This window comes from Salmo salar, chromosome 01 (assembly GCF_965601325.2).
Source record: "Salmo salar chromosome 01, fSalSal1, whole genome shotgun sequence".
NCBI classification, from domain to species: domain Eukaryota; kingdom Metazoa; phylum Chordata; class Actinopteri; order Salmoniformes; family Salmonidae; genus Salmo; species Salmo salar.
In genome coordinates this window covers 48,502,868-48,791,225 of record NC_138291.1, presented here as the reverse complement: position 1 = coordinate 48,791,225, position 288,358 = coordinate 48,502,868, and the positions used below count along the sequence as shown (strand labels likewise).

Here is a 288,358-nt window from a genome sequence, read left to right as displayed (position 1 = left end):
AGGGCACATTACTCTACCAATCCTTTGTGACAATAATTACTGTTTGTATGTTTTCTATTAATTACTTAGTGTAGTAAATAAATGATTTTAAGACAATTGATGTATGGATGATTTTAGTAAAGACTGGGTTCGTGCAGATACAACAATTTACGACGTTTGGAATGAGACTGGACGCGAGGTAAAATACACCATTTAAACCAGAAGATAATCGGCCTATATTATAATATAGGAAAGTTATATTAGGAAAATGATAACTTTGTAATCAGAATATTTTCCTTGGTGCCCCAATCTCCTAGTTAATTACAATTAAACGATTAACCTGTTAGGGCTAGGGGGCAGTATTGACACGGCTGGATAAAAAACGTACCCGATTTAATCTGGTTACTACTCCTGCCCAGTAACTAGAATATGCATATAATTATTGGCTTTGGATAGAAAACACTCCAAAGTTTCTAAAACTGTTTGAATGTTGTCTGTGAGTATAACAGAACTCAAATGGCAGGTCAAAACCTGAGAAGATTCTGTACAGGAAGTACCCTGTCTGACCATTTCTTCGCCTTCTTTGCCATCTCTATCCATTACAAAGGATCTCTGCTGTTACGTGACACTTCCTACGGCTGCCATAGGCTCTCAGAAGGCGGCAAAAAGCTGAATCGTGGCTTTGCAGGCTCTGGCTAAAACAAAGTAGCGCGTTTGGGTAGTGGCTGGTTACAGTACTGTGAGACTCAGGCTCGTGCCCGCGTCGACCGAAAGCTTTGTTTTCTTTCCTCTGTTTACCTAAAAGGAGATTCCCGGTCGGAATATTATCGCTTTTTTACGAGAAAAATGGCATAAAAATGGATTTTAAACAGCGGTTGACATGCTTCGAAGTACGGTAATGGAATATTTAGATTTTTTTTGTCACGAATTGCGCCATGCTCGCGACCCTGATTTACCATTTCGGATAGTGTCTGGAATGCACGAACAAAACGCCACTATTTGGATATAACGATGGATTATTTTGGACCAAACCAACATTTGTTATTGAAGTAGCAGTCCTGGGAGTGCATTCTGACGAAGACAACAAAGGTAATCAAACTTTTGTAATAGTAAATCTGATTTTGGTGAAGGCTAAACTTGCTGGGTGTCTAAATAGCTAGCCCGTGATGGCTGGGCTATGTACTTAGAATATTGCAAAATGTGCTTTCACCAAAAAGCTATTTGAAAATCGGACATATCGAGTGCATAGAGGAGTTCTTTATCTATAATTCTTAAAATAATTGTTATGCTTTTTGTGAACGTTTATCGTGAGTAATTTAGTAAATTGTTAGTAAATTCCCTGGAAGTTTGCGGGGGGTATGCTAGTTCTGAACGTCACATGCTAATGTAAAAAGCTGGTTTTTGATATAAATATGAACTTGATTGAACAAAACATGCATGTATTGTATAACATAATGTCCTAGGGTTGTCATCTGATGAAGATAATCAAAGGTTAGTGCTGCATTTAGCTGTGGTTTGGGTTTATGTGACATTATATGCTAGCTTGAAAAATGGGTGTCTGATTATTTCTGGCTGGGTACTCTGCTGACATAATCTAATGTTTTGCTTTCGTTGTAAAACCTTTTTGAAATCGGACAGTGTGGTTAGATTAACGAGAGTCTTGTCTTTAAAATGGTGTAAAATAGTCATATGTTTGAAAAATTGAAGTTTTTGCATTTTTGAGGTATTTGAATATCGCGCCACGGGATTACACTGGCTGTTGAGTAGGTGGGACGCAAGCGTCCCACCTAGCCCATAGAGGTTAAGAATTATAGATACAGAACTCCTCTATGCACTCGCAATGTCCGATTTTAAAATAGCTTTTCGGTGAAAGCACATTTTGCAATATTCTCAGTAGATATCCCGGCATCACAGGGCTAGCTATTTAGACACCCACCAAGTTTAGCACTCACCAAAATCAGATTTACTATAAGAAAAATGTTATTACCTTTGCTGTCTTCGTCAGAATGCACTCCCAAGACTTCTACCTCAATAACAAATGTTGGTTTGGTTCAAAATAATCCATAGTTATATCCAAATATCCTCTGTTTTGTTCGTGCGTTCAAGACACTATCCGAATGGTAAAGAAGGGTGACGCGCACGACGCATTTCGTGACAAAAAAATTCTAAATATTCCATTACCGTACTTCGAAGCATGTCATCCACTGTTTAAAATCAATTTTTATGCCATTTTTCTCGTAAAAAGCGATAATATTCCGACCGGGAAAGCGTGTTTAGGTTCAAAGACGAAAGAAAATAAAACATGGGGTCGACTCGTGCACGCGCCTCAGCCCATTGTCCTCTGATAGAGCACTTGCCAAAAGCGCTAATGTTTTTCAGCCAGTGGCTGGAATTACATCATTCAGCTTTTTCCCGCCTTCTGAGAGCCTATGGGAGCCGTAGGAAGTGTCACGTTACTGCAAAGATCCTCAGTCTTCAATAAACAGAGTCAAGAAGCTCAAGGAATGGTCAGAGAGGGCACCTCCTGTACAGAATCTTCTCAGGTTTTTGCCTGCCATATGAGTTCTGTTATACTCACAGACACCATTCAAACAGTTTTAGAAACTTTAGGGTGTTTTCTATCCAAAGCCAATAATTATATGCATATTCTAGTTTCTGGGCAGTAGTAATAACCAGATTAAATCGGGTACGTTTTTTATCCGGCCGTGTAAATACTGCCCCCTACCCCCAACAGGTTAATGTGACTATTCATAAATGATAACAACAGAGAGTAGCAGCTGTGTAAAAGAGGGGGGGAAGGCAATGCAAATAGTCTCGGTGGCCATTTGATTAGATGTTTAGGAGTCTTATGGCTTGGGGGTAGAAGCTCTTTTTAGAAACCTCATGGACCTAGACTTGGCACTCCGGTACCGCTTGCCGTGCGGTAGCAGAGAGAACACTCTATGACTAAGGTGGCTGGAGTCTTTGACAATTTTTAGGGCCTTCCTCTGACACCGCCTGGTATAGAGGTCCTGGATGGCAGGGAGCTTGGCCCCAGTGATGTACTGGGCCATACGCACTACCCTCTGTAGTGCCTTGCGGTCAGAGGACAAGCAGTTGCCATACCAGGAAATGATGCAAACAGTCAGGATGCTCTCGATGGTGCAGCTGTAGAACCTTTTGAGGATCTGAGGACCTATGCCAAATCTTTTCAGTCTCCTGAGGGGAATAGGTTTTGTCGTGCCCTCTTCATGACTGTCTTGGTGTGCTTGGACCATGTTAGTTTGGGGATGTGGACACCAAGGAACTTGAAGCTCTCAACCTGCTCCACTACATCCCCGTCGATGAGAATGGGGGCGTGCTTGGGCTTCTTTTTCCTGTTGTCCACAAGCATCTCCTTTGTCTTGATCACGTGGAGGGAGGAGAGGTTGTTGTCCTGGCACTACACGGCCAGGTCTCTTACCACCTCGCTATAGGCTGTCTCGTCGTTGTCGGTGATCAGGCCTTCCACTGTTGTGCCATCGGCAAACTTAATGATGGTGTTGGAGTCGTGCCTGGCCGTGCAGTCATGAGTGAACAGAGAGTACAGGAGGGGATTGAGCAAGCACCCCTGAGGGGCCCTGTCTTGAGTATCAGCGTGGCGGCTGTGTTGTTACCTACTCTTACCACCTGGGGGAGGCCCGTCAGGGAGTCCAGGATCGAGGTTGCAGAGGGAGGTGTTTAGTCCCAGGGTCCTTAGCTTACTGATGAGCTTTGAAGGCACTATGGTGTTGAACGCTGAGCTGTAGTCAATGAATAGCATTCTCACATTAGTGTTCATTTTGTCCAGGTGGAAAATGGCTGTGTGGAGTACAATAGAGATTGCATCATCTGTGGATCTGTTAGGGCGGTATGCAAATTGGAGTGGGTCTAGGGTTTTTGGGATAATGGTGTTGATGTGAGCCATGACCAGCCTTTCTAAGCACTTCATGGCTTCAGACGTGAATGCTACGGTTCAGTAGTCATTTAGGCAGGTTACCTTGGTGTTCTTGGGCACAGGGACTATGGTGGTCTGCTTAAAACATGGTCCACACTGTTGCTCTCAGCAGCCTCTTCAGAGTCTTCCAGAATGCTTGCTACTCTTCTCCAGGAAATTCAAAATGGTAACAAAGGTCTTTCACTGAAAACTTACACTAAATTGGCTGGACTCCATTCTTCCATTGACGACCTGAAATCCTCCCTGAATTATCTCCTTTTGAGAACGACTGAGGCTGAGTTACACATTAGCACAGTTGAAGATACCGTCACTCGACATGACCAGGTTATGAAACAGGTGCAGAAGGACAATGTCGATCTCAAAAACAATGTGGACCAGATGGAGAACTAGAGCAGACGCAGCAATATTGAAGGAGGACAGCGATGGCCGTGACCCCGTCCGTTTCTTCACTCATTGGATCCCTGATGTCCTAGGCATAACCAACTTCACCAAGCCGCTGTAAATCGAACAGGCCCACAGAACCTTAACAACAAAACCCCCACGAGCCGCCCTGATCAGGTTCCTTCATTTCCAGGACAGGGAGAAGATACTGCAACTTGCAAGAGCCAAAGGGGACATCACCATCGATGGCAAGAGGGTCAGCCCTTTCCCGGATATGAGCGCGGATCTCGCCAGACGTTGCAAACGGTTCAAACCAGTCGCCAAAGCCCTGAAGGAGAAGAACATCACCGGCTACCTCATTCACCCTGCGCGGATGAAAGTTTAGCACAATGACCGAAGCCATCTCTTCGACACACCGGGAGAAGGGTTTACTTTTCTCAAAGACCTGAACCGCATTTGATTCACAAAGGTCTATCCTTGGAATTTGATGCAGTTTATTGTTTTTTTTCTTGTTTGTGCTGTCCTGGGACTGAATGTCTATTTGGAATTTGGATCTGTTTACCCTGCGATTCGGTCGCTACAGTTGATTTGGACATTTTCAACTAACAGTTATTTTTCCTGTGGTGAGTTGTATTACATTTACAGGAGAGTATATTTTATTTTGACAATATCCACTGGACGAAGCAAATTAGTAGCCTTTGGCCCATTGCTTTTCCCTCCATTTATGTTTCTCCTCTTCTCCTGAAAAGAGACTCAAGCAGCTCTTATTGTTGACAGTAAAATATTCAGCCATAAATGTCTATTCACAACATTTGTTTTCAACATAGAGAGCTCGTAGGTTTTAGTTTATGCCAAAGTTTAGCTAGTAAAAGCAAGATGGAAAGTGAGCAATAATGTATCTCTACAAGTGTTTTCCTGTTTGATGGTTGGGATTGTGGTTTTAGTCCAACAATCAGAGTGGATGGGGTTTATGTATTTATTTTTCTAAGTTTAACATTGATTCCTTCCTAAATTGACACACAGGTCACTGAAACATTACCTGACTATTTACATATGAGTGATTACCGATCACTGCACCTGCACATAGCCCATCTGTTACTAGCCCATCCAACTACCTCATCCCCATACTGTATTTATTTATTTATCTTGCTCCTTTGCACCCCAGTATCTCTACTTGCACATTCATCTTCTGCACATCTACCATTCCAGTGTTTAATTGCTATATTGTAATTACTTTCCCACCATGGCCTATTTATTGCCTTACCTCCCTTATCCTACCTCATTTGCACATACTGTATATAGACTTTTTCTACTGTATTATTGACTGTATGTTTGTTTATTCCATGTGTAACTCTGTGTTGTTGTATGTGTCGAACTGCTTTGCTTTATCTTGGCCAGGTCACAGTTGCAAATGAGAACTTGTTCTCAACTAGCCAACCTGGTTAAATAAAGGTGAAATAAAAAATTACCATTTGGTTATATATTTGAAACTCAACCCATGCTTAATCCACAAAAATATGTCACATTCAACGTAAAAGGTCCTAACAGCCCGGTTAAGAGGAAAATATTCTATACATACCTTAAGAAATGAAAGACTGACATTGTGTTCTTACAAGAAACATATCTTACAGAAGAACAGAACAGAATAAATTAAAAAGGGAATGGGTAGGACAAGTTTTTGCATCCTTAACTCTAGACACATCCCCTTCTGTGTGAGCAACATGTCTGATCCCTCAGGCAGGTTTGTTTTGGTGCAGGGGCAAATATATTCGGGGTCTTGGACCTATTGAATATTTATGCTCCTAACTTCGATGACCATATGTTTATTCAGAATGTCTTCCTTCAGGTTGCTTAAGCACCACCAGGATGGCTACTGGCTAGAGGAGATTTCTGTTAAGATACAGTTTTTGATAGGTTCTCTGATAAACCCTCCCCTCTTACCAAGGCCACCAATCTCACCATGTCATTTATGAAGGATCTCAATTTACTAGACATCTGGAGACCGATGCACCCACAGGATAGGGCCTACTCTTTTTATTCACACCCACACACATAGATAACTTTTTGCTATCAACCCAACTGTTTCATTGAGTGTTAGATACCGATTATCTCCCCAGATTGCTCCTCTGGTATTATCAATCTCCATTCCTACTAAGGAAAATGTAGCATATAGATGTAGACTACATTCTACACTCCTGAAGCAACCTGAAATTTGTGCATTCATCAAAGATTAGATCAATATTTTTACTTTGACAAACAAAACCCTCCGCTCCTGACAGTTTCCTTCTTTGGGATGCATTGAAAGCCCATCTGAGGGTTGAAGAGAACATGGTGCTGAACTGAATGTACTTGACTCTGAAATCTCTGAGCTAGAGAAAACCTACCAAAGAGGCCTGACTAAAGACCTATACAGGCTAATGGTAAATAGAAAAAAAAGAAATATAATACTCTGAACACATATCAAGCTGAGAGGGCATCACAATCAAAACAGCGTTATTACGAGCTTGGAGAGAAAGCACACAAAGTACTGGCATGGCAACTGAAAGCAGAGGAAAGTAAGAGGACAATTAATGCTATAGAAACTCTTACTAATGAGATATCTTTCGACCCTACTAAAATGAATGATACTTTTAAGAAATATTACAAGGACTATACTTCCCAATCAAGTGATGATCTATCAGAGATCAACTCTTTTCTCTCCTCTCTCAACCTCCCATGCCTGTCAGAGGAAGACAGAGAGCGCCTGAGTGAACAGTTCTCAATCCCTGAATTGTTGGAGGCAATTAAATCTTTACTTTCTAATAAATCTCCTGGGGAGGATGGCTTCCCTCCAGGAGTTCTGTAAAGAATTTAAGGAGCTGTTGGTACCCTACCTTATGGAGGTACTTAAAACTGCTTTCCAGGGACTTTCTTTCAAACTGTGATTACAGTAATTCACAAGAAAGGGAAAAACCTGCTAAAGTGAGCCTTATATAGATCGATCTCTCTCCTTAATACATATTGTAAACTGGTCACCGCAATGCTATCTAAGAGACTGGAGTCATGCCTCCCCCTGTTGGTCAACCCAGATCAGACTAGCTTCATAATTAACAGATTGTCCTCCAATAATCTCAGAAGGTTCTTTGATATAATTCACCTTGCTAACAAAAACAAAATACCTAATGTCACAGCCAAAAAGGCCTTTGATAGGGTGGAATGGTGATATCTCTTTCGCGTTTTGGAAAAGTTTGGTTTAGGCATGGTGTTTGTAAACTTGATAAAATCCCTCTACAAATCTCCTACAGCTAGGATTAGCTAGGATTACTTCTTCCTCTTTCCCTCTCTATAGGGGAACAGACAGGGTTGCCCTGTTAGCCCTCACCTCTTCGCCCTCACCATCGAACCGTTGGCTGAGGCCATTAGAACGTGCCCTGACATACATGGCTTTGAGCTGGGCCCCCAGACCCATAAATTATCACTTTTTGCGGACGACCTTATCTTATTTCTAATGAATCCAGAACATTCCCTCTCGAACTTAGAGAACCTATTACAGTATTATATTTCTTTCTCTGGATATAAGGTCAATTTTGATAAAAGCACAATCTTACCGTTGTCTGTCTTTGACTATCATACCATCCAGGATAAGTTTCCTTTTAGATGGTTGCTTATGGGCTTCACATATTTGGGCATAATGATGGATGGTCACCTGAACAACCTCTATAAACTCAATCTGGCCTGCTTGTTGCAAAAGGTGGAGGGGTGACCTGTGTAAATGGATGGAATGGACTTGTCTCTCACTCTACTGGGTAGAATTGAATGTCCTGCCCAGATTTCTATATTTGTTTCAATCTCTCCACATCCCTGTACCCGCAGCATTCTTTTCCTCTCTCGACAAGCTGACCAGATGGTTTATCTGGCACAGTAAAACCCCTAGGGTTAGCCTGGACAAACTGACCCTTGATTACGGTCAAGGTGGCTTAATACTCCCCAATTTCAGAATGTATTACTGGGCTGCGCAGTCTAGATTTCGGGCAGAATTGTTTTACAAATGGGACATGAAATCTATAAAAACTATCACAGACAACACTTTTTTATGCATTCTGTCCTGGCATGGTGCAAACTGCATGAGCTGTTCAGACGAGAGGGATTTATTTCCCCCAAAACCCCTCTATGGAACAATAGATTGATTCCTATGTTTTTCCAGAATAGTAACTTTAGACCATGGTCTGACAAGGGTATCACTCTTCTGGAACATTGTTATGAGGAGGGAATTCTTATGTCCTTTGAACAGCTGAAACCGAAATACCACTTGTCTAACAACTTACCTACAACTACAACATTTTATTAGGGTGAATCTCAAGGGCCAATGGAACCTACCTAAGATGTCCCCTATTGAACAACTCTGACATGCAGACCAACCACTGTTCAAGACCATTTCCCATGTTTATGATGCTCTTATGTCAGGACTACCACTGCCTGAGCTACATAAACCCCGACTTAGATGGGAAAAAGATCTGGGTATTAATCTTGATGAGGGACTATGAAGTGACCTATGCAGGGATGGTGTTACATCCACATTGAACTCCAGATACAGACTGATCCAGTTTAATTTCCTCCATCAGCTCTATATCACCCCGTCTAGATTGCACAAGTTCAACCCTGATATCTCCTCTGTATGTTTTAGATGTGGCTCAGATGAAGGAACATTCCTCGATTCCACTTGGCAGTATTCAAAACTACACCGTTTCTGGCAAGGGGTATGAAATACCATATCCTCAATTCATGGGGTTGCATTCCCTTTATACCCAGAGGTCTGTCTACTGGGTAACTTTACTAATTCCAATCTTAGGCAAAGCCATACAATAAATCTAACAGAAATATTGGTAGCGATTGCCAAGAAATGTATTGCCTTGAAATGGAAATCAGATTGCAACTGGCAGGGGGGTATCGGAAGTTAATAGTTGTATCCCACTGGAGAAAATGACTTACTGCTTTGGTCACAAACACAAATTGCACTCACCTGAGACTAATGCAGATCCACTAAAGTTAACATTAGCTCTCTAACGGCACTTGATGTAAACAAAATCAAACACACCCAGTTTGGCAGTGCTCCTTGACTGTGCTTGTTTTCCGATATCCAAGGTGAAAATGGAGAACGAAGTTCTCCGAACTCGAATAAACAGAAAACGGATAAACGAGCAGTGGTATAGTTATCCATCTTCTTGTTTCATGTAGGATATCGGATGGCCACGATATACACAGAACTCAAAGGCAGGTTGCTTATCTTTTCTTTTATGGCTATCTTGAGGATTCAGTTCTTAAACATGGAAAATAACATGCATGTAAATGGTTGATATTATTTTTACATTTAAAGAATGCACAAATAAATAATTTATTGTTTCTACCATGCCCTAAGGCACATGCCAAATATGTTAAAAATAAACAACAACAAAAACATGATATACAGGGTTTCAAACACAGGCTTCAAGAAGATTTTATCTGATGTGTTTTTAAATGGATCTTATTACATATCTAATTTTCCATTACATATTTGCCATATCCACTGAGTATTAGGAACACCTGCCTAACATTTTACCCTCAGAACAGCCTCAATTCATCAAGATATGGACTCTACAAGTTGTCTAAAGTTCTCAAATCATGGAAATCATTCTATATTTCTATATTTCCAGTGAAGCTGGGCTGTCTATAATATATCTGAAGGCGCACAGGATGTTTTCCATGTCGACTGCACAGGTGAATACATGATAACAGCCATCCGTCTTCTATGGCTGTGTTTAACTTTAGAAACTCATCACTTATGAAGTACCTTGCCCTGCTGACACGTGGATCCTCCCCTGGTTGTGGTGTCGTCTCGTCAGGCGTAGGTAGTGTACATAAAAAAAACTGCACCACATTTCGGAGTTCCATGTTCAACTGACCTCTGACATTACACAAGCGAATAAATAAATCAATTGTTGTGTCGAAAATGTGCCTCAGGCACCCCTGAAGCTTTTTTCATGTTTTTCACATAATGCATTTTCTCCTCTGCAGTGAGTTCCTCATGCATCTGATTGACTATGTAGGCCGTTGTCGTCTGTACATATTTTAAATGAGTCAGGTTTCAGCAGGCGGTTTCCCTCCTTCCCACTTCGGCTAAAATGAAGTTGAATGTCATACCACACTTTATTCACCAAACCCTCAGTTGTTTCGGTGTCCAGAGCCTTGGATTGCTTGATGAGCGGCATGCTGTTTTCAGTTATGGCTGCGTGATGGGCAGCTTTGTCGCATCCTTCTTTCCTGAACTTTTTAATTGCGGCGACAAACACATTGTTGCTCATTGTGAGTTCTATGTTCTTCTATATATTTCATGCTAAACTGAGAGGGAGGTTGTTGATATGTTGGTTCAAACCAGCTCTGAATTCAGTGTAGCTGCAAATCCCATATTATTGGTTGCAATTCATGTTTCTCATTGTACCATAAAAATCCCGTAGGATGTTTTTCAGCTCCGTTTTTGTTGTATTTTCAAACTCACAATGTATCCCTTTTTCTACACACCAGTCAGTGAAGCAGGTTTGTTTGTCAGTGAAGCCCACTTTGTTTCACTGTGTTCTTTTAGTTTTGGTTTCTCTCAAGTTCATCTACACACTTATTTTCTACATGGGCATGTTGAACTGTTGTTGACATAGCCATTTTAGCATGGTGAAAAGCCTAAACTTCATAGTCATGGTGTTACATCTGCTCCTGCCACGCCCTCTACTGCTCATCCTGTGTCTCCTTGACCTGCCACCACTCCCTCTCCCACTCCCCCTCTCTCTGTGTGTGTGATTGTGTGGGCGAAGACAGGTGTGCTGAAGTCAGAACAGATCCCCACCAGCTGCAACCTGTTCCATAATCAAGACCTCTACAATACTCAGTCATGCCACTTCCACACTGCCAGATCGTAATCTCTGCTCAGTCAGTTTACGTTTCTAGCCGTTTGTTACTATTTAGATCCTGTTATCCTGTTGTGCCTGTTTTCCTTGCCTGACACGTTTTTTTTCTCTGCTACAGTTCTGACTGGTCCCTGTCTCCAGTCCCACGTCTCCTCATCCTGCTACTCTGCCCTGGTTTCCCCACTCTACTGCTCCCATGGATTCCCCTCCAGACCTGCTACCCTGTCCCAACCCCTCTCGCTACAGTCTCAGCTTCTGCACCTGGTTTCCTGCAACCCGCCCAAGCTTCCCCTGGCCTGCACTCCATCTCTCCCCTGTGTTTCAATAAATACCTTGGTTACTTCATCCCAGTCTCCTCGTCTGAGTCTGCTCTTGGGTTTCCCTGTTCCACTCCACGTAACACATGCTATACGGTCTCACATACACACGGCTGAATGCTGTTTTAGCCAATCACCATCCAATATTCAAACGACCCGGTTTATAATATGGTATGAATACTGTAGTATTCTCTGCAATAGTTTTGCGGACTAAAGTAAAAAAAATATGTAAATACTGTAATATTTACTGTAGTGTTTACAGTTAACTATAGTATAAATACTGTAGTAAAAGAACTGTAGTATATACTGTAGCGTTTTTGCGGATTGTACATTTTATTCGATTTGTTTTCAGACTTTGCTGTAGTATTTACTATAGTGTTTTTGATTTATTATCTTTGACATAGAACTGGATGTTTTCTCCTTGAGGAAACCTACTGGAGAAACACTAAAAGAGCACATTTTCCATAACCGGTGTCACGTTTCCTTAAGGGAAGGGAAAAGGGGGCAGAGTCAAAAGCAGGAGACTGAGGTCCAGTAGTGCCGAAGTTTTATTGTCACCGTAACAAAGGTGGTCAAAAAGGCACAACACCCAAAAAGAGAGAATACGTTTCCACAAACGATAACGCACGGGGCGCAGCCCGGCAATACAATATAAATAGTACCAAGCTGAAAATCAGAAGCAGCGTAAACTCCTAACTGCCCCATGACATACAAACAATCTCGTACGAACAAAGAACACAAAGGAACAAACTAAATACCCCCCCACTAATGACAGACAAGGAACAGGTGCAGAACTAGACAGACAAAAACCAAAGAACACAGAAACATAGATCGGTGGCAGCTAGTAGATCGGTGGCAGCTAGTAGACCGGCGACGACGACCGCCGAGCGCCGCCCGACCGAGGAGGGGCGCCTCCTTCTGTGGATACTGTGACAACCGGTAGGTAGTAGGACTGGGGGCCTGAATGGATAGTTCAGAGCCTCTGCTAATTTCTATAACCTGTATGAAACACAATATGGTCTGTACTTGGCATGTAGGTTTCTCACTAATGGGTGGCATAAATTGGGATATGTGGGAGGGGAATAGTCAGGCTATATGCAAATGAAATACTGTAGTATTTACTATAGTTGAAAAAGTGTAGTGTTTTTGCAGACATTACTGTGGTATTTACTATAGTATTCTACAGTATACTACAACATTCTATAGTAAGTATAACACATGATCAAGGGGTACTACAGTGTGTAGTATAGTATTCTACTGTTTACAACAGAATTCTATAGTAAGAACTGTAGTATTTTTTTCATGCTTGTGGTAAATGGTTGACATTTGACAGTATGCCAATGTTTATTGCTGGGGCGAACATATCCACAGCCAGCTCTGTACCCTTTGTGTCAGCCACACAGTTAGTGCTGTGCAAGAGCAAAAATCTGCACCCCCGTGGTTACCTAGGAACAGGAAACTGTGATATTAAGACCTTAAGGATATTTTTACCATGGTATCCACAGTTGTCACTGGCTTAGTGGGGACTCGGATCGACAGAGACGAGGGCTCTTGTGCCGACAGCACCACGCAGTCCCGGGAGCCCAGGCTCCTGTCCAGCCCAACCGACATCCACTATACTCGCCACATCCGCCCCAGTCAGCAGCTCTGCCTGTGGAGACCACCATGGAAATTATGTGTGGCCTAGGATTTGAAGCAGCAACCTTCTGGCTTCTGACCCACCTCTAAGTGATAATCGATGTATGGTGAGTATTTGGGTGTGCTTCGCCCAGGTGGGTGCAACACAATGGTGATGGATGAGATTAGTTATCCCTACAATGTAAGCCTAAAGCACTTCGATCACTTGCAAAAACACTTTATATATCCGTATTAGTTCAGTTTTATATTGTTCTCACTGATCTGTGACTGAGGGCAACTTCTACCAGGAGCTGACAGACACTAGATAGAGCAGAAAGAGATACGGATATTTACTGGACATACGGCCCTTTATTTCTCAATCATTCTTTGGGATGTATAACAATCCAGCTACCCCGGTTCCATTCTGTTATACGGCAGCTAGTCAGTGTGAGGTCCTTAATGGACAGTGGTGCTAATTCCCATCACTATAAACAGGGCAACATACTATGTGGGCTGTGGATCAAAGAATGTTTGCACTTTGTCATCCTTCAACCCTCTTCCAGATTCAGCATGGCACTGGGAGACCACACACACAAGCAAGATAGGGATTTAAGAAAAGGAGTGGACGTCCATCTTATCTGTCAACCATCCACACCTGCCCAGACAGTGAGCTCAGCTAGCTCACCTCTCTGTGGGGGTCAGGGCACCACTACCACAAACACTAAGCACAAATGGAGGCTTTCACTTCATCTAGGAGGCTTCAAAGCCCACAATTGATAGTTGAAAAATAAACTACACACAGTATATTATCAGTGCTCATAGTCTCTGGTGCCACCCAGTTCTGGTCGGCTGCCAAATAAGAAAAAGAGCTATCTGTCTTCTCCGTATTCATCGGAGGAGCCCAGAGGATCAGGGTGTTTGTGTGTGTGTGTGTGTGCTCTGGGCGGGTGAATCATTTCACTGCCTTGACTGAAAGATGAGTAGCGGTGAGAGGATGAAAGCAAGAAGTGTGTGTGTGTCTTACACTCAAACTTACAAGAGAAAAAGACTGACAGTCGACTCCATCTTCAACTCACTCTTTAAAGACCCCACCTGCAAAGCCACCCCCTCCCCAACCGACCACATCAAAGTCCCTCTAAGAGACGTTTCTGGGCAAACTCATCTGTGTTACCCGACGGGTGAATCTGACTCACTCTCAACACATCTGCCCTGTTTCCCATCATTCCCAACCCCTATCTGTCATCTCTGACAGTGGAGGTGTGAGGCTAAGGTGGCTCCATAACACCCTTTACTGTAAAGGAGGGAGGGGAGAAATGGAGGCAGGTAGGGAATCATCTTTTCCATTCAAGCCAAAAGGGGTTACTTACTTGTGAGGCAGCTGCTATGCTATTGATGTGCGGGGCCGTGACCCTGAAGATACAATAGAATGGTTGTGAAGGAGGTGAGGAAGGGGGGCTGGGTTTGTTTTTTAACTGCAGGCTTCAGCGCTCGCCACAGCGCCTCAGGCACATAGGTGCTGAAATGTATTTATTGTGTTAATATTTTTTATATTATTATTCTATTTATTTTTTGAGGGGTGGGGGGTATTCTGCATTGTTGGTAAGGGCCCATAAGTAATCATTTCACTGTTAGTCTACACCTGTTGTTTACGAAGCATGTAAGAATTATAATTTGATTTGAATTGACATTGTATGGAAGGAAGTGAGTTATTTTACATATTAGGTGTGTGTGTGTGTGTGTGTGTGTGTGTGTGTGTGTGTGTGTGTGTGTGTGTGTGTGTGTGTGTGTGTGTGTGTGTTGCTTCACATTGTCTATTTCACCTCTGATTCGTTACAGCAGAACACATCAGAGGCTCTGTAGAAATCGGAATGCAAGTCTGGAATGGCCGGCGCTGGGTTGAAATTGGTCTTCACTGTAAGATATAGGAAACAGTATCTATATATACAGTGCCTTTGGAAAGTATTCAGACCCCTTTTTCCACAGTTTGTTAGGTTAAAACCTTATTTTAAAATTGATTAAATTGTTTCCCTCATCAATCTACCCATAATGACAAAGCAAAAACTGGTTTTTTGAAAGTTTTGCAAATTTATATAAAAAAAAGAAACTGAAATATCACATTTACATAAGTATTCAGACCCTTTACTCACTCTTCTTGGATATGACGCTACAAGCTTGGCACACCTGTATTTGGGGAGTTTCTCCATTCTTCTCTGCAGATCCTCTCAAGCTTTGTCAGGTTAGATGGAGAGCGTTGCTGCACAGCTATTTTCAGGTCTCTCCAGAGATGTTCGATCGGGTTCAAGTCTGGGCACTGGCAGGGCCACTCAAGGACATTCAGAGACTTGTCCCGAAGCCACTCCTTGGCTGTGTGCTTAGGGTTGTTGTCCTGTTGGAAGGTGAACCATCGCCCCAGTCTGAGATCCTGAGTGCTCTTGAGCAGGTTTTCCTCAAGGATCTCTCTGTACTTTGCTCCGTTCATCTTTGCCTCGACCTGACTAGTCTCCCAGTCCCTGCCGCTGAAAAACATCCCCACGTCATGATGCTGCCACCACCTTGCTTCACCGTAGAGATGGTAACAGGTTTCCTCTCTAGACCTGATGCTTGGCATTCAGGCCAAAGAGTTCAATCTTGGTTTCATTAGACCAGAGAATATTTTCTTTCATGGTCTGAGAGTCTTTAGGTGCCTTTTGGCAAACTCCAAGTGGGCTGTCATGTCTCTTTTACTGAGGAGTGGCTTCCGTCTGGCGCTTCTACCGTAAAGGCCTGATTGGTGGAGTGCTACAGAGATGGTTGTCCTTCTGGAAGGTTCTCCCATCTCCACAGAGGAACTTTAGAGCTCTGTCAGACTGACCACTGGGTTTTTGGTCACCTCCCTAACCAAGGCCATTCTCCCCCGATTGCCTAGTTTGGCCGGGCAGGCAACTCTAGGAAGAGTCTTGGTGGTTCCAAACTTCTTCCATTTAAGAATGATGGAGGCCACTGTGTTCTTGGGGACCTTCAATGCTGCAGAAATGTTTTGGTACCCTTCCCCATATCTGTGCCTCAACACAATCCTGTCTCATAGCTTTACGGACAATTCCTTCGACCTCATTACTTGGTTTTTGCTCTGACATGCACTGTCAACTGAGACCTTATATAGACAGGTGTGTGCCTTTCCAAATCATGTCCAATCAATTGAATTTACATCAGGTGGACTCCAATCAAGTTGTAGAAACATCTCAAGGATGATCAATGGAAACAGGATGCACCTGAGCTCAATTTCGAGTCTCATAGCAAAGGATCTGAATACTTATGTAAATAAGGTATTTGTTTTTTATATTTAATGCGTTTGCTAAAATAAAATAAACTGTCTTTGCTTTTTCATTATGGGGTATTGTTTTTAAAATCCATTTTAGAATAAGGCTATAATGTAACAAAATGTGAATATTTTCCAAAGGCACTGTATCCTACTCAAACGGTACAGTACATATCAGGTAAATGCTACCAGAGAACAATCCATTCCACTGCAGAATGCTGAAACAATGGAACAACTGAACAACTCCATTCACTGAGTTTGATAAAGGGCATAAGAGAAAGCTAGTGTTTACGGAAATATGTTGGTATAAAAAAAAGCTTACAGCACACACCAATGTTGATCCAACCAAGTGGACAAAATCCGAATTACGTAATTTATATGTTGTAAACTGGTTTCCTGGTTGTACAAGATTACAACCCGGTCTTTTATTATGATGACATCAAGACATTTGGGAAATACATATTTTGACTCTTATCCAGTCAGAGAACCAGTTAGTATTTTTTCTGGTTGCTAAAAAGACATCTAGAAAACTCCTTTTTACAATCAGTATACAAGCTAAGCATTTCCTGCTGGGAAAATCCCTCCCTATTGGACAATCAGCAACAATTCGAGTTAAACATAGTAAATAGTCCCTTTTAAACCTATATTGTATATTCAGATATATATCAAAACTAATATCTCGATTCATAAACAAAAATCACATACTTATCAGCTATAAATGGCAAAAATTACATTATTACTAATTTCCACAATTTCTGACGACACAGACTTTCCCTTTACAACTATATGCCAATCAGAAACTCGTTGATTTCTCTTTCAGTGGGTACAATGGCTTCCATGGGGTTCACTCTGCAGGCAAAGCTTAAGTGGATGAATGCTATAAAAAGCAGCCCTTTTAAATATCAAATTAGAATTTCCTGGACAAGAAAAAACAGCAGTGCCCAGAGAGGTGGCCTTACACATGCTCTGTTCTTGCGTGTGTGCGTATATTCCTCTATGTACAAGGTGTAAACCTATGCGTGCATGTGTGTTTGGGAAAGCATCAGTGGAAGGGTGAGCTGTATGTAGTCATGTTATTTTTACTCGTTATTGTTATTAACTGTGTATTTATGCCTCGTGTCACTATTTCTATTTTTATTTTATATCTTTATCTTTAAATCTGCATTGTTGGAAAACTAGGATCCGTAAGAAAGAATTTCACTGTTGTTTATGAAGCATGTGACAAATACAATTTAATTTGTAACCCTGTGCGTGTTTTTGAGGTGGTTATTCTCAGTGTATGTGTTGTATCCCAGTCTACACAGTGCATATTCATGACACTTAAACCTACATATTTTTTATCCAACATCATGTTATTCTGTGTATGTGTGTGTGTGGATGTACATGCAGTGAACTCCAAAAGTATTGGGACTGTGACCTTTTTTGAGAGAGAGGGGGGGGGGGGGGGGATCTACCCCAGCACATTGGATTTGAACGATAATTAATTAGCTTTAATTTGAGGGTATTTTCATCCAAATCGGGTGAACCGTTTAGAAATTACAGCACTTTTACTACATCATCCCCCCATTTTAGGGGACCAAAAGAATTGGGACAAATGCACTTATACAGTGCCTTCAGATAGTATTGATATAGCCTTGATTTATTCCAGATTTTTTAGATACTTCTGTATTTCATTTTCAATACATTTGCAAATATTTCAAAAAACATGGTTTCACTTTGTCCTTATGGGGTATTGTGTGTAGATGGGTGAGGAACAATATAAATGTAATCCATTTTGAATTCAGGCTGTAACGCAACCAAAAATGTGGAATACATCAAGAGGTATAAATACTTTCTGAAGGCACTGTGTGTGTATTAAAGTAGTCAAAAGTTTAGTATTTGGTCTCAAAACTTGTGTTTCAGAAAATGTTGTTCCAAATAGAAATTAATGGTAAATAATGTATTGTGTCATTTTAGAGGGACTTTTATTGTAAATAAGAATAGAATGAAACGGTATCAACCATATCCACAACCATATCAACACCCCATTTGAATCCGTTCCAAAAATTCCATTCCAGTCATTACAATGAGCCCATCCTCCTATAGCTCCACCCACCAGCCTCCACTGGTTTCTAAACACTTCTACGTTAATGTGGTTGCTACCATGATTACGGATAGTCCTGAATGAATCGGGAATAATGATAAATGAGAAAGTTACAGACGCACAAATATCATTCCTCCAAGACCTCTCACCATTACAATAACAGGGGAGGTTAGCATTTTTGGGGGGAGTATGATATTTATGCCTCTAACTTTCTCACTCATCATTACTCAGGATTTATTAAGGATTACCAGTAATCATTATAGCATTCAGATTAATGTAGAAGGGTTTAGAAACATATTCTCTTCTTATTTACAATTAAAGTAACTCTAAAATGACACAATACATTATTTACCATTCATTTCTATTTGGCACAAAATAACTGTGTATGTGACTAATCTAAATATCTCCCTGCATATTTACTCTAAAGGCCTTTTGTATTCTTGCATGTCTGTGAAATAAAACCCTATTTTGTATCTGTGTGTGAGTATGTGATTGTGTATGTGTGTGGGTGTGCGTAAGTGAGCAGCTGCGTGGGTTTGCTCAGGGCTTTGGCCACCTCGCACTCTGAGGTGGATGCTGGGGCCTCTTTCAAGTAAAATAGGAAACAGCGTGTCACACACACAGACACAAACACATGATACAGATCATACCTTCCTTCCACTTTCCAAGGAGTTTCTGGATCAAAGAAACAACTCTCTTTCCTCTCTCTCCCCTCTCTCAATATCTGCCCCCTCTTCTCTTTCACAGCGGGTCTCAACTTAACTTCCATCTCTCAGCTCATTCTTTCTTTCTATCTCCCCCTCTCTGTCTTTTGTCTATCTCCTCTTTCTAGACTTTGCCCTTCCTTTCTCTCTGAATCTCTATCTCAAATACTGTACTCTGGTCCCTCTTTCTCTAATTCCTCCCACTCTCATCCTTCTCTCACTCTTTGTCTCTCTCATCTATGCTTGTGTATCGAAAAACAGTGTAAACTAAAGAGGCACCGCCAGTTCAGCTGTACGGCCAGCGCTATCACCCTCTTCCTCACCCCTATCTTGAGAACCATCTGCCATCTGTTCACATCGACCACATCACCAGAGGAGGATGTTCAACCACAGTCCAGAGCAATGCTTGTGAATTAGCTACAGTGCACAAAATTGCACAAACAATAACGTGTGCCCAATACACTTGACATTACAGCAGGGTTGGGGTCAACTCTATTCTAATTCAGTCAAATCAAGGTCACGACAGTAACAAATAATGGTAATACTGGACCTAGGCAAATCAAATCAGGAAGTAAAGGAAAATTTGCGTTGTAATTTCACTATAATTCCTGAGAATTGACTAAATGGTAATGGAGGACCCCAACCCTGCAGGGCAGACCCATAATAATCAACAAGTTCCTAATGTCTCAGTCAGTCATAACCATAAAGAGACAATGACTCGGCCCAAAGCCGGAAGTTTACATTCACTTAGGTTGGAGTCATTAAAACTCGTTTTTCAACCACTCCAAAAAAAAATATTGTTAACAAACTATAGTTTTGGCAAGTCAGTTAGGACATCTACTTTGTGCATGACACAAGTAATTTTTCCAACAATTGTAAACAGACAGATTATTTCACTTATAATTCACTGCATCACATTTCCAGTGGGTCAGAAGTTTACATAAACTAAGTTCACTCTGCCTTTAAACAGCTTGGAAAATTCCAGAAAATGATGTCATGGCTTTAGAATCTTCTGATAGGCTAATTTACATAATTTGAGTTAATTGGAGGTGTACCTGTGGATGTATTTCAAGGCCTACCTTCAAACTCAGTGCCTCTTTGCTTGACATTATGGGAAAATCAAAAGAAATCAGCCAAGACCTCAGAAAAGAAATTGTAGACCTCCACAAGTCTGGTTCATCCTTGGGAGCAATTTCCAAATGCCTGAAGGTACCACGTTCATCTGTACAAACAATAGTACGCAAGTATGAACACCATGGGACCACGTAGCCGTCATACCGCTCAGGAAGGAGACGTGTTCTGTCTCCTAGAGATGAATGTACTTTGGTGCGAAAGTGCAAATCAATCCCAGAACAACAGCAAAGTACCTGGTGAAGATGCTGGAGGAAACAGGTATCTATATCCACAGTAAAACGAGTCCTATATCGACATAACCTGAAGGGCCGCTCAGCAAGGAAGAAGCCACTGCTCCAAAACTGCCATAAAAAAGCCAGACTACGGTTTGCAACTGCACATGGGGACAAAGATCGTACTTTTTGGAGAAATGTCCCCTGGTCTGATGAAACAAAAATAGAACTGTTTGGCCATAATGATCATCGTTATGTTTGGAGGTAAAAGGGGGAAGCCGAAGAACAACATCCCAACCGTGAAGCACGGGGGTGGCAGCATCATGTTGTAGGGGTGCTTTGATTGCAGGAGGGAGTGGTGCACTTCACAAAATAGATGGCATCATGAGGAAGTAAAATGATGTGAATATATTGAAGCAACATCTCAAGACATCAATCAGGAAGTTAAAGCTTGGTCACAAATGGGTCTTCCAAATGGACAATGACCCCAAGCATACTTCCAAAGTTGTGGCAAAATGGCTTAAAGACAACAAAGTCAAGGTATTGGAGTGGCCATCACAAATCCCTGACCGCAATCCCATCAAAAATTTGTGGGCAGAACTGAAAAAGCATGTGCGAGCAAGGAGGCCTTTCAAACCTGACTCAGTTACACCAGCTCTGTCAGGAGGATTGGGCCAAAATTCACCCAACTTATTGTGGGAAGCCTGTGGAAGGCTATCCGAAGCATTTGACCCAAGTTAAACAATTTAAAGGCAATGCTACTAAATACTAATTGAGTGTATGTAAACTTCTGACCCACTGGGAATGCAATGAAATAAATAAAAGCTGAAATAAATCATTCTCTCTACTATTATTCTGACATTTCACATTCTTAAAATAAAGTGGTGATCCGAACTGACCTAAAACAGGGAATTTTTACTAGGATTAAATGTCAGGAATTGTGAAAAACTGAGTTTAAATGTATCTGGCTAAGGTGTAAGTAAACTTCCTACTTCAACTGTAAGCGCCAGACACAGTGCTAAATACTTAGCTGTTAGCTAATAGTCATCAGTCAGCCATTTTTCACTCCCGGTGTTGTGGAGAACAGCTGTAGTAGATGTGAAGAGAGAGGGTGGGTTAGAGGCACATCTGTTGTGGCAGATGTTTTGGTAACATCTATAAGAGATGTACATGTTCTGAGTCATGTCTGGAGGTGTTGTGAGTCTGGATGTGCATTCTAAATGGCACCCTATTCCCTATGCACTGTAAAAAGTGGGATGGCGCAGTTGTTCATGTGATGTGTTTTTACTGATTAGAATGATAGAAAATTCCGCTTTGGTTCATTCAACCTATTCTATTCTATTTGTCAGATTTTTTTATATTGAATGAAAGCTTCTGAATTGCTTTCAACACCTCATGCTCATGAGCATTGAATAGCAGTGGAGGCAGTGTAGTAGGCGTCAGCCTATCTGAAGAGTGGCTTATTGGGGGCGTGGATTTCAGTTAGTGCTTTTTGCCCACTTGTAAGAGTGACATTCCAGTTAATGTGGCCTATTGTATTTGTTTTTCAAGCTGGAACTTGTACACTGTCAGTATCTGTAATGATACAGTACTTGCATAATTGCATGTGATACTAAAGAGCCTGATAAGGTTTCTAAGTTAAGTTATCCATAGCTTGGTTATGATATTGCAGTTACTAAATGTGAAGGTCTTCTGTAAAAAGTAAGTTGAAGTATTTCTTTGGGGTTGATCCAAAAAGTAATTTTTAACAGTGTGAGCCGTGGTCAAAAGTAGTGCACTATATTGGGAATAGGATCCCATTTGCAACACAACCTGGGTCTTTTGGTCTGTCGGGTTGGCTGAGCTGCGTGTATTTGTAATTGCCATCCTCCAATGTATTTGCATGCACACACACACACACCACACACACACAGAGCAGAGTTTTTGAAAACTGTAATGATGAGAGACAGAAATGTAGGGATGGAGAAAGTGATAGAGAAAGAAAGAGAAGGCAGGTGTTTCAAAGAGGCAGAAGAGGAGAATGAGAGAAGTAGAGAAAAAGGAGGGATCGGGGCTGAAAGAGAGAAATACTGTAAGCACAGTCTGTATGTGTACACAATGGGAGACAGAAGAGCTGGTTTCAAGTGCAGTGCGCAGTAGGTGTTTATTGGTAAAGGACCACAGGAGGAGACAGGTAGCTGGGTCCAGGGACAGGCAGAAGGTCATACACAGGGTGTCCAAAAAGGCAACAGTACAGGCAGGGAAAAGGCTAGTAACGTTGTCTGGTAGATCAGGCAGTAAATTGATAACAGGAAATCCAATAGGCTAAAGTACAGGCAGGGAATAGGCAAAAGGCATCGTTTGTGAGGCAGGCCAAAACTATCATACACAGGAGGATTAAATTACGGGGGAAAAAAACAGCGCTCCGGATAGAAGTGTCACAAAACAAACAACACCTCTCAATGATGGGGTGCAAATAACTGAACTAAATATTGTGTGATAATGACATACAGGTGTGTGAACAAGTGATCAGAATTCAGGTGATTGGGATCTGGAGAGTGAGCTGCGTTCAGGGATCTATGTGTTTGAGAGTGTGAGTTGGAAGCAGACGTTACACAGTCTCTAACACACACACACACACACACACACACACACACACACACACACACACACACACACACACACACACACACACACACACACACACACACAGGTCACTGGGGGTGTTTGGAGAGGGTTTAATAATAGGCTCTAATTGTGTCTGGTAAGAAAATAGCAAAGTTGCTTCTTGAACAGATAGCAGAAAAGAAAGAGAGATGGAGAGAGATAGAAGCAGAGGGAAAGAGAGAGTGAAATAGGGAGAGAGAGAGAGAGAAGGTAAGAGTTAGAAAAAAAGAAAAAAAAAGGGAGAGAGATAGTAAGAGAAAGCGCTTTGGATGGATGCATTACCCCTTACAGGTTCATCTAATTGCCCCCATCTTTCTAATGAGGTAGAGTGAAAGGATATAGAGACAGAGATGGAGAGATGGAGAATAAACAACATATTAATTTGTTGGTGGAAAAGGACACACAGGCAAAAAAAGAAATACATATTCAGCGTATGATTTTTTTATCAAAACAGTGCGTCACAATGAAAGCAATCCCATTGGGCTGTATAGTACATACTGTACACAGTAAATCCATACATAAATATCTTACAAAATTATTCAATCTTTGAAGAATTATTTCAGTGATTATATTTGAAGCTACACCAAGTTTAGATAATGAAAAAGCAAGAAGCAGGACCGCAACCATGGAGAGTTATTTCTACATATCTGTTTAACTTTTCATCCTTGAGGAAATTTCCCGAGGTGTCATATGCGTAAGCCCGGCAGCAGCGAGCCCACCGGGTGGGAGGGGGGACATTCACGTAATCCACTAGCACTGCAATCATCACTATCACTTCACAGTGGCTCCTTTCGCTCCATGCAGTGATGCCAATTAGCGCCTTGGTAGAGGGAGTTTATTGGCTGATTGGCATAATCCATGCAGAGGTGTATGATATCAGGGGTGGCATGTCTGAGATGGCGTGCGGTGCCATATGGGTTGCCCAGATTGCCCATCTGTGGTTGAGTGCCTGTTACGGCATGCTGGTGATGGTTACTAATAACGGGCCTCTGACACCAGGGCCAGATGTTCCTGGATGTCCCAACTCCCCAGATGTCTGTGTGACCCCGACACAGTCCAAGAATAGATCGGGGTGCTAATGATGATAGAGCGTCGTGGCCTACATCCAGATGTACCGTTGTTTTCCAAGACAGACAGACAGACAAACAGACTTAGATAGTACGAAGACAGACGTCCAGACTGACCTGGGCCAGGAGCTGGGCCTGCCGGGAGGTGTTCGGGCTGACTTCCAGCTGGCACACCAGCACCTTGGCATGGATCAGGGCTGACAGGGCCCGCCACAGATCCTTGCCAACCACCAGCAGGTTGGCGCCGGCCACAATCACAATGGCGATCTCCCCTGCGGACGTGACACAACTGGAAGTGGCCCAATGGAAAGATGATGACGGGGCAGAAAGCTCACTCGCCCTTGCATACGACAACATATGTATGTGTGTTTCTGTTTGTGTCTTCTCTGCGTATATTGTAAAATTAGCCAGGACTCCCTTTATATCTGCATCTGTATCCACAAAATAAATACATTTCCTGGATTCAGTTCGAACGGAAATGACCATAGACCATTGTTTTCAACGAGAATCTTTATCTATTCAACCTCGTTCAAATCTGTTGGTGCCCACATGCATTGGTTAGTGTACTTTCTTCCATGCCAACTGATTCCATTTGTTAGCCTATTTTCTGCCATACTGACTGATTCTGGATCATCCCCAGTTCTAGACATAACTATTTCTATTTAAACGTCTTAGCAGGCCTGGAAGCAGTTGCTAAAAGATCATAGTCAAACATCTTCCTACACACAATTACTCCATGTGCTACCTGTTTACTGCTTTTTTGTCTTTGTATGGAGACCTAATTAGGACATGAGGATCAATACATTGTCTTCTAGCTAGCTTAATAGGCTATATCACACTTGGTAGCATTATAAAAATCAAATCAAACGTTATTTGTCACATGCGCCGAATAAAAAAAGTGTAGACTTTACCGTGAAATGTTTACTTACAAGCCCTTAACCAACAGTGCAGTTCAAGAAGTGTTAAGAAAATATTTACCAAGTAGACTAAAATAAAAAAGTAACACAATAACAATAACAATAAGGAGGTTTTCTACAGGGGGCATCGGTACCGAGTTAGTGTGCGGGGGTACAGATTAGTTGAGGTTATTTGTACATGTAGGTGGGGATGAAGTGACTATGCATAGATAATAACAACGAGTAGCAGCAGTGTACAAAAGGGAGGGGGGTCAATGTAAATTGTCCGGTGGCGATTTTATTAGTTGTTCAGCAGTCTTATGGCTTGGGGGTAGAAGCAGTTGAGGATCCTCTTGGTCCTAGACTTGGCGCTCCGGTACTGCTTGCCTTGCAGTAGCAGAGAAAACAGTCTATAACTTGGGTGACTGGAGTCTCTGACAATTTTATGGGCTTTCCTCTGACATGCCTATTCTATAGGTCCTGGATGGCAGCTACAGAGGACTGTTCGCACTACCCTCTGTAGCGCCTTACGGTCGGATGCCGAGCAGTTGCCATACCAGGCGGTGATGCAACCGGTCAGGATGCTCTCGGTGGTGCAGCTGTAGAACCTTTTGAGGATCTGGGGACCCATGCCAAATCTTTTCAGTCTCCTGGGGGGGAAAAGGTTTTGTCGTACCCTCTTCACGACTGTCTTGGTATGTTTGGACCATGATAGTTCGTTGGTGATGTGGACACCAAGAAACTTGAAACTCTCGACCCGCTCCACTACAGCCCCATCGATGTTAATGGGGGCCTGTTCGGCCCGCCTTTTCCTATAGTCCACAATCAGCTCCTTAGTCTTGCACACATTGCACAGAGTGCTCTGTAGTTTGCAGAGTTTTATTTTTGCTAAGCATATCTTTTGACCACCAGAACTTGGTCCAGAACAATCGGATGTGTGTCTGTTTCTATCTGTGTACCTCAGCAGGATTCTCCAGATTTACGCCTATTCACACACACACACTCAAGCAGTGCACTCACCCACATATCAGCACCTGGTTCTATTTGCAGACATAGACGCAGATATAGAGAGAGCCCAAGCTAATTTTACACTCTGTGGTGAGTAGGGTTTATATGGAAGTAGTAGAGTGGTGCTTGCTAATCCTTTCCCCATTCAGATGCACCTAGTGTGTTTATGTGTGTCTGTTTGTATGTTAGTACACATCCAACGAATCATGCTCCTAAGTAAAGCATATGTACAGTATGTGTGTGTCTGAGTGTGTAACCAAGTACGTGCACATTCGATGAGTGAGTGATTGTGTGTATGTTATTTGTTGGGGGGGGGTGGATAACATTCCAACAGGGCCTACTGCCCTTGTTTACCTGCATCGTTGACAATGACAGAGGCAGAACCAGTGGCAGCGTCAGCCATCTGCCCCACAAAGTCTAGAGAGGGAGAAAAAAATTAGAAACATTAAGCATTTCAATACATATAATGTAACCATTCATTTCTAATCGTTTGACACTTTTGGGACTATTCCATTGGTTCAGTTATGCTGCGCAACCTCAATTTTAAACCAAGCATAAGAAAACGTACTATTTCGATCAAGGTCTGGGATGATGCATGCCATGAAATCACGTCTATCTGTTCAGTTTTAAGCTAGTTTTGAAATAAGTTTTGGTGTTCCAACCTGTGGATACACCATTGTCCTTGAAATTCAGAATTTAGTTTTCTCCAAAGTCTTTGCCAACCTGAAAGAAAAATGTCATGATGAAACTTTGAAAACACTGATCTAAGCCATACATGAGAAATCAACAGAATTGGTTGTATTTTCTTGTACCCCGCTGGCATACTGGCAAAGTGCCGTCACTCAACACAAACACATGCACACACACACATACACACACACACACACACACATATCGACACACACAAACACACACACACACATGGCCATTGCGCCAAGCCTTCAAGATATGACGATCCCACCCGTCCGACGCCTCCTCATGTCCACCTCTCCTCCCTCATCCTCCCCACTTCCCTCCATCCGCTCTGGGATGTCCACATCATAAACTCACTCGGGGGGCATCAACGGGGTCCCCACCTCGCCCTCAGGCTCCCCACTTTTATCCTACGCTTTCAAACAAGAAGCCAAAGAGGCATCTGTGCCCTAACTGCCTATGATGTGTAGTATGCAGCGGTAGTAGCACTACAGTGGCAGCCTTGGCCCCCTTTTTGTTTGAAGTGCGGCCTTCCTCCTTCGATGTTTCTTAAAAGCCTAGGCATCTAGTTTTGGGCTGTGCCCATGCCTGGAGAGCCGCTCTTGCGTTGTACTTGCATATCGATCTGGCCCTTTGTTCTTTACAGAGGTGGGGCTTCAGCTACTTTGGTGAAAGTTTTTCATGCTGTGCTGTGCCTAGCTGATTAGAAACCTTGGGTTGGATGTATGGGAATAATGGGTGTTTGAAGGAGAGTGGTGTTTGGGTGTGTGTTATCTGTGTGTAATGGTAAAGATCAAGAGAGAATGAGGGCCAGGGCGTTGACAGGTGGGGTGAGAGGAGGTCGGCATGACTAAGGTAAAATAGTAATCGACTGGTTGGTAGGTAAGTAGATACATTTCAAATTGTATTTGTCACATGCGCCGAATACAACAGGTGTAGACCTTACTGCGGAATGCTTATATATATATATATATATATATATATATTTTTTTTTTTAAGTATTTGATCCCCTGCTGATTTTGTACGTTTGCCCACTTACAAAGAAATGATCAGTCTATACGGATCCTTTCTTTGTCAGTGGGCAAACGTACAAAATCAGCAGGGGATCAAATACTTTTTTCCCCCACTCTCTCTCTATATATATATATATATATATATATATATATATATATAGAGAGAGAGAGAGAGAGAGAGAGAGAGAGAGAGAGAGAGAGAGAGAGAGAGAGAGAGAGAGAGAGAGAGAGAGAGAGAGAGAGAGAGAGAGAGAGAGAGAGAGAGGAGAGAGAGAGAGAGAGAGAGAGAGAGAGAGAGAGAGACTATCACAGTGTCATACCTTGCATACCATGGCAGTTTCGGCTTCTATTCTAGCTGCCAGAATACACTGGTTTGACCCTATGCCTCTGAAACCGATGAAGAACTTGTCAGAAACCCAGCCAAAAACCCCAAACAGCAAGCAATGCAGGTGTAGAAGCACGGTGGCTAGGAACAACTCCCTAGAAAGGCCGAAACCTAGAGAGGAACCAGGCTGTGAGGGGTGGCCAGTCCTCTTCTGGCTGTGCCGGGTGGAGATTATAACAGAACATGGCCAAGATGTTCAAATGTTCATAAATGGCCGGCATGCTCAAATAATAATAATTACAGTAGTTGTCGAGGGTGCAACAGGTCAGCACCTCAGGAGTAAATGTCAGTTGGCTTTTCATAGCGGATCAATGAGAGTATCTCTACCGCTCCTGCTGTCTTTAGAGACTTGAAAACAGCAGGTCTAGGACAGGTAGCACGTCCGGTGAACAGGTCAGGGTTCCATAGCCGCAGGCAGAACAGTTGAAACTGGAGCAGCAGCACGGCCAGGTGGACTGGGGACAGCAAGGAGTCATCATGCCAGGTAGTCCTGAGGCATGGTCCTAGTGCCCAGGTCCCCCGAGAGAGAGAAAGAAAGAAAGAATTAGAGAGAGCATACTGGAGAAATACTCCAGATATAACAGACTGACCCTGGCCCCCCGACACATAAACTACTGCAGCATAAATACTGGAGGCTGAGACAGGAGGGGTCAGGAGACACTGTGGCCCCATCCGATGATACCCCCGGACAGGGCCAAACAGGCAGTATATAACCCCACCCACTTTGCCAAAGCACAGCCTCCACACCACTAGAGTGATATCTTTAACCACCAACTTACCATCCTGAGACAAGGCTGAGTATAGCCTACAAAGATCTCCGCTACGGCACAACCCATGGGGGGGCGACAACCCAGACAGGAAGACCACGTCAGTGACTCAACCCACTCAAGTGACTCACCCCTCCTAGGGACGGCATGGAAGAGCACCAGTAAGCCAGTGACTTGGCCCCTGTAATAGGGTTAGAGGCAGAGAATCCCAGTGGAGAGAGGGGAACCGGCTAGGCAGAGACAGCAAGGGCAGTTCGTTGCTCCAGTGCCTTTCCGTTCACCTTCACACTCCTGGGCCAGACTACACTCAATCATAGGACCTACTGAAGAGATGACTCTTGTGACCACGGATGGTCTCTCCCGCCTTGGGTAGCCTTGGTGCCTGGCAGAGGGAGAAATAGCACAGGTCAAAATATCCCTCACAGACTTATAATACAACACTTTATTAAAAAGTTTAAAAGTAACTTACAAAAGCTATGACACGGGTTCAATGATATGTCCATTATTGAGACAGAAATAATTGTTCTCTGGTGATATGATCTCTGCCAAGACCCAAACCACAACTGCTTTGATTTAACTATGTCAGTGCCAATGCCAGTAATGCCTGACTCACTACAGGGTTGGGCCATGCTTTCCACCGCCCTCTCTCCACCAGGCTACCACCCTACGGGCTGGTGATGTCAGAGAGAGTTGTCTGTCTGCTTTCTCCTCTGTCTGCTTTCTCCTCTAACAGAGACTCACCAGGCGACTTCAGGGTCACAGCAGGTTGGCAAGAACAGGGTAAATAACTTGTTTTTCACCATGACCCTTAGCTATTATCGACATTTGGTTATTGATAAAGTGTGTGTGTGTACTTACTATAGTAAACTGTAGTATACTGTAGAATGCTATACTACACACTGTAGTATACCTCAATCATGTGTAGTACTTACTATAGAATTCTGTAGTATACTGTAGAACACTATTGTAAATGCTAGGGTATACTACAGACTGCCAAAACTCTACAGTAAATACGACAGAAATGTCTATATAAGGTCCCACAGTTGACAGTGGATGTCAGAGCAAAAACCAAGCCATGAGGTCAAAGGAATTGTCCGTAGAGCTCCAAGACAGGATTGTGTCGAGGCACAGATCTGGGAAAGGGTACCAAATCATTTCTGCGGCATTGAAGGTCCCCAAGAACACAGTGGCCTCCATCATTGGAAGAAGTTTGGAACCACCAAGACTCTTCCTAGAGCTGGTTACCCGGCCAAACTGAGCAATCGGGGGAGAAGGGCCTTGGTCAGGGAGGTGACCAAGAACCCAATGGTCACGCTGACAGAGCTCCAGAAGAGATATGGTACATTATAAACAAGTCTAGCTGTTTGGTCGTTAAAACCTCTTACATCTAGACGTTCCGCTAGCGGAACACCTGCTCCAATATCCAATGATAGGCGTGGCGCGAATTACAAATTCCTCAAAAATACAAAAACTTCAATTTTTCAAACATATGACTATTTCACAGCATTTTAAAGATAAGACTCTCCTTTATCTAACCACACTGTCCGATTTCAAAAAGGCTTTACAGCGAAAGCAAAACATTAGATTATGTCAGCAGAGTACCAAGCCAGAAATAATCAGACACCCATTTTTCAAGCTAGCATATAATGTCACAAAAACCCAGAAGACAGCTAAATGCAGCACTAACCTTTGATGATCTTCATCAGATGACACACCTAGGACATTATGTTATACAATACATGCATGTTTTGTTCAATCAAGTTCATATTTATATCAAAAAACAGCTTTTTACATTAGCATGTGACGTTCAGAACTAGCATACCCCCCGCAAACTTCCGGGGAATTTGCTAACAATTTACTAAATTACTCATGATAAACGTTCACAAAAAGCATAACAATCATTTTAAGAATTATAGATACAGAACTCCTCTATGCACTCGATATGTCCGATTTTAAAATAGCTTTTTGGTGAAAGCACATTTTGCAATATTCTAAGTACATAGCCCAGGCATCATGGGCTAGCTATTTAGACACCCGGCAAGTTTAGCACTCACCAATATCAGATTTACTATTATAAAAGTTTGATTACCTTTTGTTGTCTTCGTCAGAATGCACTCCCAGGACTGCTACTTCAATAACAAATGTTGGTTTGGTCCAAAATAATCCATCGTTATATCCGAATAGCGGTGTTTTGTTCGTGCGTCCTAGACACTATCCGAATGGTAAAGAAGGGTCGTGCGCATGGCGCAATTCGTGACAAAAAAAATCTAAATATTCCATTACCGTACTTCGAAGCATGTCAACCGCTGTTTAAAATCCATTTTTATGCCATTTTTCTCGTAAAAAAGCGATAATATTCCGACCGGGAATGTCCATTTAGCTAAACAGAGGAAAGAAAACAAAGCTTTCGGTCGATGCGGGCACGAGCCTGAGTCTCACAGTACTGTAACCAGCCACTACCCAAACGCGCTACTTTGTTTCAGCCAGAGCCTGCAAAGCCACGATCCAGCATTTTGCCGCCTTCTGAGAACCTATGGCAGCCATAGGAAGTGTCACGGGACAGCTAAGATCCTCACTCTTCAATAAACAGAGACAAGAAGAACGACACCTTGTCAGACAGGCCACTTCCTGCATGAAATCTTCTCAGGTTTTTGCCTGCCATATGAGTTCTGTTATACTCACAGACACCATTCAAACAGTTTTAGAAACTTTAGGGTGTTTTCTATCCAAAGCCAATAATTATATGCATATTCTAGTTACTGGGCAGGAGTAGTAACCAGATTAAATCGAGTACGTTTTTTATCCAGCCGTGAAAATACTGCCCCCTAGCCATAACAGGTTAACCTATGTTTTGTTTTTTGTCAGCACAACCTGTTATTTGACTGGTTCATGGAATGAGTTTGGCTGTGGATGTGTTCCGTGTGATGCATTGATGATGAAGTTTGCATTTATCTTTTACAATAAAAGGTCAAATTGAGGAATAAAGTTTAAGACCTTTATTTTCCATCAGTACAAAAAAAATATTTAGATGCTGTTCAGACAACAATGCTGTTTAGACGCGTTTGTTGCGTCATATGTTCTGTGGCTACTGTTCCAATCACATATTTGAGATCGTACGCTGCAGGGACCACTCAACAATGATCACAAATATACGTGATTGTACGCATCAAAGGGTTAAGGTGCTCCAAAGCTTTTTACTATCATTCTTTATGTCATTTATCTTCTTCTTTTTATTCAATTTAGTCACATGATGTCTCAATTTGCAATACGTTTGCCAATCGGTTGTGCAGTCAGACTTATTTGCCGTTCCTTTTACCTCATCCCTCTCAACCAACAAGTATTCTTTACATCAACAATATAGGAATTAACCATAGTATTTAACCATAATATACCATAGTATTTTTTCATGTGGGTGTGTGTGCATGTATACAGTATGTGTGTGGGTGTGGGTGTGTGTATTACAGTAAGTTTACATAAAAAAAATAGGTATTTGTTGTTTTTCCCATCCTCAGAATTTCCAGTAACCTGGGTGTGTCCTCCTCCATTGTGTCCTCCTCCCAGAGTGCTAAGAACCTTGGCGTGACCCTGGACAACACCCTGTCGTTCTCCACTAGCATCAAGGCGGTGACCCGATCCTGTAGGTTCATGCTCTACAACATTCATAGAGTACGACCCTGCCTTACACAGGCAGGTCCTAATCCAGGCACTTGTCATCTCCCGTCTGGATTACTGCAACTCGCTGTTGGCTGGGCTCACTGCCTGTGCCATTAAACCCCTACAACTCATCCAGAACGCCACAGCCCGTCTGGTGTTCAACCTTCCCAAGTTCTCTCACGTCACCCTGCTCCTCCGCACACTCCACTGGCTTCCAGTTGAAGCTCGCATCTGCTACAAGACCATGGTGCTTGCCTACGGAACTGTGAGGGGAACGGCACCTCCGTACCTTCATGCTCTGATCAGTCCCTACACCCAAACAAGGGCACTGCGTTCATCCACCTCTGGTCTGCTGGCCCCCCTACCTCTGCGGAAGCACAGTTCCCGCTCAGCCCAGTCAAAACTGTTCGCTGCTCTGGCACCCCAATGGTGGAACAAGCTCCCTCACGACGCCAGGACAGCGGAGTCAATCACCACCTTCCGGAGACACCTGAAACCCCACCTCTTTAAGGAATATCTGGGATAGGATAAAGTAATCCTTCTAAGCCCCCCCTCCCCCGCCCCCCCCCCCCCCCAAAAAAAAATATATAGATGTACTATTGTAAAGTGGTTGTTCCACTGGATATCATAAGGTGAATGCACCAATTTCTAAGTCGCTCTGGATAAAAGTGTCTGCTAAATGACGTAAATGTAAATGTGTTGATGCAGGAGATTTGAGGTTATTTGATCAAAACCAAAATAGCGGGGAACATATGGGTGTCCATATGTTCACTGGTTTTGATTAATCATGTTCTATGTCTTATGTCCTCTTTTTTCAAGTACTGTGATATATCAATCATTTGTTGAAACATTCTTGCAGAGGTGGGACCAAGTCACTATTATTCGAAGCACAAGCAAGTCTCAAGGTCCAAGTCTAAAGTCGAGTAACAAGAAGAACGGGTTGAGACTCGAATCAAGTCTAAGTCCTGCATACCATACACGGAACAATAATTGTATCTTCTGTTCTGACTCCAAAGCGTGTGGAGCGCCGGCCAGGTAGCATATTTCTATGCACACTGAGGTGCCCGTGCTCCTATTACGCACAACAAAAATGACAAAGACATAGGAACCGGACACACCGAACTGAAACGTAACTCGGGAAATATGAACAAAGGAAACCATACATTGAATAAACAGAACTTCTACCTCATTAGACTTCATGTGCACAATAAACATTGCGCTCACACAGATCAGAGTAAGAAATGGTTGGCTAAATGAAAATGTGTCATAGGTCTATTAAACATGAAACAGATAAAATAAATGTCTATGTGTAGCATTAAACGGTACGGGGATGGAATGATGAAACGCTAGCAATTATTGTAGTATTACATGGAATATAGATTTACCACATATGCATTAAACGTGTGAAAGCAACAGCAAACATTTCAACAAGAGAAAAAAGCACTCTCCACTGGAGGGAGTTTGGAGAGCCGTGCCTCTTCGCCACAGTAGCCTAAAAATGTATTTTAACAACAAATTCCAAATGCAAGCTTCATAAGTAAATTATACATTTCAAGCTATTTTTACATACCAAAAGACCAGTAGGCCTATGCTAGTAATTGTTGCCCCATTGCTGGTGAGCTTGCAAAGTAAACAGTTAATATTCTTGATCACCAAATATTTTTTGGAGCTGCATATTTATTTACTATGGCAATCCTCTCTCCCTACACTGCACCCAATCCTATAGCTGTACTGCAAATCAGAAATCTGTTTGGTAGCTCACCCGACCAGTGTTGATTGACAGTTTGCTGGTCCAATCAGAGGGCCGGGTGTGTGTTTCACTAGCCAATCTGTTTCAGTTTTTTTGCAAGGGCCATGCTGCAGCTACTGTCTCTGGCTGCGTGTAGAGTAATCCACATAGACTGTGCCACAAAATGAGTGACAAATGATTACAAAACCTGACCAGATAATTTCAAGTCATCTCTCTCAAGTCAAAGTTGAGTCCCGAGTCTTGAGGCTCCAAGTCTCCCAAGTGGACTCCCGAGTGGCGCAGCAGTCTAAGGCACTGCATCTGTGCTAGAGGCATCACTACAGACCCTGGTTTAATTCCTGGCTGTATCACAACCGGCCGTGATTGGGAGTCCCAAAGGGCGGTGCATTATTGGACCAGTGTCGTCCGGGGTAGGCCGTCATTGTAAATAAGAATTTGTTCTTAACTGACTTGCCTAGTTAAATAAATAAAAGTCCAAGTCATTTTATTTTCTATCAAATCGAGTCTCAAGTCATCACATTTGTGACTCGAGTCAGACTCGAATCCAAGTCATTTGACTCGAGTCCACAACTCTGCATTTGTGTACTAATCTATTTTAGCCTATATAATGTAGCATTGTGTACTATGCTTCTTATTGCTCTCCTATATGTCATCAGCCACACATTAAAGTAAACTATGTAGAAGAAATCACTCTATGTAGTCTCACTTTTTTTATTACACTAAGTTTAATTAGCTTATATAATGTATCTACAGTTGATCCCATAGGTTGTTTGTTTTGTTGGAATAGGAAGGAAGCATTTATTGTTAAACTCAGAAAATGTTCTTCTGTGTGTTGGGTGACTAGAAAAGTAGCCTTTTGTCAAAGGATTTCACTTTCTATTCAAGAGCTCGCTCTTGCTCTCTCGCTCTCTGTCTCTCTCTCTCTTTCTCTCCTAACGCACGCATGTGCACACACACACACGAACCAGGGTGGCGATAGTGTTTGTTACTATGCAAACTTGAGAGGAAGTAGGGGAGGGTGTGAGTGTGTGGGCCAAGCATAGTAATTGCACTCTACACACACACACACACACACACACACACACACACACACACACACACACACACACACACACACACACACACACACACACACACACACACACACACACACACACACACACACACACACACACACACACACACACATATAGATACAAGCACACGCACGTACACACGTAACAACATATACACACACACACACACACACATTCACACACACAGCTTCCAGTCCCACCTTTATTGGCAACTTACTACAGCTATTGGCTTGCTTGGCTGCCTAGCATCTCAACACCTATGATTTACATTTACATTTAAGTCATTTAGCAGACGCTCTTATCCAGAGCGACTTACAAATTGGTGCATTCACCTTATGATATCCAGTGGAACAACCACTTTACAATAGTGCATCTAAATCTTTTAAGGGGGGGGGGGGGTTAGAAGGATTACTTTATCCTATCCTAGGTATTCCTTAAAGAGGTGGGGTTTCAGGTGTCTCCGGAAGGTGGTGATTGACTCCGCTGTCCTGGCGTCGTGAGGGAGCTTGTTCCACCATTGGGGTGCCAGAGCAGCGAACAGTTTTGACTGGGCTGAGCGGGAACTGTGCTTCCTCAGAGGTAGGGGGGCCAGCAGGCCAGAGGTGGATGAACGCAGTGCCCTTGTTTGGGTGTAGGGCCTGATCAGAGCCTGAAGGTATGGAGGTGCCGTTCCCTTCACAGCTCCGTAGGCAATCACCATGGTCTTGTAGCGGATGCGAGCATCAACTGGAAGCCAGTGGAGAGAGCGGAGGAGCGGGGTGACGTGAGAGAACTTGGGAAGGTTGAACACCAGACGGGCTGCGGCGTTCTGGATGAGTTGTAGGGGTTTAATGGCACAGGCAGGGAGCCCAGCCAACAGCGAGTTGCAGTAATCCAGACGGGAGATGACAAGTGCCTGGATTAGGACCTGCGCCGCTTCCTGTGTGAGGCAGGGTCGTACTCTGCGAATGTTGTAGAGCATGAACCTACAGGATCGGGTCACCGCCTTGATGTTAGTGGAGAACGACAGGGTGTTGTCCAGGATCACGCCAAGGTTCTTAGCACTCTGGGAGGAGGACACAAGGGAGTTGTCAACCATGATGGCGAGATCATGGAACGGGCAGTCCTTCCCCGGGAGGAAGAGCAGCTCCGTCTTGCCGAGGTTCAGCTTGAGGTGGTGATCCGTCATCCACACTGATATGTCTGACAGACATGCAGAGATGCGATTCGCTGCCTGGTTATCAGAAGGGGGAAAGGAGAAGATTAATTGTGTGTCGTCTGCATAGCAATGATAGGAGAGACCATGTGAGGATATGACAGAGCCAAGTGACTTGGTGTATAGCGAGAATAGGAGAGGGCCTAGAACAGAGCCCTGGGGGACACCAGTGGTGAGAGCGCATGGTGCGGAGACAGATTCTCGCCACGCCACCTGGTAGGAGAGACCTGTCAGGTAGGACGCAATCCAAGCGTGGGCCGCGCCGGAGATGCCCAACTCGGAGAGGGTGGAGAGGAGGATCTGATGGTTCACAGTATCAAAGGCAGCAGATAGGTCTAGAAGGATGAGAGCAGAGGAGAGAGAGTTAGCTTTAGCAGTGCGTAGAGCCTCCGTGACACAGAGAAGAGCAGTCTCAGTTGAATGCCCAGTCTTGAAACCTGACTGATTAGGATCAAGAAGGTCATTCTGAGAGAGATAGCAGGAGAGCTGGCCAAGGACGGCACGTTCAAGAGTTTTGGAGAGAAAAGAAAGAAGGGATACTGGTCTGTAGTTGTTGACATCGGAGGGATCGAGTGTAGGTTTTTTCAGAAGGGGTGCAACTCTCGCTCTCTTGAAGACGGAAGGGACGTAGCCAGCGGTCAAGGATGAGTTGATGAGTTGATGAGGTAGGGGAGAAGGTCTCCGGAAATGGTCTGGAGAAGAGAGGAGGGGATAGGGTCAAGTGGGCAGGTTGTTGGGCGGCCGGCCGTCACAAGACGCGAGATTTCATCTGGAGAGAGAGGGGAGAAAGAGGTCAAAGCACAGGGTAGGGCAGTGTGAGCAGGACCAGCAGTGTCGTTTGACTTAGCAAACGAGGATCGGATATCGTCAACCTTCTTTTCAAAATGGTTGACGAAGTCATCCGCAGAGAGGGAGGAGGGGGGGAGGGGGAGGAGGATTCAGGAGGGAGGAGAAGGTAGCAAAGAGCTTCCTAGGGTTAGAGGCAGATGCTTGGAATTTAGAGTGGTAGAAAGTGGCTTTAGCAGCAGAGACAGAAGAGGAGAATGTAGAGAGGAGGGAGTGAAAGGATGCCAGGTCCGCAGGGAGGCGAGTTTTCCTCCATTTCCGCTCGGCTGCCCGGAGCCCTGTTCTGTGAGCTCGTAGTGAGTCGTCGAGCCACGGAGCAGGAGGGGAGGACCGAGCCGGCCTGGAGGATAGGGGACAGAGAAACTCAAAGGATGCAGAAAGGGAGGAGAGGAGGGTTGAGGAGGCAGAATCAGGGGATAGGTTGGAGAAGGTTTGAGCAGAGGGAAGAGATGATAGGATGGAAGAGGAGAGAGTAGCGGGAGAGAGAGAGCGAAGGTTGGGACGGCGCAATACCATCCGAGTAGGGGCAGAGTGAGAAGTGTTGGATGAGAGCAAGAGGGAAAAGGATACAAGGTAGTGGTCGGAGATTTGGAGGGGAGTCGCAATGAGATTAGTGGAAGAACAGCATCTAGTAAAGATGAGGTCAAGCGTATTGCCTGCCTTGTGAGTAGGGGGGGAAGGTGAGAGGGTGAGGTCAAAAGAGGAGAGGAGTGGAAAGAAGGAGGCAGAGAGGAATGAGTCAAAGGTAGACGTGGGGAGGTTAAAGTCACCCAGAACTGTGAGAGGTGAGCCATCTTCAGGAAAGGAACTTATCAAGGCGTCAAGCTCATTGATGAACTCTCCAAGGGAACCTGGAGGGCGATAAATGATAAGGATGTTAAGCTTGAAAGGGCTGGTAACTGTGACAGCATGGAATTCAAATGAGGAGATAGACAGATGGGTCAGGGGAGAAAGAGAGAATGTCCACTTGGGAGAGATGAGGATTCCAGTGCCACCACCCCGCTGGCTCGATGCTCTAGGGGTATGCGAGAACACGTGGGCAGACGAAGAGAGAGCAGTAGGAGTAGCAGTGTTATCTGTGGTAATCCATGTTTCCGTCAGCGCCAGGAAGTCTAGGGACTGGAGGGTAGCATAGGCTGAGATGAACTCAGCCTTGTTGGCTGCAGACCGGCAGTTCCAGAGGCTGCCGGAGACCTGGAACTCCACGTGGGTCGTGCGCGCTGGGACCACCAGGTTAGAGTGGCAGCGGCCACGCGGTGTGAAGCGTTTGTATGGCCTGTGCAGAGGGGAGAGAACAGGGATAGACAGACACATAGTTGACAAGCTACATAAGTGTTGTTTCTTGTATTATTGTCTCTTGTGTCTTTAGAGAACTGTTTCACTTTGATATCCTTTTTCTTCTGTCCTGATTTTCTCTTTCTTTTCTTCTGTTAAAAAGATATTCTTTGTTGTTCTTCGTTAGCTAGCTAGCTTCTTCCAAAAGAGTCCCTAGCAACTGCTTAGCAACTGGTAAACAATTCAGCTAGCTAAGATAACTACAATTTTATGAAAAATAGTTATTTTTCAAAAGCCTATCTTCTTTGTTTGTTGCTTGTTTTTTCTCCTCTTCAGTCTTGCAGTTTTCTTTTGCTTTTTTCCGATGTACTTCACTCTAAAAACCATGTAAATTTCAATATTTGTAGGAGCTCATTTTTCAGCTGCTGCTGCTCAAATTGGAGTTCCGGAACATATGATTGACAGGTATGGTAAACCTCTGCCCCTCCCTCACCAGACACTTGCCCATTGTCTGTGTGTTTGAGTGTTTGAGAGCACTCCAACCAAATGGCTGGTTATGTGCTTAAGCTCAACTCCAACCTCAGTCTGTTTTCTCCCACGCCACCAAAAGGCCACCACAGGTATTCGATGATGTCAGCTTGTTATGTCTCTTGTTTTTCTAGGAAAATAACTTGGTCTATTCTGTCATTATGAGCAATAGCTAGAAAGGCTAATATGGCTAAGGAGGCCAGTGGGTGCAGCACAGACAAAAACATTTGCTTTCCATTTAAGTTAACCTTCAGAAAGCATGGATGACTCAGACACAAAAGTAGCCTGACAGCTATTAAGTAGGCAAGTCAGTTAAGAACAAATTCTTATTTACAATGACAGCCTACCGGGGAACAGTGGGTTAACTGCCTTGTTCACGGGCAGAACAACAGATTTTCACCTTGTCAGCTCAGGGATTCAATCCAGCAACCTTTCGGTTACTGGCCCAACGCTCTAACCACTAACCACCTGCCGCCCCACTATTACCACATCGGTATCACTATCAGAAGTAGGTCTAAGAGGGACTGAGGATTGTGCAAACATTGTAACTTTGGACCATTTCCTTATTTCCTTATGCAGCAGTCACGTAGGCTGACATAACCTAGTAGTGCTTTGAGATAGAATAGATTATCAGAAAGGTAATGGCTTTACAAAAGAGTTTCTTCAAAGACAGGAAGGCCTTATACGGTCATGCTGTGTTGACTCATCAGCTAGCTGTGTAAGTTAAGAGACCTTTTCACTTCTAGTCAGAGAGCGGTCACGTGAGAGAGGAAAAAGGAAAGACTGAAAAATACTTTCCTTATTAACCACTTAGGTCAGGGACGGGCAACTTTGATGGGGGTGAAGGCCACAAAAAATCGGAACTCATCATGAGGGGCCGCAGTGGCTCGTGGGTCTGCTAACCCACATCCATACCCACACATGCAATCAGAGCCGGCCCTATCCTTTAGGGGGCCCAAAGTGATATTTTGTTGGGGGGCCCACCTTGCAAGCAAAACATTTTAGCTGCCCCCCTCTTGACAGCGAAGACAAAAAAAAGTTTTGGAGTTAATTTCCTACCATTCTACACATTTTGCCATGGGGCATAGAGAAAATGTTGACGTTTTAAAGCAAGAGAAGACTTTGCAATTTTATAACTAATCTGATGCAATTCTACTCTGGGACAAAAAATGCAATATTTTACAGCTAATTTCCTGCAATTGTAGAAATCTTGCCATATGGTGGAGACAAATGTTAGCAGTTTTTAATATGATATCTGATGATATCGCGGCAGGTAGCCTAGTGGTTAGAGTGTTGGGCCAGTAACTGAAAGGTTGCTGGATTGAATCCCTGAGCTGACAAGGTAAAAATGTGTCATTCTGCCCCTGAACAAGGCAGTTAACCCACTGTTCCTCGGTAGGCCATCATTGTAAATAAGAATATGTTCTTAGTTGACTTGCTAGTTAAATAAAGGTTCAAATTAAAAAAAATATCATGACATAACAACAGAAAAACTGCTGATGCACAACCAAATTTCAAAATTGCACCTTGTTTATTCTATAATTCTAACTCTCAACAGTAAGTTCAGACCCTGACTGAGTTCCAAAAAACTAAAATAATAATAACATTAAATAAAAATACCAGAGGGGTATCGAATCCCCGAGCTGACAAGGTACAAATCTGTCGTTCTGCCCCTGAACAAGGCATTTAACCCACTGTTCCTAGGCCGTCATTGAAAATAAGAATTTGTTCTTAACTGATTTGCCTAGTTAAATAAAGGTCAAATAAAATAAATGAAAATACCCGCCTGTTCCCGATCCCTGACTCAGGTCATTTCCCTCACTGACAGAAATGGCTTAAATTAGCCTATGTCAACAGCCCTCACAGGTTGCATCTGGTAGCAGGTGTAAAAATGTCTACACTCTAAAGGGAAAACACTATGAGGTTAGTTAGGAGGGTTCGTTTGATATGGACAGATAATGGATAATATCACAGCCTCTTCCAGTCAGTGGTACAGTAGGGCCTAATTGATGCAGCTCCTCCTTCCCTTCAAAGCGCAAAGTTGATGACTGAATTTTTAACTAGCAAAGGAAAGATGTTGCCTAAATTGATCCAAACCGTCAGCGAGCGTGTCCATGTGTTTTTGTTTTCGCCACATTAACAGATAAAGGTTGGGATGGAAATTGTAAAATGGGATACTTAGTAAAACGAAACAGGGAAAGGGCATATGACTTGAAGGGTGACCTATGACAGAACAGTACATTTGCACAGACATTTACATGGGAAGTTTTTAGCAAGTGGAAGATCATTCTGTCAAATTAAAGTTCAGATTTACAGATGTTATCGCAGGTACCGCAAAATGCTTATGTTTCTAGCTCCAACCGTGCAGTGATATCTAGTAATACAATAACAATACACACATACATGCAAATAATAAGAAAACAATAAATAAAGAAAACATGAAATTGTTTTTAGAAGTGAAAAAACAAGAAATTGTTTTTAGAAGTGAAAAAACAAGAAATTGTTTAAGGGTCTTGAACAGTCATTCAGGAAAGATGGATGCAGTGAGCAGTGTTGCAGTAAAATCATCTCAAGCAAATTTGGTGATACACAAAGCAACTCAAAAAACATTAACTGTGTCAATGATATATTTTTACTATAAATCTCCCATTTGGCATGTCTCTTGTGATTCACAGCAGCACTGACAGATGTGTGGACTTGACAACTGAGTCTTAGTTTCGAACAACCCTTCCCCCTCTTTAGTTCCATGCTGTCTGAAGACCTAGCTAGCCAGTAACACCAGACACAGATGAAAGGGGAAACATATAAGTAGCTTTGCCATAGGGTAAACTTTTAATTATATTTGCTGGCACCCAACGGTCCAATTTTGGCACCAGTAGAGTAGCTATCTAGCTATATAAACCACGCCCCTATGCAAACATGCCTTCTCCGATGTTGGTTACAAGGCGAGACTTATTTAAATTGGGTAAGAGAATATCATGTTACCATTGGTGATGGCACGTTGTCCCCTTAATAATGAATCCAAGTGTTTGACATGGGGGAGGGGACCAATAACTTTATGATCAAACTTTATCAATGTAGAACCAACAGTCATTTTTCATACTTTGGTCATCATACTTTGATCTGGTTTCCTTCAAATATCATCCAATTTCATGAAAAACATGATTTTGACTGTTCATGACCTATTGTGTTGCACAACACCTTACAAAAGGTAGCCTAAGCCTACATCAGGGGAGACAAATGTTGTCTCGCTTAAGTCTGTCCAAACACTCTTCAATTGTACTTGAGATGATGAGTAATGATGCAATATGTGTGGGAAGGACATTTTCGCTGCACAATTCACACCCTTTACTGAGTTGATGAAACAGCAACAGTTGGGTAAATATTAATTACACGGGATCATGGCGTCATGGTGTCTAAGTTGAATATTTTCTGTCTCAATGTTCATATCCACATCATCAGTCAATGTGCAGATCAATGGATCAGTGTCTGGTTTTCATAGGCAAGATTAGAAGTTAAACGGAATTTGTGGTGCGGGTGATATTGGAAGCCAAGTATTTGTGGTATGAGTGATATGGTGATGCCAACTGTGGAAAAAGCCAATGAACAAAAATATAAATGCAACATGCAACAATTTCAAAGATTTGACTGAGTTACAGTTCATACTGTGTAAGGAAATCAGTCAATTGAAATAAATTCATTTGGCCCTAATCTATGGATATCACGACTGGCAATACACATATGCAGTCGTTGGTCACAGCTACCTTTAAAAAAGGTAGGGGTGTGGATCAGAAAACCAGTCTGTATCTGGTGTGACCACCATTCGCCTCACGCAGCGTAACACATCTCCTTCACATAGAGTTGATCAGGCTGTTGATTGTGGCCTGTGGAATGTTGTCCCACTCCTCAATGGCTGTGCAAAGCTTCTCGACATTGGGGGGAACTGGAACACGCTGGTGTACACGTCGATCCAGAGCATCCCAAAGATGCTCAATGGGTGACATGTCTGATGAGTATGCTGGCCATGGAAGACCTGGGACATTTTCAGCTTCCAGGAATTGTGTAGAGATCCTTGGGACATCGTGCCGTGCATTATCATGCTGAAACATGAGGTGAAGGCGGCGGATGAATGGCACAACAATATTCCACCTAAGGACCTCGTCACGGTATCTCTGTGCATTCAAACTACTATCAATAAAAGGCAGTTGTGTTTGTCGTCCTTAGCTTATACCTGCCCATACCATAACCCCACTGCCACCATGGGGCTCTCTATTCACAACGCTGACGTCAGCAAACCGCTCGCCCATACGATGTCATACATGCCGTCTGCCATTTGCCTGGTACAGTTGAAATTGGGATTCATCCGTGAAGAGCACACTTCTCCAGTGTGCCAGTGGCCATCATAGGTAAGCATTTTCCCACCAAAGTTGGTTACAACACCGAACTGTAGTCAGGTCCAGACCCTGGTGAGGACGACGAGCATGCAGATTCTTCAGTTGTGGAAACCCACAGTATCATCAACTGTCCGAGTGGCTGGTCTCAGATGATCCCGCAGGGGAAGAAGCCGGATGTGGAGGTCCTGGTGAGGCCGGTTTGACGTACTGCCAAATTTTCTATAACGATGTTGACGGTAGAGAAATGCACATTCAATTCTCCGGCAACAGCTCTGGTGGACATTCCTGCAGTCAGCCTGCAAATTGCACACCCTCAAAACTTCAGACATCTGTGGCGTTGTGTTGTGTGTCACAACTGCACATTTTACAGTGGCCTTTTACTGTCCCCAGCACAAGCGGCACCTGTGCAATGAACATGCTGTTTAATCAGCTTATTGTAATGCGACACCTGTCAAGTGGATGGATTATCTTGGCAAAGGAGAAACGCTCACTAACAGGGATCACATTTATGCGTATGGAACATTTCGAAAATCTTTTATTTCAGCTTTGAAACATGGGACCAACACTTTATATGTTGCGTTTGATATATTATTATTGTTCTCAAAGTAGTGATGCTAAGACAGTTACATTTACAATTTCAACAATATTTGGTCGGTTGAAATTTTCAAGACGTGAGACAATATTTGAAGGCACAAAACCAATTCAAAAACACTTTTTCTATTAATTTTAACCTATCAAAATAATGTATTCTATAACAATACCTTGTCATCCTTGCATTTCTGATGTGGCCCTTGGGGGTCTTTACCCCTCTGGCTGAAGTTACGCCTCCATCCCCCTCATGTCCATATCACGTGACATATAGCATAAGGTGGTGACTGGGTCTGGGGGCAGCGGACAGTATTTATCATAGAAATACTATTACTAGAATGACTAGATACTATGGTAGGCTATTAATAATCCAGGCAGGGGTGGAGGAACAGAGCAGTTCCCTTATCTGTGTCTGTATATAGGTCACTTAAGGCTGCTACACACTTTAACTAAAAATGCAGCAACCGAGCATCGTTTTCTGCTTTGTTCGGCACAAATGTATATAAGATGCTCCGTCGTTCTGTTTGAGTAAAGTGTGTAGAGCACTTTAGAGCAACAGTCTCATCCATTTCGAGCCATGAACCCTGAAACACACTTCAGCCCAAATTCCAGTATTTCCCCTTGGCTTTTGTGTAAAAACTGTCATGACAACTGATGTTAAATATAGGCTAACGTGATGCACAGAGCATGTTCGACCATACCTAAATAGGTTTGGAGTCACATGATTTCCATCGGCTCTGAAAATAGGCCTTTCCATGTCATTACATCACAATGTGATGTGTATAAACCAGAACGACCAATAAAGCTTTTTCTAGTGCAAAAAAGATGTGTGGCTGTCAGCTGCAGAAGACAATACAGTGCCTTCAGAAAGTATTCAGACCTCTTGACTGTTTGCACATTTTGTTACGTTACAGCCTTATTCTAAAATAGATGAAGAAAAAAAAAATCCTAGTGAATCTCCACAAAATACCCCATAATGAAAAAGCAAAGATATATATATATTTTTTTTTTTACAGAAATATCACATTTACATAAGTATTCAGACCCTTTACTCAGTACTTTGTTGAAGCACCTTAGATAGCGATTACAGCATCGAGTCTTCTTGGCTATGACGCTACAAGCTTGGCACAACTGTATTTCGGGAGTTTCTTTCATTCTTCTCTGCAGATCCTCTGTCAGGTTGGATGGGGAGCGTTGCTGCACAGCTTTTTCAGGTCTCTCCAGAGATGTTCGATCGGATTCTGGGCTCTGGCTGGGCCACTCAAGGTCATTCAGAGACTTGTCCCAAAGCCACTCCTATGTTGTCGTTGTCCTGTTGGAAGGTGAACCTTTGCCCCAGTGTGAGATCATGAGCGCTCTGGAGCAGGTTTTCATCAAGGATATCTCTGTACTTTGCTCTGTTCATGTTTCCCTCAATACTGACTAGTCTCCCAGTCCCTGCCTCTGAAAAACATGCCCACAGCATAATGCTGCCACCACCATGCTTCACCATAGGGATGGTGCCAGGTTTCCTCCAGACGTGATGCTTGGCATTCAGTCCAAAGAGTTCAATCTTGGTGCTTCAATGCTGCAGAAAGGTTTTGGTCCCCTTCTCCAGATCTGTGCCTCGACACAATCCTGTCTCATAGCTTTACGGACAATTCCTTCGACCTCATGGCTTGGTTTTTGCTCTGACCTTATATAGACACATGTGGGACCTTATATAGACAGATGTGTCTTTACAAATCATGTCCAATCAATATAATTTACCACAGGTGGAATCTAATCAAGTTGTAGAAACATCTCAAGAATGATCAATGGGAACAGGATGCACCTGAGCTCAATTTCGAGTCTCATAGCAAAGGGGCTGAATACTTATGTAAATAAGGTGTTTCTGTTTTTTTTGGCAAAAAATGATAATAACCTGTTTTCACTTTGTGATTATGGGGTATTGTGTGTAGATTGCAGAGATTTTTTTTAAAATGTGGAAAAAGTCAAGGGGTCTGAAAACTTTCCGAAGGCACTCTATATAAAGCGATCTGTGCATTTGAGCAACAGCATAAATACACATATTTCACTTTTGCCTGTCAAAAACTGAATGACCACTGCTGCACATTCTGCCACTGTCTTGAACAGATTTGATTATACTATTTAGAACGAGCAGCCAGCTGACGAAAATATGAGTGCACCAGGATAGCTAGCTAACATAATGTCACAAAGCATGATGCTCTAGTTAACTTTCATTCTGAAATTACCTCATATTTCCGAGTTAGTCAGATATTACTTTAAGACTTGAAATTGGCATGGGAGATAGATCAGCAGATAGCTATCTACCTAAGGTAGATAGCTAACTGGTTAATTTGACAAAAAAATCTAAAAAAATATTTATCAATGTTTCTGTAGCTGGCTAATTCATTTGATCGTGCTATAGGATACACCAGGTTTTATGCTGTTTTAGTCCACACAACATGTCGCTCTGTCACCTACAGTAGAACTTTATAAACAGTGGTGTAAAGTACTTAAGTAAAAATACTTTCAAGTACTACTTAAGTTGTTTTTTGGGGTATCTGTACTTTACTCTACTATTTATATTTTTGAAAATGTGTACTTTTACTCCACTACATTCCTAAAGAAAATAATGTACTTTTTACTCCATAGATTTTCCCTGGCACCCAAAGTACTCGTTACATTTTGAATGCTTAGCAGGACAGGAAAATTGTCAAAATCACACACTTATCAAGAAAACATCCCTGGTCATCCCTAATGCCTCTGATCTGGCAGACTCACCAATGTGTTCCTTCTGGTTTGCTTAATTATTTATACTTTTACTTTTGATACTTAAGTATATTTGATCAATTACATTTACTTTTGATACTTAAGTATATTTAAAACCAAGTAGTATTTTACTGGGTGACTCACTTTTACTTCTATCAAGGTATCTTTACTTTTACTCAAGTATGACAATTGTGTACTTTTTCCACCACTGCTTATACATCAGGGGGAAACAATAAAATTGGCCATTTGTACCTGATAGAGCAGATCTAGTCTCATGTGCGGAAGTAAGCCATCTGGCACAAGAGGATATATTGGAAGGTGACTATAGCAGACTCAGAAGTTCTGACTGAACGGATGCACATTTGTGCGCCCCAGGACGGTCCATTTACTTTGTGCTGATATAATTTATTCTATGAAATCCTGAGATTTATTTAAGAAGTCCTGAGGTTTCATTGGGACAGTTCCCCCTCATAGCAAATAACTGGAAAAAGAATCAAAGCAGGGGGACGTGGGATTAATTTAAGATACTCTTTAAAGAGGTAGGGTTTCAGACATTTTCAGAAGATGGGCAGGGACTCCACTGTCCTGATGTTAGGGAGAAGATTGTTCCACTATTGAGGTACCAGGACAGAGAAGAGCTTTGACTGGGCTGAGCGGAAGCTGCCCACCCATAGGGGTTGGAGGGCCAAGAGAACAGAGGTGGCAGAACAGAGTGCCTGTGTTGGGTTGTGGGGTTTGAGCATAGCCTGAAGGTAGGGAGAGGCAGTTCACCTTGCTACTCGGTAGGCAAGCACCAGGGTCTTGAAGAGCATGCGAGCTTTGACTGAAGGTCAGTGGAGTGTGCTGAGGAGCTGGGAGACATCGGAGGGAACTTGGGAAGGTTGAACACCAGGCGGGATGCAGTGTTCTGGATAAGTTGCAAGGTTTCATGGCACAAGGGGGGAGCCCAGCCAACAGAGTTGCAGTAGTCTAGACGGGAGATGACAAGTGCCTGGATTAGGACCTGCATCGTTTTCTGTGTGAGGAGAGGTCATACTCAGCTTTGTGTGTCAGCTTTGGCAGAGGGGAGAGCCTCTGTGACACAGAGGAGAGTGATCTCAGTTGAGGGAGACGTCTGACTGGTTAGGGTCAAGAAGATCGTTCTGAGAGAGATAACAAGAGAGTTGGTAATAGACAGCAGGCTCAAGTGATTGGAAAGTGAAGATGTCAGAGGGGTCGAGTGTTGGTTTCTTGAGGAGGGGAGTGACTCTGGCCATCTTCTAGTATACTGTACTAATTGGAGCAAACATGAGCAGTATAGGAAAAATTATTTCAAATTATGAATTGTAATGCTATTTAGGGGTAAAAAAAATGTGGACGGAATTTGCTTGTTAGTCAATTTTTTTTGGAACTAGGCCTAATTGTAGCCTTTACTCTTTGCTAGGGGCATTTCAGGCAACAACAGCATACCATACTTAAACTGCACAAAAAAAACTCAAAGTCTTTGCCACATTACCATGAACTGACTGGAAGAAAAAATTGAGCATTCACAGCTCTCTCAGAGTTGGACAAGTGCCAAGCTAAAAGGGTGATTATTTCAATGCTGCACCATGTGACTGAACACAGCCCAGAAAAATCTTTAATTAATTCAATCCTCAGCGTGTATCGGAATTAATGCTTGTGTCTTAATCTCTTAAAATCTCCTCCTAGGCAGTAGAAGGCTCAGAAAGCCTGGCCACTGGCTCTAGAACAGCTAGTGTAAATTCTCCCACATTTCTGAGTATATTGTCTTCTTCAGCCAGGGCTGTTAGATGTGCTACCCCCATTTCTACCCCTATTGCAGCAGATACATTTTTTTGCCAGAATATCCGACCACTCAAAACAGTGGGGCCCCTCTCACAATCTTGTTTACTTGCAGATTGTGTTAAGTCAACTTCTCAGTTAGCCTTCTACAACTTGGTCAAAGAGAGCAAAAAATGATTAGGCCATCTTACTTGTTTCATAGTTAAATTGACACAGAAGGTGATATATGACATGCATTCATTATGAGTGCACAATAGCCTTGGCCAAGTTTTGTCATTAAGGATGGAAATGGAAAGTGTATGACTTGAGAAAGTGTCAGTATAATAAATTACAAACTATGTGATGGGAGTAAATTATGAAGTATTACAAAAATTAGGGATTTTCAAATATTTTTCATTTATAAAAAAATATATATATTGTTTAAAAGCTGAGGCTGATAGGCTAATATTCCGGCTACTACTGTTTGGGACTCACTCCTCTCAATCAGGTTATTACTACTTCTCATTCAGAGGGGATCAATGCAATGATGGCAATTCATGATTAATGCCACACTGACACAGTTTGAGCCAATGTGAATGTAGGCTGTATCGTTTGCTTCCTTACATCGTCTGTCCTCCTTATCAAAATGCATCCCAGAAGCTGAGGGAATGGAATAAGTATGGAATAAAAAAACATTGAGATTCCCCCAAGTGTAAGGCATGTTGGTACTGGTAATTCATCTCACCACATTCAAGGTATGCAAATATATGCCTTACATTAATTTTGAGGTGAACTATCCCTTTAAATCAGTGTTTCTCATTCCATTCAGATTTTAGGTAGACACAGCACTGAGTAGCAAAACAGTGGCCTGGTATTCCAGTCCATTGATAGTTGTATCTATAGTCCATTCTTTTCTTGTGCTCGTGTCTGTGTTTTGGTGTCAAACCCTGATCTGCTTCACCTGTCTTTGTGCTTGTCTCCACCCCCCTCCAGGTGTCGCTCATGTTCCCCGTTATCCCCAGTGTATTTATACCTGTGTTCTCTGTTCGTCTGTTGCCAGTTCGTCTTGTTTTGTCTTACCATCTCCCTGCTTTCTCAAGTTCTGTTTTCCCGGTTCTGACCATCCTGCTTGCCCTGACCCCAAGCCTACCTGCCGTTCTATCCCTGCCTGACTCTGACCCGTTAATGAACCTCTGCCTGTCCTGAACCCGAGCCTGCCTGCTGTTCTGTACCTTATTGACTGCCCTGGATTACGGACCTCGGCCTGCCTTTGACCTGTCTTTTGCCCGGTCCCTGTTTGGGTCAATAAACATCAGTGACTCTAGTTGTCTGTATCTGGGTCTTAACCTGAGTTCTGATATTGGTTCATTTTCAGGCATGCAAACAGACAAACTGGCTAGCTAAATCAGCACATTGGCATACAGAGGCTATCTAATCAAAAGTTTGATACAAATGTTTCTTTTCACACATTGTATAGCCCGTACCAACTGTTATGGTATCCTGGATTATACTGGAGATTTACCTTCGGTTACTGAAAAAGGTAAACCAGAGGGCTGGTAAATATTGTTGTGGTTTAGCTGGTCTTGTCCTCACATTGAAGCCTCTTCAGTCTTCAGATAACTGTTAGCCATCAGTTAGCTGAACTAAGCTACTATACTGTATGTAGCTAGGTATTCTCTTGTAGATACAGACCTTATGTGTGGATGGTGTAGGAAGAAGGTCCACGACAACCTTCTCTCTTGGTTTCAGATGTTTATTGCAGACAATTATAATACTTTAGTTACTATTTAGCTCCAGTACAGATCACACACAGGTGTCCATACAGGGGCCATACAACAGAACTGACGTACCAACTGAAAAACACTGAACACATACTTACTACGTCATGACAATTGGAACATACAGCTGTTAATCATCTAGGGGTAAAAGTAGGAGGGTATGCTATTTATGTGGCACAACACTACCCCCCTCCAGCAGTGCCGAGTCCCTTTAGCACCTATAACAAATAAAACAGGTGACATTTTTTAAATAACACATGTAAAAATTCATCTGAACACCATTAACATTCAATTGTGAAAAACCTCAAGGTAAGTAAGTATTTTATGTTCTTCTCCAAAACAGGTAAGTAAATAAAGTTGATTGTCCTTTTTGCAACACTTCACTTTTAGGGTAACATAACATTTCTCTCAAAAGGCAAAGGTAAGTAGCTAGTAGAGTCCACTTTTTAACACTTAAACATTCCAGTAACATGGAAACATTGGAACAGTCCTCAACGTTGTTGTTTTTCTCTTTCTGCAGGACCTGTTGCTGATAGAGGGAACCCTGCTCACCCACGTTTAGTCTCTCTGTCTTCGTCCTCAGCCTTGTTTGGTTGAGTGTGGACCCAGAGAACCCAGATGAGGAGTGTGGAACAGGCTGGCGTGTAGGTCTGGGACTCCCTGTGTTTCTGTCTAAATGGACCCATGTTGGGTCTGGATCTAATGTTTTCTCCCATGCCAGCTGCTCGTTCTCCGGCTTGTGGGTTGTCCGGCTGGCCCACTGCTGCAGTTTAGGTGGTTCAGGAAGAACTGCAACACTGTCAGAGGAGACATCCTAAGGCATGTTCATGTCCGAGAACAGGAGAAGCAGAAATTAACACCAGCCACAAACCAAACGCTAGTGGATTTATTACCAGCCACATTGGCGGGTGGTCACACAGAGCATTTGGGTTATTTATTTTTTTATCAATCCAATGACCAAATGTTAAAAATATATACACTGAAATATAAATGCAACATGTGTCAGGTGTGTGCGTACTTGTGCTGAAGTCAGGTGCAGGAGAGCAGAGAATTATGAACAGGCGCACACTTTATTTCGGCAGGAGAGATATACAGACGGACGCAGCTGAGTCCAGAAAAACTCCAGCCAACAAGGCAAAGTGTAAAACGCGCAAAACAGTCACAACACATCAAATGTATACAAACAGGATTCGTGAAATAACACGGGAAAAAATGCACGCAAGCCTAGTGCGTACAAAAACACGTAACACACAAACAATCTTACACAAAGAAATGAGGGGGAACAGAGGAATAAATACATGTAGTGTGATTGGGGAATGAAAACCAGGTGTGCTGGGAACAAGACAAAACAAATGGATACATGAAAAATGGAGCGGCGATGGCTAGAAAGCCGGTGACGTCAACCGCTGAATGCCGCCCGAACAAGGAGAGGAGCCAACTTCGGCGGAAGTCGTGACAACATGCAACAAATTCAAAGATTTTACTGAGTTACAGTTCATATAAGCAAATCAGTCAATTGAAATAAATTCATTAGGCCCAATCTGTGGATTTCACATGACTGGGAATAAAGATATGCATCTGTTGGTTACAGATACCTTAAAAATAAGTAGGGGAGTGGATCAGAAAACCAGTCAGTATATGGTGTTTTTTAAGGTACCATTTGCCTCATGCAGCGCGACACATGCCATTTGCATAAAGTTGATCAGGCTGTTGATTATGGACTGTGGAATGTTGTCCCACTCCTCTTCAATGGCTGTGAGAAGTTGCTGGATATTGGCGGTAACTGGAACATGCTGTGGTACATGTCGATCCAGAGAATCCCAGAAATTATCCTTGCAACATGGGGCTGTGGATTATCATGCTGAAACATTAGGTGATGGTGGCAAATGAATGGTATGACAATGGGCTCAGGATCTCGTCACGGTATCTCTGTGCATTCAAACTACCATCAATAAAATGCAATTGTGTTTGTTGTCCGTAGCTTATGCCTGCCCGTACCATAACCCCATCGCCTCTATGGGGCACTCTGTTCACAATGTTGATATCAGCAAGCCGCTCGTCCACACGACTCCAAACACGCTGTCTGCCATCTGCCCGGTACAGTTGAAACCGGGATTAATTTGTGAAGAGCACACTTCTCCAGCGTGCCAGTGGCCATCGAAGGTTAACATTTGCCCACTGAAGTTGGTAACGACGCCAAACTGCAGTCAGGTCAAGACCCTGGTGAGGACTACAAGCATGCAGATGAGCTTCCCTGAGACTGTTTCTGACAGTTTGTGCAGAAATACTTTGGTTGTGCAAATCTAGTTTTATCAGCTGTCCAGGTGGCTGGTCTCAGACGATCCCACAGGTGAAGAAGCCGGATGTGGAGGTCCTGGGCTGGCGTGGTTACATGTGGTCTGCGTTTGTGAGGCTGATTTGACGTACTGCCAAATTCTCTAAAATGACATTATGGTACAGATATTAACATTAATTTATCTGTCAGCAGCTCTGGTGGACATTCCTGCAGTCAGCATGCCAATTGCTCACACCCTCAAAACTTGAGACATCTGTGGCATTGTGTTGTGTGACATAACTGCACATTGTACAGTGGCTTGTTATTGTCCCCAGCACAAGGTGCACTTGTGTAATGATCATGCTGTTTTAATCAGCTTCTTGATATGCCACATTTGTTAGGTGGATGGACTATCTTGGCAAAGGAGAAATGCTCACTAACAAGGATGTAAACAAATTTGTGCACAAAATTTGAGAGAAATAATCATGGAAAAGTTCTGGGATCTTTTATTTCAGCTCATGAAACATGGGACCAACACTTTACATGTTGCGTTTATATTTTTTTCAATGTAGAATCTCTGAGTTACTCAACTGTCCAACAGGCACAGGGTGTATTGGGCTTACCTTGTGCTCTTGTGGAAGACTATAGTCAATGGTGACAGCAGTGGCCACAGGCAGAAGATCACTACCGGATTCCACCGACTTCTCCACCCGATCGTAGCAGGTGAAGTATGGTTTCAACATGTCGACATGACACAGCCATGTTTTTTCCTGCTCTCCGATGTAACAATGACCTAATCCTGATAACAATTTTTTTTCACTATGGGGTAAAGGCCTGAAAAGCAACCCCAGAATGGGCAACAGCACCAGGACATCAAAAGCGCTGCTTCAGGCCTTTCGACCGTACCAACATTTAATTTTTGTTTGCGCCTTCCTCAGATTCTCACTGGCAAATTCAAAGGTGCGGTGCATCGGTTTTGAAAAACACTAACGTGCGCCAACAGATTTGTTTTCATATTTAAGATGTTGTCCGGCAACAACCTCTCTCTCAGCAAGCTCAAATGACCTCTGACACAATGTCCAAACACAAGCTTATTTGGACTAAAACCAAAAGATTTCTGAACAACCTTACGCACTGCAAACAGCACAAGAAGAACCCATTTATCCCAGTCTTTCTGAAACTCATAGCAGTATGCTCTCAACATAGACTTCAAAGTATGATGAAGTCTCTCAAGAGCATTTTGAGACTCTGGGTGGTAGGCATTAGAGGGGCAATGGGTACCACCCAACTGCTGTAGCACTTGTTGGAAAACCTTTGACATGAAATTCACCTTAACAATACTTGGAGCCATGATTTTCCTCAGAGGAATGGCATCCGGGAAACGAGTGGCAGCGCACATGATGATCAAGAGAAACTGGTTACCCCTCTTTGCTTTGGGAAAAGGACCAACACAGTCCACCAGAACCCTGCTGAAAGGTTCGCAAAAAGCAGGAATAGGCTGCAAAGGTGGAACCGGTACAGCTTAGTTCGGTTTACACATTCGCTGGCAAACGTGACAGGATTTACAGTAAGCCACAACATCCTGTTTCAGACCAGAAGAAGTTACACAAGACATGGTCATATGTCTTGACCCGTCCCCAACTATACGGGAGTCCTTTCTTCCCCCAGTCTCTTCCCTGTGTGCTGCCCTTCTGGCAGCTTTATGGGACTCGTACAGCTGGTGAGCAATCAGCCCTTGATTACTCACCAACACCAATCAGCCCCAATTAGTCCTGGCCCGGAGAGCCCGTCGAGACCTAGCATGTCCAGCATAGGGAGCCATCGCCTCGTGATGTATACTCCGTCTGTCACCAGGCCTCGACGAGTCTCCCCCTGGTGGCTGACCTGCTGTACGCCACCTAACATACTGTAAACAGTTGCTGTAGTATCAGACAAAGGCAAAATACCCTCCAAAATTAAGGATTGGGCTGCCCCAGTGTCTCACAGTATTGTCACCAGCTGCTTAACAGAATCTCCACTCTGAACATACCTGTCTGAAAAAAGTGTTCATACACATCTGATCCAAAATCTTGTTTAGGAGACAAACCAGTCCCAACCAGAGTCTCTGTGGGCTGGAGTGCTCCCACAACAAGAAACGTATTTTTCATTCTCTCATTTTTCTGTTTCAACTTAGGGCACTGAGAAACAATGTGTCCTTTCTTATGACAGTAATGACAAACTGGCGGAATACGAAAAATCTGTTTTTTGCCAATCCTTATCTTTGGGCACTGTAGAAAAAGACTGAAACCTCACGATAGGAGGTGACTTCTCGGGATTGCTTTTTGTGTAGGAATAACTACTGGGTGCTTTGTTTGTGAAGGTAATTTTATGTGTCAACACAAACTCATCTGCAGGGACTGCAGCTTTTTAAAGAATGAGATCCTTGCGCTCATAAATGTAGATAGCAACCCTTTCTTGAAGGCAATTCTTGAACCGTTCCAGAAGTAGGAGTGTCGTTAAATCCTCAAGGTCCTTGACCTCTTGAGAACCACACCACCGACATGCTTGTTTCCTTGCGAATTCAACATGGGGGGAGGGGGGGGGAAATCTTGGCTTTGTGAGCCAAAACAAAACAGGTGGGGTCCTATGAGGGATCTGAGAGACATTCCTGGGGGTGTCCACTGAAAGTTGACTAGCAACAACAACTTGGACCTAAAAGACACCCACTAAAGAGGAAAACAAAATTACAACACACACCAAACTTAAAGACAGGAAGCAAATAAACCAAAAGGTGGAGCAAAATTAAAACAAGAAAGATCAGATAAAGGATATATTTTTTAGAAATAAAATAGAGAGAGCCAATAAAGGTGTTAACCCACCACATCTCTCAAGCTAACTGGAGTACTGGGCCAGCCACTGTTAAATATCACCTGTGCCAGTACAGGTGAAACACCTTCTGACTAATGAGATGACAAACCGTGCGGATGTATTGTGTGAGTCTCTTTGCGTGAGTACAGATGGTGAGAATGAGTGGACGATGGAGAAGTAGAGTGGAGTAAAAAGGGTTAACAAAGGGTCATAAACGGTCAGCTGAGGACACACAAAGTTCATTAATATTAACAATTGACATGCTAATCCTTTGCACATGAACGCTCACTCATTTGAGAACAATTGCAATCAATATATATTTACGCTCAGTGTGTCGTCGGGATCCTTGTTGGAGCGTCGTTCCGTTGGAGAGTTCTCTCTCTCTCTCTGTCTCTCTCTCTCGGTTAGAATGGATCTTTCAAAGCGACATTCATTAATGTTGTCATAGAATGGATGCTTCGTTGGTCTTCGCGTTCAATGATATAATTTACTTAGCTGCAGACTAATAATTAATATCAAAGACTTGTTCTTATTCTGTCGGTATCGATAGTCTAAAAGTTAACCACGTGGTATAGTTCACTTTCAGTAGAGTACTTGGATGGTCAAACCTATTGGCCAACTCGCAATGGAGTGGAGGCCGGGTCTGAAGAAAGTAGATCAGGCTATGGTTTTATAGTGAACATCTCACATGACACCTGGTCCTGTCTGTGTCCCTGGGGGCGTGCCGATGACTGAGTTAAGCTTGGTACAGAAATATAATTCTATCACATTAACATCAGTACATAGCATCTCAATGTATTACAAATAGCTTTATCCTTATTAATACATTCTATACAACCATGTGGATTCAAGTCTCAAGGCTGAGGCTATTATATAAACCGTTTTATGGTAATATGGCTATATTGTCTCTTCTGAGTATCACAAAATTGTACCAAGCAGACCAGTTCGTAGCTGGATTCTTCACCAATCTTCCATACCTTCTCCAGAACACAAATGTAATTCGGTTCCCCAATTCTGTGAGTTGGAAGAATTTCCTGTGTCTCTCTATGGGACCCCTCTGTGTCTCAACTGGGCCATGTGGTTGTAAGATTCTCCTCTGGAATTTTACAACCCTTTCACACAGGGCCTGGGTGGGGGAGGTAGGTTGGGGGATGGTGCAAGGGGGGAGGGGGTCAACTGTCCTCCCTGTACTCAAAGAGGCCAACGTCATGACACATCTATATTAAAATACCGTAACCCACAGACTTGATTACAGTAATGGTAAAATAGACTGGGCTTTGGTCTATCTGCACATTTAAAATCCTACTATGTTGATGGAACATTTCTGCTGGGATGGAGGAATTACCTGGAATGCTTAACTAGATGATCAGGACAGTCTATGGTACTATTTGCCCGACGAGGTGAAGAATTGCGATGATAATACTACTGTACTTCTGATTTTAATTCTCAAGAGGAAACCCTCAGCTGTGAGGTCACTGAGGAGGACCAACAGTGATAGGGAGATCGTCTGAAAGGGACTGACATGTAGGGATGGAACATAAGGATTTTGGGTGCTGGCCAACAGAACACGATTTCAACATTCAGGTCCTAAAATCTGTGGCATGAGATACTTGTAAAGGCAAAATTTCACAGCTGTCTCAGGCTAGTTTGGCACATTGTCTACTAGCCCAGTCTGAAAAGTACTAGCCTCGGGCAAGCTTAACCTGTTATGGCTAGGGGGCAGTATTTTCACGGCTGGATAAAAAACGTACCCGATTTAATCTGGTTACCACTCCTAACCAGTAACTAGAATATGCATATACTTATTACATATGGATAGAAAACACCCTAAAGTTTCTAAAACTGTTTGAATGGTGTCTGTGAATATAACAGAACTCATTTGGCAGGCAAAAACCTGACAAGGTTTCATGCAGGAAGTGGCCTGTCTGACAAGGTGTCGTTCTTCTTGTCTCTGTTTATTGAAGAGTGAGGATCTTAGCTGTCCCGTGACACTTCCTACGGCTGCCATAGGGTCTCAGAAGGCGGTAAAAAGCTGAATCGTGGCTTTGCAGGCTCTGGCTGAAAAAAAGTAGCGCGTTTGGGTAGTGGCTGGTTACAGTACTGTGAGACTCAGGCTCGTGCCCGCGTCGACCGAAAGCTTTGTTTACTTTCCTCTGTTTAGCTAAAAGGAGATTCCCGGTCGGAATATTATCGCTTTTTTACGAGAAAAATGGCATAAAAATGGATTTTAAACAGCGGTTGACATGCTTCGAAGTACGGTAATGGAATATTTAGATTTTTTTTGTCACGAATTGCGCCATGCGCACGACCCTGATATACCATTTCAGATAGTGTCTGGGACCCACGAACAAAACGCCGCTATTCGGATATAACGATGGATTATTTTGGACCAAACCAACATTTGTTATTGAAGTAGCAGTCCTGGGAGTGCATTCTGACAAAGACAACAAAAGGTAATCAATCTTTTATAATAGTAAATCTGATATTGGTGAGTGCTAAACTTGCCGGGTGTCTAAATAGCTAGCCCGTGATGCCTGGGCTATGTACTTAGAATATTGCAAAATGTGCTTTCACCAAAAAGCTATTTTAAAATCGGACATATCGAGTGCATAGAGGAGTTCTGTATCTATAATTCTTAAAATAATTGTTATGCTTTTTGTGAACGTTTATCGTGAGTAATTTAGTAAATTCACCGGCAGTGTTCGGGGGGAATGCTAGTCACATGCTAGTCACATGCTAATGTAAAAAGCTGGTTTTTGATATAAATATGAACTTGATTGAACAAAACATGCATGTATTGTATAACATAATGTCCTAGGGTTGTCATCTGATGAAGATCATCAAAGGTTAGTGCTGCATTTAGCTGTCTTCTGGGTTTTTGTGACATTATATGCTAGCTTGAAAAATGGGTGTCTGATTATTTCTGGCTTGGTACTCTGCTGACATAATCTAATGTTTTGCTTTCGTTGTAAAGCCTTTTTGAAATCGGACAGTGTGGTTAGATAAAGGAGAGTCTTATCTTTAAAATGCTGTGAAATAGTCATATGTTTGAAAAATTGAAGTTTTTGTATTTTTGAGGAATTTGTAATTCGCGCCACGCCTATCATTGGATATTGGAGCAGGTGTTCCGCTAGCGGAACGTCTAGATGTAAGAGGTTAACTTCTATGGGCTAGGTGGAATCGCGTGGAGCGAAATACAAATACCTCAAAAATGCTATAACTTCAATTTCTCAAACATATGACTATTTTACAACATTTTAAAGACAAGACTCTCGTTAATCTAACCACATTGTCCAATTTCAAAAAGGCTTTACAGCGAAAGCAAAACATTAGATTATGTTAGGAGAGTACCCTACCAAAAATAATCACACAGCCATTTTCAAAGCAAGCACATATGTCACAAAAACCAAAACCACAGCTAAATGCAGCACTAACCTTTGATGATCTTCATCAGATGACACTCCTAGGACATTATGTTATACAATACATGTATGTTTTGTTCAATCAAGTTCATATTTATATCAAAAAACAGCTTTTTACATTAGCATGTGATGTTCAGAACTAGCATACCCACCGAAATCTTCCGGTGAATTTATTAAATTACTCATGATTAACGTTCACAAAATACATAACAATTATTTTAAGAATTATAGATACAGAACTCCTTTATGCAATCGCGGTGTCAGATTTTAAAATAGCTTTTCGGTGAAAGCACATTTTGCAATATTCTGAGTACATAGCTTGGCCATCACGGCTAGCTATTTTGACACCCACCAAGTTTGGGGCTCACTAAACTCAGAATTACTATTAGAAAAATTGGATTACCTTTGCTGTTCTTCGTCAGAATGCACTCCCAGGACTTCTACTTCAACAACAAATGTTGTTTTGGTTCCAAATAATCCATAGTTATATTCAAATAGCTCCATTTTGTTTGTGCGTTCAGGTCACTATCCGAAGGGTAGGCGCGAGCGCATTTCGTGACAAAAAAATTCAAAATATTCCATTACCGTACTTAGAAGCATGTCAAACGCTGTTTAAAATCAATTTTTATGGTATTTTTCTCGTAAAATAGCGATAATATTCCAACCGGACAATGCTGTATTCATTCAAAAAGGAAGAGAAAAAATGGCGAGGTCTCGTGAACGCGCATTTCCAATCTCTTAGCCACCAGGCAGTCCACTGACAAACTGTCTCCTGCCCGGAGACAGGAGACGCGTCAATCCGCTTTCTGAAGGCTTTAGAGAGCCAATGGAAGCCTTAGAAAGTGCTACATAACCCCACGGGCACTGTAGTGTCGATAGAGAAGCAAAGGGAGGACTACAAATTCGCAGACAGGCCACTTACTGCTTGGAATTTTCTCAGGTTTTTGCCTGCCATATGAGTTCTGTTATACTCACAGACACCATTCAAACAGTTTTAGAAACTTCAGAGTGTTTTCTATCCAAATCTACTAATAATATGCATATTCTCGTTTCTGGGAAAGAGTAGTAACCAGTTTAAATCGGGTTCGTTTTTTTATCCGGCCGTGAAAATACTGCCCCCTAGCCCAGACAGGTTAACATTAGCTCACCAGTCGGCTAGCTCCCTAAAGACTTGTCAATAAAAAGCTCAGAACAGTCATTATGCTAGCCTATGCTGGTTTTCTTTTTACTTGTAAGGAAGGTAATGTTCGTTGTACATGTCTACTGCCGGTGGTTATCTAGCTAATTTTATTAAGCACCTAGCTAACCCCAGATCTTTGACCTAACAGCTACAAAATAGGGCTTACCTTATCACACGGCTCCAGCAAAGCCTCTCGATTACAGAGGTCGGAAAACAATAAAATGCATGTGTGCTTATCAGAGTGATGGTTACATATCCGGTACATAGCACAGAACCATCCTTGCTTTTGATCGACGGGGAGACCTAAGGTTAGCTAGTTTGCTATAAAGGCCAGAGGGTCATTTAAAAACAATTATAGTAATAAAGAAATGCTAAGTCGGAAGTTTACATACACCTTAGCCAAATACATTTAAACTCAGTTTCTCATAATTCCTGACATTTAATCTCAGTAAAAATTCCCTGTCTTAGGTCAGTTACGATCATCACTTTATTTTAAGAATGTGAAATGTCAGAATAACAGTAGAGAGGATGATTTATTTCAGCTTTTATTTCTTTCATCACATTCCCAGTGGGTCAGAAGTTTACGTACACTCAATTAGTATTTGGTAGCATTGCCTTTAAATTGTTTAACTGGGTCAAATGTTTCGGGTAGCCTTCCACAAGCTTCCCACAATAAGTTGGGTGAATTTTGGCCCATTCCTCCTGACAGAGCTGGTGTAACTGAGTCAGGTTTGTAGGCCTCCTTGCTCGTACACGCTTTTTCAGTTCTGCCCACAAATCTTCTATAGGATTCAGGTCAGGGCTTTGTGATGGCCACTCCAATACCTTGACTTTGTTGTCCTTAAGCCATTTTTCCACAACTTTGACCCATTTGCGACCAAGCTTTAACTTCCTGACTAATGTATTGAGATGTTGCTGCAATATCCACATAATTTTACGTCATGATGCCATCTATTTTGTGAAGTGCACCAGTCCCTCCTGCAGCAAAGAACCCCCACAATATGATGCTGCCACCCCCGTGCTTCATGGTTGGGATGGTGTTCTTCGGCTTACAAGCCTCCTCCTTTTTCCTCCAAACATAATGATGGCCAAACAGTTATATTTTTGTTTCATCAGACCAGAGGACATTAATCCAAAAAGTACAATCTTTGTCCCCATGTGCAGTTGCAAACTGTAGTCTGGCTTTTTTATGGCGGTTTTGGAGCAGTGGCTTCTTCCCTGCTGAGCGGCCTTTCAGGTTATGTCGATACAGGACTCGTTCTACAGATACTTTTGTACCTGTTTCCTCCAGCATCTACACAAGGTCCTTTGCTGTTCTGGGATTGATTTGCACTTTTTGCACCAAAGTACTTTCATCTCTAGGAGACAGAACACATCTTCTTCCTGAGTGGTATTTTATTTTACCTTCATTTAACTAGGCAGGTCAGTTAAGAACAAATTCTTATTTTCAATGACGGCCTAGGAACAGTGGGGTAACTGCCTTGTTTAGGGGCAGAACAACAGATTTTTATCTTGTCAGCTCAGGTATTCAATCTTGCAAACTTTCAGTTACTTGTCCAATGCTCTAACCACTAGGCTACCTGCCGTATGATGGCTGCGTGGTCCCATGGTGTTTATACTTGTGTACTATTGTTTGTACAGATGAACGTGGTACCTTCAGGCGTTTGGAAATTGCTCCCAAGGATGAACCAGACTTGTGGATGTCTACAATTATTTTCTGAGGTCTTGGCTGATTTTCTTTAGATTTTTCCCATGATGTCAAGCAAAGAGACACTGAGTTTGAAGGTAGGCCTTGAAACACATCCACAGGTACACCTCCAATTGACTAAAATAATGTGGGGCGTCAGGTAGCCTAGTAGTTAGAGTTTTGGACTATTAACTGAAAAGTTGCAAGATCAAATCCCTGAGCTGACATCATTTTTCTGGAATTTTCCAAGCTGTTTAAAGGCACAGTCAACTTAGTGTATGTAAACTTCTGACCCACTGGAATTTAGATACAGTGAAATAATCTGTCTGTTAACAATTGTTGGAAAAATGACTTGTGTCATGCACAAAGTAGATGTCCTACCCAACTTGCCAAAACTATAGTTTGTTAACAACAAATTTGTGGAGTGGTTGAAAAATGAGTTTTAATGACTCCAACCTAAGTGTATGTATACTTCCGACTTCAACTGTAGGTAATTTGAAAAATGATAAAGAAGAATACACGAGAAATACATTATATTAATTATTTACAGGAGAAACTGAAAAGGCTCTAATATTTACTTGCTAGGTTACTTGCTACTTGTCGATGAGTTTGCATGGAGAAATGTGCCTTGAGGGATGGCGTCAAAGCTTGTGCCAAGATGGGTAGTTCTGCATGATAGCCACATTAGCGGTTAATTTGCATTTCATTTTTAGGGGGGTAATTACAAGCAAATATATTGAGGAAAGTTGCCTTTTCCGAGAGAGATTTGCACGGTTATCAAAATGGCACGCCAGTGTAAGCCTACACGAAACACAGACCTTACAGTAAGGGAAAAAAGTGTTTGATCCCCTGCTGATTTTGTTCGTTTGCCCACTGACAAAGAAATGATCAGTCTATCATTTTAATGGTAGGTTTATTTGAACAGTGAGAGACAGAATAACAACAAAAAAATCCAGAAAAATGGATGTCAAAAATGTTATAAATTGATTTGCATTTTAATGAGGGAAGTAAGTATTTGACCCCTCTGCAAAACATGGCTTAGTACTTGGTGGCAAAACCCTTGTTGGCAATCACAGAGGTCAGACGTTTCTTGTAGTTGGCCACCAGGTTGGCACACATCTCAGGAGGGATTTTGTCCCACTCCTCTTTGCAGATCTTCTCCAAGTCATTAAGGTTTCGAGGCTGACGTTTGGCAACTCGAACCTTCAGCTCCCTCCACGGATTTTCTATGGGATTAAGGTCTGGAGACTGGCTAGGCCACTCCAGGACCTCATTTGTTGCCTTGGCCGTGTGTTTTGGGTCATTGTCATGCTGGAATACCCATCCACAACCCATTTTCAATGCTCTGGCTGAGGGAAGGAGGTTCTCACCCAAGATGTGACGGTACATGGCCCCGTCCATCGTCCCTTTGATGCGGTGAAGTTGTCCTGTCCCCTTAGCAGAAAAACACCCCCAAAGCATAATGTTTCCACCTCCATGTTTGACGGTGGGGATGGTGTTCTTGGGGTCATAGGCAGCATTCCTCCTCCTCCAAACACGGCGAGTTGAGTTGATGCCAAAGAGCTCCATTTTGGTCTCATCTGACCACAACACTTTCACCCAGTTGTCCTCTGAATCATTCAGATGTTCATTGGCAAACTTCAGACGGGCATGTATATGTGCTTTCTTGAGCACATAACCTTGCGGGCGCTGCAGGATTTCAGTCCTTCACGGCCTAGTGTGTTACCAATTGTTTTCTTGGTGACTATGGTCCCAGCTGCCTTGAGATAATTGACAAGATCCTCCCGTGTAGTTCTGGGCTGATTCCTCACCGTTCTCATGGTCATTGCAACTCTACAAGGTGAGATCTTGCATGGCTGAGGGAGATTGACAGTTCTTTTGTGTTTCTTCCATTTGCGAATAATCGCACCAACTGTTGTCACCTTCTCACCAAGCTGCTTGGCGATGGTCTTGTAGCCCAGTCCAGCCTTGTGTAGGTCTACAATCTTGTCCCTGACATCCTTGGAGAGCTCTTTGGTCTTGGTCATGGTGGAGAGTTTGGAATCTGATTGATTGATTGCTTCTGTGGACAGGTGTCTTTTATACAGGTAACAAGCTGTTACCTGTATAAAAGACACCTGGGAGCCAGAAATCTTTCTGTTGAGATGGGGTCAAATACTTATTTCCCTCATTAAAATGCTAATCAATTTATAACATTTTTGACATGCGTTTTTCTGGATTTTTTTGTTGTTGTTCTGTCTCTCATTGTTCAAATAAACCTACCATTAAAATGATAGACTGATCATTTCTTTGTCAGTGGGCAAACGTACAAAATCAGCAGGGGATCAAATACTTTTTTCCCTCACTGTATATGAAGTAGCTCTAAAATCCCAGACGGGGAAAAAAAATATTTTCAACCATTTCCGGGTTTCACCGCTAGGTTTTATTGGTTATATGACTCATACTGTGGTACTCAATTGGGGTATCTTTGGGAATTGTCTTTCTGGGCTCATTGTCATTTAAACTGTAGTACCGCCTGTATCCTCTGGGTACATGGGATGGCGTGCTTCCCAACCGGAACCCTGGTCCCTTGAGGCCCACTGTCTTGTTATTGGGCTTGTGAAGTGAGAGGGGGAAGCTGCAGCTCAAAATGGCGACTGGAGTGTGGAAAGAAAAGTAGTGGGTGTGTGAAAAGAACTGGGTGTTAGGGCTGTGCTGAGTTGTCGAACAAAACGAGTATCGTAACAGATATGGGCAATTTTCTGAATACTGTTATGATCTGAGTATGTTTTTGTCATTATCCATGATCGGGAATAAAGCTTTTTTTTTTAGGTGCCAGCAAGCATGTTTCTTGTGTCAGTCACAGAGTTTCTAAACCATACGGTACTGTCTTTGAGTCAGTCATGTGCGTGGTCTAAATAACTCAACTTGCTAGCTTGCCTGTCTATATAAAGAGAAGGGTGGGCTGCACATTGATCCTGCTGCTCTGAATGGATAGAGTGAAGCTGTATTTCTCCATCTACTTGCTTCATAATTTCACCTGATCACTTTTCCGTGCATATTTTCGGTCTGATCATTTAGATTACTGCTGGCTGCTACTATGATAAATCACATGGCAAAAACCTTTGCTATCAAGCTATCAATGTGCATAATATCTAACAAGTAGGGGAAAAAAGTTTAAATGGTAAAGTGCATTCGGACTGAGTGACAGAACTTGGCTGCCAGCTGCAAATTGAGGACACAAGCACCCCTCTGCGCGCTGCTCCTAATCTGCAGCTTTTTTTGCAGTGAGAACATGCAGGGAGATATTTTGCCAACATGTATTTAGGCATAATAAAACACTTTCGTTTTTTTCCCGAACATGAGTATCACCAGATCCGACTTTCAATTTACAGATACGATTATGAATACGATTATGGCCATGTCGGCACACCCCTAGCACTCTGCTATAGATTAGATGGTTTTTATTGAGGCGTTTTTTTTCTTACACCATATGTCCACCATCAATACATTGAACTGGTTGTTCCCATTTCAAATCACTAGCTTGCCCTGCATGATGGCATGTTAAATTACTCACAGAACAGTTCTGTGTAGTAATGCTGATTTGTCCCAGTGTGATTGGAGACAAATTTGCAGTCATTCAGCTGGTATCTTCTCACAATAGTTATTATCAGTTTGGACTCTGCAAGGTAATGCAACACATGAGTTGAAAATATTGAAGCATATGGTACACAGCACGCACTGTAGCCTATGCCTAGATCACAACCCTAGATCACACTGACAGTGTTATTGCACTAAATGGTATGCAGCATCATCTGGATATGTATGCAACAAAAGTTCAACATTCATCTTCTGCTACCATTTTTGTCAAGCCGCTTGCGCATACCGTTTGATGCATACAGTTCGATAAATCCAACTAAGTCCAATGTATGCACCACACAGAAGGCACTGTCTCTGCAACGCAATGCTGCAACGCAAACGCATCATTCCATTGGAAACGCATGTACTTCTGGTGTACCAAAACGCAATGACAATGTTGGTGTGATCGAGGTGTAAGTGCAGCATGAACAAAAGAGTTTGATGCATCTGGTGCACCTGAAGCTTTACCACACAAGTATCATACATAAAGCTACCAAACCGTGAGAGTTTTGACTTTGAAGCCAGAAGATGACTCTGAGTCATATCACTAGTTTTACACAAATATTTGTACATTTTCAGTTATAAAACTGACCATTTGTTTTTTTGATTAAAGGCACTGATGATGGGTGTACTGTTGCTTCATGAGTTGCATGTGTGTGCCTATTGTGACTATCACCCTGATACACTCAAATCAAATCAAATGTATTTATATAGCCCTTCTTACATCAGCTGATATCTCAAAGTGCTGTACAGAAACCCAGCCTAAAACCCCAAACAGCAAGTAATGCAGGTGTAGAAGCACGGTGGCTAGGAAAAACTCCCTAGAAAGGCCAAAACCTAGGAAGAAACCTAGAGAGGAACCAGGCTATGAGGGGTGGCCAGTCCTCTTCTGGCTGTGCCGGGTGGAGATTATAACAGAACATGGCCAAGATGTTCAAATGTTCATAAATGACCAGCATGGTCAAATAATAATAATCACAGTAGTTGTCGAGAGTGCAACAAGTCAGCACCTCAAGAGTAAATGTCAGATGGCTTTTCATAGCCGATCATTGAGAGTATCTCTACCACTCCTGCTGTCTCTAGAGAGTTGAAAACAGCAGGTCTGGGACAGGTAGCACGTCCGGTGAACAGGTCAGGGTTCCATAGCCGCAGGCAGAATAGTTGAAACTGGAGCAGCAGCACGGCCAGGTGGACTGGGGACAGCAAGGAGTCATCATGCCAGGTAATCCTGAGGCATGGTCCTAGGGCTCAGGTCCTCCGAGAGAGAGAAAGAAACAAAGAGAGAAAGAGAGAATTAGAGAGAGCATACTTAAATTCACACAAGACACCGGATAAGACAGGAGAATTACTCCAGATATAACAGACTGACCCTAGCCCCCCGACACATAAACTACTGCAGCATAAATACTGGAGGCTGAGACAGGAGGGGTCAGGAGACACTGTGGCCCCATCCGATGATACCCCTGGACAGGGCCAAACAGGCAGGATATAACCCCACCCACTTTGCCAAAGCACAGCCCCCACACCACTAGAGGGATATCTTCAACCACCAACTTACCATCCTGAGACAAGGCCGAGTATAGCCCACGGCACAACCCAAGGGGGGTCGCCAACCCAGACAGGAAGACCACGTCAGTGACTCAACCCACTCAAGTGACGCACCCCTCCTAGGGATGGCATGGAAGAACACCAGTAAGCCAGTGACTCAGCCCCTGTAATAGGGTTAGAGGCAGAGAGTCCCAGTGGAGAGAGGGGAACTGGCCAGAAAGAGACAGCAAAGGCGGTTCGTTGCTCCAGAGCCTTTCCGTTCACCTTCACACTCCTGGGCCAGACTACACTCAATCATAGAACCTACTGAAGAGATGAGTCTTCAGTAAAGACTTAAAAGTTGAGACCGTGTCTGCATCTCTCACATGGGTAGTCAGACCCTTCCATCAAAATGGAGCTCTATAGGAGAAAGCCCTGCCTCCAGCTGTTTACTAAAGTATGTGGACACCCCTTCAAATGAGTGGATTCTGCTATTTCAGCCATGCAATCTCCACAAACATTGGCATTAGAATGACCTTACTGCAGAGCTCCGTGACTTTCAACGTGGCACTGTCATAGGATGCCTCCTTTCCAACAGGTCAGTTCCTCAAATGTATGCCCTGCTAGAGCTACCCCTGTCAACTGTAAGTGCTGTTATTATGAAGTGGAAACTTCTAGGAGCAACAATGGCTCAGCCGCAAAGTGGTAGGCTACACAAGCTCACAGAAGAGGACCGCCAAGTGCTGAAGCACGTAGTGTGTGAAAATCGTTTGTCCTCAGTTGCAACACTCACTACCGAGTTCCAAACTGGGTTTTCATGGCCGAGCAGCCGCTTACGAGCCTAAGATCACCATGCGCAATGCCAAGCATCAGCTGGAGTGGTGTAAAGCTCGCCGCCATTGGACTCTGGAGCAGTGGAAACACGTTCTCTGGAGTGATGAATCATGCTTCACCATCTGGCAGTCTAACGGACAAATCTGGGTTTGGCGGATGCCAGGAGAACGCTACCTGCCTGACTGCATAGTGCCAACTGTAAAGCAATAATGGTCTGGGGCTATTTTTCATGGGTCGGGCTAGGCCCTTTAGTTCCAGTAAAGGGACATCTTAACACTACAGCATACAATGACATTCTAGACGAATATGTGCTTCCAACTTTGTGACAACAGTTTGGGGATGGCCCTTTCCTGTTCAGCAGGACAATGCTCCTGTGCACAAAGCGAGGTCTATACAGAAATGTCGACATATAAATGTCGACATAGGTGTGGAAGAGCCCTGACGTCAGCCCCATTGAACACCTTTACAATGAATTGGAACGCAGACTGCGAGCCAGGATTAATCGCCCAACATCAGTGCCCGACCTCACTAATGCTGTTTTGGCTGAATGGAAGCAAGTCCCCGCAGCAATGTTCCTACATCTAGTGGAATGCCTTCCCAGAAGAGTGGAGGGTGTTATAGCAGTTAAAGAGGTTCCAACTCCATTTTAATGCCTATGATTTTGGAATGAGATGTTCGATGAGCAGGTGTCCACATACTTTTGGTAATGTATTGTACAGTCTACTTCCCAAGCCTTTGCTGGGAGCAAAGGGCACTGTGTCCCAGTGTTGCCATTTATGCCCTCCCCATTGAGTAGACTGTATGTACATGTATCAAGGTGACATTTAGATGGTTTTCAATATTAGCCGTAGGAAGCTACCTACTGGGTATGACGGTCAGGTCACTGCTCTGGTCAGCAGGCATGTCAATACAACACCGGTGCACTGCTAATCGTCTAGTCATGCAGCCCAATCAGCCACACAAAACTGTCTTGAGTGGCAACAGATCTGCCCAATAAGCTGACTCGCTTTCCATACACATGCACTCGTCGATACTCCGGTCTCATTGTTCTGTCTGTGCTCCGGGCTGGAGCTACTAATACCGTGGGTGAAGAACAAGGAGGTCTTGAGGTTTTAGATTTCAATACTCTAAATAATACTTTAAAAATAAATTGGATTCTGAAGTATATTAAGAACCAGAACAGTATTTGGAATGTCTTCCCTAAGTATTTATTTGACTCTGTTGGTGGTTGAGAATTTTTGCTTCGATGTAATTTTGATGTTGATAAAATCCCAGTAAAATTGGCCAAATTCCATAAGCAAGCAATTTTAGCTTGATGTTAGCATATAAACACAATTTTTCCCCTCACAGACACTTTCTATGGAACAACAAAGATATACAGTTTAAAAATAAGTACATTTTTTTAGTATCTGGTTTGAGAATAAAATGATTTTGGTTGGTCAGTTACTGAATGAGGACGGATATCTAACCACACTAGTGGTTAGAGCGTTGGACTAGTAACCAGAAGGTTGCAAGATCAAATCCCCGAGCTGACAAGGTAAAAATCTGTCGTTCTGCCCCTGAACAAGGCAGTCTGTTAACCCACTGTTCGTAGGCTGTCATTGAAAATAAGAATTTGTTCTTAACTGACTTGCCTAGTTAAATAAAGGTAAAACATTTGGGAATTGTTTGATAAGTTTAAAATTCAAATAACCCCGAAAGAGTATGCAATTGTTTTTGATGCGATTCCAAGGGGGGTTGTATCTCTTTTAAATTCCTCTGTGGTTGACGTAAGTAAAATAGATTTACATGAAAATATATTCATTGGCAATATTAACATCAAAGATAAATGTAGTAATAAACAGATTAGGAATATTGTTTGTGATACTACAATTCCCTCAGCAAGATTCTTTTGGTCAAATATCTATGGTGATATACAATGTGGGAAACCATGGAAAATTGCTAACAAATATTGTATCAGTAATAAGGTAAAGGAAGTTTCATTTAAAATGTTACATGTTTTGGAGAGATTCAAGCTGAATATTGACAATAAATGTGATTTCTGTGGAATGGAGAAGGAGACCATTTTGCATTTGTTATTTGCCTGTATTTATAGTAGGATTTTTGGGATTGACATACAGAATTTTGTTACAAAAAAAAAAGGACCGGTTGTACTATTTAATGGTTTTGATATAATGATTTATTTCAGAAATTCTGACATTGATAAAGATGTAGTATATTTAATTCAACTGCTAATAATATTAGGTACATTCCATATTTACAAATGCAAATGGCCTAATTCAAAACCTAACTTCTTTCACTTTATAAATGAATTTAAACAATATGGCACTACTTTAACTAAAATGAAAAACCAAAAAGCAGTTAAAACTTGTTGTATTATTAATGAATATGATTTGTTTGTTTAGGATTCCTGGCAATGTAAATAGTTTGTATGTTTGCATGTGACTATTCCTCTTTTATTTGTTAATAAAAAATTTAAAAAGTGCATTGCTAGCACAGTAGCTAACTGCCTGGCTACATATTTAAAAAGACGTATAATGGCTTATTTGTTTTGAATAAAAATAACTCAATAGCATCTCTATTCTCTAGAATTATTAAAACACAACAAACAAGGAGAATATTTGCATGATGGAAGTAAACCTTTTGTAGACCGGCAAAAGCAAGACCAGCTATGCACTTTGAGGTCCGAAAAGGACCCCAAAAACATGAAATATTTGCTGTAAACATTGAATTTCAACGTGAACATTTTCGGATTTCTAAGACAGTAAGACAAATGTAGTCCCCCCCGTTTTGAGCTAGTCAGTCATTAATGTAGCAAGCTTGCTAGCTAATTATTTAAGAAAAAACATGTACTACTGCTTATGGAAACAATAAGTTAGCTACTTCCGACAACACCAAATTAAAGTTTAACTAACCTTAGTGAACATATTAACGGTGTCATTCGTTTGACCAGAGCCAGCATAAATATGCTCTTCTAGTTGCTAGCTATGTTTCGCATATTGCTAGTGTTGGAAATGTCTGTCTGTCAACAACTCAGTAATGTTAACTCATGAATCAATATACAGCTTGCAGAAATAATAGGCTAGCTAGCCAAATGTCAAACTGTTACAAGTCAAGAGCATTTTCTCAGTAATATCTGTCTTGTAGCTATCAATGCATTGTGAATAGAATAGTGGGTCTAACGTTACTGGTCTAATGATGTCATGCCCTTTTGCTGACTTTCTTTGGCTGTTTCCAGAGAACCTGGGTGTGAAAGATGAACAACATGTCCCCGGAGCGTGCACTGAACAGCATCTCCCCTGTGCTGCGCCCATTGCTGTGCAGTGTGGTGCGGAATGGTCGAGTGGGCCTTGAGTCCACGAACTGCCTTCGCATCACGGACCTCAAGACTGGGTGAGTTCTTCTGCTCAATGTCTGTCTGTGATACTTCGATATAAAACTATTGGGTGCATTTCAATAGTTTGAAGTGGCTTCTCAGTTATATCCTCCGTTTCATCTACACTAATTTTAAAGAATAGGATCGGTGAAAGAAATATGGTGGATATGTGTTAGCTTTCACCTGTCCAGTTTTGTCATTATAGATTAAGAGGAGGATAAGATCAAAGGGTACCATTTAAGACTATTGAGGCACACATCAAATCAAATTCTGTTAGTCACACACACGTGTTTAGCAGATGTTATTGCGGGTGTAGTGAAATGCTTGTGTTTCTAGCTCCAACAGTGCAGTAATATCTATCAATTTCTCAACAATACACATAAATCTAAGTAAAGGAATGGAATTAAGAATATATAAATACATGGACAAGCAATGTCAGAGCAGTCTAGACTAAGATACAATAGAATACAGTATATACAAATGAGATGAGTAATGAAAAATATGTACACATGATTAAAGTGACTAGTGTTCCATTGATTAAAGTGGCCAGTGATTTCAAGTCTATGTAAACTCAGGAAAAAAAGAAACGTCCCTTTTTCAGGACCCTGTCTTTCAAAGATAATTAGTAAAAATCCAAATAACTTCACAGATCTTTATTGTAAAGGGTTTAAACCATAAACAATTAATGAACATGCACCTGTGGAATGGTTGTTAACCTCTTACATCTAGACGTTCCGCTAGCGGAACACCTGCTCCAATAGCCAATGATGGGCGTGGCGGGAATTACAAATTCCTCAAAAATACAAAAACTTCAATTTTTCAAACATATGACTATTTTACACCATTTTAAAGACAAGACTCTCCTTTATCTAACCACACTGTCCGATTTCAAAAAGGCTTTACAACGAAAGCAAAACATTAGATTATGTCAGCAGAGTACCCAGCCAGAAATAATCAGACACCCATTTTTCAAGCTAGCATATAATGTCACATAAATCCAAACCACAGCTAAATGCAGCACTAACCTTTGATGATCTTCATCAGATGACACCCCTAGGACATTATGTTATACAATACATGCATGTTTTGTTCAATCAAGTTCATATTTATATCAAAAAACAGCTTTTTACATTAGCATGTGACGTTCAGAACTAGCATACCCCCGCAAACTTCCTGTGAATTTACTAAATTACTCACGATAAACGTTCACAAAAAACATAACAATTATTTTAAGAATTATAGATACAGAACTCCTCTATGCACTCGATATGTCCGATTTTAAAATAGCTTTTCGGTGAAAGCACATTTTGCAATATTCTCAGTAGATAGCCCGGCATCACAGGGCTAGCTATTTAGACACCCAGCAAGTTTAGCCCTCATCAAAGTCAGATTTACTATAAGAAAAATGTTATTACCATTTCTGTTCTTCGTCAGAATGCACTCCCAGGACTTCTACTTCAATAACAAATGTTTGTTTGGTCCCAAATAATCCATTGTTATATCCAAATAGCGGCGTTTTGTTCGTGCGTTCAAGACACTATCCGAATGGTAAAGAAGGGTGACGAGCACGACGCATTTCGTGACAAAATTTTATGCCATTTTTCTCGTAAAAAAGCGATAATATTCCGACCGGGAATCTGCGTTTAGGTAAAAAGACGAAAGAAAATAAAGCATGGGGTCGACTCGTGCACGCACCTAAGCCCATTGTCCTCTGATCGGCCACTCACCAAAGGCGATAATGTGTTTCAGCCAGAGACTGCCTCGATATCATTCAGCTTTTTCCCGGGTTCTGAGAGCCTATGGGAGCCGTAGGAAGTGTCACGTTACAGCAAAGATCCTCAGTCTTCAATAAAAAGAGCCAAGATGAACAAGAACTTGTCAGACAGGTCACTTCCTGTATGGAATCTTCTCAGGTTTTTGCCTGCCATATGAGTTCTGTTATACTCACAGACACCATTCAAACAGTTTTAGAAACTTTAGGGTATTTTCTATCCAAAGCCAATAATTATATGCAAATTCTAGTTTCTGGGCAGGAGTAATAATCAGATTAAATCGGGTACTTTTTTTATCCGGCCGTGAAAATACTGCCCCCTAGCCATAACAGGTTTTAAGGTCACAGTTATGAAAACTTAGGACACTAAAGAGCCCTTTCTACTGACTCTGAAAAACACCAAAAGAAAGATGCGCAGGGTCCCTGCGCATCTGCGTGAACATGCCTTAGGCATGCTGCAAGGAGGCATAAGGACTGCAGATGTGGCCAGGGCAATAAAATGCAATGTCCGTACTGTAAGACAGCGCTACAGGGAGACGGGACGGACAGCTGATCGTCCTCGCAGTGGCAGACCACGTGTAACAACACTTGCACAGGATCGGTACATTCGAACATAACACCTGCGGGACAGGTACAGGATGGCAACAACAACTGCCGAGTTACACCAGGAACGCACAATCCCTCCAACAGTGCTCAGACTGTCCGCAATAGGCTGAGAGAGGCAGACTGCGGGTTTGTAGGCCTGTTGTAAGGCAGGTCCTCACCAGACATCACTGGCAACAACGTCGCCTATGGGCACAAACCCACCGTCGCTGGACCAGACAAGGACTGGCAAAAAGTGCTCTTCACTGACGAGTCGCGGTTTTGTCTCACCAGGGGTGATGGTTGGATTCGTGTTTATCGTAGAAGGAATGAGCTTTACACCGAGGCCTGTACTCTGGAGCGGGATCGATTTGGAGGTGGAGAGTCCGTCATGGTCTGGGGCGGTGTGTCACAGCATCATCGGACTAAGCTTGTGTAACCGATGTGAAATGGCTAGCTAGTTAGCGGTGGTGCGTGCTAATAGCGTTTCAATCGGTGACGTCACTCGCTCTGAGACCTTGAAGTAGTAGTTCTGACTTTTCCTGAAGCCACTCCTGTGTTGTCCTGGTTGTGTGCTTAGGGCCGTTGTCCTGTTGGAAGGTGAACCTTTGCTCCAGTGTGAGGTCCTGAGTGCTCTGGAGCAGGTTTTCATCAAGGATCTCTCTGTACTTTGCTCCGTTCATCTTTCCCTCGATCCTGACTAGTCTCCCAGTCCTTTCTGCTGAAAAACATCCCCACAACATGATGCTGCCACCATCATGCTTCACCGTAAGGATGGTGCCAGGTTTCCTTCACATGTGACGCTTGGCATTCAGGCCAAATAGTTACATCTTGGTTTCATCAGACCTGTCATGTTTCTCATGGTCAGAGTCTTTAGGTGCCTTTTGGCACTCTCCAAGCGGGCTGTCGTGCGTTTTGCTGAGGAGTTGCTTCCGTCTGGCCACTCTACCATAAAGGCCTAATTGGTGGAGTGCTGCAGAGAGTTGTCCTTCTGGAAGGTTCTCCCATCTCCACAGAGGAACTCTAGAGCTCTGTTAGACTGACCACTGGGTTTTTGGTCACCTCACTAACCAAGGCCATTCTCCCCCGATTGCCTAGTTTGGCCGAGCGGCCAGCTCTAGGAAGAGTCTTGGTGGTTCTAAACTTCTTCCATTTAAGAATGATGGAGGCCACTGTGTTCTTGGGGACCTTCAATGTTGCAGAAATGTTTTGGTACCCTTCCCCAGATCTTGCCTCGACACAATCCTGTCTCGGATCTCTACCGTCAATTCCTTCGACCTCATGTCTTGGTTTTTGCTCTGATATGCACTGTCAACTCTTTCCAAATCATGACCAATCAATTGAATTGGCCACAGGTGGACTCCAATGAAGTTGTAGAAACATCTTAAGGATGACCAATGGAAACAGGGTGCACCTGAGCTCAATTTCGAATCTCTCAGCAAAGGTTCTGAATACTTATACATTTGCAAACAATTCTAAAATCCTGTTTTCACTTTTGTAATTTTGGGGTATTGTGTGTAAATTGCTGAGGAACATTTTAAAATAAGGCTGTAACGTAACAAAATGTGGAAAAAGTCAAGGGGTCTGAATACTTTCCGAAGGCATTTTCCACACAACTTAATCTAAAGCTATAGCAGGAGTTTTCTGTAAACAATAAATATTATATTACTTCTCTTTTAGCCAGGTACAGTTGAAGTCGGAAGTTTACATACACTTAGGTTGGGTCATTTAAACTCGTGTTTCAACCTCTCCACGAATTTCTTGTTAACAAACTATAGTTTTGGCAAGTCAGTCAGGACATCTACCTTGTGCATGACACAAGTAATTTTTCCAACAATTGTTTACAGACAGATTATTTCACTTATAATTCACTATTTCAATTATAATTCACTGTGTCACAATTCCATTGGGTCAGAAGTTTACATACATCAAGTTGACTGTACCTTTAAACAGCTTGGAAAATTCCAGAAAATGATGTCATGGCTTTAGAAGCTTCTGAGGTTGATTTGACATCATTTGAGTCAATTGGAGGTGTACCTGTGGATGTATTTCAAGGCCTACCTTCAAACTCAGTGCCTCTTTGCTTGACATCATGGGAAAATCTAAAGAAATAAGCCAAGACCTCAGAAAAAAAATTGTAGACCTCCACAAGTCTGGTTCATCCTTGGGAGCAATTTCCAAATGCCTGAAGGTACCACATTCATCTGCACAAACAATAGTACGCAAGTATGAACACCATGGGACCACGCAGCCATCATACCGCTCAGGAAGGAGACGTGTTCTGTCTTCTAGAGATGAACGTACTTTGGTGCGAAAAGTGCAAATCAATCCCAGAACAACAGCAAAGGACCTTGTGAAGATGCTGGAGGAAACCGGAACAAAAGTATCTATATCCACAGTAAAACGAGTCCTATATAGACATAACCTGAAAGGCCGCTCAGCAAGGAAGAAGCCACGGCTCCAAAACCGCCATAAAAAAGCCAGACTATGGTTTGCAACTGCACATGGGGACAAAGATTGTGCTTTTTGGAGAAATGTCCTCTGGTCTGATGAAACAAAAATAGAACTGTTTGGCCATAATGACCATTGTTATGTTTGGAGGAAAAGGGGGACGCTTGGAAGCCGAAGAACACCATCCCAACCGTAAAGCACGGGGGATGGCAGCATCATGTTGTGGGGGTTCTTTGCTGCAGGAGGGATAGGTGCACTTCACAAAATAGATGGCATCTTGAGGAAGTAAAATGATGTGGATATATTGAAGCAACATCTCAAGACATCAGTCAGGAAGTTAAAGCTTGCTCGCAAATGGGTCTTCCAAACGGACAATGGCCCCAAGCATCCTTCCAAAGTTGTGGCAAAATGGCTTAAGGACAACAAAGTTAAGGTATTGAAGTGGCCATCACAAAGCCCTCACCTCAATCCTGTAGAAAATTTGTGGGCAGAACTGAAAAAGCGTGTGCGAGCAAGGAGGCCTACAAACCTGACTGTTACACCAGCTCTGTCAGGAGGAATGGGCCAAAATCCACCCAACCTTTTGTGGGAAGCTTGTGGAAGGCTACCCAAAACGTTTGACCCAAGTTAAACAATGTAAAGGCAATGCTATCAAATACTAATTGAGTGTATGTAAACTTCTGACCCACTGGGAATGTGATGAAAGAAATAAAAGTTGAAATAAATAATTCTCTCTACTATTATTTTGACATTTCACCTTCTTAAAATCAAGTGGTGATCCTAACTGACCTAAAACAGGGATTTTGTACTAGGATTAAATGTCAGGAATTGTGAAAACTGAGTTGAAATGTATTTGGCTAAGGTGTATGTAAACTTCCGACTTCAACTGTATATACATACATGATCTCAGCAAAAAAAGAAACGTCATCTCACTGTCAACTGCGTTTATTTTCATCAAACTTAACATGTAAATATTTGTATGAACATAACAAGATCTAACAACTGAGACATAAGCTGAACAAGTTCCACAGACGTGACTAACAGAAATGGAATAATGTGTCCCTGAACAAAGGGGGGGTAAAAATCAAAGTAACAGTCAGTAGCTGGTGTGGCCACCAGCTGCATTAAGTACTGCAGTGCATCTCCTCCTCATGGACTGCACCAGATTTGCCAGGTTCTGCTGTGAGATGTTACCCCACTCTTCCACCAAGGCACCTTCAAGTTCCCAGGCATTTCTGTGGGGAATGGCCCTAGCTCTCAACCTCCGATCCAACAGGTCCCAGACATGCTCAATGGGATTGAGATCCGGGCTCTTTGCTGGTAATGGCAGAACACTGACATTCCTGTCTTGCAGGAAATCATGCACAGAACGAGCAGTATGGCTGGTGGCATTGACATGCTGGAGGGTCATGTCATGATGAGCCTGCAGGAAGGGTACCACATGAAGGAGGAGGATGTCTTCCCTGTAATGCACAGCATTGAGATTGCCTGCAATGACAACAAGCTCAGTCCAATGATGCTGTGAACCACCGCCCCAGACCATGACGGACCCTCCACCTCCAAATCGATCCCGCTCCAGAGTACAGGCCTCGGTGTAACGCTCATTCCTTCGACGATAAACGAGAATCTGACCATCACCCCTGGTGAGACAAAACCGCGACTCGTCAGTGAAGAGCACTTTTTTCCAGTCCTGTCTGGTCCAGTGACGGTGGGTTTGTGCCCATAGGCGACGTTGTTGCCAGTGATGTCTGGTGAGGACCTGCCTTACAACAGGCCTACCAACCCTCAGTCCAGTCTCTCTCAGCCTATTGCGGACAGTCTGAGCACTGATGGAGGGATTGTGCATTCCTGGTGTAACTCGGGCAGTTGTTGTTGCCATCCTGTACCTGTCCCACAGGTGTGATGTTCGGATGTTCCGATCCTGTGCAGGTGTTGTTACACGTGATCTGCCACTGCGAGAATGATCAGCTGTCCGTTGTGTCTCCCTGTAGCACTGTCTTAGGGTCTCACAGTACGGACATTGCAATTTATTGCCCTGGCCACATCTGCAGTCCTCATGCCTTCTTGCAGCATGCTTAAGGCGTGTTCACGCAGATGAGCAGGGATCCTGCGCATCTTTCTTTTGGTGTTTTTCAGAGTCAGTAGAAAGGGCTCTTTAGTGTCCAAAGTTTTCATAACTGTGACCTTAATTGCCTACCGTCTGTTAGCTATTAGTGTCTTAACGACCGTTCCACAGTTGCATGTTTATTAATTGTTTATGGTTCGTTGAACAAGCATGGGAAACAGTTTACATTGAAGATCTGTGAAGTTATTTGGATTTTTACGAATTATCTTTGAAAGACAGGGACCTGAAAATTGCATGTTTCTTTTTTTGCTGAGTTTACATGGGTACGTACAGTGCCTTGTGAAAGTATTCACCCCCCTTGGCATTTTTCCTATTTTGTTGCCTTCAACCTGGAATTAAAATAGATTTTTGGGGGGTTTGTATCATTTGATTTACACAACATGAAGATGCAACTATTTTTTGTTGTGAAACAAACAAAAAATAAGACATAAAAACCTGAACTTGAGCGTCCGTAACTATTCAGCATGATGCTGCCACCACCATGCTTCACTGTGGGGATGGTGTTTTCGTGGTGATGAGAGGTGTTGGGTTTGTGCCAGACAGTATTTTCCTTGATGGCCCAAAAGCAACATTGTAGTCTCATATGACCAGAGTACCATCTTCCATATGTTTGGGAGTCTCCCACATACCTTTTTGCGAACACCAAACGTTTTTGCTTGTTTTTTTCTTTAAGCAATGGCTTTTTTCTGGCCACTCTTTCGTAAACCCAGATCTGTGCCGTGTATGGCTTAAAGTGGTCCTATGGACAGATACTCCGCTTTGCAGCTCCTTCAGGGTTATCTTTGGTCTCTTTCTGCCTCTGATTAATGCCCCCCTTGCCTGGTCTGTGAGTTTTGGTGGGCGGCCCTTTCTTGGCAGGTTTGTTGGGGTGCCATATTCTTTCCATTTTTTTAAATAATGGATTTAATGCTGCTCCACGGGTTGTTCAAAGTTTCGGATATAACCCTACCCTGATCTGTACTGCTCCACAACTTTGTCCCTGACCTGTTTGGAGAGCTCCTTGGTCTTCATGGTGCCGCTTGCTTGGTGGTGCCCCTTGCTTAGTGGTGTTGCAGACTCTGGGGCCTTTCAGAACAGGTGTACTGTATGTATACTTAGATCATGTGACACTTAGATTGCACACAGGTGGACTTTATTTAATGAATTATGTGACTTCTGAAGGTAATTGGTTGCACCAAATCTTATTTAGGGGCTTCATAGCAAAGGGGGTGAATACATATACACTCACCACTTTTCATTTTTTTTTTTCTTTTTTTTTTTTTTTTCTTCGTTTTATAGATTCTCTTCACAAATTTGGACTATTTTGTGTATGTCCATTACATGAAATCCAAATAAAAATACATTTAAATTACAGGTTGTAATGCAACAAAATAGAAAAAATTCCAAGGGGGTGAATAATTTTGCAAGGCACTATACATACATACATACATACATACATACATACATACATACATACATACATACATACATACATACATACATACATACATACATACATACATACATACAGTAACAGTCCAAAGTTTGGACACACCTACTCATTCAATGGTTTTTCTTTATTTTTACTATTTTCTACAATGGTTGAAAAATTGTAAAGACATCAACATGATGAAATAACACATAGAGAATCATGTAGTAACCAAAAAAGTGATAAAAACAATAGAAATATATTTTAGATTCTTCAAAGATGCCTCCCTTTGCCTTGATGACAGCTTTGCACACTCTTGGTTGAGACCAGCTTCATGATGTAGTCACCTGGAATGCATTTCAATTAACTGGTGTGCCTTGTTAAAAGTTAATTTGTGGAACTTCTTTCCTTCTTAATGCGTTTTGGTTACTACATGATTCCATATGTATTATTTCATAGTTTTGAAATAATACATATTTCACTATTATTTTACAATATAGTAAAAATAAAGAAAACCCTTGAATGAGTAGGGGAGTCCAAAGTTTTGACTGGTACTGTGTGTGTGTGTATATGTGTATGTCTTCATTAATTCCCACAATTGTAGAATAATATGCGTAATAATGTAGGAACTTCGTACGAAGGATTATTACCTATTACCAGGACTTGCAGTACAAAATCTACATTTTTTATAATTCATTTTACATTACAGCTTGTGATTCCATCCTATACTGTCCCTAACATCATTACCCTATAGAAACAGATGTCAGATAAATACACGCGCTCACCTCTCCCACAGAAGCTCAGAAGTTCAACAGTTGTTCCCTCCTGAGTCTAACTCTGTGCAGAAATGGGAGGATTTTATTAACCAATGTCTTGTCCTAGCTTATGTAGCATGGATACCCCCCCTTCCCCTAACACACATACATGCACTTGTCTTGTCTCTGACTATGATTCAATTACATGACATGCTATTTTATCAAAACGATTACCTAATGTTTAATTGATTACGTAATTGAATTAAACCATGCAACAATTAAACCATTAATAACCTTGGGCACCACGGAAGCATTTATTTTTATAGAGCGGTTATTTCCCGAATCCTCTCGCTTAAAGATCTGAAGATCTTTAATATCAATAGCAGTCAATTATTAATTGTCATCTTATTCAGTCTCATTCTGATGGTTGTAAAGTACTTGGTTATCCCCACAAACCTTAGCTAATAAGTTGAATCAGCAATACACACATTGGCTTAATTTACTTACTAAATACCCAAATAATCACACAGAATTACATGGGTGTGTGTGTGTGTGTGTGTGTGTGTGTGTGGTGTGTGTGTGTGTGTGTGTGTGTGTGTGTGTGTGTGTGTGTGTGTGGGGGGGGGGGGGGGGGGGGCGCACACACAGGATAGATCATACATCGATTACTAATCATGTCATGAAAAGCCCCTAGTGAGCTAACCTTGATATGACGGCTGGTTACGCAAAGAAAGGGGGTTGGGTTTCAATGAAAGAGTGGGAAGACTAAGGGATTTGGTCTCTATCGGACCTATGCTAACAAATACAGAATCTTATGCATTCTAATAATCGCCCATTCGGAAAAAGTAAAATGCAAGCTATAGATGTCAAAGATGGAAGACTGGTTTACCCAGCAGAGATCGTCATTGTCCTTTTGAAGAATCTTTCTGGTCGTAGTGTTGTAGAGCAGATACGTTAAATTACCCTGTCGTTCATCGGAGATTGTCTGTTCTTTCCTAGGCCACGTACGTTTACAGCTGCAGCTGATAACTCGACGTCTGGGATGTATCACTTCTTTAGTGGATAATCGTTCAAAGTTCATACCAAGTTGCCATAATCAGCTCGCACTGTATTCTGGCTGGTCTAGTCGAAATTCACCATTCCAGTGTGGTGATCGTCATCCCCACGTTGAAATTCACCCTTAAACATTAGGACAACTGTCCTAACATTTCTGGAACTAAATGTTAATTTCGTTAGGTTGGAGTTGAAATTAGCCCTTTTAAACGTATGGACACCAGTCCTCACGTCATCGGGAACTGAGGTTGACTTCCGTCAATGGGCTTTTGTACTGGGGGAGAGAAGGGCGTGTTTCATAGTTCTCAACCAATGTCTGTTCACTTGGGCGTGGCCAAGTGAACAGTTTACTTCTGAAAACAATTATCTCATTTAGAAGCTAAAATTACATTTCAACTTCTCACAAATAGTTTCATATTTAAACATTTAAATTGGACAACAATTCCATGTGAATCTGAGACTTTCCAAGATACAATTTATGTCATCCTATCATCAGATATAATGTCCCAGACAACAACTGATCTGACATCATATTCTTTAAGTACCAACGGACACTTTCAACTGGTTGAAACTACTCGGGCCCAGGAACTAGAATATGCATATTATTAGTAGATTTGGATAGAAAACACTCTGAAGTTTCTAAAACTGTTTGAATGATGTCTGTGAGTATAACAGAACTCATATGGCAGGCAAAAACCTGAGAAAAAATCCAACCCGGAAGTGGAGGATCTGAGGCTGTAGTGTTTTCAAGTGATTGCCTATCCAACACACAGTGACTTAGGGTTCATTTTGCACTTCCTAAGGCTTCCACTAGATGTCAACAGTCTTTAAAAAGTTGTTTGAGGTGTCTATGGTGAACAGAGAGCCAACAAAGGAAGTTGGAAGTTGTTGACTCAGGAAAGCACATGAGTTCATTGGCACGCATTCACGTGAGGGGTAGCTGTGTTCCAAAACGTTTTTCAAGACATTGGAATCGTCCGGTTGGAATATTATTGAAGTTCTAAGTTAAAAAGGCCCTAAAGATTGATGCTATACAAAGTTTGACATGTTTGAACGAACGTAAATATAACTTTTTTTTACTTTTCGTCGTGACATTTTGGCCGCGTTTCCTACACTTGGAGTAGCTTACTGAACGCGCAAACAACAAGGAGGTATTTGGACATAAATTATGGACTTTATCGAACAAAACAACATTTATTGTGGACCTGGGATTCCTGGAAGTGCCTTCTGATGAAGATCATCAAAGGTAAGTGAATATTTCTAATGCTATTTATGATTTTAGATGACTCCAAAATGGCGGGTATCTGTATTGCTTGGTGTCTTTTTCTGACGCAGTACTCAGATTATTGCAAAGTGTGCTTTCCCCGTGAAGTTTTTTTAAAATCTGTCACAGCGGTTGCATAAAGGAGATGTTCATCTATAATTCTTTGAATAACAGTTTAATATTTTATCAACATTTATGATGAGTATTTTTGTAAATTGTTGTGCTGATTCACTGGCAGTATTGGAGGCAAAATATTTTCTGAACAGCATGCGCCAATGTAAAATGCTGTTTTTGGATATAAATATCAACTTGATCGAACAAAAAATGCATGTATTGTGTAACATGATGTCCTAGGAGTGTCATCTGATGAAGATCATCAAAGGTTAGTGCGTAATTTTAGCTGGTTTTCTGGTTTTTGTGACACCTGTCCTTGCTAGGAAAATGGCTGTGTGGTTTTTCTTGTGTTGGAACTGTCCTAACATAATCTAACTTTATGCTTTCGCCGTAAAGTCTTTTTGAAATCGGACAATGTGGTTACATTAAGGAGACGTGTATCTTTTAAAATGGTGTAAAATAGTCGTATGTTTAAGAACTTTGAATTATGACATTTTTGTGGTTTTGAATTTGTTGCTCTGATTTTTCACTGGCTGTTGAATAGTGTGAACCGTGTGAGAAGCAAAAACGTATTTTACTTGCTGATCTAAAAGTGGATATTTTCCTTCTTCCACGCTGGATATAAACTGTGCTCACTCAGAGTCCTCATCCATTTGTTCTGTGTCACTCTCCCTGTCATTTTCTGCAATAATCGCATCCAAATGTGTATACTTGGACTTCGATTTAGCTTATCCACTCTTAGTAGCCATGTTGTACTTTTTCCGTTTTTAGTGAAGTTTGTAGAAGAAAGCAAATCATTGCGTAATATAAACGTCCCTGCGTCCTGTCGATTTTCAATTAAGAAGTGTTACACAGTGCTCTAGCATAACAGTCGATTAGTTAGTTTTGTGGAAAGACTCGGAATTCATGCGAAAAGCTGTAAACAACATGGATCGTGTTAGGATATAAAAATGGATTTTAACAAAACAAAACTACGCTACATTTTATCTGTGGGATCAGAGCAAGATTACTGAATGTAATTACATTCAACTCCTGAAGGTAAATAATGTATCAAACCAGTTGCCTTGATAAGTGTTTTGTTGTTGTGCATTATCCTCAAGCATGGTATTTTTTCACTCTAATAGCTACTGTAAATTGGAAACTGCAGTTAAGATTAACAATCATTTAGACATGTCTTACATGGTCAGAAAACATATGTCCCAGAAAGTTGGCTGTTGTTTACAACGCCATTCTAGTAAAATATCACATATTGAGCAGCAACTGTCCCGATTTCAGGACTCTGATCCAGTAGAGGTTAAAGGATGCAAATTTGGCAACGGTCTACACACAACATGTGGGACAGAGTTTTACTGTGTGTGTGTTGCAAATGTATTTCTTGCACTTGATGCATGTGTACTGTGTTTTCCTGTCCTTCTTGGGTCCACACACAACACAGCGCTTATTCCTGTTGCTACCGGCTGCAATCTAGAATGATGATAACACTTAGTTCAAGAATTTTACTAACATCTCACTCACTCACATATATAGTTACAGCAGGCCAAGGTAGGAGAGTCAGACACACATGCAACATCACTCACACTTACTTCCGATATTGGAGTTGTTGGTTCTGTGGGTCGGGCGGATGGGGCACCAGCATCCTCCTCCTGAATCCTCCTCACGATTGCTGCAGAAGCTGGGGTCCTTGGGAATGTTGCCTCCTCTGGATTTGAGTTCTTACCAATGCCTTGCCCAGCTCCTCGAGAAAGAGGCGTCTCCTCTGGAGCTTCCCTCTGTTCCAATCTGGGTTCAACGCCATCCAGATGACAAATGCGTTGTACGCTGAGATGTCCAAGATGTTGAAGAATATCACAAGTGGCCAGCGTAGGGTTCTTCTTTTGCAGCTGTTGCCTGTCACCAGCTTGTCTGAATTGTCCACCCCTCCTTTTGTGGCATTGCAATCCATTATGATTTCTGTTTTTTGATATTCCTGGCCACATTCTCCCATCCCTATGCAGCGTACTCATGAGTACCACATTTTTGCCTTTCTTTGGTGCGTAGGACACTAGGGACGTGTTGGCCGTGAACACAAACTAGAGGAATTGATAGGCCTGTTCTGTGTATTCAACAGCTGAGGTGGGGGTTCTGGCTTGTTTTTTCGTACAGTTCCTACCATCGTCAGCTTCCTCTTGAGGATCTCCTGTCCCAGCTTGCGCAAAGTAAAAAAGTTCTCATGTGGTGATGTGGCCACGGAGTCCCAGTGTTACGTCCAGGACAACCCGGATCCGTTGGTTCATCTCAGGGGCTCCTCCATCTGGCTTCCCCATATACACTTCCAAGTTCCACGCATATGATGAAGTAGCGTCACAGGCAGCCCAGATCTTGATTCCATATTTTGCTGGTTTAGACGGTATGTACTGCCTGAAGGGGCATCGGCCCCTAAATGGCATAAGCTGCTCATTGCCAGTAGCGTTGGGCCCAGTGTTGTAAAACAGGGGAAGGCGATCATCCCACACTGACCTGATTGCAGATAGCTTGTCTCTGCCGCCGAGCTGGTCTGGTGTCTCCGTTATCAAAGCGGATAATCCTGGAAATAATGTGGAAGATATCCAGAGACGTTGTTGCATTGAAAAGTTATCTGACAGTTTCTGCATCCCAAAGGGATACTGTGGATTCCCCATTGGATCTGAAAATAACAGCAAGCATAAGAACACCAAAGTATGCATGTAAATGAGTTTGGTCAATCTCCTTCCATCTCTCTAAAAACACGCCTTCCCTCTAAAAGTCCAGAATGATTTTCTGCATGGTGTCTGGGATAAATAGTTCAGAAGAAGACTTTATGTCCTGCACATGAGTAAACGCCATCCGTGTTGGCCCTGGTTGCATCCTTATCACATTGGTAGCCATGCAGGGTGGCTCATTCCTTGGGCAAGAAGACCATTACATTTCAACAAATGTTTTTTTACATCAATATTTCTCCTCCTGCAGGCAGCTGATGGTTGCTGATGGGCTGGTCCTGGGGCTGGCGGAGGGTCAATCTCATCCTCTTCTTCCAACTCACTGTCGGACTCCGAGTTGACAGAGACATGATCCTCATATTCAGAAAATTCTTCATCTTCCAAAGTGGAAGACCCACACTAGCTTCTCTCTCTGCAAAACATTTTTTTAAGGCCCTCTGAGCAGAGATTTTTTTTGCCATACTGATTGATTGTGTTAAGGAGCCACACATGCAAAGCAATTTATTTGTTGTGTCCCTCCCCCAATTTGCACCTGGCTAGGGTAGTGTGTGGGGAAAATATATATTTTTTTTTACAATGTATCAAAATAATGTATTGTGCGTGTTCCCGCAATACATTGTGTAGTTTCACACACTACAAAGGGTAAAGAGTGCAAGAAAAGCGAGAGACGGGCAGGGAGACAGACAGGGAGACAGACAAATTTTAGTTTTCACCTACACACACACACTTTTCCACACTTTTATTACCCTCGGGTCCAGTGGACGCGAACACCACATATGTAGTATAAATGTGAAGGGGTGTGAAAGGTGAAAATTTATTATTTTACATGTTCTTCACAGAAAATGAGTAAAGGCCAATGAGTCTCAGGTTGAAAAGTTATCGATTGTATAATTTTTCTTTTAGTAAACATTGAAAATGGGTCCCACAGACCTGAGCACTGCACAAGGGTTAAGTTTAGTCTAACTCAAAAGGTCAAATAGGGGGTGCTTATATTTGTCCTGTTTCACAAGTGTGTAGCCTGTACAAGTGTGTGTGTGTGTGATGAAATGGAAATGTGTTTTTTGCATATCTCACTCCCCCTGAGACACCCTAGTACAATGGGGTCACGTCATGGGATCAGCCATTATTTGAGCAATTAGGGTTAAGTGTCTTGCTCATTGCCAGATCGCCATTATTATTTTTTTTGCCTAGTCAGCTCGGAGATTCGAACCTGGCCCAATGCTCTAACCGCTAGGTTATCTAATAGTGGATACCTGCCACCCTTTTTCTCAGTGCTTATGAAAGTATGGAACATTTGAACACTTGCAGCCACTATTTTGCTGATACCCCAATAAACATAGTGTTTATCTTACTGGAATTGCATGAAACAAACCTCTCCTTTGAGAGAAGTCCCACATTTGAGTCTTTCCTTATGAGCTTGGCTCCAAAAATGCTTTCATGCGCCACAAGATGTTTTTAAATGATTATATCTCATGCGGGAATGATCTTAATTTGGTGTTCCTGGAATGGCTGTGAGTCTCTCTCTCTCTCTCTCTCTCTCTCTCTCTCTCTCTCTCCACACACACACACACACACACACACACACACACACACACACACACACACACACACAGTAAAAGGTTAAATTATATTTTTATAAGAATAGTTTTTAAAACCAGCACTGAAGTTTTTGTGTTTGGCATGTGTGAATGAAAAGGTTATAAGCCTAAAACGCAAATAGCCACAACAGGTAGAACCTATTGCTCAAGTCAAACAAATACTGTAGAGAAGTATAGACTATTATTTACCACCTTGCTGCAGGTCAATGTGTGCAAAAACAGAGTTACTGAGGTAAATTGTTTCCTGGTTTTCATTTCACAACTCCCTCAGCTGCATCTGCCTCCCACTTAATCACTCACATCAAAAATAGCAGGAGATGAGGAGCGAGCCAGCTATGTGAGTTGGTTTGGCATTTCTGGTTTTGTGGCGGATGATGACTTACTGACAAGTCATTCGAACAGATGCTTAACCATTTCATTGAGACTTTGGCAAGAGATTTAAGATCATGACTTAGTCCCATACTGACTGATTCAGTATTCGCATTTTACTATGTCACTGAAAGTGATTCCATCTGGCTGATACAGGTTATTCTGTGCCCTTTATCATACTATAGCATAGTGTAATTTGGGGATTTAACCTCTATGGGCTAGGCGGGACAAATTCGTCCCACCTACGTAACAGCCACTTGAAGCCTGTGGCGCGATTTTCAAAACCTTAAAAATCCTATTACTTCAATTTCTCAAACATATGACTATTTTACAGCTATTTAAAGACAAGACTCTCGTTAATCTAACCACACTGTCCGATTTCAAAAAGGCTTTACAACGAAAGCATAACATTAGATTATGTCAGCAGAGTACCAAGCCAGAAATAATCAGACACCCATTTTTCAAGCTAGCATATAATGTCACATAAACCCAGAAGACAGCTAAATGCAGTACTAACCTTTGATGATCTTCATCAGATGACAACCCTAGGACATTATGTTATACAATACATGCATGTTTTGTTCAATCAAGTTCATATTTATATCAAAAACCAGCTTTTTACATTAGCATGTGACTTTCAGAACTAGCATACTTCCGGAGGAATTCGCTAACATTTTACTAAATTACTCACGATAAACGTTCACAAAAAGCATAACAATTATTTTAAGAATTATAGATACAGACCTCCTCTATGCACTCGATATGTCCGATTTTAAAATAGCTTTTTGGTGAAAGCACATTTTGCAATATTCTAAGTACATAGCCCAGGCATCACGGGCTAGCTATTTAGACACCCGGCAAGTTTAGCACTCACCATAATCATATTTACTATTATAAAAGTTTGATTACCTTTTGTTGTCTTCGTCAGAATGCACTCCCAGGACTGCTACTTCAATAACAAATGTTGGTTTGGTCCAAAATAATCCATCGTTATATCCGAATAGCGGCGTTTTGTTCGTGCGTCCAAGACACTATCTGAAATGGTAAATCAGGGTCGCGCGCATGGCGCAATTCGTGACAAAAAAAATCTAAATATTCCATTACCGTACTTCGAGACATGTCAACCGCTGTTTAAAATCCATTTTTATGCCATTTTTCTCGTAAAAAAGCGATAATATTCCGACCGGGAATGTCCATTTAGCTAAACTGAGGAAAGTAAACAAAGCTTTCGGTCGACGCGGGCACGCGCCTGAGTCTCACAGTACTGTAACCAGCCACTACCCAAACGCGCTACTTTGTTTCAGCCAGAGCCTGCAAAGCCACGATTCAGCTTTTTGCCGCCTTCTGAGACCCTATGGCAGCCGTAGGAAGTGTCACGGGACAGCTAAGATCCTCACTCTTCAATAAACAGAGACAAGAAGAATGACACCTTGTCAGACAGGCCACTTCCTGCCTGAAACCTTGTCAGGTTTTTGCCTGCCAAATGAGTTCTGTTATACTCACAGACACCATTCAAACAGTTTTAGAAACTTTAGGGTGTTTTCTATCCATATGTAATAAGTATATGCATATTCTAGTTACTGGGTAGGAGTGGTAACCAGATTAAATCGGGTAAGTTTTTTTTATCCAGCCGTGTCAATACTGCCCCCTATCCTAAACAGGTTAATTGATAGTGTAGTTTTTTTGTATTCAATTCACTAAAACTGGATATGGGTACTTCCCTTGCCCCAATATTTTTACAGTATGTCTGGATCATCAGTGTTTTTCCTCCTCATAAAACACTGAAATAAAATGAGTGTACTGTTGGATAAATACAAAAGTGTTTTAAAATATCCAGTAAATGTTAAGCAATATTCTTTTTCCAATTTAATTTTTTACTTGGCCTGCTTCTCATTATCTGTTTTTTGTCTTTTGAGTAATCCTACGTTTGAATAGGCATCCATAAGCTTTTTTGTATTTGTATCCTTTTTCATTGTTTCAATATTTTTGTCTGAAGATCAAGTTTATTTGTGTGCAAATAAATGTGGTAATAAATAGATTGAATGTACCTGGCATCATTTCCAAAGTGCCTCTAATCAAATAAAATAGACAGAGTACTTTACAGACCCAGTTTCTGGGAGTCTGGCAGCGCCTGAAACTTCAGTACTTGTTGTGGCGCAGCGGTCTAAGGCACTGCATCTTAGTGCTAGAGGCGTCACTACAGATGCCCTTGTTCGAATCCAGGCTGTATCATAACCGGCCGTGATTGGGAGTCCCATAGGGCACCGTTCAATTGGCCCAGCGTCGTCCGGTTTGGCCCGTGTAGGCCGTCATTGTAAATAGGAACTTGTTCTTAACTGACTTGCCTATTTAAATAAAAATATTGCTCACTGTTTCCTGCTCTTTTGCCTGAGGAAGACTTTGTTTAGTCAAGGATGCAAGGCCTCGGGGTCCTTGCCAGTGTTTTGACCTGCCTGCTGATAGTGTGCAAGAGCGTGATGGCACCGCACACAACGAAAGACAAGCTGTGCCGTTAGAGCAAGCTCTCTCCAGAGCCTCACCAACGTAGCTGTTAGAATGTGTGATGTGGAGGTTAGGATTTTTGACCACCATAACATTTGTCTACTTAGTCATTAACGCCTGGGGGGAGGTTACCCTAAGCAGGCATGCACGCACACACACACACACACTATGGACTGTGTATGTTGTTCTCCATATATAGTCCTACTTGTACAGGTGGTCCAGTGCAAAATGGTAACCCCCCCTACTCCAGTCCCTCTACAGCTCCCTCCGGTCAGGGTGTGTGCCAGTATATTGGTCCAACAAGTATTTTGACTGGCTTCTAGACATTTTGACAGATTTATGGCAAATCCCCTCCTACCTTTTTGATACCTTTTTGAGACTCATATTTCCCTCACTAGCTTTAAGCACCAGCTGTCAGAGCTGCTCACAGTTCACTGCACCTGTACATAGCCCATCTGTAAACAGCCCATCTATCTACCTACCTCATCCCCATACTGTATTTATTTATTTATCTTGCTCCTTTGCACCCCAGTATCTCTACTTGCACATTCATCTTCTTCACATCTACCATTCCAGTGTTTTAATTGCTATATTGTAATTACTTCGCCACCATGGCCTATTTATTGCCTTAAATTACCTCATTTGCACTCACTGTATATAGACTTTTTGTTTTATTTTGTTCTACTGTATTATTGACTGTATGTTTTGTTTATTCCATGTGTAACTCTGTGTTGTTGTGTGTGTCGAATTGCTACGCTTTAATAACCTGTCTGGGCCAGTGGGACGCTTGCGTCCCACCCTAATCAACAGCCAGTGGAATCGCGTCGCGCTAAATGCAAAACCTCATAAATGCTATAACTTCAATTTCTCAAACATATGACTATTTTACACCGTTTTATAGATACACCTCTCCTGAATCGAACCACGTTGTCCGATTTCAAAAAGGCTTTACAGCAAAAGCAAAACATTAGATTATGTCAGCAGAGTACCCAGCCAGAAATAATCACATAGCCATTTTCAAAGCAACTAGCATGCATCACAAATACCCAAAACACAGCTAAATGCAGCACTAACCTTTGACAACCTTCATCAGATGACACTCCTAGGACATCATGTTACACAACACATGCATTTTTTGTTCGATAAAGTTCATATTTATATATAAAAACAGCATTTTACATCGGCGCATGACGTTCAGAAAATCTTTTCCCTCAAATGCTTCTGGTGAATTAGCGCTACAATTTACAAAATTACTATTCGAAAACATTGTTAAAATGTAATATTGTCATTCAAAGACTTATAGATTAACATGTCTTGAATGCCATCGCTTTGCCAGATTTAAAAATAACTTTACTGGGAAATCACACTTTGCAATAAACGACGTGGTATGCCCAGAAAAAAAGTCTAGGCTATAAATGTTGGAGCCATCTTGGAACGATCAACCATCAAAAATACTATTGTAAATAATCCCTTACCTTTGATTATCTTTATCAGAAGGCACTTCTAGGAATCCCAGGTCCATAACAAATGTAGTTTTGTTCAAAAAAGTTAATAATTTATGTCCCAATAGTGTTAGCGCGCTCCGAAGGCTAGTGAAAATGTACCGTGTGCGTCTGACTTGTCGTCAGGAATGAGCAAAAAAAATATATTTAAGTTCGTTCAAACATGTCAAACGTTGTATAACATAAATCTTTAGGGGCTTTTTCAACCAGGGCTTCAATAATATTCCATTGGGACGGTTGCATTGTTTTTCAAAACGTTTCGAAAAGGGAGAGTACCCATGGGCGCCGACGTCACAATGGTAATGGCCCATCCCCTGTGACCAAGTTCCACAGCCTCTCTTTCAGTCAATTTTGATAGTAGGAGACTCAAACCACTTTGTAAAGACTGGGGACATCTAGTGGAAGCCATAGGAAGTGCTAATTGATTCACAAGCCCCTGTGTGTTTCAATGGCAAATGTTTGAAGTGATATCCACACATCAGATTTCAGTTTCCTGTCAGGATTTGTCTCAGGGTTTTGACTGCCATATGAGTTCTGTTATACTCACAGACACCATTCAAACAGTTTTAGAAACGTTAGGGTGTTTTCTATCCAAATCAAACAAGTATATGCATATTCTAGTTACTGGGCAGGAGTAGTAACCAGATTAAATCGGGTTCGTTTTTTTATCCGGCCATGCAAATACTGCCCCCTATCCCCAACAGGTTATCTTGGCCAGGTCGCAGTTGCAAATGAGAACTTGTTCTCAACTAGCCTACCTGGTTAAATAAAGGTGAAAAAAAAGAAGAAAAAAAACTCCTGTCTGGAAAAATACTGCCATGTGTATGTTTGGCTCTTCTCCCTCTCTGCCAAAACACTCTGCGCGGACGGAAAAAGAATTGTGTAACATCTGAACATTCTGAACTACAGTGAGCTCAAAAGTATTTGGACAGTGAGAGGTGAGTTTTTCTGGGTAAGTCTCTAAGATCTTTTCACACCTGGATTGTGCAACATTTGTCCATTTATTCTTTACAAAATTCTTCAAGCTCTGTCAAATTGGTTTTCGATCATTGCTAGTCAACCAGTAAATTTAAGTCAAACTGTAACTCGGCCACTCAGGAACATTACTGTCTTCTTGGTAAGCAGCTCCAATGTTGATCTGGCATTGTGTTTTAGGTTATTGTCCTGCAGAAAGGTGAATTTATTTTCCAGTGTCTGATGGAAAGCAGATTGAACCAGGTTTTCCTCTAGGATTTTGCCTGTGCTTCACTCCATTCTGTGTATCTCTTTTATCCGGAAAAACTCCCCAGTCCTTAACGATTACAAGTATACCCATAACATGATGCAGCCACCGCTATGCTTGAAATTATGAAGAGTGGTACTCAGTAATGTGTTGTATTGGATGTTCCCCAAACACACTACTTTGTATTCAGGACAAAATATTATTCCTTTGCCACATTTTTTGCAGTATTACTTTAGTACCTTGCTTAGGATGCAGGTTTTGGAATATTTGTATTCTGTACAGGCTCCCTTCTTCTTTTCACATTGTCAATTAGGTTAGTATTGTGGAGTTACTACAATGCTGTTGATCTATCCTCAGTTTTCTCCTATCACTGCCATTAAACTCTAACTTTTTTAAACTCCCCATTGGCCTCATGGTAAAATCTCTGAGCAGTTTCCTTCCTCTCCGGCAACTGAATTAGGAAGGATGCCTGTATCTTTATAGTGACTGGGTGTATTGATACACCATCCAAAGTGTAATTAATAACTTCACCATGCTCAAAGGGATATTCAGTCTACCAATAGGTGCCCCTCTACGAACATTGGAAAATCTCCCTGGTCTTTGTGGGGTACAGAGATGAGGTAGTCATTCAAAAATCATGTTAAACACTATTATTGCACATGGAGTGAGTCCATGCAACTTATTATGTGACTTGTTAAGCAAATTTGTACACCTGAATCTATTTAGGCTTGCCATGACAAAGGGGTTGAATACTTATTGTTTCAAGACATTTCAGCTTTTCATTTTTAATCCATTTGTAAAAATATTGAAAAAAAACATACTTTGACATTAGTGTGTGTGTGTGTAGGCCAGTGACATACATTCGGGCTGTAACACAACAAAATGTGGAAAAAATCAAGGGATGTGAATACTTTCTGAAGGCACTGTATGTGTATTAAAGTAGTAAAAAGTTTTTGGTCCCATATTCATAGCACGCGATGACTAGATCAAGCTTGTGTGACTACAAATTTGTTGGATACATTTACTGTTTGTTTTGGTTGTGTTTCAGATTATTTTGCCCAATAGAAATGAATGGTAAATAATTTTGCAGTCACTTTTATTGTAAATAAAATATATAATATATTTCTAAACACTTCTACATTAATGTGGATGCTACCATGATTATGGATTGTCCTGAATGAATTGTGAATAATGATGAGTCATGGTAGCAAATACTAAGCTTTTTACTACTTTAATACGCAAGTGAATTTGTTCCAATACTTTTTGTAAAATGGGGGGGGGGAAACGGTTCACCCGATATGGATGAAAATACCCTCAAATTAAAGCTGACAGTCTTTAACCTCATAGTCATTGTATAATTTCAAATCCAAAGTGCTGGTATGCAGAGCCAAAACAACAACATTTGTCACTGTCCCAAGACTTTTGGAGCTGGATATTGACCAAGTTCTAGCCTATTCAATCCCACTACTCTGTTAAATTCTGTATAGCAATATGGACTATTCTGTGCCAATACTGACTATGGCAAATTTAGCATTTTAAATGTTTAAGTCTTACTGTAAATGGGCAGTTTGGTTGTTAGTGGAATGTGTGTTGTTCCTTGTGCACCATGATGATGTTTCTGAACAAGTGTGCACCAGTAGTCACATGTTCTCATTCTTTCATAACAGTACATAACATGTTCATAACAGGTCCATTTCATCACAGTTTACTTAATCCCGAGTGTTAAATAACAGAGTGATTGGACTAATAGCCAGGAGCGTGTGAATGTTGATGCATGTGGTCATCAATGGTACCTTATCGCATCAGCTATAATCAAAGTAGGCCTGATTGTGTTGACCTAAGGTTTTAATTCAGTTGAATCAGCATTGTGGTATATACATTTTCCCCATCTTCTGTAGAATCAACTTCTTATTTTTTATAAGAAGTGTTTGTGTGTGCTCGCTGCTCGAGTAGTAAACATTGCTATGGTGGTCTGAATTAAATTCCTTGTTGTGTGAAAGCTGTGACAAAGCTGACGTGATAATTCTGTTCTTTCTCAGGGGACATCATATTCAATGCACAGGATCCAGAACTACCTCCAGACTTCATATTTGGGGAGGACACGGAATTCCTGCCAGAACCCTCGGAACTCCTGGTGAGTACAATTCCCCAACTCACTCATTTCCCACACCTCACTCATTTTCCACAATTCCCCACAGCTCTGTTTCCTCACCCTGGTCTAGTGTGAACGACTCACTCAAGTTACTGCTCAGACAGATTGTGTGGTGAGCATTAGAAGGCAGATGGCTCTGGTTTGCTGTCCACATCCTTGGGCCATTCTGTTGTTTTGACGCCCTTTTATCTAGAACTCAAGTCCTGGTATTGATATGTGAGGATGAGTCAACAGCCATATTGATCCCATGACATCCAGTGTTCTGTTGAAAAGGCGTTGGTGCATTGCGTAATCGCTTCTTCTGTATGTGCTGGCCTGCATATCCCGCCCTTTTGCAGAAAAATTTTGATTGCACCAGGCTAATTTACAATTGGCAATGAGTCAGTAAGTAATCCCATCAGATTGCTTAGAAATGGTTTCCTTATACATTGAGTAAAAAATATTCTAAGATTGTTGCATGATGAGCTTAGATTGCTCAGATGCTAAGCCTCTCAGATGTTTAGATTCACAAACACATACAGCAATCCCTGGAACTTTCTATTGCAGGTTGCTAGTAGGGATGGGCGTATTCAAATATCCGAACAGATGTTAGTATTTGATTACCTGGGATATACATTTTTCACTAAAAAAATTGGGCCTATTATAACAATGACAAGGCTTTATCTAAAATTAAATACAAGAATCTATGTGACATTGCTACATACCCTACAACAATAGACCATTACATGTTTTATGACCGTTTTTATGAGTACGTCCCATAAAAACTATGCACTGGTAGACGCACCCATTTCACACCTGTAGCTTGTTGTTATTGTCGGTCAATCCAAGATCAAAGCGGCGTTAGTCAGGCTCCATGTGTAGCAAGTGAAGTGGGAGATTTCTAATCAATGCAAAATGGAATTAATTACGGATTAAGTCTGCTAAATGAAAAGGAGTAGGCTAGAATGATCAACTAACAGGTAGGCTGTTTAATATGAATGGAGTTGTTGGGCTGCAATTTCTGAGGCTGGTAAATCTAATGAACGTTTCCTCTACAGCAGAGGTAACTCTGGGTCTTCCTTTCCTGTGGCGGTCCTCATGAGAGCCAGTTTCATCATAGCACTTGATGGTTTTTGCGACTAGACTTGAAGAAACATTCAGTTATTTTCTGGATTGACTGACCTTCATGTAAAGTAATGATGGATAGTCGTTTCGCTTTGCTTATTTGAGCTGTTCTTGCCATTATATGGACTTAGCCCTATTTGGTAAAATACCATCTTCTGTATACCACCCCTACCTTGTCACAACACAACTGATTGGCTAAAACACATTCCACAAATTAACTTTTAACAAGGCACATTAAAATCTAAAATATATTTTGATTTGTTGAACACTTTTTGCGTTATTACATGATTCCATGTGTGTTATTTAATAGTTTTGATGTCTTCACTATTATTCTACAATGTAGAGTCAAAATTAAGAAAATCCCTTGGAAGGGTAGGTGTGTCTAAACTTTTGATTGGTACTATACAGTTGAAGTCAGAAGTTTACATACAACTTTGGAAGTATGCTTGGGGTCATTGCCCATTTGGAAGACCCATTTGCGACCAAGCTTTAACTTCCTGACTGATGTCTTGAGATGTTGCTTCAATATATCCACATAATTTTCTTTCCTCATGATGCCATCTATTTTGTGAAGTGCACCAGTCCCTCTTGCAGCAAAGCACCCCCACAACATGATGCTGCCACCCCCGTGCTTCACGGTTGGGATGGTGTTCTTCGGCTTGCAAGCCTCCCTCTTTTTCCTCCAAACATAACGATGGTCATTATGGGCAAACAGTTCTATTTTTGTTTCATTAGACCAGAGGACATTTATCAAAAAAGTGTGATCTTTGTCCCCATGTGCAGTTGCAAACTGTAGTCTGGCTTTGTTGGGGCGGTTTTAGAGCAGTGGCTTCTTCCTTGCTGAGCGGCCTTTCAGGTTATGTCGATATAGGACTCATTTTACTGTGGATATAGATACTTTTGTACCTGTTTCCTCCAGCATCTTCACAAGGTCCTTTGCTGTTGTTCTGGGATTGATTTTGCACTTATCGCACCAAAGTACATTACAGTACATTAATCTCTAGGAGAACGCGTCTCCTTCCTGAGTGGTATGACGGCTGCGTAGTCCCATGGTGTTTATACTTGTGTACTATTGTTTGTACAGATGAACGTGGTACCTTCAGGAATTTGGAAATTACTCCTAAGGATGAACCAGACTTGTGGAGATCCACAATTTTTTTTCTGAGGTCGTGGCTGCTTTCTTTTGATTTTCCCATGATGTCAAGCAAAGAGGCGCTGAGTTTGAAGGTAGGCCTTGAAATATATCCACAGGTATACCTCCAATTGACTCAAATGATGTAAATTAGCCTATCAGAAGCTTCTAAAGCCATGACATCATTTTCTGGAATTTTCCAAGCTGTTTAAAGGCACAGTCAACTTAGTGTATGTAAACTTCTGACCCACTGGAATTGTGATACAGTGAATTATAAGTGAAATTATCTGTCTGTAAACAATTGTTGGAAAAATTACTTGTGTCATGCACAAGGTAGATGTCCTGACTGACTTGCCAAAACAATAGTTTGTTAACAAGGGATTTTTGGAGTGGTTGAAAAACAAGTTTTAATGATGTAATCTAAGTGTATGTATACTTCTGACTTCAACTGTTCTTGAAATTATAGATTGTCAACTTTATACACAGACGATGAATGCAATATCTACCGTATTGAAACTGAATATATAAATATTGAATTTGAAAATTCAGTTATATTCATTCAATTCAGTTTCAAATCATGAAATCCAAGATTAATTCATGAATTAAATTATTCAATTTGTGCATTACAAATGTTTTTTTTTTTTATTCAATTCAAATTCAATATCCTTATACAAATTCAAAATTAAGAGGCTTAGCAGTCGTCTGTGAGTTAAGTTCTGAGTAGTTGGAAGACAGAGCATTTTACATGGGCTTAATACACCAACACAATCTAGGAACAAACATATCACCTCAATCATTGGTTTTCCTGAGAAATTCACCAGCAAACACACACCTGATGATATGGTACAGTAATAAGAATACATTAAAGGCAAGAGTTGAATGGCAACCAGGAATTGGACATAGGGTTGGGCGCTAACTTGTTAATATTGCTTTGTCCCTGTGGAAAACTCACTGCTGGAAATGTTTCAAAGACGACGGATGCCAGACGAGATGGTAAGAGGCTTGGCAAGAGGCTTTTGTTACTGTTGCTTTTACTACAGGGTCTTAAAGTTTTCCACATGGCTATTTCTAAAGCCACCTAAGAGGGAGAAGTTAAATTCTCCAGCTGTGTCAGAGTCTGGGAGACAAGTGGGGAATAATTGCTTACTGTCTCATAAACCAGCTGCGCACATAAGGGGAAGAACATCATCGCGCCATTGCTTGGCAGCCCCACTTTGTTTACTCTCGCTGTCTTTCTGGCCATGTTTTCATAATCCCAACTTTTTCTCTCCCCGGGATGTTTTTTCCTTTCTCCTTCTCGCTCCATCTTTAGGTCTCGCTCTCCCGCTCTCTAATTCCATAAAACCCTGTTTTCCTAACGTTTCGGTCCATTTGCCATTTCCCACCATTGACTCGTAAGCAGACCTCCCCTTCGCCAGTAATCGTTATGAATCAGTTTTACGAACTGGAAACTGCAAGGTAGGACTTTGGGAAGAGCTAAAAGTGAACAACTGAACTAGGTGACAGAGCAACTTATTTCCTCATTGGAAGAAGAACTTGCAGCAGCTGCATAAACCACCTTTTGACTTACCTTTGAACAACTATAGTGTTAGGATTTCCCTTCATTGGAACTAAGGGGCCTAGCCCAAACCATGAAAAGCAGCCTCAGACCATTATTCCTCATCCACCAAACTTTACAGTTGGCTCTATGCATTTGGGCAGGTAGCGTTCTCTAGGCGTCCACCAAACCCAGATGTGTCTGTCGGATTGCCAGATGGTGAAGCGTGATTCATCTCTCCAGAGTACGTTTCTACTGCTCCAGTGTCCAATGGTGGCGAGCTTTACACCACTCCGGGCCGACACTTGGCATTGCGGATGGTGATCTTAGGCTTGTGTGCTTGTGTGTTGCTGCTCGGCCATGAAAACCCATTTTAAAATATGAAAACCCCTGAACAGTTATTGTGCTGACGTTGCTTCCAGAGGCAGTTTGGAACTTGGTAGTGAGTGTTGCAACCGAGCATTGATGATTTTTAAGTGCTACGCGATTCAGCACTTGGCGGTCCCGTTCTGTGAGCTTGTAGCCTACCACTTCGCAGTTGAGCTGTTGCTCCTAGACGTTTCCAATTCACAATAACAGCACTTATATTTGACCGGGGTAACTTTAGAAGAGCAGAAATTTGACAAACTGACTTGCTGGAAAGGTGTTATCCTATGATGTTGCCGCGTTGAAAGTCACTAAGCTCTTCAGTAAAGCCATTTAAATAATGTTTTACATTTTTATTTATTTCACCTTTATTTAACTAAGCAAGTCAGTTAAGAACAAATTCTTATTTACAATGACGGCCTACCCCGGCCAAACCCGGACGACGCTGGACCAATTGTGCGCCGCCCTATGGGACTCCCAATCACGGCCAGATATGATGCAGCCTGGATTCGAACAAGGGACTGCAGTGACGCGTCTTGCACTGAGATGCAGTGCCTTCGACCGCTGCGCCACTCGGGAGCCCCATTCTACTATTGCCAATGTTTGTCTATGGAGATTGCATGGCTGTGTGCTCGATTTTATACAACAGTCAGCAACGGGTGTGGCTGAAATAGCCGAATCCACAAATTTGAATGGGTGTCCACATTGTTTTGTGTATATATAGTGTAGCATTACAGTGGGGTTTATACAGACACATATATGTATTTTGGCTCACTGTCCAATTGTTGCATTCATCTTTAGATTTCAGATAGAGATTTGGGCCAAACAGATTTGCTTGGGGCATGCACTCAGGACAGGAAGCCAAAACCCTTACAAGTGTGCAGCAAGTGTAGGCTACACAAATCATGTACGTACACACACTTCAATACACAAATGGATCTGGGTCTTGCCAATGCTGGGTCTTGCCAAAGCACACCACTCAAACACGTGCTAATGAACTCAACCATTAATCACATCGCACACTCTTGACCAAGAGACCAAACAACACCCCATTTAGGTAACAAAGATGTCAACAACGAGGCGCTGAGATTTTCCATTTAATCAAAATGTCCCAACACGTACCTTTTTTTGCCCATACACAAGCAAGTCAATATAAACATGGACTTAAAGTGCATTGAGTGAATTGTTATTGTCCTTGGAACTGCCATGCTTTTTTTACACTCAAGGGGGGTAAACATTTATTTTCTCAGGGTCTTGCAGTATTCCTGACGTCTCAGCTAAATGTTTGTCTTGTTTACAGTGTTAGTAGCCTCCTCCGTTGTGTGTTTTTGGCCCTCTTGTAAGTCTGTCACTTTTCACTATTGAAGCTGTGTAACATTATAACCTATCTGTGTAATTTTAATGAAGGGCAATGTTGAAACTACAATGGGAAGTTCAAAACTAATTGATAACCAAAAGTTGGCTTAATGATTTTAAGAGACGCACTGTATAGTAGAGAATTTCACATGGAGATGATCACAAGCAGATACTTGACAAAGCTTGTTTTGTGAGGCCGTTTGGTTCACTCGTTTAGTTGACCTTTAAAACATATTTTGATAACTTATTGATGAGATAAAATGCAAATCAATACTAACAATGTTGGCCTCATCAACTCAGGGGACATCGTAACCTTGACGCCTAGTATCACTAAGTTCACAGGGCAAAGCGGAGATGAAGCCTAAGCTTGGCTAATTGACAGTCCTAGTCTCTTAAATGTAATGGCAAAATGTAGATTTCCGCCTAAATAGACATACCCAAAAGTAACGGCTATTCATGTGTAAGTACATGATTCTGACATGCAACAACTTGGTATATTTGGAAAGAAGACATCTGGGAGATTATGAGGAAATGATCAGAAGATAGGAGTTACATAATTCAATACACAAGATCAAGCAGAAAGAAAGAAAACAGCTAGAAATAGGCAGATGTTTCAGTAAGTTGTGTCAGGTGTGGTCACTGGACCAAGTATCCCTAAACTTCCCCAAAGTGGCATATGTGTGTACAATTAGATAATTCCAGTGCTATTACATATTTGCAATCCCTAAATGCTATTTGTTCAGTATAAAATCATAATTTCTACCATATCAACCTCACTCAAACATTGTGATGGTGTTATGGGGTATCCAGGGTACATTCAAGTGTCCTTTCAACCTCTCCAAAGTGTCCGAATGTGATAATTGCACTGTTTTTGCTCACTGGATGTGCCTAAAAGTTAGTGTTCACTATAAAAACTAAGTTTCTACAACACCAACCTCTCTCAAACATTGTTGTGGTGTCGGGGTACATACAGGGGATATCCAAGTGTTTTTCCAACCTTTCCAAAGTGCCTGAACGTTTAGCCTAGGCATATCCAATGTATTGGTCCCACATACAAATTAACTGTTTACAAAAACAATATAAAAGCGACAGATATACAGTACTAGTCAAAAGTTTGGACACCTACTCATTCAAGGGATTTTCTTTATTTTTACTATTTTCTACATTGTAGAATAAACGTGATGACATCAAAACTATGAAATAACATATGGAATCATGTGGTAACCAAAAAAGTGTTAAACAAATCAAAATATATTTTAGGTTTTAGATTCTAAAAAGTAGCCACCCTTTGCCTTGATGACAGCTTTGCACACTCTTGGCATTCTCTCAACCAGCTTCACCTGGAATGCTTTTCCAACAGTCTTGAAGGAGTTCCCACACATGCTGAGCGCTTGTTGGCTGCTTTTCCTTCACTCTGCAGTCCAACTCATCCCAAACCTTCTCAATTGGGTTGAGGTCGGGTGATTGTGGAGGCCAGGTCATCTGATGCAGCAATCCATCACTCTCCTTCTTGGTCAAATAGCCCTTACAGAGCCTGGAGGTGTGTTGGGTCATTGTCCTGTTGGAAAAACAAATGATAGTCCCACTAAGCAGGCAACATCATATTTTTGATGGGCAAAGATATAGTCACTCGGTGGACATTTGATGTTGCCATTAAGTCAAATGGCTAGATTTGTTCCTAGAGACTTAAGAATTAATTTGATATGTAGCTATAGCTCAAACACAGACCAAATCGAAGCTTACCTTTTGTAAGATTTTTGCTGTTTGATGAAAACGTTGTGTAAAATAAACATTTTGACTCTCGAGGCTGGTGATCAATAACGGTAGGTCACAGGCAGACAAATAAGATATCCTCATGATCTGTGGAGTCCCGGCTTTGGTGTGTATCAACGTATTCCGTGTTTATTTTGTTTATGCTTCACAACACTAACCGGAATGTAGGTAGCAGCCATCTTGAAATTAGGTCATCGGCTTGGCCTGCCCTAATATATTTGTATGCCCATATATTGTATTAAGTCACACCAAAGATTTGAAGGCACCGATCAATAGCCAAGATACTCAGCTTTCCGCAGATATCCTGCTTTTGCAGATAGGGGCTACCGTTCTCATAGCAGACTGAATTAAATCAAATAAAAACAAATAGGGTCCCCAAATATGGGGAGTTTACATTTAAGAGGCTAGACAGGTAGGCCTATGTTTTAAGGTGCAATGCAACACACACTAAAGCCCCACTATAGTGCAGGGCTGTCTGGGAATATCTTTTCAGGCTTATCCCGAAGCCAGTTATCATCAGCATGACCACAAAGTTCATTAGGTCAGACGTTTTTGATACTTTACTTCTCAAGAACTCCACAATTTGAGAAATCCTCAAACCGCTTTCCCAAAGAAGCGCTTTTAGTACATAAACCACCACCCAGAATGATGAAAGAGACTCTATAGGCATAAATAGAAGGCACATTAAAAGCCACATGTGGTCACTAGACACAGAGCCACAGCAACACATCATCACCTGTTTTTGACAGATGATTTCATACATACTCCTTCAGAACCACAAAACGAGGGGAGGCCATTTTGAGCAGACAATACACTACTTATTATGTCCATTATGATTAAAGGTCTATAGGTCTAAGAAGCTAGCTTCTGGGTTATGAAGATGGAAGATTATGACTGGAATACATGTTATGCCTATTGTGGTTTGGTATTACCAGGTATAAGCTGCTTGTAAGCAGGTAGCCTACCTACAAAGTTTGTGTTTGTGTTTGCTTGTTGGCAGTGTTCTGACATTCTGCATCACCCAGCCCATATGTATTACCAATCAAGGCCACTGCCTTACAGTTCCTAACCTCAGACATATTACACACTTTTAATTGGTTCTAATCTCTTCAACCCTGGCAACCGGCTCCATAAGTCTATATAAGAAATACTGTATACCACATAAGGGAAAGAAAAATGGATTTATAAGGAAAGAGTCACTAGCTCATATGACCTAGAATTGAAACCAATGGGACTTACTGTACTATTACCCTGTTTACTGTAATCATCCCTTTACTAGGCTGACACCACATAATAATGGCCGCAGCGAATGGAATGGTTTCCATGTGTTTGATGTATTTGATACCATTACAGTTATTCTGCTCCAGCCATTACCACGAGCCCGTCCTCCCCAATTAACGTGCCACTAACCTCCTATGGCTGACACATTTTGTAGCGCCATAACCTAACGACTCAATGTTTGTGTTTTTAATTGGTGGCTATGTGCCTCCTGAACAAAGAGCGGTTATATTCTGTAATATGTGATGTAATTACAGCCATGGGAAACACTTAGCGAAAGATGAAGCACATTCGAAATGAGGCAAATGGGGGAGATAAGTAGGCCCTAAATGGAGCTGTGCTGGTCTAATGTCGAGACTAGACTTACCAGTGGTTTGTTACTTTCTGGGCGGGGGTGGATTGAGACTGATCTTGCTTCATTTATTTAATTTACTTCTTATGTGCAGGTGGGACGGTAGCGTCCCACCTGGCCAACATCCGGTGAAATTGCAGAGCGCGAAATTCAAACTACAGAATTATAAATATTTAACTTTCATAAAATCACAAGTGTAATACATCAAAATAAAGCTTAACTTCTTGTTAATCCAGCCGCTGTGTCAGATTTCAAAAAGGCTTTACGGCGAAAGCACACCATGCGATTATCTGAGGACAGCACCCCGTATACAAAAGCATGAAAAACATATTTCAACCAGGCAGGTGTGACACGAAAGTCAGAAATAGCGATATAATAAATGCCTTTCCTTTGATGATCTTCTTCTGTTGGCACTCCAAAAGGTCCCAGATACATCACAAATGGTCCTTTTTTGTTTGATAATGTCCTTCTTTATATCCATAAAAACTCAGTTTAGCTGGCACGCTTCAGTCAATAATCCACCCAGTTTCCCTCCATCAAAATGCATACAAAATGAATCCCAAACATTACTAATAAACTTTTCCAAACAAGTCAAACAACGTTTATAATCAAACCTTAGGTACCCTAATACGTAAGTAAACGATACAATTTAAGACTGAGAATCATTATTGTCTTTACCGGAGAAAAATACCAAAGAACACGCTCTCTTCCACGCGCTTGGAAACACTACAAATAAAATGGGAGCCACCTAGAAAAATGACAATTTCTGGCTCATTTTTCAAAAAACCAGCATGAAACTCTTTCTAAAGACTGTTGACATTAGTGGAAGCCCTAGGAACTGCAATCTGGGAGGATTTCACCTTATAATAAAAGTGGCAGCCATTGAAAACAGTGGGAGGTTGAATTTGTTTTGGGGGGGGGATGGTTTGTCCTCGGGGTTTCGCCTGCCATATTCTGTTATACTCACAGACATATTTGTAACAGTTTTAGAAACCTTAGAGTGTTTTCTCTCCAAATCTACACATTATATGCATATCCTAGCTTCTGGACCTGAGTAACAGGCAGTTTACTTTGGGCACGCTTTTCATCCGGACGTGAAAATACCGCCCCCTAGCCCGAAGAGGTTTTAATTGTCAACACTTGGTCCTGAATGCAATTACAGGCTAGCATGACTAGTAGCTAACGTTAACCAGCTAGAGCTAGCTAGGTAGCACTGGTAAATGCTGTTGACAATAGTGCATAGTAGGTAGTTCATAAATATTTAAAAACACAACTATTTTTGGAGTTATAGGTAACCAGACCATGACTACAACTAAGTTACTAAATCTTTGACTGCACTACATTGTTACATTGGTGATTTAAAAACTCATGCTGCCTACCCTTTAACAGCAGTTCTGTTCCAATGTGGTTTCTTTGCACTCTACATTGCATAATAGAGCTCTAAACAGCACAACATGAATGCCTTGTAGCCTGACTTGTCTTCCTATTTGAGGTTATACCTCATTACTACCCTTTCAAATTACCATCAGTAGCTCCCATCCAAGTCTATAAAGTTCCCTTGGCAGTCCCTGTGTTCTAATTGTTTCCTCTTGAGGCTACCATTTTCCAGCAGGCCATTGTGGGCTATTCGGCCAATAGAAGAGGCCTATCGGCCACACTCCTGGCAGCCGGCCCCAAGTCTCTTAGTTCTTATAGGTAAAATCCTAAATGGGGTCCTTGGGATGTTCCAACTGTGACGTCACCCCATTGAAGTTGAAATGTAAAACAGTTAAGGTTAGATAAGGGTTATGGGTAGGGACATCCCAGGTAACCAGGATAGCACAAACCATTGTTGTAGAGTGGCTTGAGAGGAGAGGGACTGAGCTCCACAATGGATAGTGGCATGGCCTTATGCACACACCCAAGCCTGATGACAGGAATATGATGAAGAATGACCGCTAGGGAGCTGCTGGGAAGACTGAGGAAGGCGAGGAAACTGACAGGAAGGGAGAAGAGGAAGATGACTAATTTAGTCATGTGGCAGACTATGTAGTAGTGTACTAGACTGCATGCTGGTTCAAATTCAGAGGTCAAAACAGATTTTAATTTGAAATAGTAGCCTGAAAATTGGTCTGTTCTCTAGTTTTTAACCCACATATAAACTTTACTGAAACAAAAATGGCCAATTTCAGGTTTAAATTCCAGGGTTAGTACAGGTACAGGTCAATCTTCAAAGTCATGACGAAGTGTTTGTTTATACAGTTGAAGTCGGAAGTTTACATACACCTTAGCCAAATACATTTAAACTCAGTTTTTCGCAATTCCTGACATTTAATCCTAGTAAAAAATCCCTGGCTTAGGTCACTTAGGATCTCCACTTTATTTTAAGAATGTGAAATGTCAGAATAATAGTAGAGTGATTTATTTCAGTTTTTATTTCTTTCATCACATTCCCAGTGGATCAGAAGTTTACATACACTCAATTAGTATTTGGTAGCTTTGCCTTTAAATTGTTTAACTTGGGTCAAACGTGTCGGGTAGTCTTCCACAAACCTTCCCACTATAAATCTGATTAATTTTGGCTCATTCCTCCTGACAGTGCTGGTGTAACGGAGTCAGGTTTGTAGGCCTTCTTGCTCGCATATATGCTTTTTCAGTTCTGCCCACAACTTTTCTATAGGATTGAGGCTTTGTGATGGCCACTCCAATACCTTGACTTTGTTGTCCTTAAGCCATTTTGCCACAACTTTGGAAGTATGCTTGGGGTCATTGTCCATTTGGAAGACCCATTTGCGACCAAGCTTTAACTTCCTGACTTATGTCTTGAGATGTTGCTTCAAAATATCCACATCATTTTCCTTGCTCATGATGCCATTTGTTTTGTGAAGTGCACCAGTCCCTCCTGCAGCAAAGCACCCCCACAACATGATGCTGCCACCCCCGTGCTTCACGGTTGGGATGGTGTTCTTCGGCTTGCAAGCTTCTCCCTTTTTCCTCCAAACATAACGATGGTCATTATGGCCATCAGACCAGATGACATTTCTCCAAAAAGTACGATCTTTGTCCCCATGTGCAGTTGCAAACCGTAGTCTGGCTTTTTTATGGCGGTTTTAGAGCAGTGGCTTCTTCCTTGCTGAGCGGCCTTTCAGGTTATATCGATATAGGACTCATTTTAATGTGGATATAGATATTTTTGTACCTGTTTCCTCCAGCATCTTCACAAGGTCCTTTGCTGTTGTTCTGGGATTGATTTGCACATTTCACACCAAAGTACGTTCATCTCTAGAAGACAGAACGCGTCTTCTTCCTGAGCGGTATGACGGCTCCATGGTGTTTATACGTGCGTACTATAAACAATTGTTGGAAAAATTACTTGTCTTGTGCAAAGTAGATGTCCTTACCGACTTGCCAAAACTATAGTTTGTTAACAAGAAATTTGTGGAGTGTTTGAAAAACGAGTTTTAATGACTCCAACCTAAGTGTATGTAAACTTCTGACTTCAACTGTATAACACAGTATATGTTTTGGTGATTTTTCTGTAAAGCAGAATCTGCAGTTTAAACTACCCATGTCTACAGTGTAGAGGTCACAAACCACAACAGGCAGTCTGAAACTGTTCTGCAGTCATCGCAATAATTATCCTCCGTGTGACTGACACAAGTTGTAATGTTGGAAAAAGATTAAGGCGTAGAGATTGAGACAGTTTGCAGACTCTCACAAGAGAAGTGCTCGTTGTATTAGATTGAAAATAGTATTTCAATCAATACTTTATGCCACTGTGAGTTGGAGTCAGAATTTGACCAAGTATTTTTGTACAGAAGTACAACGTTATTTTCTGTCAGTATTCTTCACATTTGGTCAACCGGATTACAAACATCTACTTGTTCAAGGTTATTTACTCATAAACAACAGTCATCTGTACAGGCTACACTTATCCATACTCCCTACGCTCCCTCTGCCCTCTACCTCCACTCGTCTGCCCCTCTGTCCCTCTCTGTCTGTAATTAGTAATTAGTCTCGTTGGGACCTGCCCAGACCTCTGCTGAAACAGCCCCTTGGCCTGGGAGTTTCCCTAGTGTTTTATGTCTCAACCAATGTCAATCAAGTTTCAATAAAATGTATGTCATGAAGCCCTTTTTACATCTGCAGTTGTAACAAAGTGCTATACAGATACCCAGTCTAAAACCCCAAAGAGCAAGCAATCCAGATGTAGAAGCGTAGTGGCTAGGAAAAACGATCTAAAAAGGCAGGAACCTAGGAAGAAACCTAGAGAGGAACCAGGCTCAGAGGGGTGGCCAGTCCTTTTCTGGCTGTGCCAGGTGGAGATTATAAGCGTACAAGGCCATTTAGGCCAGATCCGTTCTTCAAGACGTTCAAACGTTCGTACATGACCAGCAGGTTCAAATAATATCCACAGTGGTTATAGAGGGTGCAGCAGTTTGACACCTCAGGAGTCTCGACCACTGTGTGTGTGTGTGTGTGCACGTGTTTGTGACAGCAGTGAATGTGTGTGCGACTGTGCGTGTGTTTACCTGTGTCACCTCCATGTTCTCTTTCTCTTGCCATAGATCCCAGCTTGTTCCCACGTGTCCTCTCAGACAACACAGCTTATTGTCACAGAGACGGCAGGCTTCTCTGTCTAGCTCCAATCACAGCCCCCCCCCCAAAAAAAGACCGGATAAGTCATTTGAACCAGTCATGATAGTAGAGTAGCTGATAGCGGCGATAGCGATATCCCACTCACTCCACCCTGACTGACTCTGCATTGGGAATTACCCACATACAGGATGCACATTCCTAATAGCAAGTTGTATGTGGGACTTTTCATTTTGGTAAACCCCACATTTTTTCTTTAGACAAATCCAGGGCTTTCCAGCGTCGTTAGAGACACAACATCTGTCAGATGTAGATGTAACATGACAAAAACCACTTTGAGTTTTCCTTCTTTAAGGCAAGTATAAACATTAATTGTTATGTCAGCAAAGGAAACATATTGGCTATCGCTGTCATCAACAACAACCGTCTGTTTTTCGTAAAGGGGAGAGCTTGCTACTCTTGAGTGCTTGCTTGTTTGTGTTAAGGACTGAAAAAAACAGTAATGGGATTTTCAATTACATGTTCTCTGCCTGTTGCTTATAACCAAGACATTTTAATGACAGATCGAAACTTCAGCTTATGAGACCTTGCTATGTGTTTTGAAGGTTACCTACTGTATGTTGACTGAACAAGATTGAAAAGCAACTAGGAAACTAGGCCATTTGAGAAAGTTACTGGACCCAAATGCATTGGGTGCATAACCCATTAGGGCGTCCACCCACGGTGCTCAAAATGACAGAAATCGCATTTAGATTATGGTAATGCTTTTTAACAGAACATCCAACTCCTCTAATGAAGAGGCCGATAAAACATCATTTTCAAACATTTGCAAAAATGCAATTAGAGGAAAAACATAATTCTAAAACGGCCCCCCTGATGCAAGCCGTTCCATATGTGACAGAGATGAAAATCTCTGTTAAAAACATAGAAAGAGGGGGAATTTAAAGATGCAACAACTAGGATGGGTTGCTAATATGACTAGGATTGTGCCTTTGGCTTTTGGACAACAAAAGAAAGTTGATATGAAAACCAATAGAACAAGAGAGAAAGGTCATATGAGTAAGTCTACGTTTCCCCTTATAGTACATTTTATATATACATTTGCCGAAATTATATAATAACTAAAATAATTCTAAATACTTCACCAGAGAGCATGCCGCAGAGGAATTGAGGATCATTTGCTTCTTTTAAAAAATAGCTGTAGATTGTTTCAAATCATAAGCTCGTAGGCCTACGATGCCTATTTGGGAAGCCCGCAATTTGTGCAGCGTGCGTGGCAATAGACCTAGCTGATTAGCTGTCAGTGAAAAGCATCTAAAATATGTCTCAAGATAATGTGTCTTGAGTATAATTGAAAGTTTTGAGACAAGAAGAGGGGGAGGGGTGTGTGGCAAAGATATAGGCATGTCTCTCTCCAGAATGCATGCTCAACGAAGTCTGTTTTTTACATCCATTGCAAATTATAATATGTCCTCACAGTATTTGAAAAGTCTTTCCAATAATCTCCCCCTCTAATCAACAAGCCTAGGTGTGAAAGACCAAAATATAATGATCTGATGATCCCATATATCCAGTGGAAACGTCATAAAATACCTGCACACTTTTTCCTTGCACAAAAACAGCTGCCTGTCCTGAGGCCCTAGATGAATTGTAAGCTTACCAAACTTGAAACTCACACGCCACCTAATGAAGTAATTGCCTATTGGTTAATTTGTAGCAAGGTAAGACATCAAATCAAATGTTATTAGTCACATGCGCCAAATACAACACCTTACAGTGAAATGCTTTCTTATGACCCCCCAACCAACAATGCAGTTTAAAAAAAAATACAGATAAGAATGAGATAAAAGTAACAAGTAATTTAAGAACAGCAGTAAAATAACGATAGCGAGACTATATACAGGGGGAGTACTGACACAGAGTCAATGTGCGGGGGCACCGGTTAGTATGTACATGTAGGTAGAGTTATTAAAGTGACTGCATAGATGACAACAGAGAGTAGCAGTGGTGTAAAGAGGGGGTGAGGGGGGCACTGCAAATAGTCTGGGTAGCCATTTGACTAGATGTTCAGGAGTATTAGAAGGGGTAGAAGCTGTTTAGAAGCCTCTTGGACCTAGACTTGGTGCTCCGGTACCGCTTGCCATGCGGTGAGCAGAGAGAGTCTATGACTAGGGTGGCTGGAGTCTTTGACAGTTTTTAGGTCCTTCCTCTGACACCACCTGGTATAGAGGTCCTAGATGGCAGGAAGCTTGGCCCCAGTGATGTACTGGGCCAGGGAGACCATAAAGCTGTAGTTTTGGCTACACGGCTGGAAATGGTTAAACTCTGAGACTATCGATCTCTACAGAAGAAGAAGCAAACTCTAGACGACACTAGTCTGCAGCTAGAAATTATGTACAGTGCTTTGCTAAAGTATTCATCCCCCTTGGCTTTTTTCCTATTTTGTTGCATTACAACCTATAATTTAAATGGATTTTTATTTGGATTTCATGTAATGGACATAGACAAAATAGTCCAAGTGAAAAACAATATATGTATATATGAATATATATACATATATATTACAAACGGAAAAGTGGTGGGTGCATATGTATTTACCCCCTTTGCTATGAAGCCCCTAAAATAAGATCTGGTGCAACCAATTACCTTCAGAAGTCACATAATTATTTAAATGAAGTCCACCTGTGTGCTATCTAAGTGTCACATGATCTCAGTATATATACACCTGTTCTGAAAGGCCCCAGAGTCTGCAACACCACTAAGCAAGGGGCACCACCAAGCAAGCGGCATCATGAAGACGAAGACCTCTCCAAACAGGTCAGGGACAAAGTTGAGCAGAAGTACAGATCAGGGTAGGGTTATAAAAACATATCTGAAACTTTGAACATCCCACGGAGCAGCATTAAATCCATTATTAAAAAAAATGGAAAGAATATGGCACCACAACAAACCTGCCAAGAGAGGGCCGCCCACCAAAACTCACGGACCAGGCAAGGAGAGCATTAATCAGAGAGGCAACAAAGAGACCAAAGATAACCCTGAAGGAGCTGCAAAGCTCCACAGCGGAGATTGGAGTATCTGTCCATACAAGTTAAGCCATACACTCCACAGAGCTGGGCTTTATGGAAGAGTGGCCAGAAAAAAGCCATTCCTTAAAGAAAAAAATAAGCAAACAGGTTTGGTGAGACCAAAATTGAGCTTTTTGGCCACCAAGGAAAACACTATGTCTGGTGCAAACTCAGCAGTTTTGCCTTAAAGAATGTGTAGAAATCCCAGTGTTTAGATGTGCCAAGCTTATAGGGACATACCCCAAGAGACTTGCAGCTGTATTAGCAGCCGTTCATGTGCAAAGTATTAGCATTTCCATGAGTACAATTATCCACTGTGTGTAGTGAATCCATTTTGTCTTTCCCAGTTTCTCAGTCCTTTCTCAGTCCCCACCCCTTTCCTTTGTCTACCAAGCCATCATATCGGCTTAGCCCACTAGGGACTTTTCTATCTTCGTTAGTAACCAATATCTACTGTTTGTTTGTTATGTAATTCTGTGTGATTAGTTAGTTAGTTAGTAATTAAATAATTAAGCCAATTTGTATATCGCTGATTCATGATTTTTTTCTAGGGTTCATGCAGATATCCAAGGGTTTGCAACGTTCATTAATTAGAACTGTTGAGGTAATACTAATAAATTAATGAGAATGACTAATCGATCAGATATTAACATATCTGAAGAGTTATATTCTGAAAATTATAGCTCTGTAAAGCTCAATATTTTCTGTGTTGCCCCGTCTTCCTAGTTAATTTATGTTTACATGATTTGTTTAATCACGTAATAATTAAACCTAGAGAACTGATTTGATATAAATAAGTCTTCACATTTAATGATAGTCCAGACACGTCACTGGGTTAAGTCAAGGTTTATCTATTAATCTTGTTGCACCAAATTTTAAACCTAGTTTTAAATGAATCCTAGTTAATTAAATCCTTCCTCTAATCTAAGTTTAGTTTTCTCTTTAAACCTAGATTGATTTTAAGCCGGTTGCTCAATGAATTCAAACAAATATAAACTTAGATTGGAGATTCATTCTAAACTGCCACTTGAGGTGGTTTAACTGATAAAAGGGCAGCATATCTACTGTGGAGAGACCAAAATGTGCCCAGTTTGTACAACAATTGAATTGGGGCATATGATATGCCCAGCCTTGGTAGGAATGATGATGTTATGCAACATGCTGTAACGGGCCTGATAACGGTAACATTGTAGCATTAACGTTGGTTTTAACGTGCATTATAGACATTGATATTCACCAGTTATTTATGCTTACTAAATATTGATGGGTCAAGTTGTCTGTCGTCTTCATAGGGGTTTATGGAGAGTGGCAAACTGCTGGGGAATCATCTCGCATATCTTCTGGGTGATAGGATCAATTCCCTTGGATGGAGGCCCCCCTCCGGCTCCGGTCTGAAATAGCCCCCGCCTCTCCTCTGCCGCATCCTTTTTGGCTTTGGCTTTTTTTTTTTATCCAGCATGCTTTCATCCTATTTGGGTCCCTCTTCTCTTTAATCCGTGTCGATTCATTACGTTTGTCACATAAAATGGCCCATAAAAGACAGACAGATGTCTGTCTTTTTATCATCCAGTACCTTACTAAATTCCTCCATCAGCTCTGAAAATATTTTTTTTTTTAATAAGTGGAGAAATTTCAACAACTTTGACGTGCCATGATCAGGTGGCTTGCGGACAAATAATAAATTACTCAATAACGTTAAGTAATTACAATAAATAATATTGTATGCGTGCTACCTTGGTTTATAAACTAGCTAGCTACAGTAGCTAATGAATTAGTTTTCTGTCTAGTACTGGCAAATAACGGATTTTATTTCCAATCAGCCAACCCATGAGAACCTTTCACGATGGAGTTGCAGTAGTTCTAACGTTACCTTGTTATTATTTTATCAAGGAACAGCAGCTTGTGGCCACATTTGACAAGTAGGCTAGCTACTTCGTTTCAACTCATGAAATACCTTATATATTGGTGTAACATGTCACTAATCATAGTTTAAAACAGTTAATGATAGATTTACTGATCCAGATTTAAAATTAAGTGGTGCAACACATCTCAGATTAATTATATACCTAGATTTACAAAACCTAGATTAGCTCTAATCCTAGATTAATTTAAACCATGTTGGTGCAACCAACCCTGACTGTTTTGCCCTCATGGTGAAATCCTTGAGCGGTTTCCTCCCTCTCCGGCTACTGAATTATGAAGGACGCTTTGTAGTGACTGAGTGCATTGATACAGTATCCAAAGTGTAATTAATAACTTCACCATGTTCAAAGGGACATTGGATGTCTGTTTTTTTTTTTTTTTTTTTTTTAATTGCGAAAACAAATTTCCACTTTGAAGTTATGGGATATTGTGTGTAGGCCAATTATATTTTTTGGTGCAATTTTAATCAATTTTAAATTCAGGCTGTTACACAACAAAATGTGGACGAGTCAAGGGGTGTCAATACTTTCTGAAGTCACTGTAAATTACTAAAATGATTCCTTTCTAATTGTATGTTGGAATGATTCATAAATCTCAGCTCTTAATTGCCTTATTTCGCAGTCAAGCCAAGGTCATGAGTTCTCATAGCTGTTAAGGCAGACCATTGACATTACTAAATGTTTTGGTTCACCCTTTTAGAATTAAGACTCCTTTGAGATGTTTAGTCTTGTAAAATAAGTAATTTTTCTTAATTTGGATGAATCCCATTGAGAAAATGCAAGGTAGGACCAATCCAAACATTCTACATGTTGTGAATGTGCCTCTAACTTCCAACAGACGTAGGGGTGCTCTTCCCTCAGTAGGCTAGCTCATCCCCTTGGTAGCAATGGACCTCAGATGGCCCATAAAGAGTTACGGCGACCTGGGCATGTACCAATATGCAATAAAGCAGAATAACAAGTCCCTGGCATTTATTGTCAAGTTTATTGTTGGCAGAGCTCACTGACAGATCTGGGAAAAGTTTACAGGAATGGTTTATTAGACCTGCTATTGTTGCGAGCAGGGACGGGTGATGGGAAGAAGTTTTGGCTATTGTTAGCGATTGGATGAGAAGAAGCTGGAGTTCAAAGCATGAAGAGACACGTATTGGTCCAGGGCCAGTATTTAGCCTGTAAAGTGTCTCAGAGTAGGAGTGCTGATGATCTAGGATCCGTTGTGCCTTTTTAGATCATAATGAATCAGATTATTATAGACACGGGACGACCTGATCCTAGATCATCACTCCTACTCTGAGAAGCTTGATAAATACAGGCTCAGGTCTTAACAATGCCATGGGTTTGGGCCAACACAGCCTGGACTGCCACTGACCCACATCTGAAGTAGTCGTTGTTGTCCCCCAGACCCCCCCCCAAAATTTGTTTGCACTCAATATATTGTGCCATGTTGGACCAAAGCCACATGGTTGTGTCGCTCAGGAACACCAAAGGGCAGAGGATGCTCGCCAAAAGTCTTAAACACATGACAAGAGAAATTTAGTGTGATCTTAGACTTGGCACTCTCCCTGACGAAACAGGGTGCGAGTCCACACACTTGAAGTCTAGCTACAGATTAATTTAATACTTGGTTTTTAATACTTGATACTTTCCATGTCAGCATGCAATTTATTGAATCAGGTTGCCAGCATATATAAAAATCACATTTAACGCACCAACAAATATTTGCCTTGGCCTACATAATTATCTTGAAATTTCAGATGACAGCCCCATCTCAGTGCATGCGCTCAGTTAAATATTGGATCCAAGTTGTAAATAAATAGCTCGACATAGTCGTGATGGCGAAGGAAGACATCATTCTGTCAGCTTGGGTTGCTTCAATGAGAGGTGGTCTTAAGGCCTACAGCTTGTTCTTGAACATGTCGTTCTGTAACACGTTGTACCCTGTTTTTCCTGACCTTGTTCTATTAGCTACCTATTGTTTGGGCATCTAAAATTATGCCCAATATGCTGAACGTTCTTGTAATTTCCCTAAGACTCCATCGAATTAAATGTATTGTCTTCTCAAATGCAATTGCATTAAAAAGTCCTGTGGATGTTTATTATACCTCGTCAGGGTTGTAACTAGATTGCTTTTGTTAGTGACCTCTGATATACAGTACCTTCAGAAAGTATTCACACTCCTTGACTTTTTCCACATTTTGTTGTATTACAGCCCTGCTTTTAAAATGGACCTGATCTCTGTACCCCACACAGAATTATCTGTAAGGTCCTTTAGTCGAGAAATGAATTTCAGATTCAACCTCAAAGACCAGGGATGTCTTCCAATGCCTCGCAAAGAAGGGCAACTATTGGTAGATAACTTTTTTTTATTTTTTAAAGCTAACATTAAACATTCCTTTGATTTGGGAATTCTAAATTCCAACAGAACAAAGTGTATAAATCAATATCAAATATTTCAATGCCCTTGGACACGGGAAAAATGTATGTCAAGCAATGATCAACAACCAATTTGACAGAGCTTGAATATTTTTTTATGGGCAGATGTTGCACAATTCATCTGTGGAAAGCTCTTAGAGACTTACCCAGAAAGACAGCTGTAATCGCTGCCAAAGGAGCTTCCACAAAGTATTGACTTGGGATATTTCTTTATTTCATTTTCAATATGTTTTCAAAATGTATAAATCATGTTTTCACTTTGTCATTATGCGGTATTGTATGTAGATGGGTGAGAAAAAATTATCTATTTAATCCATTTTGAATTCAGGCTATAACACAACAAAATGTGGAATAAGTCAAGGGGTATAAATACTTTCTGAAGGCACAGTTCAATTGAATTCCATTTTATTCCGTTTTTTTCTGTGAACTTAATGCCCACATTGCACAGTTTATCTAAAGATAAATCAGATCAAGCCCGAACTGTGTGATGTAGTAGGGAGTTGTAGTTTCCAACAGGCCAAAATATTCTACATAGAAAATATGGTAATTAACTACAATAGCCATAATCCATTGCACTCCTACTTGTATGGTCTGTTTCGTTTACGCCTGCTACATAAGCGACAGAAGAATGCGCAATCGAGAGTTGCTTTGCGAGGTATCTTTACCTGAAAATATATTATCTAAGTGATTGATAGTTGGTATTTAAGCAGTCATAAAATTAAGCCTTATTTACTTTTACTAAAATTGTGATTTTGTCAGACAGCATAGACAGCAGCTCTATAGAGATGAGATGATGATTTGGAATGAAATAATAAAGTAATCAAATAAAACATGTAATTTGCACAACAACTGAAACATTCTATTAAAGTAAAGTAATGTGAATAAATTATGGTTAAGTGATAAGCAGTAAAGGGCAGTCACTACCATCATGGCACTTTTTTATTAATTGTTTTATTCTGTGCATAGTGCATCTTAATGTAAAAATAAATAAATAAATGAAACATATCTTAAAAAAAACGTGATTATAAAAAAAAGTGCAAACAGAAACCCAACTGACCTCAAAAAGCACTAATTGCTCAGCATAATTTTATGAATATCATGGAAGTCATTATATTAGGTGAAATTGCAGCTCAAAACATAATTCCCTGGGGACTTCTTGACGAGACGTAGGTTGCTCAGTGCAGTCAAGCAACAACAACAAAAATACACAATTTTAGAATGTAACCGGCTGTTACTACAATTTCAGGTAAAAACAAAAAAAATATGGAAAATATCTGCTTAAAAACTATTGCTCTGCTATTATTTTTTTGTGTTGGCTCAACTTAATTGCCTACCGTCTGTAAGCTGTTAGTGTCTAAACGACCGTTCCACAAGTGCATGTTCATTAACCTCTCTGGGCTAGGCGGGACGAATTCGTACCACCTACGCAACAGCCAGTGTAATCCAGTGGCGCGATTTTCAAATACCTTAGAAATGCTATTACTTCAATTTCTCAAACATATGACTATTTTACAGCATTTTAAAGACAAGACTCTCGTTAATCTAACCACACTGTCCGATTTCAAAAAGGCTTTACAACGAAAGCAAAACATTAGATTATGTCAGCAGAGTACCCAGCCAGAAATAATCAGACACCCATTTTTCAAGCTAGCATATAATGTCACAAAAACCCAGAAGACAGCTAAATGCAGCACTAACCTTTGATGATCTTCATCAGATGACACACCTAGGACATTATGTTATACAATACATGCATGTTTTGTTCAATCAAGTTCATATTTATATCAAAAACCAGCTTTTTACATTAGCATGTGACGTTCAGAACTAGCATACCCCCCGCAAACCTCCGGTGAATTTACTAAATTACTCACGATAAACGTTCACAAAAAACATAATTATTTTAAGAATTATAGATACAGAACTCCTTTGTGCAATCGAGGTGTCCGATTTTAAAATAGGTTTTCGGTGAAAGCACATTTTGCAATATTCTCAGTAGATAGCCCAGCCATCACGGCTAGCCATTTAGACACCGACCAAGTTTAGCCCTGACCAAACTCCGATTTACTATTACAAAAGTTTGATTACCTTTGTTGTCTTCGTCAGAATGCACTCCCAGGACTGCTACTTCAATAACAAATGTTGGTTTGGTCCAAAATAATCCATCGTTATATCCAAATAGCGGCGTTTTGTTCATGCGTTCCAAGACACTATCCGAAGTGTAAATAAGGGTCACGAGCATGGCGCAATTCGTGACAAAAAATTTCTAAATATTCCATTACCGTACTTCGAAGCATGTCAACCTCTGTTTAAAATCCATTTTTATGCCATTTTTCTCGTAAAAAAGCGATAATATTCCGACCGGGAATCTGCGTTTAGGTAAACAGAGGAAAGAAAACAAAGCATTCGGTCGACGCGGGCACGCGCCTGAGTCTCACAGTACTGTAACCAGCCACTACCCAAACGCGCTACTTTTTTTCAGCCAGAGCCTGCAAAGCCCCGATTCACCTTTTTGCCGCCTTCTGAGAGCCCATTGGAGCCGTAGGAAGTGTCACGTAACAGCAGAGATCCTTTGTTTTGGATAGAGATGACAAAGAAGGCCAAGAAATGGTCAGACAGGGTACTTCCTGTACAGAATCTTCTCAGGTTTTGACCTGCCATTTGAGTTCTGTTATACTCACAGACACCATTCAAACAGTTTTAGAAACTTTGGAGTGTTTTCTATCCAAAGCCAATAATTATATGCATATTCTAGTTACTGGGCAGGAGTAGTAACCAGATTAAATCGGGTACGTTTTTTATCCAGCCGTGTCAATACTGCCCCCTAGCCCTAACAGGTTAATTGTTTATGGTTCATTGAACAAGCAAGGGAAACAGTGTTTAAACCCTTTACACTGAAGATCTGTGAAAGATATGTGAAAGATTTTTACTAATTATCTTTGAAAGACAGGGTCCTGAAAAGGGATGTTTATTTTTGCTGAGTTGATATACACTACCACTCAAAAGTTTGAACACACCTACTCATTGCAAGGTTTTTCTCTATTTTCTACATTGTAGAATAGTAGTGAAGACATAAACTATGAAATAACACAGATGGAATCATGTAGTAATGCAAAAAGTGTTAAACAAATCAAAATAAATTTGATATGAGTTTCTTCCAAGTCATTCAATCAATCAAATTCCTTTATAAAGGCCTTTTTACATCAGCAGATGGCACAAAGTGCTATACAGAAACCCAGCCTAAAACCCCAAAGAGCAATTAATACAGATGTAGAAACATGGTGTCTAGGAAAAATTCCTTAGAAAGAAACCTAGAGAACAACCAGGCTCTGAGGGGTGGCCAGTCCTCTTTTAGCTGTGCTGGGTGGAGATTATAAGAGCACATGGCCATTTAAGGCCAGATTGTTCTTCAAGCTGTTCAAACGTTCACAGATGACCAGCAGGGTCAAATAATACAGTGAGGGGAAAAAAGTATTTGATCCCCTGCTGATTTTGTACGTTTGCCCACTGACAAAGAAATGATCAGTCTATCATTTTAATGGTAGGTTTATTTGAACAGTGAGAGACAGAATAACAACAAAAAAATCCAGAAAAACGCTTGTCAAAAATGTTATAAAATGATTTGCATTTTAATGAGGGAAATAAGTATTTGACCCCTCTGCAAAACATGACTTAGTACTTGGTGGCAAAACCCTTGTTGGCAATCCCAGAGGTCAGACGTTTCTTGTAGTTGACCACCAGGTTTGCACACATCTCAGGAGGGATTTTGTCCCACTCCTCTTTGCAGATCTTCTCCAAGTCATTAAGGTTTCGAGGCTGACGTTTGGCAACTCGAACCTTCAGCTCCCTCCACAGATTTTCTATGGGATTGAGGTCTGGAACCGTTCCGTATTTTATCTAATGTGTGGCATCCCTAAGTCTAAATATTCCTGTTACATTGCACAACCTTCAATGTTATGTCATAATTACGTAAAATTCTGGCAAATTAGTTCGCAACGAGCCAGGCGGCCCAAACTGTTCCATATACCCTGACTCTGCGTGCAATGAACGCTAAATGACACAATTTCACCTGGTTAACCCCTGTGCGGCATACGGGACGGAGCAAAACAAAATTTAATAATAAAAAAAACATAAAAAATAATAACAATATGATATCGTTTTATAGATACACCTCTCCTGAATCGAACCACGTTGTCCGATTTCAAAAAGGCTTTACAGCAAAAGCAAAACATTAGATTATGTTAGAGGAGTATATCGTAAAAGTAGCCACACAGCCATTTTCCGACCAACCACATGCATCACAAATAACCAAAAAACAGCTAAATGCAGCACTAACCTTTGACAATCTTCATCAGATGACACACCTAGGACATCATGTTACACAATACATGCATTCTTTTGTTCGATAAAGTTCATATTTATATATAAAAACAGCATTTTACATCGGTGCGTAACGTTGACCAACTATTTTCCCTCAAATGCATCCGATGAAACAGAGCTACAATTTACTAAATTACTATTCGAAAACATTTTTAAAATGTAATATTGTCATTCTAAGATTTATAGATGAATATCTCTTGAAAGCACCTGTAATGCCAGATTTAAAATTAACTTTACTGGGTAATCATACTTTGCGATGAAAGGGGATGCAATACTCTGAAAAATAGGCTAACGTTACAGGTCAGCGCCATCTTGGAACAATCGCATATCACATCTAGTTTTGTATACTATTGTCAATAATCCCTTACCTTTGGTTGTCTTCATCAGAAAGCACTTCCAGGAATCCCAGGTCCACAACAAATGTATTTAGTTCGAAAAAAATACTCCTTTATGTTCCAAGAGCTTGTTCTTGTTAGCGCGTCTGAAGGCTGCTCCAAAACTTCCGTCGGCCACGGGACAGCCATTTCGAGAGAATGCATTTTTTCCCCATTTAGGTTCGTTCAAACATGTCAAACGTTGTATAACATAAATCTTCAGGGCGTTTTTCAACAAGAGAGCCAATAAGATTCGAGGGGGACGATTGCATTGTGTTTCAAAACGTTTCGAAAGGGGAGGGTAACCAGGCGCGTCGGCGTCATAATGGTGATGGCCCAAACTGCTGCATATACCCATACTCTGTTTGCAAGAGAAGTGACACATTTTCCCTAGTTAAAAAATTTATGTTAGCGGGCAATATTAACTAAATATGTAGGTTTAAAAATATATACTTGTGTATTGATTTTAAGAAAGGCATTGATGTTTATGGTTGGAGCAACGTGTACCTAAGCGATTATATGCAACGCAGGACAGGCTAGATAAACTAGTAATATCATCAACCATGTGTAGTTAACTAGTGATTATGATTGATTGATTGTTTTTTATAAGATAAGTATAATGCTAGCTAGCAACTTACCTTGGCTTCTTACTGTATTTGCGTAACAGGCAGGCTCCTCGTGGAGTGCAATGTAAAGCAGGTGGTTAGAGCGTTGGACTAGTTAACCGTAAGGTTGCAAGATTGAATCCCCGAGCTGACAAGGTAAAAATCTGTTGTTCTGCCCCTGAACAAGGCAGTTAACCCAACGTTCCTAGGCCGTCATTGAAAATAAGAATGTGTTCTTAACTGACATGTCTAGTTAAATAAAGGTAAAAAAAATAAAAAATTGGCCAAATCGGCATCCAAAAATACCGTTCCGATCGAAAACTTGAAATCGGCCCTAATTAATGGGCCATTCCGATTAATCGGTCGACCTATAGTTTCCACTTCCATGTTTGACGGTGGGGATGGTGTTCTTGGGGTCATAGGTAGCATTCCTCCTCCTCCAAACACGGCGAGTTGAGTTGATGCCAAAGAGCTCCATTTTGGTCTCATCTGACCACAACACTTTCACCCAGTTGTCCTCTGAATCATTCAGATGTTCATTGGCAAACTTTAGACGGGCATGTATATGTGCTTTCTTGAGCAGGGGGACCTTGCGGGCGCTGCAGGATTTCAGTCCTTCACGGCCTAGTGTGTTACCAATTGTTTTCTTGGTGACTATGGTCCCAGCTGCCTTGAGATCATTGACAAGATCCTCCCGTGTAGTTCTGGGCTGATTCCTCACCGTTCTCATGATCATTGCAACTCCACGAGGTGAGATCTTGCATGGAGCCCCAGGCCGAGGGAGATTGACAGTTCTTTTGTGTTTCTTCCATTTGCGAATATCGCACCAACTGTTGTCACCTTCTCACCAAGCTGCTTGGCGATGGTCTTGTAGCCCATTCCAGCCTTGTGTAGGTCTACAATCTTATCCCTGACATCCTTGGAGAGCTTTTTGGTCTTGGCCATGGTGGAGAGTTTGGAATCTGATTGATTGATTGCTTCTGTGGACAGGTGTCTTTTATACAGGTAACAAGCTGAGATTAGGAGCACTCCCTTTAAGAGTGTGCTCCTAATCTCAGCTCGTTACCTGTATAAAAGACACCTGTCCACAGAAGCAATCAATCAATCAGATTCCAAACTCTCCACCATGGCCAAGAAAGATTTCTGGCTCCTAGGTGTCTTTTATACAGGTAACAAACTGAGATTAGGAGCACTCCCTTTAAGAGTGTGCTCCTAATCTCAGCTCGTTACCTGTATAAAAGACACCTAGGAGCCAGAAATCTTTCTGATTGAGAGGGGGTCAAATACTTACTTCCCTCATTAAAATGCAAATCAATTTCTAACATTTTTGACATGCGTTTTTCTGGATTTTGTTGTTGTTATTCTGTCTCTCACTGTTCAAATAAACCTACCATTCAAATTATAGACTGATCATTTCTTTGTCAGTGGGCAAACGTACAAAATCAGCAGGGGAACAAATACTTTTTTCCCTCACTGTAATCTCATTGGTTTTGAGGGTGCAGCAGGTCAGTACCTCAGGATGCTCAGAGAGAGAGAGCGCGCGAGAGAGAGAGTTGTAAATTCACACAGGACACCGAATAAGACAGAATAATTACACCAGATATAACAGACTGAACCGAGCCCCCGGCACATTAAACTATTGCAGCACTGAGACAGGGGTGGGTCTGGGGACACTGGCCCCGTCTGATGATACCCCCGGACAGGGCCAACCAGGCAGGATATAACCCCACCCACTTTGCCAAAGCACAGCCCCCACACCACTAGAGGGATATCAAATTACCACCAACTTACTACCCATAGACAAGGCTGAGTATAGCCCACAAAGATATCCTCCACGCACTAGCCCTAGGGGGCGCAAAACTGGACAGGACGATCACGTCTGTGACTCAACTCCTCAAGTGATGCACCCTTCCTGGGGACGGCATGGAAGAGCACTAGTAAGCCAGTGACTCAGCCCCCGTAATAGGGTCAGAGACAGAGAATCCCAGTGGAGAGGGACTGGCCAGGCAGAGATAGCAAGGGCAGTTAGTCGCTCCAGGGCTTTGCCGTTCACCTTCACACCCCTGGGCCAGACTACACTCAATCATATGACCTACTGAGGAGATGAGTCTTCAATAAAGACTTAAAGGTACAGACAGAGTCTGCGTCTCTCATATGGATAGGCAGATCATTCCATAAAAATGGAGCTCTATAGGAGAAAGGCCTGCCTCCAGCTGTTTGCTTAGACATTTTAGGGACAATAAGGAGGCCTGCGTCTTGTGACCGTAGCGTACATCTAGGTATGTACAGCAGGACCAAATCGGAGAGATTGGTAGGAGCAAGCCTATGTAATGCTTTGTAGGTTAGCAGTAAAACCTTGAAATCAGCCCTTGCCTTAACAGGAAGCCAGTGTAGAGAGGGTAGCACTGGAGTAATATGATCAAATTATTTGGTTCTAGTAAGGATTCTAGCAGCCGTGTTTAGCACTAACTGAAGTTTATTTGGTGCTTTATCTGGTTAGGCGGAGAGTAGAGCATTGCAGTAGTCTAATCTTTAACTGACAAAAGCATGGATTAGCTTTTCTGCATTTTTGTACAAAAAGTTTCAGATTTTTGCAATGTTACAAAGATGGAAAAAAGCTATTCTTGAAATATTCTTGATATGTTTGTATAAAGAGAGATCAGGGTCCAGAGTAACGCCGAGGTCCTTCAATTTTATTTTAGACGGCTGTACAACCATCAAGATGAATTGTCAGATTCAACAGAAGATCTCTTTGTTTCTTGGGATCTAGCACTAGCATCTCTGTTTTAGACCTATCTGCTGCCTTTGATACTGTTTACCATCAGATCCTCCTCTCCACCCTCTCCGAGTTGGGCATCTCCGGCACGGCCCACGCTTGGATTGCATCCTACCTGACAGGTCGCTCCTACCAGGTGGCGTGGCGAGAATCTGTCTCCGCACCATGCGCTCTCACCACTGGTGTCCCCCAGGGCTCTGTTCTAGGCCCTCTCCTATTCTCGCTATACACCAAGTCACTTGGCTCTGTCATATCCTCACATGGTCTCTCCTATCATTGCTATGCAGACGACACACAATTAATCTTCTCCTTTCCCCCTTCTGATAACCAGGCGGCGAATTGCATCTCTGCATGTCTGTCAGACATATCAGTGTGGATGACGGATCACCAGCTCAAGCTGAACCTCGGCAAGACGGAGCTGCTCTTCCTCCCGGGGAAGGACTGCCCGTTCCATGATCTCGCCATCACGGTTGACAACTCCCTTGTGTCCTCCTCCCAGAGTGCTAAGAACCTTGGCGTGATCCTGGACAACACCCTGTCGTTCTCCACTAACATCAAGGCGGTGACTCGATCCTGTAGGTTCATGCTCTACAACATTCGCAGAGTACGACCCTGCCTCACACAGGAAGTGGCGCAGGTCCTAATCCAGGCACTTGTCATCTCCCGTCTGGATTACTGCAACTCGCTGTTGGCTGGGCTCCCTGCCTGTGCCATTAAACCCCTACAACTCATCCAGAACGCCGCAGCCCGTCTGGTGTTCAACCTTCCCAAGTTCTCTCACGTCACCCCGCTCCTCCGCTCTCTCCACTGGCTTCCAGTTGAAGCTCGCATCCGCTACAAGACCATGGTGATTGCCTACGGAGCTGTGAAGGGAACGGCACCTCCATACCTTCAGGCTCTGATCAGGCCCTACACCCAAACAAGGGCACTGCGTTCATCCACCTCTGGCCTGCTGGCCCCCCTACCTCTGAGGAAGCACAGTTCCCGCTCAGCCCAGTCAAAACTGTTCGCTGCTCTGGCACCCCAATGGTGGAACAAGCTCCCTCACGACGCCAGGACAGCGGAGTCAATCACCACCTTCCGGAGACACCTGAAACCCCACCTCTTTAAGGAATACCTAGGATAGGATAAAGTAATCCTTCTAACCCCGCCCCCCCCCCTTAAAAGATTTAGATGCACTATTGTAAAGTGGTTGTTCCACTGGATATCATAAGGTGAATGCACCAATTTGTAAGTCGCTCTGGATAAGAGCGTCTGCTAAATGACTTAAATGTAAATGTTTTAGTCAGAGTTTAAAAGTAGAAAATATGCTTCCATCCACTTCCTTATGTCTGAAACAGGCTTCCAGGGTAGGCAATTTTGGGGCTTCACCATGTTGTCCGCATAGCAGTGAAAGTTGTATTGTGTTTCTGATTGACAAGAGGTAGAATATATAGTGAAAACAATAGTAGTCTTAAAACGGAACCTTGAGCAACGCCAAAACTTACAATTGATTTGTCAGAAGACAAACCATCCACAGAGACCAACTGATATCTTTCTGACAGATGAGATCTAAACCAGGCAAGAACTTGTCCGTGTAGACCAATTAGGGTTTCTAATCTCTCCAAAAGAATGTGGTGATCGATGGTGTCAAAAGCAGCACTAAGGTCTAGGAGCAAGAGAACAGATGCAGAGCCTTGGTCTGACGCCATTAAAAGGTAATTTACCACCTTTACGAGTTCAGTCTCAATGCTATGATGGGGTCTCAAATCAGACTGAAGCATTTCGTATACATTATTTGTCTTAAGGATGGCAGTGAGTTGCTGCGCAACAGCTTTTTCAAGAATGTTTGAGAGGAATGGGAGATCGATATACGCTACTGGTCAAAAGTTAATAGTGATGAAATCAAAACTATGAAATAACACATATGGAATCATGTACTAACCAGATTCTTCAAAGTAGCCACCCTTGCTTTGATGACAGCTTTGCACACTCTTGGCATTCTCTCAACCAGCTTCACCTGGAATTATTTTCCAACAGTCTTGAAGGAGTTCTCACATATGCTGAGCACTTGTTGGCTGCTTCCCTTCACTCTGCGGTCCAACTCATCCCAAACCTTCTCAATTTGGTTGAGGTCGGGGGATTGTGGAGGCCAGGTTATCTGATGCAGCACTTCATCACTCTCCTTCTTGGTAAAATAGCCCTTACACAGCCTGGAGTTGTGTTGGGTCATTGTCCTGTTGAAAAACAAATGATAGTCCCACTAAGGGCGAACCAGATGGGATGGCGTATCTCTGCAGAATGCTGTGGTAGCCATGCTGGTTAAGTGTAAGGGCTGTCTAAATAAATCACAGACAGTGTCACCAGCAAAGCACCCCCACACCATAACACCTCCTCCTACATGCTTTACGGTGGGAAATACACATGTGAAGATCATCTGTTCACCCACACTGTGTCTCACAAAGACACGGCGGCTGGAACCAAAAATCTCCAATTTGCACTCCAGACCAAAGGACACATTTCCACCGGTCTAATGTCCATTCCTTGTTTTTCTTGGCCCAAGCAAGTCTTCTTCTTGTTGGTGTCCTTTAGTAGTGGTTTCTTTGCAGCAATCTGAGTTGCAGTTAACTCTAATGAACTTATCGTCTGCAGCAGAGGTAACTCTTGGTCTTCCTTTCTTGTGGCGGTCTTCATGAGAGCTAGTTTCATCATTGCGCTTGATGGTTTTTGCGACTGCACTTGAAGAAACGTTCAAAGTTCTGGAAATTTTCCGCATTGACTGACCTTCATGTCTTAAAGTAGTGATGGACTGTCATTTCTCTTTGCTTTTTTGAGCCGTTCTTGCCATAATATGGACTTGGTCTTTTACCCAATAGGGTTATCTTCTGTATAAAAAAAAATGTCCTGTCTTAGGTCAGTTAGGATCACCACTTTTTTTTAAGAATGTGAAATGTCAGAATAATAGTAGAGAGAATGATTTATTCCAGTTTTTATTCTTTCATCACATTTCCAGTGGGTCAGAAGTGTACATACATTCAATAGATATTTGGAAGCATTGCCTTTAAATTGTTTAACTTGGGTCAAACATGTTGGGTAGCCTTCCACAAGCTTCCCACAATAAGTTGGGTGAATTTTGTCCCATTCCTCCTGACAGAGCTGGTGTAACTGAATCAGGTGTGTAGGCCTCCTTGCTCCCACACGCTTTTTCAGTTCTGCCCACAACTTTTCTATGGGATTGAGGTGAGGGCTTTGTGATGGCCACTCCAGTACCTTGACTTTGTTGTCCTTCAGCCATTTTGCCACAACTTTGAAAGCATGCTTGGGGTCATTGTCCATTTAGAAGACCCATTTGCGACCAAGCTTTAACTTCCTGAATGATGTTGCTTCAATATGTCCACATCATTTTACTTCCTCATGATGCCATCTATTTTGTGAAATGCACCAGGCCCCCCTGCAGCAAAGCACCCCCACAACATGATGCTGCCACCCCCTTGCTTCACGGTTGAGATGGTGTTCTTCGGCTTGCAAGCCTCCCCCTTTTTCCTCCTAACATAACGATGGTCATTATGGCCAACCAGTTCTATTTTTGTTTTATCAGACCAGAGGACATTTCTCCAAAAAGTACGATCTTTGTCCCCATGTGCAGTTGCAAACCGTAGTCTTTTATGGCGGTTTTGGAGCAATGGCTTCTTCCTTGCTGAGCGGCCTTTCAGGTTATGTCGATATAGGACTCGTTTTACTGTGGATATAGATACTTTAGTACCTGTTTCCTCCAGGATCTTCACTGAGATTGATTTGCACTCTTCGCACCATAGTACGTTCCTCTCTAGGAGACAGAATGCGGCTCCTTCCTGAGCGGTATGATGGCTGCGTGGTCCCATGGTGTTTATACTTGCGTACTATTGTTTATACAGATGAACGTGGTACTTTCAGGCATTTGGACATTTTTCCCAAGGATGAACCAGACTTGTGGAGGTGTACAATTTTTTTTCTGAGGTCTTGACTGATTTCCTTTGATTTTCCCATGATGTCAAGCAAAGAGGCACAGAGTTTGATGGTAGGCCTTGAAATACATCCACAGGTACACCTCCAATTGACTCAAATTATGTTAATTAGCCTATCAGAAGCTTCTAAAGCCATGACATAATTTTCTGGAATTTTCCAAGCTCTTTAAAGGCACAGTCAACTTAGTGTATGTAAACTTCTGACCCACTGGAATTGTGATACAGTGAAATAATCTGTCTGTAAACAATTGTTGGAAAAATTACTTGTGTCATGCACAAAGTAGATGTCTTAACCGACTTGCCAAAACTGTAGTTTGTTAACAAGAAATGTGTGGAGTGGTTGAAAAACGAGTTTTAATGACTCCAACCTAAAGTGTATTTAAACTTCCGACTTCAACTATAAATAAGGTATTTCTGTTTTTTATTTGTAATACATTTGCAAAACATCCCACATACCTGTTTTCGTTTTTGTCATTATGGGGTATTGAGTGTGGATTGATGAAGAAAAAAATGTATTTAATAAATGTTAGAATAAGGCTGTAACGTAACAAAATGGGAAGGAATCTGAATACTTTCCGATGCACTGTGTAGTGGATTTTCCAATGGAATTATCCCTTCATTTAGACTAGGGCCAGGCGATCTAATCTGGTTTTGTGCAATTTTATTTTTGATTTTTTAAAATTATTATTATTATTTTTTTTAATGCCTGTATCGCAAGAATATGAGCGTTTAAATCCGCTTGATCTCATGTGGTATTTTTCGTCTCGTCTCTTTTGCTCCTTATGTGCTGTGTGCACCTTTCCATTTGCACCAGAGATCTGTATATAATGAGGAGATGCTCATGTCTCCGCCCTAACAATGGGAGTCATTGTCCCAAAGGCAGGCTTAGGTCCCAAATAAGCCAATAGAAACGCATTGGGTTTATTTTCGACAGATTTAGGCGAGAGTGAAACATCTCCATTCGCCTCTTTTTCTCTCTTTACACACTTCAAGCCCCTACCCCTGCCACTCACGTCAACAAAGATGAGAGATCACGTCAACAAAGATGAGAGATCACTTCTTCCTCTCTGACAAGCAGTTTTAACTCACTATTTGTGTTTGAGGTTTGGTCCAACAGAATCGGTCATATAGACACCCAAACAAATTGAAGCATTATTTTACTGTAATATAGGAGAAGTTAACCTTTCAAATTATACCCTTTTTATGACTTAACTCCTAAAGTTGCGCACAGAGCAGACACTAGTAAAACAGGAGTATCAATGAACATTTATTCTAGAAAATGTATGCTCAGTTTGTTGCGCGCTGCATTGCGGTGCCATGTACCACTAGCAGCATTTTACCCAGAGGTTGTTATACCAGCTGTCAGGTTTATGTTTTATAAATGTGCAATATGCATAAAACACAATTATTTATGGAATTATATAAGTAACTCGTTTTATTTATGAGAAATAAGGTAGGCCTCTTAATTTCAACATCTGAACAAATTGGACAGGCAAACATTCTCTTCAAACAGTTGGAGATGGACCTTGTTAGCTAGCAAATAGATCTAAATTGGCTGAACTTTAAATATGAAGATTAGCTGGCTACTCACTAGGAAGTGGGCTTGTGCTTGAGAGGTTATGGTACCGGTGTTCATTTTCTATAATGCCTGCTACAAGAAGTTAGTCATTATTAGCGAATGTGCATTCTGCATGGTTCTGGTTAACAAACAGAGCATTTTCATAAACAGACTTGAAAGGCAGATATCAGTGATTATTTTTATAAAATAATTACATTATCAGTGGGTGTTATGGTTGGAAGGTTTACATTTTGCCTAGGTATGCCCTGAATTCATTATATTATTGCTGACTGTTTGAAATGCAGTGTATTTTACCTTTAACACGTTGACACGTATGAACACATGGCTATGATCATTGTCATTAGAACGTCTAGTTACGATTGATGCTACAGTCAGCGTTTGGGCGGGCCAGTGTTTTTTTTCACAGAAACATTTTGCACAAACACTCTTCACAATGTTATGTCCTCAATGTGAGCAGTTTATTTTTGGATGCAACATACACAGAAGTAGCAACAGCATAACACAATTCTCATCCACGTCTGAAAATGTGTTTCACCAAGTCCAGTCTTTGATGCCTAACCAAACCATTGTGTACCAAAACAGTTGGACGTAGGAAAAAAATGTTATTGGCCAAGTCCCTAGTATCCTTATCCGCTTCCTTGAAACAATGCTCTTCCCATCGCTAACTTTTCTCTTGGTGACTTTTCTTTCCTTGCCTCTTTCCAGATTTAGGCGCACCATTTTGGTGAATGAGGTCAGATAAATGGCATTGGGGCTGGGAATGATGAAATCATTCCCTGCTGACTGATGTAACGCTGTGTGGCTTCAGGAAATCCTGTGCTGCTGCCATGTTCCTGTAATGCAGGAGGAAGCGAGGGGGTGATTGGGATAACAGTTTGGGATTATTCCCGTAATGGCTGTCTATGGGGCCCGGGTGAACCTTATCTTTGCCCGCCATTGTGTTTTTAATTCCTTTCATCGTGTCAGTTGATTTCTCTCCTCTGACATGGCAAAATGGCCTCTATTGTACACGACGTCAAGTCAGTGCCTCGAGTAGGGTTGCAAAATCCCGGTTGGAGGATTCCCGGAATCAGGAGTGAATAAGCAGGAAGTCCAAAATCCTCCAACCAGGATTTCTGGAAAACCAGGGTATTTATTGAAGTTCCTGGAATTTTTCTCTGCAGTTAGTTACCAGAATAGATAGCCACTGTTCATGATTATGTTATGTCGACCTGAAATGAACGTGCTCTTAGTCATGTAGGCTTTCAGCTATTTTGTTCAAGCTATTTTGTTCACTTTGCATGCAGGCCAAAAGAACATTTTTAGATTACAATCTCGCCACTGGCCATATTAAAGTTAAGAAAGTGGTTTAGTGGTCTTCCCTTTAAAGTCTCTACATTTGAATGGACTGTCTCTTCAACCCCATCTACATTTAAGTGGACTGTCCCTTTAAATCTATCTAAATTTAAGTGGACTGTCTCTTTAAACCCATCTAATAACCTCTCACTCTCTCTTTCCAGCACCTGGCCCAGTGGGATGCGGGAGACGCATAGTGCCTGCTGCAGCTGGTGAAGGAGCTGATCCAGCAGTACCACCAGTACCAGTGTCTGCGCGAGAGCTCCCGGCTGCTCTTCGAGTACGATAGCCTGCTCAAGGACCCCAACTATTGCAGAAGCGTGGAGATCTACACCGGGCACAAGAACAGCTGGGTATGCTACATGATACAGCCACATCGAAGGACATGGTTACAACCACTCAGAGTTGTGCACATTATGTGGTTCAGCATTCATCTTCGCTTTGTTTTAAATGTTTGTATACACACACACACACATTATTTTTAGAAGCTTTATATTGGTTTCATCTTATGGACAGACTGATATGAAGCTATAGTTTCTCTGATTCTCTTAAACATTTGACCTTCCACATCTAAACCTCATCCTCCCGAGTGGCGCAGCGGTCAAAGGCACTGCATCTCAGTGCTAGAGGGGTCACTACAGACCCTGGTTCAATTCTAGGCTGTGTCACAACCGGCCGTGATCGGGAGTCCCATAGGGCGTCGCGCAATTGGCCTGCCGGCGCACAATTGGCCCAGGGTTAGGGTTTGGCCGGGGTAGGCGTTATTGTAAATAAGAATTTGTTCTTAATTGACTTGCCTTGATTTTAAGAATGTGAAATGTCAGAATAATGGTAGAGAGAATGATTTATTTCAGCTTTTATTTCTTTCATCAGTTTCCCAGTGGGTAAGAAGTTTACATACACTCAATTAGTATTTGGTAGCATTGCCTTTAAATTTATTAACTGGGGTCAAATCTTTCGGGTTGTCTTCCACAAGCGTCCCACAATAAGTTGGGTGACTTTTGGCCCATTCCTCCTGACAGCTGGTGTAACTGAGTCAGGTTTGTAGGCCTCCTTGCTCACACACGCTTTTTCAGTTCTGCCCACAAATTTTATATAGGATTGAGGTCAGGGCATTGTGATGACCACTCCAATACCTTGACTTTGTTGTCCTTCAGCCATTTTGCCACAACTTTGGAAGTATGCTTGGGGTCATTGTCCATTTGGAAGACCCATTTGCGACCAAGCTTTCACTTCCTGACTGATGTCTTGAGATGTTGCTTCAATATATCCACCTAATTTTACTTCCTCATGATGCCATCTATTTTATGAAGTGCACCAGTCCCTCCTGCAGCAAAGCACCCCCACAACATGATGCTGCCACCCCTGTGCTTCACGGTTGGGATGGTGTTCTTCGGCTTGCAAGCCCCCTTTTTCCTCCAAACATAACGATGGTCATTATGGCCAACCAGTTCTATTTTTGTTTCATCAGACCAGAGGACATTTCTCCAAAAAGTACGACCTTTGTCCCCATGTGCAGTTGCAAACCGTAGTCTGGCTTTTTTATGGCGGTTTTGGAGCAGTGGCTTCTTCCTTGCTGAGCGGCCTTTCAGGTTATGTCGATATAGGACTCGTTTTACTGTGGATATAGATACTTTTGTACCCATTTCCTCCAGCATCTTCACAAGGTCCTTTGCTGTTGTTCTGTGATTGATTTGCACTTTTCGCACCAAAGTACATTCATCTCTAGGAGACAGAACGCGTCTGCTTCCTGAGCGGTATGACGGCTGCGTGGTCCAATGGTGTTTATACGTGCGTACTGTAAACAATTGTTGGACAAATTACTTGTGTCATGTGCAAAGTAGATGTCCTTACCGACTTGCCAAAACTATAGTTTACTTATACTTGTGTACTATTGTTTGTACAGATGAACGTGGTACCTTCATGCGTTTGGAAATTGCTCCCAAGGATGAACCAGACTTTAGGAGTTCAAAAAAAAAAAATGTTTTACAACAATTCTGATGTCTTGGCTGATTTCTTTTAATTTTCCCATGATGTCAAGCAAAGAGGCACTGAGTTTGAATGTAGGCCTTGAAATAAATCCACAGGTATACCTCCAATTGACTCAAATGATGTCAATTCGCCTATCAGAAGCTTCTAAAGCCATAACATCATTTTCTGGAATTTTCCAAGCTGTTTAAAGTTACAGTCAACTTCTGACCCACTGGAATTGTGATACAGTGAATTATAAATGAAATAATCTGTCTGTAAACAATTGTTGGAAAAATGATGTCCTAACCGACTTGCCAAAACTATAGTTTATTAACAGGAAATTTGTGGAGTGGTTGAAAAACAAGTTTTAATGACTCCAACCTAAGTGTATGTAAACTTCCGACTTCAACTGTATCTGCTCTGGATTGTTAAGTGGACCTGTTCTTTAATTTCTTGATTTCCTGTTTAGATTTTTAGATTATTTGTGTTACATTTACATTCTACTGCACTGTTGGAGCTAGTAACATAAGAATTTTGCTGCACCTGCTATATATAAGACCTGCATTTATGTTATGCAACCATTAAACTTTGATTTGACACTCCCCACTCATATTGCGCAACTAACTAACCTACTACTGTTATGGGACAGAATGCCTTGATGGGAGAAAAAATAACAAAAACAGTTGCACAACTAGAAGGATTGCAGATTAGGTTTGCCTCTGAAGGATGTGGTGAGGGTTGGTGTGGGCAACAGACAATGATTATGTTTTAGATGGCTACATCTAGGCATTTTATTATCTGCATTATAAATTTGAACATCCTTTGAATTGGAACAGTTGGTAATTGCATTGATCATGTCTCATGTTTTTTTTTTTTGACTAGTAAATTACTCAAAATCCAATGAACCTTTAGAGTTAGATAATCATAAAATGAACTGCATTGAACATCCAAAGAGCAAATATATCCCTAAAATCAGGAAATACATCTCCATCATTTGCCATAAAATAGGCATAATAAGACAAACAAATTAGATTCAAACAGATAATCTCATTTGCAATGCACTCATCTTTAGCCATCCCTAATCATTCCCATGTAGTGCTCCTGTGTTGTTTCAATATGACCTGTGTGTGTGTGTGTGTGTGTGTGTGTGTGTGTGTGTGTGTTATCCTGTGCGTGTGTGTTCTCCATCTGTACACGGTGTGATGTTTTTTTTCCTGTCTCTCGTGTTCCAGGTGGGGGAGTTCCCCGCTCGCTTCCTGCTCAAGCTCCCTGTGGATTTCAGCGACATCCCCGTCTATCTCCTCAAGGTAACCAACCAGCCAACATCCCCTCCTTCATACATATATTTGCACACACAGAAAGGAATACGAGTTCGTGCGAAGGCAAATTCTCACTGTGTCCTTTATGCATGCAGCACAGCATATACAGTATACAGGGTGTGTTCCAAATACAGAATGTGAGTGTATTAGGGATGGGCATGAGTACTGTAAAACTAAACATGTTATATTGAGAGCGTGGTTAACAATCAGAAAAAATGTACGATTGAAAAATATAAATATTTTATGGCAAGCGCTTCTGATTGGCTGAGGGGGGGCTGTTTCAGGCACATAGCAGGAAGTGGGCACTATCAGCATGGCGGCCAAACACAGCAAGGTTTGGAAGTATTTTGATCAAACTGATGAAACTCATGTACAATGCAAACTATGCAATATCAAGCTCCCCTATCAGAGCACAACTACCTTCATGAAAATCATATGCTTATCAAGTACAAATAAATTCTCAGAGGGGGACAAGCAGCAGCAATCTCACATCACATCTTTTGCTACTGCAAAGCAACGCTGTGACCCCGCCAGAGCAGAGACGGATTCATGATTGATTCTCAAAAGGCACTTGTTTTTTATTGACTGAATATATACAGTATGGAGCAATTAGATTTTAGTTCATATTTAATTACCTAACCTACCTTTACATTGTCCTTTTGATTCCTAACATAAGGCTTCTAGAAGGTAGTGCCACTGCTGACGTTACCGCCTTTTTGAAGATTGTGTTCCATGATGTAATATAAAAAAAATTAAATCAAATGTATTTATAAAGCCCTTCTTACATCAGCTGATGTCACAAAGTGCTGTACAGAAACCCAGCCTAAAACCCCAAACAGCAAGCAATGCAGGTGTAGAGGCACGGTGGCTAGGAAAAACTCCCTAGACTGGACCAGCAAGGAGTCATCAGGCCAGGTAGTCCTGAGGCATGGTCCAAGGGCTCAGGTCCTCCGAGAGAAAGAAATAAAGAGAATTAGAGAGAGCATACTTAAAATTCACACAGGACACTGGATAAGACAAGAGAAATACTCCAGATATAATAGACTGACCCTTGCCCCCCGACACAAAATACTGTAGCATAAATACTGGAGGCTGAGACAGGAGGGGTCAGGAGACATTGTGGCCCCGTCTGATGATACCCCGGGCAGGGCCAAACAGGCAGGATAAACCCCACCCATTTTGCCAAAGCACAGCCCCCACACCACGAGAGGGATATCTTCAATCATCAACTTATCCTGAGACAAGGCCAAGTATAGCCCACGAAGATATCCCCCACTGCACGAACCCAAGGGGGGGTACCAACCCGGACAGGAAGATCACGTCAGTGACTCAACCCACTCAAGTGACACACCGCTCCTAGGGACGTCATGGAAGAGCACCAGTAAGCCAATGACTCAGCCCCTGTAATAGGGTATGAGGCAGAGAATCCCAGTGGAGAGACGGGAACTGGCCAGGCAGAGACGGCAAGGGCGGTTTGATGCTCCAGTGCCTTTCCGTTCACCTTCACACTCCTGAGCCAGACTACACTCAATCATAGGACCTACTGAAGAGATGAGTCGTCAATAAAGACTTAAAGGTCAAGACCGAGTCTGCGTCTCTCACATGGATAGGCAGACCATTTCATAAAAATTGAGCTCTATAGGAGAAAGTCCTGCCTCCAGCTGTTTGCTTCGAAATTCTAGGGACAGGAGGCCTGCGTCTTGTGACCGTAGTGTACGTGTAGGTATGTACGGCAGGACCATTTCGGAAAGATAGGTAGGAGCAAGCCTATGTAATGCTTTGTAGGTTAGCAGTAAAACATTTAAATCAGCCCTAGCCTTACCAGGAAGCCAGTGAAGAGAGGCTAGCACTGGAGTAATATGATCAAATTCTTTGGTTCTAGTCAAGATTCTAGCAGCCATGTTTAGCACTAACTGAAGTTTATTTAGTGCTTTAGCTGGAAAGTAGAGCATTGCAGTAGTCTAACCTAGAAGTGACAAAAGCATGGATTAATTTGTCTGCATCATTTTTGGACAAAAAGTTTCAGATTTTTGCAATGTTACGTAGATGGGAAAAAAGCTCTCCTTGAAACAGTCTTGATATGTTCGTCAAAAGAGAGAACAGGGTCCAGAGTAACGCCGAGGACCTTCGCAGTTTTATCTGAGACGACTGTACAACCATCAAGATTAATTGTCAGATTCAACAGAAGATCTCTTTGTTTCTTGGGACCTAGAACTAGCATCTCTGTTTTAGTCAGAGTTTAAAAGTAGAAAATGTGCCGCTATCCACTACCTTATGTCTGAAACACAGGCTTCCAGGGAGGGCAATTTTGGGGCTTCACCATGTTTCATCGAAATGTACAGATGTGTGTCGTCCGCAAAGCAGTGAAAGTTAACATTATGTTTCTGAATGACATCACCAAGAGGTAAAATATATAGTGAAAACAATAGTGGTCCTAAAACAGAGCCTTGAGGAACACCAAAATGTACAGTTGATTTGTCAGAGAACAAACCATCTACAGAGACAAACTGATATCTTTCTGACAGATGAGATCTAAACCGGGCAAGAACTTGTCCGTGTAGACCAATTAGGGTTTCCAATCTCTCCAAAAGAATGTGGTGATCGATATCAAAAGCAGCACTAAGGTCTAGGAGCACGAGGACAGATGCAGAGCCTCGGTCTGACGCCATTAAAAGGTCATTTACCACCTTCACAAGTGCAGTCTCAGTGCTATGATGGGGTCTGAAACCAGACTGAAGCGTTTCATATACATTGTTTATCTTCAGGAAGGCAGTGAGTTGCTGCGCAACAGCTTTTTCTAAAATCTTTGAGAGGAATGAGAGATTCAATATAGGCCGATCGTTTTTTATATTTTCTGGGTCAAGGTTTGGCTTTTTCAAGAGATGCTTTATTTTTGCCACTTTTTATGAGTTTGGTACACATCCGGTGGATAGAGAGACGTTTTATGTTCAACATAGGAGGGCAAAGCACAGGAAGCATCTCTTTCAGTAGTTTAGTTGGAATAGGGTCCACTATGCAGCTTGAAGGTTTAGAGGCCATAATTATTTTCATCAATGTGTCAAGAGATATAGTACTAAAAAAACTTGAGTGTCTCCCTTGATCCTAGGTCCTGGCAGAGTTGTGCAGACTCAGGACAACTGAGCTTTTGAGGAATACGCAGATTTAAAGAAGAGTCCACAATTTGCTTTATAATGATCATGATCTTTTCGTCAAAGTTGTTTATGAATTTATCACTGCTGAAGCGAAAGCCATCCTCTCTTGGGGAAATGCTGCTTTTTAGTTAGCTTTGCAACAGTATCAAAAATACATTTCGGAAGACTTCCAGTTTGGTGTTGAGCTATTTCCGTTCCAATTTTCTGGAAGCTTGCTTTAGAGCTCGGGTATTTTCTGTATAGCAGTGAGCTAGTTTCTTATGACAAATGTTTTTTAGGGGTGCGACTGCATCTAGGGTATTACGCAAGGTTAAATTGAGTTCCTCAGTTCGATGGTTAACTGATTTTTGTACTCTGATGTCCTTGGGTAGGTGGAGGGAGTCTGGAAGGGTATCTAGGAATCTTTGTGTTGTACGGGAATTTATTGCACGGCTTTTGATGATCCTTGGTTGGGGTCTGAGCAGATGATTTGTTGCGATTGCAAATGTCATAAAGTGATGGTCCGATAGTCCAGGATGAGATATGAAAAAAAAATGTATTCCACGGGACAAAACTATGTCCAGATTATGACTGTGGCAGTGAGGTCCGGAGACATGTTGGACGAAACCCACTGAGTCGATGATGGCTCCGAAAGCCTTTTGGAGTGGGTCTGTGGACTTTTTCATGTGAATATTAAATGTTATCTGCCATGACTACAAGGTCCGATAGGAATTCAGGGAACTCAATGAGGAACGCTGTATATGGTCCAGGAGGCCTGTAAACAGTAGCTATAAAAAGTGATTGATTAGGCTGAATAGATTTCATTACTAGAAGCTCAAAGGACGAAAACGCAGTCGTATTTTAGTTTTTTTTGTAAATTGAAATATGCTATTGTAAATGTTAGCGACACAATTCCGCCTTTGCGGGATGCGCGGGGGGATATGGTCACTAGTGTAACCAGGAGGTGAGGCCTCATTTAACACAGTAAATTCATCATGCTTAAGCCGTGTTTCAGCCTGGCCAATCACATCAAGGTTATGATCAGTGATTAGTTCATTGACTGTAACTGCCTTGGAAGTAAGGGATCTAACATTAAGTAGCCTTATTTTGAGATGGAAGATATCACAATCTCTCTCATTAATAACTGGAATGGAGGAGGTCTTCATTCCAGTGAGATTGCTAAGGCGAATACCGCCATGTTTAGTTTTGCCCAACCTAGATCGAGGCACAGACATTGTATCAATGGGGATATCTGAGCTGACTACACTGACTGTGCTAGTGGCAGACTCCACTAAGCCTGGCCTGCACCCTATCTCATTGTGGAGCTAGGGGAGTTAGAGCCCTGTCTATGTTTGTAGATAAGATGAGCTAGGATGGAGTCCGTCACTCCTCAACAAGCCTTGGTCCTGTTTGTGGGTGAGTCCCAGAAAGAGGGCCAATTATCTACAAATGCTATCTTTTGGGAGGGGCAGAAAACAGTTTTCAACCAGCGATTGAGTTGTGAGACTCTGTAGAGATTATCACTCCCCCTAACTGGGAGGTGGACAGAGACAATTACTTGATGCCGACACATCTTTCTAGCTGATTTACACGCTGAAGCTATGTTGCGCTTGGTGTCCTGACTGTTTCATCCTAACATCGTTGGTGCTGACGTGGATAACAATATCCCTATACTCTCTACGCTCGCCAGTTGTAGCCTTAGCCAGCACCATCTTCAGATTAACCTTAACGTCGGTAGCCCTGCCCCCTGGTAAACATTGTATGATCGCTGGATGATTCTTTTAAAGTCTAGTACTGCGGGTAATGTGTTCGCCAATGACTAGGGTTTTCAATTTGTCAGAGCTAATGGTGGGAGGCTTCGGCGTCTCTGATCCCGTAACGGGAGGAAGAGGAGACCAGAGAAGACTCGGCCTCTGACTCCGACCTGTTACTTAATGGGGAGAACTGTTTGAGAGTTTCTGTCGGCTGAATGAGCGACACCGGTTGAGCATTCGTACAACATTTGCTTCCAGAAGCCATGAGAAAATTGTCCGGCTGCGGGGATTGTGCGAGGGGATTTATACTACGATCTGTACTTATTAGTTTGCCACTAGCACAGTCAGTGTAGTCAGCTCAACGCAGGAGTGGCTTCGGGACAAGTCTCTGAATGTCCTTGAGTGGCCCGCCAGAGCCCGGACTTGAACTTGACCGAACATCTCTGGAGAGACCTGAAAATAGCTGTGCAACGACTCTCCCCATCCAACCTGAAAGAGCTTGAAAGGATCTGCAGAGAAGAATGGGAGAAACTCCCCAAATACAAGTGTGCCAAGATTCTAGCGTCAGGCTAGGTGCCAAGGTGCTTCAACAAAGTACTGAGTAAAGGGTCTGAATGGTTATGTAAGGGAAAACCCCCCTGATTTGGACAAAATAACATGGGAACATATTGGCATAGCACGAATCATACACACGATTGTAAATACCACCGAAAGCGGTCCATCTCCGGGCCAATCATATGGCAATTTTCCGATGGCAATTGCCAATTGTAACACCCCAAATTTCCTTTAGATGGCGAGCGCGCTCCATCGTGGATTTTCATACAGCAAATGATACCCAAGTCTACACCTAAGGGTCAGATTTTGATAAAATGATTTTTTTTTTTGAAAACTTATCACCCCTTAAAAAAGTGGTTTCTGGACCGTTTTTCGATTATTATTTTTTTTATTGTTATGTCAATTACACATGTATAAGAGCTGTATGAACATGCTTATGACGTTTTTTATTGACGTCGTTTTTTGGGTTGCTTTTGCTTGTGCACAAGGCACATGTTTTGTGCATTTTGAATATGATTTCATAGGAAAAAAGTGACTTTTTTTTTTCATTTATTTTTTGCAAAATGACATGTCCAATGCTTTTTTTTGTCAATTATGAAAGTATTGAATGTGCCAAATCACAGCAAATATCCAATAGATGGCTAGAGCTCTCCGCAGTGAATTTTCATATTGCAAATGTAACACAATTCAAGACCCAAGAGTCAAATGTTGAAAAAATGACATGTTTTTGGAAAACTTTTCAACCCCTTAAAAAGTGGTTTCTGGACCGTTTTTCATTTTTTTAATTTTTTTTATGTCAATTACACATGTATAAGAGCTGTATGGACATACTTTTGACATATTTTAATGACATAATTTTTTGGGTTGTTTTTGCTTGTGCATAAGGCATATGTTTTGTGCATTTGGAATATGATTTCATAGGAAGTCAAAAGTGACATATTTTTTTCTTTTTTTTGCCAAATGCCATTAGAAATGTGCAAATGAAATGTCCAATTCTTTTTTTGTCAATTATACATGTATGAAAGTATTGAATGTGCAAAATCAGGATGTTTGTCCGTTTGCCATGTACGATCACAGGAAGTCGGTTTTCAAACCCAAAAGTCAGTGAACCATGGTCCAAATGGCATTTATACTGCCCAAATTATATATATCCCTATGTTAAGCCATTAATCAACGCAGATGGTCTACTTGTCATGTATGATGAGGGAGAAGTGGGACTCTGTTGCTTTAAACATTTTTAACGAATTTGACATGCTCAGAATGCATAATTGACTGGCCCGATGATCTCGGGATGGCTGTGCAGTGACTGTGGTTCCTCTCCATCGCTCGTGGTGTTGATTTCATCATGTTAACTTTGCGCGTTACGTTTGCAATATTGCGCGTTACGTTTGCAATATGATTCATCATGTCAACTTTGGTGATATTTTTTGCTGTTGAATCATGTTGCAAATGCACGTTACGTTTGCAATATTGCACGTTACGTTTGCAATATGATTCAATGGGCATTTAGCATCACGAATTTAGGCATGCTCAAAAATACTGCAGAAATGCATAATTGGCTGTCCCGATGAACTGGGGATGGCCATGAAGTGACTGTGGTTCCTCTCCATCGCTCGTCACCCAGCAGTCAGCGTCCATCAGTCAATTAGATGTCATTCTGACAGCAAACTGATTCCATCTGACACCAAATCCACTTTTTCCAACTCGTATAGAAGCCAACTATCACATATGTCAGAGCAGACCCATAATTCACAGCGCCTTCAGTTTTAACCATAAAAAAAACATAAAACACATAGTTACGGTCTAGCTGCGGGTCCAGCTCTGACATTATGTGTAGGCCTATGTGAGGCGACCCCGAATCCCAAGTTTCGGCTCGATAGGTCATGAGGTGCCCGAGCAATGGCCTTAATTGGTGCTGAAAATCCACTTTTTCAGGGCATTACTACGGGGTCCCTAAATGAGCTATCGGACAGAGACATTGGGGTCCGTCTCTATGGGCCGAGGCGGTTTCAATGCACCTGGTCTTGCGACTCTGGGACATTTCTACATGTCGCCATGTCCGTGATATTCAAAATGAATTGAACATATTGCAAATGCATGAGGCGGTTTCTCGGTCTGAGAACCTTCTAGAGCCACATAAATCACCGTGCACTATTGACTTGAGCTCTAGAACAGGTTTCTAAAATTTCGGAGCTCTAGGTCTGACGGTTCTTGAATCGTTTGAACGAAAGTAACTATTGAAGGCGGTATAAGCCTCTAAGCCCCACACTATGTCCCTATGGCCAAGCTGTGTGTGTGTTTTAGTTTTTTTTGCAAAAAGAATAGACACACGTTGTCTTTGGGGTAGGCATAAACAGAATCCTGAATATGAAGTCTCTACCTTAACCTCTCTAGGGCCGGCGGGACGAAATCGTCCCACCTACGTAACAGCCAGTGGAATCCCGTGGCGCGTTATTCAAATACCTTAGAAATGCTATTACTTCAATTTCTCAAACATGTGACTATTTTACACCATTTTAAAGACAAGACTCTCGTTAATCTAACCACACTGTCCGATTTCAAAAAGGCTTTACAACGAAAGCAAAACATTAGATTATGTCAGCAGAGTACCCAGCCAGAAATAATCAGACACCCATTTTTCAAGCTAGCATATAATGTCACATAAACCCAAACCACAGCTAAATGCAGCACTAACCTTTGATGATCTTCATCAGATGACACACCTAGGACATTATGTTATACAATACATGCATGTTTTGTTCAATCAAGTTCATATTTATATCAAAAACCAGCTTTTTACATTAGCATGTGACGTTTAGAACTAGCATACCCCCCGCAAACTTCCGGTGAATTTACAAAAAATTTACTAAATTACTCAAGATAAACGTTCACAAAAAGCATAACAATTATTTTAAGAATTATAGATACAGAACTCCTCTATGCACTCGATATGTCCGATTTTAAAATAGCTTTTCGGTGAAAGCACATTTTGCAATATTCTCAGTAGATAGCCCAGCATCACGGGCTAGCTATTTAGACACCCAGCAAGTTTAGCACTCACCAAAGTCAGATTTACTATAAGAAAAATGTTATTACCTTTGCTGTCTTCGTCAGAATGCACTCCCAGGACTTCTACTTCAATAACTAATGTTGGTTTGGTTCAAAATAATCCATAGTTATATCCAAATAGCGGCGTTTTGTTCGTGCGTTCAAGACACTATCCGAAAGGGTAAATAAGGGTGACGAGCATGGCGCAATTCGTGACAAATCATTTCTAAATATTCCATTACCGTACTTCGAAGCATGTCAACCGCTGTTTAAAATCAATTTTTATGCCATTTTTCTCATAAAAAAGCGATAATATTCCGACCGGGAATCTGCGTTTAGGTAAACAGACGAAAGAAAATAAAGCATGGGGTCGACTCGGGCACGGGCCTAAGCCCATAGTACTCTGATCGGCCACTTGCCAAACACGATAAAGTGTTTCAGCCAGAGGCTGCCTCGATATCGTTCAGCTTTTTCCCGGGCTCTGAGAGCCTATGGGAGCCGTAGGAAGTGTCACGTTATAGCAAAGATCCTCAGTCTTCAATAAAAAGAGCCAAGATGAAACACAACTTGTCAGACAGGCCACTTCCTGCATGGAATCTTCTCAGGTTTTGGCCTGCCATATGAGTTCTGTTATACTCACAGACACCATTCAAACAGTTTTAGAAACTTTAGGGTGTTTTCTATCCAAAGCCAATAATTATATGCATATTCTTGTTACTGGGCAGGAGTAGTAACCAGATTAAATCGGGTACGTTTTTTATCCGGCCGTGTCAATACTGCCCCCTAGCCCTAACAGGTTAAGAATTGCTATCTGTAATGGTTATGATAATTGAGGCATTTGTTGTGCTCTGTTGGCATATAGATGAATGCGCACACCTTTTTTTGGGGGGGGGGGGGAATCATGCAAGTACTTGAAAGTCAAAAAATATCAAATGCCCATTTGTCTTTGATCCGTGTGTGTGCATGCACGTGTATGGTTTCAAACTGTATGTTTTAGATCTGTGTGTAGGAATGTGTCTGTGTGTCCTTAATCTGTATGTTTCTATTCGACCTCTGTGTGTGTGTGTGTGTGTGTGTGTGTAAGTGTGCGCGCAGCCTCGTACACATACAGCCACTGGTCGCCGGGGCTGTAAGTTGACTAATCAACATCCCGTCACTTCCTATCAGCTTAAATCTGTGTGATTCCTGCAGGCTGCGCAGACCAAGCTCTCTCGCGCCCTCCCTCTCTCGCTCCCTCACTCTCTCGCTCGCTCAGTCTTTTCGCTGCATGTGGTTGTGCTGCTAGGCTTTGGGAGGCCCGGCCTTTTCCAGCCTGCGCTGTGTTTGTGAGGGGAAATGATGGTAAACATAAGGAAAACAGCAGCAGTCATTGGCATCACAGGCCTTTTGTCCCTCATGTCTCTCGTCCCTCATGCCTCTCAGCACTGAAACACACCAGCCTCTCTGTAAAGAGTTAGTAGACTCTTTTTTAGTGGACTGTCTGTCTACAGATGCATTATTTGGGTTTTCACTGAAGTCCATAGACGTGGTCATGTGTGGCTAAGTTGGTAGTGCACCGTATTTGCTCCTCAGGATCGTTGGTTTGATTCCCGCTGGGGCCACCCATACTAAAATGTATACATGCACTACTCTAAGTTGCTTTGGTAAAACTGTCTGCTAAATGGCACATATTATTAAATTAAGTGTGGGAGAACGTTGTTGGGTCATTGATGTCAGACTTTTAGGTTCATGCCTAGTTTTTAAAAGCCATTGTCTGTGTCCCGAGGTGGACGCGGAAAATTGAATGTTTATGTTAGCTGTCACTTGACTGTCTAGATATCCCCCTGGAGATGTCCACAAACCAGGTAGGCACGTCAACACAATGTGAGCCCTGTGGGAAGTAGTTTTGTAGGCACTAACATAGCATTATCAAAATAGTTTTTTTTATCCACGAAGCTGTTGATAAGAAAATAGCTTCTGCATTGAGTCAGGTCCCTGTCTCCACAATCATACCATGTTTATAGTCACTCACACTTATAAACACACAAAGACAAGCACACACACACACACACACACACACACACACACACACACACACACACACACATATCGCTGTGTTTCATCAGTTCGCACATTCAGACCATGCCATGTTCAAGTAGGGTGTGTAGAGGTATTAAGGGACCACTGGAAAAATCAGGAAGAGCATCCACATAGATGGAAGTGTTGAAAAGACACCTCGTCCTCCCACGCATCCCAAAGGTACGGGGCTTCGTGATTTTCGCCACACGAGCACAGAGGAGGCTTGGAGCGGAAATGTACCGCAGACCAACAACCTAATTTCTCAGATGCATTGCAATTGTTTTAATTGTGGTTTTCTTCCTCTCTATAAATAACTATTGTTTTCCCAAGCAAGCCACTGCAGCTTTGTACAGTGTAACAATTGGACAACTGAATTTACCTCCATATATGTATTAGGAACTCACTTGTAGACTGCACAATGTTACAGTTGTGGAATAGTCAATGTTACAATGCACACTCACAAGACTATACAGTATATACAGTCGTGGCCAAAAGTTTTGAGAATGACACATATTAATTTCCACCAAGTTTGCTGCTTCAGTGTCTTTAGATATTTTTTTCAGATGTTACTATGGAATACTGAAGTATAATTACAAGCATTTCATAAGTGTCAAAGGCTTTTATTGACAATTACATGATGTTGATGCAAAGATTCAATATTTGCAGTGTTAACCCTTTTTCAAGACCTCTGAAATCCGTCCTGGCATGCTGTCAATTAACTTCTGGGCCACATCCTGACTGATGGCAGCCCATTCTTGCATAATCAATGCTTGGAGTTTGTCAGAATTTGTGGGTTTTTGTTTGTCCACCCACCTCTTGAGGATTGACCACAAGTTCTCAATGGGATTAAGGTCTGGGGAGTTTCCTGGCCATGGACCCAAAATATCGATGTTGTGTTCCCCGAGCCACTTAGTTATCAGTTTTGCCTTATGGCAAGGTTCTCCATCATGCTGGAAAAGGCATTGTTAATCACCAAACTGTTCCTGGATGGTTGGGAGAAGTTGCTCTCGAAGGATGTGTTGGTATCATTCTTTATTCATGGCTGTGTTCTTAGGCAAAATTGTGAGTGAGCCCACTCCCTTGGCTGAGAAGCAACCCCATACATGAATGGTCTCAGGATGCTTTACTGTTGGCATGACACAGGACTGATGGTAGCGCTCACATTGTCTTCTCCAGACAAGCTTTTTTACAGATGCCCCAAACAATCGGAAAGGGGATTCATCAGAGAAAATGACTTTACCCCAGTTCTCAGTAGTCCAATCCCTGTACCTTTTGCAGAATATCAGTCTGTCCCTGATGTTTTTCCTGGAGAGAAGTGGCTTCTTTGCTGCCCTTCTTGACACCAGGCCATCCTCCAAAAGTCTTCGCCTCACTGTGCGTGCAGATGCACTCACACTTGGCTGCTGCCATTCCTGAGCAAGCTCTGTACTGGTGGTGTCCCGATCCCGCAGCTGAATCAACTTTAGGAGACAGTCCTGGCGCTTGCTGGACTTTCTTGGGTGCCCTGAAGCCTTCTACACAACATTTGAACCGCTCTCCTTGAAGTTCTTGATGATCCGATAAATGGTTGATTTAGGTGCAATCTTACTGGCAGCAATATCCTTGCCTGTGAAGCCCTTTTTGTGCAAAGCAATGATGATGGCACATGTTTCCTTGCATGTAACCATGGTTGACAGAGGAAGAACAATGATTCCAAGCACCACCTTCCTTTTGAAACTTCCAGTCTGTTATTCGAACTCAATCAGCATTACAGAGTGATCTCCAGCCTTGTCCTCGTCAACACTCACACCTGTGTTAACGAGAGAATCACTGACATGTCAGCTGGTCCTTTTGTGGCAGGGCTGAAATGCAGTGGAAATGTTTTTGGGGGATTCAGTTCATTTGCATGGCAAAGAGGGACTTTGCAATTAATTGCAATTCATCTGATCACTCTTCATAACATTCTGGAGTATATGCAAATTGACATCATACAAACTGAGGCAGCAGACTTTGTGAAAACGAATATTTGTTTCATTCTCAAAACTTTTGGCCATGACTGTACACACTATACACTACACTGACACTTTAACAAAAACCCACACACATTCACAAACACACATACAGTACACACACACACACACTTTTACACTCATCACATGCCTCTGCTACTCTGTTCTTTATTTTACTCTTATTATTATCTATCCTGATTGCCTCTTATCCTCTCGTCGTCCCCTTATGTCAGTTTGTACATCTCAATTGTCAGTAGAAACCACATTTGTTTAAGCAAGTCAGCTATGTTAAAAAAAAAAAATGTAAAGCAGTAAATGAGGCTGAATGAACTGTTTCGCTGCCAGACAAGGCTCCGCTGAAAGCCAGGTGTAGCAGTGGTAACTATTCACTCCATGGTGCTGAAAAGAAAGCTCTTTTGTTGGGACAGCTTTATATAGGCCCTAACAGTTTGTGGGCACCGTTTGTCACTGTTATAGTGCAATTAATGGATTGTTTAGTGTTGTGTAGTAGCTTTGCTGGCATGCATAAAACAAAATAATTGTATTTTTATTTGCCCCACCAAGATTTACACAACGCCACTGATGGAAACACTAGGCTTTAGAACACCAGCTAACTATAACTGTAAATCACTATATTGGCATTGTTGCATCACTGGTAGAGTTTTGGAATTCCTGAATTTACTGAGCTCAAGACCTCTGCATCATAACCTAAACCGTAAATTAAAACATTATACATGTTTTTCATTTTGTTGTTACAAAGTGGGATTAAAATTGATTTAATTGTTATTTTTGTCAACTAGCTACACAAAATACTCTGTCAAAGTGGATGAAAAATTTACTCAATACATGTTAAAATCACCTTTTGCAATGATTACAGAGCTCTGCACACCTAGATTGTACAATATTTACACATTATTCTTTTAAATTCTTCTACCTCTGTCAAGTTGGTTGTTGATCATTGCTAGACAGCCATTTTCAAGTCTTGCCATAGATTCTCAAGCCCATTTTATTCAAAACAGTATCTATGCCACTCAGGAACATTCAATGTCGTCTTCTTAAGCAACTTCAGTGTATATTTGGCCTTGTTTTAGGTTATTGTCCTGCTGAAAGGTGAATTTGTCTCCCAGTGTCTGTTGTATAGCAGACTGAAACAGATTTTCCTCTAGGATTTTGCCTATTGCCTGTGCTCTGTTTTGCCTGTGCTCTGTGCTCTATTCAGTTTCTTTTTATCCTAACAAACTCCCTAGTCCTTACCGATGCCAAGCATACCCATAACCTGATGCAGCCACGACAATGCTTAAAAATATGAAGAGTGGTACTCAGTGATGTGTTGTGTTGGATTTGCCCCAATCATAACGCTTTGTATTCAGGACATGAAGTTCATTTCTTTGCCAACGTTTTTGGCAGTTTTACTTAAGTGCCTTATTGCAAACAGGATGCATGTATTGTAATATTGGCTGACTGTCTACTCACAGACTCATCTTATCAATGGAAATAAATACTCTGAAATGTATATACGGTGCATTCGGAATGTGTACAGACTTGTTCCACATTTTGACTTGTTCCACATTTTGTTACATTACAGCCTTGTTCTGAAATGGATTAAATAAAACATTTCCTCATCAAGCTACACACAATACCCCATAATGACAAAGCGAAACAGGTTTTTAGAATTTTTAGCAAATGTATAAAAACATTTAACATAAATACCTTATTTACTTAAGTATCCAGACCCTTTGCTATGAGACTCAAAATTGAGCTCAGGTGCATCCTGTTTCCATTGATCATCCTTGAGATGTTTCTACAACTTGATTGGAGTCCACCTGTGGTAAATTCAATTGATTGGACATGATTTGTAACAGCACACACCTGTCTATATAAGTTCCCACAGTGCATATCATAGCAAAAACCAAGCCGTAAGGTCGAAGGAATTGTCCGTAGAGCTCCGAGACAGGATTGTGTCGAGACACAGATCTGGGGAAGGGTGCCAAAAAATGTCTGCAGCATTGAAGGTCCCCAAGAACACAGTGGCCTCCATCATTCTTAAATGGAAGAAGTTTGGAACCACAAACACTTTTGCTAGAGCTGGCCGCCCGGCCAAACTGGGCAATCGGGGGAGAAGGGCCTTGGTCAGGGAGGTGACCAATAACCCGATGGTCACTCTGACAGAGCTCCCGAGTTCCTCTATGGACCGCTCAGGACCTCAGACTGGGGCGAAAGTTCACCTTCCAACAGGACAACAACCCTAAGCACACAGCCAAGACAACGCAGAGTGGCTTAGGGACAAGTATCTGAATGTTCTTGAGTGGCCCAGCAGGAGCCCGGAATTGAACCCGATCGAACATCTCTATAGAGACCTGAAAATCGCTGTGCAGCGACGATCCCCATCCAACCTGACAGAGCTTGAGAGGATCTGCAGAGAAAAATGGGAGAAATACAGGTGTGCCAAGCTTGAGGTGTCATACCCAAGAAGACTCAAGGCTGTAATTGCTTCCGAAAGTGCTTCAACAAAGTACTGACTAAAGGGTCTGAATACTTATGTAAATGTTATATTTAATTATTTTAAATACATTTGTGAACGTTTTTTAAAACCTGTTTTTGCTTTGTCATTATGGGGTATTGTGTGTAGATTGAAGAAAAATAACTATTTAATCCATTTTAGAATGAGGCTGTAACGAAACAAAATGTGGAAAAAGTCACGGGGTCTGAATACTTTCCAAAGTCACTGTATGCCTCAGCAAGAACACTTAGGTCTAATTATTTTCTGCTTCTTTTTATTCTCATCGTTTTTTTCTTTTCTGAACTCCTGAAATTCCACAGGCTGCAGCTCAAAAGAGTAGGAGCAGGGTGAAGCGGAGCCTTTCCCAGCTTAATTTCTTCAACAACATCACTAACTCAGTTATTTATGTACGCACTTGTTTATTTCCCTGTATTTTGTATCTTTATTTTGCTCCTTTGTTATCGAAGGCCATGTATGAGCTAGACGTGAATTTAAATGTCCCAAAATATCCACCGAAAAGCAATGTTTGTATCTGAGAAAAAACGAACAAATCCCCCAAAATGCCTTTACAAAATAATGGGGGGGGTTAACAAGAGATTCCAGGAGCCCTTATCATTAAAAAAAAAACATCATTTCATGATTTCTTATTGAATTAAAGAAAATCAAAGTGGGGAGGTGGGTGCAAGTGGCGCCCACACTGCTTTTTCTTTATTTTCTTAAACAGCAAATTGGCCAGAGCAAAAAGACTGGAGAGAAATCCCAGAATCCTGAGGTCCTTAGGGCAGTGTTTAACAATGGCTCTCTGAATACACTCCAGTAGCAGGAGGAGGACAGCGGGAGCAGAGCGCTTACTTACCGACTCTGAGGCAGAGCGGGCGACGGACTGAGGATGATGCGGGCGAGCGAGGCCAGCATGGGGGGAGGGGGGGGGCTTACTGCAAGGCAAGCAGTTGAACATCTATGCAGAGGACTCAAGAACCCCCCCTGACCACCCTACACACATGGAATCAGACATTGTTTATAGTGCCTTCAGAAAGTATTCACACCCCTTGACATTTTCCAATCAATTAAGCGAACACAATAGTTATGGTTAGGGCAAGATGCAGGCATCGGTCACAGCAAGAGCTTGTTTTTTGATTAATGCAGGGGCCGTATTTGTGGGCATTCTTTCCCAAAATCGTTTGATATTATCAACCTATGTATACCCTCCTCTCAATCGCCGACTTGGTGGATATACTGTATACAGTGCCTTCAGAAAATATTCACAAAGCTTGACTATTTAAAATGTATTAAATGTAGCTTTTGTGTCACACAATACCTCATAATGTCAAAGTGGAACTATGTTTTTAGAAATGTTTACAAAAAGCTGAAATGTCTTGAGTCAATAAGTATTCAACCCCTTTGTTATGGCAAGTCTAAATAAATGTACGAGTAAAAGTTTGTTAGATAAGTCGCAGAATAGACTCACTCTTGTGCAATAATAGTGTTTTAAAATGATTTTTGAATGACTACCTCATCGCTGTACCCCACACATACAATTATCTGTAAAGTCCCTCAGTCGAGCAGTGAACACAGATTCCACCACAAAGACCAGGGAGGTTTTCCAATGCCTCACAAAGAAGGGCACCTATTGGTAGATGGGTAAAAATCAAGTTGTAGAAACAAGGATGATCAATAAAACAGTTGCAGAGTAGGGCTCCCGAGTGGCGCAGCGGTCTAAGGCACTGCATCTCAGTGCAAGAGGCATCACTACAGTCCCTAGTTCAAATCCAAGCTGAATCACATCCGGCTATCATTGGGAGTCCCATAGGGCAGCACACAATTGGCCCAGCGTCGTCCGGGTTTGGCCGTGGTAGACCGTCATTGTAAATAAGAATTTGTTCTTAACTGACTTGCCTAGTTAAAAAAATGGAATCAGGATGCACCTGAGCTCAATTTTGTACATAAGGTATTTCTGTTTTAGATTTGTATACATTTATAAAAATTCAAAAAACCTGTTTAAGCTTTGTCATTATGGGGTATTGGGTGTAGATGGCTGAGGATTATTATTTTTTTTTAATCCATTTTAGAATAAGGCTGTTACGCAACAAAATGTGGAAAAAGTCAAAGGGTCTGAATACTTTCCAAAGGCACATACCCTTTGATACATACTGTAAGTGCACCTACATAAACTATGCAATGCTTAACAAAATGCATGTACATGTAAAGCATTTACCCAAGACTGCTGCTCTGACAACTCATAGTCTTCAAGATGCAGTAGGGAAAACAGTACTTCATTAACTGTAGTTTTAATTGTTTTAATTTTTCTTATCAGAATAAATAGTCAAATTTGCATTCATTTATTATATTTTGCAAGTACTCAACAGATTTGATATAAAACAGATGCCTGAGAGCCATAGCTTTAAAAAGAATATTGATACTTAATCCATCCATCTCTGTATTTACTGTACATAGTTATTGCTCAATGGCATATAGCAACAGTGCAGTAAATGTCATTTGAACATTCACCCTTTTGTCAAATGTTATTACCTTTTAAAAGCACCCTTACACTTTTCAAAATGTATTCGTGATTTCTCAGTACCGCCTTTGAAGCACTGTTTTGCTAACCTTGCACCCATTTGAAGGTTCTTCAATCAATTGAGCTAACGCAATAGTTATGATTAGGGCGAGATGCAAGCATCGGTCACAGCAAGAGGTTGTTTTTCGATTAAAGCAGGGACAGCATTTGTGGGTGTTCTTTACCAAAATTGTTTGATATTATCAACCTATGTATAACCTCCTCTCAATCTCCTACTTTTTGTTGTGATCCAGCCTGGATTTAAAATGTATTACATTTAGGTTTTGTGTCACTGGCCTACACACAATACCCCATAATGTCAAAGTGGAATTCAATTATTATTATTTTAAAATGACAAATTAATTACAAATGAAAAGCTGCAATGTCTTGAGTCAATAACTAATCCACCCGTTTATTATGGCAAGCCTAAATAAGTTCAGGAATACAAATTGGCTTAACAAGTCACAAGTTGCATGGACTCACTCTGTTTGCAATAATAGTGTTTAACATGATTTTTGAAAGACTACATCATCTCTGTACCCCACACATACAATTATTGGTGCCTCAGTCGAGCAGTGAATATCAAACACAGATTCAACCAAAAAGACCAGGGAGGTTTTCCAATGCCTCACAAAGAAGGGCACCTATAGGTAGATGGGTAAAAATAAATAAAAAGCTGACATTGATTATCAATTTGCATGGTGAAGATATTAATTACACTCTGGATGGTGTATCAATACACCCAGTCACTACAAAGATACAGGCGTCCTAACTCAGTTGCCGGAGAAGAAGGAAACCGCTCAGGGATTTCACCCGTGAGGCCAATGTTGACTTTAAAACAGTTGCAGAGTTCAATGAATGTGATAGGAGAAAACTGAGGAAGGATCAACAACATTGTAGTTACTCCACAATACTAACATAATTGACAGAGTAAAAAGAAGGAAGCCTGTACAGAATAAAAAATATTCCAAAACATGCATCTTGCTTGCAATAAGGCACGAAAGTAAAAACGTAAAGAATTTGGCAAAGAAATGTACTTCATGTCCTGTATACAAAGTGTTATGTTTAGGGATAATCCAACACATCACTGAGCACCACTCTTCATTTTTTCAAGCATGGTGGTGGCTGCATCATGTTACGTACGGTATGCTTGTCATCGGCAAGACCTAAGTGAGTTTTTTATGATAAAAAGAAGCACAGGCAAAATCCTAGAGGAAACCTGGTTCAGTCTGCTTTCCAACAGACACTCGGAGACAAATTCACCTTTCAGCAGGACAATAACCTTAAACAGAAGGCCCAAATACACACTGGAGTTGCTTAGCAAGACGGAATTGAATGTTCCTGAGTGGCCTAGTTACAGTTTGACTTAAATCGTCTTGAAAATCTATGGCAAGACTTGAAAATGGCTGTCGAGCGATTATCAACAACAAACTTGACAGAGCTTAAACAATTTTTAAAAGAATAATGTGCGAATATAGTGTACAATCCAGGTGTGCAAAGCTCTTAAAGACACACCGAGAAAGACTTAGAGCTGTAATCATTGCCAAAGTGGATATTTTAATTTTGACTCGGGGTTGAAATACTTGTGTGATCACAATGTTTTTTTTTTTTCTTCATAAATGTTTTACAAATGTAAAAAAACTAAAAAAGCCACTTTTACATTACAGAGTATTATGTGTAGATCATTGGATTTAAAAAAAAATCAATTTTATCAATTTTAATCCCACCTTGTAACACAACAAAATGTGGGTAAAGTGAAGTGGTGTGAATACTTTCTGAAGGCACTATGCGTTTCAAAGCGTGGCCTGCACTAAATAGAACTAAAAACCTGTTTTCAACATACAGTACCAGTCAAAAATTTGGACACACCTAATCAATTTGGACACACCTAATCATTTAAGGGTTTTTCTTTATTTTATTATTTTCTACATTGTGGAATAATAGTGAAGACTTCAAAACTGAAATAACACATATGGAATCATGCAGCACTCCATCAGTTTTCTTTTTGGTCAAATAGCCCTTACACCGCCTGGAAGTGTTGGGTCATGCCTTGAATTCTAAATAAATCACTGACAGAGTGTCACCAGAAAAGCACCATCACACCACCTCCTCCATGCTTCACGGTGGAAACCACACATGCGGAGATCATCCGTTCACCTACTCTGCGTCTCACAAAGACATGGCAGTTGGAACCAAAAATCTCACATTTGGACTCATCAGACCAAAGGACAGATTTCCACTGGTCTAATGTCCATTACTCGTGTTTCTTGGCCCAAGCAAGTTTATTCTTCTTATTGGTGTCCTTTTCGTAGTGTTTTTTTTTTTTTTTTTACAGCAATTCGAGCATGAAGGCCTGATTATCACAGTCTCCTCTGAACAGTTGATGTTGAGTGTATGTTACTTGAACTCTGTGACGCATTTTTTGGGGCTGCAGTCTGAGGTGAGGTTAACTCTAATGAACTTATCCTCTGCAGCAGAGGTAATTCTGGGTCTTCCTTTCCTGTCTTCCTTTCCCTCATGAGAGCCAGTTTCATCATAGCACTTGATGGTTTTTGCGACTGCAATTGAAGAAACTTTCAAAGTTCTTGAAATGTTCTGCATTGACTGACCTTCGTGTCTTAAAGTAATGATAGACTATTGTTACTCTTTGCTTTTTTTGAGCTGTTCTTACCATAATATGGACTTGGTCTTTTACCAAATAGGGCTATCTTCTGTATACCACCCCTAGCTTGTCACAACACAACTGATTGGCTCAAACGCATTAAGGAGGAAAGACATTCCACAAATTAACTTTTAGCCAGCACACTTGTTAATTGAAACGCATTCCAGGTGACTACCTCATGAAGCTGGTTGAGAGAATGCCAAGAGTGTGCAAAGCTGTCATCATGGCAAAGGGTGGCTACTTTCAAGAATCTCAAATGTAAACTATGTTTTGATTTGTTTAACACCTTTTTTGGTTACTACATGATTCCATACGTGTTATTTCATAGTTTTGATGTCTTCACTATTATTCTACAATGTTGAAAATAGTAAATAAAGAAAAACCCTTGAATGAGTAGATGTGTCCAAAGTTTTTACTGATACTGAATAGAAAAATATAACCAGGTTATTATCTAGTAAATTCTTGTTTAGGAGTTGAAATGCCTAATAATGTGTAACTGCAAAGCAGAGGAAATTAAGACAAGGTCTACTAATGCATCAGTATTTATTTGTATTATTTGCTTTAGTTATATTGACCGGATATACTGTAGCATATCATACTATAACATTCTTTCCATATCAATGTCCAGCAGATTTTCCATTGCAACACTTACCTCTTCTTTTACTCTCACCTCTCTCTCTCTGCCCTGAATTTTCTTGTTGCTCATTTGGAATTCACATTTGTTATTAAGACCAGGTCTGCCTGAAGTCCGTAGAATAGCATTGAATCTGTTTGAGCCCATGGTCTGGTATTTGTGATACCTACACATAATTTAGTTTTGAATATAGGACATTTACTGAGGACTACTATACAGTATGTTCTAAGCCATTAGTTATGTCGGAAGGGGGAATGGGGAAGAGATATGGAAGCGTCCAAAACCTGGATTCAAAGCCAAGTCTCTAAATACCCTTTTCTCTTACTGCACACTAAGCCACAGGACAAATCAAATCATAAATCAGTGTGTGCTTGTTTACTGCCTCAATTGAGTCTTATCAATCTCTTCACCTGATGACTCCCCCAAAAAAACCCTCCTCCTCAACACCTCTTTTGCACAATGCCCAGATTAAAGCCATTTACGTGGTGGCCTACACTGATTAGTCATCCTCTGGATACAGCAGTGTGGGGACACGGACTAATGTTGTGATGTCTTTGCCTGTACGTCCGTACTGTCTGGTGTCCTTTGTTGGGAAACCGGTTTATTTGTGGTTGCGATTTCAGGTGGTCCATGAGACGGATTGTTCTCTGTCTGTACTGGCCTTCAACACTGTTACCTAGTTTTTATCCTGTTGCCACATCGATATGTTGCCCCATCCTCGTCCTCCATGGCCATTCCTTTGTTGCTACGGTTTGCGGCCTTGACGTTCCTCTTGCTGTCTGGTGTCCTTTGTTGGGAAACTGGTTTCTTTGTGGTTGCGATTTCAGGTGGTCAATGAGACGGATTGTTCTCTGTCTGTACTGGCCTTCAACACTGTTACCTAGTTTTTATCCTGTTTCCACATCGATATGTTGCCCCATCCTCGTCCTCCATGGCCATTCCTTTGTTGCTACGGTTTGCGGCCTTGATGTTCCTCTTGCTGCAGCAGGTTGGTTTTTAGAGAAGTTGTGGGCTCAAGATAGCCCACTGAGTCACATGACTGTGTGTATGGAGCAATCCTTGGTCCTCCTCCCCAAAACAACCATGATTCCTCAATCTCAATCTCACACACAAACATCTCCCCAAACGAACAACTGGATCTGACAAGAATTGAGAAGGAGATTGTGGCCGTGACATCATCCGATGTGACTTTAACACCCTTCATTAGGGCTCCATTAAAGCTACACTGCGTAACTGTGTGTGCATGTGTTTTGGAGACCCTTCTGGCAAGAATGTGGTATATTTTCTAGATTAACACAATTTCCAAGTTGGCTGGGAATGAGATGGTACATTGAGCAGTGTCGAGGCTCCAGAAAATGCGATAAACAGCTACGGACAAGATTGAAAAGAACATAAATCAATTCCATTTTACAATGTCTTCAGAACAAGTAAAAACATTATACACTGGGGGCTCTTTTAACAAACCTAATGCAATGGTAAATCAATTGTAGCGCTGGCGGTAGCGTTATAGGGTGTATCAGAAATATTTGAGCTATTTTCACAACCAGAATTATGGGTGCAGTAGCTGGCAGTGGTACGAAAGGCCTGTATTTTGATGTATAAACAAGTTGTGTTTGTGTCGAGGCTTGGCCCCTCACTGGCCAATCAGAACGTACTTCATGGCTAAATATGTGGTTGCTTCAAGTTGTGTTTTTAGAGTCTTTTATCCTATTGCGTTTCATCAACTCAAATGTTAGTCTGTTATAGCCTAGTTCAGTAAATAGCCTGCCCCATATTTGCAAATTTTTTTGAACATGTTTGCAGTCCATATCATTCTAACTACATTGCTTCAAAATTGAAATACATTGTTAAACATAGGCTATTCCATTCACACTGATATACCGGCTAGGCCTACTGTAAATTGCAGTCTGGACATGTCAAACATAGTCAATAAGCAAGATTAAATTCACTAGGCTATTGATAAGGCCTGAAAAGACTATAATTGTAATCAAATTATTATAAAAACAAAACAACTTGTTTTAAATAGGCAATTTCTAAATGCAGTTACGTGCACCTTAATTGGCTCCCGAGTGGCGCAGTGGTCTAAGGCACTGCATCTCAGTGCTAGAGGTGTCACTACAGACCCTGGTTCAATTCCAGGCTGTATCACAACCGGCCGTAATTGGGAGTCCCACAGGGCGGCGCACAATTGGCCCAGCATCGTCCGGGTTAGGGTTTGGCCGGGGTAGACCGTAATTGTAAATAAGAATTTGTTCTTAACCTCTATGGGCTAGGTGGGACGCTAGCGTCCCCCCGTGGTGCACTCCATCAACAGCAGGTGCATTTCAAGAGCGGCAAATTTGAATCCAAATAAATGTCAAAATTCAAATTTTTCAAACATACAACTATTTTACACCCTTTGAAAGATAAACATCTCCTTAATCTAACCACGTTTTACGATTTCAAAAAGGTTTTACGGCGAAAGCATAAATTTAGAGTATGTTAGGACAGTACATTTACAAGAGTTGTGTGTAATGTTTTGTCAATTCAAAGACAGGGTCACCAAAACCATAAAACCAGCTAAAATGATGCACTAACCTTTTACAATCTCCATCAGATGACACTCCTAGGACATTATGTTAGACAATGCATGCATTTTTAGTTCTGTCAAGTTCATATTTATATCCAAAAACAGCGTTTTACTATGGCATTGATGTTGAGGAAATCGTTTCCCTCCAATAACCGGCAGTCAAGTCAACACCACAAATTAAATAATTAAAATTAGAAAACATTGGTAAAATATTATATTGTCATTTAAAGAATTATAGATTTACATCTCTTGAACGCAATCAACTTGCCAGATTTAAAAATAACCTTACTGGGAAATCACACTTTGCAATAATCTGAGCACTGCGCCCAGAAAAATACGCGTTGCGATACAGACTAGACGTCATGTTGGGGAGATCTAAAATCGAAAATACTATGTAAATAATCCATTACCTTTGATTCTCTTCATCAGATGTCACTTCCAGGTATCACAGGTCCATAACGAATGTAGTTTTGTTCAAAAAAGCTCATTTATGTCCAAAAATCTCCGTCTTGTTAGCACATGATCTAAGCCAGCCGGACTTCTCGTCATGAACGAGGGGAAAAAATATATTTACGTTCGTTCAAACATGTCAAACGTTGTATAGCATAAATCATTAGGGCCTTTTTTAACCAGAACATGAATAATATTCAAGGTGGACGAATGCATACTCTTTTATAACGTATTGGAACGAGGGTACCCAAGATGAACTCGCGCGCCAGGTGTCTAATGGGCCATCATCGTTCCATGGCTCTTGTTCGGTCAGATCTCCCTCCAGAAGACTCAAAACACTTTGTAAAGGCTGGTGACATCTAGTGGAAGCAATAGGAAGTGCCAAAATATTCCTCAGCCCCTGTGTTTTTCAATTGGATAGGTTTAAAGGTAATACAACACATCAGGTATCCACTTCCTGTCAGAAAATGTCTCAGGGTTTTGCCTGCCAAATGAGTTCTGTTATACTCACAGACACCATTCAAACAGTTTTAGAAACTTTAGAGTGTTTTCTATCCATATATAATAAGTATATGCATATTCTAGTTACTGGGTAGGATTAGTAACCAGATTAAATCGGGTACATTTTTTTTATCCAGCCGTGCAAATACTGCCCCCTAGCCCTAACAGGTTAACTCACTTGCCTAGTTAAATAAAGGTTAAATAAATTAAATACAATTTGCTCCCCATGGGTGTATAATGAGGCATCCAGATCCAATATAAAGAGAAAGGGGGAATAGACACTCACCGTTATACTGCTCGCAATTGTAATGTAGTGTAATGATCATATTTTTACGTAATTGCATTGAATTCGAGCCATGGTTATTTAATTTTTTATTTCACCTTTATTTAACCAGGTACGCAAGTTGAGAACAAGTTCTCATTTACAACTGTGACCTGGCCAAGATAAAGCAAAGCAGTTCGACACATACAACAACACTGAGTTGCACATGGAGTAAAACAAACACTCAATAATACAGTAGAAAAATAAGTCTATATACAATGTGAGCAAATGAGGTGAGATAAGGGAGGTAAAGACAATAAATAGGCCATGGTGGCGAAGTAAATACAATATAGCAAGTAAAACACTGGAATGGTAGATTTGCAGTGGATGAATGTGCAAAGTAGAAATACTGGGGTGCAAAGGAGCAAAATAAATAAATAAACATGGTGGCGAAGTAAATACTGGAATGGTAGATTTGCAGTGGATGAATGTGCAAAGTAGAAACACTGGGGTGCAAAGGAGCTAAATAAATAAATACAGTCGGGGAAGAGGTAGTTGTTTGTGCTAAGTATAGATGGGCTATGTATAGGTGCAGTAATCTGTGAGCTGCTCTGACAGATGGTGCTTAAAGCTAGAGGGAGATAAGTGTTTCCAGTTGCAGATTTTTGTAGTTCGTTCCAGTCATTGGCAGCAGAGAACTGGAAGGAGAGGCGACCAAAGGAGGAATTGGCTTTGGGGGTGACCAGTGAGATATACGTGCTGGAGCGCGTGCTATGGGTGGGTGCTGCTATGGTGACCAGCGAGCTGAGATAAGAGGGGACTTTACCTAGCAGGGTCTTGTAGATGACCTGGAGCCAGTGGGTTTGGCGATGAGTATGAAGCGAGGGCCAGCCAACGAGAGCGTACAGGTCGCAGTGGTGGGTAGTATATGGGGCTTTGGTGACAAAACGGATGGCACTATGATAGACTGCATCCAATTTATTGAGTAGGGTTTTGGAGGCTAATTTGTAAATGACATCGCCAAAGTCGAAGATCGGTAGGGTGGTCAGTTTTACAAGGGTATGTTTGGTAGGATGAGTGAAGGATGCTTTGTTGCGAAATAGGAAGCCAATTCTAGATTTAACTTTGGATTGGAGATGTTTGATGTGAGTCTGGAAGGAGAGCTTACAGTCTAACCAGACACCTAGGTATTTGTAGTTGTCCACATATTCTAAGTCAGAACCGTCCAAAGTAGTGATACTGGACGGGCGGGCAGGTGCAGGCAGCGATCGGTTGAAGAGCATGCATTTAGTTTTACTTGTATTTAAGAGCAGTTGGAGGCCACGGAAGGAGAGTTGTATGGCATTGAAGCTCGTCTAGAGGGCTGTTAACACAGTGTCCAAAGAAGGGCCAGAAGTATACAGAATGGTGTCGTCTGCGTAGAGGTGGATCAGAGAATCACCAGCAGCAAGAGCGACATCATTGATGTATACAGAGAAGAGAGTCGGCCCAAGAATTGAACCCTGTGTCACCCCCATAGAGACTGCCAGAGGCCCGGACAACAGGCCCTCCGATTTGATACACTGAACTCTATCAGAGAAGTAGTTGATGAACCAGGCGAGGCAATCATTTGAGAAACCAAGGATGTTGAGTCTGCCGATGAGGATGTGGTGATTGACGGAGTCGAAAGCCTTGGCCAGGTCAATGAATACGTCTGCACAGTATTGTTTCTTATCGATGGCGGTTAAGATATCGTTTAGGACCTTGAGCGTGGCTGAGGTGCACCCATGACCAGCTCTGAAACCAGATTGCATAGCGGAGAAGGTACGGTGGGATTCGAAATGGTCAGTAATCTGTTTGTTAACTTGGCTTTCGAAGACCTTAGAAAGGCAGGGTAGGATAGATATAGGTCTGTAGCAGTTTGGGTCAAGAGTGTCCCCCCCATTATTAAAGAGGGGGATGATCGCAGCTGCTTTCCAATCTTTGGGAATCTCAGACGACACGAAAGAGAGGTTGAACAGGCTAGTAATAGGGGTTGCAACAATTTCGGCAGATAATTTTAGAAAGAAAGGGTCCAGATTGTCTAGCCCGGCTGATTTGTAGGGGTCCAGATTTTGCAGCTCTTTCAGAACATCAGCTGACTGGATTTGGGAGAAGGAGAATGGGGAAGGCTTGGGCGAGTTGCTGTAGGGGGTGCAGTGCTGTTGACCGGGTTAGGGGTAGCCAGGTGGAAAGCATGGCCAGCCGTAGAAAAATTCTTATTGAAATTCTCAATTATAGTGGATTTATCGGTGGTGATAGAGTTTCCTATCCTCAGTGCAGGTGGGAGGAGGTGCTCTTATTCTCCATGGACTTTACAGTGTCCCAGAACTTTTTTGAGTTTGTGTTGCAAGAAGCAAATTTCTGCTTGAAAAAGCTAGCCTTGGCTTTTCTAACTGCCTGTGTATTTTGGTTTCTAACTTCTCTGAAAGTTGCATATCACGGGGCTGTTCGATGCTAATGCAGAACGCCACAGGATGTTTTTGTGTTGGTTAAGGGCAGTCAAGTCTGGAGAGAACCAAGGGCTATATCTGTTCCTGGTTCTACATTTCTTGAATGGGGAATGCTTAATTAAGATGGTGAGGAAGGCATTTAAAAAAAAAAAAACAGGCATCCTCTACTGAAGGGATGAGGTCAATATCCTTCCAGGATACCCGGGCCAGGTCGATTAGAAAGGCCTGCTCGCTGAAGTGTTTCAGGGAGCATTTGACAGTGATGAGTGGAGGTCGTTTGACTGCTGACCCGTTACAGATGCAGGCAATGAGGCAGTGATCGCTGAGATCTTGGTTGAAAACAGCAGAGGTGTATTTAGAGGGCAAGTTGGTTAGGATGATATCTATGGGGTGCCCGTGTTTACGGCTTTGGGGTTGTACCTGGTAGGTTCATTGATAATTTGTGTGAGATTGAGGGCATCAAGCTTAGATTGTAGGATGGCTGGGGTGTTAAGCATGTCCCAGTTTAGGTCACCTAGCAGCACGAGCTCTGAAGATAGATGGGGGGCAATCAGTTCACATATGGTGTCCAGAGCACAGCTGGGGGCAGAGGGTGGTCTATAGCAAGCGGCAACGGTGAGGGACTTGTTTTTAGAGAGGTGGATTTTTAAAAGTAGAAGTTCAAATTGTTTGGGTGCAGACCTGGATAGTAGGACATTACTCTGCAGGCTATCTCTGCAGTAGATTGCAACACCGCCCGCTTCGGCCGTTCTATCTTGTCTGAAAATGTTGTAGTTAGGGATGGAGATTTCACAGTTTGTGGTGGTCTTCCTAAGCCAGGATTCAGACACGGCTAGGACATCTGGGTTGGCGGAGTGTGCTAAAGCGGTGAATAAAACAAACTTAGGGAGGAGGCTTCTAATGTTAACATGCATGAAACCAAGGCTATTACAGTTACAGAAGTCATCAAAAAGAGAGTGCCTGGGTAATAGGAGAGGAGCAAGGCACTGCAGGAACTGAGGAGGAGTAGGATAAGGCTACGGCTAAAAGCTATGAGAATTGGTCGTCTAGGACGTCCGGAACAGAGAGTAAAAGGAGCAGGTTTCTGGGGGCGATAAAATAGCTTCAAGGTATAATGTACAGACAAAGGTATGGTAGGATGTGAATACAGTGGAGGTAAACCTAGGCATTGAGTGATGATGATAGAGATTTTGTCTCTAGAAACATCATTGAAACCAGGTGATGTCATCGCATGTGTGGGTGGTGGAACTGAAAGGTTGGATAAGGTTTAACCTCTCTGGGCTAGGCGGGACGAATTCGTCCCACCTACGTAACAGCCACTTGCAGCCTGTGGCGCGATTTTCAAAACCTTAAAAATCCTATTACTTCAATTTCTCAAACATATGACTATTTTACAGCTATTTAAAGACAAGACTCTCGTTAATCTAACCACACTGTCCGATTTCAAAAAGGCTTTACAACGAAAGCAAAACATTAGATTATGTCAGCAGAGTACCAAGCCATAAATAATCAGACACCCATTTTTCAAGCCAGCATATAATGTCACCAAAACCCAGAAGACAGCTAAATGCAGCACTCACCTTTGATGATCTTCATCAGATGACAACCCTAGGACATTATGTTATACAATACATGCATGTTTTGTTCAATCAACTTCATATTTATATCAAAAACCAGCTTTTTACATTAGCATGTGATGTTCAGAACTAGCATACCCCCGCAAACTTCCGGGGAATTTACTAACAGTTTGCTAAATTACTCACGATTAAACGTTCACAAAAAGCATAACAATTATTTTAAGAATTATAGATACATTACTCCTCTATGCACTCGATATGTCCGATTTTAAAATAGCTTTTCGGATGAAGCACATTTTGCAATATTCTAAGTACATAGCCCGGCATCACAGGGCTAGTTATTTAGACACCCACGCAGTTCAGCCTTCACCAAAATCACATTTCCTATAAGAAAAATGTTCTTACCTTTCTTGTTCTTCGTCAGAATGCAGTCCCAGGACTTCTTCTTCAATAACAAATGTAGGTTTGGTCCCAAATAATCCATCATTATATCCAAACAGCGACGTTTTGTTCGTGAGTTCTAGACACTATCAGAATGGTAATCCACGGTCACGAGCATAGCGCATGGCGTGACAAAAAATGTCTAAATATTCCATTACCGTACTTCGAAGCATGTCAACCGCTGTTTAAAACCAATTTTTATGCCATTTATCTCGTAGAAAAGCGATAATATTCCGACCGGGAATCTGCAATAAACTAAACAGCCGAATTAAAATACTCCACGGGGGCTAATCGCGCACGCGTACCTCACTCCATTGTCACCTAATGGGACACTTGAATAAGATGATAATCTGTTTCAGCCTGAGGCTGCCTCGTCAACCTTCATGATTTTCCCGCGTCCTGAGAGCCTATTGGAGCCCTGGGAATTGTCATGTTACAGCTAAGATCCTTACTTTTCAATAAACAGATGCAAGACGCACGACTCCTTGTCAGACAGGCCACTTCCTGCATGAAACCTTGTCAGGTTTTTGCCTGCCATAGGAGTTCTGTTATACTCACAGACACCATTCAAACAGTTTTAGAAACTTTAGGGTGTTTTCTATCCAAACCTGAACAATAATATGCATATTCTAGCTTCTGAGTTGGTGTAGGAGGCAGTTAAAAATGGGCACATATTTTTTCCAAAATTCTCAATACTGCCCCCTAGCCCAAACAGGTTAATGAGCAGGGCTAGAGGCTCTACAGTGAAATAAGCCAATAAACACTAACCAGAACAGCAATGGACAAGGCATATTGACATTAAGGAGAGGCATGCTTAGCCAAGTGATGATAAGGGTCCAGTGAGTAGTGAGGTTGGTTGGGGTCACGGCGATTCAGACAGCTAGCCGGGCCATGGGTAGCAAGCTGGCAGAAGATGGAGGTCTGTTTTTAGCCACCTCGTGCGTTTCCGTCGGTAGATTAGTGGGGTTCCGTGTGGTAGAGGGGACCAATCCAATTGGCAAAATAGTTATAGTGGCCCAAGAAAATTGTCCGATTGACCTATTCAGATAGCAGCCGATATGCTCAAAACAGCTAACGGTTAGCAGGCCACAGTTAGCAGATGGGCGTTCAGGTTACGTCGCGACGGAGGGGCCAGTTGGATAAATCCCTCGAGCAGATAACGTCGGTAGACCAGTCGTGAAGGCCCGGTGGGGCTCCGCATCGGCAGTAAAACGGGTCCGGATAGGTGATTGTAGCCCAGGAGTGGCTGATGGAACTCTTCAGCTGGCTAGCTCCGGAATAATTGGAGCTAGCTCCGGGACCGACGTTAGCCAATAGTCACTTGGATAGCAGCTAGCTAGCTGCAAGATCCAGGTGTAAATGTCCGGAGCTTGCGGTAGAAATCCGGGGATATGGAGAGAAAATAGGTCCAGTATGCTCTGGTCTGAGTCGCGTTGTACAAGACTGGCGATAGCTTCTCGAGCTAAAGGATAGCTGATGACCTCCAACTGTGGTTAGCTGAATACTAACGTTAGCCAGTGAACTGGCTAGCTTCTGTTGTGGATACTGTACATTCTCACCATAAACCCATGGACGGTGAATCTTTATATTAAGTTTGGGTTTTAATCAAATTAAACAAAAAAATATATTTTTAAAAACCAACAACAATATTTCTAAATAGGATCGGGTCAGAAGCATTATAATCATAAATCGCATCTCTCGATCCATGAGTATGAGGCAATGTGTGCACACGTAGGCCTAAGGGCTCTTCAGCAGGAGGCATGGATGTGTGTCCTATTCATTGACTATAGTTTATTAAATACTACACTAGCCCTAGTTATAATAAATTTGTAGCCTTCTAATTTTTTTTTTATATTGGCTTCAACATGGAAATATTTGTCTACCCACATTGCATTCGCAGTATGGCTGGTGGCATTGTCATGCTGGAGGGTCATGTCAGGATGAGCCTGCAGGAAGGGTACCACATCAGGGAGGAGGATGTCTTCCCTGTAACGCACAGCGTTGAGATTGCCTGTAATGACAACAAGCTCAGTCCGATTATGCTGTAACACACTGCCCCAGACCATGACGGACCCTCCAAATCGATCCCGCTCCAGAGTACAGGCCTCAGTGTAATGCTCATTCCTTCAACAATAAACGCGAATCCGAACATCACCCCTGGTGAGACAAAACCGTGACTCGTCAGTGAAGAGCACGTTTTGCCAGTCATGTCTGGTCCAGCGACGGTGAGTTTGTGCCCATAGGCGACGTTGTTGCCAGTGATGTCTGGTGAGGACCTCCCTTACAACAGGCCTACAAGCCCTCAGTCCAGCCTCTCTCAGCCTATTGCGGACAGTCTGAGCACTGATGGAGGGATTGTGCGTTCCTGGTGTAACTCGGGCAGTTGTTGTTGCCATCCCGTACCTGTCCCGCAGGTGTGATGTTCGGATGTTTCGATCCTGTGCAGGTGTTGTTACACGTGGTCTGCCACTGCGAGGACGATCAGCTGTCCGTCCTGTCTCCCTGTAGCGCTGTCTTAGGCGTCTCACAGTACGGACATTGCAATTTATTGCCCTGGCACATCTGCAGTCCTCACGCCTCCTTGCAGCATGCCTAAGGCACGTTCACGCAGATGAGCAGAGACCCTGGGCATCTTTCTTTTGGTCTTTTTCAGTCAGTAGAAAGGCCTCTTTTAGTGTCCTAAGTTTTCATAACTGTGACCTTAATTGCCTACCGCCTGTAAGCTGTTAGTGTCTTAACGACCGTTCCACAGGTGCATGTTTATTAATTGTTTATGGTTCATTGAACAAGCATGGGAAACAGTGTTTAAACCCTTTACAATGAAGATCTGTGAAGTTATTTGGATTTTTACGAATTATCTTTGAAAGACAGGGTCCTGAAAAAGTGGGATTTTTTACAGAGTTTATAAGCAGTCTATTGTAATAACTTGATGTTCCTAAACAGACTTCCTACATCCACTGGCACCTTTCATTCCATGTGCATCGCACATAGGCCTAATGAGTCCAAGCTTTTTACGGAAGCTGCATCGACAATAATTTACAATATAAAGGAATGTCTGACTGTTTTGCTGCTCGTGATATTTTAGTAAAACCTTAATTATAGTCTACTGATTAGACTACTGTGTGCCTCCACTGACAACATCAATGCCATAACCAATTGCATTACCGCAAAGACCAGAGTCTTAAATGTCACCAGTAGCGCTGCTTGAAATTTGCACATTGGCGGATGTTTTTAAGGACACAACTCAAATATTTCCACCCCTCCCACCTCAGCGCAAGCAAGCTTCTATAAGACGGGTAAATTATAAATAGCAGGGCGCTGGCATTTACAAGTCGAAATTTCCAGAGAGCGTGCGTTTGACACTGAGCGTGCGTTAACACCAACCGAAAATAGAGCCCTGGGTATAATTCTTTGTATTTATATTGTAATAAAAAGTATTCATGTTGTTTGCCAGAAAGGTAGCGATGTTAGGGACATTGTAATAACCTTATTGCTTCTGTGCATTTCTCTGCCTGGTAAAAGATTAGCTAGATACTGTAGCTATCTAAATTGGTACATTAGCTAGCTATCACACTTCTGGAAAAAAGCAGTTTAATACAATGAAGTTTGACTGTCATAGCTCTGCATTCACAGAACATTACTTTGGCTTTGGCATGCATTGGTAGTCCTTTGCCCTTATGACAATACTATTGGTTATGGCCCTTTGGATTCACAAAAGTAGTCCTTAGGTAGCAATCTAGATACCTAGTTAGACTAGCTAGCAAGCTAATTAGCTAGACATTGTTTTCAAACAGACCTTTGTGTAATAGACAAGCGGTGATAATGTCACCATTTGTGCGTCAATGCCAAACAAATTGGTATGCATATGATGTAGCCCTAATCATAGAGGACGCATTACATTTTATTTGATATAATCAACAAAAACTAGCTCATGCATTTTATTTAGTATCTACAGGTGGTTATTTCATTAGCTACATTGGTTATCTAGATGTAGTGTTGATTGTCGAAGTGTCATACTCGACCCTTCTGCATGAAAACCGTTTTTCAGTTATACATAATAGACCATGTACTGAACATTACAATACATTCCTAACAGTGTTGTTTACATGTTTTTTCTGTAGTATTTCAGTTTTGAAGAACCTCAGTCCTCAGTTGGGGGAAGCTATCCCATGGATCTCCAGACATCCCAGACCGAGGACAGCCCCACTGGTGCACCTACCTGAATTTCTGGGAGATGGCCACTGACCTTGAAAGGAAGTACTGCGGTCAGGGCTTGGACATGTTTGAGCAGGATGCCACACATGGACCTTTTTTGCCTGGAGAAATGACATTTTGGCATTGGCCGATCTGCAGGATCCAGGCACCGATCACATGCAGCATTAAAACAATATGTTGTTTGGCAGTATTGATCCCTAGGACAAGAACAGAGTGGTGATCTCTGGGTTGTAGAGCTCTGCGGCCTCATTTATAAACTGTACTTATTTACAAAATATACCCCAAAATGTGTGTGTGCCGGTTTTCTCGCAAAAGTTGGCATTTATAGAAACTTAATTTGACATAAGAATGTCCTGTCCTCTACGCAAACTTTAGACCATGCGTACGTACATCTCCCAGTGGTTGAAGTATTGTATTGCAAGCAAACAAGTAGGCCTAAGTATTTTGTGCAAATGGAGAATATGATGACAGGCTTATTCATAAAAACATAATAACAAGATGCAGCCATTTGCCATAGTCAGAAGAGTGAAAATCAAGTGTGTGTTATTTTTGGAATCTAAAGTAATTTGACATAGGAATCTATTTCCTATTTATTTTATTTTCATAACCATTGCAGAATAAATTCCTTACCTTTTCTGGCTGTGATGGGTTCATATTCCTGAAGTAGCCATACACCAAATTGCTGACTGCAAGAATGTCCTCAAGAGCTGTTGCCAGAGAAGTGAATGTTATTTCTCTACCATAAGCTGCCTCCAACATCGTTTTATAGAATTCCCGCAGACCACGTGTAACCACGCCAGCCCAAGACCTCCACATCCGTCTTCTTCCCCTGTGGGATTTTCTGATACCAGCTACCTGGACAGCTGATGAAACTGGGTTTGCACAAACTGTTAGAAACCGTCTGTCTCGGGGAAGCTCATCTGCGTGCTCGTCATCCTCACCAGGGTGACTGCAGTTCAGCGTCGTAACCAACTTCAGTGGGAAATACTCACCTTCAATTGCCACTGGCATGCTGGAGATGAATCCCAGTATTCAGACCCCTTAACTTTTTCCACATTTTGTTACATTACAGCCTTATTCTAAAATTGATTAAAGTAAGTGTTTTCCTCATCAATCTGCACACAATACCCCATAATGACAGTGAAAATAGGTTTTTTAAATGTTTAGCAAATGTAAAAACAGAAATAGCTTATTTACATAAGTATTCAGACCCTTTGCTATGAGACTCGATACTGAGCTATTGCATCCTGTTTTCATCCTGTTTCCATTGATCATCCTTGAGATGTTTCTACAATTGGAGTCCAGCTGTGGATAATTCAATTGATTGGATATGATTTGGAAAGGCACACACCTGTCTATATAAGGTCCCAGAGTTGACAGTACATGTCAGAGCAAAAACCAAGCCATGATGTCGAAGGAATTGTCCATAGAGCTCTCAGACAGGATTGTGTCGAGGCACAGATCTAGGGAAGGGTACCAAAAATGTTCTGCAGCATTGAAGGTCCTCAAGAACACAGTGGCCTCCATCATTCTTATATGGAAGAAGTTTGGAACCACCAAGACTCTTCCTAGATCTGGGCGCCTGGCCAAACTGAGCAATTGTGGGAGAAGGGCCTTGATCAACGAGGTGACCAAGAACCCGATAGTCCCTCTGACAGAGCTCCAGAGTTCCTCTGTGGAAATGGGAGAACCGTCCAGAAGAACAACCATCTCTTGAGCACTCCACAAATCCGGCCTTTATAGTAGAGTGGCCAGACGGAAGCCTTTCCTCAGTAAGAGGCACATTACAGCCCGCTTGAAGTTTGCCAAAAGGCACCTAAAGGACTCTTAGACCATGAGAAACAAGATTCTCTGGTGGTGGCAGCATCATGCTGAGAGGATGTTTTTCAGCGGCATGGACTGGGAGACTAGTCAGGATCGGGGGAAAGATGAACGGGGGAAAGATGAACGGTGCAAAGAACAGCGAGATCATTGATGAAAACCTGCTCCAGAGCGTTCAGGACCTTAGAATGCGGCGAAGGTTCACCTTCCAACAGGACAACAACCCTAAGCACACAGCCAAGACAACGCAGGAGTGGCTTCGGGACAAGTCTATGAATGCCCGGACTTGAACCTGATCGAAGATCTCTGGAGAGAACTGAAAATAGCTGTGCAGCAACACTCCCCATCCGACCTGACAGAGTTTCAAAGAATCTGCAGAGAAGAATGGGATAAACTCACCAAATACAGGTGTGCCAAGCTTGTAGCATCATACCCAAGAAGGCTGTAATCGCTGCCAAAGGTGATTCAACAAAGTACTGCGTAAAGGGTCTGAATACTTATGTAAATGTTTTTTTTTAAATATACATTTGCAAATATGTCTAAAAACCAGTTTTTGCTTTGTCATGGGGTATTGTATGTAGATTGATGAGGGAAAAACAACTATTTAATCCATTTTAGTACAAGGCTGTAATGTAACAAAATGTGAAAAAAGTCAAGGTCTGAATACTTTACGAATGCACTGTATGTTCTTAATTCAACTAGAGTTAGTATTTTGCGGTTTAGTATCTCTAATATATACAATGGGACAATGATCACTGAGATCATATGCAAATACACCACTAGACAAATATTTATGGGGGTTATTAGTTAGAATTAAGTCAATCAATGAGGAGTTAACAGGGTTTTTCAAATTTACCTGTGTAGTTCAGTTAAGTCAGATTAAAATCAGTGCATATACTCTTAAATTGATCTATTGATAAACTGGGTAAATCAAGATGTAGCCTGGTCCTATTCACAATACAAGTGAATACATATTCAATAGGAGTATGTTAATGCATTGAGTTATTGCACTTGTTTTGGATGATTTCATGGGGCTAAATGAAAAACAACCTGTTTCCCTTCCATTTGGGACTTAATTATACTGATCAACAACATTTGCATAGAAGAAGCAGTCTTTTCTTGTATAAATGTGCGTGATGTCTCTAAGACCCATGACGTCATTCAGACACACAGTTAGTTCTTGACTGGGATTGGGAACAGTGGTGTAAAGTACTTAAGTAGAAATACTTTAAAGTACTACTTAAGGAATTTTCGGGGGTAATTGTACTTTACTGTTTATACTGAACAAAAAATGTAAACACAGCATGCAACAATTTCAATGACTTTACTGTGTTACAGTTCATATAAGGAAATGTGTCAATTGAAATAAATTCATTAGGCCCTAATCTATGGATTTCATATGACTGGGCAGGGTCGCAGCCATGGGTCGGCCTGGGAGGGCATAGGCCCACCCACTGGGGAGCCAGGCCCAGACAATCAGAATTAGTATTTCCCCACAAAAGGGCTTTATTACAGACATAAATACTCCTCAGTTTCATCAGCTGTCTGGGTAGCTGGTCTCAGACGATCCTGCAGGTGAAGAAGCCAGTTGAGGAGTCCTGGGTTGGCATGGTTACACGTGGACTGTGGTTGTGAGGCCGGTTGGACATGCTGCCAAATTCTCTAAAACGACATTGGTAGAGAAATGAGCATTAAATTATCTGGCAACAGCTCTGGTGGACATTCCTGCAGTCAGCATGTCAATTGTACGCTCCCTCAAAATTTGAGACATCTGGCATTGTTGTCTGACAAAACTGCACTTTTTAGTGGCCTTTTATTGTCCCCAGCACAAGGTGCGCCTGTGTAATGATAATACTGTTTAATCAGCGTCTTGATATGCCACACCTGTCAGATGGATGAATTATCTTGGCATAGGAGAAATGCTCACTAACATGGATGTAAAATATTTGTCAACTAAATTTGAGAGAAGCTTTTTGTGCATATGGAGCATTTGTGGGATCTTTTATTCCAGCTCATGAAACATGGGAGCATATCGAGACATCGGCTGCGCTGATAGACCGAATTGATCCTCTCTCAATCAGTAGATGACATGAGATACATTTGACAGAAGTTCTGAAGTAACAAAAATTGTAGTGCCAAACCTTTTTTCATGTTCGAGTATCGAAAAAGTTTCGAAGTTTCTGTATACTGTGCAACACTAGACTGACACCAGGCATCATTCTTTGACTTTAGTTGTTGAAGGACAGTGTCAAGTCTACTGTAGAAGCTAAAGAGCTGGTACAGTGCTTGAAATTGTACAGTGAAGATACTTTGATAAAACCCTACAGCTGTGTGCGTGTGCGTACAGGAACCGAGGGGTACTAGTTCCACCTGAATGAGAAGGCACTGGGGTAGTTGGACGGGTTGTATTCCCCCACTTTTATTCACCCTGGTGCTGTACCCTTTCATAGATTAAGCTCAAGACTGTGCGTGACTGCCAAGCATTTGATGTCAGAGCGAGTGGTTCTAATTTGTGGCCTCACCCTTTGACGGTAAACACTGGCTAAGAACTCAGGAATCTTAAGAGCTATAAAATATTTGCAGGTTACTCCTGTAATGCTCAGTATGTTTATCTCTCTCTCTCTCTCCATTATCCTCTAACTAAAAGCAGGTACAAGTGCCAAACAATGGCCTGAACTGTCCATCAAAATTGGAGTGCGTCTCATAAGTTTTGGTTAAGTTTCTGGAAATTCTTTTTTTTCAGTCACATTTACTTTTTGAGTCATTTCAACCTTTCATATCAACCCATCAACCTTTCATATCAACCATATTAACCTTTGTTGAAGGGTAAATCATTGTAAGGCATGGCACATTTGACTCTGTGCTCATGGTAGTAGTAGTCACAGCAAGCCGGCAGCAAGCGTCTGATCCCGCGGTGCCATTTTGCTAGCTTGACCCCAGGTACTTCAACGGCAGCTGTTTGTTTAGTGTTTCTGTGTCAATATGTACCTTTTAAAAATTCAAGTCCTTTGGGGTCCTTTTGACCCCAGCTTAAAAACACCTAATTTCATCTATAGTAATTTGATAGACAGACATTTTTTGAATCTAGTTTTCTCAGGAGACAAAATAATAAGTTATCCATACCACCAGGATGATGGGTGGAGAGGACTTGTATCAGAGGACCTGTATCTGCAGAGATAATGCTCTCGATGTACTCGCCTAAGAGTGTACTTTTCTATACCACATTGTATGACTCAGTACAAAACCACAATTACCTTATTTTTGTGCATATAAAATCTGCAAATGGTATACAAAGTCTGCCAATGGAATAAATACTTCATACAACTGCAATACAGAACTCAGATACCCTCTGAATCTACATAGATATCTGTATTGGTGTGTATTCTCCTAAAAGGTATTTATTCTAGGGTAAATCTAAAAAAGTATTTATTTGAATTCAGATTTCTCTGGTGATATAATATGAAGTTAAATGTATCATCAGAGGGTGGAGGGGGACCTGTACCAGGGATCACCAGCAGAGCTGGAGCACCTTATGTACTCAACTTATGGTTATAACTGTTTGTAACTATGAATGCCCATGTACAAAATCCAAATGACCTTACATATATGCTTAGTTGCAGTCAAAACAGCTCATAAAGGTCTGTCAGTGGTATGAATAATTGGTAGAACTGTAATACAGAAACTAGCTACCCTCTGAATGTACACATAGTTCTGTATTGGTATGTTTTCTCTGAAAAAAATATATTCTATGGGAAATGGTATATAAATATTAGAATTCCTATAATATTCTTCAATATTCTATGTGTTCAACTTGTTATGGTATTTTGGTTGCTATAACATTTGGTTTGAAGGGGCTTTTTGAAGATTGAGCATTATTTTTTAAGCATCCTGCTAATGCTGGCTGTGGGGTAAGTAAATAAAGAAAACTAAGCAATATTTTTGGTAATTGTCTGTCAGGATCAATCGATGAATCATTTTTTGTCAATAAAAGTAAGTAACATTTTGGTGTGATAAAACAAGCACATTGGAAAAAAGCTGCAATTTATTTATGTTTGAAACAATATGCAAATGACCTGTAATTTTGCTAAAATAACAGTCTATTTTTATAAAACATTTTCAGATAACATTATTTACATGTCTAATGATGTTTTGATAAGAATTAATGTAGATTTTTTTGCTATGATTGTTGCTTATTCCAATAGTTTTATTATTAAAAAAATATATTTTGTATTATTCATTGATAATCCATATATATCCATACCCCTTGACTTTTTCCACGTTTTGTTGGGTTACAGCCTGAATTCAAAATTGATTGATTTTCACCCATCTACACAAAATACCCCATAATGACAAAGTGAACAAAATGTTTTAGAAATCTTTGTGAATGTATTGAAAATTAAATACAATAAATATATAATTTACATAAGTATTCACACCTCTGAGTCATACCTTATACCTTATAGAAGCATCTTATAGAATACCTTATAGAAGCACCTTTAGCAGAGATTACAGCTGTGAGTCTTTCTAAGTCTCTAAGAGCTTTCCACACCTGGAATGTACAACGTTTGCCCATTATCAAAATTCTTCAAGCTCTATCAAATTGGTTGTTGATCATTGCTAGATAACCATGTTCAGGTCTTGGCATGGATTTTCAAGCAGATTTAAATAAAAACTGTAACTCAACCACTCAGGAACATTCACTGTCTTCTTGGTAAGCAACTCCAGTTTAGATTTGGCCATGTGTTTTAGGTTATTGTCCTGTTGAAAGGTGAATTCATCTCCCAGTGTTTGGTGGAAAGCAGACTGATCTAGGTTTTCCTCTAGGATTTTGCCTGGCTGCCCATTCCGTTTCTATCCGGGGAAAACTCCCCAGTCCTTAACTTTTACAAGTATACACATAACATGATGCAGCAACCACTATGTTTGAAAATATGGAGAGTGGTAGTCAGTAATGTGTTGTATTGGATTTGTCCCAAACATAACACTTTGTATTCAGGACCAAAAGTGATTTGCTTTGCCACAATGTTTACAGTATTACTTTTGTGCCTGGTTGTCAATTAGATTAGTATTGTGGAGTAACTACAATGTTGTTGATCCATCCTCAGTTTTATCTTATCACAGCCATCACGGCCTCATGGTGAAATCTCTGAGCCGTTTCCTTCCTTTCTGGCAACTGAGTTAGGAAGGATGCCTGTATCTTTGTAGTGACTGGGTGTATTGATACACCATCCAAAGTGTAATTAATAACTTCACCATGTTCAAAGGGGTATTCAAAAAAATAATATTTATTTTATTTTTATCCATCTACCAATAGCTACCGTTCTTTGAGGCATTGGAAATCCTCCCTGGTCTTTGTGGTTGAATCTGTGTTTGAAATTCACTGCTTGACTGAGGGGCCGTACAGATAATTGTATGTGTGGGGTACACAGCTGAGGTAGTCATTCAAAAATCATGTTAAACACTATTATTGCACACAGAGTGGGTCCATGCAACTTATTACAGTATGTGACTTGTTAAGCAAATTTGGATTCCTGTACTTATTATTTAGGCTTGCCATGACAAAGGGGTTGAATAATTGACTCACTACATTTCAGCTTTTCATTTTTTATTAATTTGTTAAAAGAATTTGAAAAACATAATTCCACTTTGACATTATGGGGTATTGTGTGTAGGCCATTGATAAACAAAATCTCAATTAAATTCATTTTAAATTCAGTCTGTAACACCACAAAATGTGGAAAAAGTCAAGAGTGTGAATACTTTCTGATAGCACTGTAAAATATGTTGGTAGTATGAGGATTAAGGACTGTGTACAGGGGCAGAGATTTGGGTTGAAGTGTCGGTCATGTGAATGTTCAGATGGCGGTGTGGGGGATTGAGTACATCGTGAATCATTTGAAACTAGTTTGAATACAGATTTACCAAATTGTAATGGAAAGGCACACATCTTTCCATTGCAACATCTCATCAAGGACCCGTAACATTTTCTGTCTCAAATTAGCTATTTTTAACACTAACAGCTATTCCTAATAGCAAGACAATGGAAAATAAACATTGAACTAAGTGATCACGCGTCAGAAACACGAGAATTCAGAGAATTGTAGTCACCTCTGAATTAAAGCGTAGAGTATGTGTACTTGTCTTTGACTTTTACATATTACTCATGTTCAGAGGGATTGTCCAATAATAATAATATAAAAATATGGGTGACGTTTGTTGTCTGGGATTGATTTGACACAGATTACTATGAGAATGCACATGGAAGACAGGAAACATGTTAGGGCCCCCTTTGCTGACAGCCATCTGATGGTCCTGTCTCTGACTGTCGCAAAACAGTAGATACAGTTGCAAAACTATATAAGATGCAGTGTGTGGTTGTTCTGTGACGTCTTGCCAAAACTACCTTACATCAGTGTTCCAATGTAGTTGTCCAATCATCCAGTGTATTAGAGGTCCTAGCAGCGCAGCTATCGGTCAATCTACAAAGTGTCCGACAATTCAATATCTCAGTATCGGTCTATCGAAAGAGTATTTACACTGTATAAACCATAAAACCAAGTTATGGTAATTTACTGGCAGCCAGTTACGTGTAGGTTACTGTAAAAAAAAGTTACCATATGTTACCGTAAATTCCAAAGAAACTTTGGTTTAAAAGTACATTACTGTCAAGTTTATTTGGAACATACTGTAACTTTTTTGTGTTACTACACACAGTCAATTCAACCCAATCACAGACTATTATGCAGATGCCGTATCTTAATTTGATCACACTGTTGTTGAACAGCAGAAAATGCAAACGTGTAGTATATTAGAGGTTTTAGTAAGCTAAAGTTTGCAATCTTAAATTACTTCATTAACCCTAACAAAAAATGTATCCACCCCTACAAAAATGTCCATTAAGGGTTATTTTTCTGCTGTAGCAAACAGGCTCAAATTAAGATCCTACATCTGTAGCTGAAGATAGCAGAAGCTCTATAAGACTTCAGACTGGGGTCAGTATAGTTTGTGTCTTACACTTCACAGGCTATTCCAAGTTGGTGGTCTGGTGTTGGGGCTCATAATCCCTACACCAGTGGAGGCTGCTGAGGGGAGGACGGCTCATAATAATAGTTGGAACGGAGTGAATGGAATTGCATCAAACACATGGAAACCGTATGTTTGATGTATTTGATACTATTCCACTGATTCCGCTCCAGCCATTACCACGCGCCCATCCTCCCCAATTAAGGCGCCACCAACCTCCTGTGCCCCACACATATAAGATTAGTATAATGATGTTTGCCAGGTGGTTAAACATCTTTGAGGCTGCTACAGGTGTTTGAATCTGCTGAGAGAAAGATGGAGGAAATGAAGGAGAGGAGAATCTGCAACACAGCACATAGCTGCACCTGTTCTGTAACCTGTTCAGGGCTGGCCTCATTGTGGTGTGTGTTTACTCATACACTCACAGATTCATTTTCTTAAGAACAGAACACACATCAAGGTGGCAACAGGAGCCCTGGAGTCTCAGTAGGAAAGTAGACCCTAGCGTGTAAACGCACCATAATCGTGGGTAATGGCTGCATCTGTCAAATTGTTGGTGCGTGCCACTGCCAACTCAACTTGCTTGCCCAGTGTTTCAAAGCACCTGTTTAATCAAAGCACTTGCTTTTATGTCTGTGTGGGCTGCTTGCATGTTTTTAGCGTAGCACTCTGGATGCCCAAAAGCCCCTCTCGTTTTTACTCCGAAAAAATGCAGTGTGTTCTCCACCTAAGGATGTTTTACATGTTGAGCCAAGGTGTTTATGCTAAACAGGGAAGTGATGGGCCACCACTTCTATTAATTCTGCTGCTTCGTACATTACCCAAAAGTTGCCCTGGCTCCACTTCACTTGAACTTCAATGCCTCTCCCAAAAGTGATCCCCTGTCTTAACTGACATTTATGATGTAGTAGAGGGATGCATGACCTTCAAAAACTGGCTCTCCCCCCCAGCCTGCCTCACCTCCTTATCTTCGCAAAACGCTCAGCGGTTTGAGCAGCAAAGGGTTCTTGTGTGCAAGCTAGCACTCAGCTTTCATTTGAGCAAGGTGTTAATTAATTAGATAGATTAATCAAGCTTAATTAATCTTGGGGAAGCATACGTCTTAGTAAACAAGAGAAACAACTGAGAGCGGATGCTTGATTGACGCATGCACACGCACACACTCAAGGGAACGTAAACAATGGCTAGTGCGCAGTTTGAGCAACTGTTTAGGCTAATTAAACTAAGGGACAGGGTGAGACAGAGGGATTTAGTGTTTAGCGATGTAGTGTTCAGCATTGTGTGCACTTGCTTTCTTAAGGGTAAGTAAGCATTTCACGGTAAGGTCTACACCTGTTGTATTTGGCGCATGTGACAAATAAGATTTGATTTGCTGCACTTACTATTCCATTCGTTTCATATGAGTGTGACTGGCTCAGTTAGCAAGCTAACGTTACCTAGCTACCAGCATTTGTTGCACATTTCAAACTTCAGAAATAATGCACAACACTCCTTATCTAGATGTAAACGATGTAACTAAGACTTTCTCTAGAAAAAATGATTTAATATGCAGATTTATTGTTTTTGTTAAGATCAATTCTATTTTGAAAATGAAAGGGGACTGGGAAAAGTACACTCTTTTCTCCTTGTTGCTTTCTGGTTGGCTAAAAGTCGACGGCCACGGTGATTCTACGTGTTGAAACAGCGAGAGAAACTGCAGTCCTCCTGGCACACTGCAGGTCTTGTTCTAGCAAGCGAAGGAAGGGCCCCCTACTGTGCAGGTCGGCAATCTTGGTGGTGTGTCCATGCCAAACGTTTGAGGAAGAGAAGGGGCATGAGGTTGCAAGGGGTAGATAAGGTGAAGAGAGTGTGGATGTCTCCACAAACAGCATATAAAACTTGAATGATTCTGTCCACATCATTAAGTCAACTTGTCCTCCGCCCTTCATCCATAAGGTTGGTAAAACCATCTGACATAAAGAAGTATTGTATAATGTATTTAACATGCTAAGTAGTATGCTAGTATGGACATTGGAACATTGCCAATGAGTAACAATGCAAAGAGTGACTACTGTGACTGTAGACTCTCCCATTCGATAGCCCTTGACATAATGTGTATGGAATTCAATGTACTAACAGCTAGACATTGATAAGCAGTTGGACTTTGCCCAGAGGGTGCTACTTGGACAATAAAAACATTTGTCTTCCAGCCAGACCATCTAAATGCAGTCTGGTCTAAACTACAAGAGGGAGGCACCTTGAGCAAATAAGCCTACGTTACTTTCTCAGTCACCAACTGCACCACCTTCCCAGTTGCATGGAAAAGATCTTAGCTGATAACAGCTATTGTGAGAAAACAAAGTCGAAATTCTAGAGAACACTATAAAACAACTGCATTTGTAATGATATGTAGGGAAGCGAGGATTGCTGTGTCATGCTTCGGCAATACATCCATAATCCACATTATCATATCCTATAAATCAAGTTTAAACGACTTGAGAAGCGAATATGGAAACAGATGTCAGAGTGAGCTGATTCAGGTCACAAGAGGTTCTTGAGGGTTTGAAGTTCATGTACAGACTTGGACAATGAGATCCAGACAGGTCCAAAGAAACAACTATGATCCATTAAAGTACCCAGACCAGGACATGTTGAGACATGTCTGTCTAGAGGTGGCTAATCGTGTAGCTCTGTCCTAGCACCAAATATAGACTGCCAAAGCAGTTCTAAACTGACCTGCCTGAAACCCCATCAATTATGTTATGTAAATATCAATTTGTGGCACATTCTTTTGTAACTGCGGACCGTCCACACCCTTCAGTTGGCGCTCTCATGGGCAAGCAAACACTGAGCCTAGAAGGTACTGTAAAGCCTGGAACTCAAGAGAAGCTTTGGGCCATGACAATGCCCTCATTGTTTTGCCATGGCACGGCTGGCATGCAAAGGGCATAGGTGTGAGAGAATCACATGAGAAGAGGTCATTTTGGTTGTGTTGACTCTAATTATTTGTATTTCTTTATTCTAACCTGTTTGCCTGCCTTCCTCTCTGTCAGTCTCTTCAACTGACTTTTACAGTACATTCAGAAAGTATTCAGACTCCTTGACTTTTTCCACACTTTGTTACGTTACATCCTTATTCTAAAATTGATTAAATCGTTTTAATCTACACACAATACCCCACTATGACAAAGCAAAGACAGGTTTTGACATTTACATAAGTATTCAGACCCTTTACTCCACACTTTGTTGAAGCACCTTTGGCAGTGATTTCAGCCTTGAGTCTTCTTGGGTATGACGCTACAAGCTTGGCACACCTGCATTTGGGGAGTTTCTCCCATTCTTCTCTTCAGATCCTCTCAAGCTCTGTCAGGTTGGATGGGGCGCTTCGCTGCTCAGCTATTTTCAGGTCTCTCCAGAGAAGTTTCATCAGGTTCAAGTCCGGGCTCTGGCTGGGCCACTCAACGCATTCAGAGACTTGTCCCGTAGCCACTCCTGCATTGTCTTGGATGTATTCTTAGTCCTGTTTGTCCTATTTGAAGGTGAACCTTTGCCCCAGTCTGAGGTCCTGAACGCTCTGGAGCAGGTTTTCATTAAGTATCTCTTCGTTCATCTTTCCTCGATCCTGATTAGTCTCCAGGTCCCTGCCGCTGAAAAACATCTCCACAGCATGATGCTGCCACCCGCATGCTTCACCGTAGGGATGGTGCCAGGTTTCCTCCAGGAGTGATGCTTGGCATTCAGGCCAAAGAATTCAATCTTGGTTTCATCAGACCAGAGAATCTTGTTTCTCATGGTCAGAGTCCTTTAGGTGCCTTTTGGCAAACTCTTGTGCCTTTTACTGAGGAGCGGCTTCTGTCTGTCCACTTCCATAAAGGCTTGATTGGTGGAGTGCTGCAGAGATGGTTGTCCTTCTGGAAGGTTCTCCCATCTCCACAGAGGAACTCTGGAGCTCTGTCAGAGTGACCATCAGGTTCTTGGTCACCTCCCTGACCAAGGCACTTCTCCCCCGATTGCTCAGTTTGGCCGTGCAGGCCACCTATAGGATAGTGTTTTGGTGGTTACAAACTTCTTCAATTTAAGAATGATAGAGACCACTGTGTTCTTGGGGACCTTCAATGCTGCAGAAATGTTTTGGTACCTTTCCCCAGATCTGTCCCTTGACACAAACCATGTGTCGGATCTCATCGGACAATTCCTTCCAATTCCTTTGACCTCATGGCTTGGTTTTTGCTCTGACATGCACTGTCAACTGTGGGACCTTATGTAGACAGGTGTGTGTGCCTTTCCAAATCATGTCCAATAAATTGAATTTGCCACAGGTGGACTCCAAGTTGAAGAAACATCTCAAGGATGATCAATGGAAACAGGATGCACCTGAGCTCAATTTCGAGTCACATTGTAAAGGGTCTGAATACTGGCCTTCTTTAGACTAGCTGAGTATTTGGAGCATCAGCATTTGTTTGTTCGATTACAGTCTCAAAATGGCCTGAAACAAAGAACTTTCTTCTGAAACTCGTCAGTCTACTCTTGTTCTGAGAAATGAAGGCTATTCCATGCGAGAAATTGCCAAGAAACTGAAGATCTCATACAACGCTGGGTACTACTAGGTGTGCCCCGGGCCTCCCAACTCCTCTTTCTATTCTGGTTAGAGCCAGTTTGCGCTGTTCTGTGAGGGGAGTAGTAGACAGCGTTGTACGAGAGCTTTAGTTTCTTGCCAATTTCTCGCCAGTTTTATTGCTTCTTTAATCAGAACAACAGTTTTCAGCTGTGCTAACATAATTGCAAAATGGTTTTCTAATGATCAATTAGCCTTTTAAAATGGTAAACTTGGATTAGCTAACACAACGTGCCATTGGAACACAGGAGTGATTGTTGCTATTGTAGCTGGAAATCTGCCGTTTCCAGCTACAATAGTCGTTTACAACATTAACAATGTCGACACTGTATTTCTGATCAATTTGATATTGTTTTAATGAACAAAACAAGGACATTTCGAAGTGACCCCAACATTTTGAACTGTAGTGTATATTTGCAAATAAATTCGAAAAACCTGTTTTTGCTTTGTCATTATGGGTATTGTGTGTAGACTGATGACAAATTGTTTTTATTTAATCAATTTTAGAAAAAGGCTGTAACGTAACAAAATGTGGAAAAAGGGAAGGGGTCTGAATAAGTTCCAAATGCACAGTACTTCTGGCCCAGAATCTTCTTTCAAATGTTCTTGTCTTTCAAGCCTCATAGTGGACCTGTCCTTGTAACAAGGTCTCTCTGGACCATATAGATAAGGTGAGACAGTTGTCAAACCCTTGTGAAGCAAATGGCTTCACCTCCACCGTGAGGCAAAGGCAGTTCCACTCCCCAACCTGACATTTTAGGAACTACAACCCCATTGCGACAGATATGTACAGGTTGTCAGAAATGTCGCGCCCCGGAGCAGTGTAGTGGGGTGCCCTCCTCTATCCCCTCCTTGTTGTGACACATGACTAGTGGCACCAGAGCACGCCATTGTTATGAGCTGGTTACCGACAAGGTGGCAACACCACTGAGAGGCCTGACCTTTGTCTTCTCTCTCGCTTCCCCCCTATATCTCTCTTTCTTCCTCCCTCCTTTTCTCTTGTGACATGCTCTCACTTTATCCGTCTGTTTTCTCGTGGTATGCTCCCCCTCTCAATCTCTGTCTTTTTTGTGGCTTGCTCTCTCATGCACTTACTCTCCTCCATATGATTTCTAATACTCTTTCACTGCTCTCTCGCTCCCTCTCTCCCATACTCGCAATAGCCATGTTGTTTCATCTTAGGCTCTATGGAAATGTGGTACCGAGTACTATTATTCCAGGCATATCTACTGCAAATCAGCATCATTACAGTGCCTGCACAAACAATGCCCACTAGAAATGGTTGAAAATCTCCTTATTATATGGAGGAAGGTAGTTAATACGTATACAAAAGTGCATATTTATCGTAAAGATGTGTACGATTGTATGTATTCATTAGTTAATTGTTTGACAATTTGTATCTACTCAGATTGTTTAGGAGCTTTGCGTTATTGGGACATCAGCGCTGTGACTTCTCCCCATCGGTGATGCACATTCTTCTATTTAGTCTCGGCTAATCATGTCACCGAAATAGGTGTTGGCCATGTGTGATGACTAATATCACTGCTGCCTTTGACGCTAATGAACTGGCACTGAATTTGTTTGCACATTATTAGCAATCTGCTTCAGCCAGTGTCTTGTGTCTTGTCATACGCAGCTATTTGCGTTTGACAGACTGGTAGCCATGTTCATACAGTCTTTTGAGCTTTCCAAACCATTAGGTGCATACCACTCTTTCCCCAGACACTTGCTCTCTTTCTCTCCCTCAGTGAAAGGAAGCAAATGATAGAAGCTTTCTTCCTTTGCTTAAGTAAATGGCAGAAGTTCAGGTTCTCTCTGCGGTTAAAGCAAGAGATGGATAGAAGAGTTCTGTGAAGGGCAGAAGCTTGTTGATAGGAACAGAAGGGGAGAATAGCACCCGCTGCCTAAGGAGGGTGGAGGTGGAGGGTGCCAGTCACAAAAGCAGCCACTCCTAATCCACTGACCCCATATGACCTACTTTCCTAAAGGTTACAGCCACCCCCTACCTCCCTCAGAGAAACCAATCGTCGCCTACCACTGTGATTGCTAGCGCTCACCCCTCACATTGTGCACCCAACCACACACACAGACACACTCCAAATCTTGGCTTCCTGACACCCACCCACCCACCCACCTGCCTCCCCAAACCCCCAGACAAATATCAGGGGTTTCCAACATCGCAATCTCAGGAGAGATCCCTCAGGGGACCCTCTCCACTCCCAACCACTGCCAGTACACGCTTCCACGGAATTAGTTCCATCTGGCCTAGTTTATGCCCCAGCACCTGATAAACTAGATGCGATCTATATGTTCGGCTTGCAAAAATCTTTCTTGGCTGCCTTCTCTTTCGCTCGCTCTCTCTCTCTGTCTCCCGTTCCTCTCTTTTTCTGTGTTTGTCTATCTTACTTTCATTTTCTCTGTGCTTCTCCATGTCAGAGCTGACAAGCTCACATTCTTAATCCTTTGGTGGCTCTGTGGTGTTTTTTTTACCCCAGTGACTCCGGTGTCAGTATTCATTCAGATATCTCCGGCATTGCTTTATCTTTTTAAACCCTTTGCGATGTAAAGAATCTGGCTATCTCTATGTCTATCTCGGTCTGCTCATTGTCTCACCACAGCAAATGTACACAGCCGCAAATCAGTTCAATGAGGCTATCAACTCATAGCAGCAGCCTCCTGGCAGGCTCCCAAAGCTAGCTAAGTCGACCAGACATGTTGTTTATCATCAAACAGATAGGCCTGGAAGAGTAAGAGACCAAAGCATTGGAGGGGTTGGCTTTTGTTGTGATTTAAATTGCTAATTGTCATAAATTACATAATCTATAGATAATCCGAGTTAAAAATATATTTATGTTAACTATCGTTGCAATTGTTTATTGGTAATTAAGTTAATGGATGACGTGTCTCAGGGTATACATTTTCATGTATTCATGTGTGGGTGTTCATAGGATCAGAAAAAAAAACATTACTGTCAGTGGTCACACAGTTGTCTTCACGCATGGTTTGCAATTCAACAAGTGATGATTTCATGGTCATTTGGAACATCCCAATGCTCCCGGGCCACAGACAGAAGACCATGATGATGGCTCCATTTACAGTGCAGTCGAACGGAAGAAGCCCCTCAACCCAATATCCGTCCCAGTACCCCCCTCACTCAAACAATAGTAATGCAATGACAATCAAACGAGACAGCAACGGCCGTTTAATCAAACCAGTATGTACAATTAGCCCTCTTCTCGGAGGCTAGCCTCTTGAGCTAGCAGCTTCTGGTGAGCCAATGCTAATGTCTGCTATTTAGACTTGATATTTCATATCTATATAACATATTTGACCGAATTCAGGTCTATGGTAGCCTAGGTCAATGTCAGTGTGCATGGGAATGGAGTCTCCTGGTATATGAGATGTAGTGCCAATGATTCTCAAAACCAATGGGATGTTCTGTCAAAATTATTCAGATAAAGCTTATAAGTACTTTTTTTTGCTTTCAAGACAGTGTGACATTTTAGTTCTGACAATGCACTTGCTGTAGCAGGCAAGCTATTTGATCTTATTCTCTGAATGTCATACATTTTGTTGAGTTTTATGTGCAGAGTTGTCATTACGTGAAGATTGCAATTGAGAGAGTGTATTGGGATTTACTTCAGTGTGATGCTGCAGTTATTGTGGACTCCACACACACACACACACAAACACACACAGTTTCAGACACGTAAAAATGATATCAATCTCTATCTTGGCAGCGTATGTTGATTCATCATGATGTGGTTAATGCCTCATCACTCACTGGTGATTCATACGGTACCAACCAAGGCCAGGTCATGGCAGTGACATGCTATCAATGGCACTATCATTGACACTTCAAATCAAATTTATTGATCACATACACGTGTTTAGCACATGTTATTGCGGGTTGGTAATCAAGCCTACTACTGTTCTGTCGTCTGCAAACTTGATAATTGAGTTGGAGGCGTGCTTGGCCACGCAGTCATGGGTGAACAGAGAGTACAGGAGAGGGCTGAGCACACACCCTTGTGGGGCCCCAGTGTTGAGTATCAGCGAAGAGTAGGTGTTGTTTCCTACCTTCACCACCTGGGGGCGACCCATCAGGAAGTCCAGGACCCAGTTGCACAAGGCGGGGTTCAGACCCAGGGCCTCGAGCTTGATGATGACATTGGAGGGTACTATAGTGTTGAATGCTGAACTATAGTTAATGAACAGCATTCTTACATAGGTATGCCTCTTGTCCAGATTTTAATTTTAATTTCACCTTTATTTAACCAGGTAGGCCAGTTGAGAACAAGTTCTCATTTACAACTGTGACCTGGCCAAGATAAAGCAAAGCAGTGCGACACAAACAACACAGAGTTACACATTGGAGAAACAAACATACAGTCAATAACACAATAGAAAAATCTATATACAATGTGTACAAATGTAGTAAGATTAGGGAGGTAAGGCAATAAATAGGCCATAGTGGCAAAATAATTACAATTTAGCATTAACACTGGAGTGATAGATGTGCAGAAGATGATGTGCAAGTACTGGGGTGCAAAGGAGCAAAAAATATATATAAAAAATATGCGGAAGAGGTAGTTGGGTGGGCTATTTACAGATGGGCTGTGTACAGGTGCAATGATCGGTAAGCTGCTCTGACAGCAGATGCTTCAAGTTAGTGAGGGAGATATAAGTCTCCAGCTTCAGTGATTTTTGCAATTCATTCCAGTCATTGGCAGCAGAGAACTGGAAGGAAAGGCGGCCAAAGCAGGTGTTGGCTTTGGGGATGACCAGTGAAATATACCTGCTGGAGCGTGTGATACGGGTGGGTATTGCTATGGTGATCAGTGAACTGAGATAAGGCTAAGGATAAGGGCTTTACCTAGCAAAGACGTATAGATGACCTGGAGCCAGTGGGTTTGGCGACGAATATGAAGCGAGGGCCAGCCAACGAGAGCATACAGGTCGTAGTGGTGGGTAGTATATAGGGCTTTGGTGACAAAACGGATGGCACTGTGATAGACTACTTCCAACTTGCTGAGTAGAGTGTTGGAGGCTATTTTGTAAATGACATTGCCGAAGTCAAGGATTGGTAGGATAGTCAGTTTTACGAGGGTATGTTTAGCAGCATAAGTGAAGGAGGCTTTGTTGTGAAATCGGAAGCCGATTCTAGATTTAATTTTGGATTGGAGATGCTTAATGTGAGTCTGAAAGGAGAGTTTACAGTCTAACCAGATGGGATGGTTAGACAGATGGGACAGGGCAGTGTGCAGTGTGGTGGCGATTTCGTCGTCTGTGGATCTATTGGGGCGGTAAGCCAATTGAAGTGGATCTAGGGTGGCAGGTAAGGTGGAGGGGATATGATCCTTGACTAGTCTCTCAAAGCACTTCATGATGACAGAGGTGAGTGCTACGGGGCGATAGTCATTTAGTTCAATTACCTTTGCTTTCTTAAGTACATGGACAATGGTGGCCGAAGCATGTGGGGACAACAGACTGGGATAGTGAGAGATTGAATATATCTGTAAACACACCAGCCAGCTGGTCTGTGCATGCTATGAGGACGCGGTTAGGGATACCATCTGGGCCGGCAGCCTTGCGAGGGTTAACACGCTTAAAGGCCTTACGTCGGCCATGGAGAAGGAGAGTCCACAGTCCTTGATAGCGGGCCGCGTCGGTGGCACTGTATTATCCTCAAAGCGAGTGAAGATGGTGTTCAGCCTGTCCTGAAGCAAGACGTCGGTGTCCGTGACGTGGCTGGTTTTCCTTTTATAATCCGTGATTGTCTGTAGACCCTGCCACATACGTCGCGTGTCTGAGCCGTTGAACTGGGACTCAACTTTGTCCCTATACCGACGTTTAGCCTGCTTGACTGCTTTGCGGAAGGAATAGCTACACTGTTTGTATTCTTCCATACTCCCAGTCTTCTTGCCCTGGTTAAATGCGGTGGTTCACTCTTTCATTTTTGCGCGAATGCTCCCATCTATCCACAGTTTCTGGTTGGGGGTAGGTTTTAATAGTCACAGTGGGTACAACATCTCCTATGCACTTCCTGATAAACTCATTCACCGTATCGGTATATGTGTCGATATTATTTTCTGAAGCTACTCTGAACATATCCCAGTCCGCGTGATCAAAACAATCTTGAAGCGTGGTATCCGAATGGTCAGACCAGAGTTGAATAGTCCTTACCACGGGTGCTTCCTGTTTGAGTTTCTGGCTATAGGAGGGGAGGAGTAAGATTGAATTGTGGTCCGATTTGCCGAATGGAGGGCAGTGGAGGGCCTTATATGCATTCTGGAAGGTAGTATAACAATGGTCGAGAGTTTTAGCATCGCAAGTACAACAGTTAACATGTTGATAGAATTTCGGGAGCCTTTTCATCAAATGTTAAAATACCCAGCTACAATAAATGCAGCCTCAGGATATGTGGTTTCCAGTTTGCATAAAGTCCAGTGAAGTTCTTTGAGGGCCGTTGTGGTATCGGCTTGAGGGGGGATATAGACCACTGTGGCTATTATTGACGAAAATTCTATTGTGAGATAGTACGGTCGGCATTTGATTGTGAGATATTCTAGGTCGGGTGAACAGAAGGACTTGAGTTCCTGTATGTTATCACAGTTACACCATAAGTCCTTAATCGTAAAACATATACCTCCACCGTTCTGATTCCCGGAGAGATGTTTGTTCCTGTCGGCGCGATGTACTGAGAACCCAACTGGCTTTACAGAGTCTGACAGTATATCTCGAGAGAGCCATGGTTCCGTGACTGGTGTGACATATTATGTATCCCCCAGCTTCAGTGTCTCAATGAGATGGATTGGTCACCTGACAGAAGAATTGGAGAAGAAGACATCGAGAAATAGTAGAATGTGAAGGAAAGAGAGAAGCAGGGGGTGAGAGAAACAAAGTGAGTGGAAGAATAGAAAAGGAAAAGAGGAGCTGGCTTTGCTAATATTTTAGAAATTGTAAGTGACATGTAAACTGAGCATGTTTTCATGACGTAACATGGCACTGAGTCCTAACATTGAACAAATTATTAATAAGCTGTCTACTCATCTGTATCTACAAAATCTCTGTCATCCCCACCTTTTATAAACTCTCCCTCATTGTTTTCATTTTCTTATCGTTGAAATGCGTCCCTTAAGTTCATATGTTAGTGTGTTCTCTAAAAACTTCCCTGTGCAGAATTCGACATTGGCAGGATTCCAAATCTGATATATACTGCTCAAAAAAATTAAGGGAACACTTAAACAACACATCCTAGATCTGAATGAAATAAATAATCTTATTAAATACTTTTTTCTTTACATAGTTGAATGTGTTGACAACAAAATCACACAAAAATAATCAATGGAAATCCAATTTATCAACCCATGGAGGTCTGGACTTGGAGTCACACTCAAAATTAAAGTGGAAAACCACACTACAGGCTGATCCAACTTTGATGTAATTTCCTTAAAACAAGTCAAAATGAGGCTCAGTAGTGTGTGTGGCCTCCACGTGCCTGTATGACCTCCCTACAACGCCTGGGCATGCTCCTGATGAGGTGGCGGATGGTCTCCTGAGGGATCTCCTCCCAGACCTGGACTAAAGCATCCGCCAACTCCTGGTGCAACGTGGCATTGGTGGATGGAGCGAGACATGATGTCCCAGATGTGCTCAATTGGATTCAGGTCTGGGTAATGGGCGGGCCAGTCCATAGCATCAATGCCTTCCTCTTGCAGGAACTGCTGACACACTCCAGCCACATGAGGTCTAGCATTGTCTTGCATTAGGAGGAACCCAGGGCCAACCGCACCAGCATATGGTCTCACAAGGGGTCTGAGGATCTCATCTCGGTACCTAATGGCAGTCTGGCTACCTCTGGCGAGCACATGGAAGGCTTTGCGGCCCCCCAAAGAAATGCCACCCCACACCATGACTGACCCACCACCAAACCGGTCATGCTGGAGGATGTTGCAGGCAGCAGAACGTTCTCCACGGCGTCTCCAGACTCTGTCACGTCTGTCACATGCTCAGTGTGAACCTGCTTTCATCTGTGAAGAGCACAGGGCGCCAGTGGCGAATTTGCCAATCTTGGTGTTCTCTGGCAAATGCCAAACGTCCTGCACGGTGTTGGGCTGTAAGCACAACCCCCACCTGTGGACGTCGGGCCCTCATACCACCCTCATGGAGTCTGTTTCTGACCGTTTGAGCAGACACATGCACATTTGTGGCCTGCTGGAGGTCATTTTGCAGGGCTCTGGTGTGCTTCTCCTGCTCTTCCTTGCACAAAGGCGGAGGTAGCGGTCCTGCTGCTGGGTTGTTGCCCTCCTACGGCCTCCTCCACGTCTCCAGATGTACTGGCCTGTCTCCTGGTAGCGCCTCCATGCTCTGGACAATTCGCTGACAGACACAGCAAACCTTCTTGCCACAGATCGCATTGATGTGCCATCCTGGATGAGCTGCACTACCTGAGCCACTTGTGTGGGTTGTAGACTCCGTCTCATGTTACCACTAGAGTGAAAGCACCGCCAGCATTCAAAAGTGACCAAAACATCAGCCAGGAAGCATAGGAACTGAGAAGTGGTATGTGGTCCCCACCTGCAGAACCACTCCTTTATTGGGGGTGTCTTGCTAATTGCCTATAATTTCCACCTGTTGTCTATTCCATTTGCACAACAACATGTGAAATGTATTGTCAATCAGTGTTGCTTCCTAAGTGGACAGTTTGATTTCACAGAAGTGTGATTAACTTGGAGTTACATTGTGTTGTTTAAGTGTTCCCTTTATTTTTTTGAGCAGTGTATCTTAACCTTCCCTCTGCCCTCATTCAATCAAACATGTTGTACTAGTCTGCCCTTGGCTTAAACCACCCACTTAGCTTGCCCATCCACTTAAACTTGCAGTGTCCTCAGACTCACCATAGTTTCTCCCCCTCTCTGAACATGGGAACATAGTCTTCCCCACCTGAAAGTATAGATGTCCATTTGCGTTGACTCCTGTTTTGGGTAATGACTCGTGCTGACTATCGTGTACCCAGTTATTTGTTGTGCTGGGATAATTTAACCTGTGGTTGTGACTCACCAACAGGTGCTTCATTCCATTCTCATTTCCAGGAAATGAATAGTGTGGTTGGGGTGGGGAAACAATGTGTGTGTTGTGTTTTGAACTGCTCCAGCACAGGGAAAGATTAAAATGTTCAAATTGGACAAGAGATAGATGTCAGCCGAGAGTTGTCTGTTCTTTTGAACAATCGATTGGTCTAAATGTGAAAACATTTATTTTTCCATATATAGACACGCCATGTGTTTTAATAAAATCAATTATATGCACTGAGCTTGTCTGATGCTTTAAGCGCACTGTTCGATTAAATAATTAAGACACAAATGACTCAAGAGGGAGCCAGAGATCAAAATAACCATAAGAATGAAAGCTGTTCCTGACCCTCCTCACCGCTGCTGCTGGCCTGCGCAGATTCTGCCTTTACGCTCCTGAAGTTGTTGGTAATAGGCTACACAAAAGGCCTTGTTGTAACTATATTTGAGAAGGCCAGGTAAAAAGGAAGAATTATGTTTAATTAACTTGTAAACCAGCAGTGCGCCAATTCAGCGACGCACTGAAGATTATGTTTCACCTTGGAGAGCACCACTGCAGCGGCCGCTGTCAAGCATATAAAACCTGTCAATGTTTTAGCATGCAACTAGAAAAACAAAGTAGGCTAACTTACTGTTTTTAAGTGGTATGTCATATTCGTTGTCAAACTATGGTAAGCAAACCACTGTTTGCAGAGTTTCTATTCAATTTTTTTGGCGTCATCCTTTACTACACTGAACAACAAAAATCTAAACGCAACATGTAAAGTGTTGTTCCCATGTTTCATGGGCAACAAATTTGTTTACATCCCTGTTCGTGAGCATTTCTCTTTTGCCAAGATAATCCATCCACCTGACAGGTGTGGCATATCAAGAAGCTGATTAAAAAGCATGATCATTACACAGGTGCACCTTGTAGACAATAAAAGGCCACTCTAAAATGTGCAGTTTTTGCACAGAACACAATGCTACAGATGTCTCAAGTTTTAAGGGAGCGTACAATTGGCCTGCTGACTGGAGGAATGTTCACCAGAGCTGTTGCCAGATAATTTAATGTTAATTTCTCCACCATAAGCGTTTTAGAGAATTTGGCAGTACGTCCAACCGGCCTCACAACCACAGACCACATGTAACCACGCCAGCCCAGGACCTCCACATCCGGCTTCTTCACCTGCTGGATCGTTTGAGACCAGCCACCCGGACAGCTGATTAAACTGTAGGTTTACACAACCAAAGAATTTCTGAACAAACTGTCAGAAACCGTCTCAGGGAAGCTCATCTGCGTGCTCGTCGTCCTCACCAGGTTCTTGACCTGACTGCAGTTCGGCATCTTAAAACCAACTTCAGTGGGCAAAAATTCACCTACGCTGGCCACTGGCACGCTGGAGAAGTGTGCTCTTTACGGATGAATCCCGGTTTCAACTGTACCGGGCAGATGGCAGACGGCGTGTATGACGTATTGTGGGCGAGCAGTTTTCTGGCAATTTGAATGCACAGAGATACTGTGACGAGATCCTGAGGCCCATTGTCGTGCCATTAATCCGCCGCCATCACCTCTTGTTTCAGCATGATAATGCACGGCCCCATGTCGCAAGGATCTGTACACAAGTCCTGGAACTTTAGGAGGGCATGTCATCTTTTGATGGGGGAAAAGGGAAGAAGGGGGAGTTGAAGATCGAGGGGTAGCGAACGATGCATAATTATGTAATCACCAATTATGAATGAAGAACAGGGTGGGCCATTCTATTGTATTGATCTATTCTAACTACACTGCTCAAAAAAATAAAGGGAACACTTAAACAACACAATGTAACTCCAAGTCAATCACACTTCTGTGAAATCAAACTGTCCTCTTAGGAAGCAACACTGATTGACAATAAATTTCACATGCTGTTGTGCAAATGGAATAGACAACAGGTGGAAATTATAGGCAATTAGCAAGACACCCCCAATAAAGGAGTGGTTCTGCAGGTGGTAACCACAGACCACTTCTCAGTTCCTATGCTTCCTGGCTGATGTTTTGGTCACTTTTGAATGCTGGCGGAGCTTTCACTCTAGTGGTAGCATGAGACGGAGTCTACAACCCACACAAGTGGCTCAGGTAGTGCAGCTCATCCAGGATGGCACATCAATGCGAGCTGTGGCAAGAAGGTTTGCTGTGTCTGTCAGCGTAGTGTCCAGAGCATGGAGGCGCTACCAGGAGACAGGCCAGTACATCAGGAGACGTGGAGGAGGCCGTAGGAGGGCAACAACCCAGCAGCAGGACCGCTACCTCCGCCTTTGTGCAAGGAGGAGCAGGAGAAGCACTGCCAGAGCCCTGCAAAAGGACCTCCAGCAGGCCACAAATGTGCATGTGTCTGCTCAAACAGTCAGAAACAGACTCCATGAGGGTGGTATGAGGGCCCGACGTCCACAGGTGGGGGTTGTGCTTACAGCCCAAAACCGTGCAGGACGTTTGGCATTTGCCAGAGAACACCAAGATTGGCAAATTCGCCACTGGCGCCCTGTGCTCTTCACAGATGAAAGCAGGTTCACACTGAGCACGTGACAGACGTGACAGAGTCTGGAGACGCCGTGGAGAACGTTCTGCTGCCTGCAACATCCTCCAGCATGACCGGTTGGGCGGTGGGTCAGTCATGGTGTGGGGTGGCATTTCTTTGGGGGGCCGCACAGCCTTCCATGTGCTCGCCAGAGGTAGCCTGACTGCCATTAAGTACCGAGATGAGATCCTCAGACCCCTTGTGAGACCATATGCTGGTGCGGTTGGCCCTGGGTTCCTCCTAATGCAAGACAATGCTAGACCTCATGTGGCTGGAGTGTGTCAGCAGTTCCTGCAAGAGGAAGGCATTGATGCTATGGACTGGCCCGCCCGTTCCCCAGACCTGAATCCAATTGAGCACATCTGGGACATCATGTCTCGCTCCATCCACCAACGCCACGTTGCACCACTGACTGTCCAGGAGTTGGCGGATGCTTTAGTCCAGGTCTGGGAGGAGATCCCTCAGTAGACCATCCGCCACCTCATCAGGAGCATGCCCAGGCATTGTAGGGAGGTCATACAGGCACGTGGAGGCCACACACACTACTGAGCCTCATTTTGACTTGTTAGAAGGACATTACATCAAAGTTGGATCAGCCTGTAGTGTGGTTTTCCACTTTAATTTTGAGTGTGACTCCAAATCCAGACCTCCATGGGTTGATAAATTGGATTTCCATTGATTATTTTTGTGTGATTTTGTTGTCAGCACATTCAACTATGTAAAGAAAAAAGTATTTAATAAGATTATTTCTTTCATTCAGATCTAGGATGTGTTGTTTAAGTGTTCCCTTTATTTTTTGAGCAGTATATAATCTCAAAATGGTATGTACCCTATATCAGTCCAATCTGATTTATCAGAGTACTCTGGCCTACTTGGAGTGCACAGTGAGAGCATGAGTAATTTACAATGGCAAGAAGACCAAGACGAATCGATGCACATGCTGCGTTAGCATTGCTATAAAATCAGGATGAAAACGTCTGATGGTGGGGATGAAATGAATCATGACATCTAATTCTGAGCCTCCGCAAAAAAGCCAGAACGGTGCTCCCTGAGCAGTTGCCTGCTCCACCACCAAATTAAACGGTGAAACAGCAGAGAGTAAGGGACGGCTCCGTTTCAATAGAACAAGCCGGTGACAGTGCTACGGGTCGATTATCAGTACAAAATGTCATCACTGAGAGAGCAGCCCCATCTCAAGCAAAAAACAACATCAACAATGCATTCACCAGATTTCATTGTTTATGTGACATGGACAGGCTCCAACTGATGCCATTGCGTGAAGACATCATATAAGCACGAGCTGATTATAATTGAGTATCGGCACTTGCCATCATTGTTATTGTGTTGATTTTCATTATTTACGGTGCCTTTGGAAAGTATTCAGACCCCTTGACTTTTTTTACATTTTGGTAGGTTACAGCCTTATTCTAAAATTCATTTAAATAGTCGTTTCCCTCATCAATCTACACACAATACCCATAATGACAAAGCAAAACAATTATTTATTTGACATTTTTGCTAATTTATAAAAGATAAAAAACTATCACATTTACATAAGTATTCAGACCTTTTACTCAGTACTTTGTTGAAGCACCTTTGGCAGCAATTACAGCCTTGAATCTTCTTGGATATGACGCTACAAGCTTGGCACACCTGTATTTGGGCAGTTTCTCCCATTCTTCACAATCCTGTCTCAGAGCTCTATGGACAATTCCTGGCTTGGTTTTTGGCTGACATACATTGTCAACCTTTTATAGACAGGTGTGTGCCTTTCCAAATCATGCCCAATCAATTGAATTTACCACAGGTGGACTCCAATCAAGTTGTAGAAACATCTCAAAGATGATCAATGGAAACAGGATGCACCTGAGCTCAATTTCGAGTCTCATAGCAAAGGGTTTGAATACTTATGTTTTTATTTTTAATACATTTGCAAAAATGTATAAAAACCTGTTTTCGCTTTGTCATTATGGGGTAATGTGTTTAGGTTGATAAGATTTTTTTTTTTAATCCATTTTAGAATAAGACTATAACATAACAAAATGTTTAAAAGAAAACTTTATTTTTACCAGGGAAGTTGACTGAGAACACATTCTCATTTACAGCAACGACCTGGGGAAAGGAGGAATGAGCCAATTGGAAGTTGGGGATGATTAGGTGGCCATGATGGTATGAGGGCTAGATTAGGAATTTAGACGTGACAACCGGGTTAACACTCCTACTACTCTTACGATAAGTGCCATGGGATCTTTAGACCACAGAGATTCAGGACTTCCATTCGACATCCCATCCGAAAGACAACACCCTACACAGCGTAATGTCCCCAAACAATGCTCTGGAAGAAAAAGTGCCTTACTGGTCCTCCAACACCAGTTCCAGCAGCATCTGGTCTCCCATCCAGGAACCGACCAGGACCAACCCTGCTTAGCTTCAGAGGCAAGCCAGCAGTGGGATGCAGGATGGTATGCTTCTGGTTTCGTCATTGTAGATGATGTAACCATGACTTTATGTTCTTCATAAACTTTGGAACTGCCTGGCATGTAACTAACACAGCGTGGGTTCCCTTTTGCTGCCACTCCCAGCTATTCCTTTTGACACATTTAGGATTTCTCTCTCTCTCTCTCTCTCTGGCTCACTTTCTCACTCTCTCTTACACACACACACACACACACACACTCTCTCACAACACACACAGGTGTCCATGGCAACGGGCTTTAGGTATGTTTGGTTTGTGGTGTCCCTGGCATACTCTTGACACAGGGGTGGATCCAGCCAGACCATGTGTGTGTATGCTCTGTAATCAGCTCCCTATTGTCTACATGAAGCCCATATACACAGCACGTAATGTGACGGCATAGAGCCGGTTAGTTAATGATTGACTGTTCCCGTTTTTATGCATTTTAGCATGGTCCACTGCCTGGGACAGAGGAATTCTCTGTGTGTGTTCACATGCGATTTGTGCCTCTAGTGTCCTCTGCCCAATTTGCGTATATGTATACAGGTTTGTGAAGACTTGGGGACGGCGACAGGGCACATCTTTCCACAGCGCATACTGCACTGTCCCCCCCCCCCCCCCTCCTCCACACAGTAGGACTTAATTAGGAACAATGTCATGTCCTCAACTCCCCTCCTAACTCTGTGAGAACAGAACATTTCATGCGATGAGACATGCGTTGGTAACAGCCACCTTGACCCTATGATATACGCTTTTCCGCCTCAGGGCGTTGTGGCACAAAGCTTCCATCAAGCCTATGAACCTCTGACACAAAACATGTCGCTCTGTATCGCCGATCTGCGTTATTTGTTTGGACATCTTTTCAATCAGTTGAAAGCTTGGTCTCTTGAATATGCATGGCATTATAGCCTTACCTTTCTTATGAATAAAATTGTAAAGAAGACTATTTAAAGACTTATGTTGATTGAGTGGTTTTGTGCTACAATATACACGGTGAAACTATAGTAATACCCTTGTATCTTCAATCTTATTCACCCATTCTTGGAAAAACTCATTGAAACGCAGGCAGAAATGAAAAGTGAACTATTTTGTTATGGCAATGATCTTCCAATATCCCCTCCCGTATGCTTCCTCTTAATGTAATTTCAACATCAAAGCTATGGAAGACAGTGGAATGAAAATTGCTCTACGAGACACTGCTTTGTTAATTAATAGCACACTGCAGTTATGAGCAATGTTCCCTCTATTTTTTTCAGCACTGAATAAATTTCAGGTCTGCTGAGTGCAAACTTGAATGTCGTGAAAATTCTTTGCAACTTCCAGTGCGCGTTTACTGCTGTACCCGCTTTAAGTTAGTTTTAACAGTGGCCAAGTAGGCTACTATGGCTATTTGATCATAATGTGTGCCTATCAGAGTGGCCTTCCATCAAAAACAATGGAGAAAATGCATCCCATAACATTTTAACATGGAAATAGCCGTTCTATCATTCAGCCTACAGTAGCAGCCAATGTGTGGTGTTCAATGTAGGCTTACATTCCCTGAAACTTTTGAGAGAAAAAAAAACATCCAGGGCTTGACAACCTGCTTATCCACTTGTCCTTCAGACAAGGTTGTTTGATGCAAAAAATTACTTTACAAAATAAAATGTATTATTATTGCCATAAAATTATTACAAAGAATCAGCCAAATTATACCGTCTGCCTATTGGCTACTTAGCTTATTCAAGCCCATCTCAAAATCCAAACTGCCTCTTTAAGACAAAAAAAAAAGATCTTTACCTGACTGGCTTTTCAAAGATGTCTAGAAATGTACACGTTTTGTGCTCTTGTAGGAAGCAATCACCCCACTATTGCTGACTAGAAATTATATTTTTTAATTTTTATTATTTAACCTAGGCATAGACTAGAAATGTCACGGCCATTGTAAGGAGTGGACCAAAATGCAGCGGGAATGTGTATGCTAATTTTCTTTAATTACGAAGACACAAAACACTTAAACAAAAATAACGACGACAAACCAGTCCTGTGAGGCACACAGCTACACACGGAACAACTACCCACAAATCCCATAGAAAAAACACCCCTCTTAAATAGGACCTTCAATTAGAAGCAACGAGGAGCAGCTGCTTCCAATTGAAGGTCAACCCAATTAACTAAACATACTAGATAAACATAGAAATATACTAACATAGAACATAGCCCAACAAACCCCGAAACACTCTAAACAAACACCCCCTGCCACGCCCTGACCAAACTACAATAACAAACAACCCCTTTTACTGGTCAGGACGTGACAAGAAATGATATTTTTAAATGTTTATTATTTAACCTAGGCATAAGAATTTGTTCTTAACTGACTTGCCTAGTTAAATAAAGGTTAAATAAAAAAACAAAATTGCATTGAAAGTGGCTAATATGAAATTGTATTTGTCACATGCACCGAATAAAACAGTGAAATGCTTACTTACAAGCCCTTACCAACAATGCAGTTTTAATAAGAAAATACCCCCCCAAAAAAGTAAGAGATAAAAATAACAAATAATTAAAGAGCAGCAGTAAATAACAATAGCGGGGCTATATACAGGGGGTACCGGTACAGAGTAAATGTGCGGGGCACCAGTGTCGAGGTTAATTGAGGTAATATAATATTGCATTGATTTGATCATAATTGCCACAGTAAAGGGAAACGTTGATAGTGTTAACTAACAGGGAAACCTTTGGAAATTGAGTGATGTTCAATCTCGCACCATTCTTCTGCGCTCTGCGTGGCAGTCCCAGGGCTTAGAGAGAACATTGGTTATGAGTTCTCAGCAAAATGGACAAGGTCATCGGCAGTAGGCAATTTATGAAGTAGACGCAGAACTGTCATAAGGGTGCAACAGCATAATTTTGAATAATTTGTCATCAAATTGTTTGTAGTTTCAATGGAGGAAAAGGTAAGACAATTTTGATTCCCCACCTAATAAATCCAAAATCCAGTTGACAAATTCTGAAATGTTTTGCTTGGTTTTAGTATCCCTTGTGCAAAGGATCCATTTAGCTCCAAGCACCAACTGAAATGTCAGAGCTCCTTAAAATCTCCCAGTCTCCCACCTACATATTCTGGAGAAAAAAAAGATCAGCTCATTACCATCTCAATGTAGACCTCAAGATTTGTACTTTCCTCCTAGAATGTTGACTGGCAGGTTGCGTGGTTGGGGTGAAACACTGTGTCCAACAGACAGACGGACAGAGAATCTCAAAGCAAGCCCAGGAGCTGCCCTCGTCCTTACGCAATAACCCCTTTGTCACTCAAGCTGCCCCATCACGTTGCCCGTGACATTTCAAGATGGGCAAGTAAGACGAACAAGAGCCCTTACCTCCTACTGCCCTTTTCGAGAGCCTTGTCTGTTTAGTGTGTGTGTGTTTGTGTTGTGACTGTGGTCGGACATGGTCTGGCGTAAGGACAGCTGTCACATCTCCAACCTGTCACATGTCACAGAGAAGAGATGCCACAGGCTGGGCATCAACGGACGGAGGAAAGGAACGAGAAGAAGGAAAGAGAGGGAGAGCGAGAAAGGCAGATGAGAGGAGCGAGCAAGGCTATCAGTGGAGTGGAGCAGCCTATACTCCCCACCCATACACACACACATACATACACCCTTCATCTTCTCTCTCAACTCCAGTTTTTGGGGCTGACTCACATACTGCCAGGGTGTGTAGTAAGTAACTGCACCCATCCACCCACTCTCCTAAGGAGTCCCCCCTGATGCGCAGTTCTCCAACCGGGGTCATTTTAGCGACTCATTACTCCCCATGGAGAGGTTAGGCTCTTCATTAAGGCCCTGCTATGGCCTGTGGAGAGAAGGGATTTTTTTAATGATCTTAGCTTTTCCGCTCTTTACTTAAGCAGACAGTGCTTGGCCCCAAGTGTATTGCTGTTAAAAGCATATAATCTGTGTATAAACAAAGGCATAGAGGCATTCTTTGCTCTTAAATTTGGAGCGCTTTGAGCCTCTTGTTTTCGTTTCAGTAGTTTGCAGTTGGCATTAAAAGCTCACACTTTAAAATATATTTTCTTATTTAAATGCATTTTTTTCTACAATAAATATATTGTTTACTTTCTAGCTATAATAATACAACTTAAAATGAGTAGGTAAGTTTGGTTCACCCTGATGAAAAAGTTCTACTGAATTACAACTCATTAATACTACACAAGATCTACACAAAACTTACTGGTTTTACAACTTGATTGCTATTGATTGCTATTGTGTAGTAAACCAGTAGTGATTTATGTAGTACTTTAAGTAATAATGAGTGATATATTGGCACATTCTTTCTGGATCTTAAAGGCCTTTGATACTGTGAATCATGAGGTCCTCCGATGCAAACTATCCTCCTTTAATGTTTCTCCTGAAGCCATTAGTTGGATGTATTTCTATTTGACAAACAGAAGCCAATGGGTTTGTCTGGGGGACACTCAGTCAGACTCTCTCTACTATAACATTGGGGTCCCACAAGGGTCAATTAGGCCCCCTACTGTTTACCATCTACTGCGCCTCCAGAAAGTATTTACACCCCTTTACTTTTTTCACATTTTTTTGTTTTGCTAATTGAATTTTAAATGGATTAAATTGAGATTTTTTTTCACTGGGCTACACACAATACCCCATGATGTCAAAATGGAATTCTGTTTAATAAATTAATTAAAAATTAAAAGCTGATTGTCTTGAGTCAAAAAGTATTCAAACATTTTGTAATGGCAAGCCTAAATAAGTTCAGGAGTACACATTTTCTTAACAAGTTACATATTAAGTTGCATGGACTCACATGATTTTTGTACCAAACACATACAATTATCTATAAGGTCCCTCTGTCGAGAAGTGAATTTCAAACGCAGATTCAACCACAAAGACCAAGGAGGTTTTCCAATGCCTCGCAAAGAAGGGCACATATAGTACTAAAGTAATGTGGCAAAACAATTACCTTTTTGTCCTGAATACAAAGTGTTATGTTTGGGGCAAATCCAATACAACACATTACTGAGTACCACTCTCCATATTTTCAAGCATAGTGGTGGCTGCATCATGTTATGGGTATACTTGTAATTGTTAAGGACTGGGGAGTTTTTCAGGATAAAAAAAGAAACGTAATGGAGCTAAGCACAGGCAAAGTCCTAGAGGAAAACCCTGTTCAGTCTGCTTTTCACCAGACACTGGGAGATAAATTCACCTTTCAGCAGGACAATAACCTAAAGCACAAAGGCAAATCTACACTGGAGTTGCGTACCAAGGAGACAGTGAATGTTCCTGAGTGGCCGAGTTACAGTTTTGACTTAAATCTGCTTGAAAATCTATGGAAAGACTTTAAAAAATGTTGTCTAGCAATGATCAACAACCAATTTAAAAGGGCTTGAAGAATTTTGAAGGGAATAATGTGCAAATATTGTGCAATCCAGGTGTGCAAAGCTCTTGTCACGACTTCGGCCGAAGTTGATGCCTCTCCTTGTTCGGGCGGTGTTCGGCGGTCGACGTCACCGGTCTTCTAGCCATCGCCGATCCATTTGTCATTTTCCATTTGTTTTGTCTCGTTTTCCCAAACACCTGGTTTTCATTTCCCAATTACTGGTCATGTATTTAACCCTCTGTTTCCCCCATGTCTTTGTGTGTGATTGTTATTTGTTCAGGTCTGTATGTTCCGGCTTGTTTGTACCGGGTGCTGTTTATCACCCATGCTTTGTGGCAACCGTTCTTTTTGCACTTTGTAAATTGTTTACTTTGTGATGTCGAGTAAAGTGCGTTGTTTCACTCATCTCTGCTTTCCTGCGCCTGACTTTATACACCAGCTACACCCACCAACCTGACAGCTCTTAAAGACTTACCCAGAAAGACTCACATCTGTAATCGCTGCCAAGGGTGATTTTAACATGTAATGACTCAGGGGTGTGAATATTTATGTAAATGACATTTCTGTATTTCATTTACAATACATTTGCAGAAATTTCAAAAAACCTGTTTTCAATTTGCCATTATAGGGTATTGTGTGTAGATTGGTGAGAAAAAAATATCAGGCTGTAACACAACAAAATGTGGAACAAGTCAAAGGATACTTTCTGAAGGCACTTCATATGATTCACTGTAGTGATTCCTATGTTGTTGATGTAAAGAATATTTGTTGGTCCGTGGTGTGTATTGAGGAGCAAACAGATGTTGCAGTTGACTCATTTATGAAATGACTTATCCCAATTACCAATTAGCATGCACCCATTAAAAAAAGTACTGTAAAAACGGTTAAATTCTCATGGATTGATGAGGAATTGAATTTTTTTTTGGTTGATAGGGATAAGGCAAAAGGAATGGCAAATAAGTCTGGCTGCACAAACAATTGGCAAACATACTGCAAATTGAAAAATCATGTGACTAAACTGAATAAAAAGAAGAAACTACACTATGAAACAAAGAAAAACGACATACAGAATGATAGTAAAAAGCTTTCAAGCACCTTCAATGAAATATTGAGAAAAAAGGCAAACTCAGCTCCATCCTTCATTGAATCAGATGGCTCATTCGTCACAAAACTGACTGATATTGCCAACTACTTTAATGATTTTTTTTTCATTGGTAAGATTAGCAAATTTAGGCATGACATGCCAGCAAAAAACACTGACCAAATTATGAAAGACAAAAATTGTCATTTTGAATTATGTAAATTGAGTGTGGAAGAGGTGAAAAAAATATTGTTGTCTATCAACAATGACAAGCCACCGGGGTCTGACAACATGGATGGAAAATTACTGAGGATAGTAGCAGATGATATTGCCACTCCTATTTGCCACATCTTCAATTTAAGCCTACTAGAAAGTGTGATCCCTCAGGCCTGGAGGGAAGCAAAAGTAATTCCACTACCTAAGAATAGTAAACGCCCCCTTTACTGGCTCAAACAGCCAACCAATCAGCTTGTTACCAACCCTTAGTAAAGTTTTGGAAAACATTGCTGTCTTGCTGTGTGCTTAGGGTCGTTGTCCTGTTGGAAGGTGAACCTTTTCCTCAATCTGTGGTCCTGAGTGCTCTGGAGCAGGTTTTCATCAAGGATCTCTCTTTACTTTGCTCCGACTAGTCTCCCAGTCCCTGCTGCTGAAAAACATCCCCACAGCATGATGCTGCCACCACCATGCTTCTCCGTAGGTATGGTGCCAGGTTTCCTCCAGACGTGACGCTTGGCATTCAGGCCAAAGAATTCAATCTTGGTTTCATCAGACCAGAGAATCTTGTTTCCCATGGTCTGTGAGTCCTTTAGGTGCCTTTTGGCAAACTCCAAGCAGGCTGTCATGTGCCTTTTACTGAGAAGCGGTTTCTGTCTGGCCACTCTACCATAAAGGCCTGATTGGTGAAGTGCTGCAGAGATGGTTGTCCTTCTGGAAGGTTCTCCCATCTCCACAGAGGAACTCTGGAGCTCTGTCAGAGTAACCATTGGGTTCTTCGTCACCTCCCTGACCAAGGCCCTTCTTCCTCGATTGCTCAGTTTGACCGGGCGGCCAGCTCTAGGAAGAGTCTTGGGGGTTCCAAACTTCTTCCATTTAAGAATGATGGAGGCCACTGTGTTCTTGAAGACCTTCAATTCTGCAGAAATGTTTTAGTACACTTCCCCAGATCTGTGCCTCGACACAATCCTGTCTCGGAGCTCTATGGACAATTCCTTCGACCTCATGGCTTGGTTTTTGCTGTAGGACCTTACATAGACAGGTGTGTGTCTTTCCAAATCATGTTCAGTCAATTGAATTTACCACAGGTGGATTCCAATCAAGTTGTAGAAACATCTCAAGGATGATCAATGGAAACAGGATGCACCTGAGCTCAATTTCAATTCTCATAGCAAAGGGTCTAAATACTTATGTAAATAAGTTATTCCTGTTTTTGTAATAAATGTGCAAACATTTCTAAAAACCTGTTTTCATGTTGTCATTATGGGGTATTGCGTGTAGATTGATGAGGGAAAAAAATATTGTCATCCATTTTAGAATAAGGCTGTAACGTAACAAAATGTGGAAAAATTCAAGGAGTCTGAATACTTTCCAAATGCACTCTATATATCAATAACAGGCCGTAGTGATATCCGTATCGCCCGTAGGCTACACCACTTCTGTCGTCCTTACCTCCAAGCGTATATTAAAGTTGGTTGTATAATCTTTGATATTGATAGCAGTCACGACATTGGAAGGCAGCTTGCACTGTTGCCTACAAAAACCTATTCATATTTGTTTCGCAAATTTCCTTTATGAATTTAAAAGTAATCCTTAGTAAGTAATCATGTAGTTTTTCAAGAGTATCTGTAATCTGATTACGATAATTTTGCTGGTAACGTACCATATTACAGTTAATTTTTTTGTAATCAGTTACGTGTAACGGATTACATGTAACCTGTTACTCCCCAACACTGGCTGTAGTGTTTTGACTACTTGTTTACTACCAACATCAAGTAGTAAAAACTCTGCTCAATCATACAAATCCTTATCTTGGTCTTACTTCATTTGTGAAATTGTTGTCCTCGGGGCTACATTGTTAATGAGACGCTGGTCTCAATTGGGCTCCCCTGACTAAATAAATTAAATTTACATTACCCATCTTCAGCTCTTGGTTTGGTAAATCAAGGCCTTGTGATAGTTTGGGAGACTATGGCCAGAAGAGTGGCCAAATGGGTAGGACTGTCTGTATTCTGTATCCTAACTTAGAGATTGCACCCAGCTTTCTGATATGCACCGCAGTGTGTGAGGCTGTAAGCTTCCACACTAATCATCTTCAGACCAAACTTGAAGGTTGATGTGGTTGTAAGGGATTGAAGACAGAAGTTGTACGTTTACCCCTCTGTCACTCGCCAACTCGTGATTGGAGAATTCCTTGTGTTTCCTGGAATACCTCATGATGTTCTGAATGCGTTCTAAAGTTATGTATGCATATCGCAAGTCAGGATTTTGGCCTTAAAAAATGAAACTCTTCCAGAAGGAAATTTTTTTCAAATGTGCAACCAAAACCGCTGGGAGGCTTGGATGCACAGGGGGATTGTACCCATGCAGAAATGTATGTATAAGCATAAATCAGTAGTGTCTGATAGCGGCAAAAATAAAACTTAAATCGATTGCTGCCTGCATCCGCCCACCCGACTAGCATCACTACTCTGGACGGTTCTGACTTAGAATATGTGGACAACTATAAATACCTAGGTGTCTGGCTAGACTGTAAACTCTCCTTCCAGACTCACATTACGCATCTCCAATCCAAAGTAAAATCTAGAATCTGCTTCCTATTTCGCAATAAAGCCTCTTTCACTCATGCTGTCAAACATACCCTCGTAAAATTGACTATCCTACCGATCCTTGACTTCGGCGATGTAATTTACAAAATAGCCTACTCTACTCAGCAAATTGGATGCAGTCTATCACAGTGCCATCCATTTTGTCATCAAAGCCCCATATAATACCCACCACTGCGACCTGTATGCTCTCGTTGGCTGGTCCTTGCTACATATTCTTCGCCAAAGCCACTGGCTCCAGGTCATCTATAAGTCTTTGCTATGTAAAGCTCCGCCTTATCTCAGCTCACTGGTCACCATAGCAACACCCACCCGTATCACACGCTCCAGCAGGTATATTTCACTGGTCATCCCCAAGCCAACACCGCCTTTCCTTCCAGTTCTCTGCTGCCAATGACTGGAATGAAATGCAAAAATCACTGAAGTTGGAGACTTATATCTCCCTCACTAACTTTAAGCGTCAGCTGTCAGAGCAGCTTACCGATCGCTGCAGCTGTACACAGCCCATCTGTAAATAGCCCATCCAACCAACTACCTACCTCATCCCCATATTTGTTTTTGTTTTTCTGCTCTTTTGCACACCAGTATTTCTACTTTCACATCCTCATCTGCACATATATCACTCCAGTGTAAATTGATAAATTGTAAATACTTCGCCACTATTGGCCTATTTATTGCCTTACCTCCTTACTTCATTTGCACACACTGTATACAGATTTTTCTATTGTGTTATTGACTGTATGTTTGTTTATCCCATGTGTAACTCTGTGTTGTTGTTTTTGTCGCACTGCTTTGCTTTATCTTGGCCAGGTCGCAGTTGTAAATGAGAACTTGTTCTCAACTGGCCTACCTGGTTAAATAAAGGTAAAATAAAAAAAATCTCCCCTTCGTCTCATTCCTCCCCCACCTTTCCATGTATTCCAGTCCATTCCAAATAGTAAATTGCGGAAGCGCAACTCGGGGAGGGAGTGTGGTTGCTCATTGATGCAGACGTCCACTATGTTGATGCGAGCTGATTCAATCAAGCAACACCTTTGGATGCCAGACAGACACCCTATTCTCTTTTACCCCACATCCCCCTTTCTTTCCCCCTCTATGCTATTTTCTTTGACGAGTGACAGGATTCGACATGATGTTGCCATCTTTTCATTGTTGTTGCTGTTCGTACACAGGCATACATACATATACACATTCACACACCAAGATGATTTGGGAAGAAGTGTGGCTTCGTGTTGTGTGTTGTGCATCACTCTGATCTGCTTGGGCTAGATGGATGGGAACTTTTTCCCTGCCTGCAGAGGACCCTGACAACTAAATTCACGTCGTTTTTGAAATATAAAAACTGAGCCACAAACACTAATTCAGATGGTTAATTTTGACCCACGACCTCTTGAAACAGTGGTATGGAAATCCCAACGTACGTGGGCAGTGTGGCAGCCATCTTCATTCAGGGCCAGAGAGGGAGTCCTTGATGTGAAAGAGTCATGTATCCAACTCCCTCAAGTCTCATTTAAAACACTTTAAATTAAAAACCCAACCAAAAACCCAATAGCAATTAGGTTACACAAAACACAATTAACACACTTTAACTCAGAAACTGCCCAATGAGGGAGTGCACACAGTCAACCGTTTCGCGCCTATCAAAGAAAAGGCAGTTTCATCTCCTCTTAACAGACCTCATTGTGCCTGCTTTGGTTACGGAGTTGGCCGTGTTGAGTCGCCTGGCTAACGAACTGGTAGCGCCGACCCTTAACCGATACCGTATGGTGGTGTGGGAGATTCCCTCTTGTCGCGAAGGGCAGTGATTATCCCAAATGGATGAGTTCAAACCGACTGTAAGACATTTGTTTAACGCCCCGGCCCTCTTTCAGTTAGCCTGAGCCGTGCTTAATGTCAGATCGTGCTAATGACAATCCGTCACAGGGCGGGCCTAGCTCTAGGAAAAAAGACCAATAGATACAGAGAGAATGGGGGGAATAAATCGAAACCTTGAAGAGATGGATCGGCGTCATCGGCTCATCTAGAGCGGCTTCGAGTAGCTTCTCTCTTTCACACATGGTTGGTGATCCCAGTCATCAGCGCCGCTAATCGGCTGCAGCTGTTGTAGTTAACGTGGCGTGAAACAAATCTGGTCTCTTATCTTTCTTTTTTCTTCTCTTTCTCTCTCTTGCCCTCTCTTTGTGTGTCTGTTTCAAACACACTCAGATTTACTTCAATCAGTCTTAGACTGGGAATTTGGCCTTACTGTAGCTGAGCTAAGCTAAACTGGACTTGGTTGGGTTGAGCTTGACTTATTACTGAAGTACAGCTCACTTCAGCTGTAATCCAAATGTCCTACAGTGTGGGGGGAAGTTTTAATTAACTTCATTCACATTGATTTGTTTAATTCATATCAGTCATGCAGAAGTGAAATGAGACTTCTTTGTGAGTACTAACTCCCCCTCCTCCCCCCCTTCCCCCAGGATACATTGTTGGACCCTGGGGAAGACGTGGCCCTTCTCTCCGTAACCTTCGAGGACGCAGAGGCAACCTAGGTGTTCTTTAAACTCTACCTGTCCCCCAGCATTGAACAGTAAGTGTTTTTTTGCTTCAGTGTTTTCTTTAGCTCCATTAATGTGGGCTGTAGACAGCTCCATATACACTCACCAGCCAGTTTATTAGGTATTTATTAGGTACCGCATTCACGAAAATGGATCGCTATTACAGACAATCACATGTAAGTGGGCTTGCTATATAAAGCAGGCAGACAGGCATCGAAGCATTCAGTTACTATTCGATTGAACATTACAATGGGAAAAACGAGTGACCTAAGCAATTTTGAGCGTGGTATGATTGTCAGTACCAGGTACGCCAGATACAGTATCTCAGAAACGGCCACCTTCCTGAGCTTTTCAGGCACAACAGTGTCTAGGGTTTCTCGAGAATGGTGTGACAAACAAAAAAGATCCAGCCAGCGGCAGTCCTGTTGGTGAAAACAGCTCTTTGATGAGAGAGGTCGAAAGAGAATGGCAAGAATCGTGCAAGCTAACAGGCGGGCAACAAACAGACAAATAATTGTGTAGAACAACAGTGGTGTGCAGAACGACATCTTGGAACACATCTCGTCGATCCTGGTAGTGGACTCCATGGATGGGCTAATGCAGCAGACGACCACACCGGATTCCACGCCTATCAGCTAAAAACAAGAAGAAGCAGGAGTGGAAAAACTGGTTTGACGAATTCCAGTTCCTGTTGCGTCATGCTGATGGCAGAGTCAGGATTTAGTGTAAGCAGCATGAGTCCATGGACCCATCCTGCCTGGTATATTTGTATTTATTGCCAAAGCAGCAGCTACTCTTCCTGGGTCCAGCAAAATTAAAGCAGTTTATACAATTTTAAAACATAACATTACATTCACAGATTTCACAATACCCTCAGTGCCCTCAGGCCCCTACTCCACCACTACCACATATCTACAGTACTAAATCCATGTGTATATATAGTGCGTATGTTATTGTGTGTGTGCATGTGTATGCATGTGTCTGTGCCAATGTTTGTGTTGCGTCACAGTCTCTGCTGTTCCATAAGGTGTGTTTTTATCTATTTTTTTAAATGTAATTTTGCTGCTTGCGTCAGTTACTTAATGTGTAGTAGAGTTCCATGTAGTCATGGCTCTATGAAGTACTGTGTGCCTCCCATAGTCTGTTCTGGACTTGGGGACTGTGAAGAGACCTCTTGTGGCATGTCTTGTGGGGTATGCATGGGTGTCCGAGCTGTGTGCCAACATCCCTGTGGAATGTTTCCAACTTGTAGAGTCCATGCCCTGAAGAATTCAGGCTGTTCTGGAGGCAAAGGGGGGTCCGACCCGGTACTAAACTGGCCAGTGAGTGTAAATTACATCCCAGAAAATGAGGATCCATTGACGGATAGCAAGTGAGTGTGGAGGCTTCCATTGTACTGCAATCATTTTCTTGCCGTTAGCCCAGCAAGAAGAATGCGCTTCTGACATAGAGATAAATGATGTACCGAAAAATCTTTTAAAGTAAACAAAAGGAGATATTAGACCACACACGTCCCAACTAAAACATTGATCCATACCTGGAAGGTCTCTTTTCCACACAGTATCAAGAGGAAGAGGTTTATAAGAAGTGGACAGTAAAAAATTATACATTTTGGAACCAACCTTTGTTTTTCTCCTTAAGCTAAAAATCTTGGATGTACAGTCCTGGCCAAATGTTTTGAGAATGACACAAATATTAATTTTCACAAAGTCTGCTGCCTCAGTTTGTATGATGTCAATTTGCATATACTCCAGAATGTTATGAAGAGTGATCAGATGAATTGCAATTAATTGCAAAGTCCCTCTTTGCCATGCAAATGAACTGAATCCCCCAAAAACATTTCCACTGCATTTCAGCCCTGCCACAAAATGACCAGCTGACATCATGTCAGTGATTCTCTCGTTAACACAGGTGTGAGTGTTGACGAGGACAAGGCTGGAGATCACTCTGTCATTCTGATTTGAGTTCGAATAACAGACTGGAAGCTTCAAAGGGAGGGTGGTGCTCGGAATCATTGTTCTTCCTCTGTCAACATTTTTTACATTTTAGTCATTTAGCAGACACTTTTATCCAGAGCGACTTACAGTAGTGAATGTATAAATTTCATACATTTAATTTCATGCATTTCTTCTTTTTTTTTTTTTTTGTACTGGCCCCCCATGGGAATCGAACCCACAACCCTGGCATTGCACACACCATGCTGGCGTTGCAAACACCATGCTCTACCAACTGAGCCACAGGGAAGACAACCATGGTTACCTGCAAGGAAACACGTGCCGTCATCATTGCTTTGCACAAAAAGGGCTTCACAGGCAAGGATATTGCTGCCAGTAAGATTGCACCTAAATCAACCATTTATCGGATCATCAAGAACTTCAAGGAGAGCGGTTCAATTGTTGTGAAGAAGGCTTCAGGGCGCCCAAAAAAGTCCAGCAAACGCCAGGACCGTCTCCTAAAGTTGACTCAGCTGTGGGATCGGGACACCACCAGTACAGAGCTTGCTCAGGAATGGCGGCAGGCAGGTGTGAGTGCATCTGCATGCACAGTGAGGCGAATACTTTTGGAGGATGGCCTGGTGTCAAGAAGGGCAGCAAAGAAGCCACTTCTCTCCAGGAAAAACATCAGGGACAGACTGATATTCTGCAAAAGGTACAGGGGTTGGACTGCTGAGGACTGGGGTAAAGGCATTTTCTCTGATGAATCCCCTTTCCGATTGTTTGGGGCATCCGGAAAAAAGCTTGTCCGGAGAAGACAAGGTGAGCGCTACCATCAGTTCTGTGTCATGCCAACAGTAAAGCATTCTGAGACCATTCATGTGTAGGGTTGCTTCTCAGCCAAGGGAGTGGGCTCACTCACAATTTTGCCTAAGAACACAGCCATGAATAAAGAATGGTACCAACACATCCTCCGAGAGAACTGAGAGAACTTCTCCCAACCATCCAGGAACAGTTTGGTGATGAACAAAGCCTTTTCCAGCATGATGGAGCACCTTTCCATATGGCAAAAGTGATAACTAAGTGGCTCGGGGAACAAAACATTGATATTTTGGGTCCATGGCCAGGAAACACCCCAGACCTTTATCCCATTGAGAACTTGTGGTCAATCCTCAAGAGGCGGGTGGACAAACAGAAACCCACAAATTCTGACAAACTCCAAGCATTGATTATGCAAGAATGGGCTGCCATCAGTCAGGATGTGGCCCAGAAGTTAATTGACAGCATGCAAGGGTGGATTGCAGAGGTCTTGAAAAAGAAGGCTCAACACTGCAAATATTGACTTTTTGCATCAACTTCATGTAATTGTCAATAAAAGCCTTTGACACTTATGAAATGCTTGTAATTATACTTCAGTATTCCATAGTAACATCTGACAAAAATATCTAAAGACACTGAAGGAGAAAACTTTGTGGAAATTAATATTTGTGTCTCCAAACTCTCCAAACTTTTGGCCACGACTGTAGTATCAAATATGAATGCCACGGTACACCAAGAGCCCCAAGGGCAAACCTAAATTGTTAATAAAAGAACAATTATGAGCCAGGTAAATTAAAACTGTCTTTAAGTTCCTGAAATGAGTGAAAATCGTCATGTAGCTATCACCCAGTACTTCAATTCCCTTATACTTCCATTGAGGAAAATATATTGGTTGACGACCAAGTTAAAGACCTGAGTTGTTGAAAATAGGGTAACCTACATGCCATTTACTTGAGATATTACAGAATTGTTCTGCGGTGCGCCAGGTAGTAACCAGCTGTGTAACAATTGGACCAAAACGCTTACGTAGCTTACATTATTTGATAGAAACATTTGAAAATAGGATATCTTAGGGTGCACCAAACTTTCCTCCAAAGCACGCCATGACACCGCAGAAGAAGAATCAAACCATGTGACGAGAGGGCATAAGTTCAAAGACCAGTAATATAATACAACATTTGGAAAGAGAAAAACCTCCATCTAGTGTACCACTTTGTAGTGTGTGAATTAGTTAGAGGTTTTCAAAACTCTCCTCGGGAACACCAGACGTTCCATGTATTTGAACTATTCCAGAGCTAGCACACTTGATTCAACTTGTTCAAGCCCTTGATTAGGTGAATCAGGGGAGCTAGTTCAGGGCTACATCAAAATTGTGAAACGTCTAGGTGTCCCTGAGTAGAGGTTTGAAAACCACGGAATTAGTCAATATGTTAATATGGTCACTTAGCAGTTGCTTTAATCCAAAGCAGTTTATTGCAAATGTATATTTTCAGTATTTGTGGCCCATGCGGGAATCAAACCCACGACTACGTTGTTACAAACATCATGCGCCAACCAACCGAGCCTTCAGAATCACTATTGAGCCATCGTTCATTTAATTTATGTAGTGCTCTTTACAAGTGTATTTGTTCCAAACGTCTCCACAGCAACCTAAAGGGCCAAAACACCTTTTGAGCACCTTAAGGAAAGTAGGAAGAAACCTTGACAGGAACCAAGCTCATAATCCTTGCTGGAGTAAGATGTTCCGATTGCATAAGAGGAAGAGGTTTATAAGAAGTGGACAGTAAAAAATTATACATTTTGGAACCAACCTTTGTTTTTCTCCTCAATCCCATAGAACATTTGTGGGCAGAACTGAAATAGCGTGTGCGAGCAAGGAGGCCTACAATCCTGACTCAGTTACACCAGCTCTGTCAGGAGGAATGGGCCAAAATTCACCCAAGCTTGTGGAAGGCTACCCGAAACGTTTGACCCAAGTTAAACAATTTAAAGGCAATGCTACCAAATACTAATTGAGTGTATGTAAACTTCTGACCCACTGGGAATGTATTGAAAGAAATAAAAGCTGAAATAAATCATTCTCTCTACTATTATTCTGACATGTCACATTCTTAAAATAAAGTGGTGATCCTAACTGACCTAACACAGGGAATTTTTACTAGGATTAAATGTCAGGAATTGTGCAAAACTGAGTTTAAATGTATTTGGCTAAGGTTTATGTAAACTTCCGACTTCAACTGTACATGCACGATGCAAATGGAGAGCATGTAAGGCATAAGAAAATGATAAACAAGAATGTGTTGTGAAAACTGCAGCGCATGATGTCATCATGTTTAATTCGACACGCCAGTGTCTCTACTTGTGTTCCTGAAATACAAAGAAAGAAGAAGAACATAAAGAGATAGATGACACATAGCCAGTGTCTGGGGGTGAGGGTGTGTGCTTGCGTGCATACCCAGGTTTCCGTTAGGAAAATGTGGTGCGGGACATTTGGCTGGCAGCATTTTAATTTACCGAACATTTAAGTAATTTACCGGACCCATATGCATTGGGTGCGTAAACTGATTAGGGTGTCCACCCACAGTGCTCAGAATTACAGAAATTTCATTTAAATTATGGTAATTCATCTTAACAGAACATGGAACTCCAGGATGCAATGGCTTGCATCCTTCTTGTCGAATTCTGATGCGCAATTTGAAGATGTTAGAATAACTGTCCAAGTTTACTTTTCCTCAGCCAACAAGACGAGTAATCAATGGGCCTTGAAAATGTATTTGCCTCCTTTCCGATATTCTATATTTTTTATGCTGAATGTTATCAAATCTCCAACCAAAACCAAATATTAGATAAAGGGAACCTGAATTTACAAATAACTAAAAATATATATTCTTATTTTATTTATTTAATTAACAAAGTTATGCAACACCCAATTTCCTTGTGTTAAAATGTAATTGCTCGCTTATACTCAATAACTGGTTGTGCCACCTTTAGCTGCAATGACTGCAACTAAATGCTCCTTTTAGTTGTTGATTAGTCTCTCATGTCCCTGTGGAGGAATTCTGGCCCACTCTTGCATGCAGAACTATTTTAACTCGGCGACATTTGTGGGTTTCCAAGCATGAACTACTCGTTTCAAGTCCTGCCACAACATCTCAATTGGGATTAGGTCTGGACTAGGCCAAATTCATACAACTAGGCTACATCCCCAAAATGTATAAAAGCAATGAGGCTCATGCAACAGATCAGAACAATAAGCATAAAATGTTGATAAACTATTATTTATTCACATTATAAGCGCAGGAATACACACAAGACAGTAGGCTACGTTCCATAATGCAATTAGCTGAAAACACTGTTGTCAAATGCGCACTGCACATGCGTACGGTTTCATGAGACAAAGATGAAAATATCCATTAGAAATGTAGAAACAGGGGCTATAAAGATGCAACAATACTAGCATGGGTTGCTAATATGACTAGGATAGTTCCTTTGGCTACTGGACAATGAAAGACATTTGAAAACCAATAGAACATAAGAGAAATAGGCTACTGGTTTCAATGGCATATGGAAGTCTTTATAAAATAATTGCCTGCATGTTTGGTTAGATTTTGGCTAGGCTACTTTGAAGCAAGGTAAGACATGCCTCATAATATGTAGTAAAACATTCAGGTTTCAAACAATTAAGTATATGTTTTCAAGCATGCATACTGCCTCCAGCTCATTACAAAGTGGGGTGTGACGCGCTGAAGCCTGCATAGTAGTTACCTATGCACTTGAATGGGAAGTGCGCTTCAATTACCATTTGAGAATAAATCGTGGCCATCTAAAATGTTTTAAACACACGATTGCATTTAGAATTGTTACGCAATGATTGGGCTTATAAAAGCACGTTTCACTCCAGCAGCAACGAATGAGCTGTTTGATGAGCCGAAGCAGCAGCTCGCGCACTACATTTACTGCTATTTCAATCAATTAACAGGCTAAAATGCATTTTCGCAATGGGAATTTTTTGTACAAGTGAAAGTTTTTTGTGTTCATTTCACTAGGAATGCAAATGTGTACGTATGTATATAGGCATGTATGTATGTATGTATGTATGTATGCATGTACGTACAGTACCAGTCAAACGTTTGGACACACCTACTCATTCCAGGGTTTTTCTTTATTTTTACTATTTTCTACATTGTAGAATCATAGTGAAGACATCAAAACTATTGAATAACACATATGGAATCATGTGGGAAGCAAAAAAGTGTTTAAGAAATCAAAATATATTTTATATTTGAGATTCTTCAAAGTATCCACCCTTTGCCTTGATAACAGTTTTGCACACTCTTGGCATTCTCTCAACCAGCTTCCAGTCACCTGGAATGCATTTCAATTAACAGGTGTGCCTTGTTAATTTGTGGAATTTATTTCCTTTTTAATGCATTTGAGCCAATCAGTTGTGTTGTGACAAGGTAGGGGTGGTATACAGAAGATAGCCCTATTTGGTAAAATACCAAGTCCACATTATGGCAAGAACAGCTCAAATAAGCAACGAAACGATAGTCCATCATTACTTTAAGACATGATGGTCAGTCAATCCGGAACATTTTAGAACTTTCAAAGTTTCTTCAAGTGCAAAAACCATAGAATTCAAGGCACAATTAACCAGCATGGCTACCACAGCATTCTACTGCGATTTGCCATCCGATCTGGTTTGAGCTTAGTGAAACTATCATTAGTTTTTCAACAGGTCAATGACCCAACAGGTGTATTAGGACTATTTGACCAAGAAGGAGAGTGATGGAGTGCTGCATCAAATGACCTGGCCTCCACAATCACCTGACCTCAACCCAATTGAGATGGTTTGGGATGAGTTGGACGGTAGAGTGAAGGGAAAGCAGCCAACAAGTGCTCAGCATATGTGTGAACTCCTTCAAGACTGTTGGAAAAGCATTCCAGCTGAAGCTGGTTGAGAGAATGCCAAGAGTGTGCAAAGCTGTCATCAAGGCAAAGGGTGCCTACTTTGACGAATCTCAAGTATAAAATATTTATTGATGTTTAACACTTTTTTGGTTACTACATGATTCCATATGTGTTATTTCATAGTTTGGAAAATTGTAAAAATAAAGAAAAACCCTTGAAATGAGTATTTGTGTTCAAACTTTTGACTGGTACTGTATGTATGTATGTACGTGCGTACGAATGTACGTGTGTGCGCATATATAAGTATGATAATTGTATTTGGATACAGCGAATACAGTGTCTTATAAGCCCATGTGGGCTGGGCATCATGAAGAGGCATGACAAAATAAATCACATCAAAATATACATGAGTTTGTGTGTACGTATGCTCGAGTGTGTGCGTGTGTGTCGGGCAGAGTGTTAGGTATGTACATCCCCTCTCCTGACCCCAGGCCCCCCTCCAGCCTGCCTGGTCTGGATGTTTGTGCTCGAATGAATCTCTGGAGATATTTTTTACGAGTGCACGCCCCGTCACACCAGGTTAAGGGGCCTCTTCCCCCTCTATCTCTCTCTCTCTCTTCATCCCTCCTCTCCCTCAAATTTCCTAACTCTCTCTGTCTACCCCCTGTCCTTGTCTCCCTTCTTTCTTTTTTTTTTACTTCTTCCCGGTTTCTTCTGTCCTCCATTTTTCTCACTCTCCCTTTTACCTTCTCTTTATCTCTCGCTGTCTCTCTCTCTAGCTGTCTCCCTGTGTCTCTCTCTCCATGTATCCCTGTCTCCCTTTTTGTCCTCTTTGCTCTCTAGCTCTCTGTTTTTCCTTTCCTCCATCTTTTTCTCCCCTCATTTCTCTCTCTCCCGGCCCTCTCTTCCACTACAGATGTGTTCAGGTGTGCTGTGACAGGTTACCCTATCCACCTTCCCCACAGGGCCAACCTCTCCCCTGCATGGCATAGTAATACATAGAAATCAGCCAAAATCACACACTTTAACCAGGGCACACTTTAGCCAAGTCTAGGACAAAAAGCCTTCTCAACAGTTTTTACCCCTAGGACAAAAAGCCTTCTCAACAGTTTTTACCCCCAAGCCATAAGACTCCTGAACAGATGATCAAATGGCTAAAGTGTGCCCTGATTTCTATGTATTACTATTTGCATTGTGTGTCTCCCCCCTCCCCCCACCAACCCCTCTTTTACGCTGCTGCTACTCTCTGTTTATCATATACGCATAGTCACTTTAACTACACATTCATGTACGTACTACCTCAATTGGCCCGACCAACCAGTGCCCCTGCACATTGGCTAACCGGGCTATCTACATTGTGTCCCGCCACCCACCACCCGCCAACCCCTCTTTTACGCTACTGCTACTCTCTGTTCATCATATATGCATAGTCACTTTAACCATATCTACATGTACATACTACCTCAATCAGCCCGACTAACCGGTGCCTGTATGTAGCCTCGCTACTGTTATAGCCTCGCTACTGTATATAGCCTCGCTACTGTTATTTTTCACTGTCTTTTTTACTGTTCTTTTTATTTCTTTACTTACCTATTGTTCACCTAATACCTTTTTTGCACTATTGGTTAGAGCCTGTAAGTAAGCATTTCACTGTAAGGTCTACACCTGTTGTATTCGGCGCACTTGACAAATAAACTTTGATTTGATCTAGTTAGTCCCCTGCACTCTCCACACTCTACGTTGAAGTACTCTCTGATTGTGCAAAATAGCACCAGAGTCTATATCATTGGTCAGTTGATTCAGGAAATTGATTCAGGTAGTGAATTGGATTCCAACTGCAATTACAGAATTGTGCAATATTTTTTTCCAATGAGGATGAGAATACCAACAATCAAGAGGAGAAGCATGCCCACTTAGCTGTATGTGTATGTGTGTGTGTGTGGGGGGGGGGGGGTCTAGCACGTGACCTGGTCTGGCACATGACCTTGCCCATGTGCTGGACCAGGCTGCAGCGGCATTCAGGGTCCTCCGCCAGTTGAGTGAGGAGGGTGGACAGAAGGAGGCTAAAGGCATGAAAGAAGAGAGCGGGAAGGGGGGACCGTGTGGTGCTGGGGGGAGGAGAGATGGAGCAGAGAGGGCTGCACAGCAGACCTTACTATAATATAAACATACAGTGCCTTGGCTTTTTCCACATTTTGTAACGTTACAGCCTTATTCTAAAATGGATTAAATACAAAAATGTCCTCATCAATCTACATCCTGATCAATCTACACACAATACCCCATAATGACAATGCAAAAACTGTTTATGCAAATGCATAAAAAATAAAAAACAGAAATACCTTATTTACATAAGTATTCAGACCCTTTGCTCTGAGACTCGACATTGAGCTCAGGTGCATTCGGTTTCCATTGATCATTCTTGAGATGTTTCTACAACTTGATTGGAGTCCACCTGTGGTAAATTCAATTGATTGGAAATTATTTGGAAAGGCACACACCTGTCTATATAAGGTCCCACAGTTGATAGTGCATGTCAGAGCAAAATCTAAGCTATGAGGTCGAAGGAATTGTCCGTAGAGCTCCGAGACAGGATTGTATCGCTGCACAGATCTGGGGGGAAAAAATGTCTACAGCATTGAAGGTCCCCAAGAACACAGTGGCCTCCATCATTCTTAAATGGAAGAAGTTTGGAACCACCAACACTCTTCCTTGAGCTGGCCGCCCAGCCAAATTGAGCAATCAGGGAAGAAGGGCCTTGGCCAGGGAGGTGACCAAGAACCCGATGGTCACTCTGACAGAGCTCTAGAGTTCCTCTGTGGAGATGGGAGAACCTTCCAGATGGACAACCATCTCTGCACCACTCCACCAATCAGGCCTTTATGGTAGAGTGGCCAGACTGAAGCCACTCCTCAGTAAAGGGACATTACAGCCCGCTTGGAGTTTGCCAAAAGGCACCTAAGAGACTCTCAGACCATGAGAAACAAGATTCTCTGGTCTGATGAAACCAAGATTGAAGTCTTTGGCCTGAATGCCAAGTGTCACGTCTGGAGGAAACCTGGCACCATCCCTACGGTGAAGCATGGTCGTGGCAGCATCATGCTGTCAAACCAAATCAAATTTTATTGGTCACATACACGTGTTTAGCAGATGTTTTTGTGGGTGTAGCGAAATGCTTGTGTTTCTTGCTCCAACTGTGCAGTTTTTTCGAAAAAATAATATCAAACAATTTCACAACAATACACACAAATCTAAAGTAAAGGAATGGAATTAAGAATATATAAATATATTGACAAGCAATGTGAATAGAATACAGTATATACATATGAGATGAGTAATGCAAAATATATGAACATTATTAAAGTGGCCAGTGATTTCAAGTCTATGTATATAGGGCAGCAGCCTCTAATGTGCTAGTGATGGCTTTTAAAACCTGTTGGGGCTAGGGGGCAGTATTTGCACGGCTGGATAAAAAACGTACCCAATTTAATCTGGTTACTACACCTGCCCAGAAACAAGAATATGCATATAATTAGTAGATTTGGATAGAAAACACTCTAAAGTTTCTAAAACTGTTTGAATGGTGTCTGTGAGTATAACAGAACTCATATGGCAGGCCAAAACCTGAGAAGATTCCATACAGGAAGTGCCCTGTCTGACAATTTGTTGTCCTTCTGTTGCATCTCTATCGAAAATACAGTATCTGTGCAATAACATTACACTTTCTAAGGCTCCCATTGGCTCTCAGAAGGCGCCAGAAAGTGGAATGGGGTGTCTACTGTCTCTGGGCGAAGAACAGCAGGAGAATTTGTGAGTGGTCAGCCTGGGGACAGTGACACTGGAGATGCGCATTCATGAGAATTCTCCATTTTTTTCTTTCAGCCTTTGAATGAATACAACGTTGCCCGGTTGGAATATTATCGCTATTTTACGAGAAAAATAGCATAAAAATTGATTTTAAACAGCATTTGACATGCTTCTAAGTACGGTAATGGAATATTTAGAATTTCTTTGTCACGAAATGCACTCGCGCGTCACCCTTCGGATAGTGACCTGAACGCACGAACAAAACGGAGCTATTTGAATATAACTATGGATTATTTGGAACCAAAACAGCATTTGTTGTTGAAGTAGAAGTCTTGGGAGTGCATTCTGACGAAGAACAGCAAAGGTAATCCAATTTTTCTAGTAGTAATTCTGAGTTTAGGTTGTCCCAAACTTGGTGGGTGTCAAAATAGCTAGCCGTGATGGCCGGGCTATGTACTCAGAATATTGCAAAATGTGCTTTCGCCGAAAAGCTATTTTAAAATCTGACACCGCGATTGCATAAATCCTCTTGGGGACCTCTTGGGGATAGAATCCCACTGACGGGATTGTAAGCATTGCGGGAAATTCAAAACAGCAAAAATCAAATAATTTCAATTTCTCAAACAATCAACTATTTTACACCATTTAAAAGATAAACATCTCCTTAATCGAACCACATTGTCCGATTTCAAAGAGGCTTTACGGCGAAAGCATAAAGTTAGATTTGTTAGGAGAGTACATAGCCAAAAAAGTACACACCTCCATTTTCAATTCAAGGACAGGCGTCACCAAAAGCTGAAAACCAGCTAAAATTATGCACTAACCTTTGACAATCTTCATCAGATGACACTCCTAGGACATTATGTTAGACAATACATGCATTTTTTGTTCTATCAAGTTCATATGTATATCCAAAAACAGCATTTCGTTGAGAAAATGTGTCTCCCCAAAACTGCCAGTGAATTTACAAAAAATACTCATTATAAAACGTGGTTAAAGTATTAAACAGTTATTCAAAGAATTATAGATTAACACCATCCTGAATGCAACCGCATTGACAGATTTCAACAAATCTTTACTGGGAAAGCACACTTTGCAATAATCTGAGTACTCTGCTCATCCCAGGTCCACAACAAATGTTTTTTTTTTTTTCGATGAAGTTCATAATTTATGTCCAAATAACTCCATGTTGTTCCGTGTTGTTAGTGCGTTCGGTAGGCTACTCAAAATGTAGGGCGCGGGAGGGAAAAGTCACGACGAAAAGTCAAAAAAAAAATCTATTTACGTTCGTTCAAACATGTCAATCTTTAGGGACATTTTTAACGTGAAACATCAGTAATATTTCAACCGGACCTTTCCTGTGTCTTGAAAAACGTTTTGAAAAAGGTCTCATCCCACATGAACGCGCAATAATGAAGTGACGACATCCCAGGGACATCAACTTCCCTTCCTTCTCATCCGGTCTCTGTTCATCATAGACACTTCAAACAACTTTATAAAGACTGTTGACATCTAGTGAAAGCCATAGGAAGTGCAAAATGAATCCTTTGTCACTGTGTGTTTTATTGGCAATGACTTGAAAATAGTACAGCCACAAGATATTCATTTCCTGCTTGTATTTTTTCTCAGGTTTTTGCCTGCCATATGAGTTCTGTTATACTTAGAGACACCATTCAAACAGTTTTAGAAACTTCAGAGTGTTTTCTATCCAAATCTACTAATAACATGCATATTCTATTTTCTGGGCCAGAGTAGCAACCTGTTTAAATTGGGTACGTTTTTCATCCGGCCGTGAAAATACTGCCCCCTAGCCGCTAGAGGATAAAGGAGTTCTGTATCTATAATTCTTAAAATAATTGTTATGTATTTTGTGAACGTTAATCATGAGAAATTTAGTAAATTCACCGGAAGTTTGAACATCACATGTGTCATCTGATGAAGATCATCAAAGGTTAGTGCTGCATTTAGCTGTGGTTTTGGTTTTTGTGACATATATGCTTGCTTTGAAAATGGCTGTGTGATTATTTTTGGCAGGGTACTCTCCTGACATAATCTAATGTTTTGCTTTTGCTGTAAAGCCTTTTTGAAATCGGGCAATGTGGTTAGATTAACGAGAGTCTTGTCTTTAACCTCTATGGGCTCAACAGCCAGTGTAATCCCGTGGCGCGTTATTCAAATTCCTCAAAAATGCAAAAACTTCAATTTTTCAAACATATGACTATTTTACAGCATTTTAAAGACAAGACTCTCCTTTATCTAACCACACTGTCCGATTTCAAAAAGCAAAACATTAGATTATGTCAGCAGAGTACCCAGCCAGAAATAATCAGACACCCATTTTTCAAGCTAGCATATAATGTCACATAAACCCAAACCACAGCTAAATGTAGCACTAACCTTTGATGATCTTCATCAGATGACAACCCTAGGACATTATGTTATACAATACATGCATGTTTTGTTCAATCAAGTTCATATTTATATCAAAAAACAGCTTTTTACATTAGCATGTGACTAGCATGTGACTAGCATTCCCACCGAACACTGCCGGTGAATTTACTAAATTACTCACGATAAACGTTCACAAAAAGCATAACAATTATTTTAAGAATTATAGATACAGAACTCCTCTATGCACTCGATATGTCCAATTTTAAAATAGCTTTTCGGTGAAAGCACATTTTGCAATATTCTCAGTAGATAGCCCGGCATCACAGGGCTAGCTATTTAGACACCCAACAAGTTTAGCACTCACCAAAGTCAGATTTACTATAAGAAAAATGTTATTACCTTTGCTGTCTTCGTCAGAATGCACTCCCAGGACTTCTACTTCAATAACAAATGTTGGTTTGGTTCAAAATAATCCATTGTTATATCCAAATAGCGGCGTTTTGTTCGTGCGTTCAAGACACTATCCGAAAGGGTAAATAAGGGTGACGAGCATGGCGCAATTCGTGACAAAAAAATTCTAAATATTCCATTACCGTACTTCGAAACATGTCAACCGCTGTTTAAAATCAATTTTTATGCCATTTTTCTCATAAAAAAGCGATAATATTCCGACCGGGAATCTGCGTTTAGGTAAACAGACGAAAGAAAATAAAGCATGGGGTCGACTCGGGCACGCGCCTAAGCCCATAGTACTCTGATCGGCCACTTGCCAAAAGCGATAATGTGTTTCAGCCAGAGGCTGCCTCGATATCGTTCAGCTTTTTCCCGGGCTCTGAGAGCCTATGCGAGCCGTAGGAAGTGTCACGTTATAGCAAAGATCCTCAGTCTTCAATAAAAAGAGCCAAGATGAAACACAACTTGTCAGACAGGCCACTTCCTGCATGGAATCTTCTCAGGTTTTGGCCTGCCATATGAGTTCTGTTATACTCACAGACACCATTCAAACAGTTTTAGAAACTTTAGGGTGTTTTCTATCCAAAGCCAATAACTATATGCATATTCTAGTTACTGGGCAGGAGTAGTAACCAGATTAAATTGGGTACGTTTTTTATCCGGCCGTGTCAATACTGCCCCCTAGCCCTAACAGGTTAAAATGGTGTAAAATAGGCATATGTTTGAGAAATTGAAGTTATAGCATTTTTGAGGTATTTGTATTTTGCGCCACGCGATTCCACTTCCCTAGCCCAGGGAAGTTAACAGTCTGATGTCTTGAAATAGCTTTTTTCCAGTCACTCGGTCCCAGCATTGATGCACCTGTACTGACCTCGCCTTCTGGATGATAGCAGGGTGGTCAGGCAGTGACTCGGGTGGTTGTTGTCCTTGATGATCTTTTTGGCCTTCCTGTTGCGCCTTCTTCACCACACTGTCTTTGTGGGTGTACCATTTCAGTTTGTAAGGGATGTGTACGCCAAGGAACTAGAAGCTTTACACCTTCTCCACTGTGGTCCCGTCGATGTGGATAGGGGGGTGCTCCCTCTGCTGTTTCCTGAAGTTCACCATCAGCTCCTTTGTTTTGTTGACGTTGACTGAGAGGTTATTTTCCTGGGGATGTTTTTCAGGGGCAGGGACTGGGAGACTAGTCAGGATCACGGGAAAGATGAACGGAGCAAAGTACAGAGAGATCCTTGATGGAAACCTGCTCCAGAGTGCTCAGGACCTTAGACTGGGGCGACAGTTCACCTTTTAACAGGACAACGACCCTAAGCAAACAGCCATGACAACGCAGGACTGGCTTCAGGACAAGTCTCTGAATGTTGTTGAGTGGCCAGAGCTCGAACCCAATCAAACATTTCTGGAGAGACCTGTGCAGCGACGCTCCACATCTAACCTGACAGAGCTTGAAAGGATCTGCAGAGAAGAATGGGAGAAACTCCTCAAATACAGGTGTGCCAAGCTTGTAGCGTCATTACCAAGAAGACCCGGGGATGTAATCACTGCCAATGGTGCTTCAACAAAGTACTGAGTAGTGTCTGAATACTTATGTAAATGTGATATTTCAGTTGTTGTTTTTTTATACATTTGCAAAACTTTCTAAAAACCTGTTGTTGTGGGCTATTGTGTGTAGATTGATGAGAAAAAAACAAAAATTTAATCCATCAGGGAATATCATTCTGCCGGAGGAGATGGCTGCCGTTTTACGTGCTCCTAACCAATTGTGCTATTGTGTTTTTTCGCATTATTAAAAAAAAAATAATAATAATAATAATAATAATAATTAACCTGTTATGGCTAGGGGGCAGTATTTTCACGGCCGGATAAAAAATGTACCCGATTTAATCTGATTATTACTCCTGCCCAGAAACTAGAATATGCATATAATTATTAGCTTTGGATAGAAAACACTCCAAAGTTTTTAAAACTGTTTGAATGGTGTCTGTGAGTATAACAGAACTCATTTGGCAGGCCAAAACCTGAGAAGATTCTGTACAGGAAGTACCCTGTCTGACCATTTCTTGGCCTTCTTGATTATCTCTATCCAAAACAGGGGATCTCTGCTGTTACGTGACACTTCCTACGGCTCCCATGGGCTCTCAGAAGGCGTCAAAAAGCTGAATGATATCGAGGCAGCCCCTGGCTGAAAAACATTAGCACGTTTGGATAGTGGCCGGTCACAGTACTATGAAACTCAGGCTCGTGCACGAGGGGATCCCATGCTTTTATTTTCTCTCTCTTTGTATGTAAACACGCTTTCCCGGGCGGAATATTATCGCTTTTTTACGAGAAAAATGGCATAAAAATTGATTTTAAACAGCGGTTGACATGCTTCGAAGTACGGTAATGGAATATTTAGAAAATTTTTGTCACGAAATGCGTCGTGCTCGTCACCCTTCTTTACCATTCGGATAGTGTCTTGAACGCACGAACAAAACGCCGCTATTTGGATATAACTATGGATTATTTTGAACCAAACCAACATTTGTTATTGAAGTAGCAGTCCTGGGAGTGCATTCTGACGAAGAACACCAAAGGTAATCAAACTTTTCTAATAGTAAATCGGAGTGTGGTCAGGGCTAAACTTGTTGGGTGTCAAAATAGCTAGCCGTGATGGCTGGGCTATCTACTCAGAATATTGCAAAATGTGCTTTCACCGAAAAGCTATTTTAAAATCGGACACCTCGATTGCACAAAGGAGTTCTGTATCTATAATTCTTAAAATAATTGTTATGTTCTTTGTGAACGTTTATCGTGAGTAATTTAGTAAATTCACCGGAAGTGTTCGGTGGGAATGCTAGTCACATACTAATGTAAAAAGCTGGTTTTTGATATAAATATGAACTTGATTGAACAAAACCTGCATGTATTGTATAACATAATGTCCTAGGCGTGTCATCTGATGAAGATCATCAAAGGTTAGTTCTGCATTTAGCTGTGGTTTTGTTTTTTGTGACATTATATGCTAGCTTGAAAAATGGGTTTCTGATTATTTCTGGCTTGGTACTCTGCTGACATAATCTAACGTTTTGCTTTTTGAAATCGGACAGTGTGGTTAGATAAAGGAGAGTCTTGTCTTTAAAATGCTGTAAAATAGTCATATGTTTGAAAAATGGAAGTTTTTGTATTTTTGAGGAATTTGTAATTCGCGCCACGCCTATCATTGGATATTGGAGCAGGTGTTCCGCTAGCGGAACATCTAGATGTAAGAGGTTAAGTAATGTTTCTGCCACCGTCTCTTATGACCAAAAAGGATATCTGGATATCAGAACAGCGATTATTCACCTCGTACTGGACAAAGATGTTTTTCTTTAATGAGTCGGAAGCAAAGGATTTACTTCAGACACCGGACAAGGCCCAAATCCACGTCATTTGCATGAAGAAGGGATGGAGATATATGGGTCATAGATAGGGGTGCCTTGTAAGAATCCGACGGTGAGTGGGTAACCCGCCTCTACCATCAGTCCTATTAGCCAACGTGCAATCATTGGATAATAAACTGGATAAGCTCCGATCAAGACTATCCTACCAACGGGACCAACTGTAATATCTCAAATCAAATCAAATTTTATTTGTCACATACACATGGTTAGCAGATGTTAATGTGAGTGTAGTGAAATGCTTGTGCTTCTAGTTCCGACCATGCAGTAATATCTAACAAGTAATCTAACCTAACAATTTCACAACAACTACCTTATACACACAAGTGTAAAGGAATGAATAAGAATATGTACATAAAAATATATTAATGAGTGATGGCCGAACGGCATAGGCAAGATGCAGTAGATGGTATAGAGTACAGTATATACATATGAGATGAGTAATGTAGGGTATGTAAACATTATATAAAGTGCCATTGTTTAACTTCTTATGGCTTGGGGGCGCTATTTTCACGTCCGGATAAAAAGTGTGCCCAAAGTAAACTGCCTGCTACTCAGGCATAGAAGTTAGGATATGCATATAATTGGTATATTTGGATGGAAAACACTCTGAAATTTCTAAAACTGTTAAAATAATGTCTGTGAGTATAACAGAACTGAAATGGCAGGCGAAACCCCGAGGACAAACCATCAACAACAAAAAATAAAAATCAGCATACCACTGATTTCAATGGCTGCCACTTTTATAATAGGGCGAAATAGTCCCCGATTTTAGTTCCTAGGGCTTCCACTAGATGTCAACAGTCTTTTGAAAGAGGTTCAGGCTGGTTTTTGGAAAAATTAGGGAGAAGTTGTAGTTTTTCTAAGTGGCTCCCATTTTGGCTGTAGTGTTTCCAAGTGCATGGCCGAGACAGCGCGCTCTTTTTGTTTAACTCCGGTAAAGACAATAACGATTCTCCGTCTTAAATTTACCTAAGGATTGATTATAAACGTTGAGTGACTTGTTTGGATAAGTTTATTGGTAACGTTTGGGATTCATTTTGTATACATTTTGAAGGAGGGAAACCGAGTGGATTATTGACTGAAGCACACCAGCTAAACTGAGATTTTATGGATATAAAGAAGGACTTTATCGAACAAAAGGACCATTTGTAATGTAACTGGGACCTTTTGGAGTGCCAACAGAAGAAGATCTTCAAAGGTAAGGCATATACACTGCTCAAAAAAATAAAGGGAACACTAAAATAACACATCCTAGATCTGAATGAATGAAATAATCTTATTAAATACTTTTTTCTTTACATAGTTGAATGTGCTGACAACAAAATCACACAAAAATAATCAATGGAAATCCAATTTATCAACCCATGGAGGTGTGGATTTGGAGTCACACTCAAAATTAAAGTGGAAAACCACACTACAGGCTGATCCAACTTTGATGTAATGTCCTTAAAACAAGTCAAAATGAGGCTCAGTAGTGTGTGTGGCCTCCACGTGCCTGTATGACCTCCCTACAACGCCTGGGCATGCTCCTGATGAGGTGGCGGATGGTCTCCTGAGGGATCTCCTCCCAGACCTGGACTAAAGCATCCGCCAACTCCTGGACAGTCTGTGGTGCAACGTGGCGTTGGTGGATGGAGCGAGACATGATGTCCCAGATGTGCTCAATTGGATTCAGGTCTGGGGAACGGGCAGGCCAGTCCATAGCATCAATGCCTTCCTCTTGCAGGAACTGCTGACACACTCCAGCCACATGAGGTCTAGCATTGTCTTGCATTAGGAGGAACCCAGGGCCAACCGCACCAGCATATGGTCTCACAAGGGGTCTGAGGATCTCATCTCGGTACCTAATGGCAGTCAGGCTACCTCTGGCGAGCACATGGAGGGCTGTGCGGCCCCCCAAAGAAATGCCACCCCACACCATGACTGACCCACCGCCAACATGTGCAACCAGAGGGAAAAATAACTCCAGACCACCTTTACTCCACACACAGAGACGCGTACAAAGCTCGCCCTCCATTTGGCAGATCTGACCATAACTCTATCCTCCTGATTCCTGCTTACAAGCAAAAACTAAAGCAGGAAGTACCAGTGACTTGCTCAATACGGAAGTGGTCAGATGACGCAGATGCTAAGCTACAGGACTGTTTTGCTAGCACAGACTGGAATATGTTCCGGGATTCTTCTGATGGCATTGAGGAATACACCACATCAGTCGCTGGATTACAGGCAACATCCGCACTGAGCTAAAAGGTAGAGCTGCCGCTTTCAAGGAACGGGACTCTAACCCGGACACTTAAAAAAAATCCCGCAATGCCCTCCGACGAACCAGGCAAAGCGTTAATACAGGACTAAGATTGATTCCTACTACACAGGCTCCGACGCTTGTCGGATGTGGCAGGGTTTGCAAACTATTACGGACTACAAAAGGGAAGCACAGCCGAGAGCTGCCCAGTGACACGAGCCTACCAGCTAAATTACTTCTATGTGCGCTTCGAGGCAATCAACACTGAAGCATGCATGAGAGCACCTGCTGTTACGACAACTGTGTGACCACGCTCTCCGTAGCCAATGTAAGACCTTTAAGCAGGTCAACATTCACAAGGCCGCAGGGCCAGATGGATTACCAGGACGTGTACTCCGAGCATGCGCTGACCAACTGGCAAGTATCTTCACTGACATTTTTAACCTGTCCCTGACTGAGTCTGTAATACCAGCATGTTTCAAGCAGACCACCATAGTCCCTGTGCCCAAGAACACTAAGGTAACCTGACTAAATGACTACTGACCCATAGCACTCACGTCTGTAGTCATGAAGTGCTTTGAAAGGCTGTTCATGGCTCATATCAACACCATTATCCCAGAAACCCTAGACCCACTCCAATGTGCATACCACCCCAACAGATCCACAGATAACGCAATCTCTATTGCACTCCACACTGCCCTTTCCTACCTGGACAAAAGGAACACCTACTTGAGAATGATATTCATTGACTACAGCTCAGCATTCAACACCATAGTGCCCTCAAAGCTCATCACTAAGCTAAGGACCCTGGGACTAAACACCTCCCTCTGCAACTGGATCCTGGACTTCCTGACGGACTGCCCCCAGGTGGTAAGGGTAGGTAACAACTCATGTTTGAATGTGTAATGACAAACACACCTAAACATGAGTAACTACTCATGCTGATGACGTGGCCGGTGGCAGCGTGGTAGGCACAGCTTGTCCCATGAATTAATCACAAAAATTGAGGATTAGCTGATAACTACGAAACAAACATTCTGGATAATATAGCATCTGTAACTATTTATTGATCAGCATTTGATATGCTCGAAAAAGAAACGGATACGTCCAAGCGAACAAGAGAAGACCATTCCTCGAGTTCTGCGAGCGAAACGGGAGGGAAGCCTCCGTCTAAAATTCCTAATTTAACATTGGAGGGCGATGTTTTTATCACTATCTCTCCAGAAGATAGAGCATTGCTTACAAGCATGAGCGAGCAGTTAAAAAACTGGATCTATTGCCTGGGCTACTGGGGGAGGTTGACACCTTAAAAACAGGAATGGATTACAGTAATAAAATGATGGAAGAAATATGAGCGGGAAAAAATATATTTCTTAAAAAGGCTCTGAGCAGAGAAGCAGAATGTTCATCTAGTGGTTGATAAATTATACGTAAACAACCAAATGTTCAAGGACTCGAAGATTACAATGTGGCTGTGAGTGATGGCTGCCTCCTGTTGAAGTAGTCCCCGATACATATTTGCACCGCATTACACAATACAAATATGGATTCAAAAAAACTTTTTTTTGCATGAACAACTTTTTATTTAATTAAATTTTTTTAATACGGTATGGAACAATGGACTATGTGGACTTAAAAATAAGGTTGGACGTATGGTAATGCAGAATGGGTAAAATGAACTTAACCTTTTTCTTTTTAGGCAATATGGAACTTTGGAGTATATGGACGTAATATCAGGTTTTGATTTAGGGGAAGGCGAGGATGTGTAAGGCTGACCTGTTTTTCTTCATGATATTTTATGTATTTAATTTAAAGATTGTACATTAGAAATACGAAGATATTTTTTTTTTGTTTAATATGATATGGCTTAATTGTAGGTGTCGAGTATATTATGACTTAACCTCTCTAGGGTATAACAATTATACCTACTCAACAGCCAGTGGAATCCCCTGGCGCGATATTCAAATACCTTAGAAATGCTATTACTTCAATTTCTCAAACATATGACTATTTTACACCATTTTAAAGACAAGACTCTCGTTAAACTAACCACACTGTCCGATTTCAAAAAGGCTTTACAACGAAAGCAAAACATTAGATTATGTCAGCAGAGTACCCAGCCAGAAATAATCAGACACCCATTTTTCAAGCTAGCATATAATGTCACATAAACCCAAACCACAGCTAAATGCAGCACTAACCTTTGATGATCTTCATCAGATGACACTCCTAGGACATTATGTTATACAATACATGCATGTTTTGTTCAATTAAGTTCATATTTATATCAAAAACCAGCTTTATACATTAGCATGTGATGTTCAGAACTAGCATACCCACCGCAAACTTCCGGTGAATTTACTAAATTACTCATGATAAACGTTCACAAAAAACATAACAATTATTTTAAGAATTATAGATACAGAACTCCTTTATGCAATCGCTATGTCTGATTTTAAAATATATTTTCGGCAAAAGCACATTTTGCAATATTCTGAGTAGATAGCTCGCCATCACGGGCTAGCTATTTTGGCCCTCACCAAACTCCGATTTACTATAAGAAAAATTGGATTACCTTTGCTGTTCTTCGTCAGAATGCACTCCCAGGACTTCTACTTCAATAACAAATGTTGGTTTGGTTCAAAATAATCCATAGTTATGTTCAAATATCCTCTGTTTTGTTCGTGCGTTCAAGACACTATCCGAAGGGTGACGAAGGGTTACGCGCCCGACGCGTTTCGTGACAAAACATTTCTAAATATTCCATTACCGTACTTTGAAGCATGTCTACCGCTGTTTAAAATAAATTTTTATGCGATTTTTCTCGTAAAAAAGCGATAATATTCTGACCGGGAAACCCTGTTTTCGTTCAAAGACGAAAAAATAAAAACATGGTGTCGGCTCGTGCAAGTCTCATTGTTCTCTGATCGACCACTATCCAAATGCGCTACTGTTTTTCAGCCTGGGCCTGCAAAGTCATCATTCCCCGTTCTGCCGCCTTCTGAGAGCCTATGGGAGCCGTAGGAAGTGTCACGTTACAGCAGAGATCCTCAGTTTTCAATAAAGAGAGTGTAGAAGGCCAAGAAATGGTCAGAGAGGGCACTTCCTGTAAGGAATCTTCTCAGGTTTTTGCCTGCCATATGAGTTCTGTTATACTCACAGACACCATTCAAACAGTTTTAGAAACTTTAGGGTGTTTTCTATCCAAATCAAACAATTATATGCATATTCTAGTTTCTGGGCAGTAGTAGTAACCAGATTAAATCGGGTACGTTTTTTATCCGGCTGTGCAAATACTGCCCCCTACCCTAGAGAGGTTAAAATCTGTTATATAGTGCGGTCCTTGCTCACCGATGTGAATCGGAAGGATTAGCTTTTAAGATAAAACGTAATAAATATGAATAGATTTGGCACAGCCATGGCATGATACAACAGGATATAATGTGATGCCTAAGACACATTTTTACTTGCAGTCATTAGCGGCTGTTAGAATCTATGTTCCTTTTTCCTTCTTCCTTTTCATGTCGGATAGAACAGGATGTAATGAGGACTACATGAAATATGTCTTGCATGCAATGGATATAAAAAAAGGACTGGTCTTGCGATATATTTAGGTTGTTTTCTCTTCATATTTTCATTTTTTTTCTTCGAACAATCTGACATGCTTATAGCCTTGCTAGGACTTTCAAATATGAGCATGCATTTATAAGATTGTGCTGTTATTATTTCTATTAATATTATCTATTATTGTTGCCATTTTTTTCTGACTGTTTTCCATGTTATTTGGTTAGTTCTCTGAAGCATCCTCATAGATATTTATGTTAACATGGGACTGCCCATATTTCCCTCTGGCCATCGCCAATTGTCGGCCAAGGGTTTGCCTTAGGACACAAAGGTGCGTCATGAGTCAGGGAATGGGGGAGGTTTTAGTGGGTGGAATATTAGGACAATTGGAGGTTTACAAAGTTGCAGCTACAGTATGCTTAACAGTGCAAATTATTATGGTGCAGCTTATTTGGACACTTAATCATCATGGTGCTTTTAATGGTAAGTTTACAAACATTGGTTGTGGTAAGTATAATTGAATCTTGGGTATCATTATGTTAAGTGCGGAAATAAGTATAGCAAGTTATAATTGTAATGGCTTAGCAGATCATAAAAAAAGACGATACATTTTTACATGGCTAAATGAGAACGAATATAATATCTATTGTTTACAGGAAACTCATTCTACAAATATAGATGAGGTTGGGTGGAAAAAGTACTGGGTGTGAGAAATATATTTTTGTCATGGGCAAAGAAACTCAAAAGGGGTGATTATACTAATTAATACAAATGTTGATCCGATTGCGCAAACTGTGAAAACAGATCCGCAAGGAAGATGGATTATTTTAAATATGCTATTGGACCAAAAAGATCTGGCTAATTAACCTGTCTGGGTGAGGTGGGACGCTTGCGTCAACAGCCAGTGGAATCGCGAGGCGCGAAATACAAATACCTCAAAAATGCTATAACTTCAATTTCTCAAACATATGACTATTTTACACCATTTTAAAGACAAGACTCTCGTTAATCTAACCACATTGTCCGATTTCAAAAAGGCTTTACAGCGAAAGCAAAACATTAGATTATGTCATGAGAGTACCCTGCCAAAAATAATCACACAGCCATTTTCAAAGCAAGCATATATGTCACAAAAACCAAAACCACAGCTAAATGCAGCACTAACCTTTGATGATCTTCATCAGATGACACTCCTAGGACATTATGTTATACAATACATGCATGTTTTGTTCAATCAAGTTCATATTTATATCAAAAAACAGCTTTTTACATTAGCATGTGATGTTCAGAACTAGCATACCCACCGCAAACTTCCTGTGAATTTACTAAATTACTCATGATTAACGTTCACAAAATACATAACAATTATTTTAAGAATTATAGATACAGAACTCCTTTATGCAATCGCGGTGTCAGATTTTAAAATAGCTTTTCGGCGAAAGCACATTTTGCAGCCATATGTCTGTGATGTACTGTGTGTGTTATCTATGCCTGTGGCTCTGTTGGTTTTGCCTCTGCCCTTGCTTGTGTACTCGTTCCACTTTGGCCCCGACTAGATGTCCCCCTTCCCTTGAAGCTGACCCGGCAAAGAAAAATAAAATAAATCTGAAAAATTCAACAGCTTGTGTTCTCTCTTTCCTTTCTTGTCTCTCTCTCTCTTTCATTTTTCATCATTCTCTCCCTTTTTTTCTTGTTCCCATCAACCCTCTCTCTCCTCTTAATTTCTCCCTCTGTCCTCTCCCTACTCCTCTCCCTCTCACTCCCTCCTTCTTCGCTCCCCTGCTTCTCCCCTCCGCTTCTGATCTCTCTCTCGCCTCCCAGTCAGTCTTGCTGGCGTAGCCTCAAAGGGAGCGGGAGAGAGTGGGACTTAAAGAGGAGCCAAGAGCCGCTACTATACACAGTGAGGTCGCTCCCACTCGATTGAAGTGAGTGTGAGAGAGAAAAAAACGACACATAGGGCTGTTCTCTTCTGCTCTCTCTTCTCTTCCGTCACTCCTGAAGCCGTTTGATATCTCACTTCCTTCTCTCTTCCCTTTCTTTCCTCAGAGAGCCACGGTAGCTCCGGGATATACGATTCCCCCCCAAAGCTACGATGTTATACCTCTCTCTCACTCACTCACTCTCACTCTTAATGTTATACCTCTATCTCTTTCTTGTTCTACCTCTCTCCTATCTCTCTTTTCAAACAGACCAGCAGTTCCAGTGAGAGAGACTTTATAGCTACTCCACTGACACCCACATATTTGCCTATACATAGGGCTGTAGCTATTGTATGTTAGATTGTACGTTAGTTTGCTCAGAAGTAAATACTTTCACCACTCTTCTTCGCATTGATTTGGAAAGATGTTAAGAGTTTCTTCTCCTACACATTTGTGTTTATTCACTTCACATCGATACTTCTATTGACATGCTGTGGATGAGGTTTTGATTTCCTGACAGCAGTGCTTTCTGAATGCATGTAGGCCTACTTCTGTATCTTCAAAAGGACCGTTCCTCTTTGATTGACTGTGAAGTGAAGTCCTTGGGATATTGAAATGTGCCATACAAAAACCTGAACACTTATTGTCGTTATTCAAAAGTACATTCAGTAGCCACTTGAATAAGGACAGGCTGTACTGTAGTGCTGAACTCGTTTAAAGATACACTCTCAGAATTTCAGCCAGTAGTTTTTAAAGTGTTGCTTATGAGCCAAAAGTGGTCCCCGTTTTTTGTGTGCTACGTCATCCAATTGTGTACTACATCATCCATTTTGTGTGATATGTTACGAATCCAATTAATTCAATATGTTACAAATGTGTTGTGATTAAGGTCACAGAGTGTATCTTTAAAGGGACTTTAGCCTCTAATTAAATGTCATTACTCAAATCATTACCTTATTTAAAGTTAAATGGACATGGTTATGCCAGCCATCTACAAGTCATCTACAAGTTTTAGCCATCTAAAAGGTTTAGATTGACGGACCATGTCTCTTCCGTCCTTCTCCTTCCCCATTTTCCTGCCTCGCTGTTATCTTTTTTTTTCTTCTTTCTCTCTCTTTTCATCTCCACTTTTGGCTGGTCTGAACCTGAGCATACCGAGTTGTTCTATGAGATCTAACCAGAAAGCCTGCAGCATTACATAAAATAATTGAGTGGGCACCGTCTCTGCCCCCAAACCAAAGCCGATTTGGTAGCCCCAGAAAAATAAACGGAGAGAGACAGTTTTAGGCTGCGGCAGCACAATGTTTGGGTCTATTTGTTTGTTTGTTTGTGTGTGTGTGTGTGTGTGTGTGTGTGTGTGTGTGTGTGTGTGTGTGTGTGTGTGTGTGTGTGTGTGTGTGTGTGTGTGTGTGTGTGTGTGTGTGTGTGTGTGTGTGTGTGTGTGTGTGTGTGTGTGTGTGTGTGTGTGTGTGTGTGTGTGCGCGCATGCGTGCCCCTTGTGAATGCAAGTGCCTTTGTCTGTGTGTGTCTGTGTTTGTAATGTGCATTGCACATGTGTCTTTATGTATGTGCTTCTATGATCTATGTGTGCCTCCACAAATGTATTTCTTAGTGTGCTTTTGTGTTTGTGTGCTTTAAGCTCCCAAGTTCTTTGCAGTTTTCCTCTATAGTCTTTGTACTGTAGCCATAGCTATAACGCCCTCCCTCTGGTTGGACTCATATCCAGAGGGAGCTGCATACTTAACATAGCCGCAGGCATCCACCAGAACACTCCACATGCACACACACACACACACACACACCAAAAGAATTGTGAGTGTTCCGCAATGCACCTCATGTATATCAAAAGCACCCAAAGAGCTCCAGGTTGCACACTGTGTGGAGGAGATCCTTTGTTCTACAGAACATCATGCTGCCTGACTTCACCCTCACCCCTGTCATGCTTTTTGTGTCCCTGGTGGATCCAGCATAATCCCTCCCAGTGTGACCTGATTTGGGTTCTGACTATGACAGAGGCAGTTTCATGAGACTACGTCACCCACAATTCCTAGAACAATATTTTCAAGGGAATTATTTTTTACTAGGGCACCATTTTACCTTATGCTCTTGAGGTTCTTTGGATTGTGGAATCTGTCTTTGTCACAGATAAAGTTTCTCTAGAAAATGTTCTGTCGTGACTAAAGTTTCTTTGGAAACTCTTTTTGGCATGTCAGGACAGTAACTAGAATAGCAGGGTTGCAGGAACATGTTGCCATGGGCCAAAGTCTTCTCATGAAATTCTGAGTAGGGAGTGTCATTAATTAGCCCAAAACAGGAGATATACTGTACACATGGATTTAGGTCTATGGGAACTTTGGGAACCCTTTGGGTCAAAGAATTGATGGGGAGCGATCGGAACGTCGTATTTAACAAAATATTCAAAATTCATTTTTGACCTTTTTCAGCTTTTGATGAGACACTTTCCTTCCCCTGTTAGCACTAATATTAATGCTGAAGTCCTTTACACCAGGGGCACCCAAGACCTCCCATCCTTTCTAAGTGTTATTGTTGTACTGTTGTCTATACTACCAGGGGTGTTGTCAGATGTGATCTTGTACCCATTCATTTGAACTCCACTCTTAGATCTGCTATTCTTGGCTCAAAAGAGAAGCCCACTGTGGTCTGCTCAGAACGCCTCTACCATCTGAGGCAAGAGACGAGGAGCGTCCAGGAGTTCGCCCTGGAGTTTAGGACTCTGGCTGCCGGTGCGGGATGGAACAACAGGGTCCTGATCGACCATTACCATTGCAGTCTGCGTGAGGACTTCCGTCGGGAGCTGGCCTGCAGAGACACCACCCTCACGTTCAACCAGCTGGTGGACCTGACCATCCGGCTGGACAACCTGCTGGCTACTCGCGGACGTCCAGATCAGGGTCTGGTGTTTCCTTCCTCCCGCACCCCCTCTCCGATACCCATGGAGCTGGGAGGGGCGGTGCGCAGGGAGACCGGAGGGGGTTCCCACTCATGCACCATCTGTGGCCGCAGAGGTCACACTGCCGGTCGGTGCCGGGTTGGTTCCTCTGGGAATCGAGGCAGCAGGCAGGGCGCTCTGGCATCACCCCAGGTGAGCCGGCACCATTCTCACCCAGAGCCCTCTGTTGCACATATGTTTGTGTCTGTCACTTTTCCTGAGTTTTCTCCGCATTCCCAGCATAAGGCGCTCGTAGATTCAGGCGCGGCTGGGAATTTCATTGATAGAGCGTTTGCTCATAGTTTAGGGACCCCCATTGTTCCCGTGGATGTGCCCTTCCCCGTTCACGCCTTAGATAGTCAACCATTAGGGTCAGGGTTGATTAGGGAGGTCACCGCGCCTTTGGGCATGGTGACGCAGGGGTCATACGGAGAGAATTAGGCTCTTCCTTATTGAATCCTGCGTTTCCCTTGGTGCTGGGCCTACCCTGGTTAGCTTGTCATAACCCCACTGTTTCTTGGCCACTGAGGGCTCTCACAGGGTGGTCGCGAGAGTGCTCAGGTAGGTGTTTAGGGGTTTCCGTTGGTGCTACAATAGTGGAGAGTCTAGACCAGGTCTCCACCGTGCGCATTCCCCCTGAATATGCCGATTTGGCTCTCTCCTTCTCCAAAAAGCAGGCGACTCAATTACCACCTCATTGACGGGGCGATTGTGCGATAGACCTCCTGGTAGACGCTGCACTTCCCAGGAGTCACGTGTATCCCCTCTCACAGGCAGAGATGGAGGCTATGGAAGGCTATGTCTCCGAATCCCTGCGTGAGGGGTACATTCGGTCCTCCACTTCACCCACCTCCTCAAGTTTATTTTTTGTGAAGAAGAAGGAGGGGAGTCTGTGCCCGTGTATTGACTATCTGAATCAGATCACTGTGAGGTATAGTTACCCGCTACCGCTCATAGCTACAGGGATAGAGTCAATGCACGGGGCGCGCTTCTTCACTAAACTAGATCTCAGGAGCGCTTACAACCTGGTGCATATCCGAGAGGGAGACGAGTGGAAGACGGCTTTCAGTAGTACCTCTGGGCACTATGAGTACCTCTTCATGCCGTACGGGTTGATGAATGCGCCATCAGTCTTCCAAGCCTTTGTAGACGAGATTTTCAGGGACATGCATGGGCAGGGTGTAGTGGTGTATATTGATGACATTTTGAGAGTGCTTGGTCGCCTGTTGGAGCATGACCTGTACATCAAGGCTGAGAAATGCCTGTTCTTCCAACAGTCCGTCTCCTTCCTAGGGTATCGCATTTCCACTTCAGGGGTGGAGATGGAGAGTGACCACATTGCAGCCGTGCGTAATTGGCCGACTCCCACCACGGTAAAGGAGGTGCAGCGGTTCTTAGGATTTGCCAACTACTACCGGAGGTTTATCCGGGGTTTTGGTCAGCTGGCGGCTCCCATTACCTCACTGCTGAAGGGGGGCCCGGTGCGCTTGCAGTGGTCAGCTGAGGCAGACAGGGCTTTTAGTCACATGAGGGCTCTGTTTACCTCGGCTCCCGTGTTGGCCCATCCGGATCCCTCTTTGGCATTCATAGTGGAGGTGGACGCGTCCGAGGCTGGGATAGGAGCGGTGCTCTCTCAGCGCTCGGGTACGCCACCGAAGCTCCGCCCCTGTGCCTTCTTCTCGAAGAAGCTCAGCCTGGCAGAGCAAAACTATGATGTGGGGGACCGGGAGCTGTTGGCTGTTGTCAAGGCCTTGAAGGCGTGGAGACATTGGCTTGGGGGGGCTAAACACCCTTTTCTCATCTGGACTGACCACCGCAATCTGGAGTACATCCGGGCGGCGAGGAGACTGGTCATCCTGGTATCGGTCTGACGGTGCGCTGTCTTAGTGGAAAGTACTGGTGGCCCACTTTAGCTAAGGACGTGAGGGTTTATGTTACCTCCTGCTTGGTGTGCGCCCAGTGCAAGGCTCCTAGACACCTGCCCAGAGGTAAGTTACAACCCTTACCCGTTCCACAACGGCCATGGTCGCACCTGTCGTGGATTTCCTGACTGATCTTCCTCCTTCACAGGGTAACACCATGACCCTGGTCGTCTCCTCCCTTTGCCCGGTCTCCCTATGGCCTTACAGACTGCGGAGGTTCCATTTACACACGTCTTCCGGCACTACGGGGTGCCTGAGGATATAGTGTCTGATCGGGGTCCCCAGTTCACATCGAGGGTCTGGAGGGCGTTCATGGAACGTCTGGGGGTCTCGGTCAGCCTTACCTCAGGTTTTCACCCCGAGAGTAACGGGCAGGTGGAGAGAGTTAACCAGGATGTGGGTAAGTTTCTGAGGTCTTATTGCCAGGACCGGCCGGGGGAGTGGGCAGCGTTCGTGCCCTGGGCAGAGATGGCCCAGAACTCGCTCCGCCACTCCTCCACTAACCTTTCTCCCTTCCAGTGTGTATTGGGGTATCAGCCGGTTCTGGCTCCTTGGCATCAGAGTCAGACCGAGGCTCCTGCGGTGGACGACTGGTTCCGGCGCGCGGAGGAGACATGGGACGCCGCCCATGTCCATCTTCAGCACGCCGTACTGCGCTAGAAAGTTGGCGCAGACCGTCACCGCAGTGAGGCCCCGGTGTTCGCACCGGGGGACCGGGTCTGGCTCTCAACCCGAAACCTGCCCCTCCGCCTGCCCTGTCGGAAGCTGGGTCCGTGGTTTGTGGGGCCATTTAAAGTCCTGAGGAGAGTGAACGAGGTATGTTACAGGTTACAGCTTACCCCCGATTACCGCATTAACCCCTCGTTCCATGTGTCTCTCCTCAGGCCGGTGGTGCCTAGCCCGCTCCAGGAGTCTGAGGTGCGGGAGGTTCCTCTGCCCCCTCTGGACATAGAGGGGGCCCCGGCGTACTCTGTTCGTTCCATACTGGATTCGAGACGTCGGGCGTCCCTCTCCTTGTTCTGGCGGTGTTCGGCGGTCGACGTCACCGACCTTCTAGCCATCACTGATCCATTTTTCATTTTCCATTGGTTTTGTATTGTCTTCCTTCACACCTGGTTCCAATCCCATCAATTACATGTTGTGTATTTAACCCTCTGTTTCCCCTCATGTCCTTGTCGGAGATTGTTTATTGTAAGTGTTTGTGTACGTGTGTACGGTCCCGTGTGGCTCAGTTGGTAGAGCATGGTGTTTGCAACGCCAGGGTTGTGGGTTCGATTCCCACGGGGGACCAGTACGGAGGAAAAAAAATGTATGAAATGTATTCACTACTGTAAGTCGCTCTGGATAAGAGCGTCTGCTAAATGACTAAAATGTAAAATGTAAATGTACGTCTGTACTGGTGTGCGTCGGGTTATGTTTACCCATTGATTTTTATTATTATGTTTTCTGGTGGGTTTTTTGTAATAAACTGTGCCGTTGGAAACACAGTTATTTCTCTCCTGCGTCTGACTTCTCTGCCGCCAGTTAAACCCCTTACAGAAAGCCAAGTTAACAAACAGATCACCGACCATTTCGAATCCCACCGTACCTTCTCCGCTATGCAATCTGGTTTCCGAGCTGGTCATGGGTGCACCTCAGCCACTCTCAAGGTCCTAAACGATATTATAACCGCCATCAATAAGAGACAGTACTGTGCAGGTGTATTCATCAACCTGGCCAAGGCTTTCGACTCTGTCAATCACCATATTCTTATCGGCAGATGACTGCCTCGCCTGGTTCACCAACTACTTCTCAGACAGAGTTCAGTGTGTCAAATCGGAGGGCCTGTTGTCCGGACCTCTGGCAGTCTCTATGGGGGTGCCACAGGTTTCAATTCTCGGGCCGACTCGTTTCTCTGTATACATCAATGTTGTCGCTCTTGCTGCTGGTGATCCTCTGATCCACCTCTACGCAGACGACACCATTTTGTTTACTTCTGGCCCTTCTTTGGACACTGTGTGAACTAACCTCCAGACGAGCTTCAATGCCATACAACTCTCCTTCCGTGGCCTCCAACTGCTCTTAAATGCAAGTAAAGCTAAATGCATGCTCTTCAACCGATCGCTGCCCACACCTGCCCGCCCGTCCAGCATCACTACTCTGGACGGTTATGACTTAGAATATGTGGACAACTACAAATACCTAGGTGTCTGGTTACATTTTACATTTACATTTTAGTCATTTTAGCAGACGCTCTTATCCAGAGCGACTTACAGTAGTGAATGCATACATTTCATACATTTCATTTCATGCATTTTTATTTTTTGTATTTTTTTGTATTGGTTAGACTGTAAACTCTCCTTACAGATTCACATTAAGCATCTCCAATCCAAAATGTAATCTAGAATCGGCTTCCTATTTCGCAACAAAGCATCCTTCACTCATGCTGCCAAACATACCCTCGTAAAACTGACTATCCTACCAATCCTTGACTTCGGAGATGTCATTTACAAAATAGCCTCCAACACTCTACTCAGCAAATTGGATGCAGTCTATCACAGTGCCATCCGTTTTGTCACCAAAGCCCCATATACTATTATTATACTATATTCCAAGATGGCGTAGCAGTTCAGACGTCCTTTACCCTCCTCTTGTCGTGTCCCGTGTATATATATATTTACATATTTTTCTTCACATATCTTTTTACATTTTTTTCTTCTAAAAACTCAACCTCAAAGCACTCTCCTGCAACCCGCCTTACCAATTTAAAAAATAAAGTATTATTTACCTCATCTGAAATCCACAACAGAAGCTAGCCAGAGGTTAGCCATTTTCACTGGCTAACGTTGGAGTTCAGCTAGCCACGGTTCGCTGTCCGCAGCTATCCATTAGCTCGAAAAGCTATCGCCAGGTTTTGTACAGCGCGACTCAGACCAGAGCATACCGGACCTATTCTCTCTCCTTTCCCCGATTTCTACCGCAGGCTCTGGACATTTACACCTGGATCTTGCAGCTAACTAGCTGCTACCTGAGTGACTATTGGCAACGCCGGTCCCGGAATTAACACACATTATTCCGGAGCTAGCCAGCTGAAGAGTTCCGTCAGCCACTCGTGGGCTTTTCCTGAGCTAGCCAGCTGAAGTGTCTCCTGGGCTACAATCACCTTTCCTGACCCGTTTTACTGCCGATGCGGAGCCCCATCGGGCCTTCACGACTGGACCACCGACGTTATCTGCCCGAGGGAGTTATCCAACTGGCCCCTCCGTCGCGACGTAACCTGATCACCCATCTGCGGCCGGCTAATCGTTAGCTGTCTTATCGGCTGCGATCTGAATAGGTCTATCGGACACTTTTCTTGGGCCACTATAACTAACTATTTTGCCAACTTGGACAGGTCCCCCCTTCCACACGGAACCCCACTAACCCATAGACGGAAATGCACGAGGTGGTTAAAAACAGACCTCCCTCCATCTTCCACCAGCTTGCTACCTATGGCCCGGCTAGCTGTCTGAATCTCACTGGACCCTTTGATCACTCGGCTAAGCATGCCTCTCCTTAATGTCAATATGCAATGTCCATTGCTGTTCTGGTAAGTGTTTATTGGCTTATTTCACTGTAGAGCCTCTAGCCCTGCTCATTATACCTTATCCAACCTCTCAGTTCCTCCACCCACACATGCTATGACATCTTCTGGTTTCAATGATGTTTCTAGAGACAATATCTCTCTCATAATCACTAAATGCCTAGGTTTACCTCCTCTGTATTCACATCCCACCATACCTTTGTCTGTAAATTATACCTTGAAGCTATTTTATCGCCCCCAGAAACCTGCTCCTTTTTCTCTCTATTCTGGATGTCACAGACAACCAATTCTTATAGCTTTTAGCCGTACCCTCATACTCATTCTTCTCTGCTCCTCTGGGGATGTAGAGGTAAATCCAGGCCCTGCAGTGCCTGGCTCCACTCCTACTCCCCAGGCGCTCTCTTTTGATGACTTCTGTAACCGTAATAACCTTGGTTTCATGCATGTTAACATTAGAAGCCTCCTCCCTAAGTTTGTTTTATTCACTGCTTTAGCACACTCTGCCAACCCGGATGTCCTAGCTGTGTCTGAATCTTGGCATAGGAAGTCCACCAAAAACTCTGAAATCTTCATCCCTAACTACAACGTTTTCAGACAAGATAGAACGACCAAAGGGGGCGGTGTTGCAATCTACTGCAGAGATAGCCTGCAGAGTTCTGTCCTGCTATCCAGGTCTGTACCCAAACAATTTGAACTTCTACTTTTAAAAATCCACCTCTCCAAAAACAAGTCTCTCACCGTCGCCGCCTGCTATAGACCCCCCTCGGCCCCTAGCTGTGCTCTGGACACCATATGTGAACTAATTGCCCCCCATCAATCTTCAGAGCTTGTGCTACTAGGTGACCTAAACTGGGACATGCTTAACACCCCAGCCATCCTACAATCCAAGCTTGATGCCCTCAATCTCACACACATTATTAATGAACCCACCAGGTACAACCCCAAAGCCGCAAACACTGGCACCCTCATAGATATCATCCTAACCAACGTGCCCTCTAAATACACCTCTGCTGTTTTCAACCAAGATCTCAGCGATCACTGCCTCATTGCCTGCACCCGTAATGGGTCAGCGGTCAAACGACCTCCACTCATCACTGTCAAACGGTCCCTGAAACATTTCAACGAGCAAGCCTTTCTAATCGACCTGGCCCTGGTATCCTGGAAGGATATTGACCTCATCCCTTCAGTAGAGGATGCCTGGTTATTTTTTTTAAATGCCTTCCTCACCATCTTAAATAAGCATGCCCCTTTCAAGAAATTTAGAACCAGGAACAGATATAGCCCTTGGTTCTCCCCAGACTTGACTGCCCTTAACCAGCATCGAACTGCCCCCGCGATATGCAACTTTTCAGGGAAGTTAGAAACCAATACACACAGGCAGTTAGAAACGCCAAGGCTAGCTTTTTCAAACAGAAATTTGCTTCCTGCAACTCAAACTCTAAACATTTCTGGGACATTGTAAATTCCGTGGAGAATAAGAACACCTCCTCCCAACTGCCCACTGCACTGAGGATAGGAAACTCTGTCACCACCGATAAGCCCACTATAATTGAGAATTTCAATAAGCATTTTTCTACGGCTGGCCATGCTTTCCACCTAACTACCCCTACTGCATTCAACAGCACTGCACCCCCCACAGCTACTCGCCCAAGCCTCCCCCATTTCTCCTTCTCCCAAATCCATTCAGCTGATGTTCTGAAAGAGCTGCAAAATCTGGACCCCTACAAATCAGCAGGGCTTGACAATCTGGACCCTTTCTTTCTAAAATTATCTGCCGAAATTATTGCAACCCCTATTACTAGCCTGTTCAACCTCTCTTTCGTGTCGTCTGAGATTCCCATAGATTGGAAAGCAGCTGCTGTCATCCCCCTCTTCAAAGGAGGTGACACTCTTGACCCAAATTGCTACAGACCTATATCCATCCTACCCTGCCTTTCTAAGGTCTTCGAAAGCCAAGTCAACAAACAGATTACCGACCATTTCGAATCCCACCGCACCCTCTCTGCTATGCAATCTGGTTTCAGAGCTGGTCATGGGTGCACCTCAGCCACGCTCAAGGTCCTAAACGACATCATAACCGCCATCGATAAGAAACAATACTGTGCAGACGTATTCATTGACCTGGCCAAGGCTTTCGACTCCGTCAATCACCACATCCTCATCGGCAGACTCAGTAGCCTTGGTTTCTCAAACGATTGCGTCGCCTGGTTCACCAACTACTTCTCTGATAGAGTTCAGTGTGTCAAATCGGAGGGCCTGCTGTCCGGACCTCTGGCAGTCTCTATGGGGGTACCACAGGGTTCAATTCTTGGGCCAACTCTTTTCTCTGTATACATCAATGATGTCGCTCTTGCTGCTGGTGAATCTCTGATCCACCTCTACGCAGACGACACCATTCTGTATACTTCTGGCCCTTCTTTGGACACTGTGTTAACAACCCTCCAGACGAGCTTCAATGCCATTCAACTCTCCTTCCATGGTCTACAACTGCTCCTAAACACAAGTAAAACTAAATGCATGCTCTTCAACCGATCGCTGCCTGCACCTGCCCGCCTGTCCAGCATCACTTCTCTGGACGGTTCTGACTAGAATTTGTGGACAACTACAAATACCTAGGTGTCTGGTTAGACTGTAAACTCTCCTTCCAGACTCACATCAATCATCTCCAACCCAAAGTTAAATCTAGAATTGGCTTCCTATTTTGCAACAAATCATCCTTCACTCATGCTGCCAAACATACCCTCGTAAAACTGACCATCCTACCAATCCTCGACTTCGGCGATGTCATTTACAATATAGCCTCCAATACCCTACTCAACAAGCTGGATGCAGTCTATCACAGTGCCATCCGTTTTGTCACCAAAGCCCCATATACTACCCACCACTGCGACCTGTACGCTCTCGTTGGCTGGCCTTCGCTTCATAATCGTCGCCAAACACATTGGCTCCAGGTCATCTACAAGACCCTGCTAGGTAAAGTCCCCCCTTATCTCCGCTCACTGGTTACCATAGCAGCACCCACCTGTAGCACGCGCTCCAGCAGGTATATCTCTCTGGTCACCCCTAAAGCCAACTCCTCCTTTGGTCGTCTCTCCTTCCAGTTCTCTGTTGCCAATGACTGGAACGAACTACAAAAATCTCTGAAACTGGAAACACTTATCTCCCTCACTAGCTTTAAGCACCAGCTATCAGAGCAGCTCCCAGATCACTGCACCTGTACATAGCCCATCTATAATTTAGCCCAAACTACTACCTCTTCCCCTACTGTATTTATTTATTTTATTTATTTTGCTCCTTTGCACCATATTATTTATATTTTAACTTTGAACTTTCTTCAAAATATAAATCTACCATTCCAGTGTTTTACTTGCTATACTTTATTTACTTTGCCACCATGGCTTTTTTTGCCTTTACCTCCCTTATCTCACATCATTTGCTCACATTGTATATAGTCTTATCTTTTTCTACTGCATCATTGATTGTATGTTATTTTACTCTATGTGTAACTCTGTGTTTTTGTATGTTGTCGAACTGCTTTGCTTTATCTTGGCCAGGTCGCAATTGTAAATGAGAACTTGTTCTCAACTTGCCTACCTGGTTAAATAAAGGTGAAATAAAAATGTTTTAAAAAGAAGAGGTGGTGGAGTGGCCATTCTTATTAAAAATAATTTCTCTCTTTACTGAAAAATGTAATATCTAAATATAAATATCCATAACTGTCATAGGAGTCACCCGTCCTCCCTCGTCTAACCTGTGCCAACACTAGTTTGTTGTCGTCTTTTATTATATCGGAAGTTATCCTGGGTGACCTACATTATGATTGGGAAATGCAGGCTTCAGACAATCTAAAATACATGTGTAATGATTTTAACCAACCCAGCTGGTGACTAAGCCTACATGGCCCAACCCTAAAGATCCTTCGCCCCCACCTACATGTACAGATAACCTTAACTAGTCTGTACCCCTGCACACTGACTCGGTACCGGTGCCCCCTTTATATTGCCTCGTTATTCTTAGTGTGTTACTTTTATTATTACTTTTTATTTTAGCCTACTTGGTAAATATTTTCTTCTTCTTGAACTGCACTGTTGATTAAGGGCTTGTAAGTAAGCATTTCACAGTAAAGTTTACACTTGTTGTATTCAGCACGTGGCAAAAAAGTTTGATTTGATTTGAAAGACAACTCTGATTGATCATATCTTAACGACTACACCAGGGAGATATGTTTCTACTGGTGTCTTCGCCCAAGACATGTGTGACCATTGACAATTTATTTGTGTTTGAAAATCTAAGCCTTGTGTCATCACAAAGAGGAACTAAAAACTTCAGTGAACAGGTTTTTTTACATTATCTTTATTTTAGTGACCTTGATTGTATTTCAGCTATCCCTGAACCTGACTTAGCTTTCAGCCTTTTTGAAGATGTCTTCAATACTATTGTGGATAATCATGCTCCTTTCAAAAAATGAAGGGTTAAAGGTAAATCGAATGCCTGGTACACTCCTGAATTATCAGAAGTCATTCATAAAAGAGATGATGCTTGGGTCAAGGCCAGGAACACAGGCTTAGTCCACGAATGGCAAGCTTTAAAGCAACTTAGGAAACATTATGTAAGACTAATCAGAAAGGCTAAATTTGATTATTATGTTATCTCTCTTTCGGATTGTAATGGGAACCCAGCTAAATTCTGGAAAATGTTCAAATCCCTGAAGGGTTCTACTTCCTCCTCTCTGCCACAACAAATTAATTCAGACACTAGTCTCATTACGGAAAAAAACACCATCACTTGTGCATTTAATCACCATTTTTATTTCAGCGGGCTATCTCTTTCAAATAACTTCTAAGGCTATTCACAATGATATTGGGCTGGATGCTGATAGGGGAAACTTGCTGAATGATCAGAGAAATTATAGTGAAAGCTTTTATTTTAGGCTATTTACAGAAAAAATAAGTCCTGGATGCTTTTCTAGCAATAGACAACAAGAAATCCACAGAGTCCGAGCAATTGGATCACAGTATTGGATTAAGTGTGCTGCGCCCATTATTGTTGGCTCTATAACCCACATTATTTATTTAACATTGTTATCAGGAAATATTCCAAAAGTATGGAAATCAGCTCTTGTGCTGCCATTCCATAAGGAGGTAGTGGTAATCTTAATAATTATCACCCTATTTCAAGGCTTCCTTGTCTAGCTAAGATTCTTGAATCCTTGGTAAATGTACAACTTTGCTCTTTTTTGTCTAATTAATGTATTTTGAATGTAAACCAATCAGGTTTTAGGCCTGGGCATACAGCAACCACTTTAGTTTTTAATGATCTTTTCAATGCTTTAAACACTAAGATTGAATGTGGTGCTTTGTTTGTGGATCTGTCAAAAGCTTTTGATACTGTTAATCATGCTATTTTATTGAATAAGTTGTCCTCAATACGCCTGAGTTCAGACAGGTCATCGTGATTGATGTGGTTAAGTCTGAATTTCATGATGTAAATAATGGTGTACCACAAGGGTTGATTTTGGGACCTATTCTCTTCACTATTTATATAAACACCATTGGTCAATCTGTTAAAAATGGTAAACTTAATCTATATGCGTATTATATTATTATGTATTCTATTGCCCCAACTGTTGATCTGGCCATGTCAAAACTACACTCAGAATGCAGGAATGTTTCAGAATAACTACATGTTCACTCATTAGATGGTTGGTTTTTATGAAGTTTGTTAAAATTAGGTGAAATCAAAAGTGATTTTTTATTCAACACATTTTAAATGATATCACTGCCAAAGTTTTGGCTTGGTGGCCCCAAAAATGATTTCCATGTATCAATACGTAGAGTAATTTAAGAAGCCGAATTAGGAATCACCCCCTTTTACCCTCAGAACAGCCTCAATTCATCAGGGCATGGACTCTACAAGGGTTAGAAAGCATTCCACAGGGATGCTGGCCCATGTTGACTCCAACAGTTGTGTTAAGTTGGCTTGATGCCGTTTAGGTGTTGGACCATTCTTGATACCCACAGGAAACTGTTGAGCATGAAAAACTCAGCAGCGTTGCAGTTCTTAACACTCAAACCGGTGTGCCTGGCACCTATTACCATACCCCGTTCAAAGGCACTTAAATATTTTGTCTTGCCCATTCACCTCTGAATGGAACACATACACAATCCATGTCTCAATTGTCTCAAGGCTTAAAAATCCTTCTTTAACATGTTTCATCTACACTGATTGAAGTGTATTTAACAAGTGACATCAATAAAGGATCATACCTGGATTTACCTGGTCAGTCTATGTCATGGAAAGAGCAGGTGTTGCTAATGTTTTGTATACTCAGTGTATATTGTAGCAGTGGCATCCTATTAGAAGACTTGGAAGCATGGCTTGTTGGGGGCGTGGCTTTTCATAGTGCTTTTTGGCCTCCCGTGAAATGGATTATCACACCAGTTAATGAGTTATGTTGTGTTTAATTTAAATTGTAATTAGATTTAATTGTGGAGACAAGCACCTTTTTGTGACAATATGATTTGGTCTACTTTTATATTTGCCATGCATTTTAATTAAAATATTTCTTACAGAATACATTTAAATGAATGTTGTAATATATTTTATTAAACATTTCCGAATACATTTTTAAATATATAGATAAATACATGTGGAAATATATTCTAAAATGTATTTCAGAATGTTTTTCAAATGCATTAATTACATTTTCCAATGCATTACATACACTATATATACAGTACAAGTCAAAAGTTTGGACACAACTACTCATTCCACGTTTTATCTTTATTTTTACTATTTTCTACATTGTAGAATAATACTGAAGACATCAACACTATGAAATAACACATATGGAATCAAGTAGTAACCAAAAAAGTGTTAAACAAATCAAAAGAAATGTTATATTTGAGATTCTTCAAAGTAGCCACCCTTTGCCTTGATGACAGCTTTGCACACGCTTGACATTGAAGGAGTTCTTGAAGGAGTTCCCACATATGCTGAGCACTTGTTGGCTGCTTTTTCTTCCCTCTGCGGTCTAACTCATCCCAAACCATCTCAATTGGTTTGAGGTTGGGTGATTGTGGAGACCAGGTCATCTGATGCAGCACTCCATCACTCTCCTTGGTCAAATAGCCCCTACACACCCTGGAGGTGTGTTTTGGTTCATTGTTCTGTTGGAAAAACATGGCATATCGCTACAGAATGCTGTGGTAGTCAAGGAAAGAAATTCCACATATGAACTTTTAACAAGGCACACTTTTTAATTGAAATGCATTCCAGGTGACTACCTTATGAAGCTGGTTGAGAGAATGCCAAAAGTGTGCAAAGCTGTTATCAAGGCAAAGGGTGGCTACTTTGAAGAATCTCAAATCTGAAATATATTTTGGTTTGTTCAAAAGTTTTTGGGTTACTACATGGTTCCATATGTGTTATTTCAATGTTTTGATGTCTTCACTATTATTCTACAATGTATAAAATAGCAAAAATAAAGAAAAAGTAGGTGTGTCCAACTTTTGACTCATACCGTATCTAAATCATGAGCAACACTAGAAAGTTGCTAAACCGCAATTGGTTGCTTTGCAAAACTGCATTAAAGGGAAGCGGTCACAGCCCACATTGTGTAAAATCCGCACAGTCGTCAGTTTATAAATGAGGCCTGCCAGTAAGAAGACTCCCAAAGAATTTTAGACATGATGAATCTACTGATGAACATCCATGGCTTACATTAACTGCCTCCCACAATGCGCTCAGGCAACTCCTCCTCATGCCTGGATATTGCAGTGTGACTTTTTCAAATGTTTTTTTCAGTTACAACCTCAGTCTGACCCATACGATGTCATCATCATTATCATTTCATCATCCTTTCCCACCACACCTTGTGGTTTTGGGCCATCAGTGTTGTGTTCAGTAAGGTGAAATGTTCAGAACGTTGCATATAAACATATAACTAATAAAGTTATGTAGAGACCTGAATATGGGCCTGGGTTCAAATAGTGTTTGTTTTCTTTCGGAAAAACATTTGGTTGCTCTTGATTGAGCTTGTCTGGAGCTATAGAAGAAACAGAATATCCCCAAAGGTGTAAACCCTGTTCGTCTGGCACTCCATGCAGGCTCAATCAAATATTTGAAAGAAAATACTATGTGAACCCAGGACTATTAGTCATATTCTTGTTAAAAGGTGAAACACAACACCACTACTGTAGAACACCAAATACTGCCTTATAATGACATTCAATCTAATTGACACAATGAAAAAACATGGTTTATGATTTCTATTGGGCCGTCGTGATCCCTTGTCAAACACGCATCCCGCCCCCGAGGCTCCGTGGCAGCATGTTTGACCTCTGATATATCCTACCCGTGATAGTTCAGCAGTAAAAAGAGCAGTCAGTCAGTTACGAGGATACTCAAGTCACGTCAATGCCGATCATAATCATTCACCTATGACTGTCCCGCAAAACTTGTCCCACAAAACTGCTTCAGCCAGGGACCTCCAACAAGCCCACTGGTTCATCCCTCTCTTTTGCCCACGGAGCAAAGGAGAAGAAAAACGAGGAATTATGACCGTTGGTCGGTTTGCCATCCCAGGGTCGAACGAACTGTCGGTTTTCCTGATTAAACAAACGTGCGCTAATCACCAACGCAGCGACGCTGCAAGACCAGAGCAGAGGACGTCAGTTGAAAAAACAAAGAGAAAAATACAGTGGTCCTCACAAGACAGGACGTGACTTCTCACAATGACCCCTCCGGCTCTAGAGAGTGTAGTTGCATGGTTTAAGCTATGACCCCTTCTGTACAATATCATACGAATTAGAGGACGTAGTATCATACGTCTTACCCGGACGTACAATAGCGTGCCAACTGGATAATGTAACATCATACATCTTGGAGGACGTGTAGTATTAAATGGGCTCACGAGTGGCGCAGTGGTCTAAGGCACTGCATCTCAGTGCAAGAGGCATCACTGCAGTCCCGGTTCAAATCCAGGCTGCGTCACATCCAGTCGTGATTGGGAGTCCCATAGGGCGGCGCACAATTGTCCCAGCGTTGGCCGGGGTAGGCCCTCATTGTAAATAATAATTTGTTCTTAACTGACTTGCCTAGTTAAATAAAGGTTAAATATGTCCTTCTCTGAGACCAGGTTGCTTGTTGCACTGTAACAACAAAGGAGAATTACAGGGAGAATTTACGTAGGTGGTTAGAAGTTTAGGGTTAATGCTAGTTGTCCGCGACTCGAACACACAACTTTTGGATTGGTAGGCGGTCGCAGTATACGCCCACCCATCCTCCCCGACCTACCTCCCTACTCTAATTTCTGTCTATAGCAACTACTAGACCATTAGCACATACACCATATATACAAAAGTAGCCTATTTCAGCCACACCCGTTGCTGACATTTTCAAGTTTTAATGTCACATGCACAAGCACAGTGAAATGCCTTTCTTGCAAACTCAAAACCCAACAATGCAATAATCAATAATAATGTACTACTAGAAAAAAGTACACAAGAAATAAAAATAAGAAATATAAAATATGAAATACACAAAGTACAGTGCATTCGGAAAGTATTCAGACCTCGTGACTTTTTCCACATTTTGTTACGTTACAGCCTTATTTTAAAATGTATTAAATACAAATGTTTCCTCATCATTCTACACACAATACCCCATAATGACAAAGCGAAAAACAGCTTTTTAGATTTTTTTGCAGATGTATAAAAAAAAAAAACGTATTTACATAAGTACCTTATTTTGCTATAAGACTCGAAATTGAGCTCGGGTGTGTCCTGTTACCATTGATCATCCTTCAGATGTTTCTACGACTTGATTGGAGTCCACCTGTGGTAAATTCAATTGATTGGACATGATTTGTAAAGGTACACACCTGTAAAGGCACACGTCTATATAAGGTCCCACAGTTGACAGTGCATGTCAGAGCAAAACCCAAGCCACTCACTACCGAGTTCCAAATTGCCTCTGAAAGCAACGTCAGCACAAGAACTGTTCATCAGTAGCTTCATTAAATGGGTTTCCATGGCCGAACAGCCGCACACAACCCCAAGATCACCATGCGCAATGCCAAGCATTGGGTGGACTGGTGTAAAGCTCGCCACCATTGGAGTACCTGCCCAAATGCATAGTAGCAAATGTCAAGTTTGATGGAGGAGAAATAATGGTCTTGGGCTGTTTTTCATGGTTTGCTCTAGGCCCCTTAGTTCCATTGAAGGGAAATCTTAACACTACAGCATACAATGACATTCTAGATGATTCTGTGCTTTCAACTTTGTGGCAACAGTTTGGGGAAGGCCCTTTCCTGTTTCAGCATGACAATGCACCCTTGCACAAAGCGAGATCCATACAGAAATGGTTTGTCGAGATCGGTGTGGAAGAACTTGACTGGCCTGTACAGAGCCCTGACCTCAACCCCATCGAACACCTTTGGGATGAATTGGAACGCAGACTGCAAGCCAGGCCAAATCGCCCAACGTCAGTGTTCGATCCCACTAATGCTCATATGGCTGAATGGAATTAAGTCCCCGCCGCAATGTTCCAACATCTAGTGGAAAGCCTTCCCAGATGAGTGAAGACTGTTATTGCAGAAAAGGGGGGACCAATTACATATTAATACCCATGATTTTGAAAGAGGTGTTCGATGAGCAGGTGTCCACATCCTTTTGGTCATGGAGTGTATAATATGTCTTGGAGGTGCTCAGAAATACTTATATTATGTTTCCTATGGCTCTGAGGCCAGGCTGAATGGGCACATGACTATCTTCTTTTTGGCTGATTTGCGTCAAGCATGGTGCCAGAAACCTTCCCCTTCTCTTTGAGGGGTTGTGTGTGTTTTTCAGCTGTTCAAATTAGGCTTTGGAGGGGTTTGTATACTGTGAGAAGGATACATATGGAGAAATACACCTACGCAGTGTCTTAATCTACACAGGAAGCCTGTCTGACCCTAGCGCGGCTGTAAGCAGTGTCTTAATCTACACAGGAAGCCTGTCCGACCCTAGCATGGCCGTAAGCAATCTGCTGGCTAGGGTCTTAGTAGTGATATGAATTGAATTGCTGTGTACCGTAGTTTAACTCTTTCTTTTTCTTTCTGTCCATCAGCGCCCTGGGAGGTTCCTCTGCACTACACATCCCAGCATTCCCTAGTGGAGTTTGCCTCATCGACTATGTACCTCAAGTCTGCCAGCTCCTCACCAACAAGGTATGATAGAATCTTTGGTGACTGTATTCATGTCCACTGATAATGTAAATAAATATTTGTGTCCAATCAACTCGAGTAGAGGTGGTGCTTAAATTAAGCCAATGCTAAGTGGAGGTGAAAGGCGTGACATTATATATTTAATAACAAATATATTTAGACTTTATTTAGATAAAGCAAAAAAAATGTATCTGGGTAGTGTTATTGATGAGATAAAACCATTTACCATCAATGTACTATGACTATGACTATCGATTATGTACCTCAAGTCTGCCAGCTCCTCACCAACAAGGTATGACAGAATCTTTGGTGACTGTATTCATGTCCACTGATAATGGAAATAAAATATTTGTGTCCAATCAACTCGAGTAGAGGTGGTGCTTAAATTAAGCCAATGCTAAGTGGAGGTGAAAGGCGTGACATTATATATTTAATAACAAATATATTTAGACTTTATTTAGATAAAGCAAAAAACTTTTATCTGGGTAGTGTTATTGATGAGATAAAACCATTTACCACCAAGACCCAAATACCATTTTTCGTTGTGTTGTAGCCTCAAGCCTCGGTAGGATAATTTTCATGTCCCTAAAAAAGTTCATCAATAAGGGAGATTTTTTTGAGCTGGGGACTGGGAGCGCAGCCTCGGGAGGCGGAAGCACAGATATTGTAGGCTACACTCTTGTAAAAAAAGGTGCTATCTAGAACGTGGGTTTGTATGCCCATGTGGGTAGATGGGAGACACAGGAATTGCAGTGCGTCAAACATCTTAAATAAAACCTATTTTCTATTTTAGTGTTTGGCAACACAAATGCTTGTTGACATGCGCGAGCAGTGTGGATAAAATGATTGACTAACATGCATGCGTTAATTTATTTTGCAATGCTCATGCATGCAACGTGGCCTGTTTGGTTTTCCTGTAAGCCAGTGGGAAGAAAAGAGCAGCACAACATGGTGAAGAGAGAGAGAGAAGGGAATAGGTCGATGTTACTCAATCAAATAGAAGCAGAAAGTACGTGTGTAAGCATCCAACTGCTTTTCTCCACAAAACAGGATGTCAATTATTCATTGAGTTTTTTGATGAATAGAAAATAAATAACATCTGCATATCGATAGACTTGGAGCATTATGCTCCCATGTGAATTGATTAGACAATGTTTAGACCACCAGGTCTTCATCAGGCTCCCATTGGACCGGATTATGTTAAATTGTATTGTGAAAGAAGAAAGTACTATCTTTTACCTGGCCAGACACAGACTAAATTGAACCAAAATCCAAACAGCACATGAGAATTTGTTGGATGAAATTCCATTCAGGGACAAGCATTCACAATGAAGCACACTAAAGGTGTGGGAGACATGAATCAGTGAATCAGTCAGACCTCAAAATGTAATAGCATGTTATTTTGGTCATTTTAGTCACCCATTCTTCCGTTGAACTCAGTATTTAGAGCACAACTGACATCTGTGTCACCTTTGCTGATGCGATGCTGAATATGTAATTCTTTTTTCATTCTTTTGGTTTATGAAACGTACTGTTTTTCAAAGACTCCAGTCACCCGTCATAGACTGTTCTCTCTGCTACCGCACCACGAGTGGTACCAGAGCGCCAAGTCTAGGACCAAAAGGCCCCTTAACAGCTTCTACTCCCAAGACATAAGACTGCTGAACAATTAATCAATGGCCACCGGACTACTTACATTGAACCTCCCCCTTTGTTTTTACACTGCTGCTACTCTCTGTTTATTATTTATGCATAGTCACTTTACCCCTACCTAAATGTACAAATGACCTTGACTAACCTGTACCCCCACACATTGACTCGGTGCCGGAACCCCCTGTATATAGTCTTGTTATTGTTATGTAATTTTCTTGTTTCTTTTTTCACTTCACTTTAGTTTATTTAGTCATTCTTAACTCTATTTATTGAACTGCATTGTTGGTTAAGGGCTTGTAAGTAAGCATTTCACGGTAAGGCGCAAGTGACAAATACAATTTGATTTGAGATGTGTGAGAGACACATTATTTTGACACATTATGAAAAGCAAAACTTCAGGGTGTGTGTATGTGTGTGAGAGAGAGAGAGAGAGAAATGAGGTGAATGAGGATTGTTACACATTACTACAGGAAACACTTCCGGACACATTGCATAATACCCTCCAGGGGCAGGTACACATGCCAGAAGCGGAGGCGGCATGTCCTGGGTGCGGGCACATTGAATACCTGCTGCATGATCTCACCTTTTTGTCGTCAGTTAGACTACCACATAGCCAATAGGAATGCTTGATTCCCCGTTGTCATGCCAGGGAGGGCGGGTGTGTTTAAGTTCAGTGATCCACAATTCCAAACACACACCCTGCTGTGACTAAATAAACACACTCTTTACAGACAGTGTGGCCTTGCTGCCTTTCAGAGAGCTGTGACTACCCCCCACTTGGTCCTACGTAAACAAAGACGAATAGACTTGAATAGGGGTGTCTGAATCACTGTGTGTAGTGTGTTTCCCAGCAGGAGGTGTGCGTGTGTGCGTGTGCGTGTGTGCGCGTGTGCGCGTGTGCGTGTGTGTGCGCGTGTGCGTGTGTGTGTGGCAGACTGAGAAAAATGCATGGTTAAGATTGGAATTGGAGGAAAACAAGCTAATGTCTTGTCTATGGTACAGGGCAACTTCCCCTTCTGTGCATGCTTATATACTTTACTAATGACAACTGATTTTTGACGCAGAATACCCATTGGTTGACTGGACTATGCTATTTTTGCGATTGAGAATTGGGGATTTCGGTCTGGGGCTGTAAGGTGGTTAGAGTGCAGTCACCGCAGTCTCTCTCACCTGCCCAGGACGGTCAATAGTCGACCAAACCTGGAGCGCGCCTGCTAGGCACACACACCAGCAACTGCAACTCAGAGCTATCAACACACTACAACAGTCTGGTTTGTGTGTGGTGGGTGGATGCGTGCGATTCATGCTTATTAGCGTCATTAAGGGGTCGTCAGGTTGGTGTCTGACCCCAAGTGTACACGCATTCTCTGATACGCTTTGAGTTTGACATCTCAGCGTTTCGATAAGCAAAAATCCATGTGTACCAACCAGGGTTAACTGGGGTGAATTTGAACTCAAGTCACTCAATTGATTAAGTGATTTAAATAGCTTTTTATTTTCACTTTATTTGGTTGGCTTTTCAGGATGCCAAACCAAAAAGTAACATTTTAATATTGTACAGTTCTGCTTCAGCTGGTATTTGCTGGTATCTGAGAATAACGTAGGTATTTCTCTCCCTCTCTCTTTCTCCCTCCCCTGTTCTCAGGTGCAGTATATCATTCAAGGCTACCGCAAGAGGAGAGAGTACATTGCTGCCTTTCTCAGTCACTTTGGAATGTGAGTCTGGTGTGCGTGCGCATGTAAGCGAGAATAGGGAGAAGGGCAAGGAAACATTTTTGGGAGCAAGCATATCTGTAACATTGTATTTGATTTTTATGGTGGGCACATTACAGTGTCTATGTAAGAAAGGTTTGCCAATGTGTGTGTGCTTTATGCAGGGGATGGTGGAGTATGATGCAGAGGGATTCACCAAGCTCACTCTTCTCCTCATGTGGGAAGACTTCTGTTTCCTTGTCCATGGTGAGTTACACACACACACACACACCTCTTTCTTTCAGTCTCACTATGTCTTCCTCCCCAAACTCTTTTTCTCCCTCTCTCTATCTTTCTCTCACCCCTCCTCCTCCAGTGGACCTTCCTCTGTACTTCCCACGGGACCAGCCCACCCTGACATTCCAGTCTGTGTACCACTTCACCAACAGTGGGCAGCTTTACTGGCAAGTGCAGAAGTCCTACCCTTACAGCCCGCGATGGGACGGCAACGAGATGGCCAAAAGAGCCAAGTAAGGCAAGACACTACTGGGTGAAGTTGCCCCTAGATGCTGATCTTGAATCAGTTTTGCCTTTTCCTCACTAATGGTTAGGATTGGGGGAGGGGAAGCTGATCTTAGATCTGTACCTTGGGGATACATCACCCGTAGCATACTGGACAACAATGACTATTTGAGCTACTATACCGTACAGTAATTACCCATAATACATGATGATAATGATTCAAATCTAAGTCATTTGTTTAAGTCATGTAATCCAATCGACTAGCACAAAACTAGAACCTGCTGCCATCTTTGGACCAGGTCTCCCTCGTAAAATAGATTTTATCTCAATTAAACTTATCTGGATTTATAATGGTAACATGAAAAGCAAAATAATCCCTGTCATACTAATAATCACTAACAGTACAGACATCAAATCACATTAATTGAAAACACATATCACTACTCACACTGGTGAAGATTTATATGGATTTTTTTGTAATAAGAATTATAGATGTATGGATCTCCCAAATTGTATTTACTTGACCTATTTTCTATTTAACAAGAACCCGTTGACCCTATTCGTGAATTAATGGCTTTATCTCTAGCTTTATCGTGTTTACTTAGCACAGCAAAGGAGTGCTTAACTGTAATAGTTGAGTTTTTGTCCTAAAGTTGATAGTTACATGGAACAGATGGAATTTTCTTTGTTTACATCGCTAGTCTCCAAGGAAAGTCAGTGTCTTATCTCTGTTTTGCTGACAAGTAGTTTTCAGTCTTAGTTTGGCACTGTGGAGGGCCCAAAATATGCAAACATTCCAAATGCCAGGGATTCCAACCTATCAGCTACTGGTTTATAACTGAGAAGAGTTTATATTCTCGGCTACCTGACCTGGAGTGAAACTCGCCCTTGAAAACACACACGCACACACTGTTTGGTGATGTTGACAGCTCTAAGTTATTGTACCTTGTCATTCCATTGCATTTTTTGTCTTGGTTTTTCTTTTAGTTTTACTTGCTTGCTTGCTCTTCACAATTTGTCATTTTCTATTAGGAAGATTGAACATTGAGATAATCAGGAGTAGCCGTCGGTCTCTCTGTCTTGATTTCACAGTGGTAAATTGTTGAGATGTTTTGTGTTTAGATTATACTCTCAGCATGTCAGGAGAGAACATTCTACTGCTGAAAGAACAAACTGGTGCTGTGCTTTTATGGTCAGATAAGAACTGTAGTACTCCCAGTAAATCTGTGTCTCTCTAAATTACTTTTAATTGGTATCTTTCTTTCTTTCTCTCTCTCACTCCACAGAGCATATTTCAAGAGCTTCATTCCTCAATTTCAGGAAGGTGACTTTGCCACTGTGAAACTCTAGGAGTGTAGTGTGTGTGAATGCGCTGCACATAAGTGACAATGTACGCTGTACAGGGACTCTCTGTAACTCCATGTTGAGACATGTGTTTTATGCTTTTCCCTGAATTGTCTGTGTTTCCATTTTATTTCGTTGTTTTTTCAGCTTTCTTAAAAATTACAGAGAGGAAATGCTGTTGCTAAAATGGTTAGGGTCAGTAGTTCAGAACCACTTGGTCTGTCAATAGACTGATGTTGGGCTTGCCCAGCCAAGGTGCTACAACCTCAAACAAGGCATCACTTCTGATCTTCTGATTGGTTGTGAGAAAACTGGAAAAGGGCCCTGAACTCTTTAACTAGAGCTTGATGTGATACGGTCATCTTCTGGAAAAACCTTCAGTGGTTCATCTTGATTCATATAATACATTCTTACTAGAGTGGTACCATTACTTTATCATTCTACAGTTGTCTTAATCTTTGCCTTGAAAGTATTCCTCAGTACAATGAACATTGGAGAGAATACTGTATGTTCCATTTTTCATTTGTAAAGACCTGTGATCATATTTTATTCACTTACTCCATGAACGTATGTTACTAAATGTTTTCTGTTATATTTTCATTTCACCACCATCTCAATCACTCCTATTCCCAACAAACCCTGAAATCCTGTACTGTCTGTAAATACATTCTTTATTGTTTCATTATTATTGCTTGTCACTAAGCCACTGATGCACTGTGATTAAATTATGGCCTGTGCTAAATGTAGCTGTGTTTGAAAGAAAGGGAGAGAGAAACAGGGAATGAGGGATGGATGGTGTGTGAGAGAGAGTGAGACTAACAGGGAGAGTAGGGAGGGAGGGATGGTCTGTGTGAGGGAGGAAGGGTGAAAGAGAGAGTGGGAGTGTGTGTGCATGCTTGTTTTCATCATTAAATCTTAGGGGGTCATTGTTAGGGGTCTTTCCTGGCCCGGGGGCCAGCCCTTTGCTATATTTATTGTTGGTAATGCAGCAACTGTCAAGTCTAATTGGGAACTATACGGTGAATGTATCTGAGGCATTTAATAGCATTAAGTCTATTAATAAAAAAATATTAAAAGCATTATTTTAATTTTTGTCTTTTTTTGCGGCGTTCCATGTTTCGCGCGGTAACCTTTGCCGACCTGCTTTCAAATCGTCTCTCTCATCAGCCCGGGGACAAACTGCTATCTTTATTTTGAGAAGTGGAAGGAGGGTGTGCAGAGGAAGGACAGAGGATATGGGGTAACAGCCTCTCTAACGAAGGCTTCTCGATTGCAGTCTTTATTTAAGTTTTTTTATTCACTTCACGTTCAAAATTAATTTTGTTTTACTTTAATAGATTTTGGCTTAGCAAATCCTCTTGATCGTAATTTTTTTTTATCAGCTTTAAATATATTTAAAAATAAGGTATTTTTATTATTCAATACATGAATATAAATTGGAGTGAGCTGTGAGGAATCTACAGACGCTAACATTGTCGACGATTCATAGAAATCGGTTTTAAGTTTGAAGGTGAAACACTTTGAAGTAAACCTTATAAGTTGCTCGTAAGCAACTCTTTCAATTTAAACTAAGGCACAGGTGTCATATCACGTAGTCCACATGGAACTCGCCTCTCTCACTCACTTTAAACCTCTTAATAGTGATATGGTCTTCGTAATGATCTTACCAAGGTTGCTGCTCAAGGTACCTTTTGAAGCTGTGTTTCTCACTCCCTGACTCACGGCACAGAGGTCTCCTGCCTGCCAACTCTGTTGCTAATACTCCAAATCCACTAATCCAGCCTTATTTAGGAGATTGCAATGGCAGTCGGCCGGAATCATTAAAGGTAGGAATAATTACCCGGGGATCTCTGGAGAGAGATGATTAAAATGACGCTCGGCATCTCTTTACTGCTGAAAACCAGTTTAACCTTTGCTGAACCGTGGAATGGTTTTGCTAATGATTGTCGGCCATTTTGGTTTTGGAGAAGTGGTTTGGTGCACAGTTAATCAAGCCACAACCTCTTTGCCTGATTGTAGTAAATGTTTATGTTCTTTGATTACTTAATCGTATATTTCAATAGGGCCCAGTCAGGGTTGGCCTTTGTGGCCCCTGCAGGTTGTTAATGCTGAGGGCTCTCAACCAAAGCTGAAACCTCACCTACCTCACACTATTTCTCCTTCCTCGAGCTCCTGGCATGTTTTGCTCAGCAGGTGTTTCCAACTCAACTCAAGGGAGTTGGCTAGCTAGCAGTAGCGCAGTGCGTGGGTAAAATCACCGGGGAAGCCAATCCAGAAATAAAAGCCATATTACAACCTACTGTATGTGTTGTGATAATTGAGTTGTTTGCTCTGTAACCTGTTCGTTCATATGCCTTAACACCGTGATATACAGGCCTAAGGCCGAGACAATAAGAATAAATTCAACCACACATTTCTTTCATTAGAAAATCGGACGGCAACATCTGTGTGGTGAAGTCCACAAACATGTTGCATGTAATAAACAGTTACATGACCTACAGCATGGTCAAGCGAGGTAATGTTTCCGACATTTTCAGACCACTAAACAACTATTAATTTAGAACCACAGAGCGTTACCTCAAGTCACAAAGAGAACAGGAGCTGACCCCACTATTCCAGCACCATTTCAACTTCAACATTTCAACATCATCTAATCACCTGTGCTTAATCTAATACAGTGACAACTAAAATACACCAAAAACGATTTAGTCCAATCAACGTAAGCTAAATATGATGTGGGTGTCCATGGTACGATTTCTGTGTGTGTGTGTGCGTGCAAGTAGAAAAAACATGTTGACTCACCCAACTTGTAAAGAAATGCCAATGCCATCCTCCTCTTTCATGTTGCCTAAACAGCAGTACATACTTTTAGTTTTTGTTGTACTAGGTTACAAGGCTAAAATACTTGCTCGCTAGCCTAACTTCCTTTCATGGGCAACGATATGCCAGGCCAGCTAGTTAACATTAGCATACTACATCTAGCTACATGTTGAACGTCCATCCTCTCAGGCCAGGGGCACAATGTATGAATTTATGGTTGGATCAGAATTACCTTGATGATAATAATTTGCCAGTACGGAGAATTAAGTAAAACCACAAGTCCAAATCCCTATCTCCACCCATGGCTAATTAAGGAAAGGGATGATTTTAGCTAGCTAGCCACTGGATGACAACAGCACAACAAGATGTAAAAAAGAAAAAAAAATCTGTGAATAATGACATTTGGCATGTGATGGGATTGGTCTTTAGCCAAATCCAAACTGGCTTCCCTTCACACTTTTATTTTGGTGTACCAGGACCATTCACAGCTGAGCTCACTCAGTTAGGCTCAACGCTGATTGGCTATTATTCTTTTTTACTTTTTTTGCAAAGGAGGCCAAATGCTCGCTGGCTTCCCTTGCATTCAATGCTATGGGCAGCAACACTGTCATACTCTTTCTGACCAGACAGCATCAGATAGATATACGCTACACATACTGAGACATAGGGGCGCTGTTTCGTTCACTTGGATGCTTTCTCCGGTGAGATACATTCAGCCTTTTGCAAATTGAAGGAAATGTATGAAACAGAGAGACAAAAGATAAATAATTTTTCTTATTCTGGGGTTAATCTTTTGGGGAAGCCTGGCTTCCCTTGGCATCCATGAATACACGCCACTGCTAGCTAGCTTTATCAACATTAGACTGATATCCTGTTTGCGGTTAGCTTCAAGGCAGCCATGGATCTGCCAGTCTCAGCTAATGACAGGTGTGTGAAACAGGATCACTTAAGCTCTGTAGCACCTTCCCTAGGTGATAACCCGGGGCTAGATTTTAGCATCACTCACACCGGTTTCACCTAAGAAGAAGTAACTCGAAGAACTCAAAAAAAATTCAAAAGCAGAGACTGAGGCCAAGAAAGTCAAAAGCTCCCCACTTTTAACAAGCTGGAGAGCTAATATAGGGGTTTCAGCAGGAGACAATGTTTGGTATGCAGCGGGGTTGTTGATGCAAGCCATGTTTAAGATGATGGAGCTGAGAGGCTTAGCTAATTTGGGAAGGAGTGAGGAGAGTGGGGGGATTTGCCTAAAATAAAAATAAAAAAATAGCCCAGAGAAGTCATGGAATTGAGAGAATTACTGGATCGGGCCTCTCTTTTTTTATCCCGAAGTCACAGGGATATTCTAATGCACTCACTGTCAAAGCAGCAGATTTTTCCCTCTCGTATAGATAAAAACAGGATCTCGTTAAACGGGGATTGTTAATAGCTAATTACTCTCGTCCTAGCCGAAACATGAGAAGCCAGGAGAGTGTGGCTAAGCCGATCAAAGGACTCCTCGCTCCAGAGCTTGTAGGTTTTCCATTTTTGTCACGTTGTTTGGGCGTTTTGGATGGGTTTGATGGCTTTTGACGAGATGAGGGCAGATATTTTTCTGTCTTCCTCTAGGGTACAATCACAAATATTTGATTTAAACATGTCGTGGATTTACCAAAGCACATCCCTCAGGTGGTTTGTCTCTGGAATGCAGCTATTGGTTCTCTGATATTTAACAGGGAATTTGGCGAAGGCTTGACATGCTAAATCAGCATAAAGGTTTCATCTTGATCTGCCTAATAGGCCTACTTGGCAATCGTAGACACTGTTTTTCTTGGCAGAGAGGTTCGACTGGAGGTTTAAGTGGAATTTAGAGGTAATGTAAATAAAAGTGACTTGAAGTTGACCTTCATGAGTTTCTCATGGGTTGCCCTTTCTCTTCCCTTTTACAGTTTTGTGGCCTGTCTGTCTCTCTTTCTTTGCACTCTACCACTTTTCCTCTGCTCTTTCTACATTCCTTCTCCATCTCTCTCTTCCCTCTCTTTTCCACTGGCAAGTCTACCTGAGGAGCTGTCACTCTGGATTGTGATGCTGCCGGTTCAGCCTGTCACACTGACTGAGGGACACATCCCAATCTGCCTTGTACACTGATAGACCTGTCAGGTGGAGTGACAGCCGGGACTTGGACAGGTAGAAAATAAATATATGTAAATACGTGCGTGTTGGTAACTTTTCATAGTGTGTGGACAAGTGTCCATGCAACATGGAAAACTTTACCTGAGCCTGAATGGATGTGAAGTAGCCTACTGTAAGCATGTGATATGTCTATTATAGATGTACACGAAATTACAACTTAATTTTCGAAATTTCTTCAGGTTTTCGAATTCATGTTTGAGTGAAATGTGCTCCATATGAAATGAATGTAGTTTTTTTTACCATTGAATTCTCGCTATTTACAGTAACAGGCTTACAGTAACAGGTTTATTACTAGGTATTGTGTTATATGCAGATTATAACTGTTTTAGCTATAAAGATTAGCACTGTTCTATAGATAAGTACCATTTTGGCTATATAAATTAAATGAAAATTGGCACACCATCACACACATACTCACATACACACCTACAAATGTCTGATGTTTAAGCTCATTAATATCACATTTTGTTGTGAGGCTATACAGTATGTAGCTACAAAGAATATTTGCCCTTTTTTGCGTAACCATAAAGAAACGTTAACCCAGAGAAAACAGCACCTGAAACTACCCTGACACTTGATGGCAGCCACTGCACAGCTGTACACGGTTGACCTCGATCCGCCCACGTCAGCCCTGTAGGTCATGCCCCCAAGGACTGTGGGTAAAAAGTGAGGTGCGGGTTGGACTGCAGCAAACACAGTAATGAAAGAGGGGGGGGGGTCGCTCGTGCCAAGTGACACAAACCCCCCTTGGCAGCCTAATTACATTTTCCACTTTTCCACACTCGCATTAAGCCTCCATCCAGCCAGAAGAAATGGACTCACCGGAGGAGTAGACCTCGGGAAAAGACTCCAGCCCTCCCTCCTTCCTTCTTTTTCGCTCATGTCTCCTCTTTTTCGCTCAAGTCTCCTCTCCTCTACAGCATTTGTGCTGTAGTTGTTTGCGTACGGCAAAGGGGAGAAAGAGTCTGTTGTGCATGAGACAAGAGCAGTCAGGAGAAGTCAGTCTCTTCATCTTCACCAGCTGACTGTCCCTTAGCACCTAGAAGAGAAGCCCTAGTGGGAATACTCATCAGTCTTTATAGAGATGCCTGCTCATTTGCTTCCATTTAAAATGTACATGAGGGAACATGATCAAAAGCATAGATAAAACACAAAAACATTATTGGGATGATTCTTGCAGATTAGAAGCAACATGCTGAGCTTGAGGCAGTTATTGGCACACACATTGCAGCACCATGAATTATTTTCTTCAAGATTAAGAAATACAAGCTCAAGTCTATTGTGTGATAATCTTGCTAAAGCATTCCATGGGAATCCAGGGATATAATCACATTTTCTGGATTCCTGATTTTCCTTCGTTAATGTGTCTGTAAAGAGAGTATTCAGACAGGACGGTGCTCATTTGAGTGTGCACATAGTGGCATAAGAGATATTCTGTCTGTGTGTCGCTCTCTATTTCTTTCCCTTTGATGATATCACTTTCTCTATCTCGCTTCCTTTTTTCCCCCTGCTTCTCAATGTTTGCTGTGCTGTGGCACACCTGCCTTCTAGATGGCCATTGTTGACAACCTCAAATTCTTCTCAGATCTAGCCTGACAACCTACATTTCTTCTTAGATCCTCTAGATCATCCTTGTGTTAAGTAATTACACTTTATCACTGTATTTAGGAGTCATCATGGGACAGGAATGTAGAGTCATCATAAGAAAGGATCAGTTAGTGTAGTCAACGGGAGCACGACTTGCGCTCCGACAAAAAAAAAGCCATTGACATTCCAAGCTGACGGGCCTTCCCGCTCAGGCCGACATTCTCGTATGCACTGGACAACATTGTTGACGGACAGAGATAAACACTCCAACATTTCCCCTCTTCTGTTTTTCGCCTTGCCTGAGCAGTGTTTCATTCTTCTTTGTTTGGAGGTACGCTGTGTTCGTGGCGTACTTCCTTCCATTGTAGCAGGAAGAACTGATACCCTCTGGTTGTAAACTTATGGTAAAAAAACTCACTTATTACTGTTAAGTGTGTTCACGTGTAACGTGATTGAGGATATCGACATAAGAACGCCTTGATTCTGTCTTATGTAGAAAAATTGGAGATTCTGTTTTTTACATTGGATAAAAGCAGAAGCACAAAGCTACAAAATGGTATATCATACACTGCATTTGAGGAACAATGAGAAAGTAATTCTGCTTTGAAAGTTGATAAACTTGTAACTTCACTTTTGAGAAAATGGCCTTTGAATGTTTTGGTACCTACTGGAGAGCTCTTCTTTGTCTACACCCATTCAGCATCGTTCACACAAGCTTTAGCCCCCGCCCAAACTCTGACCCTTTTACTCACCCTAGCAGAGCTGGTTAGGCTGTTTTCATGTTATCCAGAGCGTTGGTGACTGTAACTGTGCTACTGGAAACAATATTATTTATTTATTTATTTATTTTTACCCCTTTTTCTCCCCAATTTTGTGGTATCCAAATGGTAGTTACAGTCTTGTCCCATCGCTGCAACTCCCGTACGGACTCGGGAGAGGCGAAGGTCGAGAGCCATCCGTCCTCTGAAACAAATAGACAGAAGTGTGTTACAGGTTATGGCAGACCAATCCAAACTCATCTCTCGGCATGTCTAGCCCACTCATTATCTTAGCCAATCATGGCTAGCGGGAAAGTTGCTGTCTTTAACTGTGGCTAAACCAACGAGGCTCGTAATTCAACAATTGTATTCGTATTTACATTTGGCATACAAGTTTGTTATTAAGGCACATGAAAGTTCACATGTTCGAGAATGCATTTCTGCCAAAAAACGCATTTTGATTTAAAAAAAGTTTATGTTCAAATAGGTCACATATGGTACCTTCACTCATAGTCATCTCCTGTTGCACATGGTGTTGTTGTAGCTTGTTTTTGCCACTAGAATGGTTAGGGTAAAGGTTATGATTCCATTGCAGAATTGTATAGCATTTAGCAATGAATATCGAGAATCACGTTTAGTCCACTATGCAATGGACTGCGGGTTGTCAACATACAAAGGAGAATAATTGCATAATTGGCTTACATTTTGTCATTTAAAATAGGTTGTAACAAAATTATATTTTCTTGCTTAAATTTAGATGGTGGTTAGAAAATCTTATAGACAAACCACTATATTTTCAGTCACCTGGATAACATCTCAACTAACCTATAGTATAATAATAATAATAATAATAATAATAATAATAATAATAATGGTAGTACAACTAGGCTTTTGAATTTTTATATGTATATCAGACTGTCATGCTGACATCATAAATAGTTGTACGTACACCTCGTGCATATGACTGCAATAACAGCTCACACTGCCTAGTTCCCTGTCTGATCCTTTACCCCATGCCCTCCGAGTCAGCACTTTAGCGTGTGCATGCATAGACAGCATTTGGAGTGATCAGATTAGCTAGTCTGATCACATGAGCTATTATCCAGGTTAGAGTGTTAATTAAACCTGTTTAAAAAATACTGTCGAAGAGGTGATACAGAGAAAGAAAACAAATGAGTTTTGTCATCCAAATCCCATACATTCATGCAATGATTTGAAAAGCCGATTTAAACATTTCCTCGTACTTTGAATATCAGTTCATATCCTTGGCTTACTGTTAAACAAATGGAATTGAGCCCACTTCAGTTAATAGTCTGGTTAATCACACAGTTCTTCTCCCCGCCTTTCCAGCCATCTCACTTTTATCTTTACACTTTCATCATTATGGGGTGGCAGGTGGCCTAGTGGTTAGAGCATTGGACTTGTAACCGAAAGGTTGCAAGATCGAGTCCCCGAGCTGACAAGGTAAAAATCTGTCATTCTGCCCCTGAACAAGGCACTGTTCCTAGGCTGTCATTGAAAATAAGAATTTGTTCTGACTTGCCTAGGTAAATAATAATAAATAAATTACACGTTACCTTATGTTCCTAATCTTTCAGATTTGTCCTCACACAAGTGAAAACATTAGTACACCAAAAAGCATACTATTTATATCATTCAATCAGACAAATACTATTTCAAATATCTCAATTACATACATTCAAATTAAGTATTCAGATATATTTTCTTTGAAAGACAAGTAATTTAATATATTTGGAAATACTCTTGGAAAGTATTCTACAGTATTTTCAAATACTTATTTCAAATATTTTCAGATACCTGAGTTAAATGCATGGGAGTGTATTTGAGTCAGTGTATTTGAAATATGTCTTCCATATATCTGTACCAGATGTACTGTCATTATTATATTTGCATTGATGTCATGCTGAAATTAACATAAGCCCTGCAGCAAAACAAAGCCACATATTATACAGATGGATATTACAATACCCCTGAAACTGTAACCAGCTAGCAGAATGCTGTTTTGTCTCACACAGTCATATGGAGGTGGATGGTCAAACATTGATCTTGACCTCTAGATTTACACACCGAGTTGTGTTTTGTTTGAATGCCGGCTGTTGGTGGAGATAAAAACAATATGAATTGGGTTTAGTCATTGAAGGCAGTGGGTCAAAAGAGTTTGACCCTCCTGATCTCATTATTTAACTAGGCAAGTCAGTTAAGAACAAATTCTTATTTAAAATGACACCCTACTGAGGAACAGTGGGTTAACTGCCTTGTTCAGGGGCAGAACAACAGATTTTTACCCTGTCAGCTCTGGGATTGATCCAGCAACCTTTCGGTTACTGGTCCAACACTCTTACCACTAGGCTACCTGCCGTCATAAAATAATGTATGATAAAACAGTACATCATATAACATTATCATCATATAACATAATTACACATATCTACAATACAAAATGTATAATACCACCATAAAACAATATTACAATGTACGTGTGTGTAGAGTGCGTGTGCTAGCGTGTGTGTGCATGCGTGTGTCTGTACCTGTGTGTGTGTGTGTTTCTTCACAGTCCCCGCTGTTCCATAAGATGTTTTTTATCTGTTTTTTTTTTTTTTTAATCTGATTCTACTGCTGGCATCACTTACCTGATGTAGAATACAGTTCCATGTAGTCATAGTCATAGTCTGTTCTGGACTTGGGGATTGTGAAGAGACCTCTGGTGGCATGTCTTGTGGGATATGCATGGGTGTCCGAGGTGTGTGCTAGTAGTTTAAACAGACCGCTCGGTGCATTCCACTTGTCAACACTTAAAAAACAAGTAGTGATGAAGTCAATCTCTTCTCCACTTTGAGCCATGAGAGACTTACTTACTGACTTTATTGTCCCCATGGGGAAATTTTGTTGCAGTGTCATGTACACATTTAAAGTGGTGTTTAAATACAAAACAAAATTGACAATACAACTTTCATAACAGTTACATACCAATAAAACATATTTTTTTAAAGACTAGCCTACTGGCCTTACTGAGTTGATAGGAACATTAGCCTGAGCTATTTAGGAGGGATATCCCACCTGGTACAAATGATTGTCTAGTTCTTTTTTTCCTGCTGAGGGGCTCCCTATACCTGCGCCCAGAGGGGAGTAGTTCAAAGTCCGGGTACAGGGGGTGGCTTGGGTCTAAAATGATTTTGTGAGCCTTGCGGAGGGTCCTGACCTTAAAGATCTCATCCAGGCCTGCCTGTTTGACTCAAAGTACCTTGCTTGCTGTGGTGATAATCCTTCTCAGCATATTTATCTGGCTGACAGTGGCATTGCCAAACCAACAAACAAATACAGACATGCATATCATTAATGTTAAATCTGCTGCCCTGTTCTAAGCCAATTGTAATTTTCCTAAGTCCCTCTTTGACACCTTACCACACGACTGACCAGTAGTCCAGGTGTGACTAAACTAGGGCCTGTAGGATCTGCCTTGTTGAAAGTGTTGTTAAATAGGCAGAGTAGCGCTTTATTATGGACAGACTTCTCCCCATCTTAGCTACTGTTGTATCAATATGTTTTGACCATGACCATGACACTCCACTGTTACGCCAAGCAGTTTAGTCACATCAACTTGCTCAATATCCACATTATTCACCACAAGATTTAGTTGAGGTTTAGCGTTTAGTGAATGATTTCTCCAAAATACAATGCTTTTAGTTTTTGAAATATTTAGGACTAACATATTCCTTGCCACCCATTCTGAAACTAACTGCAGCTCTTTGTTAAATGTTGCAATAATTTCAGTCAGCTGACGTGTATAGTATTGAGTCATCCGCATACATAGACACACTGGCTTTAAAACAGATTGAAAAAAGTAAGGGGCCTAGACAGCTGCCCTGGGAATTCTACCTGGATTAAGTTGGAGGCTTCCATTAAATAACACTTTCTGTGTTATGTAAGACAGGTAACTCTTTATTCCCAAATATAGCAGGGGGTGTAAAACCATAACACAATTTTTTTCCCAGCAGCAGACTATGATCGATAATGTCAAAAGCCGCACTGGAGTCTAATAAAACAGCCCCCACAATCTTTTTATCATCAATTTCTCTCAGCCAATCATCAGTCATTTGTGTAAGTGCTGTGCTTGTTGAGTGTCCTTCCCTACAATCATTCTGAAATTATGTTGTCAATTTGTTTACTGTGAAATAGCATTGTACCTGGTCAAACACTTTTTTTTTAAGTTTACTAAAGGTTGGTAAATGGCTGATTGGTCAGCTATTTGAGCTAGTAAAGGGAGCTTTACTATTCTTGGGTAGCGGAATTACTTTTGCCTCCCTCCAGGTCTGAGGGCACACACATTCTAGTAGACTTAGATTGAAGATATTGCAAATAGGAGTGGTAATATCGTTCGCTATTATCCTTAGTAATTTTCCATCGAAGTTGTCAGACCCCGAAGTTGTCAGACCCCTTTCACTTCTTCCAGACTCACTTTACGGAATTCAAAATTACAATACTTGTCTTTCATAATTTGGTCAGATATACTTGGATGTGTAGTGTCAGTGTTTGTTGTTGTCATGGCATTCCGAAGTTTGCTAATAATTAAAGTAGTTGGCAACATCAGTGGGTTTGTGATGAATGAGCCACGAATGATGGAGCTGAGTAGCCTTTTTGCCCAAAGTTTCATTTAAGGTGCTCCAAAGCTTTTTACTTTTGTTTTTTATATCATTTATCTTTGTTTCACAGCGCAGTTTCTTCTTCTTTTTATTCAGTTCAGTCACATGATTTCTCAATTTACAGTACGTTTTGCCAATCGGTTGTGCTGCCAGTCTTATTTGCTATACCTTTTTCTTTATCCCTCTCAACCATACAATTTTTCAATTCCTCATCAATCCAAGGGGATTTAACAGTTTTTACAGTCATTTTCTTAATGGGTGCATGCTTATTAGTAACTGGAATAAGCAATTTCATAAATGTGTCAAGTGCAGGGTCTGGTTGCTCCTCATTACACACCACAGACGAGCACATATCATCAACATAAGAATCACAACAAAACTTATTGTATGACCTATTATACACTAAATTAGGTCCATCCTTTGGAACTTTGGTTTTCCTAGATATGGCTATTATATTGTGATCACTACATCCGATGGATTTGGATACTGATTTAAAGCAAATAAGTTGGGGGAATTTTGGCCCATTCCTCCTGACAGAGCTGGTGTAACTGAGTCAGGTTTGTAGGACTCCTTGCTCGCACACGCTTTTTCAGTTCTGCCCACAAATGTTCTATAGGATTGAAATCAGGGCTTTGTGATGGCCACTCCAGTACCTTAACTTTGTTGTCCTTAAGCCATTTTGCCACAACTTTGTAAGTATGCTTGGGGTCATTGTCCATTTGGAAGACCCATTTGCAACCAACCTTTAAATTCCTGACTGATGTCTTGAGATGTTGCTTCAATATATCCACATAATTTTCCATCCTCATGATGCCATCTATTTTGTGAAGTGCACCAGTCCCTCCCGTGCTTTACGGTTGGGATGGTGTTCTTTGGCTTGCAAGCCTCCCCCTTTTTCCTCCAAACATAACGATGGTCATTATGGCCAAACAGTTGTTTCATCAGAGGACATTTCTCCAAAAAGTAGAATCTTTGTCGCCATGTGCAGTTGCAAACCGTAGTCTGGCTTTTTCAAATGAATACATGGCAGTTTTGGAGCAATGGCTTCTTCCTTGCTGAGCGGCCTTTCAGGTTATGTCGATATTGGACTTGTTTTAGATATTTTTGCACCTGTTTCCTCCAGCATCTTCACAAGGTCCTTTGCTGTTGGAAATTGCTCCCAAGGATGAACCAGACTTTTTCCCATGATGTCAAGCAAAGAGGCACTGAGTTTGAAGGTAGGCCTTGAAATACATCCACAGGTACACCTCCAATTGAATCAAATGATGTCAATTAGCCTATCAGAAGCTTCTAAAGCCATGACATCATTTTCTGGAATTTTCCAAGCTGTTTAAAGGCACTGTCAACTTAGTGTATGTAAACTTCTGACCCACTGGAATTGTGATACAGTGAATTATAAGTGAAATAATCTCTCTGTAAACAATTGTTGGAAAAATTACTTGTGTTATGCACAAAGTAGATGTCCTAACCGACTTGCCAAAACTATAGTTTGTTAACAAGAAATTTGTGGAGTGGTTGAAAAATGAGTTTTAATGACTCCAACCTAAGTGTATGTAAACTTCCGACTTCAACTGTATTACCAAACATTATATTGAAACTTGAATGATGTATCTGTATAGGCCAAGGATTACGTGATTTTTGGTCCATGCCTATTTCCCAAACAAACATTTGCTAATATGAGAACTTGTCTAGTGTTAAATATGATAATTAACATTCAAGTAAATCCTCCTGTGACAATGTATTCATTTGAATGATTATGGTGAGGTGGGTAATTGGTGAAGGACATCTCTTTCTGTTCCCTACCTCAATGCTTTCATAATCCATCAGCGTCGTCTGCCTGACGTCACCAATGCACCTGCACTACCGGTTCTGTGGAGCACTTGGCCATGATCCTATTGAATGAAACAAGCTTCACGTGCGCCCTAAGAAATAGCAAATATATTTATGTTATGATTGTCAAAAGATATGTTTTTCCACTCTGCTATGTCTGGCTCCATTCGATTGTTGTCGTGGCGGATAATAAAATTAAAGGTAGACCAAAACTCAGCGGGTACATGAATACTCATCTTCCTTTTATTGAAGAAAAAAACAAAATACACTTACACAAAACAAAACGACGAAAACAGTCCCGTAAGGTGCTCAGACTATACAAGGGAAACAACCACCCACAAAACACAAGCTGAAAACCCCTACTTAAATATGGCCTACAATTAGAGGCAGCGAAGAACAGCTGTCTCCAATTGAAGGCCAAACCAAAACCCTGAACATAGAAATAGAACTAGAAATACAAACATAGAAATACATGACATAGAACAGTACACAAAAATCCCAACAACACAAAACAAACACACCCTTGCCACGTCCTGACCATACTACAATAACAAAATGACCCCTTTACTGGTCAGGACATGACACTCGGACAGACACTCGGAGAGTCATCCTACCTTCACCAAGCCACAAAGTGGTGATGTGCAGTTCGCAAACAAACTCTTTTCATTATGATTATTTTTCTTGTGACTTTTTTATCCTTGTTTTGACCTGCTGGCCGCAATGAATTCTACGCAGGATTAATACCCGTTCCTCCGGCTCTGCGGCTCAAGAGCCCTGGTTTTAAAGTCTGCTCTGGAGACGTGCTCCGACCAACAACTGTCTGCCATAGACTAAGTGTACAAAACATTAGAAACACATTCCTAATATTAAGTTACACCCCACTCAGAACAGCCTCAATTCGTCGGTGCATGGACTCTACAAGGTGTCGAAAGCATTCCACAGAGATGCTGGCACATGTTGACTCCAATGCTTCACTCAGTTGTCAAGTTCGCTGGATGTCCTTTAGGAGGTTGACCGTTTTTGATACACACAGGAAACTGTTGAGCGTGAAAAACTGAGCAGCGTTGCAGTTCTTGATACACGCAAACCGGTGCGCCTGGCACCTAGTACCATACTATGTTCAAAGTCACAAATCGTTTGTCTTGCGCATTCACCCTCTGAATGGCACACATACACAATCCATGTCTCAATTGTCTTAAGACAATTCTTCTCCCCTTCTCCCCTTCATCTCACCTGAATTCACCTGGTCAGTCAGTCTATGTCATGGAAAGAGCAGCTGTTCCTAATATTTTGTACACTCAGTTTTACTGTATGTGCGCAGGAAAATAGACCATGCTGCAGACAGCATAGAGAAGACAAATACATGTTTAGAACTGATAATTGATCGCATGGTGCAAGAACGAATGCAATTAATTGATTATTGAATGTTATGATGGACACAGCTTTGTAGACCCAAAACACACACAGCTTCTGCTTAACAAACTCAAACTTGAGAACTAATTGTTTGTGTGTCTGCCTGGGTGCTGCAGTTCGCGAACGATATCGTGCTTATCACCCCCTCACAGCAGTCGAGCAATGCATTCCGCCAAGAGTCGTTTACAATCTAATCCGGTTACAATTAGACATCGTTTCAAATGTATCAATACATAATTTTGCAATCAACAAATGTACATTGTTTAAATCACACTTGTTTTACAAGTCTCAGTCACACATGACAGCTCCAATAAGCCCCTTAGGGTGAGCGACATGTGAACAAGAAGCTTGTAGAATCATTCTTTTGACTTTTCATCTCTGAACGCAAACAGGTGTGCATCAAATTGTATTTATCTAAAGGAAATGTAATGATGATAATGTCCAGCTAGGCGGGCCTATACAAATATATGGCCTGTGAGCATATATTCTAAATTTAAGTTGAACTAAACTGAGCATATCCAAAACGGTTGCCTACATGTACAGTTGAAGTCGGGAAGTTTACATACATACTGGCGGCTCCGGACAGGCGGGTGGCTCTGACAGCTCCGGACTGGCGGGAGTCATTAAGGACAACAAAGTTAAGGTATTAGAGTGGCCATCACAAGGCCTTGACCTCAATCCTGTAGAAAATTTTAGGGCAGAACTGAAAAAGCGTGTGTGAACAAGGAGGCCTACACACCTGACTCGGTTACACCAGCTCTGTCAGGAGGAATGGGCCAAAATTCACCCAACTTATTGTGGGAAGCTTGTGGAAGGCTACCCAAAACGTTTGACCCAAGTTAAACAATTTAAAGGCAATGCTACCAAATACTAATTGAGTGTATGTAAACTTCTGGCCCACTGGGAAAGTGATGAAAGATATAAAAGCTGAAATAAATCATTCTCTCTAATATTATTCTGACTTTTGACATTTTTAAAATAAAGTGGTGATCCTAACTGACCTAAAACAGAATTTTTACTAGGATTAATGTCAGAAATGTTGATAAACTGAGTTTAAATGTATTTGGCTAAGGTGTATGTAAACTTCCGACTTCAACTGTATAAACAACCATAATCGCACCAATTTCCATGAAATCTGTATTTTTGTGGATGATCCAAATACCTGCTTTTGATTTCTGCAATTTGCCATTCTCATAACAAGCATTCCTCACATTGTTGGTGATGAATATAGATGACCCCCTCACATATCTGACTGGAACTCGGCCGCATTGTAGCCTTTACCTTTCAACTATTTCCCGATAGCCTGGCTTTTCATTCATCTTATGCAGTGAAGAAATAGTGGACCACTCTGGAAACTGGCTTGAACAGATTATGGCTATAGGTCAGGGGCGACTCAATTAATTCAAACGTAATTTGAGGAAACTCCCAATATTGTGTTGTTCCTTTTGTGTCATATTGGAAGAACACCCTTGGTCTCTGTCATTGGTCTTTCGTTTTGAACGTTTCCTAAACAAGTGTAGACCTAATTTAGCGGTAGTTTGTTGAGCGTAGGCCTCTCTCTTAAATACGCTGTCTTGGCAAGGATGCATGTAACAAACACTATTTTAGTGCGTGTTATTTGTAGTTGTGGTGTTAACGACTAACATAGGAACCATATAACATTGGATTGCAGTTAATTCGGCATTTAGTAGACCTCTTCTACGTGGCGTATTCTGGGCTCTATGCCCTCCTGGAACTGGGTCTGAATTACCCCACATTTCATGTCGCATCCTTTGCTGTAGCTATGAAACACAGTTTTGTAAAACACATTATCCACGGCTGCACTCTATGATAATTCCATAGCATTTTTTGTGTTGTGTTTTGTTTCCAGATGTCTTTACAGCAAAATAACCAATATATCATGCATGGACCACATAAGCAATATGCCTTTGTCAGATGTATTTTCTGAAATGTCACTGGTCCAAATAGTTCGATGTGCTATGAGGACTCGAGACGGGGGAAAGAATGTCATTGCAGTTTCGTATCCTCAAAGACGTTCTAGACTAGCGCTCGAGAAAGTGGTAGCGTTTCCTTTATTATTTCACGTTACTGTTGGCCTAGCGACATCTATCTGTTCCTTGGGCTACACATAAGGGTAGGAATTGACATACTGAAGCTGCGATTTTTTTTAAGGGATATCATCTCTCTCGATTGCGTTCTCCCTCTCTCTTTCTCTCTCTTTCTCTCTCTTCGCGTAAAAATCAAAAGCTACAAACACTTTGAATAGTCATGAAATGAATATCCAAAAGGACTGCAAGATAAAGATATAATGTGCGGGGATTAACTGCATAGACATACTCTATGCGGTCCAAGAGACGCTAGAGCTAGAGATGAGATGAGATGAGATGAGATGAGAAAGTGCGTTGAGGGAGGGGAGGTAATCCCTTCCAGTCTCTGACGTGTCTTTACCAAGGAAACCCACACGCGTGTCCTCTGACGCAACTGCCCATTTCAGGAAACATGCGTCAATGGACCGTACCAAATCAGACAAACGGTGAGTCTCACCTCCAACGGATTGTATATACATGTGCATTAACATTTAGCATAAACATAATAAATCACCTTTAACTATGTTATGTATGAACAATAAAACTGATTTACGATACTGTGTGCTGATTTTTACAATCTTAGCTATGATAACCCCTTCCCAAGTGAAGTGTCTACGCCCAGAGACAGTGACGTGAGGAGCCGTTAGCGTTGATAAGCGGTTGCATTTCTTCTTGTTGCCATTAAAGTGAGTCATCTTAGGAAGTGCGGTGAAGGGATATAGAAAGAAATATAAAACTGTTCCAAGTGATAGCTGAAATAAATGTGTCGCGGGGAAGGGATTCTATAGACTAGGCTGAGGTGGAAAGCAAACATAAATCCTCTGTCTGTGACTCAACTCTGTTTTGACAGCGAAAGTAGGTGTCCTACTGACTTTTTTTCTCTCTCGAAGTTGGCTCTTGTAGTACACCTGAATAGGCTAGCAGTGGAGGAAAGAACAATAGCTGAAGTTATTCTCGAGGAGAGAATTATTTGGAGTTGACAAAAAATAAAATAATTTCGGCTTTACTTCTTGGTAATTGCCTTAAGTTATTTCATTTCGAGGAGACTGGATTTATTGCACTAATAGCCAGGCTATTTTGAGAATTTTGGGGGGGATATCAGAGTGTTTTAAAGACTGTTCAAGTTGGTCACTTTCCAATCTGGTCCACTTTCGGCACACAAAAAGGGATTGCACTGTCAGAGATTTTCTGTCAGAGGATTTTTTTGAGAGCGTCGGAGCTCATATCATCTACTGAAATCTTCCTCTTTCCTGGATCATGTACCAGGACTACTCCGTGAACTACGACACCTCGTCCCGCGGCAGCAGCACTTCTCCGGCCCAGCCAGAGTCATTCACGAGCGGCAGCAGCACGATCGGCAGTCCGATCTCTACCTCAAGCTACCAGGTAACCGACACTATGTATTTTCTCTTCTCTCAAATGAAAATATTGATATTCACAACTATCATTTGTTTAATTTGAGTTTCATTGTATCGAAATGTCACTGCAGTTGTCTTTTGAGTTACTTCCCACTGACACACTTTTCGATTGGTAGGCCTAACTTGATGCGTAGTTACAGTATTGGTTAAGGCTATCACGCTGTGTGTAATTATCGGTGTGCAATGCAATAGAGGTGCATGATATCTTTCTAATATATTGCTGTGTCAAGTTTTATTTTTGAGAAGCATTAAGAACATTATATTTATATTGAATATGTTACTCCAAACTATAGCCTACTGCTGTAGAGCCTTTTTCTTTACCTTCGGAAAGAGCGCGTCGCATTTTCCTGTGATATTACCCGAATTTGAGCGCGCTATAGCCTGTGATATTATTCCAATATTTCCCGGAGCTGCTCTATGCAAATTGGTTGAAACTTAATAGAATAAATTGGTTGAATATATATATATATATATATATCTCTGTCCAAGACACCGGTGCGCCAGTGAAGTGCATAAAAAGGACAAAATGACCGACCAATGCCGAATATATTTTGAATGTCATGAAACCTAACTGCAGAAAATTACTTATTGACAGGTGTTTGTGTCATCCGAATTTCCATATACAATCAGGTATTGCACAGTCGCTGTACTTTAACACCCACGTCTTGCACTGCTATGGGACTGTGCACCAGAAGTTGACGGGAGGCTTTATTGGGAAATACATATTTTGTAAAGGAAAATGTAACTTTCGAAAGTGTCCACAGACAATGTAGCCAAAATCGTATTATAATAACTTTTTGGATAAGTATAATCTGCTATCATGAATTATTATACAGACCAAACTGCATATAGGTTGCTACATCATATTTGTCAATACTAATTGCTCTCAACATTTTTCCTGCAAGATATGGATTGAAATAGAAGTGCCGAGGACATTTGGTAGGCTATTATTGGATCACGCCGTACTTGGAATGCGTAAACAAAAGGGCTACCGTTTCCCGCACTGGATAAAGGCTTTATTCATGCGCATAATTTGGTCACCTTGAACAAACACGCACTGATTCTCCCAATTCTTCTGTGTCTATTAGGTCTCTGATCTGATGATGATGATGATTGGTGTTCAAACTGTGTAACGTGAACAATGCAACAATGAATCTTTACTTTAGTTCTGCAGCAAGGCCTATAGCGTCAGTCAGTGGTGGTACGCTGTGTACAATATGGACAACCAGTCGACGCTGATACGCAAAAGGGTTCGACCCAAAGCGCGTGTGTGTGTGTTGCAGATGGGCAACATGTAGTCATGCACTGGAAGATGTTGGCCTGACTTGGTAACGGCGGGTTAAAAAGCTTATGAAGCGTCTCTGAATGCGCCCTCGGGGATGTTGGAGAACATGGAGACTTCGAGGCTGGAATTTCCTCCAGATGTCCTATTGTGATTACGTTACCTATTTTACCTGCCTCCCGTTCTCTCATTCTGATATGTGATGCTCAGTGGCTATCATTGAGGAACAACCATATATATCAGCGTGTCACACCTCATGTCTCCTTCCAATGCTGTTCCAGTCAAATATTCCCTTTTTAAATTAAGATGTAGCATATCGATAGTTTTTACGAAGGCGACAGAGACATGTTTCCAGTTGTTTTTATGTTGGCAGTATCCAGTGGCGACCCGTCATTCAGGGCAGGTGGGGCAGAGTGTTTCAGCCTAGCTCGGTGCTTTCTGTGGTGGTGCTGTCGAGCCAGCAGAAAATGGGAGCATTGCGCCGTGATTGGCTCAGTGTTCTGTCACTCATGGGGACAGTACGTCATCACCTAGCTTTAGTCCTTAAGTAAGGGTAGACATCCACAATTTCAGCCCTTTGGGTCCTGCCATAGTTATTACAAGTGCCCTTCTAAGGCTCAAGGTCATTGGCCACAGATAAAATGATGTCAAATCACGTTATATGTACAGTAGCTTTAATTGGACTGATCATGTCAGCATTATACTTTCACAATCTTAGCTAGCAGTCATCATCATGAATCAAGTTGACAATCTACTAGCAAATCCTTTTTAATCCTTGTCATATGAAGAGAAATTATAGATAAAACGTATCGGTGCTCATTGGCCATTGGGCATAAAGATTACTACAAGTTGGAAATTGCAAATTCAACATTGAGTCGTTTGGAAGGAATCAGTGGCTAACTGCAAGCATTGCAAAGCAACCTCTAATATTAGCCTGCTATTCAATGGAGTGGCTGTTTTAAAGTTCAGAGAATGCCAGACTTTGACGACAGAGTTTGATGATAAAATTTGGCCACATAGGACCGCAGCGTCACCTTCACAAGGTGAGTCCAAAAATGTAATGTATGCTGCTGCATAAATTATGTAATATGCAAGGGAGATATGTATACTGTGGTTAAGAAAGTAATACTAAGTGTATGTTGTGAAGTAAACTGTTAGTAGCCCATGTGCCTCACCCTAATAATTTGGCCTATTTTCACCAATGCTGTATTGTGAACACATCGTTCGTAGCTGGTGTGTGCTTGTTTGCCAACTTTTTTGTACAGCTTTGACAGTGCTCCTGATAGTAGTGATGGCGCTTGGCTTGCACGTGCAAATTCAGCACACACAACATTCTATAATAGAATTGTGTTATTTGACAAGTCGAATTAAAAGCTTATTTAACGCGTCAAGTAGTGTTATATGATGTATCTTTTTTTGACATGCAAAGACCCAAACGGGGTTCAATGTGCCTCACCCTAATCATTTAGTCTATTTTCACCTCTTAATTTCACCTACTGTTCTAACTTGATGGTGTACATGTAACCTATAACATGTTTTAGAGAAATTGAATCACTGAATATTGTAAGTGCTTTCATTGTCTTATATGCCCCATCAATTTATCCTACAGTTCTGACTTGTTGTACAGGGAGTACACTGTAAGAACGGCCCATATTTTAAAATCTGTCGCTGTACATATTGACTGCGTCCGTCGTCGCTCGGTCATTACTGTCTTAATCGAAATTACGGATTGCCTCTTATCCGCTTGTCGTCCCCTTATGCCATAGTTTGTACATCTCAATTGTCAGTACAAACCACATTTGTTTAAGCAAATCAGCCATATCAGCTATGTTTTTTTTGTTTTTTTTAAGGCAGTAAATGAGGCTGAATGAACTGTTTCGCTGTCAGACAAGGCTCTGCTGAAAGCCAGGTGTAGCCGTGGTAAGTTGTTGGGACTCTGCTGTTGGGACAGCTTTGATGTAGACCCTAACAGTTTGTGTGCACCGTTTGTCACCGTTGTAGTGCAATTAATGTATTGTTTAGTGTTGTGTTGTGGCTTTGCTGGCATGCATCCCACTTTTTTTTTTTCCCCCACCATGATTTACATGCTAAAATAGCCACAGGCAGTAGCACATGTACAACCTGCTGTAAGCCTACTGGCACATGGAAGGGCATTTCTGTGCTCGCTACAATCGGGATGTTGTTCTTTCATACACCGGTGTTCTAATCTTATTTCGTATAATGGACAGGCTGTTCAGATCTCCTTTAATAAGACAAATGTGGGAACTGTGACTCATTTTTGTAGGCCTATTAATCAGTTGACTGGAAGTGTTAAGACGGGTGCCAATTTTACGTGACTTTATCAGTTGGATTTTGTCATTATGACGGTGTCTGCTTCTGCCAAATGGAACCAGTGGGCGTGCAGAAGCACAATAGCTGGACTGGTCAGAGTTTAAGTTGGTCTTTTAAAATGAGCCTACACATCAAAAGACTGTTTGGGTTACATCAGCTTCGAGATAGTCAAGCATTGCCATTGGTGCTTTCTCTACCCTGGAAGGGTTTAGTATTATGCAGGCAAAAGTTCCTGGAATTTTACATCATCCTTTAGTTTTCTGGGGGCGGAGGACAAGTATTGTTAGTTTAACCTCTTAGGGCTAGGGGGCAGTATTTACACGGCCGGATAAAAAACGTACCCGATTTAATCTGGTTACTACTCCTACCCAGTAACTAGAATATGCATATACTTATTAGATATGGATAGAAAACACCCTAAAGTTTCTAAAACTGTTTGAATGGTGTCTGTGAGTATAACAGAACTCATATGGCAGGCAAAAACCTGAGAGATTCCTTTACAGGAAGTGGCCTGTCTGACCATTTATTGGCTTTCTTTGACATCTCTTTCCAAAACAAAGGATCTCTGCGGTAACGTGACACTTCCCACGGCTCCCATAGGCTCTCAGAGCCCGGGAAAAAGCTGAATGTCGTCATTCCAGCCCCAGGCTGAAACACATTATCGCCTTTGTCAAGTGGCCGATCAAGGGACAGTGGGCTTAGGCGCGTGCACTGGTCGCCCCCGTCTTTATTTTTTTTCCTCTATTTGCCGAAACGCAGATTCCCGGTCGGAATAATATCGCTTTTTTACGAGATAAATTGCAGAAAATTAGATTTTAAGTGGTCTGTTTTTTTTCTCTTACAGCAGTGGGCAAGTCCCAGTGAGTTATTAAGGACCAGAATCCGGGAAAGGGGGCAACACGTGTGGAGCTGTTTTCTGACACACAAGGCACTAGGACTGACATGAGAGCCTATGGGAGACAAATCTCGGTGCCAGGAAACGTGTAGGCTACGCGTTTTATTTGGACCCTGCACCTGAAATGTTTCCAAACAATGGTGCTTTTCATGCATTTTAATTAGTTTACTCACGGTCGATTCACCGATTGTGCAAACTTGATTTTTAGAGACAATCGCCTTCCTTGACATATTTTCATATCCCCCCCCCCCCTTTACCAGAAATGTATGTCCTCTCCGTGTAGCAACAGGCACCGCAATTTATTGTAACCAACCATTAGACTACTCAATTTATAACTTTATCTTCTGGTTAGTTATCTGCCCCTGGGATTTATGAATGCAATGGAATTTTCACTGTTGCCTCACTTCTGGAATGTATTGGCGGGGGACCTGGCTTTTCTCTCTAGCCTAATATAACGCTGCTTCCACCTTACTGGAACTGACCGTTTTACGCACATGCTTTACATATCCCAAACACGACTCACCACAAGGACATAATGGATGAATTAATCATCAAACATTGTAAGAGCTTTCATTGTCTGTATAATGGACACGCTCACTGGTGTCATATCCTCGCCTTTAGGTCAATATCGTTATACCATCAAAATATTGTCCTATCACCATAAAGGTGCCTCATGAGGGCTTAAGCGTAAGCTTTATTTAGTAGGCCTCTACTATATTTTGCTTCACAGATGGACACTTCTGTGCTGCCCCTCACAATGTTGGTAAAATGTGTCACTGTCTTATGAGCGTTATAGTCTTCAGAAACCCAAGTAACCTTGATGTCTTATCTAATCTATTCATATAATCTATTTTATTAGATAGCCTCACTTGTATAAGGAAAGAGATGGGCCTATCCAGTGATATCAGTGCCAATGCAAAACAACATAATCACATTTTCTGACAGGAATAAACTAGTCATCACACCTTTGTCCTTTCTCCATGGATTGTATTTTTTTTCCAGAGAGGTGTACAATTCCATACCATGTTGCTCACCAGATGACTTGCTGGTTGACGCAACTAAGCTCTTCTCTCCTATAGCCATAGTAAGATGGAGGCAGCAGCAGCACTACGGGCTTTCCCGCCATGATTCACTGAATGTGTCACTGACTGCCACTCCGGGGGTTAAACGGGTGAATCTAGACAGTGTTTGTGTGTGGAGTCAGTGATTCACTACTACAGTAGGCTTCAATGCAGAGGATTTGTGAGTATGATTAAGTGGGTGACCTGTGTGTGTTCAAGGAGGTTAAGCTACAGGACTTGGAAATTGATAGCAGAGTCAAATAGCCTACATGTCAAGTGGTGTGTTTTTTTTCTTCTGCTGTTGTAACAAGTGAAATAAATAAATTTCGATTTAAGCAAAAAATAAATGAATGGAAATTGAGATCTGTGAAATACAAGCACCATTTTATGTTACTCCAATACAATGGTCTTTCCCTAGAGTTGAAGAGACACACTATTTATTTGCTAGGCCCTGCCCCAGAATTTTGGGCAACCAATTGCAGCGCTCCAATGGATAGTCGAGTCCACCACCTGGACACTGGTCACTTTTAAATGGTATGAAAGCCTGTGAAGGTTATGTTGATAAACAGCATTTTTTTTTTTTTTTAAGTGCTTAAATGGCTGAATAATTTAACAGTGCCGCAGGAGTAGCAACTGTGATTCCTGAAATTCAGAGCCAGTTCATGGAGTATTTTTAAAATCTGAAATTATACTTTTGCTACATTATTTGCTAGCCCAGCTGGTTAGCTAGCACTGTCTCATAGACCACCAAACATTTCTAATGCTAGCTAGCTAGCCACTTAATATATATATAGTTTTCTTAAGATGTATGTTAGCTAGCTAAGTTAGCAATGTTATGAATATAACTCCCATCTGCTGTCGACATGAGGATACGATTTGAGAGCACTAGTTGGCTCCAAAATTGCATGCTGACAGGGAATTCAGAGCCATTCAGTGGCTAGCTAGACTACAAATATAATTTTACCAGCTTCCCATGAAGCAATTGTTCTAGCAGTCCACCACAACATACCCAAGAGTTTCCTGATTAGCAAGGGGAAGTCTGTTTTAATTTCAGTCTGTATTAGAAACACAGTGAGATTTCGGCAGTGGTTGAATTGGGCTTCCCCGGGAAAATGTTGTCAGAGGTTGCAACAGTAAACGAAGGATCAATTGTAATCTTGAAATCATCCACTCACCATTTCTCTCCTGATCTGCCCTCTTCCTCCTCTCCCAACCTCCCTTTCTCTTTGCTACCTTTCCTGTATCTAGAAATACCGGGCCGACATGCCTGGCTCTAGCAGTGCCTTCATCCCCACGATAAACGCCATAACGACCAGCCAGGACCTGCAGTGGATGGTGCAGCCCACAGTAATCACCTCCATGTCCAACCCTTACTCACGCTCCCACCCCTACAGCCACCACCTCTCCAACAGCCCCGGGCTCCTGGGTCACACCACCCTCGCCCGCCCAGGTGTCATACGCTCCGTCGGAGACACCCGCGTACGACGTAGGAGAGATGAGCAGGTGAGGACCACAAGTGTACAGATGCGTGTGTTCAAAAGTTACTTATGTCTGGCAGTGTGGAGAGCATCTTGTGGCGGCAAGAAACATTTTAAAATATCTTCTAACATTGTAAAACAGTAGAGTGAGTTCTACTTTCAAAGTACCAAGATGTGAGGAATTTGGCGATATTGAAGATGAAGGCTTATAGTTGTAACCCAAAGCTTCTCTACTTGTTTGCGCTGTTCAGCTTAAGTGTTAATGACAACTCACAAAGTGTTCTTTTTGCCCTCAGCTTACCCCTGAGGAAGAGGAGAAGAGGAGGGTGAGGCGCGAAAGGAACAAATTGGCAGCCGCCAAGTGCCGCAATCGCAGACGAGAGCTCACCGAGATGCTCCAAGGGGTTAGTTGGACAACGGCACCGTACAACGGCACAACACACTCTTCTACGCGTACACGCGCGCGCGCATACACACAGACACACACACACACACACACACACATATATGTCCCTGTCAGTTTCAATTCCAGAGACTCTCTATTTGTCTACTTAGTTGCTACTATTCGTCATATGTTGTGCACTTGCAGTACAAACGAAGCACCAAAGCATGAAAAGGGAAAACTTATTCCCTTGTGCAGGACAGTTTCATGTTAAGCTCAGTTCACTAACACTTCTCAAACAGTGTTGCACGTATTCATGTGTCGACCTCAAACCAGAACCTTGCGATACTGGTTTGTCTAGGTCTCTAGGGGAACTTTAGCTATTAGCACTAAGCCGTGCTGACAGTGGATGTAAGGGTTTTTGTCTGGGTGCAGACAGCTGTAGACATGGACAGGGCTGGGCCCTAACCCTCCTAGCCAAGCAGACAGCACTAATTAGACTCATTAGCTCAATTACAAAAGAAACAGGAAATGAATGTGCTGCAGGCAGCTGTCATTATGAATGGGAGATGTTTTATAAAGTGGGAGTTCCATCTCATCTCTTACTATCCCGTGCAATTTTGACAAATTCATGGCTACACCCTCCAACTCCCCCAAACTGCTTCCAGCAAAAATGCTTTCCCTCCTCCACCACACACGACTCTTTGTTGAATTACCAAATAAGGAAGTGTCATATTCCAACCATTTCAGCAGACTTATCTTTCTTTCTTGTTCTATTGCTCCTATTTTTGGTTTTGGTGGGGGTCTGCTAGTTTGTTTCCTACTTTCTCATATCTTTGTGTTGGAGACACAGTTCTCAGACAGGCCTGTGACTTATCTGTTTTCTGCCCGCCCAATCTGGTGACTACAGGCTTCTAAGGGTCTGTCTTTGTCTGCTGGGGCCGTGACACATTAATGGCACATTACGCTAGAGGAAACACGCTGTGTTTTGCGTGTTACATCACGTAGCTCCATCTGGGAACAACAAAAACCTAAACATGAATGTGTTTTTTGTTTGGACAAAGTTGAAATAGGAATTACTTTTTGTATCAGGATAACGGTCAAACCGGAATGCCTTATATTCTGACAAATACAGGTTTGAGTTCAGGTAATTTAGGGGCAAGATGGCCAAGATGTTGATTGATTGCCCTTTCGCTGTATCTTTTCCTTAGCAAACTTACAGTGCCTTCAGAAAGTATTCACACCCCTTGACTTTTTCCAAATGTTGTTGTGTTACAGCCTGAATTTAAAATGGATTAAACTGAGATTGTTTTTGTCACTGGCCTACAGTACACACAATAGCCCATAATGTCAAAGTGGAATTATGTAAATAAGTTCAGGAGTAAAAATGTATGTGTCATGGACTCACTCTGTGCAATAATTCAATAGTGTTTAACATGATTTTTGAATGACCACCTCCATCTCTGTACCCCAAACATACAATTATCTGTAAGGTCCCTCAGTTGATCAGTGAATTTCAAACACACATTCAACCTCAAAGACCAGGGATGTTTTTCAATGCGTCACAAAGAAGGGCACCTATTGGTAGATGGGTAAAAAATAAAAAAGGCAGACATTGAATATCCCTTTGAGCATGATGAAGTTATTAATTTCACTTTGGATGGTGTGTCAATTCACCGTGTGACTACAAAGATACAGGCGTCCTTCCTAACTCAGTTGCTGGAGAGGAAGTAAACCGTTCAGTGATTTCACCATGAGGCCAGATACAGAGTTTAATGGCTATGGTAGGAAAAAACTGAGGATAGATCAACATTGTAGTTACTCCACAATACTAACCTAATTGACAGAGTGAAAAGGAAGCCTGTACAGAATTAAAAATATTCTAAAACATGCATCCTGTTTGCAACAAGGCACTAAAGGAAAAAAAAATATGGCAAAGCAATTCACTTTTTGTTCTGAATACAAACTGTTTGGTGCAAATCCAATACAACACATTACTGAGTATCACTCAATATTTTCAAGCATAGTGGTGGTTGCATCATGTTATGGGTATGCTTTTAATCGTTAATAAGGACCGGGGAGTTTTTCAGGGTTAAAAATGTACGTAATGGAACTAAGCACAGGCAAAATCCTAGAGGAAAATCTGGTTCACTCTGCTTTCCACCAGACACTGGGAGACGAATTCACCTTTCAGCAGGATAATAACCTAAAACACAAGGCTAAATCTACACGGGAGTTGCTTACCAAGAAGACAGTGAATGTTCCTGAGTGTCCGAGTTACAGTTTTGACTTAAATCTACTTGAAAATCTATGGCAAGACCTGAACATGGTTGTCTAACAATGATACATTTGAAAAGAATAATGGGCAAATGTTGCACAATCAAGGTGTGGAAAGCTCTGGAATTGCCCGTAAAGACTCACCGCTGTAAGTATTGACTCGGGTGTGAATACCTATGTAAATGAGATTTCTGTATTTCATTTTCAATAAATTTGCTAAAAATTCTAAACATGTTTTCACTTTGTCACTATGGGGTATTGCGTGTAATCCATTTTGAATTCAGACTGTGAAACAACAATGTGGAATACGTCAAGGGTTATGAATACTTTCTGAAGGCACTGTACACTGAAATATAATGTGCATTGGGTTCTTTTTGGGAAACACCGCACTCTTGTGGTAGCATTAGGTGATGCAGAAACTTACCAATGTGTACCTTAAACAGTGGTTGGGGCTTTGCTGTCTACTCCATACACCAGAATTGTAATTGAGCTGAATGTGAACCCTTCGGATACTGAAGATAAAATGTGTCCTTATCAGCTGTTTTTTGGTGTTGTGGTTTCCAGGAGACTGAGGAGCTGGAGGAAGAGAAGGCTGATCTACAGAAAGAGATAGAGACACTGCAGAAGGAGAAGGACAATTTGGAGTTCATGCTGGTGGCCCACAACCCCATGTGCAAGCTGCCCCCGAATGATCGCCACCAGAGGAGCCACCACCAGCAGCAGTGTGCCCCTCTCCCCCTGACCATGCGCAACAATCTGGGTCCCCGAGGCCCCATCAACCCCGTTGTGGTAAAGCAAGAACCACAAGAAGACGACGTGGACGGCAAGTCCCAGCGCTCTGTCATTAAGCCTATCTGCCTTGGGGGAGTTAGTGGGATCTTCTGCGATAGTGACAGCCTCAACACCCCGGTGGTGGCAGCCTCCACCCCAGCATCCACACCCAGCGCCCCCAGCCTCATATTCACCTACCCCAGCATGCTGGAGCCAGAGAGCCCCTCGCCATCCTCTGAGTCCTGCTCGAAGGCTCACCTGCGCAGCAGCAGCAGCGGGGATCAGTCTTCGGACTCCCTCAACTCCCCCACCCTCCTGGCCCTCTGAGCAGGGACAGTTAAGATGAGGTTCTGGGGGAGGCTGAGCAGCGCCCCCTACCGACTTGGCAGACAAAAAGCACATTCAAACCTGGACCAAGCCAACCGTGAGCTGTGTTCTTGACACCAGGAACCCTCAAGGGCTAAGCCGCTTGTTTTTCTCATACGCTTCAGTGTGATTAAAAAAAAAAAATGTAATACCCAAATGTGTGCACCTGTACCAGCCAGTGTCGTCCCTTCATTTCAACTCCAGCACATCAATTTGCTTGTTGAACAATAAACAGATGACATGGAGGTGAGAAATGCCAGAAAAGCCATTTATGAGGCGGAAACTGGAAAGCAAGACATATTTTTAGATCAACATTAAGTAAAGCCATCTGGTGACAGTTGCACTCTCCTATGATCAATTTATCAATAAATCACTAAATGAGAGACAGAAATCAGCATTTCCTCTGACATCCCTCCTGTTTGAAGGAGGGATACAGAGACAACGTAGAGATTTCAAAAGCAGATGTCTTTTTCTTGATTTTTGTCTCCTCCCTCACACAGAAACTATATTGGGAGACTACAGAGTGTTTTATAAACATCTGACTTTATTTCCATATCTACTTGTATTTATGGCGTGTGCTAATATTTTCTAAATGTGTGTCCTTGCGTTCTGATGTTGTCTTCTGATCTGCCTGTAGAACAGCAAAATGGTTCACTGGGTGAGCCACAAAGCCTCAGTGTCTCAAAGGAAAAGAGCCAATTTTTACTCAATGCCTAGTTCGTCACCAGTCTACTCTTAAAACATTGATCATAGTATTGATGGCCATCGTATTGATGTGTTTTCCTCAGTAACGTACCTGAACTATATTATGCATTTATTACAAGTTTGTGCGATTGATGTGAGGGATTTCTCTTCTGTGTGGTGGTTGAATAATTTTTTTTTTTTTAAGGAGCAGCACGGGCGGCATCGGGGTTTAAGTGCTGGAGTGATATCTGAGGAGAAATTCAAACAGTGTTCCCTTCTCCTTCTAAAATGATGTCATTCACCAAGACAGTTTGACCAATGAGGTTGTGAGCAACTCCTTATACCCCCACTACTGAAGGAGAGTTCAACCAGACACACTAGAGCTTGATTGAAAGTTATCCATTTGTTTTCTATCAGCATTCTTTTTTTACTCTTGCCTGTAACACAAACTCTGGCTTTGTCAGAAAAGGGGATTGGATATTGCCAAGTGATCTCAATATTCCCTTGCAATAGGGTAGGTTTTGAAACCAAAAAAATACATCTGTATATCATTTGTACTAAAGGAGGGGTCTGGTTGAACTTTTCAGATGCTACTGTGGTGTGAAAACATGGTGGTAGTAGTAATAACACTGGCTACTTCATTTTGTAATTTCATCATTATTAATGTTCTTATAAGGGGCAACACCAATATGTGGGCAGGTGACCCTATATATCAACAAGCACATTGAAACCTGTTCACTGGCCATTGTGTGGCCATATCAGACCCATAGCAAAAACAATGCACTTTCCAATTCATTTTGACTGATGGGAAAAATGAGATTTCTCTTTTCAGCTGGCCTGAGGTGGAA

The 288,358-nt window shown here is 41.9% G+C and overlaps 1 protein-coding gene and 2 pseudogenes across 4 annotated transcripts in view; 2 read left to right on the top strand and 1 right to left on the bottom strand.

Annotated features, from left to right (window-relative positions):
* Positions 1-13,059: 13,059 nt before the first annotated feature.
* Positions 13,060-53,680, bottom strand: LOC106602852 (ribokinase-like; annotated as a pseudogene).
* A 17,057-nt stretch (positions 53,681-70,737) lies between these two features.
* LOC106602899 (BRISC and BRCA1-A complex member 2-like) lies at positions 70,738-258,312 on the top strand (annotated as a pseudogene). Its single transcript, XR_014392250.1, has 11 exons — positions 70,738-70,816; positions 71,291-71,445; positions 94,898-94,992; positions 131,100-131,288; positions 134,139-134,213; positions 206,850-206,959; positions 251,933-252,032; positions 255,328-255,402; positions 255,560-255,641; positions 255,751-255,904; positions 257,183-258,312. The product of XR_014392250.1 is annotated as a BRISC and BRCA1-A complex member 2-like (transcript).
* Positions 258,313-275,234: 16,922 nt separating this feature from the next.
* The window catches only part of LOC106602906 (fos-related antigen 2), a 13,746-nt gene continuing 622 nt past the window's right edge, over positions 275,235-288,358 (top strand). Inside the window, exons 1-5 of one of the 3 annotated variants that reach the window (XM_082974898.1) lie at positions 275,235-275,951; positions 279,116-279,185; positions 282,801-283,055; positions 283,327-283,434; positions 286,254-288,358. The exon at positions 286,254-288,358 is cut by the window's right edge and continues 622 nt beyond it. In XM_082974898.1, the coding sequence (XP_082831024.1) occupies positions 282,816-283,055; positions 283,327-283,434; positions 286,254-286,787 (882 nt within the window). In that variant the 5' untranslated portion in view covers positions 275,235-275,951; positions 279,116-279,185; positions 282,801-282,815 and the 3' untranslated portion in view covers positions 286,788-288,358. The remainder of the gene's footprint in view (positions 275,952-279,115; positions 279,186-282,800; positions 283,056-283,326; positions 283,435-286,253) is intronic. The other 2 variants (XM_014195905.2, XM_014195898.2) reach the window with 2 other exon arrangements.